Genomic DNA, 287,540 nt, shown 5'->3' on the forward strand with positions numbered 1-287,540 from the left:
AGTGAGAGAGGGCTGTGCAAAGTTACCAGCCTCACTTTCTCCTCCAGAGCCATTTGGGTCCAGTGGCCAGATATAGATCAGGACTATTGGAGATGGCCCCAGATGCAGTGGGACCTCTTTGAGAGTAGACCTCCAAACCACAAAAATCTGGTTTCAGCTCTTACTTCTGACCCATCCAGGCTGTGTGACCCTGGACAACTCTCTAAGATTGTGAGTGGCAAAGGTGTTGAAGTGCTCTCCTATAAAGTTCCCTCTATTAACAAAATCATAGGTCCTATCTTTATGCCTAACAACCCTGTGAAGTTCAAACTATTACTTGTTTTTATTACTTATTATTTAATGATTTTTTCATATTGCCTAAATTTCTCCTTATATCCATCTCCCTAATTTTTTTTAAGAAAAAAAGGGAAAATACAAAAGTCAGCAAAACCAATCAGTGCTTTGAAAAAGTCTGGACATATCTTCAACGTTCTGCATCCCTGAATCTTCCCCCTCGGCAAAGGTGTGAGAGAGGAGGTGTCTCCTCATCCCTCTTCTTTAGGGCCAAGATTATTCTTTGTAATTTTGTAACATTTTTTGCTCTTTCCATTTACATTGTTGTGGTCATTGAGTCTGGTGTCTTCTTGGTTCTACTTACCTCACTCTGCATCAGTTCATGGAGGATTTCCAGACTTCTCTGAATTCATCACACACAATTCTTACAGCGCAACCATATTCCAGTTGCCCTCATGGATCACAGTTTGTTCAGCTGCTCCCAATTGATGAGCATCTACTTTGTTTTCAGTTCTTTGCTAGCACCAAAAGTACAGCTATAAATAATTCAGTATATATGGAATCTTTTTCCTTATCAATAGCCTCCTTGCGGTATATGCCTAGTAGTGAATGCTCCTAAGCAAAAAATATTTTTAGTCATTTTAGTCACTGTACTTGCATAATTATGAGTTGCTTTCCAAAGTGAGTGTACTAAATTGGAGCTCCGCCATCAATGCAGTGAGTGCCTATCTTCCCACAGTGCCTCTGATGTTGACCATTTCTATCCTTTGTCATCTTTGCCAATTTTGTGAGTGAAAAGAGATCTCGGACCTGCTTTGATTTGCATTTCTCTTATTATCAGTGACTGAGAACATTCTTTTGCATGGTTTGTTACATGACCATTTAGAGCTTTCTTTCATTCAGTTTGTAATTGTTATTCTGAGAGAGTCTGTTCATATTCTTTAATAGCAATGATAACTGCAACAAGATGTCCCCTCCAATGTGCCAGACACTATACTAAGCCCTGGGAGGCAACGGGCAAACAAGCTATAGAGGAAAGGCAGTAGCATCTAGATGCATTTAGGTGGCATAGTGGATAGAATGCTCTACTTGGAGTCAAGAAGACTTGAATTTAAATCTTGTCTCTGACATTTACTAGTTCTGTTTCCAGGGGCAAGTTACGTTACCTTTCTCAACCTCAGTTTCTTCATCTGTAAAATGTGATTAATAACAGTACATATTGACCAAATAAGAGATAGAGAGCATTATGGGATATGAAAGTTCTAATCACATCAAATTAAATATTTTGCATAAACAAAAGCAATGCAGCCAAGATTAGAAGGAAACAGGAAAATTTTTACAGCAAGTTTCTCTGATAAAGGTCTCATTTTTCAGAGAAATGAGTCAAATTTATAAGAATATTAGTCATTCCCCAATTGATAAATGGTCAAAGGCAGCTAGGTGGTGCAGTGGATAGAGCACCAGTGAAGGAATCAGGAGGACCTGAGTTCAAATCTCCCCTCAGACACTTGACACTCACTAGTTGTGTGACCTTGGGCAAGTCACTTAACCCCAATTGCCTCATCCTGGGTCATCTCCAGTCATCCTGATGAATATCTGGTCACTGGATTCAGGTGACTTTGGAGGAGAAGTGAGGCTGGTGACCTGCACAGCCCTCCCTCATGCAAAACAAAGTCAAATGCAAGGCATGTCATCATTTCTCTGATGGCACAGTCTTCTTTGGCAATGAAGGATGAACACACACACAAATGGCCAAAGGATATGAACTGGTAGTTTTCAGAATAAGAAATCAAAACTGTCTACAGTCATATGAAAATGTTCTAAATCATTGTTAATTAGTGATTGCAAATTAAAACAACTTTGAGACACCACTCCACACCTATCAGTTTTGTCAATATGACAGAACACGAAAATGACAAATATTGGAATGGATGTGGGAAAATTAGAACACTAACGCATTACTGATAGAGTTGTGAACTGATCCAACTATTCTGGAGAACAATTTGGAACCATGCTCAAAGGGCTATAAAACTGTATACCCTTTGACTCAAAAATACCATTATTAGATCAGTATCCCAAAGAGATTTTTTTTCAAAGGGAAAAAAATCCATGTGCATAAAAATATTTATAACAGCTCTTTTTGTGGAGGCAAAGAATTGGAAATTGGGGTGGGGGTATGCCCATCAGTTACAGAATGACTGAATAAATAGTGGCATATGTAGTGATGGAATATTATTGTACTATAAGACATGATGAGCAGAATGGTTTCAGAAAAACCTGGGAAGACTTAAATGAACTGATGCAAAGTGAGGTGAGCAGAACCAGGAGATCATTGTATACAGTAATAGCAACGTTGTATGATGATTAGCTATGAATGACTTAGCTATTCTCAGCAATACAATGAGCTAAGACAGGGATGGGGAACCTGCAACCTTGACCTATGGCCTTGAGGCTGTAGGTTCAGCACCCTGATCTAAGACAATTCTGAAGGACTTATGATGGAAAATGCAACCCATCTCCAGAGAAAGAACTAATGGAATCTGAATACAGATTGAAGCATAATTCTTTACTTTCTTAAAAAAAATAATGTCACATACCTCCCAGGGTTGTTGTGAGAATCAACTGTGATAATATTTGTAAAATATTTTTTAAACCATAAAATATTATATTAGTTTAAGATTTTTTTAAATGATCTTTATCATTGTTGATATTATAGTAACAGTAACAGCCCAGTAGTAGTAGTGGTAATAGCAGCAGCAGCAGCAGCAGTAGTAGTAGTAGTAGTAGCAGTAGCAGTAGTAGTAGTAGTTGTTGTTATCAGGGACCAAGAAGGACTTCTTGCAGAAAGTGAAATTTTATCTAAAACTTGAAGGTAGCTAAGGAAGCCAGGAGGCAGAAGATGAAGAGGGACAGAATTCTAGGCATGGGGGACAATCAGTAAAAATGTGTGTGTAAGTAGATAGACAGAAATATGTTAATGTGTGTGTGTGTGTGTATGTGTGTGCATGTGATAGAACACTAAATCTTTATTTGACTGTTTCCTTATACAAGATGTATTTATTTTGTTTGTGCAGAAGATTACCAATTTCACATAACCCAAGGTTAAAGCTATTATTATCATGTCACACACACACTTTGCAGATAGGGAAACTGAGATTCAGAAACATTTAAACACCTTAATCTACCTCATACAACATGTCTATGGTGAGATTTGAATCTGAATCTTTCTCATTCTGCATCACAGAATCATAGGACTGTAGGTTGAAGTACAGCAGGGGTTTTAGAAGCCAGCTAGTCCAACTCCCTTATTTTTTAATGTTGAGGAAGCTGAGGCCGGGAGAGGTGATCTGCCCAAGGTCACAGAGCTAGTGAGAGTCTGAGGTGGGTTTCCAGTTCTTTAGATCAGACCTATGTCTTGTGACTCCCCATCCCAAAGTTCTTCGGTTGTATTATTTAACCTGCATCAGCCTCAGTTTTCTCAGCTATAAAAACAACATAAGAATCCCTAGACTCTACCAGTTTCAAGGCCTCAATCAGTTTACCTATGTGAAGTGTTTCATGAGCTTGAAAACCTTAGATGAACATGGAATTCCCCCTAGTACATACAAGGAGACCAACCCTGGAAGGGACTTCTTTCCTGGGATCTTGCTGACCTGATCTGTGACTACTAAATCCAGGCCGAGGTGCTATATTCCACTTTCCCTCCATCATCACCTCCACAACTATCTTATTAGCTCTAGAGAAAGCCTGTACCTCTCTCCAAATCTTCCCCATCCCAAATCAGTTTAAAAACCCTGAACCATGATCAGATCAACTGTGGATGGGTTGTGTCCATCTGTTTCCCAAAGGCCTTGCTCATCATGGACCAAAGTATCTCTCCCTGGTCAACATTCCTCTCCCAATTAGAATTTTGTGCTTAGCATAAGTGTTTGGCACATGATAAGCATTTAACAAATGCTTTTTCATTCATTCATTTAATCTGTGAAGTGGGGGCTGAGAGAATAGGTAGGTGATGGGAACATGGCTGCCCACTCAGATCCCTCCTATTGGTGTTCTGGGGCCTGCTCCTGCTTAATCTGACCTGGCTGTGGGTGTTCACACCAAATCTGACGTTTCTTGGAGGGAATTTAGGGTCTGCCCCACCTTCTCTATAAGACAGGATTGACTCCTAAGGACCAGAGTTCTTCCTTCCTCTTTTTCTCCTGGAAAACTCAGGGTATGATGGTGGCTTTGTAAGTAAAAAAGAAAGAGGAAGGGAAACTTTCTGGGCCTTTTCTCTTACCTATAAAATGGGGGATTCAAACTACATGGTTCCAAGATTCCTTTCAGCTCAGACATTCGATGTTCTAAGGCAGTAGTGCAAATTCAAAATGAAAGCCTTTGATCCATATATAAGGATCCTGCAGGAGGCAGATTGACTTTGTTTTCAAATGGAATGTTAGCTATGTTTTATTATATTTTAATTTATTCTGTTAAGTATTTCCCAATTATATTTTAATCTAGTTCAGGTTGTACTCAAAGAGTGTTGTAGGCCAACCCATGAGCCCTGGCATTGTTTGAATCTCTAGCTGTGACAGTCTATGTTCCAATGATCCTCCCAGCCTTAAAGTTCTAAATTCAAAACAAGTCTTTGTTCTAAGCCCCTTTCCAGCTCTGAAATTCTGTGTTCTAAGATCCTTCCCAGCGTTGACAGTGTGCCTTGTAAGGGCCCTTCCATCCCTAATATTCAGTGCTCTAAGTCATTCCATCTTTTAAAATCTCTCCTTGTCTGACACTCTGCCCTAAAGATCCTCTCAGCTGTAATTCTGTGTTCTAAGATCCTTCCCAGCATTGACAGTGTGCCTTGTAAGGGCCCTTCCATCCCTAATATTCAGTGCTCTAAGTCATTCCATCTTTTAAAATCTCTCCTTGTCTGACACTCTGTCCTAAAGATCCTCTCAGCTGTAATTCTGTGTTCTAAGGTCCTTCCCAGCTGTGACATTCTCTGTTCTAAGCTCTGTCAGTCTGTGTTCTGAGGAGTGATCTAGCTTGGGCTGTCTGTATTCTAAACTCTTCCAGCTCTGACATCCTAAGTTCCAAGACATTCTTTAAGACCTTTCCCAATTCTGATATTCTATGTTCTAAGTAGATGTCTAGCTTTGTCAGATAGTCTATATTCTAAGCATGCCTCTAGCCCTGACATTCTATGTTCTAAGTCATCCTGTATTCTAAGATCCCTCTCAGCTCTGACATTCTATATTCCACGTTTCCTGCCAGCTTTGCCGTTCTATGTTCTAAATTACTGACTATCTCTACAGAGGGCAAACTCACCTTGTCAGTGAGTCTAATTTAGTTACCCTCATCCTTTCCCAGCACTTAGAACTGGAAGAAACCCTGTCTCACCAAGTTCCAAACTGAACCTGCTTGCTACTTCTCTCCTCCCTCCAGTCTTCTCAGGACCAGCTGCAGTCTAAGGGAAGGGTGCTGGTACTTTAGAAGGTCCAGGAGACTTAGCCATAGGAGTGGTGGTATGGGAAGTATGTATCTCTGTATCTCTCTGATTGTCATTGTGGTTCTATGTCTACCACCTGCATATCAGTGCAGACTGTATCTTTCATTTATCGTCAGCAGAGACCAGGATGCGAACAGAACTCTTGATTTCCTCTGCAGTATCTCAAAGCACATGATCGACTGAAGCCTTGTCTCACAGACCCACTTTATTTTTCAACACAAAACATGCTACATGCAGTTTATTCCAGGCCGAAGGACAAGAGATGGGAAGGTTATATTTAAATAAATGTAGGATCATAGATTTAGAGGTGGAAAGAGTCTCAGAGGCCATCTCTTCAGTCTTCAGTTTTATAATTGAGTAAACTGAGGCCCAGGGAGATTGTGATTTGCCCAAGGTCAGTCCTGTGTTCATTGAACCAATTTGCCTTTTATATGAGAGACCAATTTACCTTAGAGCAATGAATAAGACATCAGATACAGAAAGCTGGGGTGATTATCAGGGAGACCCAGACTGGGACTCTGGTGGTACTAGGGATACTGGAAGTTACAGGGAGCAAGTAGCAGAAGGTGAACTTTTCCAGAAGTTTTTTTTCACTGCTTGGAGGAAGGCGAGAACTCCATGAGCTTCTGAGGCAGTCTTAGGGAGTTCTTCCAGCTTTGGAGGTCTCCCTGAGAACATCCTCCTCCAGATGCTCCAAAAGCATTCTCAGGATCAGCTCTTCACAAGCAATGGAAAGGACAGGAGGGGGCATAAGCCTCGCTGAGACCATCAACCCTAATTCCTGTCCCTCCCCTATACCACATTATACCTATAGCCACATTCCTGGCTCTCAAATTCCCTCAAATCCACTGAAAGGCAGAAAGGTTTATAGGATTCTAGATTTAGAGTTGGAATTGACCTGAAATCCAATCCCCATATTTTGTAGGTGAGAAAGTGAGGCACAGAGTTTAAATAAATCCAGATGAACCCACTTCTGAAATTTAAGTGGCACAGTGGATTGAGGGCAGGTTTTAGAGTTAGGAAAACCTGAGTTGGAATTTTACATCAGGTAATTAATAGCTTTGTGACCTAGGATGCATCCCTTAACCTTTGTCTGCTTCATTTTCCTCATCCATTAAAATGAGGATGATAATAGCTACTTTTTAAATTCTATTCTAATCTCATTCTATGTGATGCAATGCATAAAAGGGTAGGGTTCAGAATCAGGAAGACTGGAGGACAAACCCTACATTTTGTAGCTGTGTGATCCTAGACAAACACTGAGTGCCATTGTTTCTTGATTTTCCCTTGTCTAGTTTATTTCAGTGATTTATCTCTATTTTTTTTTTAATCCAAACCCAGAAGGTTTAGATGACTGCTGTTTTCCATTATAGTTTGAAGTCTGGATGCTAGTCTCCCTTTGTCCTTACTTCTTTTCATCATTTCCAAATGAATTTTGTTATTATTTATCAAAGCATCATTGGTAATTTGATTGGTATAGGATTAAAAGTATAAATCAGCTTTGGTAGTATTGTCATTTTTAATTATACTGGCAAAGCCTAGCCATGAACACTGAATATTCCTCCAGTCACTTAGTTGGTTTTTTCTTTAACGACAACTTTGCAATTAAACCTCTATAAGACTTTTGTGTGCTTTGGTAGGTCAGTTCCCAGATTTTATATTTGTAATTGTTTAGAAGGAGATTTCTATTTCTGTTATTACTTCTTGTGTTTTATTATTATTATAGAAAAATTTTGTTGAATTTTAAGAGTTTATTTTGTAGCCTGTAACTTTACTGAAGCTATTAATTGCTTCAATTGGTTTCTTTACTGATTCCATTGGATTTCCCAAGTATACCATTATATTATCACAAATAGGGTAATTCCATCTCCTCTTTACCTATCTTCATGCCTTTTGATTTTTTCCTCTTGTCTTATTACTGCTGCTAGCATTTCCAAAACTATATCAAATGATAATAGGGAGAGTGGGCGTCTTTGCTCCACTCCTGTACTTATCGGGAAAGGTTGTAGTGTATTTCTACTGTATATGATGCTTGTTTTTGATTTTAGATAAATGCCATATCTATATTGACATATAAAGGTCCCTCTACGCCTATACCTTGTGGGATTTTTAGTATAAAAAAGTGTTGTACTTGGTAAAAGGCTTTTTCCTGCATGTATTGAGATGATCATGTAGTTTTAGATGTCTTGGTTTTTAATATGATTATGTTTTTTCCTTAATGTTGAACCATCATTATTAATGATGAATAATCTGTTGGCTAAATTACTGTAATCTGTTTAATAGAATTTTGCTTAAAATTTTTGTGTCAGTTTCATTAATGATCTTAGCCCATAGTTTTGTGTGATACATCTTTTCCTGATTTAGGTGTTAGGACTCTACTTGTTTCACAAACATATTATTTTAGGGTGCTTTCCTTCTCAGTCTTTTTTAAGAATAATTTGTGAAATGCAAGTACTAGTTACTCTTTAAAAATTTGATAGAATTTGGTAGAGTTTGACAGAATTCTCCCCTGAACCCATAAGAACTGGGAGTTTTTTCCTTTTCTGAGATTGGGTTATTTAAGACATTTATCTGGTTTTATGAAAGTTTGGGTATTTTATATTTTTGAAGGAATTCCTTTCCTTTGTGTTCCTGATTTTGTTCACATATAATCGTGCATAATGTGTTCTGATTATTAATTTTTTATTTCTTTAGGTTTGTGATTTCACCTTGCTCATGTGCTATTTTATTGATTTGATTTCCTAATCCCATCCTTTTAGTCAAATTAGCAAAAGAAGTATACATTTTATCAATCTTTTCAAAGAATTAACTTTATTTCTATTTTTTGTTTCCAATTTATATTTCTCCTCTAATTTTTAGTATCTACTCCTTTTCAATTACTTTAGGTCTGTTTATTTGTTGGCTTTCTTTTCATTTATCTTCTCTTTTTCTATTTTGTTAATGTATGTTTATATGGACTTATTTTTCCCCTGAGGACTACTTTAGCTATATCCCAGGTATTTTGGTATGTTGGTTCATTATTATAATTTTATATAATTTATATAAAACATATATTTAACAATTTTAATTTATATAATTATTTTTTTCTATGATTTGTTCCTTCAATCACTCATTATTTAGGATTTTATTGTTAAGGCTCCATTTGGGTCTGTGTCTTTTGTTTGTGGTCTCTGGACCATTATTATTTTTATTTAGTTATGTTCTGTAAAGGGTGTATTACCTATTTATGTTTTTTTACACTTATTTGCACTGTATCACATAGTACTTGGTCAATTTTTTGTAAAAGTTCCACGTGGTACTGAGAAATATGTACAATTCTTTTGCAGTTTCATTTAAAAGACAACATGCATCTTTTAATTCTACTTTCTCCAGAATTTTGTCCAGTTCCATATTTTCCCCATTGTTTATCTTTGCTAGACTTATCCAAAAACTGAGAGAAGGATAATAAGGTCTCCTTTCACTATTGTGTTACTAAATCTTCTTGTAGCTCAGATTACGTTTCTTAATTTGGATGCTAAAACATTTGAAATATATGTGTATTATTGGCATTGGTTTGTTTTCTGTGGTTCTGTGGGGATTAAAATTGTCCAGACTATGATAAGAGACTGAGGCAGAACTGAGCCAATGGTTAAGCTGAGTTATCTCCATCTCAATGCAAGAACTCCTTCATTTTGTATGGTCTGGTATATATTCTTCTACAAATACCTTCTCTGATTTGTTTTGCTACGATTTGGACAAACAGGCTTCTTTGCTATTCACTATGTGCATTCACTGTGGAATTAGTATTAGTTGAGGAAGGGGTCAAATCATGGATATAGAGCTTGGGGTACTCCTGCCCCAATAATGATGACAAGTTCAATTGAACCTGATCATATCCCCTAGACTAATGATATTTAAGGGAGTAGAGAGATATACTCCTGGTGTGGTACCCCCTTTCTCTAAGAAGAACAGAGTAGGCCCCAGCTTCCTGTTTCCCCTCCTGACAGGAATTAGTCTCCTTTGGACAAGGGTAGAGGGAAAAGAGGCTAGAGAGGTCTACTCTGACTTTCTTTGAGACACCAACAGCCCTCTTTTTAAAACAATATTTCTTCCCCCCAATTGCATGTCAAGACAATTTTTAGCATTCATTTTTGCAAAATTTTGAATTCCAAATTTTTCTCCCTCTCTCCCTCTCCACTCCTCTTCCAAAAATGGTAGGCAATTCAATACAGGTTATACACGTTATCATGTAAAACAATTCCATATTAGTCACAGTTGCTAAAAAAGGAACAGATCAAAAGGAAAATAGACTATGAAAAAGAATAAAGTGAAAAAATATGATTCTATTTGTACTCAGAGCCTGACATTTCCTTATCTGGAGTGGATAGCATTTTCTTTTGTGGGTCCTTTATACTTGTCTTGCATCACTGTGTTTCTGAGAAAAGTTGTCATTCATAGTTGATCATCTCAGTGTTGCTGATACTGTGTACAATGTTTTCCTGGTTCTGCTTATTTCACTTTGCATCAGTTCATACAAGTCTTTCCAGGCTTTCCCTGAAATGTGCCTGCACAACAGCTCTTTTTACACAGGTGGACCTTATTTATACTCATTCCCTACAAGCCAAGACTGGAGAGCCAGGAATGGAGAATGTCCCCATCAGGAACATCTGATTACCTCAAGCAAGCATATCCTAAGAAGTATAACCTCCTCCTCCCACTACCTCAGGAGCCAAGGACTCAGAAATCTTCTAGACAGTCTAGGTACTGAGATGTATTAAGGTCCTTGCTCAGGGGAATGAGGTATTAAGGACCTGGACTCCCAAGTACTCCTCCCTCCTATAATGTAGAGTTCCCCACCCAGTTCTGAACTGCTTCCAATACTATAGGTTGGGAATCTGTCTGGTTACCTTGTCCTTATAGAAGTGAGAACTGGCTTTCTCCTCCTAGGACTCCCTAATTTCTCTTGTCATTTTGCCAGAAGCCTAGCAGCCAGGACTCAGATCCCAGTCACCACCACCACCACCACCAATGATTGATCCTTTCTTCCCTGACCTGTTGGATAAATCTGTAGGGTGGAGAGTTGCAATCCTGCAACCCCACCAACACTGGGTGTGCTTAGCCCCTCCCTCTTCAGCCAGACCCCAGTGGGTGCTCCCCTAATTCCCCTACAGCTGAGCCACTGATACTGTTGTTCTCCACTGTCATTCCTGCTGCTCCTCTGGCCTCTGCCCCAGCTAACCCAAAGTAGGGAGATAGAAAGGGGTAAAATGAATTTCAACTCCCAGTACCCCATCCTCATCCCCCTTTCCTTCAGATTGACCACAGCCTTCCTCACTGGTTTCTCTGATCCTTCTTTACCTAGCTGACCCTATTCTCTCCCACTATTAGCTCCCTCTCTTGCCCTCAATCTTTAGATAGGCAGGGGCAACTTGGCCATTCTCACTTAATCGCCAAGGACATCCCACTCCCGATCCAGGTGACCTGTACTCACTTATCTTCTCCAGAAAGGACTTGGATCTATGAACTAAGTTGCCCGCCTCCCATTATAAGCTTCCTTTCTGCACGACCCCCACAGTCCAGAGCTCAGGCCCCACCTGGATATGTTCCTTGGTCCCTCACTAACCACTCCAGATCTGAACCCTCTCATTTCCTTAGAATCACTGGGTTTCCCTCAGCAGGGTTGATTTGAGGGAGGGTCAAGGAAAGGACTGAGAGGATTCAGTCTGAATGACACTCCAGAAAATCTGAAATCCCACACCTCCCAGTGTGGAACTGCCTAGGAAGAGTAGGGAGTGCCAGTTCAGCACCACGGAGAGGGAAAGGCTGTTTTAGGATGACTCCCTGGCCCTAAATCTAATTTGCAAACTTTCAAAGCCTGGGATGTGGGTGTGTCAGACTCACGAACGGAAGGTTCACAGATCTAGAAAAGGACCAGAGGTCACTTGATTCTACCTACACCTTAGGCAAGAATCCCTTCTACGATGTACCGAAATAGTCATGCATTCTAATTTCCACTTCCAGGGTCTGTCCTTCCTTAAAGCCAAAATCTGTCCTCCCCGTTGCTCCAAGTTCTGCCCAGTGGAGTCCAATGGAACAAAACTCATTTTCTCTTACAGACCTTCAAATACTTATCGAGATCATGTCACATCCACTTATTCTCAAGTTTTCTCTTCTCTCACTGAACAACTCTCAGGGTTTATTGTTGTACAGCATTGAGATCCTGCCTAATAAGAAAATCCACTCCTTGGGGGCAGAGGTTCTCTTTTTCTCTGAATTTCAGAGGCTCAAATTGCTTGGCACAAAGTATACAGTTTACCTTGTCAAACAAGAATCTGCTGGAAGAACTGGGAATATATAAACTGGAGATGAGAAGGTTCAGAGGGGAACCTAATAATTGTCTTCACATTCTTGGAAGGCTGTTACAAATAAGGAAGAGCTTGTACTGCTTGGCTAGGTACAATGTGTGAAAATGGTTTGAGCAGGACATTGAGGAAAATCACCTAACAACTGGTGATATAAATGGTGCTCCCCCCCAGCCCCCTAGAGGTCTTAAAGCAGAGGTTAGCTGACCACTCATTGGGCATGCTGTAGAGGAAATTCTGGGTCAGGAACCCTGAGGATTTGTTACATTTATCTGCAGAATGGGCTAGATGGCCTCTGACACTCAATCAGCTTCCCCAACAGTAGCTGCCCTCGTTTCCCCCTTCCCAATTCCACACATCCACCCTGACCCCCAGTCTGGCAGCCTGACACCCCTTTCTTTTCTTTGTTCTGGTGGCAGGTCCCAAGAGCAGGTCTTAGAAGTCAAAGCCAAACTCAAGCCTCCACGAAGCCTTGTTGGGGCAGGATTGGTTCATCTCTCTCCTGAGTCCCAAGAGCTTTTGAATTTGGCCTCTGCTGTCCGCTAGTATATCCTCCATAAGAATGTGAACCCTGAGGGCAGGGGTCATTTTTGTATCCTCTGAGGCACCTACAGATATCTAGCAAATGACTAAAGACATCCCTGCTCTCAAGGGGCTTACTTTCTAGTAAATTTCAATATCTTTTCCACCTAGGACACTTGGGAGAAAGCTCCTGTCTCCAGAGAGTTTACATATTGTATGTGATCCAGACTTCAAATATTCTTACCTTCCCTGTATGACCTTGGGCAAGTCACTGCTCCTTCAGGAGACTTGGTCTCTGGAAAAGGCTATTTAAAAAGGGTCCATTAGAATTAACACCAGATTGGGCCCAATGCCAGGATCATAGAAAAACTAGAAGGTATGTTTAGAGATCTAGTTCAATTCTCTCATTCTGACAGATGAGAAAGTGAGGAAAAACTAGAGGAAGAATCATCAGGTCAGAGATTTAAAAGTAGAGGGTCACTGAAGCTAAGTGTATCCTTCATTCAGAGGTCTCAAGATTTGATCAAGGACACCCCCTATCTAGCTTTGACCGCCAAGGGAAGGAGAAAGCCTCCAGCCATCAGTCTCAGTGGAAACTTCATGGAAAACTGTCTGAGGGAGAGCCTGAAGGTCTGAAACAGAGACACCACCAAGCCACTCAGTTATAAATACACTGTTTGGTGAAGGGGCTTGTTAGAGGTGAGAAGGATCGTTCTGTACACAGATGATCAATATTAAGAGACACTAATTGACCAGACTGGACAGAGACAGAGACAGACAGACATCTTGTACTCTCCCCCCACCCGCCCAGCAGAGCATGGCACGGAGAGCCCCTTGATCATGTCCTGGGTTCGGTAACACTTGGTCAACGGGCGGGGTGGCTGGCGAGGGGCAGGTCCTCAGTCGGGAGGGGGTGCCGAGTGCCAGTCAATACCCTCAGAGCAGGAAAAGGGGCATCCTGGAATGGGCGCTTGTGGCTTGAAGTCCCTGGGAGAGGCCTTGGTGGACATACTGGTCTCCTCACACATCACTCAGAGCCTGGAGGAAGAGAGCAAGGAGGGTCAAAAGGTAGAAGGGTGAAGAAACAGAAGGTCAGAAGGGACCCTGGAGGAAGGAGGTGGGCACTTTTCCATCTTTCTTGCTGAGGTCCAGCAACTCGAATTTGAGCTAGAAGGCAGTTGAAGGGAACCTGTCCAGAAGGAGTCAGCTGGAGAAGTCATTGGCCCAAGGTCACACAAGGAAGTCAATGGCAGAGCCCAGAATTTGAATCCAGACCTTGTGATTCCATGCTGCTGTTGCTGTTACTGGGCACCAGTTATTACCTTGCGGGCAAACTCAGGCAGCACAAAGGCCGCGCGGTGGATGTCAGAGTTGTAGTATTTGAGGTTCATTTTCTCTACTTGCTCCTGGGTCAGCTGCTGCACTGGCTCCCGGAAGTTAGTGCTCTGAGTGGGGAACAGAGAACAGGGGTGTTCAGGGCCTCACGATGCCAAGTCAAGCTCTTTATACTTCGAAGAAACTGAGATGGGAGACCTGGGGTGTAAGGGCCACAGACTGCCTAATCCAGTCTCTTAATTTTTGGAGATGAGGAAACTGAGGAAATCAGTAGGCTCCAGAGTAGAGGGTATAGATAGCTCTAGTAGGTTAAAGAGTCTGGGATGATTGGGAACGGAATGGGAGACTCAGGTGAGAAGGTGAGACAAGAGTGGGGGTGGTGGTGGTAGGAAGATGTTAAGAACCAAAGGATTCTGGGGATGATCTATGGCCAGAGAATGTCAAGGATGAGAACAGGGAGTGCCAGAAGCAGGCTGCCTGCCCAGTCTCCTCATTTGATAAAGGAAATGAGTTTAAAGCAATTTATTCAAGATCATACAGGATTCTGGGCCAGATTCCAGCCCAGCTGGATCCCATGGATCTTCTGCACATCAAGCTGTCTGTCCAGCTTCCTGGCTTTGACACGGAGGCCCAGAGAAAGGAGGTAACTCATCCACAGCCATCCAGCTGGGCCCCCAGCTCTCGCCACTGAACTACACTGCCTTTCTCTATCCAGGCCCCACGGACAGCAGACTCTCTTCTCTCATCCTTTGCTCTACTGGCAGACCTCCTGAAGAGATCCTAGGAAGGCGGGAGGAAAGAGAGGTGCCTCGGGGCTCACCGGGGTCTTGCTGCAGAGCATGAAGCCAATCTGGCCGCTGGGGTACGTGGGGATGGTGCAGTAGGCATATTCCACAACAGGGAACAGAGACTTGCAGAAGTGACGCATCTCCTTGATGAGGTCCAGATGCAGCCACTGGCACTCACCTGGGGGATGGTGGGGGGGAGGTGAGATGGGCTCCCCTGGGGGTGGGAGGAGGGGAGGGGATGGTAGGAGGGGAGGTCATCTGGTGATGGGGAAAAGTGGGGGGAGGAGGAGATGTCACCTTGTCAGGGAGAGAGCTCACCCAGGCCATGCTGGGACTATAGCCATCCCACCAGTGCCCCCTCTCCCCCCAACACTGGAACTTTTCTAGGGAGTGCAGGTTTATAGCTGGAAGGAACCTTAGAGTCCAACCCCCCCATTTTACAAAGGGGAAACTGAGGCACATGGCTACTAGGTGCCTGAGGTAGAATTTGAACCCAGGTTTTCATGAATCCAAGGCCAGCACCCCATCCACTATGCTGAACATTAACCTTGTGCACGGTACTTTGTAGGGAGTGAGGTTTTTGTGGAGTGGTACCTATTGTGTCAAAACAAAATTTACAGATGACCCGGGGTCAGCCGTCTCCCAGAGCTCACCCTGACAGCAGAGGATCCCATCATCTTTCAGCGCTGTCTTCATCAGCTGGTAATAAGACTCTTTGAACAAACTCTCGGCAGGACCTGAGGGAAGATGGGGAGCTGAGGGGGTATGCTCTGGCATCCTGGCCAGCCAAGGCTTCCCATCCTCAGCGTACTCTCACCATGGAGACAAAGGGGGATGGGGAGGTCTGCCCTGGCTTGAGGTCAGGGAACGGGGGAGATGAGGGGAGAGGAGCCAAGGTTTCCCCTTCTGAGAAAAGCCAAGAACAGGACACCACATGGGAATGATTCTCTGGGCCTCAACTTCCCCCTTTGCAAAACAGGGCTGAGCTCTTGGCCAGGGCTCACCCAGGCTGTTAGGAGCCCCGCGGGAGGTGACAAAGCTGGGGTTTTGCCATCCCCCAATAAACTCCTCAGCTGGAAGGAGAAACAAGGCCCACTTGTGCTCACCCATGGGGTCCGAGGAGTCAGTGATGATGACATCAAAGGCGTCCTGGTTCTGCTGCATGAATTCAAATCCATCTCTAACGTGTAATGTCAGCTTTGGGCTGGAGTAGCCCACGGCCATGCCTGGCAAGTATTTCTTAGAGACCTGGATCACGTCCTGAGATACAGGGCAGGGACTCAGTGCCTGGGGCCCCAGCACCTCACTCACTCCACCCTCATCACCACCTCAAAGCCTTGATCAAGCCAATCCTCTGTGCCAAGTTAAGTGTGAGCAACACAAGGAACCCAATGAAAGAGACATGCTGCTGTGTGTGCACATACATGTACATGAGTCAATACAAAACCAGCAGAAAGTGATTTTTGAGGAAGGAGAGCTTACACCTGGGGAGGGGGGACAGGGGCAGCAAGAAAAGATCAGGATTCACCAGTTACTCCTTACGCACTGATTCTGTGTTTACTACAGGCCAGGCTCTAGGAGATTCAAAAAGCAAAGTGAATCAGTCCCTAGAACTTACATTCTAGGTGGGGGGAGCTGTGTACATGTATGCACAGACCCAGCTTGTAATAGCTCTCACACTTTTGTGGGACTTTAAAGATGACATCGTCTCCTTGAATCAGGGGCCAAAATCCCCATTTTATAGATGAGGAAACTGAGGCCCAGGTAGGTGAAGCTATTTGGCCAGAGTCCCACAGCCAGTGTAGGAGGAAGGATTGGAACTCAGTTCTTTCTGATTCCAAGTCTGGCTCTAGGACCCCTGGTTGTCTCTAGAGAATATAAGCTTGTTTTGGAAGGGTGTGAGTGCCTTGGCACCCAGGGAGGGGGGTGGCAAATCCTAGAAGGCTGAGAACATTCTGGGCCCAGAGAACAGGCTGGGGTGAGGGTAGGGTGTGGGATGCCCAGTGAGCAAGTCAGTCAGGCTGGAACCCAGAGAGCTGAGATGCTGAGCTGGTAAGGAGTGGGACTGGGCTATGAAACCAGGGCTTTTGACCCCAAATCCCAACATGCTTTCAGTTATTGAACCCAAGGCAGAGAAAACAGCAAGCAGACTGCTGTTCTGATCTCTGTCCACCCAGCAATGGACTGGGCACTAGGGCAAGGCTCACTGATGAGCCACCATCCAGCTCTATCTGGTGTTAGAGGCCCCGGCTTAGGCCCAGCCCTGGATGAGATGAACATGAAATCAGAGAACGGAATTAGAGCTGACTCATCTTCCCCAAGGCACCTAGCCAGACTGGTTTCTTGGGAGGAAAACCTCATGGAATTCAGAGGTCCAAATTCAAGTTGCCCCCAGCCCAATCTCTGGGTCAGGGGTGGGGAACCTCTGGCCTTGAGGTCACATGTATCCCTCCCTCTAGGTCCTCAAGTGCAACTGAAGTCAAAGGGCCACACTTGAGAACCTAGAGGGATGCATGTGGCCTTGAGGCTGCAGGTTCCCCACTCCTGACCTAGGGGATCCAGGACAAATCACTTCTCTTTGCTCCAATCTTAGACCAGGGAGAGAGGTTGGGGGATGGGAGACCAGAGGCCTCACCACTCATGGTTATTAGTTGGGTGACCCTGAGAAAATCTCTCTAAGCTTCCAGTTCTCAAGAGGTAAAAGAATCCCTGTGTCAATAACTCATCTAGGGTGGGGGCAAGGATGGAAGGAGATAAAATAAAACCCTTTGCAACCTTTAAAGCAAGAGATAAAATATCAGTGGTCAGCATCCCCATTCTTAGCTGCCTGAGGGCAAGGGCCAGGTCGAAACCAGTCTTGTATCTTCCTCTTCCAGCACAGCCTCGTAGGAGGCACATTCCTCAGTGTTCACCACCGCTACCCTCCCTGGGTGCTGGCTCCTCGGACATCCCAAATGACTTTGTATTTTGAAAAAGCATTAAAAAAAAACCCAGCCTTTCTAGTTCAGCTGAAAAATATTACAAAATAGATATTTCTCTTAAAAAGTTTAAGCATTTCCCCTTTTGGCAAATATGTAAAAGGTCTTGGGGAAAATGTGTCAAGGAAGGTGAACAAACTGAGTACAATACCTCTGCCCCAGAAGGGATTAGGAACACTGAGAGTCACAAGGGAGATTCCTCTGATTACTCCAGAGAGGAATGGTCAAAGAAGAAATTCAGTAATTTTAAAGTTGCTTAGTGGTTTAAAAAAAAAAACAACAAAACACAATTTTATTATTATTATTTTAAGTTGTGGTGACTCAGGAGGACTCGAATTCAAATCTGGCTTCGACACTCACTAGCAGTATGACCCTGGGCAAGTGATTCCCCGTTTGCCTCAGTTTCCTCATCTGTAAAATGAGCTGCAGAAGGAAATAGCAAACCACTGCAGTGTCTTTGCCAAGAAAACCCGTAATGGGGTCATTAGAGTCAGACATGACTGAAATGACCAAATGACAATAAACTTCCTGACTCTGGGACTGGCCCCTCTAAGCACTGAGCCACCTAGCTGTGCTATGCTTGGTTTTGTATTTGTTTAATTTGTCTTATTTTGGTCTTTATATCCTGTGACCTAGTGCACACAGACAAACATACACTTTGTTGATTGGTGGCTAAGGTCACTGAGTAGCTCAAGGGATATGCTAAGGGAGGGGAGGAGGATGTATGGAGTAATCCCCTTACCTCGTCAATCTCACACTGGACCACAGACTCCACAGATGGATGTTTCACCACTTCCCGAAGGACACCCCCATCCCCACCACCAATGATTAGCACCTGGTAGGAAAAGCATAAAAATAGGAGAGGAGGGTATGTATGTATCTCAGTGGGCCAAGAGCCTTTTACCTACTTCCTATTGTAGGTACTGAAGGGACTTGGCCTTCTTGTACTCAAGGGGTCAGGTGTCTTGACTGTCCCCTCTCAACCAGCAGGCTCACTTGGCTGTCCAGGACTAAAGGGTTCAGAGAAGCAACCCAGAGCGGGCAATCCCAACCCACACCCAGAACATATGGAAAAGAGTGGGTGAGGCGGCTGCTCAGCAGGGCTGGCCTCTCTAGCAGACTGGGATCTTTCATTTTACTGACTCACCTCCCTACCAGGCAATGAGTCAGGGGAGCCCCGGAAGCAGCAACCTACCCCTGCAGCGAGGGTGTTGATGCTTAGTAAGGGTGTGGGAGCCCTGACAGGATTATGGGACCGACCAGGCTGGAGCATCCCTCCCATTCATTCAGTGGATTTCCGCCCCTGGTCTTGTTCCCATCTCTGCCACTTCCTAACCTTGAATTTCAGTTTCCTCATTTGTGCCTGACAAGAGAGGCAGTGGGCGCAAGGGTGCAGACATTTCTCAGACATGGCCAGGGCAAGAATTTGTTTTGTGACCAGGGCTCAGCTTTTCTCCTTTTTTCCTCCAAGGAAGTAGGAGGAAAGAGATTTGTTTATTGAAAAAACAAAACAAAACAAAAAAGCTGAGGAGGTGATGGGAAGGCCTCTTAGGTCCCTTCCACATCTAAATCTGTGCCTCCCTTGAGTGGGGATTCCTGTCATGTGACCCTTCCACCTCTCAGGTTCTGGGAAGTCCAACCCTGCTCTTTTTACCTCGGAAGAAAATAAGGAGCAGAGAGGAAGATGAATGACTTTTATCTGGGGGGGGGGGGGGTCCTGTGACCCTGATCTCCTGACCCCAGGTCCCAGCCACATTGCCTGAGGCCTTCTCCATAGTGGTTCCAGTTGGGTAGTTGGCACCCCTCTCTGCAGCCATGGCAGTGTGGCCTTGGGGGGCAGATGGAAGGGGCTGTAGCTCTCAAACCCTCTTCAGGCTTGCCCCACCCCCCAGCTTCCTTTTCTGTGTGGTCTTCCCCATCAGAAGGGAAACTCCTTGAGGGCAGGGTCTGTCTTTCTCCTTATCTTGGCACAGTCAGCACTTCAAAAAGAAATGCTTATGAACAGACAGCCCTGACATGGCCCCACCTCCATCCTTCCACATTCTCTCTCCCTGGGTCTCAAAACAATCTTTCTTGATCTTCAAGAACAGTAGAGTCACACGTGGACAGAGGGTAGAAATGCTTCAAGGGACCCTGGAACTCTGAAACAAGGAAAGGAGAAGGCCAGCTTGACAGCCCCACAGTTTGATGGGCAACTCTCCTCCCCAAATAAGAAAAAGCTATGGTGATCTCCAGCTGCATTAAAGGCAGAGAATTCAGAAACAAGGAGGCCCAGGTCTGACAGGGCTGGAGTAGGGCTTTCACTTCTGGGCACCCTTAGAAGAAAGCACAAGAATTTGGGGGGCACCCAGAGGAAAGTGATCACAAGCATTAATTAAACTGCTGAAGGGAGATGGCTCAGACCATGCCATGGGACAGGAGCTGGGGACACTGATCCTAAGGAAGAGAGGACTGTGGGAGACATCAGAACAGCCTTCAAGGATTTGGGAAGAGGACCCCAGGGAGCAGGAGCAGAAGAAGGCTACAGACCCCAATTTCAGCTTGACACTAGGTGTTCTGTTTTTACCCCAAAATAGAATTTCATGCCTTAGGTTCTCCCTTTCTAGCTGAAAAGGGCCACAAAGCCCATCTGGTTGAGCCCATTTCATTTTCAACAAGGTAAAGGTAGAGAGGTTAGCCCAACACCACATAGGTAGTCAAGTTAAGCAGCAGAGTCAAGATCTGAACTAGGGGTTAATTCACTAACTCCCAAGCTAGCCTTTTTTCCCCAGTACAAGCAGAGAGTGGCGCATCACTTGGTAGGTAGGCACAGAGTGGCTGAGATGGGAACGCTTAGTTCCTGTGCAGCTCTGAGATCCTAATCCCTGGAAATACATCTACTTCTGTTGTCCAGGATGGCCCAGAAGGAAGTCAAACCTTGAGCCAGGGCAGATGTCAAAGATCCAGGTGAATGAAAAGTTCTTAAGTAAACACAGAGCCATGACTATCCCACAATGTTTGCTGAATAAGCAACTGGTAAATTCAGACCATGGTCCTGCCACTTCCTACCTGTATGACATGAGACATGTCACTTAAATTTCTGTAGGCCTCAATTTCCTCATCTGTCAAGGGAGCAGATCTCTGAGATCCCTTCTAGTCCTAGGACCTGTCATTCCCCTTTTCCTTTGGATCGTGTATTTAGATCTGGAAAGAATATCTCGAAAAATAGGGAAAAGAGCACTCTACCATCAGGTGTGCCCAGTCTGAAACTCATCAGGAGGGTCTCTCTGAGAGGGTCCAAGAGCTCAGAGAAATGCTTGTACCTGCTTGGACTTTCAGTACCCCAGATCTCTTTTCGATGTTGGCCTTTCTCTTCTGCCTGGAGGACAGGGTGAGGGGCCCCAGAAATCAGTTAGGTCCTGGGCAAACTGCTGAGTTCCAGGAGCAGTAGCATAGACTGTAAAGTTGAGTTCTATGCTCTCCCTAATAGGTTCAAAACCACCCAGAGCTGGTTGGTGAGAAGTTCCTAAGATCATGGAATCACAGAATGTCAGAACTGGAAAGAACTTTAGACATAGCCTGGTCTAACCCATTCCAGGAAACTGAAGCCCAGCAGGATGAAGTGATTTCCTGAAAAGCATGCTGGTAGAGAAAAGCTGAGAAAGAACTGGAATCTCGGTCCTGGAGTCCAGATTCAGTCCTTTTCCTGTTAACTGCACTGAGAGTGATACCCTCACTCCCCACCTCCCAAAAGGTCTCATGCACACTTGCCCATTACCTTTCGTGGGCTGGGATGGCTGCACAGGGGCAGGTTGGCAATCATCTCCTGGTATGAGAATTCGTCCCTCTCTGTGCACTGGATGACTCCATCCAGCACCAGGACGTTGCCGTAGGTCTTGCTGCAGAAGCCCCCCCACCCCAGGAGAGTGTGTCAGGGACCACGGGGGCACCTCAGTGACACACAGAAAGCAGACTCATCCCCCCTCCCCCCTAAGACAATTAATTCACTTCCCTGGGAGAGTTTTGACAAACAGCTGCCAGCTGGTCCCTGGGCCAGACCAGCAAACGTGGCACATCTTAAAGCCGCGTGGCCCTGGGCTACCCTCTAGCATAGGAGTTCAGTGCCTCAAGCCCTGGGTTTTCTCCACTTCCTATCTCTCTCTCCCTCCACCTCCCCCCCCACAACCTACTTTTCTAGAGAGGCAAAGAAGCCCTTCAAGGGGGGGGTAGCTTTAAAACACTGATCCTAAATACGGAAAAGATAGGAGATGGGGGGGGAAGAGAAAAAAAAGAGAAAAAGAAAACGAAAGAATCGTTTAGAAAGTATACCATGGAGAGGAAAGAGGGAAGCAGGATGATGGGAACTGAGGGGACACAGCACTAAGTCAGACTGAGATTCCTGGAAGAGGGATCAGCGGGGGTGGGGGTGGGGGTCCGGATAGGGCTGTGTTAGATTGGAACAGAGATGAGGAGAAGAGTCAGGATAAGTGAGGTTAGAAAATGGGATAAGGTTCGGTTACGGAGGAAAGAGCTGGGATGAGTAAGGACCCTGGGGGCAGGGAAACCGCCCCCCCCCCCCAAAAAAAAAACCCCGAACAAAAACCGAGCCTAAGGAGGAAACCGGGTGAGGACTGGACTGGGGAAAAGGGGAGTAGAGGAGGGAGCAGAGCTGGGGAGGGCAGGACCTGGTAGGGCATGGAGAGCAGACCTGGGAGGGGGCAGGAGGGAGCACCTCAGGAAGGGGGTAGCCTAGCAGGAGAAGGAGCCAGGTCCTGCAAGGCGGAGGGATGGAACCAGGCCAGAGCCAGGCGGGGGAGCTGGGGAAAGTGGGAGCCACGCTCTGGGAGGGTTGGAGAGGGGAGGAGGGCCGCGGTACCTGCGGAAGACCAAGATCTCCTGGTAGCGGGAGCGCTGGTGGTGGAGCAGCTCATCCACCTGCAGGGACATGGCCTGGCCCGGCCACAGGCTGCACGTCTCCCGGAACCAACCCTCGCGGATGGCGGGGGGCCCGGGTTCCATGGCGGGGCCGGGGGACGCACAGGCCGTGGCGGCCGCAGCACAACGGGGCCAGCAGCGCCCGCCCGTCTGCCCTCCCGCCAGCCCGCGCCGCAGCCTAACCTGGGGGCCCCGGCCCCGGACAGTGTTCGGCAGGGGAGGGGCGGTGTTCGTGCCCAGGGGCGGAGCCGGCCTCCACCAATGGCCGCCGGGTAGCCGGCCCGAGGGCCAACCAGCGAGTCCAGAAGCGACCTGGGCCCCGCGAACGCTCATTGGTCCGCGGGCCTGCACCCGGGCGCCTAGTGGCTGGAGCGGGCTGTCCGTCAGCGCTAGCAGGTTTGTTCGACTCCTTCTGTGGGGCCACGTGGGGGCTGGAAGGGAAGGCAGGTTGTTGGTCCGGCTCGGGGTTTCCGTGTCCCGGGACGCCGGGGCGAGGCAGCCGTCCCCGCTCAGCCTCCAGGGTGGGCGTGCAGGCGAGGTGCCCCCGATCTCTCCTCGGTGCAGCCACTTGTGGACAGCCCAGGGCTTCTTCGCGGGGTGCAGAGGAGGCACTTGGGAGCGAGAGCTTGGCCGCCCGTTTGGCCTCCTCCGCATCCATTCAGGCCTTGGTCCTAGCGCGGACGACGAACACTTAGCGGTGCTTATCGAGGCTGCTGCAGGAAATGTGCCAGAGGAATCCAGCCCGTAAAGCAATGGCTGGGGGTGGTGTGTGTGTGGGTTGTACAAGTGGAGTTTTTGTTTTCCTGCAACTAGGGGAAGGGGCTTCAGCTTCATGTGCCCACGGCTTGCCGTTTCCCAGTGTGGTGGGGCTGCGGTGGGTTTCGGAGGTCAGTCACTGACAGACCACCAGGGCTCAAACGGCCGGCTGCCACTCTTTTCTCAGTCCGGAGTTTGAGAAACTGACAAGTCCCTGGCTGCCTTTGAAAGTCTTAAAAGCCAAGGAGAAATTAATCCAGTTACTTTGTTGGGAGGACGGTTACTTTGTTGCACAAGTCTAGATTGTATCACTGATGGAGCCTGGCCTGCAATAGTGTAGCTTGCTAGGAGTTCTGGTTCTCTGTCTTCTTTAAACATATCATCATAGCAACACAACTCCAACGGAACATAATTCGAAGATAAATTCAGCAGACTTCTCCCTCCTCCCACTTCCACCCGTTTAGATTCGTTGAGAGCTTAGCACACTGCTGGGGATGTGACAGTAATAAGAGGAAAATGCTGTTTTGCCTCTGAATTGAAATGATGCTCAAGTCCCCTAAATGAGCGTTTCTAATTTTACCACCAGTATCCTGGAAGAGGCAAAATACATCCATACATATTCAACACCGAAGAGAGACTGGCATATCCTTTTTTGATAAACCAGGCTTTGCTCTCTGGGTGTGAATATGCTTTCTGCTTTTATGAAAATGTCAAATAACTTCTCAGAAACAGAATTACATTAAGCATGTTAATTACAGAATATTAAATGCTAATTACCCTACAAGTGGTTCTAATGCCAAGGAACTGAAGCCCTCTGACATGGGACTTGTCTAGGCTCAGTCTTGCCTACCTTGAGTTGTTTTGGGGAGGCTGCTGGGAAGGACCCCATCCCCCCATTTCTCCCCCTACCTTCCAAATAAGCATTCAGTGATGTAAACATTCTGTACATCAACTAGACTTAGTACCACACTAGAGTAACTCACAAGTCTAGGCTCTTGCTTTTAAAGACAAGAAACTGTTTGAAGGCCAAAAAAACTGCTAAAGAAAAGTGGCAGAGCAGTCCCTGGACTCCATAGGGTAAGTTTTAATTTAGCAAATGAGAAGAGTTTAATTCAAAAAATGTTTTATTGAATGATGGAACCGATGAGGTTCTAGCTACTCATCCAAGCACAGCTTAATGAAGTTGGTGACAGCGGGTTCCCTGTGTAGGAGTAGGGAACACCCGGGGCTGGTGAGCAGATGTCCTAGGATCATCCCCCAGGCCGCTCCACCTAGCACCTTCCCACACAACTGCCTGCAGACCGTTCAGAGAACACCACAGGTCAGGAAACCCCTTCGTTTCTACGCACACCTGGCTTGAGCCAAGAGACAACAATGCCCAGGATGTAGGGCCTAGAGGAGCCCTCCCGTGTCAAGGTGACACAGGACAGCCAGAGGGATGCTCTGTGGAAGTAACACTGTACATTGACCATCAGGCTGAGAAACAGCAACACAAGCTCTCCTGGATCAGGGCAAGGTGTCTGCTGAGTTGGGGCGCACTCCATGGGCCGGGGGAATGTGGCCACTGCCTTAAGTGAGAGCAGCTTCAGAGCTGTCCAGCCAGGCAGCGACAGGTGACCACTCTGGTGTTATATGGTTGAAAACCCTGCGGCTGTGACAGGCCTGGGTCAGGTGTTGCCCTGGGCAGAGCTTCAGATGGCAATCCCCCATCCACTGGCAGTGGCTTTGGGGTGCTACAGTATGGTGATGACAGCATGTGTTACGACACACAATTTCCAAGAGTCTCTGCTGATGATGAAAGGAAAAGACCTGGCTTCTTCCAGTAAACATTCTTTTTTTTAATATTCCAATAAGAGGTCCATACAGAAGAGCGGCCTCCGCCACCTGCCTGCAGCACTCTCTGGTCCCCAGGCGCTCCTCTCCCTTCTCAGGGGCACAGACACTATCTCTTTGGCCAGCTGTACCTGAAGCCTCTGCAGAGAACATTGGAAAACAAAGAGAAGATGACTTTTTCTCTCTGGGCTTCACAGGCATTCTCAATTCTTAGCTTTGTGCTGCTAAAGAAAAAAGCCTGCCCTCTGGAGTCAGGAAGACTGAGTCCGGGCGACCTCCCACTTGGCTGATCTCCTAGAGGTCAGCCTTACTTTCTGGGAGCCGTGGCAAGTGGCTCAACCTTATCAATGACTCAGAGGAGGAGCCCCCCCCTCCCAAGAAGTTCTCGACCTTCCTGGCTCTTTGAGGAGGTGCAGCATGGCGAGGAGGAGGGGCTCAACTCCAGCCCAAGGCTCTTCCAGGCTCCCCAAGGCTCAGACCTGCCTTCAGGGTGGGGGTGCAGGAGAGGTGTCCCTAGACTAAGTGGCTGCTAAGAAACTGGGGCAACTTCACTGTGTGGGATCCTTCTTTCCCTTCAGCACCCCACCAAAGTCTGAGACTTCAGCATTTACTCTATGGGGATCCTAAGTTTTTTCATATACCTACACCTACACTCACACAAACACACTCACACATAACACATGTACACATATTACACTACAAAACATACACACCTGAACCTCAACACTACTCCAATCAGTCAGACACAGTCCCACATTTCTCAAAGCCCTAAGAGGTGCCCTACTGAAGCCAGAGCTCCACAGAACCAGGAGCCAAAGAACCTGGTCCAGCTCTGCCAGAGCCAGTGAGGCACCCATCGGGCAAACTCCTTTACCTTTCTGGCTCCCAAGTGTAAAATTAATCACTTCTCTAAGCATTCATTAAGCCAGGAAACAGTGTAAGGCACCTGCTGTGTGCTGGGTCCGGTGGACACAGAGACAAAGTGAGCCAACCGTGCACAACGCCCCCCAGTTCATCTGAAGTTCTTTTCTCAGGCACAGCCTAGACACTACACCCCCTCCCACCACCACTGGTGAGCCTGGCTTTCTATAGTTATCAGTGGACCCCCACTCCCACCCAGGGTCCTAAGTGGCCTTGTCCTGGGGTTGGGAGGAACACGGGAGCCAGGGGAGATACACCAACACACCTCTCTGATTTTCCAGACACGAAAGATTTGCTTCTGTTTCCTGCTGGCTGCTTCGGTTTGCCGACTGCAGCACATTTCTGCAAAGATAAGGGTGCCATGCCATGGATAATTTCACATAGCTTCAACATTTACTTGTAGGAAACTGTATTTGGGTTAACTGGTGCTGCCAAATTGATCAGGCATCAAGAAGTGATTACAACAGCACCCATGTTCCTCCCTCTTCCCTTGCCCCAAGTACAAACTGAAAAATGCCATGTAAGCCCCCGAAGAGAAGAGATGTTGGCACGCCAGGGCGGGCCTCATCCAGCCCCACAGCCTGGCCTTGCCCCCCATGTTTCCTGCCACAGCCCGCTCTGCCTGGAGCTGATGCCTGGCGGTGGCATGTGCTGGCTTGTGTTAACACTGATGGCAGTGTTCTCAGTCTTGCCAAAAGCTAAAATTCCCAGGGTAGCAAGACACAGAACAATTCATCCCCTTTCAAATCACATATCAGCTTTAACAACTCCACTTACTCCTGGAATGGCTGGCAAGCATTGTTCTGACCTCTAAAAGAAATAAAAAAGGGGAGAAGACATTCCAAGGGAAAGGACCACCAACACTTCATCACTGAGGTTCACACCCTGTGTCCTGAGCGCTGGGAACACAGTGACAAATCCAAAGAAAGTCTCCTTACCTTGCCAGGTGGGTCCTGCACATTTGGATCAAATTGGGATGACTGTTTGGGTTTGCTGTTTGCTGAAAGATGAGAAAAGGTCTCAGAGTCAGCGTCTCACTCCTTGCCCAGGGGACAAGCAGCAGCCACTCGCTGACATCCCTTCACAACTGTGTTCCCCAGAAGTAAAGACAAGGGAACACCATACTAGCTTCAACAGGAATGGCCCCGAGGTTGCACCCTACACCGGTCATCTTGCCCTTAGGGATGATTCCCTCTCCCAACCCCTACTCCCTATCTGGAGTCTCCTAGCTAAGGCCACATGACTGTCACAACAGTTGCCTAGAGCTTAGAAATGTCTGTCATCTATGACTACATATCTAAGCAACAGAGGTAGGGATGGAAACTACCAGCTGGGTCTCAGCACCATGTTCTAATTCAAAATCTGAAAGCCTCCTCATCAGGAAGGCTTCAAATGCTCTAGGGCACAGAGGCCCACAGAGCTGTCTGTGCATAATACGTTGGTGCATGGATATCAGTAAGGTAGTGTGAGGAAGGTAGGGTAAGAAAAATATTCTGAGCATGAAGGAAAGACTGCCACATTCCTATCCTCTCTTCCTGCTTTGCATTTCGCTGTATTATTCTTAGAATTGTTCGATAGTGCAACATGTTGGGCCCAGTCAGTGTCCTCTCTGAGCCTAGGCCAGGGCCTCCCTGGATTGGCTAAGGCTTCAGATACTCCCAGCAGGAGATTTTGTCCTTACCGGCAAAGGCTTTGAAGTCTGACTTGCTGTAGTCATAGGGGGTAAACTCCTTGGGCAGCTCCTGCTCTGGGGGCTGCTGGGAAGCTCTGAGTCTCTTCTTCTCTAGTTTGGGTTCCAGGATCCCTGGCTCGCTTCCCATCCTTTCCCTCTTTTTAGTAGCATTTTCCAGCTGCATGTTTCATAAGCCCAAGAAGAAAAGTCATCAGTACAGAAATGAAGATCTGGGATTCTTTTCTCCCTTTACTAACATGCAGTATGTTATGGATTCAGTGCTAACTGTGAGCCAAAAGAAGAATGATTCTGTGAAAAGAATGAATGACTTGAAGAGATGGGGCAGCCACAGTGCGGTGCTGTTGAGCCAGATCTCATGGCTCCTCCTGGGGAATCTGACACAAGGCCAAGGGAAGGAACAGAAAAGCACTTGGGGCAAGGACAAAGAACTATGGGGTAGGCCACAGTGATGGATGGAGTCAGGCTTCAAAAGCTACTTGGGTGGAAAATAGTACCTAACTCACTTTATCATCCAGGCCCAATCTTTTCCAGGTCAGTTTAGTTTCTTAAAAGCAGCAGCAGAAAGAGTGGCTGCTTACCCAAGCTTGCTGCCGGACGGAGATGACCTGCTGGGCTGCGGCTTTGTACTCTTCCTTTGCCTGTCCTCGGGCAGCTGTAAGACAAGTGGTTGGAAGGATGCTGGTGGAAGATGCCCAGAGTGTGCTGCGCTGCCTTCTTTCCACACCCCTGGCTGCACATCCCTGAGTTCTTGTTCTGGTCCCTGCACAGCTATGGGCCCCCTGGGCCAGTGGACACTCACCCATCTGCTCGGCTTTCTTTCTCAACACTTCCTGGGTCTCTTTTTTCATCTGTATCTGGCTTGCCAGCTTCCAACGATTGCTGATCTGTAATTGAAAATAAAAGGAACCCCAGAATTTGAAAATGTCTCAAGTTTGGGTAAGGCAGGCCAAAGAGAGGCAGCCCACGATCTCTCCCCCTCTGAGCTACAACAGGAACACAGATAAATATAACATGAGGTAGGAGTCGGGTTTGGTCAAAGCTGGCTCTGCAAGGAGCTGAAAAGCTTTAACAAAAAGAAACAACCAACAGCAATGCTTCTTTTTTTTTTTTTTTAACAGCAATGCTTCTTAAGAGCATCTTGCCACTGGTGGACTGGACTCAGGGAAGACCCTCCCATGCTCATACAACCCCTAGTGAGGATCAAACAAGATAAAGTGCTTTGAAAAGTATTAAGGGCTAAACAAATTTGTGGCATTATTATTAAGAGGCTTAACTTAAGTGATTATTGCAGAGCAGCACTCACACTGTGGGACCGCTTAAAAGATCCCAACCCAAAGGATTCAAACACAAATGTCCCCCTTTTTTCATTCTTCTCAAAGGGAATTGGGAACCTCAAAAACATTTAGCAGCCAAACTTACTTCATAAATTTTCGACATTGGGTCGAACTTTGCTGACTGTGAGATGTAGGCACGGTTCTCTTCTGAAGGCAGATACTGAGAAAACCAAGAATGTTCCATTAAATGCAAGATTTCAGGCAGGGCCCACCCTGAGGCTGGTTCTGCTCTGGGAGATACCAGTTGAAGGTGCCCACTGGTTTCACAGTCCCATGCCTAAGAGGAGCCCCAGCAGTAGCACCTGATCAGTAGAGGAAGTCCTGCTGCCACTCACCATCCTGAATGGATTTTCAAAAGACTCCATGATGCTCTGTGCCTTCTTCTGTGCTGTGGTCAGCTTCCTTCCACTCTCTTTGTCAGCACTAGGCTCCTAAGGGCATCAGGAAAGGAAGAGAGAGGGTAAGCGGTGGAGAAACTGGTCACAGTTTCACTGTCAGTGCTTCCGGCTAAGTCAACGTCATGTGATGCCAGGCTGCTGGGTCAAGCCATCAAAATAACAACGAACACTTCAGGGAAGAACTTTAAAATGCCAAAATGTTGACTGGCAAATTTTGAAATAAAGCAAAACAAAACAAATCTCCCAAACAAACACACAAAAAACCTGCTTCTCTCTTCTTGTGGGCATCTCCTGGTGATCTTTCTGCCATGCCTGGCACACAGCAGATATTCAGTAAACGCCTGTTGAACAAAGGTTGAGTGAACAGAACAACTTCTAAAAGTGGCAACATCATAGCCCCAAAAGGTCTCATTATCCTACAACGGGGTAAAGGAAAGTGAGGAGAAATTCCCAGAAAGAAAAAATAAAGACTTCAAGAAGAGCTATAACTCTAGAGAGAATGGGCATACCCAAGAAACTCCAGACTGGGATAGAATGCCAAGAGAAGATATAAAGAAAGAACTGGCATCCATGTGATTGAAATAATCTCACTGAGGGAGGAATTCAAAATGACATACACAGTAACTGATAATGCAGCTAAGATGGCAAAAAACCTCAAATGGACAAAAACTCACCAACTACCAACTCAACTACCAACCAGCTGCCCCTCCCAGGGCCGGAGGCAGCAGACAGCACAGGCCAGGCAAGTCAAACCCTTATTGCCACCATGCCCACCATCTCCCCTCAGATCCTGATGGGCACCACCCAGGACTCTGAACCCCAAGGTCTTGGGGAGAGTGATGCTTCCAGGCCTCTGCCGTCAGCCATTGCCCTGGGAAGCAGCCCACACGGAGACAGGGTTTGGTGACTGCTCCTGCAGAGATCAAGAACAGAGAGCTTTTATCTTCTTGTCTTGCCTTGGTTCTGTCACATGGTTCAAAGGTGGAGGCATCAGTATCTGCTTTGTTGCTCCGCCCTCAGGACCAAGGGACTTTTCCACGTGACTTGCAGGTGAAATCCTCCATGTGCTGTCTTCCCCATTAGAATGTGAGCTCTTTCCTGGAGGGACTGTGTCATTCTTCTGCTTATATTCTCAGCACAGTACTTTGCACACAGCAAGTGCTTCATAAATGCTTCAATCATGAAGCAGACTCTCTGAGGAGTCATATAGAGTGGGCAAAACAAAGAAAACCAGAAAGAAGAACAAACAGCCAATCAAAAAAGGAAAAACTGGAAAACCCATCTCAGAGCCTACAAACAAAAATAACAGGCCAGAAGACCAAGATCAGGGATCCGATTCTAGAATCATCAGTATTCCGGAGAAATACAAAAAAACAAGGATTCTGAACATCATATCCCAAAAAATCATCCAAGAAAATTGGAAAAACTGGAAATACTGGAAACAGAGAGCAGAATGCAATTAACTGAATTTACAGGCCCCTAGGAGAGGGAGGTTTTCACTCACTCAGAAAGACAATCACCAAGTTCAATGTCTGGGAGAAACCAGGGAGAAACAAATTTTATCATCCATAAACACCAATTTTAACCATGCAAGAGTGCAAACAGAAGCAAAAGCTAGAATGCCATCCTCCTAGGAAAGCAGCCTATACACTCAAATTATCTATCCTGCAACACAGAGTTTTCCCATCACGTGGTAAAGTGGCAGTGTTGAGCCTGGGGTCAGGAAGATGAGAGTTCAAATTCAGCCTCAGACAGTCCTACAAAACCTATCTGCCTGTTTCTTCCATTATTAAACGGAGATAATAAAAACACCTACCTCACAGGGGCTGGTTTAAGTATCAAATGAGATAACAGCTCTAAGGTGCTTACCTAGCACAGAATAAGTATTATATTCCCTCCAGCCCCTTCTTTCCCCTTAGGCACCAAGACCACCATTAGGCACATACTTCAAGGGGGGAAAAGAAAGGAAGAAAATTCCTGAACATACAAAGATATCTAGAACAGAACTTTCTGTAGTGACAAAAAACTGGAAGAATGATGGCTGGTGATGGAGAATGGCTAATGAAATTGTGGCACAGAATGTAATGGCATAATATTGTGCTACACAAAGTGATGCTCTGCTAGAAAAAATAATAAATTGCATCTGGAAGAACAGAGGCCCAGGGAACTGATGCAAAAAAATGTGAAAGAAGGTGGTCTAGTCATACCAGATCTCAAACTGTTATAAAGTGGTGACTATCAAAACAGACTGGTACTGGCTAAGAAACAGTGATGGATCAGTGGAAAAAACTGGGTGCAAACTGCATTGTAGTAAATGACCACAGTAATCTAGTATAAGATAAACACAAAGATCCAAGCTTTTAGAACAAAAACTCTTTCTCTGACAAAAACTGCCAGGAACACTGGAAAACAGTATGGCAGAAATTCGGTACACACCAACAACTCACACTAAGATACAGTCAAAATGGGTAAATGATTTACAACTAAAGGGTGATACCATAAGCAAATTAAAAGAGAACAGAATAACTGTCAGATTTACGGATAAGGGAAAAATTTAGGACCAAAGAAGACATACAGAGCATTACAAAACATAAAATAGATAATTTTGATTATATAAAATTAAGAAGTTTTTGCGCAAACAGAACCAATGCAAACAAAATCATAAGGAAAGCAGAAAACCAGGAAATGATTTTTGCAAAAAGTATCTCTGATAAAGGCCTCATTTCTCAAATTGAGAATTGAGTAAAATTTATAACAATACAAGTCATTCCCCAATTGATAAATGGTCAAAGGAAATGAACAGGCAGTTTTCAGATAAAAAAAATCAAAGCTAACCATAGTAAAATGAAAAAAATGCTCCCAATCACTACTGATTGGAGAAATGCAAATGAAAATAACTCTGAGGTACTACTTCATACCTATCAGAATGGCTAATATGACAAAAAAAGGAAAATAATGGATGTTGGAGAAGATGTGGGAAAATCAGAACACTAATGTACTGTTAGTGGAGTTGTGAACTGATCCAATCATTCTGGAGAGCAATTTGGAACTAGGCCCAAAGAGCTATAAAACTGCGTTTTATAGTTCAACTAGTTTACCCTTTGATCTAGCAATACCACTGTTGATTCTATATCCCAAAGACATCCAAAAAAGAGGGAAAAGGACCTATGTGTACAAAAATATTTATAGCTGCTCTTTTTGTGATGGCAAAGAATTAGAAAATGAGAGGATGACCATCAACTGGAGAATGGCTGAACAAGTTATGGTATATGATTGTAGAGGAATATTATTTCCCTATAAGAAATAACAAACAGGATGATTTCAGAAAAACCTGGAAAGACTTACATGAACTGATGCATAGTGAAGTAAACAGAACCAGGATGTTACACACAGTTACAACAATGTTGCTGATGAAGAACTGTGAATGACTTATCTTTTCAGTAATACACTGATGATCCAAGACAATCCCAAAGGACCAATGACAAAGCATACGATCCACCTCCAGAGAAAGAACTGATATTGTTTGACTACAGACTGAAGCATACTATTTTTCACTTTCTTTTTCTTTTATTTGAATCTTTTGTACAAAATGACTCATATGGAAATTTTTACATAATTGCACACGTATAACCTATATCTCATTGCTAACTACCTCAGGGAGGGAGGAGGGAAGGGAGGGATAGAAGTAACTCAAAACTTTAAATGTTAAGAGAAAAAAGAAGTGATGCTCTAGACCAAGCTGGTGGTGCACACCTCTAATCTAAGCTACTTAGGAGTTCTGAGCTGCAGTAGGACTAAAGTCAATTAAGTTCAGTACCAATACACTAAGTCCCCAAAAAGGCGGGAAGGGGAAATCAGGTTGCCTACGGAGGGGTGAACCAACCCATATCAAAACCAGAGCAGGTCCAAGCTCCTATATCAATCCACAGTGGGGCAAGCCTACTACACTTCCATCCAGAGGAGGCCAAGAAGAAAGAGTGACGCATTCACCCACGCCTGTGTTCTTGGTGGCAATGCCAGGCCATGCAGGAGGGCTCCTGTGGGTCTCCTGGAATTGGGCAAAGTTTATACCCACAGTAAATTCTTTTCAGCCTTCAGCTACTGAGATAACTAGGATGAATAACAAGCTCTTTAACAGAAAGAAAAAGAGGCAATAGAGAAGACTATAAAAGTAAAATATAAAATAAAGACTGTAAAAAGCAGAGCTTGCTGGAAAATCTGCTCTGGCCACTATCTTTGTGGTGAAAGTGAATGGGAATGCAAGAAATCCACTGTGGCTATGGTGGGACAGGCAGTCCTGGGGCATGAATAAGCTTCTAAGCAAGTCATGTGAAATCACGTTTTAAAAATAAAGATCCCCAAGAAATGAACAAGGCCTGCTGGCATTCTGGGGCCACAATGATGGGCTGTATGCTAATGAAGGCATTCAAAGATGAATACACAGTTACTACAGTCAGAGTTCCAGAAATCCAGTGACCTCTGGAGCCTTCTGCTATGTCATCATTTTGGATAAAACACTTGGTGATTGAATACCAACAACTGAACACGGGTATTCTTTCACAAAGAATGTTCAAGCTTTAATTAATAAAAGTCTTCCATTTAATACTTCAAAATTGAAGCAAAAGTGGCATTAGAAATCTCCCAATGTAACAAATACAAATGCCATTTAATGAAGACAAAGCATTTCAGGATCCTGGGAGAAAAGGAAAACGACTCAGATCTGGAGACTCCCGGGATATTAGTGAGGGTCCTTTTGTTTCAAGGCCAAGTATTTACTTCCTGTATAAACGGGTAGTAGTTCACAATTTCCAGTGGTCCAGTGAGATCAGCTACAAGGATTCCAGTCATTTTTAACCAATCCACTCAAGAACACATGACACTATCTGGAAAAGTCAGAAAATAATAGCAAAAAAGGAAAATAAGGCAACAGGGGAAATTTTTTTTTAAATGTAAAAGGATACGAACATTAAATTAAAATTTTAAGGAAAAAAAGGGGATGCATTCATGATAAGGGTGTGATATTCATATTATAGAAGGAACACAAATGTATAAAATCAAGAGCCATTCCCCAAAGGATAAGCAGACAAAGGACAGGAACAGCTTGTAAAAGAAGACATGCAAACTATTAATAATCATATGAAAGATGGCTCCAAATTCCTAACAGAGAAATCCAAATTAAAATAACTTTAAGGTTTCACCACATTCCCAGACAATTGGCAAAGATGACAAAAGGTAGAATAAAGCTGGAGGGGCTGTAGAAAGTCAGGTCCAGTAATATACTGTTTGGAGCTGTGCTTTGATCTAACCATTCTGAAAATCAATTTTGAATTACACAGAGAAAATGATTAAGATAGCCATACTTTCCCCCCCAAGGGTGGATAGCTATAGAAACACTAGCTATTATTATTCTTATCTTTGATCCAAAGATCTCCTGCATGTGCCCCAAAGAGGTAAAATAAAGGTATCACTGGGGTAGGAAATGCATCTGTTATTTCACAGCATGGGGAACTCTTGGATAAAAGAGCTCCCTTTACCGATGCAGGATGGCACCTACATTTGTTTTTTTAGAGAGGTGGTTAAAAGCACTGAGGTTAAGCGCTTGCCCAGGATCACACAGACTGTGGGTCGGAGACTGGTCTTGAACCCAGGTCTTCCTGGTTCCAAGGCCAGCTCTCTATCCACTATACCATGCTGCTCCTCAGAGAGACCATACAGACCAAACGATACATAGCAAAATGTTTTGTAATAGCAAAAGACTAGAAATAATGGAGATGCCTATCAACAGAAATGACAAAAACTGTAGTTCACGAATGCAATGGAATATTAATACTTTAGAAAGTAATGAATATGAAGACTTCAGAGAAGCATAGCAAGATTTATATGAACTGATGCAAGGTGAAGTAATAACATGGAAAGAAACATACCCACAATGACAACAATGTAAATAACGAAAAAAATAAACCTGAACACTGTGGAGAAGTTATAATGACCAAATTTGGTTTCAGAGAAGAGATAACCAAATGAATCACCTTCCCTGCTTTGCAGAGAGAGGCCTTTGGATATGGAATGCTGCACCATGCTGCCAGACTCAGCTGACCCATGTGTTAGTTAGTCTTCTTGAAGTGCTTATTATTAGCTTTCCTTTTTTTATATACTGTTAGAGATGGTCTCTGGGAACAGAGGGAAGGAAGGCTATTTTTTAGAAGATCATGTACCAGGTGAACAATCGACACGATGACCACATTAGTAATCAACAGAAACAACAATGAAAAGTTTCAGAACTCTGGTCAGTGGTTGTGACTAATGGTGACAGGTAAAGCAATCTCCCTCACACTCAGTAGACAAGTGGTGGACTGTAGATGAGAAACTTCAGAGATGACCATTGTATGGATCTACTTTGACTTATAATTAAGTTATATGGAGGTGTGGCGGGGAGAGAATTCATTGGGAAATAATCGTGTTGACCAAAAAAAAAAAAAAGATCACTGAAATCCATATAAAAAATAATTGTGGGTATCCCCCAAGGTCATGCCTTGGGCCCAATTCTCTTTTTTTATCCTACTCTATCATGCTTGATGATCTCATCATGCTCCACGGGTTCAATTATTAGTTCTATGACAATGACTGCCAGATCAAAGTCTCCCATCTCCAAATTCCTTTTTGATATCTCAAACTGGATGTCCCATAGGTATCACAAGCTCAACATGTCCAAAACAGAACCTATCACAATTTCCCCACTAAACCCACAGCCCTACCAATCTTCTTCACTACTGTCCAGATTATGTACTAGCATTCTCCCAGTTCCTAACCTTTTGTCAACCTCAGCTCTGCACCCTTAGTCGGTCCACTGCTAGACCTTCTTTTCTCCTTCACAACATTTCTCATAAACGTGCCCTTCGTATCTTTCACGCAGCCACCACTCTCAAGCAGGCCCTCATCATTATTATTGTTATTGCAGTAGGTGACCAACAAGTGAGCTGCCAATTAATTTATGGAATTGTGATTATAAGGAAATGGAACCACAAGGGGTCTCTCTAGGTAAGGGGCAGGCACTCACAGTTCTTTGCAAAGTCACCCAAAGACCAAGACAGAAAGTGGGGATTAATGTTTCAATCAGACTTTAATAAAGCACAGAATCCATGGAAGGTAGGAAGAGAGGTATGGAGACAGTGTGCAGACAGGGTGATGTGAAAGGTAGTTAGCATGGGGAAGAGAATGGAAAGCATGGACCCATAACAGATGGAGAAGTGCTAGGGGCACAGGAGGGGGTTTAGGGGTTTAATTTTTAGTGAGTTGGTGACAGATAGACTAAGTCTTTACCTGTGCCACTTTAGGGTTAATTCATTAACATTTCTGTACCAGCTCAGTTATCAGCAACATCTTAGGGTTAGTTCATTAGCTTAACATTTGCCATTGTTCTGGTCTTACTGAATATGTCTGAAGATTATTTGAGGCTTACAGACTAGATATATTTAGTAGGACCAAGGGGCCTATACAGTAAGGCCTAGCTGGATTCCCCTAATTTATGAGACAGTTTACAAATAATTGTTAGGCTCTTTTAATTTAAGTGACTTGTAGGTTTCCCTTTTTAATCTTACCTCCTACTATTGTTACGTAACACTAGCTACTTAGAAACTTACTATATTTACTAGAAGGGGGTGGTGGTGGTCAGGGAGAGCAGAACATGATACAATTTTAACACAATTAACGTTTATTAAGTGTCTGCTATGTGCCAGGCACTTTACTAAGCAATAAACCTTCTCTAACTGGTCATACATGGCGACAGTAGTCTCCTCATTACAGTCCCTCTTCTAAAAAAATGTGAAGGTGAGACAGCCCCCCTGCTCAGTGAATTCTCCAATAGCTCCTATCACCTCCAGGATCAAATGTGAAATCCTCTGTTGTGCATTTAAAGCTTTCCAGGGCCTGGATCCTTCCTACATTTCCTGACTTTTTACACCTTACTCTCCTCCACGCAGTACGATCCCTGTAGCACCATGCCCATGTGCTCCATCTTTTATCTCTTTCACTGACTGATCCCCATGCCTGGTGTGCTCTGCCCTCACCCCCCTACAGCTCTGAGGTCCACTGACTCCCCTCCTCAAATCCCATAGTCTGCAGGAGGCCCTTCCCAGGTCAACTGCCAACTCCCCAACCCCCCCAGGTGACCCTCATCTAATCTGCACATTACGTACCCAGACGTTGCCTCTCCATTAAAGTGTAGACCCCCTGAGGACAGGATTCTGCCCTTTCTCCATGTCCCTAGAGCTCAGCATAACACCAAACACATAGAAAGGGTTCAATAAATGCTTGCTGACAGCTTGCTGAATAAGCTCAGAAAACGAATTATCTCCTAATGAGAAATCCAGCACTGTAAAACACTTTTGAATTATAAATTGACCAAGTACATGAAAATTATTCCAGATGGTCAAGAATTAGATGGAAATAAAGAGCAAAAAGTGAATCAATGCTGCTGGAGACAGGCATGGCACTATGGAAAACATAGGACCTGAATTCAAATGCCCCCTCTGATGCTACCTCTGTGTGACCTCGGGCAAGCCATTTAACCTCCTCCACTTCCCCATTTTTAATACAGGGGGCTGAGCTACATGGCATCTAAGCTAAGACCAGAGTATTTTAAAGTCATGCCTAGTATAAGGGTAAGTGAAAAAAAAAAGTAATTTGAGAATCCCTTGAAAAGGTAACAGAGAATTAGGTTATCAGGAAAAATGAAAAGAAGGGATGAAGGAGTAGTGTATTATGCGTGGATGTCCAATTAAAATGACAAAGATAATTTTTATTTGTTTGGTACAGACAAGAGGAATGGTGGCTGTATGGAGATAGTAACATCGGGCTTGTTAAAAACAAAACAGGCAGTATTGTACCATATACTGATTATTAATTAGTTATACCATGAGTTCTAATGGAGGGAAAATCAAACTATTATAACCTTGAATACTGATGGCCTGAATTCATCAATAAAAAGGTAGTGATTTACAGAATGGATTAGTCAATCAACATGCCTATCAAGTGCTAGGCATTGGGAGTACAAAGAAAGGCAAAAGATAGTCTCTGCTCTTAATAAGCTCATAGCCTCTTGGAGGAAACAACATGAAAGCAAGACATATGTAGGATAAACCGGAGATAATCGACAGAGGGAAGGCCCTAACATTAAGGGGAATGAGGAAGGTACAATTTTAGCTGGTGTTTGAAGGAAGCCAGGAAAACTAGGAGGCAGAAAATGAAGAGGGAGAGAGTTCCAACCACGGAGGACAGGGAAAATGTTTGGAGTTGGGAGGTGATGTGTCATGCTCAAGGAACTGCTAGGAGGCCAGTAACACTGATCCAAGAATATATGGAGAAAAATAAGGTGTAAAAAGACTGCAAAACGTAGGAGGAGTCTGGGTTATGAAGAGTGTGAAGGGTTCTGAATGCCAAATACTGGATGTTTTATTTGATCCTGAAGGTGATAGGGAATCTCACTGGAGGTAACTGAATGGTTGGATAGTAGGGGTGACATGATTAGACTTGTTCTTTAGGAAGCTCAGTTTAACAGTTGAGTAGAAAATGGGTTTGAAGGGGGAAGAATTGAGGAAGGCAGACCCACCAGCATGCTACAGCATTAGTGAAGTGATGTGGGCCTACATCATAGCGGCAGTGTTAGAGAAGATAATAAGGCATGTAGGAGATAAGTTAAGAAGGTATAACAGACAAGAGTTACTAACAGATTGGAAAAGGGGGGTGGTGTTGAGAGAGAATGAGGAGTTGAAGACAATACCTAGATTGTAAGCCTGAATGACTAGGAGGAAAATAAGCTCCCAAACAATTTGGTGCTTAAACAAAATATACCCAAAACCAAGGATTCATACAAATTCGAAGTGAAGGGTCTGGAATAAAATGTATTACATTTCAGCTATATCCAAAAAACTAGGAATAGCAATCATATTTTCAGATAAGGTAATCAAAATTACAGATAACATTAAGACAAGTAGGGCAATTTTATGATTAAAAGCATAATGAGATTATATCACTATTCACCTGCCAAGTGGCAGAAGATCCAGGTTCTTAAAAGAAAAAAAAAAAGATCTAGGTAGTAAGACAGATTACAAACAACATTAACAGACTTCTATAAAGAGCCTAACAAATCCAACAAAGATAAACAAGAAATAAATTGTAAACTTGAAAAGAACGTTGGAAAAATGATTTGATGGATCTATGCAAATATAAATATTTCTCAGGCTCTCATCTGAAGTACCATTAAAAAGTTGAAGAATGAAAACTTTCTTTCACAGTTGTGGCCAGGAAAGGAATTTGTAACCAACTATGATATAGAGAATCTTATGAAAGAAAAAAGACTGATTATATAAAAAAAGGTTTTGCACACATAAAATAAATACACCTAGAACAGAAGAAAAGAAAGACTTGGACCATAATAGTTTTTAATCATGTTACATGTTCTGATCCAGCGATCCTACTAGTGGGAACATACCAAAAAGAGGTCCATGACACAGGGTAAGGACTCATATGTACCAATATTACTTGTGCTAGAAAAAAAGGGGAAATAACTTCTGAGTCCAACAATATGAAGAATGGCTTGGGAATGTAATAGAATATTACTGTACCATGAGGTACAGGAAAGGGAACAAGTATTTTTATAGGCCCCACTATGTGCTGGTGCCAGGCACTATGTTAAGTGCCTTTTACAAATATTCTCTCATTTGATCCCCAAAATAATCCCAGGAGAACAACCCTAAGAGACAGATGCTGTTATCATCCCCATGTTGCAGTTGATGAAATTGAGGCAAACATAGTAGGCAATTAAATCCTTCCTTCCTCCCTCCCGTACCCTGTCTGACATTTGGAATCTCAGTGCCCCAGACATCAGATTTGATAATGTAAATTAAGTGAAGTGAAGTCTACAACAAACCATGCCATTACTTACACTGAATAACGTGATGACTGCAGTAGCAATAAGGCAGCCAACACCTGAGAAGGTCTCATCTTCATCTCTGTCAGAGAAGAGGGCTGCCCTTTTCTGAAGTGGCCCAGGTCCTACAGAAATGGAAGCAATTGAAGGCTTCTACATCTGAAATTTTCCTGAAGCTTCACCCAAGTTTATTAAAAGGACTCAAACCTGAACTGTAAGCAAAAATTAAGACTACCAGAGCACCCCATACAAACTAGAGGTTTACCTGCAGCTGCAACATCTACATAATGATCTGGAGGAGCACGGGAATAGTCATGAGGTCCAAATAAAATATTTCCTATTCTCTGTATTAAAAAAAAAACAACAGACAAAACAAAAGCTGCTATAGACAAATCTGAAATACTGCCATAGCTTTGTTCTGAAGATCAAGACCCCAGAGCTGGGGCCACCCCAACAGACTACCAGTTACTTCTGGCAGTCTGCATCTGTCTGCTTACATGAAACCCACCCCAGGAAACAAGCACTGTACCTCAGGAGCAGGCTGGGGTCTGTTCTTCTTCACTCCAGATGCAACTTCAGACTAGAAATACAGAAAAAAAAAAGAAGTTGAGAAAGACACGTTTAAAGACCCAAACACCTCTGCCTCCAGGCTTTCCCCACCACATTCTATCCTCCACTTAGTGGCCAAAGTGATCGTAAAGTGCAGGTCTGACCGTGCCACCAGCTCACTTAATACACTCCAATTGCTCCTTATTACCTCCTGGACCAAAGATACACTCTTCTGTTTGGCATTTAAATCCCTTCCCAGCATGGTCCCTTCCTGTTTGTCCAGGCTTACTAAACATTACTACTCCTTCACGCATGCTCGATGGCCCAGCCATCCTGGCCTACTTGCTGTTGCTCACAATGCCTCATCTTGTCTTCTTCACCTTGGCCTCTTCAAATCCCTAGTTTCTTACAAGGTTCAGCTCAAACACTACTTCAAAAAAATTCTTTTTTAAAAATTCTGAACTTAAACATCAAGTAAAATAAACACTTTTATACACAAAGTAAAACAGAAAAAGAGGACTGTGGATGAAACTGTGACTCCATCACGTACAGTATGCTTTTCCTTTCAGGCAGATAACACTTCAACATGTAATTGTCTGTTCAACACCTCTTTCTGCAGGAGGCCAGTATCAAGGTGTTGCTGAAATCCCAGACCCTCCTCCTGTATCCTATCTTCACCTCAAACACAGAACATCTAAACATTTGACTCACCTTTCCCATAACTTCCTTCTCCTAAGCTTCCCTATTTCTATGAATTCTCCTGTCAATGCAGATTCAAACCCTCAGAATGGTCTTTCATTCCTCCCTCTCCTCTCCCCGTGACTAGTCCTGGTCCTGATGTTTTTTCCTTCCAAAGCTTCTCATACCCTTTCAATTCTATATAGCAGCACTTCAGGTTAAAGCATTTTCTCCTTCATGTCTGAACCACAGAAATAGTCTGACAGATTTTCCTGACTTAGATTCATTCTGTACAGTCACCAACATTCCATGTATTTGAATAGAAAAAAAAAAAAGCACATCTTCATTTCAATATGATTGGTTTCCTTTGTATTCTGGTGCATTTTATTTTATGCATTTAAAAACATGATTCTGAGAAGAGGCCCACTGGTTTCACCATACCGTCCAAGGGCTACACAGCACAATAAAAGGTTGAAGACCCCTGTCCACAGATAAGCACTATTCTGGACACTGCCATTACTAGCTATTGGGCCCTCAAAGATCAGAATATGAAAAGAAGAAAAAACATTTGAGTCAAGGTCATGAAGTGAAAGGAAAGAACCTGAGGCCCTCATACCATGGGTGTAGATGCAGCAGGAGCAATGGACACTGTTGTACCTAACTGCCATCATTTTCCTGATGCTTCCCTGGGCAGACTAAGTCCCAAAGGTGCCCAATGGGAAACAGGTTCTAGAAAACTTTGCAGACTTGTTAGCCTTCAATGTCTTTAGGCAGAAGATCATCCTACCTTGAGTAGAGGCATCTCTCGGGCCTGCTGAATTAGAAGGTGCATTTCATTGATTTGCTGCCGCACGAGAGGAGGTACAGGGTTGCAACAAGCAATAATACCCTGAGGTTCCCTAAAGACAAATAACTGAGTTTATCTTCAAAAAAGCATAGCATTTAAAACATTCATATGAGAAGAGTGATCACTGGATACAAGATCAGGTCCAATGACTTCACGAAAGGCCAAAGGTTTTTATCAGTCAACTGTCACTATTAACTCAGTGAAGCCAAGGAAACATTCACTTCAGGTAAAGGTCAGAAAAGGTAAACCTAAGTCTTTCCTTCAAGGTTGAATCCAAGGGCTACTGACTTTATGAATTTTCCTTATTTCCCTTCCCACGCCCATGCACACCCTTCCTTCATTTTAGATTGTAAGATCCTTAAGAGCAGGGTCTCCCTTGTATAGATCCTTGTACTTTCAGCACTCATTACAGGGACATAATTACTACTAATGGTCTCTGAGTAGAAGAGCAACCCTAACCAACAATCAGGAAAATGGGATTATGAAGACTATGGGACCCCTGAGATGACCATCCTGCCAGCACACAGACTCACTTGGGCAGCTCCTCAGCTATCTTCAGCATCATGTGGTTAGGCAAGATATAGCTGCAACAGAAAGCACAGTAGGCTTAGTAAGAGTGGGCTGGGGTGGGGGCACCCTACAAAGTTCTCTTCAGGAAAACTAACAAATGTCGTAAAATCAACAACATGGTGACTCAGCAGGAAAAACTCAATTACAGATCTGGGCAGTAAATTCATCACTTTTTTGCCAGCAGGCTTGCCTAGGCCTTGCTGTCTCACCCATAACTCTCATCCTCTCTCCGGGCTGTTCTGTCCCTCCAAGAATAGAGCAACTGAAAGGCTGTGAGCTGTTGGGTGTTGAGATGTTTCTTCTGCTTTCTATATAGCTCAAGGTATGAATTTTCGGTGAAAATCGGTTTGATGAACCTCTACAAAGGGTTAAGAGAACAAGAGTCAAGATACGGTTAAGTACACGTATTTTTGGCCTTCAAGAGCCAACTCTAAATCTGTGCTCCCTGAAAGAGTTAAAAAAATGAACAGAAATCCCCTAACAAACAATGACTGAGGAGCTCCCCCAGGCTTTTGTTTGGACTCTGGCAAGGCCATACCTTGAGGCAGATGTCCTTGCTCCGCTGCCAAACCACCTGCAACTGAGCTGGTTGCCCGTTTGCTCGTTCCCATAGGTCTGAACGCATCTTATCGTAGATGTAGAGGAGGTAATGAGTGTCATGGCGTGCATAGTTAAACATTTCCTCAGGTAAAGGTCTAGAGATGCAACAACAAAGGGAGTTTTGGTGATTTCTTCTAGTGGCAGCTATCTTAACTACTCCTACCACCACCTGGCATAAAGATTTTATCTGTAATACATATTTATTGAATGTGCATAAAAACTCATCAGGCCCGAAAGCACTTTGCCTAAGTTACATTATTCACTTCAGAACCTTTTTACTATAATTCACAGATTAACAACTGGGTGAAAAGGGGATCTCACAGTGATATGGTGAGTGAGGTCGTGAAGAAGTACAAACTGCTTGTTTCCTCCCCATGATGGGAAGCAGCGCAAGGCATGAAAGGAAGGTTAGATTAGGACCAAGATGATCTCAATTTAAACCAGGAAATGATACTTCTGGCCATGTTAGTTCTGCGCACTATGTTTTAAGGAGAATTTTGATAAGCCAGAGAGGGTCCAAAAAGAGCCACCTGGATGGTTAAACGTTTCTGAGTTCCTTCCAGTTGATAATCAGTCAAAGGAACTGTGGATGTGAAACATGGAGAAAAGGAGACTTAGGAGGGAAAAGACAGTTGTAACTGAAGGGCTGTCTCACAAATGAGAGGTTAGACTTGTTCTGCTTGATCCTCAAGAACATTATTAGTAGCTATGAGCAAAAACTGCAGAGGCCACCTGAGGCTTGAAAACTTTGCTCACCATTAGGACAACCCCAAGATGCCTCCTCTGTGCAGCTCCCTGAGCCCAGAATGGATGACCACTTGTGGAAGGTGCTGGCAGGCAGGGGGACTCTTGGGCAACAGGGAGTCTGTTAAGTCTCTGAATTATATGGACTTCAGCTTCATCATCTGGAAAATGAGAGGGCAGGCCCAGATGCCTCGAAAGGTCCCTTTCAGTCCTCCACCTACGCTCCTCTGAAGATCTATGTTGACCCTTAGAACAACACTGTGATAGGTATTAGAAATAGTCCTATTCCTGTCTCACAGATGAGGAAGCTGAGGTTCAGAGAAGGGAAATGACTCGTGGGCCAAGCCCCAGGCAGGGCTCTTCCCACTGCACGTCACCCTGCTTTGATTGTGCCCTATCTTACACCAAGGGATGCCACAGAGAGAGGCCTAGAAGCAGGAAAGCCTGACTTACAAGCTGGGTGCCTTTGGGAAAACCACTTGTCTTCTCTGAGGCTCCATTTAATCCACTGAAAACAGGGACAAGACTTGCATGTTCTACCTCCAGGACTGTGGTGAGGAAAGTGCTCTGTGAGCCATCAAGGCATAGAGAAATGTGAGCTGTTACCACTGTTATTTTGCTAACAGGTTTATTTGACTATTATTTTATTTAGTTGGGTTATTTCCCAATCACCAACAAGGAGACACAATATTTAGTGATGCTTCCAATTGATGGGTGGAACTGTGGTGCTTTGGGGAATGGAAAGATGAGCTCTAAGGAAGTCCAAATACTAAGTCACATCATTATACTATTATCAAATACCAAGTAAAAAGTTAAAAGAGCTACTGCATTTTGCTATCTCAGGCATATTATACATGACACACCATAAAGATGTGAGCTTAAAGCACATCAAAAGAGAATTGCACAGGTAAATCTTACTAACAATCATTTCCTCCCCATTTTCTTCTTTTATCCACAGTAACAAATCCAGCCCATGTAAACACACATTAACCCTCTGAAACTAACTGTTGCTTTTATGATGACAATCCTTATAGAACAGGCAGAGAACACCTACCTTGTAAATCATATAGGTTGTAAAGAGAAATATAAACCCAGAGCTCCAAAGATGAGTTCATGTGGGAACCAAATTTAAGCCAATGGAGTCACCAGCAAGAAACCTACCGTATCCTCCAGTCAGCCAGCTGATACTGCTTGTTTGTTTCCACATTGCAATAGAGTTTCAGTAAGTGATCCAGGGAGTGCCTGCCAAGGTTGAGGATGCGAGCTGCCTGGTGGGTATCAAACATGTTCACCACATACAGCCCAAAATCTTTCTGTAGCCACTCAATATCCATTTCAGCACCATGGAAGACCTGGAAAGCAAAACCAAAACCATGAAAGGTACCAGGGCTAATTCTGACCCAGTGACTGAGCCTCATATTGGAAATCCAAATGGAGTCTGGGCTGTGGGTTCACTCTGAACAGCCTGTCTCAGTTTGGTGAGTAACCTAGGCAAACAACAATCATGGCCAAAAATCCTGAGGAAATGAACAGAACCACAGAATTCGAAGGGCCTCGAGCAGCCGCCAGTCCAGCTTCTCCCACATAGAGGTTTCCATTTAACCAGTATGCCTTCAGCAAGGCAGGGCAGAACACTTCTGGATGGCTTCTAGAAAGTTCTTCATTAATCAAACCTGAACTTCCCTCTGCCCAACTTCACCCTCTTGCCTAGAACCACTGTTCTGTCTTCTCTGATCTTTCTTCCACAGGACAGAATGGTGAAGAGGGGGGAGGGCTGGACGTGGAGTGAGGAAAGACCCAGATTTCAATCTTAAGGCACTTCTTAGATAGGTGCCCCTGGGCAAGCCACTGACTTCTGCTGGGTCTGTTTCCTCACCTATAAAATATAGATGATAGCAATATTTGCCAACCCACCTAAAAGAGTTATTGAGGCACAAACGAATTACTGCATATAAAGCATCATGTAAACTTCAAAGCAGCACACGGGTATCAATTCTTATAATAACGATTATTATCACTACTGACAGACTTGGAAACACTTGAAGACATGTTATCACCCCCGCCCCACCCTGCCCTCTCTTCTTCAGTCCAAACGCCTCCCAATTCTTCTAGCCAGTGGTATCAAAGGTAACTGGATCACTGCAGGCTTGGAAAACCACAAATTAACAATACACATGTATCTGTACTGATTGTGTTAAACATCTCTCAGTTACACTGACCTAACCCTCCTCGCAGGGCATGAACGCATGTTCCCTCATATCCTGCCTGCCGCTGCTCCCAGCTCTTCCTCCCGAATGGGCACGTTACTCCAGCTGTCTAGAGCAAAGGACAGGACAGTAGACTACCATCCTCCCTTCCTTCTTGAAGCTTTGCCTCTCGCCACAGCCCAAGATCACAATGACTGCTGGCACGGAGTCATTCAGAGTCGGTTTGCTGTCCACCAATCCCTCAGTTTCTCAGGTAAACTATTATCTCACCATATCTCTTCTACCTTCTATCTGTAAAGGAGGATCTTTGAACCCAAATATATAATACTCCTGCATTTGTCCCTATTAATTTCCATCTGATTAGACACAACTCACTGTTGTAATCTGGCAAGATGAGCCTGGATCTTAATTCTGTCAGCCAGTGTGTGTGAGCTTTCTGTCCCTCTGACCCTTCCCATCTTCTCCAACAAATCATAACCTCCATCATCCCCTCTCTTTACTCTTCCACTCATATACAGCTTTCAAACAGACCCCAGTCTCCCCAAGCCCTAACCCTGAAAAACTTTCACTAGATTCTATCCTTCCCTCAAGTTTGATGTACTATTATAACCAAACTGTGAGAAAACGCCATCTCCCCTCACTGTCTCCAGTCATTCCCTACTGATTCAATCACTTAACCACAACTGCTCTTTCCAAAGTTACTAATTAACTGTCAAATCGGAGTCTCTTTTAGTGCTCATCCTTCTACCTATTTGGTAGATCTGACAATGCTGACCACCTTCTCCTCTCTGGCCTTTTGTGACACTAATGTCTCTGGTTCTCTTACTTTTGTTGTTGTTGGCCTGTCATTTTTGTTGTGTTGGACTCTTTGTGAACCCATTTGGAGTTTTCCTGGCAAAGGTTTGCCATTTCCTTCTCTAGCACATTTTACAGATAAGGAAACTGAGGCAAACAGTGTTAAGTAGCTTGCCTAGGGTCACACAGCTACTGACTATCTGAGGTCAGATTTGAAGGCGTCTTCCTGACTCCAGACTCAGTGCTCTATCTTCTCAGTCTTCTTGCAGGCTTACCAACCAATTCACACACCTTAACTGAGGATACGTACTATGGTTCTATCTCAGGCCCTCTTTTGTTCCTTTTTTTTCTCTTTTCGAACCACATCAGCTACCATGGATTTAATTATTATCTCTATGCAGATGATTCCCAGATCTATACAGCATGTCCCCAAAGTCTTAGGGCTGCCCCAGTGTCTCCCAGAATCCTACATCACCAAAAGCTTATTGTCCTGGTGATATCTCAAATTCAACCATGTCTAAAGCTGAACATATTATCAATCCCTCTACCCAACTTATCACCACCCCCTTCTAATTTTCCTATTTCCGCAAAGGCATCAACATTCAGCCTGCCAGGTTTGTAATCTTGGCATTACTTCTCACTCTCCTTCACTCCACACATGCCAGCTGCCAAATAAATCCTGCCACTTCTACGCTGACATGTTTCTCAAAGAACCCCTTCTTTGTACACAAATACCACTTTAATTCAAGTCCTCCTTACCTCTGCCTAGATTAGTGCAGTAGACTCCTACTTGGTCTCCCTGCCTCCAATCCAGCCTCACCACTGCTGCCCAAGTAATTTTCCTTAAGTACAGATCTGATCATGTGATTCCCTCTTTAACTAATTTCCTCAGCTTTCTATTGCATCTAGAATAAAATAGAAACACTCCTAATTTTGTTTTTATTCCCAGCCTGTCTTTGAACATTACTCCCCCTCTGACTCTCTGCAATACAGTCAAGCTATCCTTCTCTATCCATCGCCCACTTCTGTCTCTTTGTACTTGAAATGCTTGAAAATGCTTGAAAGCCCAGAGCCTCCTCAGCTCCCTCCTTCTCCTTCCTCCACGATGCAGGTTAAGCACCACTTTCTTTATGAAGCCTTTCCTGATTCCCTTAACTCTGAAGGCCCTCCTCCCCTTAAACAACTTTGTATTTAATTACTTTCTATTTGTTCATATGTATTCTCCATGCTGATTTGGTACTTATATTTCCTCATTAGAATGTAAACTCTTTAGGTGTGGAGACTTTCATTCATTGAATCTGTATCCCTTGAACTGAGCACAGTGTCTGATACAGAGCAGGCAAGTAAGAAATGCTGCTTATGGAGGCAGAGTCCAGATGTCAGGGTGGGAAGGAGGAAGCTGAGCTGAATTTCCATCTCCCACAACTCCTCCCCAAATATAATGAAAATGTACCAGAGTAAGTGATTGTGAAATCCAAGGAAAAAAATCACAATGAGCCATTTTTCTAATGTAGATTGGGATAGGGAGATAGACAAAGAGGCCTCTGGATGCTGGAGATGTCCTAGCCAGGACGTACCACAAGGAGCCTTCCAGGAGGGTGTGCACCAGAGCAAGAGGTTCTAGATGAGCCTGCCCTGAGTGGCCTGACCGTGAGCAGAAGGCAGCAGGAGGTATGAACTGGTAGCTGTGTCACTCACTACCCAGTGGTGGAGAGGACTGAGGAGAGGACCAGCACCTAGGGCTGTGGTTTCAGGATGTGGAGCAATCATGAACCTCACTTGTATGCTGAGCAAGGAGCAAGCTGAGAAGCAGCAGCTGGTGTGACACTGAACCTGGGAACAAAGCAGGATCTCAGTTCCAGGATCCTACACACTCTTATAATTCCAGGAAGATGCAGCTCTGTCCATCTGAACTGGCAGAGCTTACCAGCAGACTGACAGAGGCTGAATCCAGCAGCAGTCTACTCAAAAGTCTAACCAGGACAAACCTAAATATATGCTGTTTGCATGTAAACCCAGGTCAGGAACTTGTAGAGCTCAGACCAGAAGGGTAATAATCAGACTCTGCCCTATAACAGGCCACTCTGGGAGCACTGAAAGCTTACAGGTTCCCAACCTGAGATGTTTTTGAGATCCTGGAATCAATAGCCTCCAAAAAATACCCTAAGAAAGCACTTGAAGGATCCATGCTTAGCCCAGACATTCCCTTCAGAAGTGTGCAAAGCCCAGACCTAACATAAAATCCAAAGTCAGGAAGTAAGTCAAAAGAATGAAAAATAAGAAAAAAAAAGTCAATCCATAAAGAGGTAAGCATAAAGGATGCTTAAGACACAAATACAGAAGAGAATGACATGAAAATAGCCACAAGCAAAACCTCCAGGAAAAACACAACCTGGGAAGAAGTTTGACTAGAATTCCTGGGAGAGATAAAGCAGGAGTAAAAAAATGCTTTTATAAATGAAATGAGAATGTTAGAGGAAGAAATAGGAAAAGAAATGAGAGTTATGAGAAAAAATGTAATTGGAAAGAGAATTAATAGCTTCGCACAAGAGTTACAAAACTTTGTCTAAGCAACAAACTCCCTGAAAATGAGAATGGACCAATAAGAAACAGTGACTCTATGAGATAAGACTAAAGTCAAAAGACTGGCAAAAAAAAAAATAGAACTTCAAAAACAACTGAGCTGGAAACAGATTATGGAGGAATAATTTAAAAATTACTGAACTACCAGAAATCCATGATCAAAAAAGAAAATCATACTTCAAGAAAGCTGTCCTGGTCTCTTAGAGGCAGAAATAGGAAGAATCTAATGGCCATCTACTGAGAAAAACCTAAAATAAAAACTCTCAGGAACATTATAGTTAAAACCCAGAGCTCCCAGGTCAAAGAAAAAGTACTGTAAGCAACCAGAAAGAACAGAGTAGTCACAAGTATAGTTCAAGTACAGAGGAACCACAGTTAGGATTATACAAGATTTAGCATAAGAGAGCATGGAATGATATTCCAGAAGGTAAAAAATAAACTTATAACCAAAAATAACTTGCCTAGCAAAACTGAATATAATCCTAAAGGGAAAAAAAAAATGGACCTTTATTGAAAGAGGATTTCTAAGCATCCCTGATGACAAGGCTGGAGCTATAAATCTATGAAGGAGTCTAGAGAAATAGAAATAAGCAATCAAAAGAGACGAAGCAAAACCAAAACATTTACATTCTATTATGGGGAGATGATACATATATCTCATCAGAATTGTATCATAATCACAGATTATGATTATTACAAAGAGTCTAATAAGATAGAAGGCTTAGAAGTGGTTTTGTTATGTTTTAATAATCTTAAACAAAGAATGGGAAGGGAGGGGAAGAACACGGGGGAGAGAAAAGGGAGAGAAAGAATGAGGAAAATTATCAGAGCATGCAAGTAGAAAACTAGAGAACAAGGATGAAAGGGGGAGCAGGAGACTTCATTTGAATCTCACTTTCATCTGAACTGGTCAAAGTAAGAACACAGAGCTGGGGACAGAAATACATTTTACTCAAAAGGGAAACAAGAGAAAGGTGAGGGAAACAAACTGGAACTAAGGAGGGTGGATCTTGAGGAGAACTTTAAAAGAAAACAAAGGATAAGAACCTGTGATGAGGCAAAGAGAAGAGGGTTGGGGAAGACTATACCAGATCCAGAGCCCTGGTGCTGAGCACACTCCTCTCTCACCACTGTATTCTTCTTTTTAAAAGGGGGAGTAGGAAACAAAAAAATGGAAAAGTATAAGACAACAGAATAGAAGGAACTATACAATTAAGGATCATAACCAGGAATATACAAACAAAACCAATGTAGCTAAACAGAAAAAGGGGAAAAAAACCTATGCAGTAAATTTGTCTAATAAAGGTCTCATTTCTAAGATATATAAGGAACCGCTTCAAATTTATAAGAATGACAGTCATTTCTCAATTGATAAATGGTCAAAAGATTTGAATAGGCAGGCTTCAAAGAATTAAATCCATGCTATCAGTAGTTATATGAAAAAATGTTCTAAATCATTAATAATTAGGGAAATGCAAATCAAAACACCTGGGAAGTGCCACCTCACACCTATCAGATTGGCTAATATGACAGAAAAGGAGTATGAAAAATGCTGGAGGAGGTGTGGGAAAACAGGTACACCAATGTACTGTTATCAGAACTGTGAACGGATTCAGTCATTTCAGAAAGCAATTTGGGGATTATGCCCAGAAAATTATTATATACCTTTTGACCCTGCAATATTACTGCTATGCTTATACCCCCCAAAATATTTACAGGACTTTTTTTTGCACTGAAGTCAAAGAAGTGGAAACGGAGGAGTGTCCATCAATTGAGAATAGTTGAAGAAGTTATGGTAGGGGGACGGGACGGAATATTATTATGCTGTAAGACATAACAGAAGAGATACCTTTAGAGAAACTTGGGAAAACTTGTATGAACTGATGCAGAATGAAGTGAGTAAAATCAGAAGAACAATTTATATTAATGACAGTAATACTGTTAAGACAAACAACTTTGAAATACTTAGGAACTCTGATCCATGCAATTACTGACCATAATTCCAGAGCAGTCATGATGAAAGAGGCTACCCACCTCCTGACAGAGAGGTGACGGACTCAGAGTACAGACTGAGACATTTTCCTCTGGACATGGCCAATGCAGGATTTTGTTCTGCTTGACTATATATACATGTTTGTAACAAGGGGTTTGTTCTTGTTTCTCTTTATATGGGGGTGAGGGGCACACACAGAGAGCCGGAAGGTAAAAAGGAAAGGAGAATTTTTATTGATAAAAAAATGTTCACTATTCATTATAAATCTGTAATTTTCAATTTTGATAAGATCATTATGTGTGATTTTTTTCCAGGTTACTAATACAAATGTTAAATAGCACAAATCCCCGGGCCACTTCATTAGAGATGTCGTTCTAAGTTGATATTGAACCATGACGACTATTACTTGCATCTGGCCATTCAACTATTTCTTAAAAAAAAAAAAAAGTTTTTTCAACCAGCAAAAATCCACATTATCTTCCCTCCCTAATTGAAAAATCAAGAAAAACAAAACTCCCATCACAAACATATGAAGTCAATCAAAACAAATGTGTACCTTGGTCATGTAAAAAAAAAGAAAGCCACACCCTGCATTGGGAGTCTTTCACTTCTCTATAAGGAGGTGGGCAGCAAGTCTCATGATGAGTCTTCTGGAAGCCTGGCTGATCATTACACTGATAAGAGTTCCTAAATGTTTCAAAGTTTTTTTTTTTCCTACAACACTGTTATTGTATAAAATGTTCTCCTGGTTCTGTTCACTTCATTCTGCATCAGTTCATACAAGTCTTCCCAGGTTCCTGTGAAACCATGTAACTTGTTCAGCCATTCCCCAAATAATGGGCACCCTTAGATTCTAATTCTTTGCTACTACCAAAAAGGGCTACTTCATGTAACCATTTCTAATTTATCTTCTTATACCATTATCTAGCCCACATCTCGATCAGATTTCCACAAGAACATCATGAGAGACATTATCAAACGCTTTACTAGAATCCATGCAAACTATGTTTATGGCATTCCTGAGATACCAGTTTAGTAACTCTGCCAAAAGAAGAAATAAGGTGAGTCTGTTATGATCTGTTCTTGCCGAGGCCATGTGGGTTCTCTTTTTTGCGATCATCACTTACTTTTCTAAAAGTGCACACTATCTCTAATAACATTCAAATAGTCACTACAGTCTTATGATTTTATCAGTTTAGATGTCCTCTTCACTGTAGTCATGCCTGCCTGTCTTGTGTAACTCTTGTCCAAGGCCTCCAAAATATTGATCACAGGGAATCCACCCAATGTCTAAGAGACCTTCCTCCTTTTCTCCCTTTCCACTGCTATCTGAGGATATCAGCAGAGTTCTTGGACCATCTACCCGGCTTCTTTCACCCTGGACATGAGACCAGCCCATTTTCTTTTACGCTCATATACTTCTCTGACGCCAGCCTTCATTCAGGTGCTTCTCTGATGCTCCTGGATTGGCACCCCCCCAACCCCCATAACCTCTGTGTAATCCTCACATCTGACTCCTCAGAGGCTCTCATCTTCAATGAACACAAGAACACGGATATTAAAAAGGTAAGACTTTTGTTTCTGGGAGAGGCTTGGAATTATTAAAAGATCTCTGAAGGCAATTTACTTCTCCCACCTTTTGTTCAATTCTGTACCCAACACATATATTTTATTATTTTCTGTCATGTGTATGTATATATGTTTACTTACACACACACACACACACTCTCTCTCTCTCTCTCTCTCTCTCCCCCTCAGGTCAAACTCTCTTCCAGGATGTTCTGAAATGTTCCAAGGCCAATACTGCCAGATACAAAGGTAAGTATCTGGAAGGCCCTACCACTTACAGAGGATCCTTCTTCAATTAGAATTCTGCATTGAGTCATCAATGGCAAAAACCTTTGGTGAGTTTGCTTCTCTGTTTTATGCTTTGCCTGATATTTATGATAAAAGGGTCAAACAAAGGTATCTCTGTGATATTATTCAATAAGTCTTGAATAATTAGAATCTGGGCAGGAATAAAAATCAAGTTCACTGGCCTACAGTTGTCTACTAGCTACATATGTTCTCAACATAATCAATGGATCACCACTGTTTATACTTGGTCAATTTGAAAGACAACAAATATTCTTCTGAATAGCTACTAGTTACATGTCATCTGTTCTGGATCAGATCCAGAAGCTTAGGGGTCATCTAGTCTAAGTCTCTCATTTTACAGAGAGGAAAGTTAAGGCCTGGAGAGGTTAGTTAAATGACTTGTCCATGGTCACACAGGTGATTAAACAGCAAAGCCTGAATAGGAACCCGTCTTCTGACCCTAAAGCCAGCGTCCCTTTCCCTACGTACACATCAGATAAAAAGCTAAACACAGAGCAAGTCCATCTCACTTTAACTAGAAACACAGCATTAGTTCTTTCACATGAACCAGATCTGTAGGAAAAGAAATGGTTAGCAGGCTTACCATGTCACTCAGCTCTCCCAGTCATCACACAATGATTTAAAAGCATAAGCTTACCTTAACAATGGATGGATCTGTGAAGCTCTCGTTGAGAATATACAGGTCACATCGAAGTTCCAGGGTATCAATAATGAAGTCCTCGGTTCGGGTGGAAATCTGCATCAGACAGGTCAAACCTAGGAAGCTCCTGTAAGAGTGGTGCTAACACAAACAAAAAGAGGAGATGAGACACAGGGAAAAGGATGTCACTCGGTTTCATTCTATATTACCTCAAAGAACAGTTTTTGAACTTTTGAAAAACTTATTTTTATGAGAAAATACAAGGAAATTACAGTCTAATTGCTTTCCCAATAAATAAGAGAATGTCAAGTTTTAAATCAAGGTTAAAAAAAAATCTACCTCCAAATCTACACCAAAGTCTTTACAACTCAGGAGCTTTTCGTTGAGTTCCACAAGTTCATCAAGGGTAGATACAAAATGGCAGGGTGTTTCTTCCACAGGTCTGTACATCTAGACCAAGAAACTACTGTTAGAAATAGTAAAGGTGATTAATCATCTTCCCCAAAGCCAAAGCAAAATGATGAACTGGAGGCATTTCCCAAACTGACTGTCACTTATTACCAACAAACCTAAGCCAACACTTAGGTATCCCTTCTCTTTAAAAAGTCCTCTCTAGGTGCTATTACAACCATCACTATCATCTTATATCTCTAAACTCCTTGAAAAAGCTGTCTACACTTGGTGCCTCTACTTCTCTTGCTCATCTTTAAAATCTATAAAAGCTGGCTTCTGCTCTCGTCACTCAAATAAAACTGCTCTCTGCAAAGTTACCAATGATCTCTTAACTGACAACTCGAATGACTTCTACTCAGTCCCCAACCTTCTGACCTCTCTGTAGCACCTGTGACCACTCTTTCCTCCTGCATATTCTCTCTTCTCCAGGGTTTCAAGACACTCCCTTCTCTTTGATTCTCCCTTTTAATCCTTTTAATCCCTTTTAATCTCATATATACCTATATATTTGTATATCTCCCCTATCAGAAGTTCACCTTGCAAGCAGGCACTGGTTAGCTTCATCTTTATGTCCTTAGCATAGTAACAGGCACATAAAGGGTGATTAATAAATGAATATTGGTAGATTTAACTCCCTTCCTTCAGAGACAACATTCTAGAATGTAAGCTGGAGACTAACCTGAATCTGTGGCTTCTGAAGGACTGTATCTGGCGGAGAAAAGTGATCCAGTTCATACTGATACGGATGAGCAAACCTGGATGAATTGAAAAAGAAATCAGCCAAAGAAAAAATGGCAGCCTTCCTGGACCCTAATCTATTATAATCTGGAGAAAGGGAATGATAACATAGGTCTCAGAAGAAAATGAATTTTTAAATGTACATACATTCTAGAAATCATAAAAATGTATTATTTGTAACAGCAAAAATCTTAAAAAATGGGGATTGGCTGAACCAGTCATGGTATATTAGTATGGCAGAGTACTGTTTTACTATTGTAATTCAAGGATCTCCAATTCAGTCACTGTAGGCTCTCTGTCCACTGACAAAGATTACAATCCTTATAAGTCTTAGCAATAGTTTAGGTGAGTTACTGTGGCAAGAAAAAAAATCATCTGGTGGCCAAACTAATGATGATCTTCTCCACACTCAGCCAGATTGGCCTTCCACTAATGATCACCAGGTTCATGACTGCTTGGCAGAACCTGCCAGACCCCAGAGCACTCACTCTCCCCACCACAACAAAGGAGACGGAGAACGAATGACTATTAAGAGAGAGAAGTGTGAGAAAAACAAAAGAAAAATGGGAAAGGCAGATACAACGGAACACACATGAAATAAAATAGCACAAAAGGAAGCCTATGTACAATAATTATAACAATAATAATAAAACAATAATTACAAATATGCACAAAATGTGTAAGGATGTGTGAATGTAAAACTAGAGGGATCAGAAAGGGGCTGATAAAGAGTTGCTGAGAGGTTACTATTGTAGAGTTATATACATAACGTTAAATGGATTATTTTAAAATGTAAAGTGAAAATTCATACCAAAGAATGAAAAAAAAGAAAAAAAGTAAAGTACTTATTAAGTGCCTGCTATGAGCAAGCATCCTGCTAAAGGCAGGATGAGATTTTTAAAAGACCACCTCCTCCTTGCCCTCTAGCACAGGGGCTTAGGTTTTGGGATATCAAACCAGCTACTTGACAGTGTGAGGTGTTGATCTGGGTATTTAGATACATGACCAACTGATGTGTTTGAATATTTCTCTACCGATACTTACATGAAAAGTTATATGCTCACATAGACTTACTTAGGCTACATATCAAAAGACTAACTGATAATTTTCAAAATTAATTTCTATGAACTTGCTACTCTGATTCCCTAAGGTATAGTCACACATTTACAGGAATGGCAAAGAAATGAAAGTGAGAATTAACACAAGAAAACAATGTGATGTGGTAAAAAGAGCTCTGGACTTCATTTGAGGCCTTGGGTTGGACTCTTCTAATTAATATTACTCCAACTGTGTGACTCTGGACTCCACTTACAATTTCTTTTGGGGATGCCTGACTAAATGGTAGCTAAGAGTCCATCTCATGATGAATTTTATATACCCTGCCCCCAAGCAATGGCTTATCTCTTACATATCCTGCTCAATCTGCTGAGTTCTCTGCTGATAAAGAAAATCTGCTAAGGCAGGTGGCACATCCAAATCCTCAGGGCGTTCTTGTCTCTCTCGTCTCTCTTTGGTGAGAGCTGCAGACCAAAGCAGAAAAAAAAGCTGATTTTATATATGCAAGAACACTTAAAATTCCAACATTTTGTATTTCTGAAGGCACTGGGACTTCATGTGATGAACCAGCCAGAAGTGTGATGACTTTATGAAACATTTCCTAGTTTCACATTCAACATTTCTATTGAACCCAGACCAAAAGAAAAGCTGACCAAGACAACTTACCCTGAGCCAGAGGTTTCTGAGCATTGGGCTTGATGAAGATTTTGGGGACAAATGGTGTGTTGGAATTATCCACTTTTTCTCGAAACTTCAGCTGAGGTCTAATGATGTTCTTGGCATGGAGTAGTCGGAAAGTTTCAGACTGTTTTTTCTTGTTATATTCTCCTGCCTAAGGAAAGAGAGAAAACTTCAATTTGGTCTACACTAATGTCCCTTACAAAAGCTTTGCTACATCAAATGAAATAGAAGAGAAATATTCCAAATTATGTCTTAACTTTCCCATCAATAAAAATGCATTTAAAGAATGAATTCCCTATGACTGGAGGCAGAAAAAAATGACATAAGTAGGTGGCAGGCTGGACAGCAAGCTAAATCAGAGATTAGTCTTGTCCACAAAACCAGGATTGAAATTTTAATTAGCAAAAGCTCATTTTATAGTTAGCTAGTATTAGAGCAGTCTGGGTAAGGAGGAATTCTCACCTTACGATTCCAGCTGGACACAATGGTTTTAGGAACCTGCATTCCTGCAGGAAGGATAGGCTGCTGATTCTTATTTACTCCTGATGCTTCATCCAAGAGAATGCCCTAAAATCCCAAACCCAAAGTAGAGAGATTATAAGATAAGTCAATAAGCATTAATGGAACACTTGCTGCATGCAGGTAAAGTGCTGGGGATACAAAGAAAGGCAAAATATAGTCTTTGCTCCCAACAAGCTCATTGTCTAATGAGGAGACAGCATGCAGACAACTATGTACAAACAAGTTCTGCACAGGATGGGGGTTGTCTCCGAGGGAAGGCACTAAGAAAGGCTTTCTGCAGAAGGTGGGACTTTAACTGAGACCTCCAAGAAGCCAGGAGGTCGGGGTAAATGGGGAGAATTTTCCGTGCATGGAGGTAGTCCCTCCTCTCTAAGAAGTCAAGAGATGGCAAGGAGGCCGGTGTCAATGGTCTGTAGACTGTGGAACGGAAGTAAGGCACGAGAAGACTAGAAAGGCAAGAAGCAACCAGGTTGTGAAACATGTCCTGCCAGTGAGAAATACCACATTGTTTTTCTAATGTACTACTAAGAACTTTGCTTCACCTATGATAGAAGGCATGTGGGGTGGTAGAAAAAGAGCTCCTGGTTTGGTGTTAGAAGAGACGTGGGCTGAAATACTGCCTCAGAAACTTACCAGCTACGTAACAGAGATAAGTTAGTAAGCCTCAGTTTCTGCCAACAAGAAAATTAGAATAATAACACTTGTGGAACCTCAGAGGACTGTTGAGGTATAGTCTATAAAAGACTTTGTGGACCTTGCCATAGACGTAATACTTGTTAGTGTATGCTCCCCCAGTAGCACCTCTGGGTGCAGGACACTTAGCTGTCCTAAGAAAGCTTCACTTTCTAGCTATATGAGGATCATCAGGTCATGTCTCACTCACCACTCTTTCAAGAATAACATCATTGGAATCAACCAGCAAGTCAAACTTGTCCTCCAATTCAGTTACTTTACTCCGGTCCTTAATGTGGCTACGGCAGCCTTGGTACTGCATGACCTTACTCATACTAAGGGAACAAGAAAAAGGTTTACTCATATTAATTAATCCATTTTCTTACAAACCAGAGAAGAACACTGGAAAGGAAGGCACCCAAGAAACTTCAACTGTTGCTGTGACTTTAACTGTCTGTCTAATAGTAACCCACCAAAACTTGCTAATGGTTCTCAGGCTAAGCCCTGCAATTGCCTATTAAAAGGTCACCTTTCCAGTCTTTCCCCTTTCCATTCCTAACACATGAGTCTGACTGATACACAGTCATGCCCAAAAGGTTTCAGTGCTTCTTTCCAGCCTATGGCATCAACACAAACGCCTCTGCTGGTGCCAAAGGGTCTTCCATCTGGCTCAAACCATCCACTCTGGGGCTGGATAACCACTCAAAAGGTGTGCTGTAGAGGTCTTCTTAGCCAGCTGTGGGTTGGACTAGGCAGTCCCAGAAGCCCCACCCATATCTGTAATACTTCTCTACGCTACTTCATATTATTCCTCTTTGTGCCATCAACATTCCAAACTGCATTATTATCGGATTCTTGAATCCAGTGCAGTCTCCCATTTCTGGGCGTTCACCCAGCCTATTCCCCCATGCTTAGAATGCACTCCATTCTAATCCCTGCTGGTCGAAATCCTTCTTCTCAAGGCTCAGCTCAGCTGAAGCCTTCCCTGAATCACTGCTTCCATATTAATGTATTCCTTCTTTTCCCAAATGTTCCTGGACCACTTCGAGCCAACTCTTCCTTGTCTTCATTTTCGTCTACTGTGTACTTTATCTATCTTTGTGTTTACCGTACACCTCCTACAAGGCCACAGGTTCCTTTAGGATAGAGACTCCAATAATCCCCTGCAAGCAGCAGGTGCTTAATAACCTTGTTGAATGGCAGTTCTCCCATTATAAAATTTCAAAGATGGGTGAGATTTCTACAGTGCCTGCTAATTCTATGTGTTTCACAGTTCTAAAGAGACAATACACACTCTATCTCAGCCTCCTACTCTAGTAATTAGGAAATAGTTTTTCTGACCCTGAGACATAACTGTTTAAAAAAACTATAAAGATTCAAGGCCTTATTCATCTATAGATTTCAAAAGTGTTTTAATTCTCCAGATATATTTTTAGTAGTTGGTAAACACTGTGTTTGAAATTCTACAACTTATATCAGAAATCAAACTATGCAAGTGCCCATTTCCTAGTCCTCTGATGAATCCAAAAAGACAAGCTCATTCTGATTACCCCTTCTCCCAATCTGCCTTCCCTTCTATCACTGCCCCCTCTTTCTTCTCTTATCCCCTTCCCTTCTAATTTCCTTTCTTCTAAAGGGTATTAACTCAAAGTTCAAAAGGCAACTGAAACTTCCTCATTTTCATGGTCCCCTTCACAATATGGATACAACTCTGGAGTATAAATCAACAAAACCACAACACATATCGCAACTTTTTCAGAAAAAATCTCTACCACTTTTTTTTTTTTAAAAATATACTTCTATCATTGGTAAAAGGAAATGACGATAAGTATTTACCACTGAAGTAACCTCTCTCCTTGTGCTTCACAGAATGCCCGGAAGCCAGGAAAACTTCGGTAAAAATCATACTCATCTCCAGCCTGTGGCAGCCCACTGGAAGCTTTTGTAGCAGCCAGCACAGAACCAAGAGCAAACTGTCAAAAAAAACAAATAATACTACTAGCTAGCATCTATACAGCACTTTTAGGTTTGCAAAACTTTACATATGTCATTTGGTCCTCACAACAACTTGGGTAGGTGGGTGCTGTTTTACACAAAAGGAAACTTAAGAAGACAGAGATGGAGTGACCTGTCCAGTGTTACACAGCTAGTAAGTATCCAAGGCTGGATTTGAACTCAAGGGTTCTTGATTCAAGGCCCAGTTTCTATCCACTATGGTACCACTGAGCTGCCTCCAAACAGTGTAGTAAAGTAAAAAAAACCATGAGACTTGTAAGGGTAAAATCAGGCTCAGAATCTCTGTGACTGCAGACAAATCACCTCATCTTTTGGAACCTAGTACTGTGTAGATAATGACAGCTGCATTCCCTACCTCACAGGTGGCTGTGAACAAAGCAACTTTATAAACCTTTTTGTGGTCCAAACTTGCAAACTGGATGCTCTCTCCACCAACAAAGTCTGCCAACTGTCTATGACTTACATATAGTCTTAAATATTTGCCAGAGGCACTGAAAGGCTTAAGTCATTTGCCCAGGGTCACAGAGCCAACCTATGTTAGAACCAGGACTTGAGTCCTGAGTCATGAAATCATTATTGTCGTTCATTATGTGGGAAAGGATCAGGATCAGGTAAACTTTATGGCGAGGGCAGCAACTGAGCCAGGTCCTGAAAGAAGAGAATCTAACATTTATCAAATATCTAGTAGACAGACGTTACTGTGTTAGGTTATCAGGGAATATGTAGAGGTATTGTTCTCAAGCAATTTATAATTTAATGTTGAGAAAGATCCCCTTGTGCATATTACTCTAAAAGGAAGGAAGCAAATAAAAGACAAAGTATGGTATGGTGGAAAGAACTGTGGATCTGCAGTTAAACAGTATGGGTTTGAATCTTCAAACTGCTTCTTGCTTTCTGTGGGGCTAGGGGCAAATTTCCACTTCCTACACCTCAATTCTCTCAACTGTAAAGTGAGGGAAGAGGAATTGCATTAGATCTTAATAATCCCTTTCAACAACAGATACTCTTAACAATAGTAATAATATAACACTTTATAATTTTTAGAAATGAGCTCATTTGAAAAAGGCATTTCAGATAGTATCCTATTTTACTGTCAGGAAAGTTAGATTTGGAAAAGTTACATGACATGCCCAGGATCATAAAGCTAGTATCTGAGGATTGTATTTGAGCCCAAATCTTCCTGACTCCAAGTCCCAAGGTTCTATTCTCCCAGTCACACTGACTCTCGTTCTACACTGACAAGGCAGGTCATCAATCAATCAGCATTTATTAAAAGCCTATTGTGTCAATAGGACAATGGTTGAAAATTATAGTATCTGACGGTAATGCAATGAAACAGTGCCTAAGAAAGGAGGAAAGGGACAGGTGTCAGAGAAAACTTGGTGCATGGGTGAGAGAGAGTGAAGTGAGAAGAACCAGAACTTATAAAACACAATACTGTAAGTAATAATACAACCTTAGAAGAACTCTGATCAACACAATGACCAACCACAATTTCTGAGGATTCAAGATAAAACACGCTGTCCACCTTCTGCCAGAGACGTGATGGACTCGAGGTACTTAATGAAACATGCATTTTTTGGATACAGCCAATGAAAGAATTTTGTTATTATTTCTGTTTGTTGTAAGCAGGAAGTGTATGCTGGAGCCAGCGAGATGATTGTGAAATTCTCAATGTGATCATTTATACCTTGGAAATCAGCGAATACCACAAATTAGAGCTTGGTTTATTGTTTTGTTGATTACCTAGATCCAAGAAAGTGATGGAGAATGTTCGTAATGCAGATTAAATTTTAAAATGTCATGCAAACAACCTGATGGTTAGACACTTATCAGCACACTGCTGGTTACAAGGGATTTTTCCTTTTTTTTTTTCCGGTGAGGGTCAGGACAGGCGGTAGACTCATCCTACCTCTCTTTTGCCTTTTGTGGCTCAACTCCTTGAAAAAAGTCTGTCTAGAATAAGTGTCCCCACTTTCTCTCCTCTCACTCTCTTACCTACTCACAACCTGGCTCCCAACCTTATCATTTCACTCCAACTGCTCTCTCCAAAGTTACTAATGATCTCAGATGCCAAATCCAATGGCCTTTCCTCAACCCTCATTCTGCAGCCTGTGGATGACTCTTCTCTCTAGGTTTTCGGGACACTGCTCTTTCCTGGTTCTCCTCCTGTCTCCTCAGCAGGATCCTCCTCCAGAACATGCTCTCTAACAACAGGTATCCCTCAGGTTCTGTCTTGGACCCTTTAGTCTTCTCCCCTTACACTAATGCACTTGGTGATCTCATCAACTCCCAAGGATTTACTTATCTTTAGGCTGATACTTCCAGCTCCAGTCTTTCTGCTGACCTCCAATCTCCAACTGCCTTTCAGACATCTTGAACTGGATATACAGTGGAATTAAATTCAACATGTCCAAAAACAGCTCATTATCTTATTCCTTAATCTCTCCCCCTTCCCCTATACCCCATTCAATCAACGCCAGTGACTCCCTATCACCTCTGTGATGAAATATAAAATCTTTTGTTTGGCATTCGGACCCCCTTGAACTCTCGGACCCTCTGCCATCTTCTTACATCTTACTCTTCTGCACATACACTTGGATTTAGTGACACAGGTCTCCGGGCTGGTTCTTTGAGCATGACATACCATCTCCCCACTCCAAGCATTTTCTGTTTCCCCAGCCTGGCACTCTCTCCCCCTTCATTTTCTGTCTCCTGGTTTCCTTCAAGTTCCAGCTAAAAATCTGAACTCCTTCAAAAAGCCTTTCTTTCTTCATCATCCTCCCCTTCATTCTAGCGTCTTAAATACCTCCAACTTATCCTGAGGTGCCTTGTTTTAACGCAGCTGTTTCTGTGCCGTCTCTGAGAGCCTGGGAGCTCCCTGAGGGCAGAGGCGTCTTCTGCCTTTTTCTGTGTGTCCTAACGCTTAGCACGGGGCTGCTCCACAGCAGGTACTTCATGTTTAGTGAGTGAGGAAAGCATAAAAAAGGCTCACGGAGCGCTGGGCACTGCGCTAAGCGCTGGGAGACACAGGAGAGCGGTCAAGAAGCACTCGCTAAGCACGCACTAGGCACCAGGCATTCCGCGAAGGGCGGCCCTCTGACCAATCCAAGGGCCTAGAGGGCCCCATGTGGCTCCCCACCCCCGGCGAAGGGTTCAAAGAAAAGCCACACAGCTGAGGGGAAGGAGGCCGGAGAGGGAGGGCCCAGACCACCGAGGGCAGGGAGGGAGTGCAGCCCGGACTGCCCCCGGCGGCCGGGGCTGGGTGGCATCTCCTCCCGGGCCTCAGTGTCCCCATCGGTAACAGGCGAGGGCTGGGCCGGAGGGCCGCTAAAGGCTCCTCCAGGCCCGGATCTAGGCTCCGGTGGAGACGTGGCAGGTTCTCACTGGAGGCGGAGGCGGGGGGAGGGCCGGGCACGCGGATGGCCGCAGGAGGAGACGGAGGGTCCGGGGAGCCCCCGAGCCTCAGACCAGGCCGGGCCGGGCCGGGGCGTGTCCGGCTGCCCAGAAGCGGCGCCCAGGGCAGGGCAGGCCCGGCGCAGCCCGGGGGCTCGGCCCTCCAGGGAGGGGAGCCCCGGGCTCCCAGGGTCCCGGCTCGCTCACCTTCACGAAGCTGTCCGCGTCCTTGAACCCTGGCAGCACCATCATCGCGCTCGGCTCGGCGGCCAACGCAGCTTCAGGCCCGGATCTCGCGGCTCTAAGGCTGGGAGCCGCCATCTTCCTGCCCCCCAAGCCCCAGAGAACTTCTCGCGAGAGGACGGTGGGGGTGAGGGGAGGGCGAGCCTCTGAGCGCGCATGCGCAGAGAAGCGCCGGCCGCTCCGCCCGTTGCCCGTTATAGACGTGGCTTTGTGGGCCTCGGGTTCGGTTAGTCACGTGGTCCTCTTCGTTTTACAGAGGAGGAAACTGAGGCCCAGAAACGTAGAGGAGCCCAGATTTAGAGGCAGCCAGCCGGCCCAGCGGGCAGAGCGAGTTCAGATCCTGTCTCAGACACTTCGCCTCCGCGTGACTCAGTTTACTTAGCTGTAAAACGAGGGTAGTAACAGCACCCACCTCCCACAGTGGTCATGAGGATGGCACGAGAGGGCAGTGATCTTTGCCAGCTTTAAAGCATCGTAGGAAGGCTCGCTGTTGGGAGTATTTAGAGGCCGTCGGCCCGGCCGTGCCCTTCCTTTAGAGGACGAAGCTGGGGCGGAGGAAGGACGGGACGTCCCAGCGAATCCTTGGATAAACAGAACGTGCAGCGCCTCCTGTGTGCCAGACGCGTGGACCCGTGCCCCCCAGCAGGCGGGATGAAGGACAGAGAGGGGACGATGGACAGCCCCGACCCGTGCCCACCAGCAGGCGGGATGAAGGACAGAGAGGGGACGATGGACGGCCCCGACCCGTGCCCCCCAGCAGGCGGGATGAAGGACAGAGAGGGGACGATGGACAGCCCCGACCCGTGCCCCCCAGCAGGCGGGATGAAGGACAGAGAGGGGACGATGGACGGCCCCGACCCGTGCCCGCCAGCAGGCGGGATGAAGGACAGAGAGGGGACGATGGACGGCCCCGACCCGTGCCCGCCAGCAGGCGGGATGAAGGACAGAGAGGGGACGATGGACGGCCCCGACCCGTGCCCGCCAGCAGGCGGGATGAAGGACAGAGAGGGGACGATGGACGGCCCCGACCCGTGCCCGCCAGCAGGCGGGATGAAGGACAGAGAGGGGACGATGGACGGCCCCGACCCGTGCCCGCCAGCAGGCGGGATGAAGGACAGAGAGGGGACGATGGACGGCCCCGACCCGTGCCCGCCAGCAGGCGGGATGAAGGACAGAGAGGGGACGATGGACGGCCCCGACCCGTGCCCGCCAGCAGGCGGGATGAAGGACAGAGAGGGGACGATGGACGGCCCCGACCCGTGCCCGCCAGCAGGCGGGATGAAGGACAGAGAGGGGACGATGGACGGCCCCGACCCGTGCCCCCCAGCAGGCGGGATGAAGGACAGAGAGGGGACGATGGACGGCCCCGACCCGTGCCCCCCAGCAGGCGGGATGAAGGACAGAGAGGGGACGATGGACGGCCCCGACCCGTGCCCGCCAGCAGGCGGGATGAAGGACAGAGAGGGGACGATGGACGGCCCCGACCCGTGCCCGCCAGCAGGCGGGATGAAGGACAGAGAGGGGACGATGGACGGCCCCGACCCTTGCCCGCCAGCAGGCGGGATGAAGGACAGAGAGGGGACGATGGACGGCCCCGACCCGTGCCCGCCAGCAGGCGGGATGAAGGACAGAGAGGGGACGATGGACGGCCCCGACCCGTGCCCGCCAGCAGGCGGGATGAAGGACAGAGAGGGGACGATGGACGGCCCCGACCCGTGCCCGCCAGCAGGCGGGATGAAGGACAGAGAGGGGACGATGGACGGCCCCGACCCCAGGGGCTCACAGCCCCTGACCCGTGCCCGCCAGCAGGCGGGATGAAGGACAGAGAGGGGACGATGGACGGCCCCGACCCGTGCCCACCAGCAGGCGGGATGAAGGATACTTAGGGGATGATGGACGGAGGGAAGGCCCCAGAAATCAGAGGCTGGGAGGTCAGAGCAGAATGGGGAGTGTGGGGCACAAGCCACTGCTAATTCCCCAAGCTGAGACGGAGCATACTGCTCTACGGGTCACATAATGTGTGTTGGAGATGGTGGTACAGTGCCTAGAGCACCTGGAGTCAGGAAGACCTAAGTTCAGATACCTACTAGCCCAGTGACCCTGGGCACTTCACCCTGCCTGCCTCTGCTTCCTCATCTGTCAGATGAGCTGGAGAAGGAAATGGCAAAACCACTTCAGCGTCTTTGCCAAGAAAACCCCAAATGGGGACATGAAGAGTGGGACACGAATGAGCAACAAGAAAAGGTGTTGGAAGCTGGAAAGATAAGAGGAGGTTAGGTTTTAAAGGGCTTTGAATGCCAAAACAGAGGAGCTTCTGTTGAATCCAGGAGGATAATAGGGCAGCCTCCTATTGGGGAGGAGCGTGACAGGGTCAGGAAAATCACTTGGGCAGATGAGGATGGATCTGAGTCTGAGAGACTGGAGGCCAGGAGACCCCGAGGTGATGAGGGCCTACATCAAGGGGGCTGCTGTGTGAGTGGAAAGAAGGGGCTGAGAGATGTTAAGCACATACAAACACGAACGGCCAACAGGGAAGGCCTATGGGAAGTGAGTGCCTGAGAACAGTTATGGTTGACACAGAGGGTGTAAATCTGGGTGAGCTAAAGGATGCTGGTATGCTTGAGAGTAACAGGAAAGTTTTGAAAGAGAGGGGAGTTTAGGGGAAAGATAACCAGGACTGTTTTTGTACGTGTTGAATTTGAGATGCTTTATGGGACAGCTAGTTCAAGATATCCAAAAGGCAGTAAAAACTCCCTATTATCTCCAGGATCAAATATAAAATCCTTTGTTTGGTATTCAATGCCCTTAACAACTTTCCCCTGCCATCTTACTTAAAAAAAATTCAAATTTATCAGTTATAGATTCTCTCCTTTTCTCTCTCTCCCTCCCTGACTTATCGAGAAGGCAAAGAAAGAAAAAACTCATTACAAATATATATATTCATGCAAAATAAATGTCCAAATTAGCCATGTCAAAAAAGAAAAAAGAGAAAGCAAGAAAAAGAAAAATGATGGGTTTAATCTGTACTCTGAGTGCCTCAGCTCTCTTTCTAGAGGAGGGTATCGTACTTGATCTTAAGTCCTTTGGAATTGTGGTGGGGGTCATCATTTTGATAAGAGTTACTAAGTCTTTTGCAGTTGATTATTTTTACAATATTGCTGTTATTATATAAAATGTTCTCCTGGTTCTGCTCACTTCATTTTCCATCAGGTCATTCAAGTCTTCCCAGATTTCTCTGAAACCATCTCCTTCATTATTTCTTACAGCTCAGTAGTATTCCATCACAAGCATATGTGACAGTTTGTTCAAGCCATTCCTCAATTGATGGGTGTCCCCTCAGTTTCCAGTTCTTTGCCACCACAAATGCTATAAATATTTTTGTACACATGGATCTTTTCCCTCTCTTTGATCTCTTTGTGGGAGTGTAGACCTACTAAGGATATTGCTGGGTCCCACCAAACTTTCTAGTCTTACACTTTAAAGCACCCTGTATACTCTGTGATCCAGTGACAATTTTCTCTTTATTGTTCTTAGAACAGTTTCTCTCTCTCTCTCTCTCTCTCTCTCTCTCTCTCTCTCTCTCTCTCTCTCTCTCTCTCTCTCTCTCCCCACTCCAAGCATTTCTCCATGCCTGGAAAAAAAACTCTCCTTGGAAAACACCTCCTGCCTTCCTTGGCTTCCTTTCAAGTCCCAGCTAAAATCCCACTTTCTACAGGAAGCCTTTTCCAATTCCTCGAGTCCGTGCCTTCCCTCTGTTGATGATTGCCAATTTATTTTGCCTATAGCTTGCTTGTTTGCATGCATGTTGTCACCCCTCTGAGCTCTTTGAGAGTAGAGATTTTCTTTCACCTTTCTTGGTATCACCAGTGCTCAGCACAGTGCCTGGCACGTGGGTGGTGATAAATAAATATTTATTGGCTGACTGACTGATGAGAGACTGTAGCTCTGTAGAGAGGTTTGTATTGGATAAATAGATCAGAGATTCGTCTGTATAGAGAACAGAATTAAATCCATAAGATCTGATGAGATCATTAAGTGATATAAGGCAGAGGGAGAAGAGGATGGGGGCCAGGACAAAGTCCTGGGGTCATCCATGCTTAGTAGAGGTGACCTGGATGAAGATACAGCAAAGGGGGTCTGACAGGTTGGATGAGAGTCAGAAGAGAGCACTGTCAAGACATCCAGGAGAATCGAGTGGATCCATTTTGTGTAGAGTGGATCCAGAATTTTGTAGGTTGGTTTAGTTAGTGCCATTTTGTGATTGGTGGCAAATTGGTTGGTGATGGCAAGATGAAAGTTGGGATCATCTCTATGGAGTGGAGGAATAGGTCATGAAAACTGGGGAGTCAGAATGTTGGAAAGAGGATCAATATGTATGTTGGAGTCCTCTGCAGGTGGTAGTGTTGTGTTCTACAGAAATAGTGTCAGATTCAAACAGAAATAAGGGCTGCTAACAGTATAAAAGGATCCCTGTGGACTACATATAGATTTAGAAAACCACATATTAATATCATATATGTTTTACTGTATTTTCTTTTTATTTTGAAAACTACCTCCCAATTACATTTTAAGCTGGTCTGGGTATACTTGGGAGTGATGGGGAAGACTTTAGACCTTGTTCGGCCTTGAGGCCAAAGGGCTACCCGAGTCTTACCTTTCACCTGTCGCAGGTCTTCGGTGGCCAAACCGGATAAACATGTTGAGAGAAGAGACTTTCCAGAGTCGAACAAGGGTTAGGCTTTATTCAGGATCTTAGTTACATGTGCAGGGTGAATTCTTCCTCAGGAGAGAGGAATCCTCCTCCTCCCAAGGAGGCAAAGATCGTACAGCAAGAGAATGGGAGTGGGAGAGGGGAGGGACCTTCTGCCCTCTAAGGGCCCCTCAGCTCGAAGAGCCCTTCAGGCTTTCCTGACCCTACTTAAGCTCTCCCGCTGCATAGTTTGCACCTGAATACCGTTCCTGCTCTCAGCCTTTAGCTAGTCAACAACAGGTGTGCTCAGACCATGGGTTAATCTCAAGGGTGGGATGCTGTCCCCAGCAAGTTTCCCATGGAGAAGAGGCGGAAATGCACGAGATAGCCTGTGTCTCATGCCTCAATTCCCAGCTGTTCCCTGGGGGGCCTCATGAGAACTCTGAGGTTAGAAGTCCTCACCTTTACCTGCCCGAGACTGTCCACATGCAACTGAGCTTACACCCCCAACAAGACCTGGCACCAGGGGAGGCCTGGGTTTAAATCTAGCTTCAGTCACTTACTAGCTGTTGAGCCATAGGTTGTGTTTGATACCTCTCTCCCAAAGCAGGCAGTAACAGATAGAGGGATGGTCCTGGAGAGTCCAGTCAGGAGGCAGGAGGTAGGAAAGGTGGATATGGCCCTGAGACTTCTGGAGCATTGCTAAAGGCCCTGGAACACAGAGGCTGGATATGGGTTATTTGTGAAGAGATAATTCATCCCTAATATCATTAGATTATGAAATCAAGCTGGGTGTAATGGTGTAGGCCTGTAGTTTCTGCTGCTGGGAAGGCTAGGGTCAGTGGATTGATGGATTTGAGGAGTTTTAAGCTGTGGCAGAGTTAGAAGTGATGTCCCCACTGAATCCCTCTATGGTGAGCCCCTGGGAGCAAAGGGCCACCAGACTACCTAAGGATGGTTGGATTGACCCAGGTCAGAAAAACTAGAGCAGGATTAGTTTCTATGCCAGTCAGTAGTGGGATGAATCCCATGAGTGGCCAGTATGTTACCAGTCTAGATGAGAAATGGGGACCCAGTCTTGAAAAACCAAAAACAAATAAACAAGATATATGCTGTGCCCTATAGGTCTCATGATGCCCTGGTAGTAAAAAGAATGTGGGTCATATTTCTCCCTACTCCTTTGTAAAGGTGGGCAGGTCTGCCAATTTAGAACACTACATATACTGTCAGATTTTTTTTTCAAAGTATTGATCAGTTTTGCTGATTATTTTTCTCTTAAATTTTTTTTTGTTTGGCCTCATTTTTCTAATATGTAGAGAACTAATTCAAATGAATAAGAATAGGAAACATTCTCCAATTGATAAATGGTCAAAGGACATGAACAGGCAGTTTTCAAAGAAAGAAACCAAAGCTGTCTATCAAAAAGTGGAAAAAATCTAAATCACTGAGAGAAATGCAAATTAAAACAACTTTGAGGTATCACATCACACAAATCAGATTGATTTACAACAATACTTCAGAAAGGAAAAGGAATTGCTTCCATTTGAATTGGCTTAGGAAGAAATCACCTGGCAGGATAAGATAGTAGACACTGAAGTCCTTTCTCAAGCTGAACTGCCAAGCATTCACACTCAGAGAGCACAGCTCTGATGGGCTGGCCATGTTGTTTGAAAAGATTGATCAATTGTGAGACATGGTAAACTCTGGCACAGTACTACATCATAGAACGCGCCGTACAAGGCGAAATTGCAGTAGCTCAAAAGAAATGTGAGATGCGCAAATTTAGAGACATCTCCGCTCCAAATGTGCATGTGGACTACTTATACCCAAACCTGTGGTACAGCCTTCCAAACAAGCTCACAATGATCTGATCAGCCACAGTCAGACACACTGTACCTTGGCTCCAACACAGTGATGTCATCAAGAATGAAGGACGGCAGGCAACCCAACTATCAGATTGGCTAATGTGACAGAAAAAGAAAATGATGAGTGTTAGAGGGGATGTGGGAAAATTGGGACACCAATGCATGGTTGGCGGAGTTGTGAACTGATCCAATCCTTTTGGAGAGCCATTTACAACTATGCCCAAAGGACTATAAAACTGCATATACCCTTTGACCTAGCAATACCACTACTAGGTCTGTTTTCCAAAGAGATCATAAAAGAGTGGAACATATAAAAATATTCCTAGCAGCCCTTTTTGTGGTGGCAAAGAATTGGTAAGTGAAGGGAAACCCATCCATTGCAGAATGGTTGAACAAGTTGTGTGGTAACTGATTGTGATGCAATACTATTATGCTATAAGACATGTTGAGCAGGATGGTTTCAGAAAAATCTGGGAAGACTTCAATGAATTGATGCAAATTGAAGTGAACAGAACCAGGAGAACATTGTACGTACACAGTAACAGTAATTGTACAATGATTAACTGTGAATGACCTAGCAATACGATGATCCAAGGCAATTGCAAAGGATTTATGATGAAGAATGCTATCCGCCTACAGAAAAAGATCGGATGGAGTCAGAATGCAGATTGAAGCACGCTTTTTTTTACTTTATTCTTTTTTGGGTCTGTATTTTCTAGTATGGTTAATATGGAAATGTTTTTCATGACTTCACATTTCTATAAAATTGTTTGCCTTTTCAAGAAGGGGAAGGAGGGAATTTGGAATTCAGAATTTTTAAATTAAAAAAATTTTTTTACATGTAATTGAGAAATATTTAATGAAATAAATAAAAATGTATTGAAATTTTCTTGTAGTTTTATGGGAGAGTTCGCTCTCTGGGAGGCAGAAGAGGAAGGGAATTTTTAGCACTGTAAAGACAAAAGGTACCAATAAAAATTTATTTTTTAATAAATGGGTTATTTTAAGCAACTTGAAATGGAGGGGATATAGTAGGTGCTTAATACATATTTATTGCATTGGATTATTGGATTGGACCCATTTCCTCACCTCCATGAAGCCACCAGGGTTACTTACCCTGCAGATTTTCAAGTTTTCCCAGCTGTCTCTGGCCACTCATTTTCCAGCTCTGTCCAAAGGTTCTTCCTTAAATCTGACCTAAAACCTATATGGGTTCCCAGGAGAGCAGAACCTCTAGATCTCTCACATACCAAATGAAGGGCTCCACAACATGATTCTTTCTCTGCCTTTCGCCCCAGCTGTTTCCCTCTCACTTCCTCCCTCTTGGCTGTGTTTTTCCTTCTTTTTTGCATTCCCCTTATTTGGTTGATTAGCTTCAGGGCATTTTAACAGTTGCCTACAGTCATTTTATATTGCACCCTGATAGGGACATTTGAAATAGTAGGACAAGTACTAGAGGTGCAAATAGGATAGTCCAAGCTTTAATTGGAGGTAAAGCCAGGGAGTGGCTTTGGTGCTGGGGCTTGGTGGAAATCCTGAATGATCCTGGAGATACCAGACACCCACTAGTAAGAGAACAAGGGTCTGCAGTGTGCAAGGGCCTGGAACAGGCTCCCCCCCTCCCCCCCCCAGCTCCTGGGAAATGACTGTTCCGGACCAATCATCCTGCCCCAAACATCCCGAGTGGACAAGTTGTTCCTGGTTGCCTGGCCTGAAAAGCCCTAAAGAAAGATATTCAGGAAAACCTGATCATAACCACCAGGGTGAGGGAAGTCTAGATTGCCGGAGGGGGCTGGGGTTTTAAATGATGAACAACATTCCCTTTTAACTCCATTCAGTAAATGTATCCTAATCTATGGGAAGTAATCATTTTGGATCACCTCAAATTGAAGGAAGGAGACCAGATTCTCAAATGGGATGGGAGGGGATGGGCTGAGCCATATTTGATAAATTGCAAATTATTGCTTGGAATGTATTCATAACCCTTAGGTTACAACAGATTGAACCCAGGGCTGAGGCATTAAAAGGAAATCTGGGAGCTGAGATCCCAGGCAAATCCCAATCAAATGCACGGGAGAAGGGATTGCAAGGGATAGGGTTTGGCACCATCTGGTGGCATACACGGAGATGGCAGCTTGAGTAGCTAGTGTGCCTCCATCACCTAGGAGTCACATAAAGTACTTGTGTGCCCTTCTCTTCCCTTTCCTCAACTCTAGCCATGGACGTCAAATTCAGTTAGAAAGTGGGGGAGGCATGGAACTGTACTTAAGGACCCTTCAGGCTGCATCTTGGCTTAGAAAAGCATGTATTATCTACGTTTTCTTGTATTTTCATTTATTTTGTTAAATACTTCCCAATTCCATTTCTGGCTGTCCTCAGGAAGAGTGAGTAGGCTATTCTCTGCCATTGTCAGTCCTTATACTTTTGCCCTCAATCCTCTCTTTCTCTCTGTCTCTCTGTGGTGTGAAGGAAGGCAGTTGCCTCTTTGACCATTCACTCTCTCATCTTCCATCTTGACTTACTGGCTGCTCCCTTGCTGACGGCAAACATGTTTGGGGGCTTCCAATCCTTGGAAAATTATCATTTGACTCTGTCATCTTCCCAGGCTATTATGTTCTTTCAAACCTTCCTTTCACACTAGAAAAAGGAAGGCCTGACCTGTCACTCCTCTACTGGTGACTGTTCCCTTGTCCAGGTCCTGCCTGGTCACACTGCATAAGAACACCTGGAAACTGTTGGCCCTGGGAGCCTGAGGGATTCAGTACACAAGGAAGCCTAGGGGTTAAGACTAGTGGGGGTAGTAGGGAGTGAGAGGGCTTTGGAATTTAGAAGGTTGACCTCGACTCCCAGCCCCCCAGGGCAGCCCAAGCAAACAGTGCTTGGAAGTTTCATTGCACTTGACAGTGAGCTCTGATCCTGATTGTGTCATTTGGCATTAAAGAGCTTGGAAACTGCACCAGAAACTTGGTTAAGATGGCATCCAGCTTGGCCCAGATCAGAAAGTAGTTTGATGGCCAACAGCTCGGAAACCTTCAAGGCCAAGGCTGAGGTATCCACCTAGAGGTTGGGCCTGGGGTGCCCACAGAAAGCCCTTTGACTATGGCGCTGGCCCCAGCTCCAGCGTGGCCAGGTCTGTGCTGCCCCATAAACTAAGTTTCCTGCACAGCTCTCACTGGCCAAACTCCTGGCCTGGCTTCAGCTGCCATCGGGTGGTTTTAGGCTTGCCCTGCTTTAGCTAGGGCTTGTCTCTGAGGCTTCTCCCCAACAAGGCCTGGTTTCCTTCTCAGGCTGGCCTTTTCTCAGTGTTCAGCCCATCTGACTGCTCTGCAGCTTCTGACACCACTGGTCACTTCTATTCCAGCAGGGATCTGCCCTCTGCTCCTGTGCCATGGCTCTCTCTGGCATCATCTGCCTGGTGGCTTCTCACTCCAATTTATCTCCCTAAACCGGGATGCTCCTCGAGGCTATGTGCTGGATCTGCTTCATCTACAGTCTCTCCTAGTGAGATCATGTTTCCATGGAGTCCAGGCATTCTCTGCTTCTATGGCAGTCAGATCTGTATGGGCAGCCCTAACTTGTTCCTCGAAGCTGTCTGGCATAGCTTCCTTCTAACCCAGATCTACTTCTGAGGCTCAGCTCCTTTCTCAACCTGGAAGTGTTCCCACCCCCATGGCCTCCTTCCTCCTCAGGAACTAGACTAAGCCAGCCATTCTCACTTCTAGCTCAGTTCCACTCCTGACCCTCAAGGATTTTCCACATCTGTTCCGGTTTCCTTTCAAGGTGGGCATTTCTCCACCCTAAATGCTCCCTCCTCCAGAACTTCTACATTTGAAGATGGCCAAACCAGCCATGCACACTTCTGACCTAGACTACTGCACCCCCTTGGCTGTCTTTCCCTATTCATAATTTATCTCCTTGAGGGTAGGGACTGTTTTTATTTTCCCTGTATTTGTATTATGAGCACCTAGCACAGAGTGCTTATCTATCTCTCCATCCACCTATCCAGCTACATGGAAGTCAGCTGGCATCTTGAATAAAACAAACATGTCTGAAATAGAACTCATCTTCCCTACCAGTTTCAGTCCTTTCACCTTCTTTGTTTCTTTGGAGGGCACCGAGACTCACAATGTTGGAATCAAGTCTCTCACCTCCACCTCCCCATTCCATCTGTCATCCACTCTTGACCTCCTTGATCTCTTACTACTAGCCCCTTCTCTCCACGCTCTGCCCTAGTTTAGGCCCCCATTGCCTCTTGATGGAATATTGTAATGCCCCTAATTATTTTTTTCATCTCCCCTCCCTAATCCACAGTGGCACAGGAGGTGCAGATCTGACCCTGCCACTCCAGGGGCTTTCAGCACGGGCATGCTCCTCAGTCTGGCCTTTAGAGCTCTCTGGAATCTGGTGCCAACTGGCCTTTTCAGACTTATTTCATGCCTTCCAATGGACACCTCTGCTCACATAGGCGATATCCTCTCAGAAAATGCAAGGTCCTGGAGGACAGGGAGGTGGCTATCTTGTCTTTGTACTCAACATCACTTGCACATCAGCGTGCTTAATAAATGCTGAGTGGCACTGATCTTGGGCAAAGCCTTAATTTCTGGGCCTCCCTTTCCTGATTTGTTGATAGGTCCTTTCCCATACTTTATAGTATTTCATTAGTTAAATGCTGATTAGATAAGTGTATTTTCTGCAATGAATGTTTGATGATAATGTACTTTGGCTGCCTCTCTCCATGTTCCCTCTTTCCCATTACGATTGGGAATAAGAAGCTACTCAAGTTTTTTTTTTATAACATTTTGGTGTTTATTGGCACAAAAGTTTTTGTTCTGATACACTGTGGCCTCTAGACATGGCTATACTTTATACTTTGTGCACTTGCTCTTATATTTACTCATACTTCCCTCTCACCTTTCCTCCTTCCATCTGACACCCATTACCGTTTCATGGCATACCACCTTCTTCTTCATAACTCCTCTGCTCTGACCATGGAACGCTCAGGTCTCACTCGCGAGTTCCGATCCTGCTCAGTAACTGAGCTGGGAGGGACAGGGTAGCAGGTGGATTCCACCCTAATTGTGCCGTGCTCTCCCCAGCAAAGGCAGGGCAGCCTTGCTAATGAGCTCTGCTCTGCCTGCTTCAGGCCCCACAGCCAGGCCTCGAGGGTGGTGACTGACCTTTGGGTGCTGCTGCCATACAGCAGGGCCAAGGAGGGAGACGCTGGCAGGCTCTCAGTCCATCATCCCAAGTCTGTCCCTCTCCCTCCCTTCGAGGATCGGGCGACAGGGCTGTTCTTTAACTGGAAAACATTTATGATGAGTTTCTTTGTGAGTCAAAACCCGTATTTCTAAAGTTATGGACCATCTGACCCCAAAGACCAAGTGCTCCGTTGAGATGTTGCTGTGCTCCTCTTCACTGTCCTGGGAACCAAGTCTTGGGATTCTGACAGTGCAGATTCTTGGACATCAGCTCTGAAGTCAGCTCAAGCCAACCTTTAATATACAGTAGTTCTCTTCATTTACATTGCAAACTATCTGACAAAGGCTATCTGGCCCTCATTTTGTTTTGTGGAAGTGTACGTTTGGAGGACAAAAGCCTCCAGAGAAGAACCTCGGGCATCTCGGGGCCTCCAGTTACCAGAAAGGACACCTGAGAAGACAAAGACAAGGCTTTAATAATGCAGGCCTTTTCAAAACGTAAAGGGAAGAAGCTGAAATAAGAAAGATCAAGGTCTGGCTGTCCTGTGGGCACTCCTTGCATTCTCCCATAACTAATAGTGTGGGACATGCCCATCAACACCAGGCAAGGACTCAGGCCTCTTCTCCATCCCAGAAGAACATTTAACTGTTAGCCTCTTCCTCGATTCCCCCCCACCTCCCTCTGCCTTTAAGCATGCCTGGGGCTATTACCAAGGCATGGTCCTTGAGGTCATAATTACAGATCCCAGGCTGCACTTTCCCAGTCTTCCCTCCTGTCATTTCTCTGCTCTTTTATTCCACCCTTTTCATCTCTGAATTGATGGTAAAAGAGCAATCAATTCCTTCAAACCATTTTTCCCTTTCCCATTTGAACTGTAGGGTCTGTTTTCTCAATTGGTGTTTATTATTCTTCTACTCAGTATGCAAACTGAGAAAGTCTAAGTCTAATGCAGTTATGGGACTTAAAAAAATGAGGATTCATTCCTGTGGTGCCTAGATAAATGGTGTGGTCTACATTGACTTTCATCTGGACTTTTAGCCCACTCCCAACACTCCCTGGTGCTCCCATATGGGGTCAGCACCATCCCCACCTCTATGCTTCTTCTTTTCCAAGTGACTTGGTCAGGCTTACCAGCCGATGTAGCACTGGCAGAGGTTCTCATGGGATGTGGCCTGCTTGATCAGTAGCTCGACTTGGGTAGGAACGTCCAAAGTCTCATCATGAGAAAAATCTCGACCTGAGAGAGCAGTAATAAGAAAGCTTCATCTACACTGGATTAACAAAGCATCTCAAAAACCTTCCTATCCCTTGTCTAGCCCTCTTTTTTCTTGATCCATAGTTTTCCTCGGTGAGTGTGAAAGATGCCAGAGCTGGCTGTTTTCTAGCTTCCTCGAAAGAACAGTTAGCGTAGCTTCACAGCAAGGGGGATTAAGTTAGGTTGTAGGGAGACATCCAAGCTCCTCTTGGTCACCATAGAGTACTTTGTCTTAAACATCTCTGAGGCATGTGTCATGAAAGTGAATCTAACTGGAGGATCTAGATTGTCCTCAGCTGTTAATTCCCAAAATGATCTGAATAGAAGTCACATATGATGTAGGAAGTGGCCTGAGGAACACACAGGTTCAGTGATTTGACCATGATCATCCAACTATTAAGTGTTGGAGGTGGGATCAGATTTTGTTTCTATTTAGTCATTTTTCAGTTATGTCCAACTCTCTATGACCCCTTTGGGGTTTTCTTGACAAAGATACTGGCATAGTTTAACGTTTCCTTCTCCAGTTCATTTTACAAATGAGGAAACTGAGGCTAACAGGGTGAAGTGATTTGCCCAGGGTCACACAGTTAGGAAGTATCTGAGGCTGGATTTGAACTTGGGTCCTCCTGACTCCAGGCCTAGTTCTCTATGCACTATGACACCACCTTGCTGCTAAGGGATCAGAACTAGGTGTTTTTGACTCCAAGCCCAGACCTCTATCCACTGAGCCACATTCATAATATATTTTATGGTTATCTATTTTTAGGTCTACCAATCTCTAGCCCATAAATGGGCTAGAACAAGCAAGGAACTCTCTGCCTAGAAGTCAAATCTTCTTCTGTTTGAGGTCCTCTTGCTGTTTCTCTATAACTTCAAACAGCATTTACAGAGGGAATGATCACATGGGCTGATGGGCTAGCTGCCCTTCATGCTGGTGAAGCTCATGAAAGGAAAACATATTTAAACAAAGTAAAAGGATCTTATATGCCTCAATTAAAGTTATATCCCTATGACCTTGACTTATACTGTTGGTATAGGTCATCAACAAGAGAGGCCTGAAAGCCTCCATAACTGCTGACCTCAGAGAAACAACACCATCTAATTAATTAGCTAATTGGTAGTAAAAGCCCTAGGCCCTAACAAACAAGTCTGAAAATCATGCCAACCATCTACTTTAATAAATGAAATGCATTCCACGAAGTTTATGTTCCTTCCAAGTAAACGGAAATACATACTCACCAGTGAGTTTATCTCGAACCCTGTTAATAATCTGAATGGCCTTCTTATTTAGGGCCTCTGGTTTCACCAAACCATCCCCAACTGAAAGACAGAAAGGAGAAAGAGCAATGCTCAGAGGTCATCAGAGCAGTTTTCCACGTGGGTGTGCTATCAGCTTTGTTGTTCACCTTTGAGGCAGGATATAGCGAGAAGCTTGAGACCCTCCTCCTCCCTTCCAGGACTGGCCACCCCTATGGACCTCCCTAGGCAGCACACACATGCACCTTTCCATCAGACCCTTCATAACCTAAGACACCCATGGCTGCACTTACTAAAAGAATGGATGGATTCGGGCACTGTGGTCCCCGTTTTCTTATGGGCAGTCTCCCCAAGCTCCATGCTGTCCAATAATTCTATGGGATGACAAACAACAAAAAAAAATCAGACCCTCTGGATCTGGTTGTGTTGGAAGGTCCTGACCAAACCCTCCTTAGCTCCAGTCAGCTCACCAGACATTTATTCAGTTACCTCCTACGCACAGAACACTGGGCTGGGGAAACAGAAATCTGGGCGAGATATGGTCCCTACCTGAAAGCAGTTACATCCACCTTAGGCAGGAAGAACAGAATAGAGTGTTTAGTCAAACAAAAAAGAAGCTAGGAAAATAGCAGGAGATATATACACTAGGACAGAAAGATACCTTTTAGACCACTTCTACGAGACGTCACTGGTATGACTTATTCAGTAAATAGTCTTCATTCATCAAGCAAAACAAATTTCTCAGAAGGTCTCAAGCTACATAAATGGGGACCGGAGAGATGGGAAGCTGGGAAGATCAGGTTTAAATCTGAATGCAGAAATTTACTATTTTAACATCTCTGAAGCTCACTCTTTCTTCTGTAAAATGGGGGTAATAAGAAGATCCACCTCCCAAGGCTGTAAAGTATTTTGCCAGAATTAGAGTGTGGCTAGGAATGAAGGCTGTTGCCTGGAGCAGCTCCTCTAACAGTGCCACCCATATCACATACCAAGCGCTTATTTCATTGACCAGAAACCCAATTCAGGATTCAGAGCAACACGTTTCTATGAGGCAGAAGAGTTCTCACATTTTGAGGTCACATCCAAATGATTAAGGTCTTCAGAAGGAAGGAATGTGAATTATGTGGAATCATCCAAAGAAGATATTATATGTCTTTGATAGAGAGGATTCAAAAAAAAAACTGGGAATAGAGACTGGACCTGTGATTTCACTGGAAGAAAGAACTTCTAGGTTCCTCTCAGGAGGAACAACCAGATGATGCATTGTCTGGAATGCTGGGTCTGGGGTCAGGAAGTCCCACCTCAGGCACTTAAAAGCTGTATGGCTCTGAGCAAAGTCAATAACCTTTGTTTGCCTCAGTTTCCTCATTTGTAAGATGAAGACAGAACCTACCTACCTGTCAAGGTGGTTGTGAGGATTAAAGGGGATAAAAACGATCAAGTGTGGAGCACAGGGTCTGTGATATTTAAATGTTCATCCCCTTTCTTGCCTCCAGCTGCTGCCATCACCAGCATTCTCTGTGGGATGTCACAATGTCAGGGGCAACCAGAGGAGGACTTCTGAGGAAAATACCTTCTGTCAATTTGATTCAGAGAAGAGATACCAACTCGCCAGGATGTGCAAGGTGCTGGGGAGCCCTCAAAGAGCTGTGAATTTAATAGGGGAGAGAGGGCATGGCCACAAGGCAGAATGGACTATGTTCCAAGCAGAGATCCAGATGAGATGCTTGGGAAAAGGAGAAGAGTGTACCTGAGCTCTGCCTTGAAGGGAGGGAGAAACTTCAATTGGTGGAGATGGACCTAGAAGGAGGACAGTATGAGGAAAAGCATGGAAAGGATAGGGCAGGAACAGAGAAAAGGAGGCAGTCCAGTTTGGCTGGAAAGAAGCTCATAAGAAGGGAAATGCAAAAATGGGAGGGCCTGGAAAGTCAATCAGTAAGTATATATTAGGTGCCTACTATATACCAAGCATTGTGTTAGACACTAGAAATATAAAGAGAAGGGCAAAAAAGTCCTTGCCTTTGAGGAGCTTAAATTCTCTTAGGAATGCAGGGAAAGGAGTTTATATTTTATTCATCAGGCAGTGGGGGGCCAAGGAGAACAGACCCTTGATCAGAGCAGGGCACTAGGAGGGAATCTTGCAGTGTCTGTACAGGAAAGGATAACCTAGGGAGGGAGACCAGAGAGGTGATGAGAACGAGGTGAGTGCAGGAAGGGTGGAGAAGACATGTGTGAGATAAACAGGACAGTGTCTGCAAGACTCATGGGAAGAATTGAGTCCTCTCCAAGTCCGTTCACTGGGACAACGGTGGCTCCCAAGACAACTCAGAAGATTTCCTGGATAGGTCTGTCTCACTGGGGTGAGAGTGGAGCACAGTCCAGCACAGGTGGTAGGAAACCACCCTGATATCTTGGAGCCATAGGGTAAAACAGAAATTGAAAGAATCCACCGACTACCCTCTGAAAGAGATCCCAAGATGAAAACTCCCAGGAATATTATAGCCAAATTCCAGAGCTCCCAAGTGAAGGAGAAGATATTGCAAGCAGCCAGAAAGAAGCAATTCAAATATCATATACCAACCACAGTCAGGATTACACAAGATTTATTAGCTTCTGCATGAAAGGAACAGAGGACTTAAAATATGATACTGCTGAGGGCAAAGGAGCTAGGAATTGCAAAACTACCCAGCAAAACCAAGTATAATCCTTCAGGGAAAAAAAATGGATATTCAATGAAATAGAGGACTTTAAGCATTCCTGTTGAAAAGACCAGAGCTGAATGGAAAATTGGACTTTCAAATACAAGACTCAAGAGAAGCATAAAAAGATAAAGAGGAGAGATAAATCCTAAGGGAGTCAATAAGGTTAAACTGTTTACATTCCTACATAGGAAACTGAAATTGCAACTCCTTAGAACTTTATCATTATTAAGGCAATTAGAAGGAGTATACATAGAAAGGGGGCACAGGTGTAAACTGACTATGATGCAATGTTATCTAAAAAAAATTAAGGGGTGAGAAAGAGGGATACAATGGGAGAAAGGGGAAGGGAGAGAGAAAATATCTCACATGGAAGAGGCTCAAAAGAGCTTTTGCAGCACAGGTGAAGATGGGGGCAGTTGGGTTGGTGAACAACATATGAACCTTACTCTCATCAGAATTAGCTCAAAGAGGGAATAACATACATACACACTTGGCTACAGAAATCCATTTTGCCTTACAGGGAAGTAGGAGGGGAAGGGGATATGATAGGAGAGGTACTGATAGAAGGGAAAGTGGATTGGAGGAGACAGTTGTCAGAAGCAAAACATTTTTGAGGAAGGACAAGGTAGAAGAAGAGAGAAAAGGATAAATGGGAAAAACAGGATGGAGGAAAAACTGAAAAATTTTTTAAAGCAAGTTTCTCTGATAAAGGCCTCATTTCTCAAATATAAAGAGAACCGAGTCAAATTTATAATACATTGATAAATGGTCAAAGGATATGAACAGGCAGTTTCCAGATGAAGAAATCAAAGTTATTTAGAGTCATATGAAAAAATACTCTAAGTCACTACTGATTAGAGAAATATAAATTAAAACAACTCTGAGGTACCACCTCACACCTATCAGATTGGCTAATATGACAGAAAAGAAAATGACAGATATTGGAGGGAATGTGAGAAAACTGGGATACTAAAGACCTGTTAGTGGAGTTGTGAATTGATCCAATCATTCTGGAGAACAATTTGGAACTCTGCTTGAAAGGTAACTGTGCATACTCTTCTACCTAGAAATACCACAAGGTCTGCATCCCAAAAAGATGAGAAAAAAAAGTACCCACATGTACAAAAATATTTACAGCAGCTCTTTTTGTGGTGGCAAAGAATTACAAATTGAGGAGATACTCATCAACTGGGGAATGGCTGAAGGAGTTGTGGTATATGATTGTGAAGGAATATACTATTGTGCTATAAGAAATGACAGGCAGGATGTTTCAGAAAAACCTGCAAAGACTTACACAAACTGATGCCAAGTGAAGCGAGCAGAACCAGGAGAACACAGCACACAGTAACAGTCATACTATAGGATGATCATCTGTGAGTGACTGAGCTCTTCTCAGCAACACAATGATCCAAGACAACTCTGAAGGACTGATCCTGAAAAATGCTATCCCCCTCCAGAAAAAACCCCCGGTGGAGTCTAAATGCACATCATTCACTTTCTTTTTCTTTCTGTCTGTATTTCCTTTCAACATGACTAATGTGGAAATATATTTTGCATGACTGCACATGTATAACCTGTATCAAACTGCTTGCCTTCTCAAGAGGTAGGGGGAGGAAAGAAGGAGAGAATTTGGAACTCAGAATTTTAAAAAACAAATATTAAAAACTGTTTTTACATGCAATTGGAAAAAATATTCAAGAGGAAGGTAAAAAAATTAAATGGCCCTTTCTTCCTCTGACTGCCATAATTTCTACTTCACCAATCACTTCTTGCTCCTTATTATTCAGAATCAAGTCCAGAGGAGGCCTTTTCATTTCCTCCAACTTTAATTTAAAGTTTTGTTTTTATGAGCAGAAATCAATGTTCTCTCTCTTTCCCTCCCTCCCTCCTCTCTCTCAATCCTTCGTTCTTCACTACCACCACATTGAAGAAAAAAGAAAGAAAACGAAATTCCTTATAACAAATAATGCATAGTCAGCAAGGCCCAGTTCCTCACTGGCCATGTTTGATTCTGCACCCACAATCTACCACCTCTGCTAGAAGGCAGAGAGCAGGTACGCTTCAGCATCAGTCTCCCAGAATCAAAGATGATCACTTATTTGATCATAGTTCCTATAGTTTGCAATGTTGCTTGTCTCACAATGTTGTTATATATGTTGTTCTATTATTATATAACTATAAAATTTTCTTATTTTTTAAAAAAGGTGTTGACCTTCATATTCTGTGCTGGCACATGACATTGAGGCAACAAGGACCTTTGCTAAGGGCTAGAAGGAAAGGCCTATCTTGCTCTTGGAACGCCCCAAGGTCAACTAGAACCGCATCCCGCTCTTCCTATATGATACACCCACCTACAGACTGGCCGGCTGAGTAGGAGTCTGTCCGTGTTCGTGATCGCTTAGTGCCTTTCGTATTTGCTGAGGAAAGAAATAAAACTAACATTGAAGAGGGTTTTATGCTTTCATTTGAAGTTAAGGAAACTTGGTGAACATTCTCTTAGAATCATGAAGCCCTGATCTTTTCTCAACCAGCAAACTTAGACAATTATCCTTCAGTTGATAAAAGAGGGCGTAATAGGACATGCAGTGTTAATTCTCCACTTAATTCATCCATGTTTGGACTCAGAGAAGGCATGAAAGATAGTAGCAACAGGATCTGATGGTAGATAGGGAAAATTTCCATCAATAGGCAGAAAAAAAGAATAAAATATAATTCTCCTAAGACAAAACTCTATTTCCTACTCAAACTTAATTTTCTGCCTTGTAGACCAAACCAAAGAAGAATAGTCATTATTAAGTGAGTATCTATGGTGAGAAATAAAGAAATTAAAGTGATTTAGGGCAGCCCTTAAATGGTCAATAAGCGGTTCTTTAGATCATGTAGTTAAGGATGTAAGGGGAGGTTTTTAAAAATTGGAACACTTTGTTGTGAACTTCAAAGTACAATTTTAACAATTATTCCAAGCTTGTAGGGTAGGAGAGGGCAGGGCCAAGAAGCTATATTAAGTTCCCAACTTATAAATAGGCTGCATCCTGAGGGTTTGGAATGATGATTGTTTAGCATCTGGAGTTGGGAATGCGCCTTCTCTTGCTCCAGCCACCCTAGATGGGGCCATGTCTTCCTTTCTAGAGTTCTGGGATGAAACTTCCCACTGCTCAGCTGAGATGGGGGTTTCTCAAACACTTACTGTCCATAAGCCTCCAGTTCAATAAGGGGTCATAGACAAAGGCTTCCAGCACGGCCATCACGCTGTCCTTGTGCTCCCGAAGCACCTCCATCACTGTGTGGCAGGTGATCCTGTAGTTACCATCGAGGCCTGTCACCTGAAGCACAGACCCAGGCCTTGTTTAGAAGAGCCACAGGCTCCAGATGCACTCGCTTCCACCCCAAGTTATTCTATTGTATTCCTCATGGGAGAGAAGTCAGTCACACCTCTTACTGACATACAGCAGTGGAGGGGAGCTGGGGATGAGAAGCCAGAACCCCAGGAGGGCAAGAAACACCCCTGACTGTCTAATGCTCTCAACTAGACAAAGGACTGACCTAAAATGTGCTGAAGAGTTAGGGCCTGTGATTTGACTAATACAAGGAACTTGCAGGTGAAGTTACCGTCTCTACCCAAGTTGTCACCTGCATGGCAATGTGTAGTCTTGGAGCCCAGGGCCCAGAGAGAACTGACTTGCCCAAAGTCAAAAAGCCCCACTACTTCTCTGTCAGAGGGATAGTTACCTACACAGGTCCTCCCTGGGTGCAGGGTGGGAGGCTCTGCTGCCAGCATAGGCTGGTAGGGCTCAGGGAATGAGTCGCTTGGCTCATCTCAGCTCAGTTCTGAGGCTGCCCTCTCCTGATTCCCACTCACCTCCATGGCATTGGTCAACATCCTTGTTAATCTAAACGGAATCTTCTCAGGGAACTTCTCTCGAGTCATTGCCACCTAGTGCGTGATACACAGAATCACAAAACTACTATTTACTTTCTTCAGCTGAAAGTAGGTCAAGAGAAGCACCTCCCCCCAAAGCATCCTGAATTAACTCACAGAAATTTTAATCAACCAGGAGGTGTTATGCATCTACTATGTGCCAGGCCCTGTGCTAAGTGTTAGAGATAGGGAAAGCTCCAAAAGGATTATGGGAAAAGCAAAGAAAGCCCTGTCACCAAACTTCAATCTGCAGAAATTAGATCAACAAAGACTGAGCCTGTCCTCTATGCATGTCCTTCAAGCCTCAGACCCCACCCCACCTGGTGGAGCTAGGGAGGGGGGTGCTCATTCTTGGCTTAGAGCCATCCAAACTGCATAAGAAGGAAGGGCTGCAAAGGGGAAAATCCCTGCCTCTACATCCTTTAGGCTTGGCAGAATTAAGGCCACCTCCTCACCTCAAAGCAATCCCCAAAGTCGATGTGCAGGATCTTCCCGCTGAGTCTGTCCAGCATCAGGTTGGAGGGGTGTCTTTATTCCGAGGAAAAGAGACCAGAGGCACAAGTTATTAGAGATCAATCAACTTGCAGGTGATGACTGAGGCCCTAAGTGAGAGTGTATTTGGAAAAGCCAGAAGTGGCCCTTGCCTATGTGGCTCCTGGCAGCCTGACAGCCATGTGGGAAGGGCCCTTCTCTCAGAGCTCCATGCACAATCTGATCAGAAAACAGGAGCTCTGCACTCGAGTCAAGGCGTATGCATTTTTAAAGATTTACTACTGACCTGAGGATAAGGTTATATGTAACCTAGAAGGAGAGAGCAAGGCGAATAATGCCAAGAGAGGATGTGCAGGGGACACGAGCAGAAGACAAACTCGGGGGCAGAAGTAATGCTTTCAGCTGCTGAATTCTACTACAAGTGGTTTAGATTCCCTTTTTTCTTTTCACCAACAGAGTTGGATAACTTTAGAGTACAGAAGTACAGAAAAATTCTACTTTGGTTGGTTCTAATTCCAGAAGGACATGCCTAAAAGCAAAAAGATTAGATTTTAAAATGTGTTTTTGAATGAATTAAATCAACTGATCACACCGAGAAGCAGCAGAAAGGTGTAGCTAGTGTGCTGGGCCTAAGAGTCAGGAAGTCCTGACTTCTAATCCTGCCACTTATTACAAGGACTCGTTGGAGTCCACAGCCCTTACAACTACACAGAACTATACAGCACTTGTCACCTAAGTCATCCTAACAAAGTCATTCTAGGGGAAGGGGTCTGCCACTAACCTATGCAGTTTTCTTCTCTTGAGCTGATTTCACAGCCTGTGACAGCCAAGTCTGGATATAGGATCACAGCATCTAGAGCTGGACTAGAGGCCATGGAGCCTTCACATGCGGCCCTCACTTACCAATAAGGAAATTGTGCAAGGCAGGCACATGCTACCTATTTCCACAGCAGCAGGGCCTACATTCACATCAAGAGGCACCATTCAAAAAAATGCTTAAGGAAGGATGTTCCCTGCAAACATCTGGATAAGGCACTAACAGCTGTAGGCCTTCCTGAGGAGGGGGCTGCCAAATCAGAGTCTTCTTTGCAGCATTCTGGTTGGGTCCAGAGGTTGGCAGTACGGGTTCCCAAAGACTTGGGAGAATGTAATAACCCAAGAGTAAGGGTCTAGAGAACATACCACACTGGGGTCAGCTGAGGGACTGGGGAGATTAGCCTCAGAAGAAAGACTTGGGAGGCTTGAGAGGGGAGGTAAAGTGCGACATGGGAACACTCTTCCAGTAAAGGAAGGGCTCTACTGTAGAAAAGGGACCAGCCTTGTTCTTCTCAAGCCCTGGGGGGCAGTCCCAAGAGTAATGATTGAACAAGCTAGCTCTAAGGTAAGAGTCCCTAGAGCTGCCCAACGGGGAGTGGGCTACCTGAGAGAGGAAGGCTCTGCCTCCAGCAGAGGCAGCATGGCCACCACCTGGGTTAGTTCTTGAGGGTCAGAACTTCTTGTTCACATATGGTCCAGACTACATGGCCTCTGAGGCCCTTTCCAACCCTGAGATTCTGTGAGAGGCCCATAATGGCTAAGGAACTTGTCTTGAGTCACACAACAAGTAAAGGAGCAGTGTTGGGATCCCAAGCAAGGGTTTCTGGTTTCAAATGCAGTGCTCTTTCTCCATACCATGTCACTTTTTGTAAACTTTGGAATCCCTAGATTCAAACCAACCTGAAGCAGCAAATAATAAAGAAACTGAAATACCCAAGTGGGTCCCTTCATCAGAAGTCCTTAATATGCTCATTAATAAGTCACTCTTCTCACACTTCCCTACACAAAAATGCTGAGTTAAGGTGGCAAGTAGCAGAGATTTTCTGACTCCAAATCTAGCCCCAGCTTATTGGAAAGTACAACAGGATACATGGCAGAAAAGGTCAAATGGAAATGCCTATTCATTAACCAACCTCCAAATCTAACCAAAATGCCAGAGTGATGGCTAGATGGTTAATACTACAAGGGAAAAAAGGAAGGAGAATGAAAGTCACTCACCTGTCTCCCAGGCCCAAAATATACCCAACCATTGACATGACTGCTAAAGAACGGGTATAATTGGTTCTTCGGTCAAACCACACCTAGAATACAGCACAGAGAGAAAGAAAGAGTGACCCAATCTGGCCTCAGGAAGGGTAGGACCAGTGCAGTGCCAAGAAAGACAAAGCAGTTTCAAATCTTTGAGACATCACAAGGCTTTAAATGCAATCCTGGTACTACTGATTACAAGTGAGCCCCAGTCAATGAGTCTATCTGGGAATGGCAAGGTACCTCGGAGCTGGGGCTCTTCAACCAGAGCAGTTTGGCCAGGTCGTCCCCAGCGGTGTTATTAACAGCGTGCTCAAACACTTCCACCTTCTGCATCAAAGTCAAGTGGTCATAATCTGGAGCCATCTGAAATAAGACACACCCCACTCAGTGAAGGCTGGTCATTTCTGCCCCAGTGTCCCAAGGACATAGGGCAGTGACTTGAATAAGGGCCCAGTGAAATAAGAAACTGTGAGGTCACCAAGGGTGGTAGACTATTAGCCTAAGGAATCACCAGAGAAATGGGGTAAAAAATGAGGACCTCGCTGGCAGTCTAAGACCTCCTGGAGAGGAGGGAAGATACCAGTTGAGGCTACAGAGCCATCTAATGCTGAGACAATCATCCACAACCATGTCTGATCAGTAGTAGCACTGACTGCTTCCTCGGGGTGGGGGCAGTCAGAGTCCATCTTCTCCAGCAGGGAGAGCTCCCCTTCAGGATGCCTTCCTATGGCACCTTGATCCTCCAAAGACCCTCTTGCAAGCTAGCTTGGGCTGGAGTCTGAGGCACACTAGACTGTAAGCCAGAGAGGGCTCTTCTAGTCTGAAAGCAATGGGATATAGTGGATAGAGAGCAGGAAGGACTGGCTTTAAGTCTGGGCAACTTTGGGGTGTAAGTGGCAGAGATGGTACCAGTCTGCTCTGGAGAAGAGAGGTTCTCACAAGGAGCTCCCTACACTGATGAAATTGAGGGTCGGGTTCAATAAAGAAAGGAAGCCTCCAGTGTCTCACATACCCTCGTTGCCCCATTTCTAGGTCCTTCTTGTTCTCCATTAAGGAAGCTAGCTTAGGTTTAAAATATTCATTGGACATTATGCCTTAATAATAACCTCAGAGTGAGTCAGAGGCAGGAAGGCTCCCAGAGTCACCTAGGACCATCCAAGTAACCTGTACCCAGAAAGGAAGGAATGTCCTATGCTCTCTCCCACCAGGGCTACTCATGCTGTGCCTGCCCAAGGGCCCAAGCCTTGAGGACAGGCACCCACTATTTTCCCCACCCCTTACTCTCCCCTGCCTCATGTCTTCAGGAGGTCTAGAAGAAGAGCCTTAGACTTGTGGGCATGGAAGTGGGTGGGTGTATCAGACTAGCCATCTGTCTCTTACTCGTAACATGATTCGATGCTCAATGTTGAGAAGGATCTTCTTTTTCTCCCGGTAATCTCGGATGAGCGCATGTAGTGTGTCACAGTGGGGAACCCAGCCAATCAGGCCCGAGTTGGTGGATAAGGGAATGACAGCATATCTCTGGATGCTGGAGGGGACATAAGGTGAGCAGCCTAAACACATCTTCCTTAAACAAGTTCATCCCCACAGTGGGGCTCACACTGGTGCTCATGTGAGGGATCTTTGACCCCTCCTACCAGGTGGGCATCAATGACTAGACTTGGCTGGGTAAGGTGCACCTTCAAGGCCACCAGGTTGCTGCCTGTATTCTTAGCTGGAAGTAGAGATACTGAACTGGGGCTCAGGAGGGAGTCGCTGGCTATAGTTTTTCTAGGTCTGGGTGCTATAAAAATCTGCTCTTCCCTCAGGCCAGAGGTGTCAAGCACATGGCCCACATCACTGTGTGCAACACCCAAACTAGATTAAAATGCAACTGGGAAACATTCAACAAAGCAAATACAAATAGAAGAGAACACAGATGATGCCAATATGTGGCCAGCTGAGAATCTTCTTTATGATGTTGGGGTCCCACTTCTAAGCCACTGTTCTAACCTAATAACAACACTGCTCCACCGTGGATGCTCCAAAGAAGAGTGAGGATAACTTAACTATAAAAATCTAGCACATTCAAATCTTTCAGAGAATTACTAGACTTGATGTCTTGGCTTCCCATGACTTTTATGTCAGATACATAGCTTTACCACTTAATTCTCAAAGGAGCTTTGGCATCACAGATCCTCATATGGGAGCACTCTGAATGGTGACTCACTTTCCCCTCACATTTCCTTCTTTCCACCAGCCCCACATACCTCAGATTTTTCCGAAGGGATGTTGGATCATTGGCCAGCAATGTGTTGACGAGGCCAAAGAGCTGCATGACTCTCTCATCCTGCCTTAGGTCCTCATGGCCTTTCAGAAGGAACACAAACTCATGCCCATTGCTGCCTGGAAGCAAAGGGGGGAGATGAGAGTTCAGATGATGGCTTTTCAAGTCATTCTAGGAGGGCAAAGTCTTTCTCAGATCACAGATCACTCCCACTTGCCCTCCCTCACCCACCCCTATCAAATTTAGTTCCCTAGAATGAAAGAGCAGCCCAATGGTTTTGATGACATTCCAATGAAGGAATATTGATTCAAAATTTTTTTTACTAAATATAAATTGATACCAGAAATTTAAAAAAGAGATAAAGAGACTGGTATTGTCAGAGACCAGCCCATGGACCACCAGAAGTGATCATATTTTGGAAGCTGGTCATTCAGCTGCATAATGAGGGCACAGTCATCACCAATGACCTAGAACAACAGGGTGGGAAGTGAGGCCCAGTGTGCAACCAAGCCCCATGCCTTCAGGTATGATCACACCCAAGCTGTCTCAGACAGGTAAAAATCTACTGTTTTTCTTTCTTTCTTTTGTGATTTGTGATTTAACTGGTACAGTAAACTTCAGGGGGGCAGGTAGGTGGCACAGTGGGTAGAGTGCTGGGCCTGGAGTCAGGAAGACTTCAAACCTTGAGCAAGTCACTTAACCCTGTTTGTCTCAGTCTCCTTATCTGTAAAATGAGCTGGAGAAGGAAATACTGAACTACCCCAGTATCTGTCAAGAAAACCTCAAACAGGGTCATAAAGTGTTGGCTACAACTGAAAAATGACTGAACAACAAAATTCCAGGGGCAGCGAGGGGTTAAGTGTCTTGTGTCCAGGGTTACAGTCAGTCAGGGTGTGTCAGGAGCAGGACTCAAGCAGTTCTTCTGGAAAGAGAGGAAAGCTGTACCCTACCTTGGAGGCTGCAAGCTCCAGAAGGAGGGTCAGAGCCCATTTGTTGAACCAAGTTCATTGTACAAACCTTAGAACTTTCATACCATAGTTTAAATTAACCTTGCAACACAACATCGCACAAAAAGGAAACATCCCTGAGCAGCTCTGGCCTTCTAGAAGCATCTCCAGGCTCGCCTCTGGGAAGCCCTCCCTGCTCCCTGGGCTGTGACTGTCCTCACCAGACTGCTCACAGCAGGTGCTCAACAAACAGATGCCTCTGCCAGGGTTTGAGGCCTCCTCTTCCCTCCCTATGTGCATCAACCTCGCCCCCCCCAAACCTCCCAAGCACTGCCATGGGCCCAGTGCCTAGCCCTTCCTCCTGTGTTGCTAGGATTTACCGTCCACTGCCACTTGTGTGTTGAAGGACTCAGGATCAATAAAGGAGTCAGAAATAGACAGATGGGGTCAAGAGAAGACCATCCTGATGCTAACTTTCCTGGCCCTCTAACACGGCCAGCCGGGACCTGGTGCCTAGTCCTTGTGGATGCCACCTGAGGCACAGCTCGAGGCCTCTGCACTTTGGAGGATGGAGCAAACAGCTCTGAGAGCTGCTCAGCTCAACCTGGGGAGAGCCTTTCTGGCCTCCTCCTCCTATTAGCCTCTATTGCTTGGCAAGCCCTGGCATGGCCCAAAGAGCCTTGGAGACTCCACAAGCAGGTCTCGAGGAGAGCAGAAACTCTGGGGCAGGGCATGACCAGCTGAGGGGGATTCTTACCCATTAATGTCAGCTTCCTGGGTCTCTGCTTGGATGTAATGACCTGGAGGGAAGGTGCTATGGACTGAATTCGGATGACAGGCTGGTTGGGGTCATAGGTGCCTGGCACTGCTAATTCCAGGTCCCGGCACATGAGCAATTTGGGTGAGACATACTGCAGCTCCAACGAGGTAAGCTGGAAAGAAGCAGCACAAGATGTCATTTTCTGCTGCCTGAGAGGAAAGCAGATGCAACTGTTGGCATTTCCCACCTCCCCACGCTGATGGTAGTGACAAATGCCGCCTGCATTTTCATGGACACAAGGCCAAGTAGAGGGCTTGGCATCCAGCAAGCACTTCATAAATGCTTTTTCATCCTTTCCAATGCCCCAGGGTATTCTCAGGGTCCACAGAGATGGGGGCAAGGAAAGGGATACAGCCCTCGGGGGCTCTCTAGGTCCCTACCTGAGGCAGCTGCTTGGAGATCCGTCTAAACACATGGTAGTAGAGGTCCCATGCCTGGGTCAGGTCCTTGACATTTCCTGACTTCATGTACTTTCGGCACCACTCCTGGGCCTCCATCAAATCCCGGCCATAGGCCTGGGAAGAAAAAAGGGGAAAGAAGCTGGTTTTGAGTTGGGGTGTTTTCTAAGCCAGCTCATGGCCAGAGACCCAGAAACGCAGAAGCAGTTCTGCCAGGGAGCATGAAAAGGCTCGTTGAATGAGAAGTGGGGTGTCCTAGAGGGCACCAACTCCAAATCCGGCCAAGTCAGCGAGTCTCTCTGAGTCTGAAGCTCTGCAATTGTAAATGATGTCACCAAAAGCCTGGTCCCTTTTCCTCTCATCACACTCATTCTAGTAACACAGACAGCCTGGGGCACTCTGAAGAGCACCTGTGTCTCCCGCTGCCTTGAGTATAGAAAATAGGTCATACTGTGGGGCATCTGGGGCTCTTCATGAGCCAGATTCTGCATCATTTTAAGCCAACTACCCAAAACTCTTCTCCTTTACTCCCCAACTAGAGCTGGGGTGTCCTGGGCTCTGGCCAACTGGACTTACTGGCTTCCATCTAGGACACCCATCTTTTGGCTGGCATCCCAACTCCCTTCAAGGCTAAGCTCAAGGAAGTGGCCTTCCCTGACCCCCTGGGGTTCCCCACCCTGGCGCTGTGGTCCATTCTGCAAATGTTTCTTATCCCCTGGTAGAACTTAAGGTCCCTGAAGACAGGGATGATCTCACTTTTTATCTGCATTCCTAACACTGTTCCTGACACGTAATAGGTGCCTAATAAGTGATTGTTGACTCAGAGACATGTTTCAAATAATCACTTGGAATTCTCTTTCTGAAATCTGTATCTTCAATCATTTATCTACTGACAAATGGCTCTTAGTGTCGTCCCTTTTTGTCAAGTAGCCACAAAACCAAACAACACTCCATTTCCTTGGTGAAGAATCAAGGCCCAGAGCTATGTGAGTCACAAAGGTCACGTCAGAGGTAGGAGCTGACTCCAGAGGCTGCCCCTGAACGTCACTGCTCTCTGTTCTAATACTCTTCCCTGATGTTTATACAAAAGTCTAATGTTATACAAACAAGACCATCTATTTTTGTCATTTAGGATGGCAAACACACTACACCTTGTGAAAAGCACCTTCTCTATTTCCCTCTAATTTCATCAAGCTGTGACTTTTTGCAGTCACATCATGTATCCCACCTGAAGTCTACTGGTACCAATGCTCCTTTTTGCTAAACTGCTTTCCAATTTTACCAGTCATTAATTTATTCCTTTACCAAAAAAGTAATTTCTGCTCCTGTTTGTTTTTGTGTTTCTCTCTGCTCCTGGGAGTTCCTCCTGTGACTTTCGGAACCATCTGGTGCTTCTGATGATGGCTGCGCTCCCTCACTTGTTCTCATTACTTTCCAGACTTTCTTGTGCTTCCAAATGAATTTCTGCTGTTCACGTCTAATTTCCCGGAGTGCCCTCTTGGCAATTTGAGGTAGAATTAAACCAGAAGATTCAGATGGCACTGTCTTTTTGTTATGTCATCCCGGTCCAGCTTGAGCACTGATTATCTCTTCAAATACTTGGTAGGTCTTTGTTCCATGAAGAGTGCGTCGTACACGTGTCTTGGCAGGCTAACTTTCAGATGTCTTCTCTTGTTTTCACCTTGTCTTTCGTGCTGTTGTTGTTAATACGGTACATGTACTGCTACTGTTTAACGTAGCTGTGCTTTGTACCCTGTCACTTTTCTGAACCTAGCCATCACTTCCATCAGAATTTCCGCTGATTCTCTGAGGTTTCCCAACAGCATCATGTCATCTGCAAATGGTAAGGATTTCACTGTCTTTTAGCCAAGTCTGCTGTGGTGATACTGGTATCGGGAGCATTTCTACAACTGGGCCCAGTGGGGAGAAGGAGCAGCCTGGATTTCCTTAGGTTTCCACTGCGACATTTTCCAGTATTTCTTCATCGCGAAGAATGCTACTTCTTGCTTTTAGAGAAACATTTTTGATTGTCCTAAAGAAAGGGCCTTTTATGCCCATGGCTTTTTTCTTTCTTTAAAGCAAAAACGAAAGCTGTATCTTGTCAAAGGCTTTTCCTATATCTGCTAAAATAATTACGCAGTTTTTGCTGTTTATAAGGTCAACGACACTGATGGTTGTTCTGATTCTGAACCACGCCATTCCTGGTGTGGATGCAACACGGCCAGCTAATAATTTTCCAAACGCGTTTCTATAGGCTTCTTGAAGGGACTTTGTTTACATTTTGGGGACGTTAATACTCATCAGGGAGGTGGCCTACAGTTCTATACTTTCTCTCGTCCTGGTGTGGGCATCAGGACCATTATCTGTCTCATAAAATGAGTCTAGTAGAGTACTTCTAGTTCTGTTGTAGGACAGATAAAAATTGTTCTTTAAACGTCTGCTAGAATTCACTCGTCAATCCATTTGACCTGCCTCTCTCTACCCTACCTCCCCTTTGTCAATTCTTCCATAGTTTCTTCAGTTCCTTTTCCTGAGATTCTGGTTGTCTTGGTGATTTCTATTTCGTTAGCTTGGGTAGTTTCTATTTTTGCAGACACACTTCCTCTGGATTCGGTTTTACTGGCCTAATAATGATCTCTATTTCCTCTACATTTGCAGTGGCTTCACCTTGTTAATATTTTACCTTCCTCTCTTTTTTCTCCTGGAGATTATCATTTATATGGTTGCTCAGTTTTGTGCTTTAGCAATGTGCTTTACTTTCAGTCTTAACAGTTTGGGGCCCAAGTATATCCATGCATTATTTACTCCCCAGGATGGCTGTGAGGATGGACTTCAGCAAACCATAAAATATGAGAGAAATGTGAACTATTATGAGAGCTGTCCTTCCTAGCTAAGGCACTGAATTCTGACCAGGATTGCTGATAAGGCAAGAACTACCTAAAGTTTGCCAGATGCACAACACAAGGCTCAAAGGCCTTGTAAGAGCCCCTGCTGTACAGTTTGGAGAGGGTGAAGACTGAAGGTTGGAAGGGACCCACTTGTCCAAGCCCCTCACTCTGAAGATGAGGCCAGACAAGAAGTGATGTTATACATCAGGATTTCACAACAGCTCCCATGGGATCCCTGGGAGGCCCATGGGATGGGCCAAGTCAGGAGTTCCAGCTGTCTTCCTTCCTTCTACCTTCTTATGGTTCAGATTCTTAGTGACCTTTGCCCAATGGCATGTTGAGAAAACAGGCAACCTAAGTGAGGGAGGATGGGAAGTGGGTCTCATTAGGGTCTCAGGTTTGCTCATTTTGTGCCCTCTTGCCCCTACCTGATTGAAGGATGTTTCTTTCAGAGTCTGGGGTCCCCGTTCCATCATCGCGTGCAAGGGTTCGAGCACCTCAAACATCCCTTTCACGTTTCTTTCCCCAAAGTACAAACGAGAAGCTTCCTCCAAACCTTCATGCCACATTTCATGCCAGAGGATGGCCACTCGGATCAGCTCCTCACTCACCTGGAAACAGCAAGGAGAAATGAGTCCAGGCATTTATTTCACTGGGTGAACAGGAGAGATGCTCTTTCTGGACACTAGAGGGCACACTTAGCCTTTCCCAAGGACATGGGAGATGCCAGGTGAGTGAGCTGCTTAAGACTCACCATCATGGCCTGCTGGACCAGGGTATTGCTATGCTCACACATGTTCTTCAGGATTTTGTTGGCTGCGTTGTGGCGGGCTGTGGTGGTGGACTTAGAGGCCACAGTCAGCGGATAAATCAGAGCCTGAAACAAACAGAGAGGGAAAGTGGGTACACATACCCAAGGTGCAGCCAATGTGGCTTACATGGGTGAAGAAAGCATGGCTGGGCTGGTCCAGCTAAAATATTAAGAATCATTTCAGCAGTCAGGAAGATGGACAATAAACTTTTAGGGGAAATCACCTCTCCCTACAGAAAGATGCCTGGAATAGGACTGACCATCTCTCTCACGACCACCCCAAGCCCCTCCTCCCGATGCAAAAGTACCTAAATATGATTCTTAGGCAACCAAGAAGAGGGTGTATTAAAAAAAAAATCCATCTGAGGCCCCAGCATACCTGGGGATGGTATCGACCAATGTCTGTGAGAAGCTGATGAATGAGGCGTCCTACCAAGGGCCGGGGAGTATCTATTCTCGCAATGAGCTGTGGAATGACCTGGGATTCAACAGGAGACACAGAAGTGATTCTAGGCACTCTTCTGGGAGGGGAGCAGCGACTGTAGTTTGCTTGACCCAACATGGCCAAGTCCTTCTGAGGAGTCTCACTGTGGTGTAAAGGCAACCCTGGGCCTTCTGGAGGCTGTGCCTATGATGGCAAAAGTTTGGAGGATGTAGGTTACGGTAGCTATTGGAAGACCAGACTTGCTGGATGGCATGAGGTTCATGCCTCGCTCAGGCACAGGGTGAGGAACTGCATAGCCACAGCAAACACACAAGGACAGGCTAAGGTCACTGGTGGGGAGGGTGACAGTGACCCCATCTACAAAGTCATGGATTCCCAAAGAAATCCTGCTAAACTGAAACAAGCCAGCATTTTCCATGCTCCAACTGCTTTCCAGGAAAACGTGGCCTAAAACTCAGAACCAGCCTCTAATGGGTGAAGATGTTCTGTTTCCCTCTCCAAAGGGCAGGTGGGCTACTGGCTCCTGCACAAGGCTTGATGCCAGATGTGACATGGCTCCAAGAGAAGACTGCAGGAGACAGAAGTCAGCCCTGTCTCACCTGTAACCAGGTGTCGATCTGGATCGCCTTCACCCCTTCCACAAGAGCTTCATTCACATCTGGCCAGTGCCCATAGTCAAACCATAAGGTGAGAACTCTGGAAATAGAAAATAGGGAGATAATGAGGCCATCCCTACCTCTCTCTTGCTGTGTATACTGAAGGGGGCGGGGAGCCTACTTATCCAGAGCCATGGCTTTCAGATGCTGTTAGATTGCTGGACTGCCCCAGGAGGGCAGAAGGCCTGATGTAACGACTTCTGCCCCCATTTTCTCCATGGACAGAATAAAAAGCCCAGGTCAGATGACAGACAATGACGGTGCTTCTCTTGATTAAACACCCATGAGGAGCATGATCAGTGCATTACCCAAGGCCCACTCTAGAGACTGAAGTAAGTGCTCCCCTCTTAGGTACATAGATCTGTGAGAGATGAGCACAGGATAAGTGAACCTTCCTGCTCCGTGGCTCTAAGCAAGGACAGGGACTCTACTGGGGCTTGGAGAGAACAGGAGAACTGGTGTGCTATGGTTAGAAATCCCAGATAAGGGGTGGAAGCTGCCCTGCAGCCCTGGACTAGTTCTCTCCTGTTACCCAGTGTTCCCAACAGCTCAGGGGCCCAGAGGAAGGGTTCAAAAGCACTGTCACTCCTCCTGGGTCCGCTTTGCTCATCCACCCAGGGTGTGGTCCAAGGACACAAAGAAGACTATGTATCATGGGTCAACTCTGTGTGTTCAAATGCATGTCACAGGGAGACTGCATGCATGAATTCTATGACAGTGAGCAAGGTGGGAGTGAAGCAGGTGATATGCTCAGCTGCTGCTGTTCTCAACCAGTCAGGGCTTTACATTCTCTCCTCTCATTGCCAGGTACCTGAGGGTGTCCTGAAGGTTGTTGCCCCGGGACAGAGAGATGGAGCGGAAGAAACCCTGCACAGCTGGCACCGTGTACATCAGGAGCGTCTTGGACAGATCCTGTTGGAACACACAGGTGTTAGCTACATTTCAGGCTAAGAGAAATACCCCACAAGTGGGAGGTTGGGGAGGGGGTGACACTTAGGGACATGTTGTTCTGAGGGTTTGCCAGTTGCCCCCGATGTGGACTAAAGTGAGATCAGGAAAGGCAGAGGAGCAGGAGCATGAGTCACATCAGACCACATTCTCTAAGTGGAACTGCAGACACAAGCCCACCCACATGTGCAGGTGCTTTCAGACAATATGCTCATTCAGTTAGGATGGAGTTGGAGGAGTTTGTTTTTCAGCTCTATGACTGGAGTTCAGCCAGCAGTAACCCCCTCCCATGCACACATTCTGATTGATGTCCAGATCTCGAATCACCAGCATGCTCTAGAAGGCTGTCCTAGAATGCATGTGCACACACACATGTATGCATACACACACGAACATGTACCTTGACGACCTTTTCCCATTACACCCGCTGTGACGCACCTCGGTGACCTTTTTCTGCACAGGCGAGGGGACGGGGCTGTTGTCTGCACTCTCAGCTTCACTGTCGCTGTTGCTGCCCTCCGTGTGGGCACTTGTGATGCTGGTCCCGCTGGCGTGACGGAGCTTCTTCTTCTCATCTCGGGCCTGGTTCTGGTGCTTGTAGTGTAGCACGGCTTCAAAGTTCATGACTGCCCAGGCATGCCAGGCCTGGGGTGAAGAGAGAGTGGACATGGGTACAGAGTCCTGACATAGGATGGTGGGAGGCAAGGACAGTTTTCAAGGATCAAGAAGGTCCCAGAATCAAGCAGGACCTTAGAGGCCACCTCATCTCCTCAGTGCCTAATCCAGCATCCCTTCTCCAGCACCCTGGACAAGTGGTAAGTCAGCACCTGCTTCTGGATGGCTTTTACTGCTCTGAGCTTGGCCCTTGAACAAGTCTGCCTCTCCTCCTACCCACTGCTCTAGATGGCATGCTTTAGGCAGGCAGCACTCCCACAGATAAAGAGGTGACAGCCCCTCCACACTATGGCCTGGTCAGAACCCTCCAAGTCTGGCTGCCTGAGTTAAGAAGCATGTTGATAAGGAGGAGAAAGTCCAGAGGACGGCACCTAGGATGGTGAAGAACCTTGGTCCATGTCATAGGATTGGGGATGGGAATCTGAAGAAGAAAAACTTCAGGGGGGCCTCAGCAGCTACACTCAGGTGTGGGAAAGGCTCCCTTGGGTTTGGTCTTGGAGGACAGGGAGCATGGGTGACAGTTACAAAGACACTGATTTAGACTCCCAAGCACCTCAACCACTTTAAGGGCAGGGTGGGCTGCCTTGAGAGGTGGTGGGTATTCCAGAAGGGGTTAGTATGCTATGTTAGAATAGGGAGTCCTAGTGGATATGGGTTGGATTAGTTGGTCATCCAAGAAGGTGCCTCTAATTCTGAATTCTAGAATTCCTAAGTCTTTGTTTTTCCAGGCTAAATGTGCCTGGATCCTCCAACTGAACCTCATATGGTATGGTATTCAGTCCTTTACCATCCTAGTCTATTTCACGGTTGTTATTGCCCTCCCTACAATGTAATACTCCAAACCAAATACAATCAGGAATGCAGATGCTTTCAAATTCAGGGTTCAACAGGCCCCTGCCCCCGACACTTTGGACAAAATGGAAATGCCCTGGTTCTTTTGACTGCCACATCACAGTGTTGACTCACATTGAACTTGCACACCCCTAAGAATCCTAGGGTTTTTTCACATGGACCATTGTCTAGCCAGGAATAGATCCAGAGGCTCAAAACAATCTATTTTATTATGAAACTGATCAATCTTTATTTTCTCCCTGCCTGAAAATCTTTCTTAAATTGCTCACATTTTCCTGCTTAACTCCAGGATGATCAATATAATTTAGTCTTTCACTACTCATTATTTCTTCAATGTATCCCACCTGCTCTCAGGAACATTTCTTTGTGCATGCAGCTCCCATTCTAAATAAATCTTTCCATCTCTCATTCAACCTATTGGAAATCTTTCCTAATGTCCGAGGCCTAGGCCTGATGTGACTTTCCCTGATGCCCACTGCAGGAGGTATCCTCTCCCTTTTCCAATCGGTCTTGGTGCTCTGCCTACAACCCCCTCGTGCCTCCAGAACATTTTACTTAGCATTTCAGTTATTTGGGCCCACCCCAGCTCACCTCCTGGACACTGACCTCCAAGTTGTATTCATCTCAGTGTCCTTGTGTTACCTGCACTACAGTTTTATGGCTTGTGTGCAGCAGTTGCTTAACAAACAGCTTATGAACTGAATTTCTTTGATAACTGAAAACATGCTTATCCATTACCCTACGATGCTATGAATGTGGATGGTGTAGGACACTGGAATGTACCTGTGCTGACTTAAAGATGGACTTGGAACCTCAAGAGAATCATCAGTGAACCCACTGCCTGATTTCAGTTTGTTTTCTTAGACTCTCTCACTGGTGCTTAGTCTTAGCAATGGTGGAGCTGCTGATTTGTACTGGTGGGACCTTCTTTCCTGGGAGTGCCCTATGCCAGGGAAAGTACAGAATCCTGGATCTAGAGCTGCAGAGGGGGCACTGGAGGGCAGCTAGTTCAATTCTCTCACTTGCATCCAGGTCTTCTATGTGGAACTGGTGATTGTTCCATGTTCCATACAGCCTCACAAAAAGGTGTGGAGATGTCTATCTGTGCTAAGTCTGGCATGTCCAAGCTGAGCCAGTATGATCAATTTTCAATGACTCTGTGACCTCTGAAGCACACCGTGCTTACCCCAGTTGCTGTGCATCTTCCTGTGTCTCTCTGTATTCATGATATTCATGATTTCTTACCTAGCACAGCATTATCCATTACATTCCTGTACCATCACCCCACTGAGGAGCATCTTATTTTATCTGTACATCTTTGCTATATTTGGGTGTACGTGGGGCCTTTCTTTCTGTCACTGATTTGCTTGTATTTTATACACAGTATTAGAATCTCTGGCTCAGAGAGGATGGGCATTTTACTTGCAAAATTCCAAACTGCCTTCCAGAATACCTGGATTCAATCTCAGCTCCACTAACAAAGCATGACTGTGCCCATCTTTCCACAATGCCTCCAATACTGACTACTCCCACCTTTTATCAGCTTTGCCCATTTGCTGGGTATGAGAGAAAATCTGGGGGTTGTTCACATTTGCATTTCTCCTATTATTAGTGATTTGGAACTTTCTTTCATGTAGTTACTAATAACGTTTGATCCTTTGAGAACTGTTCATGTCCTTTGACCACTTCAATGAGGCATGCTTTGAACAGTGTTATTTGAACAAAAGAGGGTCACGTTCATTGATTTTAGACCTAGAAGGGAACTTCGAGACCATCAATTCCAATACTCGCATTTAACATGAGGAAATGTGGACCCTTTGGGGTGAAATGAAGTATCTTGCTAATCAGTGGCAAAGCTGGGGCTTGACCCTAAGTCCAGCAGGCTACAGTACCCTATCCACAAAGCACTGACATAAAGTGTGCACCTAGATTTGTTTTGGCCTGTATAGGGAATGAGAGATTTCCCAGATGGGAAAACTCCCTAAAGCAATGTTGGTCAGCACCTTATTGTCTTAAGAGAACTGACTGAGCCCCTGAGAGGTTGGGGACTTGCCTAGGGTCACCCAGCTAGGATACAGTGGACATGGGACATGAACGTAAGTCATTCAAACTCCAAGGTCTACTCCTCTTCAAGTGTTAAGGATAGGAAAATAAATGCCTTGAGTGCATTTCGTCGGCATTTCACTACCACTTTAAAATTTAGTCTACGAGGTGCTCATCAGATCTGCTTCTTGCATCACAAGGGCCTGGGATGAGAAGGCCGTCCCTAAAGAGATTCCTAAAGAACAAAATGGTGTCTTGCTAAACACATTGCAGAGAATCAGCTCTTCATTACTGAATAACATCTTTCATATGTTTCTTAAATCTTGTTATTTATTTTTTTGAGACATTTCCTGTGACCTAACAGGATGCTTTTCAGAATCTTCCAACATAAACAAATAAAGTCAATTTCCAGGGTGAAGTACAAGGTAGGACTGAAAAATTTAAGATTAAGAGAGAGAAGAGCTAGCCTACAGGAAGCAGAGGTCCTTGGGGTTCACTCTGGACCCCATAAGGAGAACAGGCAGCCAAAAATGACTGCTCTCTTCCTCCCCTAGCTTGGTCCTTCCTGCCACCCACATACTATCTAGCTCAAGTGACCCTGGGGAGCAAACTGAACCCAAGAAGGCCAGTTACCTCTTGCAAAATTAGTAACACAGTGACCTGCAGTCAGGAGTCCCCTTTGCCAGCTCTCTCAATGGCCACCTGAAGTGAGTGCAGAAGGCAGGCCCATAGAGGTACCTCTGATGCTCCCTCTCCCCAGGGTCTGTGCTGCCCGCGTGTTACCTTGTACCAGCTGCGGTCATGCTCTGTGGAGGCACTGTAGTACTGCAGGACCTTGGGGATGGTGCTCTCGTTGATGCCCTGGAGATTTAGCTGCCATTCACCCAGCTTCAAAAAGCACCTAGACAAGCCAAGACACACCATAAGGGATCCCTTTGTCAGGACAAGAGGCCCAGGCTTGGGAATGGGGCAGGTAACTTTCTCTAAAGGGCTGAGGTCCTTTTGGTGATGCATAAACCAGCAGGGTCACCTCTCACTTCCTAGAGGAGGAAACAAACCCAGAGGTCCAGGGACTTGCTGCAGGCTGCCCAATTGGTGACATGGCCTAGAATGAGAACCAAGGCCTTCAGACTCTAGGTTGGCAGGCTGGAATTCCCCAGAGCTGCCGGGATGTCTAAAAACACGGGAGTGAAACAGAGGCTTGGGGAGGGGGCATTAGGTCAACGATCTCTTCCCTCTCCTCCACCTTCATTGAGAGCACAAGTTGCCAAGAAGCTGATGAGAACCTGTCATACAGAAAAACCTTTTTTATGGACAGGGTCTTAGAGAAATCATGTCTGAAGTCACCCTTCTTTCCTCTTTGTTTCTCCTTCATTCCTGGCACAGAGGTTGAGGTCAGGCTTAGCATCTACAGAGGTTCAAGCCAACTGGCTACAGGGCAGGTGAAGGCCTTGGAGGGCTCCTGAAGGGGAAGCGCTTCTTTTATTTTACAAATGAGAAACCAAGGCCTAGAGAGGTCACAAAGCATGAAGAGGCTGAGGCAGAACTCAAACCCAGAGCCAAACTCCAAATCCAGGGGTCCTCCCTTTGCACCACAGGGGAGCACGTACTATGACTGAGAAAAGCAGTGGAGGGCCCAGAGCTGCAGGGGCTGCTGTGGGACCGCCTGATGGGGAATGTTCCAGCTGGGGATGGGGATGGGGGGACAGACCCAGAGGACACCAGGGAGCAGGGGAGAGAGCAGTAACACACCGGGCCATGAGCTTGTGGAGCTCGTGCTTGCGTTGTTGGTCCTCGGCGGCGATGGCATGCTGCGCTTGCTGCTGCGCCGTCTGCACAAAGTGCTGCATGTGCTGGAAGGCATCAATCTGGAACAGAGCAGAGCATCAGTAGCACCAACAATGTGGGTGGCTCACCTCTGGGGCCACCTCCCCCTCTGGGCCACCCTCCCAGGTTCGGGAGTCTATGCAGGGAATTCAGTGGCCAGGCTGGACAGAAGTTTTGACAACTCAGTAAACTCCCTGAGCCCAGCTTACCCGTCAACCCCGACAGTGCACCAAGTAAGCCTGGGAAAGGGTACGCACACTTAGTAAAAGTTTGTGCTGAGTCAGCTGAATACGTGAAGAGGGAAAGGATTGCAGATGGGAATGGGGGTGGGCTGGCAGGAGCTCCAGACTGTCCGAGGGATGGGAAAAACAGGCCAAACTGGGCTTGCTCAAGAGGAAAGGAGGCAGGTGAAGTCTCATTGTAGAGGCAGTCACTAAGCTTGTGATATGGCAAAGGAAATGAAGGACTAGTTAAGGAGATGTCCTGGCTTTGGGACAGGGGTCAAGAAGCAAAGAGCTTTAATATTTCCTAAGATATAGTGCCTTCAGTGCCAAAGCCCAAAGTGAGACATGATGCAAACTAAGGCTGAAGGGTGTATGACTGTGGTGTTTTTTGGGGGAAGAGGAGGAGAGGAGAGGTGTGCAGCAGGTGCCTCGCCTACAGAAAGGGTTAGGACTGCAGTCAGACACAGCAGGGACTTGAGGAGGCTGTCTGGCCAAGCCTCATGCCTCTAAACAAATAAACTGCCAAACTACCCATGACAATGTATGTTAAAATGCTCATGACAGATGGTGTCTATTCCATTTTGAAAGATCTCCAGAGGCTAAGATGAACAGAATGTGTGAGTGTGGAACACACAAAGGGAGAAAGCATAATTCAAATTCACTGATATGAAGAATGGGCAGTGGCAGTGGTAACAAGTCTGTGCAAAAAGGGGAAAATATCTAATAGAAACCACTTATGCCTCCTTCCTTGGAGAAGAGAAGGGAGGAAAAAACCAGCCACTGAAATAAACAGAGTCATGGGCTCCATCACCATCATTAAGTGGCCAAGCTGTGCGGCCCCCAAAGAAGTCTTTGCAGAGACTAACACAGAGATCTCTTAGCCAGAAATAACTTGTGTTTTTTTTGGGGGGGGAAGATGAGGAGCTGTGGAAGTCAACCTCAATTACCTTCCAACATGATGAATTAATGCATATCAACAGCGTTTTAACCCAGATCCAGAAAAGCATGGCAGGCAATTTGTCAGGTGGTGAATCCACACATGGGAATGGAGCCAAAACACAGACGTCAGCAAGACACCTGTCTTCAAGAGCGGGACTCCATCACAGGCACCTGCCTCACAGGTAGGCAGAGTAGTTTTGAAAAAAGAACTGCACTAATATCCCAAGGCCTGTGACAGGACAAGGGAACCTTTCTCTTTAAAGAGAGCAGTATAGGGAGAACTGAAACGCCAGGGTTTGAGTCAAAAGTGGTCAGCACAGGGCCTGGCCTAAGCAGCTGCTATGCAAATGATAATGAGCATTATTATTCTGATTAGAATGAAGAGTCAGCAGAGACTGGCTGAAAACCTGGAAGCAGGCATAGGTTTCTAAGTCCGCGTGTGTGGGGCTGCCTGGGTCAGGGAAAGGCTTTTGGCTAAACTTGCATTTCCTAGTCAACAAGACCCTCCTGCCAGGGGCAGGGAGGGGATCAGATCTCTTCCTTCCTAGAGCGCAAATGCTGGCTACTATATCTCAGAAGAGGGGGCCAGCCCCTAGTAAAGCATAAGAATCTGTTCTCATGGGATTTCTTATGGGAAAAAGATTATTTGTACCTAAAGCAAAGACAGATGATTAAAGTCAGGTCTGTGAAGACTTGGGAGGTAAGACAGTACTTTCTGTCAAGGAATGACAAATGACTAATTGACATCTTCCTCTTTCCAAGGTCCCTGTGAAGCAGGATGAAGGTAGGGGCAGGAGAGATGAGCACAGCTGGAGAAGCTTACACTTGTGAGCAAACTGGGCAGCGCATTCATTTTTCCTTCTTTTCTGGGTGAAGATGGTGCTGCTCAGGTCAGACTTAGCAAGTCTGTAATGTGAATGCAGCTTGGGTGGGGAATAAAAGGTGCACAGGCCAGCTCTGAGGAGTTGGGTGCACTTGGGGCACAGCGTTTTGCCTCTTAGCCTCTCTGATTCTCCCATTTCATCATCTGTAGGATGGGAGTAATAACCCCAGATCCAGCTACTCACAGGATGGTTATAAGGATCACATGAAACCATGTATGTCAGAGTACTTTGAAAATTGTACGTTGGTATACAAATAGAAACGATCATACACTACTACCAGGTGCATATAGCCAGTTCTACATGATGGTACCTGCAACAGGCCAATGTGACCTGTCTGGGCCCAAAGCTTTAAATCCAAGCACCACGAGTTTTAAACAGGCTTTCTGAATTTTAATCTGGGTGCTTTGAACTTTTCTTGGGGGTAAGTAAAGAACTTAGGCTCACCCTCTTGAGGCGCACTATATGGTAGTGGTCACATTCCTGAAAGGTTATCCAGAAATCCTATGGTTAAATCTGGGCAGGAAACCAGACTGCATTCATATCTACAATGGCCAAAAAGGGTCCTTCTGTTTTTTCCATTTGACTGGAGGGAGATCAGACTGTGCATCACAAATTTGTGGGTTGGCAAACTCAGCAGAAGTGAGAAGAAAACACTAGCCTTTCTCAAAAAGCAATCTCAACCAAGTCCTCACTCTTTGGAGAAAGAATCTTGGGTCACTGCTAGATGAAAATCCCAGAAGAGGACCAAGGGACTGGAATCCAAAACTAGTGGCTAACACTCTGGGTGGCATTCTAAGGAATACCGAGACAACCCCCCACAAAGCAGAATCGTGGCCAAACAGATCAGCAGTGACATCCAAAAGTGCCTTGCCCCAGGCTGAAGAAAAAAACAGTCTGTAGTAAAATGTGGTCCCACACCCCAGTCATAACTGCTCATCTCCATCCCTTCTCTGCCATGTGGTAATCACAGTGGACAGGGAAAGGGGATAGGGATGGTGGCATCATTGTCTCCCTCCTCTGGAGTGAGAAAATGGCTAAAGCAGGTGCCAGTTTTGGCTGGTTCTATCTGAATTATTCATTGGTCAGGTTCCAGGGGAAAGACTAGTCTCACATGGGGCCACTTATTTTTTGTTAACATGATCATGGTCTAAGGCAATTTTAAAAAACAAACCAGGGGCAGCCCCATTTCCAAAGGGCTTCTCTTTAAAGGGAACAGGAGGAATGTGACCCTGGCTCCCAGCGTGACATTCCCCCTGGTTCTGGCACCATTATACCCTGGGTGTTGTCACTTGTGAATTCCAGTGTGATGACAGAAAAAAAAGAGAACAGTAAAAACCTGAACAAACTCAACTGGTCGTGGGAAGGCCTCCAGGAGACAGCTTCAGAGCTTGTGCTTTTCAAAATAGATGATCTGAACATCCAGCCACTTCATTTGTTCAGAAAGAGCTAGCTGGGCTTTCTCTGTGACTTACTACACTCGGGACGTGCAAGCAGCATCACTAGAAAGCCTATGGTGCGTGGATAACTTCTTCAGACACGTATGCTAGCTTGTCTTCTGAAATCTGTCCACCTGCCTAAATATCAGGAGCAAAGTCCCAATGGCCTAGGACTCACTTTCCTTCAGAGAGGTGATGAGAAGCAGGTCAGGTGGGAATGCTAAAAGGCAGAAATCAGAGGCCTACTTTGTGATCCCTGATCCATGGCAATGGAGAGGGGAGCCGGACCAATGGAATCATGGATTGTTCTAACAGTCCAAATTGGTCATGTGACAATCATGACCAGGCAGGGGGAGAGAGTCCTTGGGAAGGAAAGGCCGAGGAAGATACACACCTTGCGTGCACTCTTCCACATGTGCTTCATGTAGGCGTAAGTCACTTGAGGATGGACAGTTGGCAACGGATGGTCTAGCTGTCGAGAAGGGTCAACTCCCAGGAGCAACACTAAAGTTTTATGAGCAAGTGCCTTAAAAATAAGATGAAGAGAATAGGTTACAAACAGTTTGGAATAAGAGCTCTTCCCCAGACTTTCCCCAATACCAGCCCTGTTGGGAAGCAGTTGGGTAGATGGTACTCACCAATCTTCCACTCTTGCCACATAAACTCGCATATTTAAGCCAAGTTCTCATGTCCTCATGGGGATTGACAACAAGAGACCGTACCATGAGGATTCTCTGCCAGTCTTCAACGATCCGCTGGCAGCCCTGAGGGATGGCAGGTTTAGAAGAATGAATTAGCTTCTTTGCAGGGTCTCAAATCAATATTCTACCCTGCCCCTCCTCCTTCAATCCCCGAAAAACAAAAATATTCTTTACTAAATGGATTTCATTTTGCTACCTTCAGTTTTCTCAGTCTTATAAGACTGAACAAGCATACCATTTAGTAATTCCCTTCTTGCGTGCAGTATAAAAATGACTACATAGTGCTAAAATTCACACACACACACACACACATACACACACACACACATAAAGGACTGAAATTCAGTGGGAGAAAAAGTACTACCTTCATGTATATATGTGAACTATTTTTTAATTTAAAAAGGAAAAACATCTTATTAAGGAGGCTAAATTCCTCACTTGGCTCACACAGTCAAGAAGCGTTTATGAAGGGCCTACTATGACGTGCCAGGTTCTGTTTTGGTCACTGGAGGGAAGTACAAGGAAAGTGAAACAATCCCTGTCTGCAAGGAACTCACATTCTTCCAGGGGAAAACCCAGCACATACAAAAAGAATAAATACATGAACACAAATAAGCATGGGTAGTTAAATACAAGATAGTTAGGCAGAGATGGCTCTCATCAGTTGGGGATACCGCGGCCTCATGTAGAAGGTGAGGCCTGAGCTTTTTTTTAAAGACAGAGAAGCCTTTTATGAGGTCGAGGTGATGTAGGGAGGGCATTCTAGGCATGGGGGATGGCCACAGCAAAAGTATGGAGACAGGAGATTTGGAGAGGAACAGAGAGAAGGCCAGACTGTCCGGATCCCAGGGCAAGGGAGCATGAGGAAGGTTGCAGTCAGGTTGTAAAGGGCTTGAAAAGCTAAACAGAGGAGTTTTCTACTTAACCCTAGAGGCACTGAGTTGATGAAGTAGGGGAGTCACATGACCATTACCTCTGGTATCAGTGTTTAGGATGAAGTGGAGGCAGGAAGATCTACTGGGAGGCTGTTGCCATAATCTAGGTGAAAGGTGATAGGGGACTGAACTGAGGGCTAAGTATGGGGGAAGAAAGAGAAGAGGCCTTTATGAAGTACCTACTGAGTGCCAGGCACTGTGCTAGGCACCTGTTCAGCTGAGGAGGGGAGAGAGGAGGCTTGGGATAGTGTCTGTGGGAAATGAGACAGGGAGTCATTTAGAGAGGAAGGAGAGGACTGCCTTGGGGCAGCAAAGCCCCGGTATTTGGTCAGCGTGGCTGAGAACTGAAGAGGTGGATATGGAAATATTTTAGGGTGGAGTCTGTCACAAGACGAGTGGAGACAGGACAAGGGTGTGGAGCTGAAATGGCTACCTATAAAGGTAGAGATTTGAGGGAGCAGAAAGCCTAGGCCCAGCACCTGGCTCTGAAGTTGGATAGGACCTGGGAAGCCAGTGAGTCTAATCCTTCTCATTTCACAGATGAGAAAATGGAAGTCATTGGAGACATTGAAGGGACTATGCTAGAGTCACACAGCCAGTTATCACTGAAGGTGTGACTGAAACCCAGGTCCCTTTTCTGGGGCTCTGCCCTCTCCTGCTGGGGACAGGATGACCCATGATCTAATAGTTGCAATTACTGGAAGAGTAACCTACATGACTAGGAGAAGACCTGAATCTTAGGTCTGCTTGGCTATGGGACTGGGTGCCTCAAGGTCCTCCCTCTGGAGAATGAGGGAACAGGAGCTGATGGTATTTAGAATTTATTCCAGTTCCACAATTCCATGAATTAGCCAACTTTTGACTCTAAGGACCAGAGCCCTAAATGGCAGCTTCCTGGCCACAACAGCTCCTTTCTATTTCCATAGCATCTCATCAACGAAAACCACATTTTCACACCATATGAGATGTTTTATTTTGGGGCCTGGGTCACAGTGTCCTTCCAATGCAAGAAGTACGAAAACAACAATGGCTTAAAAAGGTAGAAAAACAGAAAGTACAAAGAGTGAGTTGTTTGTTGTTACGGAATCGTACTTCTCATCAGTTTCTCCCAGATGCTAAAATAATTTGGCCCTTTCAAATGATAGCTTAGAGAAACCATGTTGGATTGAGCCTACTGGAGAAAGGCATGAGCTCCACCCAGGACTGGCCCAGTGCTTATTATACCATGAAGAAATCCATAAGATTTCTGATTTGGACACTGTAGCACCCCAACCATTAGTGGCACTTAAAAGTGAGGTGCATGTAAGTTAGAAAGGAAATCTTTGCTTTATGGAAGCTTTTGCCAGTGCTCAAAAACTTTCCACCAAAACATTCAGCAGGCATTTCATAATTACTAATAAAATGCTATAAAAGATGTAAAAGAACTGTATGTGCTTTTTTTCAGGACCATAAACAGCTGTATTCATAGATGTCTCCTTGCCCAGGGCTGTCCTCTCTTTCCAGTGGAATGTGCTGGGAAGACTGCTTGGAATCAGGAAGCTTGGGCCAGTTTCTTGCAGCCGCCTCTGGTCAGCAGCCTGCAGACACGATGGGCATGAGGAGCAGAAGAGGATCTCTGGGGTGGGTGTGGGTGCTGGAGACTGACAAGTCCAGGGCACACGCAGTTCCCGAAGAAGGTAAGAATTTCAGGAGGTAAATGTTTCATCTTTGTATGCTCATTCACTATCCTCCTTCATCCAAGTAATGGAAGGATTGTTTGTTACCAAGGGACCTACTTTGAAATGTATAAATGAGGGAATTCAAGGCTTGACTTGGCAACCTGAGCTCATTCAGATGGTCTAAGTGATGCAGTGAATGTGAGGAAAAGCTCCTTCCCAGAGAGACACTTCTCAGTGAAAGCTGTGACAGTGGCCTGGAGCATTTTCAGCTGAGGTGGCTGCTCAGCAGGGACAGCACCCCACCAAGAGAGCTTGGGGAGTGGCACGAAGGTGGCCAGCTTCTATGTACAAGGGGCTGAGGATCCTAAGTTCAGGACTAACTGCCAGAGAAAATTTTGTCTTAGGTCTATAGGAGTGTTAATAAGAGGAGGTTACACAGAGGCAAGGTCCTCTTTCCTGAGAAGGCCCCTGAGGAATGTTGCTTTGAATCTACTAGAGAGTAAGTACCATGAAGGTGGACAGGGACATGTGTCTAAGCTAAACTCTACTTCCTTCTGCCCTTGGCCAAGTGTTTGCATAAGTCATGTGTTTAATTGATATCTATTGCCTTAAATGTGAATTTTGTAGCAATATAAAGTAAGGGTGAGTACTCAGCAAGAATACAGGAGAGGGCCAATGGGGTCCAAGTGGACAAGCCCATGTACTTTTCCTCACAGGCCTTACCTGCAGCCTCTCCCACCAGATCTGCCGGATGATCTCGCGCCGTTCGGGGACAAGTTTATACTGGATAACTTCCTCCAGCTCAGAGAGCATATGGCAGGAAACCATTGCCTGAAGGAAGCAAACCACATTCCATCCTAATCACTGCATGAGGAATCCAGAATGGAGGATTAGCTTAAAACCAGCCCTTCTGATGTCAGTTTATCTGCTGACCAGACCAGGCAGAGGCATGTTTCCAAGGGTCTCATTTTGTGGAATTATTGCCAATGGAACAAGAAAAGAAAGCTATCTTGAGGGTCTCACTCACCCCATAGGCCCGGCTGTAGCTTTCTCCGGCCATGGCTGTTAGCTCAGCATCCAGCAGGTCCCTGGCCTTGTCTATGCACTAGAAGAAAGGGAGAAATAAACTGAGTGAAGCTGGGCTCTGGATTCAGGGTGCCTGAGTCACTGCTGTTATTTCAGGGCTTCCCAAAGAAGTGCAGAGACCTCCGCCTTCCCATTTCATTGTGGGGAGGTGGAAGAAAAAAGGAGAGAATTCATCTAAGAGGGAAAGAAACCTCTTCTCAGGTCTGTGAAAAACAAGTCAGTTCATGGCAGTAAAACCACTTGTGGACATGGGAGAGTCCTTGCTCAATGCCTTCAGGCCTGGTGATTTTACCAGGGTGGGTATTCCCTGTACAGCCACAGCACACATGCTCTTTAGGACTTGGTAGTAGCCCTTGGAGAGTGGTCACAATCATGTGAGGGGCAAGCTTCTGCAGACATAGCCAGGCTGGTCCCTGGATGACACACACATCGGATTTGTTTCTGGGTCTGTCCTCAAAGCCTTTACAACTCAGCAGGACCAGCCAGAGTATGCTTTCAGTGAAACAGTATTCAGGAACTAAGGGTCACCTTTGGGCCATGATTGTACCTCCCAGAGGCAGCCTCTGAGCCTCTGTAATGGGCAACAGTCTCCATTCCTTCCTATACACAGGAGTCCTGGGTACAGCTGTGGGACTGCAGCTACATCCTAGTCTGTGCTATCAATTTAAAAACCTCTCATCCATAGCTTTTCCTTTTTTAAATGCTTAAGGTTAATTATCAAACCCTCATCCCTTAAGTGCTAGGATCATTTATCCATGCACCTTATCCAAAGCACGTCTGGGGCCTGACAGGGCTGATTTGATTACTCCATTATCTAATTCTGCAAGTCAGCACAGAATTTTCAAATAAAATATCAGCTTCCCTGGAAAGTAATCAATGTATGAAACAAGTGCATGGCCAAAAAAGGACCTGGGGACTGATATTTGCCGCAGTGTGAGACTATGCATTCACTCCCTGAATTCTATTCAGATAAACTAACAGGCTTTCTTTTCTGTCCTTTGTGAGGACAAAGAAGATTAAGAGCAAGGAGGAAATAATGAATAGGGGCACGACACAGTGCACCTGGTCCCTTTCTGTCTTGCCCAGAGTGAGCAGCACCCATGAAGCTGAAAGGCTCAACAAGCCCAGGAGAGCAATGGGCTTGCTTTCTCCCCTGGTATCTGAACTCACTGGGTCCCACTGGTTTCAGGGGCAGGACCTGGAATAGAGCTCATTGGAAAGGAAACCCTCAGAGGAGGCTTAAAGGAGAAAACATCAGGGCTTAGGAGGGAGACTAAGTCAAAAGGAATGGGAGGGATATGGATTTGCTTTTGAGAACACAAACTCCTCCTTCAGTCTCTTGTACTTCTTACCTCAAAAGACATGGCTTTTTATTAGCATGCTCCGCTCTGTACTGAGTGAGAAGGGGAGATGAGGAGAAAGGTGACTGCCTGCAGGAGCTCGGCTGACCTGTGTCAGGGGAGGTAGGTCTTTACCTGCTGAGCCAGGGAGAAGAGGTCCTGATGCAGGGCCAGCACAGCTCTGTAAAAAGCTCCATCATGGGTATCCCGGGGGATCATGCAGGTATACTCCTCCATGCTGTCCCACTGACCTGCACCAACAGCAGAAGAAGAAACTGAACTACACCTTCTCACCAGGCCCAGGCCTCACAAACAAGTGAACCTAATGTGTGCCAATAGGCCAAGTGCCAAACACTCCTTGACTCTAAGGACCGAGGAGGAAGATTTCCAACACTATCAACAACGGGATGGGAAAGCTCTTTTCCTCACCATTAAGGGGTGTAAGATGGCCCTGGGGAGCCAGAGAAAACCCAGCTACACCCAAACACTCGTTACATGGATGAGACACTGGCCTAGACAAAGGTCCTGCCCTCAGTGCCTGGGCTACCTCTTTACCCCACTGGAGGCTCTCAGAAGGCAATGGAAAGCTAGGCCAAGCCACAGCACAGAGGGCCCTATGTCACACCAGACACTTAATGGCTGGTGAAAAGTCTGTAGCCAAGAAGAGTTATTCACTTCCCCAAAGGGAATGAACAGACATCAAACTACAGTTTTTCCAAAGCCATCTGTAGAAGAGATATCAGCTTCATTAGCTGCAAAGTGGAGGGCTGCCGATTTTTACAAGGCATTTCCCTGACTTTTACTCAGGAACGTCAGTTCATCCATTCTCCCTGCCCCTGGGCAAAAGCAAATAGTGAAAGATGACTCGTCAGGAAGCAATTTGTTTTTGAAAAATGTTTTGGATAGATCCCAGTGCTCACTAAAGGAAAGGGACAAGTTTTGTGACTCAAGTAAGGCTGGACAGAGGTGAAGGTAAAGCACTTTGTCTATGACCTATCATCCCCTTCTCCCCTCCCCACCTCACTGGGCTTCTTTGGACTGGACATTGCTAATCATCGTCATTCTGGGGTCTGGTGACACAAAGTGGCTAATTACAGTGAGGGCTCAAACTAAATTCGGTGCTCCTGATGTGTCCACTCTGTGGTTTGGTCATTTCCCCAAGCTCATGACTCGGCACATAGAGTTCTGATTCTTCTGCAGAGCAGGTATTTGCCCAGGGTGCCAAGGTGCCCACCAACAATCCCACTGGCCCTAGACAGAACATTTTACCTAAACCCCAAGCAGCTGCAGCAGCCATCCGGGCCATTTTAGCCTGTATCTCATCGTTGACCAGGGTCCACTTTTCACAGCACTGCTGGTGGAGCTGTCCCCTTAAGGAAGAGAAAGTCTCAGTTTAGGCCAACAGGGGACAGCCAGTCTGTCTTTCTAACCACCCAGTTGAGTGTGAAGGCTTCTATAGGGACTGGGCTAGGGCTTGACTATCCCTCATCTCAACAAGAGCAGGTTCTTGTGAGCTCACTTCACAGAGGAAGTAAATCATCTCTTTATGGTTTGTTTCTGTGGCCTGGTTCTTGAATTACATTATTTTTCTGAGGGTGAGCTCATGCTCTCCAGGAAGCTTTCCTGACTCTCTAGCTGCTAGTATCCTTCCCCTGCCCAACATCATTTTGTACCTGTCCTATACAGATGTCAATATATGTACACGGAGTCTCTCTTGATAGAATGGATGCTCTTTGAGGGGAGGGACTGTTTGACTTTTGTCTTTGGCACACAGTAGATGTTTAATGCATGCTTGTTGAGACTGCACTGTCTTTGGTAGCTGGGCTCCTTCTGAAATGTAAAAAGCACCAACCCAACAGACAGAGAACACTGGGATTTCTTCCCGTATGGCCAGCCTGCAAGCCTGCATTCTAAGGATACACACTTGGACATGCAGAGTAGGCTCAAGGCCATGACTCTGATGGGCAAATTCTAGTGATGTCCAGGTCAAGGAGATAACTCCCAAACTGAAATCAGCACTCAGGTATGGAGTAACTTAATGAGAGCCCACATTCAGATGTCCATCAGTGTTGCTGACTTCCCAGGCCCTTGAATATTCAGAATAAGACTGAAACAGGACAGAAATGGTTAGATGCAAGGTCTTCATTCATCACCCAATGAACTTGTGGTCAATTACTCAATTAATTAAAATCAGATCATCCAAAATCAGACAGCAGAAAGCACACTCAAGAGTGAGGATCATATTACAGAATCACAGACTCTTGTACCTAGATAGGACCTCAGAGATCATTGAGGTACTATGGAACAGTAAAAAGAATGTTGAAAGGGAGTTCAAACCCCAGTTGGCATTAACTACCTAGGTAAATGGGTAAGTAACTTAACTGATTTGGGCCTCAGTTTCCTTGTCTGTGAAGTGAGAGAGTTTGATTAGCTGGTTTCTGAGGTCCTTGGATGGGAGGACTATGAGTAAGGCTTCTCCTAGCTTCAAATCAATGATCCTGACCCTCCAAAGAGGAAGTTGAGCTTTGGAGAGCCAAAGTCACCTGGTCAGGATCTCCCTATGGAAGAGCCAATACCAGGCCTGGGTCTGTCAAGTCCAATTTAGTACCCTTTCATTATATCACACTGCCTTCCAACTACTCTTAGTTATCCTTTTGTAGTGTGTCTGTTAAAACCACCCACCTTGAAGTTTCTGCCTCTGAATAGAAATAAATGAAATTTGTTAGAGTCTAGGTGGGATAACCAATTTTCATATTATCACCAAGAAGTGACCAGAACAGGGGTTCTTAACCTGAGATCCATGAACCTCTAAGGTGAATAGATTTCAGGGAGTCTGTGAAATAGGATGGGAAAAATAATCATCTCAATATGATTGGTTTCCTTGCAATTGTATGTATTTCATTTTGTGTATGTAAAAACACCATTCTGAGAAAGAGTTCATGGTCTTCGCCAGACTTCTAGGTGGTCCAGTAGAAAACCTGAGTAAAATCCTGCCTTACTAGCTGAGTGACCCTGGGCAAGTTATTTTACCTCTGTTTGCCTCAGTGTCCTCCTCATCTGTAAAACAGGGATTAATAACAGTGCCACCTCTCAGGGCAGTTGTAAGGATCAAATAATGTACTATTTGTAAAGCACTTTACAAACTTTAAAATGCGTTATAAATGTTAGCTATTATTATTATTACCAGACCTCACTGACACAAAAAAAGTGAAGAACTTCTAATCTGGGAGCTATTCTACTCATTCATCCCCTCTGGAGGTGAACAGCTCAGGGACCTCTCAAAACCAGAGGAGCAGTCCATTACAAATGGATAGATGGCTACTTCTTAACACCCCTCTCCACTGGACAGTGCACACTGGGAACAGCTGTGTTGTGACAGCCAAGACACAAGGCACTGGGCTCAGGCACAGCACTGGCCACTACTGCCAGGGGGCCTTGGGCTTCCCGGAAGGCAGAGTGACCAACAAATGTGTGGAGCGAAGGCAGCCAAACCAACAGAACCATCCACACAGTGGCTCCAACAGTATTGATGAGAAGATCTCTGAAAGGAAGCCCAACTCTGGACAACAGAAAAATGGACAATGGTCCTGGAGAGAAGGGGGAAATGCAGTTTTGTCCTCAGGGATGACCAGCGCAGACTGTCACATACATTTTATTGGGTGTTTCTGTACTGGGGTTTTTTGCAGAATAGTTTCTGGGGCTTTTTGTAGTAAGGAAGAATTCAATTTAGAGCAGAAAATGACTGTGATGTAGAGACAAAAGACTTCAATAAAATGTCTCTTTAAGAAACTGGACTTCTCTCAGAGATAGACAGTTCACTAGTAAGGTGCCATACCCAAGAAACACCACTGTCCAAAATCCATCAGTCAATCAATAAGCCTTTATTAAGCACCTACTACGTGCCAGACCCTCTGCCAAGCACAGTCTTTGCACTTTCTTTCAAAGATTAAAAACCAAATACCAGGTCTTTAAATTTAATTTTTCTGTATAGATCACAGTCTGTTCTAAGGTCTTTAAAAATGCTCTTATGCTCAATAGCTGTGAGAGCATTTACAAATATAAAAACAGTCGACTGACAGATAAATCTTTGGGACATACTTAGTCAATAAACTTCTTACCCTTTGACCCAACAATACCACCACTAGGCATTTAGTACAAAGGTAAAAAATACAGGAAAAAATGTCCCATATATGTCAAACTATTTGTAGCTGCACTTTTTGTGGTATCACAAAACTGGTAACACATGGGTACTTAGTGGCAATGGCATGTGGCATGTGAACATAATGGAATTTTATTGTGCCATAAGAAATGACAGCAATGAAGCTTTCAGAGAAACTTGAGAAGATTTGTATGCACTGATGCAGAGTGAAGAAAGAAGAACCAAGTAAACCAGTAAAGAAGAACACCTCTTGAAGATTTCAGGCCTTCAACCAAAAGCTTAACTCCCACAGAATGATGGTGATGAGGCCTACTTCTAATCTGCAGAGCACAGATATGGAATGAGGTATAGCTGCCAAACACAGTCAATCAGTGTCTCTTCATTTTGTTACACTGAAGTTATCAGATGGGGGTCTATGGGAAGAGGGACAAGGGAGTTCTGCTTTTGGAAAATGATAGTGATGTTATGTAGAAGACCAAGTCAAATAAGGTTGAGATGGGGATTTAACTAATGAGTAGCTTTAAGAGTCCAAAGGTCAAAAAGGTAAATCTCAAACAGACTGTTCGTATCATCATGTAAGCTTACCATTCTCCCAAGGCCTCCAGGCAACGCATCCGGCCCAGCATTAGCTCAGGGTCATCTTTGTTTGTATCCATCTTTTTATCATAGGCGACCAGGGCATCTTCCCATTCATGGAGTTTTTCATACCAGGTAGCCTGGATCTCCTGTCAGGTGGGGAAGACAGAAAGGACTTTCAGCTGCCCTTTATGTGCCAGGGAGTTTGTGGTACAGCTGGGACACACTGTACACCACACATTCCTCTGAGGTGCTGGATTCTATGCTTGATTTGAAAAGCACATTTGCGGATGCCATTTAATTTCCTGGTTTATTCAAGTCTGTGTTTGGGTAAAGAGTTTCAACATACTTGGAGGCATCTGATTTGGTACAGGCCTGAAATGCTAGTGTCTCTGTATAATGTCAGAAACGATGCCAGGACATTCTGAGAGCAAATGCTGGCCTGTGTTTCTTCTCCCCACACCTCCCTCCCTCCCTTACTCATGGGCTCAAGTCAGCAGAGCAGTAGGATATGGGGCCTGAGGCTGGTGAGGGGTGGAAGGGCAGTCCTTCTATGGGCACAATAGACACCCAGCAATGCTGCAGAGCCCCACTGATAACCAGTGCTAGAACTGTGTCAGGGAGCAGGAGTGGCAGCTACTTTCTGGGGTTTGTGGCTTAACCTCACTACTCTAGGAAGATGGGTTGTGGTTTGCACAATCACTGGCCATGAATGAGCACACATTTGTTGGAGCACAAAGCTTACTCTTTTTAGTTCTTTAATCTCTGGGCTTCTCCTTAATGGATTATAACTTTGAGGAAATAAAAGAAGTCTGCTTGGAAATCTTTGAAGATTTTTTTCCCTGTCTCTGGAGGCTCCACCAATGTTCCCTCTGAGTCCTTGGCAGCTCTGCTAGTGGCAGGGCCCAGAGGATGAATTCCATGATGGTCCTGTGAGTCCTGGGCAGAGCTGGTGCCACGCTGAAACTCAGAGTCCTCCATGTGAGCAGCGCTGAGTCAAGTGACGCCTTAAAGCAACAGAACCTGACTCTCAGGGGGCAAATTTCAAAATTCAGTAGGAGATCGGCTTGTTTTTAAGTGCTCTCTTTGCCTATTCTCCAACCTGTCCCCCTTTCACATTCCCGTCTGAGCTTATCTTTTGGGCTCTGGCACCACCAGCTGAAGAGTTCCTGCCAAGAGATGGCAGATGCTGCCCAGAGATTTACTTTTAAACAATATGGTTCTGTATAGGACAAAGTAACCCTGGCTTGGGAAACAGAAACACCAACAGATGTTGAAATGTCCCAGAATGCTTTCAGCTTTTTGAACTCTTCATAAAATGAAGCCTCTCGATATCCCCAGGCTTGACCCTGAAGAAGAGATGAGAAAAGGTACCTCTTTCTCTTCTTTGAAGTGGTGGGTGGCCAGGGATGTGGAACAAGGCATACACCACCCACTCAGCTGATGTGCAGGTCTGTTCTGCTGAGCCCTTCCTCCCACCCCTTTTCTTTCCTTAACATTATTTATCATAAGGGATGGTTTTCTGGGAAGGGAAGGGATAGATTTTGAAATGAAGGTGGCATAAAAATAAAAGATGACAAAAACTAAGAGACTAATTCAAATGTCTATCTCTAGGAAGTGAAAGTCAAATCAGGCTAGGAATTCTGATGTTCCAGGCCAAATGCTCCTCCTCTTGTCCCTTGCTTGTGCCTTTTTCCTTTGGGGAAGAGGGCAGGGTATTTGTGATTTTCCTGTGAAGTCAAGACCCAAATGAAGGAAAGCGAAGTTTTCTCAAAAAACTATCTTACTTTTTCAAATGCAGCTCTTACTGCATACAAAGTAAGCCTGTACATATATTGATAAATCCTGATGAATATCTGGTCATTGGATTCAGATGGCTCTGGAGGAGAAGTGAGGGTGGTGACCTGCACAGCCCTCCCTCACTCAAAACAAAGTCAAGTGCAAGTCATGTCATCATTTCTCTGATGGCATGGTCTTCTTTGGCAATGAATACACACAAGTTATGTAACTAGACTCAGAAGGCACGTCTGCAGGTGCTGATATGCTCCCAAGAGCATATTCATCTTGACCACAGGTCATTTTGTGGAAGGAAGATATGGGACTAAGAAGATGCTCGATTCTCCCCCAGAATAGTTTGCACTTTCCTGTGGCATCCTCAAAGGTTAACCTAGGATCTCTTAGTTGAAAGAAGGTCCCTACAGAAAGCTGATCCACTGGAAATCAGCCACAGTGACCCACATATCAGCTTCAAGTCAAAGTTTGCTCAGATTCCAGGGCCTAGAGGTAGCTGCTACTTTGAGGAACGTTGCCGAAAAGAAGCCCCTGGTTCACTTTTTATGTGTTATGTGCAGCACCTCTAACCGTGTTTCTTGGCCAAGTCTGCCCTCCCTCAGCATAACTGATCTAAATGATTCTCATTAGATCTCAGTGGTTCACCACATAAACCTTAGCATTTTTGCCCCAATGGTAACAAAATGCCCAGTGACCAGATATTCATCAGGATGACTCAGGATCAGGCATTTGGGGTTAAGTGACTTGCCCAAGGTCACACAGCTAGTGAGTGTCAAGTGTGTGAGGTGAGATTTGAACTCAGGTCCTCCTGACTCCTGCACCGGTGCTCTATCCACTGTACCACCTAGCTGCCCCCTAGTTACAAAAAGAAGAAATGGGCTGAAGACATGATGGATTAGGGAGCCCTGGATTAGGGCTTGTCATCTTGGGAAGCTCATCAGACACGTAACGTTGGTCTCTGCTCTCTCCCAATTGCAGAATCTCCTTGGCTCCCACAGAATCCAATACAAAGTCGATGGAGCCCCATATTACAGGAGATACCACCAATCCAAAAGAGAAGATCATACAGATGAATAGAAAAACTTAAGGATAATAATAACTACATTATTACATTAGATTGCAAAGCTCCTTGAGGGGCAGGGAATGATTTATGATTTTCTTTTTTCATATTTACATTCTCAGTGCCTGCCATGGTTATAGAATCATTGACTAAAAAACAGTTGTGGTGAGGGAAAGGCAGAGTGTACAAATAATGGAAAACACAAAACCAAGAATATTTATAATCTGGATTGTTCTTTCTTTCTTGTGAGTTTTACCTATGACATTTTAAAGACATAGTGCTTCATTACTCCAATCAAATAATGTCAGAACTGAGAGAGACCTTAAGAGGTGCTGTAGTTCCACCCCATCATTTTACAGACAAAGAAACTGAGGCCTAGAGAAGGGAAATGGCTTGTTCGAGGTCACACTGCCACTAAATGGGCCTTGAACCCAAGGTCTCTAATTCTTGGTACAGCTAAATGGCCTAGTGGATGAAGTGCTAGACTCAAGAGTCAGAGAGCCCTGAGTTCTAATTTTGTCTAAAGCACTTACGATCTTGAGCAAGTCATCCAAAGTCTCTTTGCCTCGGTTTCCTATCTATAAAATGGGGATAACAGGACTTTTCTCATAGAGTTGTTGTGAAGATCAAATGAGATAAAAACATAAAGTGCTTTACAAACCTTGAGGGGCCGTGAAGATGCTAGCTATTATTATTTTAATTATCATGGGTCTCTCTTATAAGAGGTGGAGAGAGTGATGCCCAGTGAAGGAACATGACTGGTACGAGGCCCTTTGGAAGGTACCTGAGATTAGTTCACAACTACCCTGACTTCCAAAGCCAGGGTTCTGGCAAAGTGAAGGACTCACCAGTTCTCCAAAGTGCTTCATGGCATATTCCAGCACACCAGCAGCCGCCTCTGGCTGCTGCAGCTTATTGTTGATGCTAGGAGAACAAAGAGAAGGTGGTTATCCTCACAGGACTGGGAGGTAGAGGGAGATGCTGGAGATCCCACAGAACCCCACTTGCCCTCTGGGCACTAATTCTAGTAGAAGTGGGGAGAGAACATCAATGATTTCCTCCTGCCTGGAAAGGTCAGTGTGAATGATCTCAGCTGGGGTATGTTTTGATCTTACTCAGCTTGCGGTGATGCTATCCAGGAGGCCCTAGGTAGTAGACTTACAACGGGACACTCTCTAAAGCCTCCCACCTTGAACCAAAACCATCAGCCTGGCCTCCAGGATGCCAACAACAGGTCAGAGACCACCTAGTTTTCACAAAACAGAAACTGGGGTTCGAGAACTTTCCCAGTCAGATAAAGCTAGTCTGCCTAAGCATGCTCCTCTGTGGTTTCACAGACCCAAGGGATGCTGGTAACTCATCAATTGCTTTCAGTAATCAGGGCAGTTGAAAATCAAATGAAAGCAGCTAAATGTGTATGTGACCCTAGAGCATGCACTGGATGGTGACAGAGTCACCTGGAGGCTTTCTCCTCTCTCTGTGGCTAGGGGGCTCTGAGGATGCTCTCCTAGCAGGGCCCCTTGGAGATTCTGGTCATTGTCCTTCCCAAATGCAGACTCCCCTTCTTTATCAATGGCACTCCTCTCCCCCCTCACCCTGCCTTCTCTTCTGGATCAGGATGGGGAAGGGGGAGGGGAGGGCTGTTCTGCTCTGCACTCTGTCATCAAGGCCTGGCACATGGTAGGTGCTGATTATTTGTTTAATTGAGTTAGAGTCCACACCTGCAATTGGTTTTAGATGGCAATGTACAAGGACCAAGCAAGGGTCTGGCATCAGAGGCCTTGGTTTGGAGTCTTGCCTCTACTACTTAATGCTCAAATGATGCTGGGCAAGGATGCAGAGCCTCAGTTTTCTTTCCTGTAAAATAGGGGAGCTGGACCAGAGGCTCTACGAGGTGCTCTTGAGTTCTATGACTCGGTTCTCCTGGGAGTTCCCTGTCTTTTTTCCTAGTACCTTTCACTTGCACAGAGTTATGCTCCCTCCTAGGCTTCTGGCACAGGTCTACTGGAGCTAGAAGAATGTGGCTAATTGAGCAACCAGTGACTCCAATGAAGGAATGGCCAGGGCCTTGGGAGGATGGACGTTGCAAAGGGGTTGCTAAAGCAGGAAGGCCATGCGGATCAGTGAAACTTTGGTTACAAGGGCTTGTACTGGAGAGTGAAAAGCTCTTACACTCAAGCACTAGTCAGAAGCCTGTGATCCCGAGGGAAGAGGGAGGATGAAGACTCAGACAGTCTTAGAAGGAGGATTTTTTAGGTGGGGAAGCATAAGATACAGGTCATCTCTGGTAGCTAGGGGGTGCTGTGGAGTCAGAAAACGAGACTTCAAATCTTTACGAGCTGTGTGACCATGGGCAAGTCACTTTACACCTCTGTTTCAGTTTCCTCTTCCGTAACCTCCAACACACACACTTTATCTCCTAGGAACTACTCACACATATCCTAAAAGCCTTTTCTTGTACCTACCTCACAAGAATATAAAGATGAAAGGAGCTAACTTAAGTAAAAGCACTATAAAAAAGCTCACTATAGTTCCCAGGACAGCTAAACATTTTTTTTTGCCCCCAGATGCCCAACATGGTAGCAAGATTAAAACAAGTTAATATTTTTCAATGGTGTTAGAAAAGTAAGTTCTCTGGACTAGCACTAAGGAAGCTGGGGGATGACTGAGGCCAGGGCTGCCTCCTTTCCCCTGTAGCTGCTCCTGCTGGAATTGGGGTCAGTCTGTCAGGGCTGGAGTAGGAGGGCCTCAGGGTTCTGCTGGACATTTCTATGCACATTTGAAGGTGCAGATGATATGCGTAGGCCATCACAAGTGGTCACAAGCCCCACCATCTCTCTAGTGCTCTCAGATGGACTGAACATCTTCCTTCCCAATCCTAGGGAGGCGCTTTCTCCCCATTCTACAGCTGATGAGACTGAGGCTCAGCGGTAAGTATTAAAAGGCCTGGTTTCTTCTGCCCTTTAACAAAGGTGTCATTGCTGGAGGGCAAAATGCAGATCCCAAATGCTGGACAGGCTTGTGTGAGGGGCCAATACAATTATAGGGAAATTTAGGGAAAACTTCAATAGGACAAGCACAGGAGGGTAAAAGCAGCCCACACTTCCAGGGTGAATGAATATTACAAAGCATTTTCCTCACAGCAGCACTCTGAGGAAGTGTTTTCATCCACATCTTGCAGAGGAGAAAACTGAGACCCAAGGGGGTTTGGATGACTAAGAAATATCAGGGCTGGAATATGAACTTGGGTTTTCAGGCCTTTAGTTCATGGCTCTTTTCAAGATGCCAGGTTGCCTCTTAGGGCACTATAAGATAGCAGTTCTGGATAAGGAAGACTGAGGCTCTAGCTAACTTTTTTCAAAGCAGTAATAATGGAAGGGGAGTACCCAGAACAAAGGAGATCATGATCCCATCATTTTCCGCAAAGAAACGTGGCATGGTGTGGGAGACAGAGACCTGGCCTTGGCATCCAGAAAACAGGGTTAAGTCCCACCTTGGATTCAGAAAGGCAATATGATGCTGGGCAGATCCCATCACTGCTCAATGCCCCAGGTAACTCCCTGGGGCTATAAACTGCAGAAGAGGTGCAGGGGGAAAATGGTATCACATTCAAATAGAAAGGGATGCCTGTGGGATCACTTCACCCTGTGTGCCTCAGCTTCCTCATCTGTAAATGACCTGGAGAAGGAAACCGCTTCTGGATCTTTGTCAAGAAAACCCCAAATGGCATCATGAAGAATCAGACATGGAAACAACTGAACAATAAAACCTTTCCAAAGTGCTTTACGCATATTATCTCATTTGATCCTCTCTCCTAGGGAGGTAGGTGCTATTGTTATCCCATTCCCCTTACATATGAGGAAACTGAGGTAAACAGGGTGAAATGACTTGTCCTAGGTCAGCTAGGAAGCATTTGAGAATGTTGTTTGAATTCAGGTCTTCCTGACTCCAGGGTGGTGCATCCAGTTATGACAGCAGCAGTGGCATGAGTGGTAATCAGGGAACGGGTGTGGCACAATTCTGAGCCAAGTGGACTAAACTGGTCAGAGAGCCCAGTGAGCACAGAAAGAATTGGTGAAAGATGAAAACCCTGGGGACTCCCTGTCAAAGGAACCTTAGATCAGCTCCTGGGGTCAAGAGCAAAAGACTTCTGGACCAACTCCAAGGGATGAGTGCCTGGGAATGCAGCTGAGATCAGGTAAGGCCTAAGAACGAGGGCTGTATCCTTTACAGATGAAAACAGCTGTGCAGGTAAATAGGAAAACTAACACATCGCAGCCAGTTCCAGAGGTTGGGGATAAAACAAATGTCTGCCTTCATGTGGTGCTCCATTTGCCTTGACTCACATGGAGCCTTTCCTGTCCCCGATCCCCTCTATTTGTTGTGTCTGTTTTTATATTTAGGTAGACGCTATTTCCAGGTAGAACAGAGGCTACTTGAGGGCAGGGACTATTTCATTTTTGCCTCTGTATCCTCAGCCACTAGCACATAGAAGATGCTTAATAAATGCTGACTGACTGGTGTACACACCTATCTTAGGTTTCAAGGCCCCCTTTCAGCTTTAAAGGCCATAGCAAATGTGCTACCCACCCTTGTTCCCTCTCCACACGTCCTCCTCTCTAGTACTGAAAACAACTTTAAAAAAGCACCCATCTCTAGTTAAATCTCCTAACAATTTCCTGCTGGAGTGCTGTGGTCACACAGAAGGTTGATTCCGAGACCTCTCAGTGTCCCTCAAGTGTCATCTGTGGTGAGAATTTGAAGATTAGACACAGCCACTGAATTTTTTTCTGAGAGAGCAACAAGAGAGCATTGAGGGAGAGCGTAGAGGCACTAATAAGCAGCCCAGATGCCATGGGTCTCTTTCATCACTTTAATTTCCTCCAGGATGCTTTCTCCTTAAGCTGTATATTTTCCCTTTGGCCTTTTGCCTTTGTGGACTCACAGTCCATGTGTACAAGACTACTGGAGAATCCTAATAGGAGCTGCTGAAGTTTCAGCAGATTTTAACTGGATCAAGTTACCAACCTATTGATGAACTGAGGCAGTCATCTCAGGATGCCACTCTCCCCTGCCCTGCCCCCGATCTCTTTTTTGAGCTGGGCGCTGTATGGATAACCCAGAGAACAGCAAAGATGCAATCTTCACACGCAAGGAACTTATAACCTAATGGGCTCTCACATATACTACATGTGCACATATAGAATGTTTGCACAGTTGACAGTTTACGTCTACACAGTAAATATACTTTTGACGTGTTTATGGGTTGGATGTTGTAAATTAGTGAACAATGCTGTAAATCAGAGTTGTGTGAGTGTGTGAGCAGGGCTGGGGAGAAGTCAGACACCTCCTCTTTTCACTCATTTACTCTCAAATCAATAAAGCCATTTCCACCTGTCTCACCTCTAACCCACACTTCCTGATTCTTCCAGTTTTTACCTCCTAGAAACTACTGATACATATCCTAAAGGCCTTTCTCTGTGACAGTAAGTCAGGCCACTGAGGCAGGGATTTCTGTAGGTAAAGGGAAAAGAAACAGAGAGGCCCATGAAATTCATCTGACCTACACAGAGTACAGAGGGTTCTCTCGTCTCCTCTGAATTGTGGGATGGATGTTGCGGTGGATCAACAAGGCCTTTTATAACTCAGAAGTCCATGGCTTACAATTCACTTGGTCTGTTGCCTGGAGGACACATGACCATCCTCTGAAATACGCCTGTTTCAAAATTTCAAACCCAAAAGGAGTTTTATGAGATTAAGGGGAGGAGCAATCTTGGCTCCTGCTGAGAAAGGGCCTTTGCTCCAGAGACCCCTTAATGAGGAACTGCCATTTTATGGGGCAGCTGGAATGTTATAAAGCTCATTGTATATACGAGCTCTCCCGTGGGCTTCACTGTTAACACTGGAGGACTTCTAAAGGGGAGACTGTTCAAAGCAGCAGAGGAGTGTTTCACAACACAAACCAGACCTACATGAACAGTGGACTAGCAAGGAAGAGCTGAGAAAAATATACTTGATTAGGGAGGGAGGAGATGGGTGGAAGATGAGGGGGAGAGAAAGGGAGACAGAGAAAAAGAGCAAGGAAGGGAGGGCAGGAGAAAGATATATTGAGAGGGAAAGGGAAAGAAAGGGACAGGGAGAAAGATGCCCAGGGGAGGGAGAAGTGAGGAGGGAGAGAGAAGGGGGGGAGAGAGAGAGACAGAGACAGAGACAGAGACAGAGAGAAGAGAGAGAGGGGAGTGGGAAAGAAGGAGAGAGACACAGAGACAGAGATTTTAGCAACATCCCCAAGGCTTTGGGGTTTAGAAAAATGACAGGGAGACTACATTTTCCAAAACCAGTCTCCCTCTCTTGGAGTCAGAAAAGCAGTAGATTCCTCCCAAGGACTTTCTGTGTTAGCAGATACTGAGGCTAAAGAGGCAAGGATTCCACTAGCAAGATATGACAAGAAGCAGAGGGCTCTAAGGACCTGGTGCTGACTCAGATCTATGATTTAGGACAGGTGTCCTGTGTTTGCTGCAGGGTGCTACTATGTAAGATTCAAATGGGCTGTCAATCTACATAAAGAAAAGACAAGTACCCAGGAAAGAATGTCCCCAGAGCTGTGCCTGATGACAGGGAGAGACTGGACTCAAAGAAAGAGAGGGTTCAGGGGGTGCCAGAAAGGGCAGGGAAAGACAAGGCATGGATACACACATACATGAATGGAAGCACCAACTGCTCCTGGGGATTCCATTCATTATGAAAGCTGTTAAATGGTGAGGGCCTGCTTGGCTTCCTGGAGTTCCAGGGGACACCCTTCTCATAACTCCAGACTCAGAAGCAGGAAAGAGGAACCCTCGTGATGCTTTTGATTCTGTTTGCACAAGGGGTGGACCACAGTGCAGTTTCTTTTGTCCCTATCAGCTGGCCCAGTTCAACGTACACAAGAATGCCAAGCTCTTTTTTATACAGTCTACAACATGCCAATCCAATCCAAAAGAAATGAAAAAAAACTCTCCAGATGCAGAAGAGCTCTCCACAGGCACTGGCCCCTTTTAACTGTACTTCACTTCAAATACACAGTGGCAACTAGGATTGCTTCTTTCTAATGATCTAAGTTTGACGTAATGGTTTTCATGTCAAAGTCTCTTAGCACCTTATTTTGTAAATGGGGAGGATGAGACCCTTCCATCTCCTGGCCATAGCGGAGCCCTAAGAGGCAACCCCAAATTACGTTCTCTCCTTCAAGCTAAGCCCCAAGTGATCCCCTTAAGTGGCAGTGGTACTAGGCATATCCTTGAGAAACAAAGAAATGTTATCACCCACGTTTTCTCCTTTGGTGGGTTTCCTAAGCTATTACCTCCAAGGGGAGCTTGAATGATATTAAATTGTATCTCTGTGATTTGTCCTGGTCACTTCCCACCTACGGCTCCTCTAGATTTCAACTCTTATTTCTTGCAAGAGTTCTTGACCTTCCTGATGACCTTCAGTCTATTAAGAGCTAAGTGATGCAATGACTGGTTTACATCAACCCCAATCCCATAGCCACGTTCATAGTCAGACAGGTTAAGTCGCATCTGGGAGAGGTCTTAGCTTTTACCGGAGCTCTGATTAGATTTTTATGAGGACATTCCTGTTTGCTTCTCAAGTGTCTCTGGGCCTGGGCTTTCTCTGCTCTTTCCAGTGTGGACCACAACCTGCGTCTCATTTGGTCTCCCGTCAAGTATGAATTCTCTGAATTCCCCAGGCGTTTGGCAGGGAGCAAACGTAAGCCAGCTGTTAGGGGGCCGCTGTATGGTCTGGAGATTTCAAACCTGCTAAGTTTGGGGGACAAGCCCGACATTGCTTTTTGGGCCTCACAATGTTTTGTGCTGGTGAATATTTTCCACCATATTCTTTACACCACTCCCCTCTCACAAAAACCCAGTTTTGTTCAATATATTATAAACACCACTTTGTTATCTCTACATGAACCATAGTAGGAGGCAGGGAGGCTGGGTCCTGTCTTTATCAGGTACCCAATTAACTTCTTGGGGAAATGAAAGGCAAGTTGTTCTCCTTTTGATTGGGGTGATTTGAAAGGGAAAAGACAGCAATTAATGGAGAAAGTGAAGTGAGAGCTTTTGAAATGTTGCAGGGAGGGAGAGTGTGACTTGACATGTATTTCACCAATTTAAATGCAGACTGCAGGCAAAAGCAAGGGAGAGACTGAAAAGCCTCAGAGCTACCCAATTTAAATTCAGAGGCAGGTGAAAATAGGACTCAGGGGTCTGGTAGGATCATAATTTCATTGATTTGTGTCAAGAACTTTAGAAGAACCACTTTTTTCCCCTCCAAAGGAAAAGAAGGTAGGCTTTCTCTGTGAAGTGTCCAGGCTGGAGAAGCCTGTGTCCTTGGAACTTAGACCAAACCAAATGACTCGGTTGCTGGAAATGAGATGAAACAGACTGGTTGTGAGAGATGCCCAGCCTTGGACAAATGACAACAGATTCCCTAAGGTTTGGTCCCAGAGTGGCCCAGATGCAAATGAGTCTTGCTGTATATCTTCACCTTACTCTTTAGGTAATTTCAGGAATGTCTGGAAGAGATGTAAAACTGGCAGCCGTGGTGGGGGGTCTGAGAGGAAGGACAGGAAAAAGAGATTACCAGTTGTCTGACAAGGGAAAAAAACCCATCTGTTTCCCAGAGGACAAAGGAGCTCATAGCGGGAAGGTGAGTGAAGTGCTATCGAGGTCAGACCATTCGGCTGTCCCAGGGCTAGACTATCCCTTCCCCACAAGTCTATTAGGCTTTCCTTCCAGAGCGAGGACTGCCTAACTAAACTAAAGGGAAGCTCTGCCAAAGGAGGAACTTGACTCCTAGAGATGAACCTGGTGCACCAAGGTGAGCCAGGGAAGCCATGCCACCTCTAGGCATCCCTGGCTAAAAGGAAGGTTCAGTGGGGCTGAAGCTGGCCCAAAGTAGCTGCACCATCCTCTGACTGTCAATGAACACAATCTGGCTGGCTTGGTTTGCAGCCGAGGGCCCTGTCAGAGGCATGCTGTAAAAATGATGAACGCCTGTCACATCTCCGAGGCTTGGGCTGATTTAGGGAGCTATTGGCAGGCGCGTCACTCCCAGAGTGTCAGCCAGTTAATTACTTCCAACTTTATCTTTCTTGTCACCACTTCCTGACAAATTGGCCATTATCTTTTATTCTACAACAATGAGCACTGCTCCTTTTTCTGGTGCTGCCTCTGCTTTTGCTCCCCTCACCCCTCCCATTCCTTGCTCCTTCCTTTCACATCTAGAGGAAAATGAAGTGTTCTCTGCTTGGAGGGGGACTATTGGCAGGAATCTGCTGTCAAGAAGGAGAAAGAAAAGAAAAAAGGGGCTGACAGAGGGGCCCTCAAGCAGATGCAGAGGGCCTGTCATCCTGGGTTCTTTGCTTCCACTCTAGAGGTAAACAAGAACCCAGGGAGGGAAACCAACGGAAGTCTTCTTGAAGCTTTGTTTCCACTAGGGCCTATTATTCCAGATGGGATCATGAACACTGTTTAATCAGGCAGGACTTGGCTAGCATCTGTTTGTCACCAAAGACGCTTCTCCACCAGGCAATGAAATGGCTGCTCCCTTTGTCATTCTGGGTACCCTCCTTGGAGTCAGCTCCACATGTTCACTTGACAGGCCTATTGGTGCTTGATCAAAACTTGAGACTAGGATAGGGGCACCTGGACTGTATCAGCGTGAGGGGTGTGCAACTACATGTACCTCATTCCACCTTTCCCCACAAAGGCTTGGAGCAAAGAGGGAGCTTGGAGAACTTTTAACCTGAATAACAGTTAACACCAGAACACCTACCCTCCAGCTGCACCCTGATGGTTTGGGGTGACGTATCATTAATAAATTATATTATGCTGCATAAATAGTCTGCTTCAGGCCTTGAAAGATGCTTTATAAAGGCAATTTGTTCTATCATGAGCCTACAAGAGGCTAGTAGCCGCCAAAAATAAACTTGAGCTCTACTGACTGATCTGATTTCGTGGGTCTGGTTGAATAGAAGTCACTTAAGTGTTAGAAGTCTGAAGCTATAAAGTCACAATCTGCTGCTTGTGCTTTGCTTATATAAAAAGTTTCCTTTCCACTCTCTGCTTGCATGAGCTTTTCAAGAGGGGTACAGATTATTGGTGATATACTGACAGGCTATGAAATGAGTGAGTCCAGGGGCCTGGAATGTGTTTTTGCAAAGAAATGAGTGTTTTTTGAACAGATCCTCATTTCTCTGGACCAAATGCTCTTTCTGTGTCTGGGGAGGAGGGGGAGTAGAAGAGAGAGGGAGGAAAAGGGCTGGGTATTTTTCCTGGAAGCCAAAGGGCAACTGTTAAATCCAGTCTTACCCTCATAAGCAGCACAGTGTCAACACCTTTGGGACATGTGTTTAGAATTAAGATGCTGTGAGGTTAAGTTTTGTTCGTCTCCTGAGAGTGCTTGGTCTGGCTCCAGCTCCTTCCACACAGGCGGCCTAGCTTTCCTCGCTGGTAATCGATTGTTCAGGCACAATCATCTCAAGTTCTATTACATTCTTAAAGAATGACCGCTCTGTTTTCCACTCAGTCCTGCCTCAGACAGGATGGCAGATCACCAGCCTACAGGGAAGCATCCTTGCTCCTGGGGGAAGCCCAGAGCAGCAATTGCCTGTCCTTTGTTCTAGTTTTCCATTAAAACTTTGCTTGGAGTCAACAGCCGTTTCTGGAGGTCCCAGTGATGGGGGCATTTGGTCCCCCTTGGTGGAGAGATGGTAGGTAAAGGACACACCTATGCCAGAGAAAAGGCTAGCTTTATGGGGGAGTTCTCATCTTTGTCCTGGCCTTACCACACCTGATGCTGCAAAGGTAACTCATAAAATGAGTTACCTGCAGATCCTGAAGCAAAGGTCCAGGACACAGCAAACCACTCCAGGGAGATGGGGAGAAGAAATAGGATGAAATTCCAGAGTCTACAAGAACTGCTATCAGTTCTTCCTAATAATATCCTTCTTAGAGTCAGGAGAAGAGAAAGGAGCAACTATTTTTGTGTTCCACAATATCATTCCTTACTGTGCCTTAACTTCTTACTGGAGTGTACACTCCTTGAAGACAGGGACTGAATCTTAGCTTCCTAGGTGCCTAGTAGGCAGTAGGTACTCAGTAAATGTTTAAGTGAATTGTTTATGGAAGAGTTTGTTATGAGAAAGATGATGACTAGTTCTCATGCCTGGAAAGGACTAAGGAAAAAAATGAACGAAGATGAGGAACCTTGGTAGGGATAAAGAAGAACTTAGGGCTGTGTGACCCTGGACAAGTCACTTCAACTTGATTGTCTCACAAACAACAAAAACAAAAACCAACCAAATGAACAAACAAGGAAAAAAAAGGAACTTGGGGCACCCAGGTGGTGCCCAATGGCCTCAGACACTTCCTAGTTGGGTGCCCCTGGGCAAGTCACGTCACCCTGTTTGCTCAGTTTTGTCATCTGTAAAATGAGGTGGAGAAGGAAATGGCAAACCATTCTAGTATCTCTGTCAAGAAAACCCCAAATGGGGTCATGGAGAGTAAGACATGACTTAAAAGTGACTGAATGGCAACAACAAAGAACTTAAATATTCAGGTGACACAACACCACTTTCCCTCACTCTGTTTCTGTCTCTCCAACTCTTTTCTTCTTTTCTTTCCAGAAAAAGCTGAAAAATCCTGCCCTCTATTTCCCATTCAGAGGTTGCTTTCTGTCTTCCCCAGCTCGGAAAAAAGACAATTCCCAGGGTCTTTAGCCATTGAGGCCCTCCTCACAAGGTAGTCGGTCCAAGCCCAGTCAATGAAGCAGGCTGTGGGTCTGAAGAGATTTTCGGAGTTCAAGTATTAACATACTTACAGTCATTCAAAAGATGGATTCTTCTAGGATGGCAAATATATACCTGATCCTAGAATCTTCTTTATCTCAACTACTCTGAAATCAATACTCTTTAAAGGGCTGGAAGACACAAGAATTAAGTACCAAATTTCTTCCTCAGAGATGTTCAAGAATAGGCAAGACACATCTCACCAAAAGGTGAGAGATGGATGGATCACTTCAAGGACATTCCCAGCCTGGTACAGGCTTCAAAGCCCTCTGTAAAAAACAAGGATTCACATTGCCATGAAACATCTAAGTGTTTCTGTACAAAATGAAAGCAGGGTTAGTTTCCCCCCCAAGAAAAGGTAAGGCTCATTTCCCCAGGTCTTTTAATGGTGCTTCATTACCAGTGGTAAAAAAGGGGAAGAGCCATAGGATCTCCAGAATCAATTTCCCATTTTCCTTAGTTTGCTGCAGAAATATGTCACGGCTAACAAAGAACAGTCAAGTGAAGATGATGACTGGGAGTCAGGGACAGATTAAGAGAAAGAAAAGAATGCTTCCCAGTATATTTGAATAGCTTCTGTTCCAAACCAGAGCTTCATTGTCACCTCTGGAGCAATGCAGGGAAGAGGGGACACTTGGTTTGTATCTGCTTTGGGAAACCTAGTTTTTTGGCATGGGGTGTTTCCTTCCCTGGCTCACTTTTCCAGTCTTCAGATTTATTTACATTCAGGCAGCTAAACAAGTTGGGAAGAAAACCTTCAGCAACTCATGGAAAATCCAACTGCTGAAAGGAACCTTATGCAAGCATCAAGGGTTTGTTTCCAGGAAGCAGATGTCAGAAAAGAGGCACAGTTGCTGAATTTGAGATACTAGCTACTCATCTCCTTTCCTGGAAAGGATTACTATGGGGCTGGCAGGTATAAGTGAGAGTCACTTTCAGTATATGCATGAGTACCCACCAAGAGCCCCTTCTTGGTTGGAGGATATTAGAAACATATGAGAAAAAATGGACAGCAAGTCAACAAACTTCCATCTCCCTTTTAAATCTGCTTGGCAAAGCAAGAACTAAGATATCACTTGAGGATTTAGTGTTCAAAATGCTGTGGTAGAAAGAGGCACAATCCCATCTGGAGGATCAATAGAAGATCAATGAAACTGTCTTCCTGGGGCTTACAGGATCCTTGAGGAGGGTGACGACTTGTGTGCAGGTTTTTTGGGGGATGGGGAACTAACACTGCCAGAAGTTACGACAGGCAAGCTTGTTTGGGTGCCAGTTCTGAACACTGGTTTCAGGCTGGGGTGGTAGTGTGCTACAGGATTTTAAGGCCCTCACTGCCAAGAACTCTTTTTCACTTCAGCATACAGGGGTAGGTAGTGCAGGGATGTAGGAAACAAACCTGGGCATACCGTGATCTTTTCTTGCCCCTTCTTTTAGATGAAAAATCACATTTCGTATTTGTGTTGGGTTTAGTATCCTAAGGCTCTGCTCCGTGGAGGTTGGGCTAATTTTTTCCTTATAAGGTACTGAAACTGTCCTCTAGATCTAACTGGCTTAGAGGAACGAGGCCTGGCCTACTGGTGTGGCTTCCCTGGGGGTATGAGTACCCAAAGAGCCAGCAAGTTTAAGGCTACAGCTCCTCCTTCAGGTTTCTGACCGAAGACCAGCAGCATGACCAGCACTAGCACAGGAAAGCCAGGCTCAGCGGAATCCAGCTATTAACTTCTACAAACACTCTTTCCTGTTCTGAATGTCCTTGCCCTGTTAGAGAGAAGTAAATCTCCTTTTGATCATTAAGACATTCATCCTGTTCAATAAGGTAAATGTCTTACTTCATTCTAATATGGAGCTCAAGGTAACAGATGATCCCGGTCAGTCCTGGCCTGTGATGGTATCTGAGACAGAAGCTCTGGATGTGGAAACGGGCCCAGACGACATCATGCAAGAAGGCAGAGAGGTCTGACTTTGGGGCTGTGTATACTGCAGATCATGACTGTCAATATTTGCATAATCTCAGACTTGGAAAGGACTCCAGAGGTCAATCTGTCCAATACATTCCTCATGTATGGAATCTCTTCTACATCTCATTCAACAAGCGATGATCCTTAACCACTCGAAAACCTCAAGGGAGTTTCAGGTGACATCCAGAGGCAGACCACCCATTTCACTTTTGGATAGCACCAACTGTTAGGAGGCAAGGGTCCCTTCATGAAATCAAACCTCAGTTTCCCTATTTGTAATGACCAGCAGGGCCAAGCAGCCCAAGTCTGATCCCTCTTCCACCTGACAGCCTTCCAGACACCTGGAAGATATCTATCATTCTGTTTCCCACTAGTCTTGTTTCCCCCAGCGGAAAGAGTCTCAGTTCTCTCAACCAATCCCTATGAGGCAAGCTGTCAAGGTCTCTTGCCATACTGGTTGTCTTTCTGTGGATGCTCTCCAGCTTACTGATACGTTTCCTAAGTGTTTACTGGCAGCTAGGGGGCAACATAGTGCACAGAGTGCCAGGCCTGGAGTCAAGAAGACTTCATGAGTTCAAATTCAGCCTCAGTCACTTATTTGCTGTGTGACCCTGGGCAAGTCACTTCACTCTGTTTGCCTCAGTTTCCTTATTTGTAAAATGGGCTGGAGAAGGAAATGGCAAACCGCTATTCCTGTATCTTTGCCAAGAAAACCCAAAATGGGGTCACAAAGAGTCAGACATGACCACAAATGACTGATACCCAACAAAAATGCTAACTTAAACTCAACAGCACTCTAGATAAGGTTTGGTCAATGCAGAGACTATTATTTCTGTAGTTCTAGACACTATACCTCTTTTAATGTCTAACGTCTAAAATCGTGCTTGGCTTCAATACTATCCTGCTGACTCAATCTGAGCTTGCAGTGTGTTAAAAAGTCCCCTACTGTTTTTAGATGAACTGATGTCTGGCCACGCCTGCCCATCTTGTACTTGTAAAGCCAATTCCTGGGGGATTTAAGCACTTAACACAGTACATGGCACATGGAAATGATTATTAGTATGTGTCTGTGTCTGTCTCCACTGCTGACCTCTTTCCAAGTTGATATCAAACCATTAATAACTACTTTTTGCATCCAGTCATTCCATAACCTCCTAACTGTACTATCATCTACAGCTCACATCCCTCCATCTTTTCCACAAGAAGAGTATGGAAGGTGGTCAAAAGCTGGCCAAAATTTATGCTAACTACACCTACAGGACCTGTCTATTCTAGCAAGTCCAGTAATTTTGTCCAAAAAGGAAAGAAGTTTAGTTTGCCATGAGCTGTTCTTGATGAAGACATGCTGGTTTTCTGTAATACCTACTTCCTTTACGGGCTGGTTCACCAACCATTCTTTTAAAAAATACATTCGAGAATTCTGCCAAGAATTAAAGACAACCTCACTGGCCTTTGGTCTGCAGCCTCCATTTTCTTCTCTTTTCTGAAAATGAAGACATTTGCCTTCTCTAGTTCTGCAGTATTGCTTCTGCTCTCTATGAGCTTTCAAAGATGAATGATGGTGGGTGAACAATCATATCTAGTACACAAGGATACCTTTCTTCACAGCCAAGGGCACTGAACTCAAAGGCAGCTGGGTGCTCTCTATCCATCCCCCTACTCATTTTGGGTATCAGCTCCTGCTGGGCCACTTTTGTTTTGGCCTTTCTAGTCCAAAATGGCAACACCTTGTGTCTGTCTCCCAGGCTGTTCCCTACCTGCCTACCCTAGACAGCAGATTGGGCCTATCCTTTCTATGATCCTCCTAAAAGAATTTTTTAAAAATCCTTTTTGTTGTCCTTGCCTTTACTTACCCATCTCAGCGCATTAAGCGTTTTAGCACTCCTGACATTCTTAAAACTATGCCATACTTTCACATTCATTGTTATGTGCCATTGTTTCTGTCATATGTGTGTGTCTTTTAAAGATCTAAGTTGGTCAGTGAGTTCCCTGTGCATCCACATTATTTTAAAAGACAATTTCCCTCTTTATTTGTAACTGTAACTTTTTGTATCTCCAGAATTTCTTTCTTGAAAACTTACTATCCCTCCTAGGCTGACTTGCCCTATAGAATTTTAACTCTCTTTTCTTTGAACTCCTTGAAATTTACTCTGCCAAAATGCAGTCCACATCTCAGTCCATCCCAAACATTCCTTTCCTCTTTCAAAAATTCTAAGATGGAAAGGATACTTTCTCCTAAGGTTTCCCTGATAGTTCTACCATTCAAAGACTTCATTATGGGTGAGAATCAGATCTGGAAGAGATGGTTCCCTCACTAGTTAACTCATTTTCTGAAGAATGAAATTGTTATTAAAGGTAGGCAAAGGAAATATTAGGTACTCTCTGCTTTGGGGGGGGGGGTTGTGGAGAGAAGAAGAGAGAGAGAAAAGCAGAGAAGAGGAAAGAGGTAGAGACAGGAGGAGAGAAAGAAGGACTGTGGGAAAGCACGAGTGAATCCCAGCAGATACCCAGATAACTGAGGTCTGATGATGCGCTCCATCCTGGTTCTGCTTCTATGGCTCTTCCCCCCACTGCTCTTTCCATCTCTGTTCCTGGATGGCTTCACGTGAATGTCTTCTTAATATACAATGCCACTACAGCCTTTCTTTCTTCCTTTTCCTAGCCTGCTCCTTTTGAAAAAGGTACCCCATCCAAACATATTAAAAGTATTTCCATTACAGAAGCTTCTTAAAATGCCAAGAGGAGCATATTTTGGGGTATGGTAGAGTCACTGTCCCTTGCATGAAGAGGATGAAGGAAATTTTGAAGGGAGTTGAACAATTCTATGAACATTTAAGTGTCTAGTGTGTGAGGCACTAGGGGTACAAAGACAAAAAGAGAAACACAGTCTCTGACCTCAGGAAGGGAGAAGCCAATAGCAGATGAGTTGAAAAGAAGGAGAACGCTAACAGGCAGCAGGCTGTTGTTGGCTATGCTGATTTCAAAGAGTGTGCACCACAAGAGAGAAGCATGACTTCTACCCAGGGATCCACAAAGTCTTGACTTCTCTTCTGCACTAAGATATTGTGATCCTTGTTCACATGCATTCCAGTTTGTATATACCTTCCTGCAAGATGACAAATCTTGGAATGCTAATCAAACCCTATTTTCCAAGGAGATGGCAAGTGTAAACTATACCAAGAGGGCAGATCTTAAGGGATAAACTGCAACTCTTCTTTTCAAAGACTTATCTCTAGTCACTGTTTCTGAGATTTTTCTAAGTCTCTAGAAAGATTCCTAGTTCAGACTTCCAGAAAAGTTACAGGGAAAGGCAGCTGAGTACTATTTAATCAGGTATAAGACAGTGTTAAGATCCAGGGAGAGCAGGGATTTTGCTGCATAAGGAGTAACGATCAAACAAAGGAATAACTAATCTATTTAAGAAAGCATTCAGTGCTCTGCCAAGATTTAACACGTATGAGAGAATGGATTCTGGTTAACAGAACATGAATTACACTCACAGGTCTCCCCGGGTGAATAGGGATTCTTGTTTCCAGTTGGATCCCTCCTGCCCTCACCTTATATAATTCTAAGAGCTGGAGCGGGTCCCTCTTCTGACCCCAGGCTGTTCTCTAATGAAGACCAGCCAGACCCTGGCTGGGTCACAATCCGATAGGATAAGCTAACTGGAAACTCACTGGTTTCCAGTCCCCTCTCAGCCCGGAGATTGATCCCGCAAGGGAACAGACTCATGCCTTCTCCCCCTTCATGCTTCTGTCCCTCCTCCCCCTTCCTCTGGCCCAAGTCTGTAGGACTCCACCCAATAGGCACCTGATCCTCCCAGATGGGGTAGGAGGGGCTAGCACCAGGGCCACAGTGGGGGCGGAGGTATGGAAAGCAAATATATTTAAGATGCTGGCTCTGTAGAGAATGAAGGTTTTAAAAGGAGGGTTAAGGAATACCCCTTAGGAACTCAAGCTTTGGGGGAAGAAAGGGGCCTTGAAGGGAAAAGAAAGATCACTAGATGATAAAGAGGTCACTAGAAAAAAGAAAGTCAGAGAGGCTCCAGTTTGCTAGAGTTCTTAACAATCTCCAACAGTTTGCTGCGAGGGCCCCCGTCCACACGGATCACGTGCTTGACATGATGCTCCGTTCTCTGGCCTGGTTCCTTGTCTTAACCCTAAGCTTTGCCAGTCAGCCTGCCTCGCTAGAGAAGCCCCCAAAGCGCAAGACACCTGCCCAACTCAAGGCTGCTGTTTGCTGTGAGGAAGCAAGGGAGCTCAAGGCCCAGATCGCCAATCTGACCAGCCTACTGGGGGTGCTGAGCAAAAAGCAGGAGAACGACTGGGTCAATGTGGTCATGCAGGTGATGGAGCTGGAGAGCCACACCAAGCAGATGGCTACGCGCCTCACTGATGCTGAGAGCAAATTCTCCCAACTGAATAACCAGATTGACATGATGCAGCTCCAGGCAGCCCAGACAGTCACCCAGACCTCAGCAGGTAAGGAGAAAGCTTCCTGCATCCTGTCCTATTTTTGCCCTCTAATTAGCCATAGCATCCCTCACTGTTCCCACACAAGTAACCCAAGATCCCCTGAATACAGTTCTTCATTCTTTGGGGGCCATGCACTTCCCCACCCCTCTTTACAAAGAGGTGAACTTAATTCTCTGGCATCTCTATTTCCTTCAAAAGACTGCCAATAACTTCACAGTTTCCTCTAATCCTCACATCATTAGGAGACAGGAAGGCTCAAATCTGACTTTCTCTGTACTAAGAAGGAAAGCAATGGGTCCAAAGTTACACCATGCCCAATGCTCCTTCCTTACAAATGAAATAATTAGCCAAACCTTTTATTAGCCAGTGGAGATCCATGACCTTCTCTTTTCCTGTCTACTCTGACTGGCACACAGCCAAATGAGTACAGCCAAAGCTTTTCTGAGTTAGTTTTTTGAATTCAGAATGTACTGGTACCAAAAGTTTCCTATATCTCCTACTCCTATCCCTTCTCTAAGCTCACTCACAAACAAAACGGGCATAGGGTCAGAGGAGAGGGTTTGTGTCTGATTTTATTGGGGAAGGGGGCACCCCTCCATCCCCACATGGCAATGCAGTTTGCACTCTGTATAACCTGTGAGATGGCCTTTGTGAATTCTTATATCAGAAATAATCCATAATCCCACTGCCAAAACCCTGGTGATTAGCCTCTGATTTTAGCTATGCTGATCCTTGAGAACAAATCTACACTCCAGCTCTGGAATCTTATGCAAACTCCTTCCAGCTTAGTTCCTATCAAAACTTGAACCCTGCTGGAAATGTCTGAGCAACAACAGTTACTTCCATGCCATAGAGAAGTGGAATAGACTTCAGTAGCACAGCTTGTTTTTAAATGATCAAAAAATGATTTGCAGTTTCTGTCTGGCTCAGTCTAGCTGATGTGCAAAGGTATTTGTTAGAACTAGAGAAAGCTTTTATAGTAGATACTTATTTGCAAGCTGACAAGGGTTCTGTGGGTGTCCCAGATTTCCCCATAACAAGGGAATTATGCTAAATATGGGTCAAGGGGCAAAGAAACACTTAACTTTTTGACATAGGCTAATTCTAATGAACAAGTCAGTGGTTTCAATTTGGCTCAAAAAAAAAAAATACACACTAACATGAAAGAATCTTGTGAACTTTTAAAAACAGGCCAACACGCAAAAAGTCATTTCCAAGCACCTGCCTCCTGAACCTGTCTTTGGGGTTACCTATGCATCTTCAGGCCTTTTAATAGAAGAATACCAATGCTATCTGCAAAATGAAATCAAGTTAGTGGAAGAATCTGACAAGACCACTCTTCTCAGCTCTTCCTCTCTTCTAGTCCCTTAAAACTCACTCTGCTAGCTGTATCCCCCAGAAAAATAAGTTCCCCAAAGGAGGCTCCACACCAATTACCAACTGCACCTTCTCTGGAATCACTGAGAGAGGAACTCCACCCACATCAGGGGATCTTCCTCCAGTGCCATCCCTTCTGAGATTGCCTTCTCTCTCGTTTGTCTCTCCTAGTGTTTCTCTGAATTGGGAGCTCCTCAAGAGCAGGGGCTATGTTTTTTCTTTTCTCTGTATCTGCAGCACTTAGTACTGCCTGGCACAACACTTCTTGAATGACTGACAAATCCATGGGAGATAGGGACCCCTCCTGGGTGCAGTGGGAAAACAATCCCCCTTGGGAGAATCACTAAAACTCCTATTAGGCTAGTTCTCCTCATGAGAGTTAGAGAAACCTAAAAGGGACAGCTTGCCATCCAAGTGAAAGCTTTGATTTGGAGTGTATCTTTCCTTGGGATAAGACCTTATTCACTCTTTTGCCAGGTTTCCTGCCCCAGGAGGTTTCTGGTTATGTTCCATCATTACAAATCCCTGGGCTAGTGAAGAGATTCATGGACACAGTCACCTTCCTGGACAACATACTCATTTGTTATGTAAGGACATGGAGCAGACATATCATTTATGTAAAATACTCCAAAACAGGAAGCACTGTGCATATACACACTGCCCTCTCGCATGCCTCCACGCTCCTCTCTGAGTTCAGTAAAGCAGTCAACAGAAGGATACCCACTGCATCACAAGGGTTCCCGGGATTCTTTCTTTCTCCAGCTTCTTCTCAAGGACCACTGCCCTTCCAATAATGTTCTCAGTTCTTGCCAACGTAGAAAGGGGGGAGTAGGTGGGCCGGTGATACAAGACTAAGTATATCACAGTGAACAGCACCTTCAAGGACAGTCAAAAATCACTTTCATTTAGACGACAGGAGGTCAATCTAGCCAATGCATTGTGTTTTTCATCTTATTAATAATGCTGCCAGAGTGGATCTCAAATGGTTAACCTAAAGGTGTTTTCACTGTGGCCTGAGAGCCTGGCATTATTAAAGATGCGAGAGAAATTAGGGTATTAAGTGGCTGAGAGATTAGATTTTAAAAGAGCGTGAAATCCATCTCCTACAATTATGGCCTTGGTTTGCATTAGCAGTTACCCTCTACGGAGAGGGCAGATGATGTAGGACACAGGCCCTCCCTGAAAACACAGGCTGGTCCAACCCACTGAGCCCCCTTTTCCTTTCATCTCGTCAAGGATGCATCCTATTTTATAAAGGAGAGTTGGTGCTGCTCCATTTAATTTGATACTAAATTCGCTTGGGAGAAATTTTCTATTTTAGTACTTAAAACACTTGAAAATCTGATGGGAGAGGTTTGGCATTTTAAACTTGGTTAAAGATACACTTCTAATCCAAACACATTAGAGAAAAAAGAAAAAGAAAACCTTAACTAAAGAATTCTGTCTGATTTGGCCCCAAGCAGAAGCAATCTACAGAGTATGCAGAGCCGTCGAGTCAGTCACCGGCAGGAGAAGTGGAGCTTCCTGGCTCCATGCTAAAACCTGTTCAGTGGGAGAAGCTCTTATTAAACAGCTGCATCTGGGGCCCTGATCTATTTCAACAGCCAGTCATCTATTTCTGAAGGTTTTAAATCACTTGCTGGGGTCTACTGGTAATGCTGCCAGGGGGGAAATCCTTTGTACACCAACCCCCAATATCAGGATAGGGTAGGAACTGGATCTTCTTATGTCATTAACACAGGGAAGTCACAATTAGGAAGCTCCCTCTATCGGGGCAGGTCAGCACCTTCTTGGCAACTGAGAGAATTAGTTGCCTAGGATACTAATGGGGGAGAAAGTGACTTTTATCCACCATCACGCAGCTGGTGTATGTTAGAGTGGAATATAAAGCCAGATCTTCCAGACTCCAAGGCCAGCTCTCTGTTCACTTTGCTAAGCTGCCTTATCACCAACACTGGACCACACTTAAATCAATTTACAAAATTTTCATCTAATTAATGCCAGTGGGAATTCCTCTGTTTTAAACTGAGTCCCACACCAAGCAAGCACATTGTGTTGAGATGCTCATCCTCGCGGTTTCTGCTCCACTCTCTAACAGATGCTGTCTATGACTGCTCCTCACTCTACCAGAAGAATTACCGCATCTCTGGCGTATATAAGCTTCCAGCTGATGAATTCCTGGGAAGCCCTGAGCTTGAGGTAAGGTCTCTTGAAGCACATTACTGATATTTTCCTTCCTCCTCAGTTCCCATTTCAACAGACACAGAAACTGCAGATATTATTCACAGCCTTGGAGAAGGAAACAGAAGATATCTAACAGGAAGAGCACCAATGTGTAAAATCAAGCCAACATACCCTTCTATTTGCCCCCCAAATGTGATTTCTCATCCAAGCCAAGTGAAGGGGGTATTCTAAAAGGGTTAGGATCTTTAGCAAAGCCTCTGACATGAACTACTCATTTTTGTGTGTAGTAGCTAGACAACTAATCTAAATCTGTGCCGCCTTGTCCTCTGCAGGTATTCTGTGATATGACAACTGCAGGTGGTGGCTGGACCATAATCCAGAGACGGAAGAGTGGTCTCGTCTCTTTCCACCGTGACTGGAAACAATACAAAGTGGGTTTTGGCAATATCCGTGGGGATTTCTGGCTTGGGAATGAAAACATCTACCGGCTGTCCAGGCGCCCAACCACTCTGCGGATTGAGATGGAGGTAAGCACCAGAACAGGCTCTATGAGAAGCAGGGATCCAGCATGAGGACAGGGCACAGCCTGCCTCTGGTCATGGGGGACAGGCTCTGCTTATTTTCTGGGAGATATTTTGGTCAAGGGAACCGCTCCCTCTGGGACAAAATCATCTATGGAGAGCCATAGGCCTGCTCCCCAAGGCCCTCTGATTTACATTTTTACACTCATCCTTATTACACCCCTGAGCAGCATACAGCAACAACAGATTATGAGCTACATTCCACAGACAGGGTAATGAAGAACAGAGGCCAGCTCAAGGTTATACACTGAATCCAGGAATAAAGCTGGGTTTAAAACCTAGGTTTCCTGACTTCTGCTTAAGGAAGGGGCAGAAATAACCACGTTTTCAGGGGTTCTCTGCCAGAAAAGATACAAGTCTAAGAAAAAAGACACAATGCTAGGACTTCACTTAACCTCTCAGAAAAGGGCCATCTGGTAAGCTTCCTAAATAAGACCCTTTCCTTCCTCCCCCAGGACTGGGAGGGTGACATACGTTTTGCTGAGTACAGTCACTTCACCTTGAGTAATGAGCTGAACAGCTATCGAATCTTTGTGGGGAACTACAGCGGTAACGCAGGGCGCGATGCCCTCCTTTATCACAACAACACAGCCTTCAGCACCAAGGACAAGGACAATGACAAGTGCTTGGACAACTGCGTCCAACTCAGAAAAGGTGAAGTGGGAGGGAAGGGCAGGAATCCCGACTACAGGTGGCTCTAGCTGGGAGGAGGGAGGAATATGTCACTGACATTTGGATTTAGTGTTTTGTTAAGGGTGACAATATGTTGTCCTGTCTTTCTTGTTGTTCAAAATTAACATGGCATATCACTGGTACCATGTGTCACCTGACCTGAAAACACTTAAGATCAAACATTAGATCCTAAAAGTCATCCAGTCCAACCCCTTCATTTTACAAACGAGGAAACTGAGGCCCAGAGAGAATGGTGACTTGCGTGTCCATGGGTCCCTACTTACTAAGTGACATGAATTTATTAGAACTGATCTACTTCTTCTGACAGGTGGATATTGGTATAATTGCTGCACAGACTCCAACCTTAATGGGATTTATTATCGCCATGGTGAGCACAACAAGCACACAGATGGCATCACCTGGTATGGCTGGCATGGCTCTAGCTACTCCCTCAGGAAGGTAGAGATGAAGATCCGCCCTGAAGATTTTGAACCCTGAAAAGCAGCTCCCACTACAAGAGGGGTGCCGAGTCCTAGGAGACAAATAAGGCTGGGGGTGGGCAATGAGGTAGTGTAGTAGGGGTAGGGATGGGAAATCATCTGCAATCAAGCACCAATCATTTCATTGGGAAAAGTACAAAGCTTTGTCAGGCTTGACCAAACAACAGCGTTACAACAGTACCAGCAGTAGGAACTGCAAATAGGGAGAGACATTTAAAACTCTGATGGCATTCTTCTCAGTGGGTCAGAAATAGTCTTAAATGCCTGTGCCTTCTGACACAGCAGTGGTTTCAAAGGGATCCCATGATTAGTCTTAGAAAGTACTTGGAAGTTTAGGCCTTACACTTTTTCCAGGGCCAGGATTAAGTGAGGACAGAAAACAAATCTCTTGCTAAAATGAACTGTATTATTTCAAATCACAGGAGAGATACCGAAGGTTGGGGAAAGGGTGAGGGTGCCAAAGAGTTTCTGTTTCAAAACCCAATGAAATTGCTTTTGGTCTCAAAGACTCTTTAACCGAGTAACTGCTCTGTTGAAGGTGAGCCAGCTTATGTCTTAGCTGCTCAGATGAAACTCCAGGGAATTGGGCCTTGCAATCAGAGTCTGAGCATCTCACCTCCTTGCCCTCAATCACAGAAGTGTACAGAAGGGAATGAAGTACATAGAGTGATTCCAGGTAGCAGTCAGAGAGAAACAGGCATAGGTCACTATCAGAAGCTCTCACAAGACTAAGTGAGAATGAGGGAACTGCTAGGTACATGGGTTGCTGGCAAAGAATTTTACCACAGTCCAATAGAAAACAGCAATTCGAGCCCAGAAAATTAATACAGAGATCCATTCTCACTCTTTAGAACCATGTAGCAGAAATTTTAGTCAGAGAATTATGAAATTAGTAGACTGATTTTTTTAGTAACTTATAATTTGACTAGAACCCCAATTAAATGTGCCATATATGTCAGTTTTTCTATCCTCTCCTTATCTCAAAACCATTATTTTAAAAGTGTCTAGTGCATGTGTGTGAGTGTGCGGGCACACACACATGCACCCACACGTACACACATGCACATGCGCACACACATGCACACACATATACACATGCACACACGCACATGCACACACACAGAAACTCAGAGAAACACATTGCTTTGATTGAGGACTTCATGCTGCAGTGGAACAAAGAACAGCGCTTATCAAAATAACCACCATGGTTACAAGCCAAGAAGAATCAGAGAGAGAAAGGAAGCTTAAGTAAATTTACTGTACTTAAGTCATTTGGAAATAACAAGTTTGGTTCTTGGATGCAGTCTGTATTTTTAATTTAAATGTTACTGGCTTGGAAACACTGCTAAGCAGCTAACAGGCTGAAATGGCAGGGTATTTTATTATCTTAGGTAGGCAGGGATTGGAAGAATGAACTCAGATTCCTCCAGAAAACAGACACATTGCCTAAAAATGTTCATAGTTAATATATCTATTTTTGTTCATTTTGTCAGAAAAGGGCTGTGTTGGGGGCTTGACTCTAATAACAGTAGCTGAAGGACAGAGCAAGGTGCATCAAGGTTCCTACTGTACACAGGCATCTGACTTCGTCAAAACTGTGTTTTCAATGTTCCAACATTTTCTGTCTCTGCAATAAACTTTTAAACCCATGGTTCCTTTAAATTTCTAATTTTTATCTATCCAGTGCATTTACAATATGGCATGACATAAAGCCTTCAGGAAAATCAGAGAGGCTTCAACAACAACAGTGAGCACCTATATAGTGTTTTAAAGTTTATAAAGCATTTCCCAAATTATTTTCTCATTTGATTTTTGCTTATCACAACCACACTGGAAGGAAGGTGCTATTATCTCTGTTTTACAGTTGAGGAAACTGAGGCTGAGAGAGGTTCTATATCCCTTGTTGGGGATTACACAGCTAGTAAAGATCTGGGTTTGAATTCTGAAACCAAGTTCAGAGGGAGAGACCTGGAATAATACCAGAGAAAACAATGAGGGCACAAGTGTGCTTCTATGCCTGTGGGCAGCAGGCACTGATAAAACATCAGCCATTGGTGCCCCTACGTACTGTTTCAATACCTGTTGTTGGTCTACTGTCAAAATTTCTTACAGCTTTCATCACCTTGCCTCAAAATACTTTGCATCATGAGGAAGTTAAGGAAAAGAGTTGGCAGTTTCTTTCTCTGAAAACTGTGTCCAGAGTGAGAAGGCTGCATCTGCCCTACAGAGTTGTCTCTTTGGGAAGTCTGTCTTCGTAAACCTGGTCAGCCCTGCTTCCAACGAACCAGCCCCAAGGAATCCTCTGCTTCCTCAACACTGCCTATATTCACAGGCCTGTAATTGTGTTCTTTGGAAATCACAGGGAACCAACTGTGGTCCTATGATTAGAAAGCCAGAGATAACAGTGGGCTGCTAGGAGTTGAGACAAAGGGAGAGCAAAGAGGAACTAAACAAAAGGAGAGTTTGGCCTCCTGGGGCGCAGACACTCCAGAAGAAAACTTCCAAACAATCACTGGGCTCTGCACAACTGTGCTGAACATCTCAGAGGTTCAACAAGCAGACCAACGCTATAGGATAAGAGGAGAAAAAAGACTGAAAAGAAGAAGAGGAGAGAAAGAACGAACTCTACTGTTTAGGGTTCTTGGATAAGTGGTGGACAAATCTTTCTTCTTTCTCCTTGGCATGCCACCAGGACCAGAGCAGGAATATAGAGGGAAAGCTTCTCTTGGGAGGGAGAGGAGGGGAAAGCACTTTGCTGGAAAACAGGAAAAATGCTCCCAATCCATTAGCCTACAATGGGCTCTGGACCTTTAGGAATAGTTACCTGGAGCCTGTTCCAAAGGCAAATAATATTTTCATTTCTATTTTTTGAGACTGAGACTTTTCCATCTCACTCCAGCTGGAAGTGCAGTAGTCCCTCATGGGTGATCCCCACCCTGAAGGAGATGTTTCTGACCCTGCCCCTCCTTAGGTACCCTGGTGGTCCCTCTGCTCCCAGGGGGTGTACCACTATGTGGTCCCAAACTTAGTACAGACACCTGATCGGTGGTAGCCCCACTGGAGCTGAGAATCCCCATGCTCAAGAGATCTATCAGCCTCCACCTCCTTGATAGCAGGGATTAAAGGTGTGTACCACCCTATCTGGCCAATCAATTCTTTCCTTAAAAATTCATGAGAGAGGAGTGCGTGCAACCACACACATGTATTTCCAGACACAGCAGAAGAGAAAAGGTGACCTCTCCTGAGAACAGAGATGATGCACACCCCTTCCTAGCCTTGAGTTGTAGCTTCAGAGTGTGGCTTCCTATCTGGGTGTTTATTTTACCAATATCTCAATCAGAAGAGTTTAAAAAAAGAATAGTTTGTCAAGTATCGTGAGTGGTAGGGCACAGTATCACCCTCCAGTGTAGAAATGGATCCTGTACAAAAATAAAAGGCAGGGCTACCAGACCCCAGCCGAACTAAACAAACCACTACATTCTTCAGAGTATCCCTTTTCACTTGGCTAATGCTCAATTCAAATCCCACATTTATGAAGTACCTACTATGTGCCAAGCAGCAGACTAGATGTTGGGGATACAAAGAAGAGACATGACAGCAGCCCCTGTTCAAGGCAGCTGCTTTCCTCCACTTTGCACATAAAAGATTAGTAAATGTTTCAAATGGAAAATTAATTGAATTTCCTCTGAAGTGCCATCGCCCTGGTCCACATGACTTTGAGTGGCTCATATTTCTTTGTCCTGAGTCCCCAGCAGCGTTAGCTTCAACCTAAGGGCTGCACTTCAGATTTAGCTTGTCCCAGTCATGCTGCTAACTGTAACGGAAAAGAGTGCTCCTGAGCCAGTGTGACTTACACAGCAAATCACCATGAGAGTTGCTACAGCAGCTGGAGAGAGAAAACCTGGAAGACTAGTTTATGGCAGGTCGAAGTGAAGGTGAGCTGCCATCAGACAAGAACCGGGGTCTGAAAGGATCACAGCAAGAGGTCAAGGAAGGGTCAACACTGGCCTGCAAACATGAGAATCTGCCTTCCACTATGCTCAGCCTGAGAAGTGTGGGAAGGCCTCAATGACCCCCTGAGGCTTTCTGTCCAGCACTTAGACCATCCTTTCCTGTTGAAAGCCTGTCTCTATCAATCATGTCTCTGTGATTTTCTGAAAAGAAGATGAAAGAACCCAAGGTGCCAGGCAGATGAAGAGAGAGGGCACGAGGGGGAAGAAGGGGAGTAGCAGTGATGGCAACGTGGACGTTGGTCTAAGCTAGCTCAGGAGCTGATGTGACATTTTCTGTATGTGGCCACTGGGTCTGTTCAGTTCCTCCCACACTGCACATGGCAGAATGAACCCCAGCGGGTCAGGCAGAAGATAGAGAAACAGTGTCATATTTCATATTCCTCCCACCTATTCCCTCGAAACAAGGAGGTGTCATCTCCTAGGTGATGCCTCTTTTTGAAAACCTGCTCCTGATGTGATACTGGGAGAGCCTACAAAGCAGCTTTTTTTGGGCAGAAAGCAGACTGCATTCTTATTGTCCCTAGTCCTCCATCCCATCCTCTCTTAGAGGTCCACTCTCTCAACCAAAAAACACGACCAACAGGAGAGGATTCAGCCACCCAAAGAACTTCTCAAGTGAAGGGATGTCACATCACAGCACAGCCTGGCATGTCAGGCCCTCCCAGTCATGCTGGAGAAAGCTATTATTAGCTGGGCACTGTTTTCTTTCGACTAAAAAAATTTGTAGTGAAATGATGAATGTTAACATTCCAGTAAAGATAATTCAGTTGCAATGATGAATATCCTCTGGTAGTGCTCGGAGACAGAGAATAATTTCAGTTTCACGACAGTAAAGCATTTACTCCACCTTGGCAGCAATCTTATGGGAGCACATGACTCCATAGTCTCAGAATTCAGAACTTAAATGGCACAGGACTAAGGAACCAACAGAGCTGAACCTAACAAATACAAACAGAACCCAATACTGCAAGGAATACAGAGGACAATCACAGCAGCTCTTTCTGTACTGAGCTGGAGTGTCCACTCTTGGGTTTGCCTTGAGGGCCCAGGAATAATTTTCATGCCCTATAGATCCTCATCCAACCAGCAACCTATGGAGTCCCTCTTGCCCATTCTCTCTGAGATGGCCTTGTAATTACTTCCAGACACATTTCATCAGAGTCGGCAAAAACACGCACCAGAAAACAATGGGAGCCCAGGTGCTGAGTGGGCCCAAAATTACAAATTTGTGAGAATACTGGTGAGTGCCATCTGCAGCTTCAATGGGCACAAATGTGTTCGCTGGACCTTGCAGTGTGTCGGAAGCCCTGAAATCACTCTAAAGAACTGGCATTGGGGCGATGTGGGGAGAGAAGACAGAAATTCAGAAGGGCATGTTAACAGCTTACCTGATGAGAGACTCAAGGATGGCAGGGCTGGGGCCCTTCTGGAACTCCAGCTCCTTGTAGTGTAGTGCCTTGGCATATGCACGACACTTGGCTGCTCGCTCACCCAGGAGGACAATGCCATTGTCATCTCTGAGTGGCAGCGGACCCTGGAGAGAGGACGAGACCCCAGACCATCAGAAAGAAGGCAGGTGAGGCAAAAGACTAAGTAGGGGGCCCTCCCATCAGCTGGCTCCTTACCACACTCAATGTGCACCATGGACAGTCTCACCTTGTCACTGTGCTCCATGAATTCTGCCAAGTTGAGGAGGGTTTGTGTGACTTCAGCAATGTCCTGGGATGTCAAGGCCAGCTCAATGCTTCTGATCAGCTCATCCTGCTGGTCCTCATTCAGCTCAGACCAGCAAGACACAAACGCTGCATTAAAAAGGTCCCTGCAGGAAGAAAAAGGGGCATCAGAAAAATCTGCTGCAAGTGTATCTGCTCTTGGCATCCCTGATGGCAGGCAGCACAGGCAATGTGACAGGCTGGACACAAAGAGTGATGCATGTGCACAGTAAAGAGATGAGGACTAACTACCCTCTTCAGAGATACGCTGAATCAATGAAGAGAGGGGAGAAAGTAGCTTCTAGCACATAGGTTGTGGTCTTCAAAGGAAAGTCACAGAACCCTGCAGGGCCTGGAAGGACCCCAGGGTTAGGCTGTCAATTCCCAAATCCTAGGGATCAGGAAAAGAGACAGCATCTGCTGCTATTTTAAAAAATAGGCACAACTCTTCTTGGGTGCTTCCAAACAAAGTTACAGCCAGAACCAGGAAACCTGAGGTTATTAGAATCAAAATCCAAACCTACTGGATTACAAGCTTCTTTCCAATGACAGGCTTTGGGAGGCTTTAGCAACCATGAGACTTCATCTTAAAGACTGAACTATTTAAGACTGATCCCACATCCCTAGGATGGCATGAGTTCCTGTTTTAATCCTATCAGACTGGGAGAAGGGGGCAGTGTACAGGAAGTGCTTCCAAAGCCTGAGTCCTTTTTCTGCAGCCACTGAGATTACCTATATCCCTTCCTGGCAACCAATAAGAGATCAAAGAGGGACAGTCTGAGTAACTCTGCAAAATGCCTGCCAGGGATGGGAGTGGTAGAGGAATCAAATGAAAACATTCATCTGAAGAATGAAGTCAGGATACTGATGGAGAACTAAGCGAGGGAAATAGGCTTTCCTGAATCAAAGGTCTGGAGTGGGAGCTGGGTCAGATGTGCTCAGAAGATAATGTGAGCACCAAGGCAGTACGGTACAGGAGTTTGAGTCTACACAACATGCCCAGAGAGTCCTCAGCAATTATCCTTTAAGCCTCAGAAACACACAGAGAAGAAACAGTCAGTGTTTAGAAAAGGAGAACCTACTCCAGCTCCCTGGGGTATGGTTAGCCATGGCTCCTAGAAGACAGCAGGGACAGCAGCCACTGAGAAGTCGGCAATCTCGGCCATAGAGTCTGGCCTGAGAAGTCACTGCTCCAGGCCTCTGGCTAATGGGAGGGTTTTAACTGCTGCGCGATGGGAAGAATAAGACTCAGATTCTCCCATCCTCATGGGACTTTGCCTTCTTTGTACTTGCCCTACTAGTGGGAAAACTCAGAATGTTCCTCTTTTTAACCACTGACTTACTTTCACAGTGAAGAAATCTGTTCATCAGCCTTCTGGAATTCCAAAGGGAGCTTGCTTCCTGAAGGCAAAGGTTTCAGAAACCTTGTTCTGAACCCCCACGGAGGAGGCAAAGTCTCCCTTCCATGCCTGTCTTACCTTGCCATGGGGTTGTAGGCCTGAGCCAGGGCCCAGCAGGAGCGAAGGGATGGAGATGAGGAGTCCTTCAGCAATTCCAGGCTCAGCCGTCTTAGCCACTCCAGCCAGTCATCCTTGGAAACCCTCCGGGCCGCTCCCCATGCCTAAAATGTCAGTCAGCGGCAGAAAATCATTAATATCAAATATGAACTCATTTATTTCATAATGATTTTTCCCCTAGATTTAGAAAGCTATACCTTTTGCAATCAAGCAGCTTCTGGGCATAACTATAAAATAGTAATAATTAAAATTCAAGAAAGAGGCAGCAATTGGCTGGAATATACCAAAATATAGTAAGTTAATTCTAAAAGACTGGTCTATATGAAAAGTCATGGAAGTCAGCAGGCTCCTCCAACGATAATGCCAAATTCTCTGCAGCGGGTCTCTTAAAGGATCCAGGCGGATTTGATCTGTTACTGGGAAATCAACAGGCAATGAGCTGAGAGCTGATATGACTCGGTTAGCACAGGTAGAAACCAAAGAGCTGCTGGGGTCCTGGGACCTAGTTTCAATCCTCCTCAAAGACTCAGACTCCATGTTTAGCAAAAGGCAGCTATGGGGGTGACCTAGGCCCCACCTACCAAGCAGAGACCCTTGTGATTATTTAGGCAACTCTCACCACTTTTTTGGGGGGAGGAGGTTGGATTTATTTTTTTTAAATTTTCAACTTTAATTTTCAGTTTGAACTTCTTTCCCTTCTTACACCTCTCTCCCACATATTGAGAAGGCAAGATATATGACACCCATTATACAGATGAAGTCATACAAAATGTATTTCCACATTAGCCATATTGTGAAGGGGAAAAAAAAAAGCAAGAAAAATAAAGTGAAAAACACTATGCCTCAGCATATCCTCAGAGTGTATCAGTTCTCTTTTCATCCTACATCGATGTGATAGGATATGATTGTGTACAACTGACCCAACATTCTGTATCTTTGGACCAAGGGGGCAGTTACTTTTAAATCCCTACACACAGGATAACAAACAGGAGACACCAGGAACCAGCAGAATGACTGACAGGGCCACCGTCCGGCAGCCAAAGGGGCCCTGAGTCAGCTTGGAAGTGGGGCAGCTAGTCGCCTGAATGGGAAGGATGAACATCTCTAGTCTATGCCCATATCTGGGTCTCTGCCATGGGAAGCTCAGCTCAGCTCCACTCTGTCAGGATGTGCACTGGGAGGGGCTGGCGCCCTGTACCCACTCCAGTACTCCCAGATTAGCAGGATGGAAAGCCACCTGAGAAAAGCCAACAACTTTTGCCAGAGGTCCCCTTTATGCCTTCTATATTAAGTCATATCAAGGCTGGGAGAAATAGGCAAGGAATAGACTGAAATACAGCATGGCCACGTGAGTCAAAGCAGACTGGCATGGGTAACCTTCCCCCAGTTTGCTGATTAGACCTGTCACATACAAGGAGCCACAGGCAGGATGGGTAGATAAAAGAAGAGACACAATGTGGGGGGTGTGTGTGTGTGTGTGGGGGGGAGAGTTGAACTACCACCAATGAAGGTGCCAGTGACTAATGTAGAGTGCTAAAATGAATAACTTGTACATTCATATAAACATGGTGCTATGTTTGGGTTCAACAGAGACTCTTCCTCTGAAATTGCCTGTAAGTATGGGTAAAGCAGTGCAGTAGAAAGGAAAGAACAATGGTAGGAGTCTGCTGAGCTTGTCGGGGACCCAGCTCAGAGATCTTGGCAAGTCCTTTCCACGTTCTCAGTCTCAGTTTCCACTTCTGTAAATCTGGCTCGATGACTCTGGGGGTCCTCTTAGTCTCTACACTCTTTGTCTACAAAGATCTAAAGAGCAGTAGACCAGTTCTGGCCCTGACTCAAGGGCTGGGCCAGCTTCAGCTTCTCTTCATGGGGCATTTGCCACAAAATGCTCCCTTGTTCCAGCTCTGATGGTTATTCAAACTAAGATCTTTCCACCCTTCTCAATATTCCCCTTTAAAATGAAAGGCTCATAGTTCCAACTTGGGAAAAGAGCCAGACTGGGACTCCTCCTATCCAGCCTTTTAATTCCCCAGACGTACTTCAGGCCAGAGTCCAGCACTGCTAGGCCTAGACAGCACCAGATCTCCTGCTCCCTGAAACACCCATGTACCCACCTTCTGCAGGTTAATGGTGCTAACATGAAGCTTCTTCATGGGCCCAGTCTCCACTGGTCCACTGGCTAAGGCATCACCCTGGTTGCTCCTCATCATTCGGTGCTGATAAATTAAAGGATCTTCTTCTTCATCAGCTAGTGTGTAGCCCTGTAACCAGAGAGGGAGACAGATGGCTGGTGAGGTTGCTGCACTTTCCTAGAATATCAACAATTCTTTAACTCAGATGGGTCGCTTTCCACTTCCTTCCTTGCTTTGGAAAATTCTGTTCACTGTTTACAACACTAATCCAGTGAACAGTAAAAAGTCAGAATTCTGCACAAACAGAGACACCCATCTGCAGCATTCATTCGTTCATTTATTTATCAAACGATTATTAGGTGTTTTTAGGCACTGAGGATACAAAAACAAAAAGGAAAATGTCCCTGCCCTTGAAGGGCTTATACTCTATGGGGTGGAGGGACACATGGAACAACATGCATATTGAAAGATATCCAAGACAATTGCCAAGGGAAAGGGCACCCATCAGCTACCCATGCCATCAAGACAAGAGGGAGATGAATCAAAAACCGGAAAATGATGAAGGATAAGAGAGACAGATCTAGCTAAGCTAGGTACATTTACTGCTGTCAAGACCCAGCCAAAACTCTAAAAAAGATGACTACGAGGGAAAGATCTTGGGGACTAGAAAGAAAGATGCAGAGGAGCTCACCTTGACAATCCTACAAATGAGCATGTCGTAGCGCTGATGGTTGATTCTGTGTCTCACCAGGACTTTATTCACCATTGGGATAAAAATCTGGTACTATAAGAGGAGGGAGAAAAATTCAGAAAACACAGCTAAGTCATAATTGTAGGTGGATCCATTAGTCATATCTGCAGGATTCAGGGGGAAAAGCCCAAATATTAATAAAAGAGCTAAAATAACCCCAATTTTTATTGGCTCATATTTGAAGGGGGAAGGATCATATAATTTGGGGTTTTCTTGCCTAACCCTGCTAAAGACAAAGTCTCCCCAAGCTGAGAGAGACTCATCCCAGAACTCAAACATTCTGTCTTCACAGAAACCATTCACTACCTTCCTCCCCAGCTGGAAGACAAGTGAAGACAGAGTGTCCATGGCTGTGGAGCGCAACTCTGGGCTTAAGTCCAGCGTCCGTACGATGGGGTGGATGATTCGGGATGCATAGTCAGTGAAATCCAGGGACTCAGTCAAGCGATCAACAGTCTCCAAGGCTGCCCTACAGTCAATCAGAAGGAGGAGTGCCTGAGAGGCCGGGCTTCCTCCTCAGGCCAGGGCATCTTGGGTGAAATGGACTTAATACTGGGTCCAATGGGAAAGGGAGAGTTCAGATTTAAACAAACCTGGGACACTTTGGCACTACAGAGTAGAACTAAAATAACACAAAAAAGGGGAGCTGCTTACTTGCGAGCTGGTAAAGGAGCATCGGGGGCATCAAAGAGCTTCACAATTGGAGGCAAGAGCAAATGCAGGTAGTCATCCAGGTTGGCCCCAAACAGCTGGATTGCGTTCAACAACTGGGAGAGAGAAACAAACAAGCCTCGATGAGCTAAGCTGATGAAGATGGCAGTAATGGACAAACCCCCCACAGCCGAAGAGCCATGGCTCTGAACCAGGTGAGTGGGTTTTCTCAGACGAATGTGTACACTGAACTCCCTAAGCACATGCCACCAGGCAGAGCAAAGGGAGGGCTCAATGGAGGAGACGTCGGTCCTCTGGCCATGGCTGACGCCCTTCCCCCAGACGCTCCCCACAGTTGTGGCTCTCTCGAGCAGTCCAGCATGGAATGCTGCTTTTGCTCCATGGCACCTTCCCCTTCTCTCTAGCTTGAGACAGTCACCTGACACTCATATGTAGACTTCTAGTAACCCGACCTTTATTTTGGGGAAAAAGCTCTGTGATTTCATCAGCTCAGAAAATTTCCAGAGCAGAAACAAAGCGTCACCACAGAGATCCCCAAGCCAATGAGAGGAGAAAAGTCTCACCATGATCACAGAGCTGGGACTTCTGACGCAGGTCTTCCTGACTCTCTGAGGTCAGCTCTGCCCCACCCCCATCCCCCACAAAGCCTCTCAGTCTGACAGCCATCTCTGCCCGTGGCTTTAGAGATAGGTGCTTCGGCACAGTTCCCAAGGGCCTCCTCTGTGACCCTAGCTGCTCACCTTGATGGAGACAGTGCGTCCAGGGCTGCTATCATGCATGAAGAGCCGGAGCATGTGAGGAATCAGCTGGGGCAAGTAGAGTTTGAATTCGCCACCCAGAGCAACCACAATCTGCTCAATAAGCAGGATGATTGTGCTCTGGATGGAGCTGTTCATGACCCAGAACTCCTACACAGAGAGACAGGGGGAATGTTAAAGTCATTTCCAGGTATGCCAAGCAAGAGGGCCTCTTTCATTCTGTAAAATGGATGTGTTTGTACAGGCCAGAGAGAAGCTCCCTCACAGTCACAGTAAAGTTACTCAGGTGTGATTGAGAGCTTTAGCTATTTGGTTGTGAAGACATCGATGGAGAGAGGGTCACCTGAGGTTCTTAGCAGAACAAAGAGGGGTTGAAAAGAGAAGGCAGTGACATCAGAAGATGGTTTCTATGGGTCATGTGGCCAAATAAAAAAGAAGTTATCTTAACAAGTGGGGGGGGGGGGGGCACAAAGAAACATGAAATTGGCAGTGCATTATCAAGTAGCAGAAAGGGGTATAGAAAAACCATTTAATGATACCCCTAGTTTCTAGGCAGGACTGCACTGAAGTCATCTGAGAAAGTTAGCAGCTTACCCCTTTCCACCAAACCTCCCAATGAGGAGATTCCAGGATGGAAGCAATGCTGCTGTCTACTAACCAAGGCAAAGCAGATGGCAAGTCTATACTCGTGAGCCCTGAGTAATTGAGGGTTGGCTTTAAACAAAAGCACTTTTAGCAGCTTATATGAAAGGGACTATGGAAATTCACTTCTTATTATGAAGAGAACAAAAATTGAGAAGGTTAAAACACCAAGTCAGAAGGACCCAGGGAAACTGCTTTCTCTTCATTTAAAAGAACTGCCTTGGGGAGAAAGGGCGGTCCCAGAAGGTGGGTACAGCCTGAAGAAGGCACCATTCTCAAGTCCATGGGACTCCCAAGGGATGATCCACCATTGATTTCACAGCCAAAATGACTTGTTGGATGTTTTAATTCAGCCTTCCATAGAGAACGTCCATTGCCCCCCAGGGTCTTTGCCCCTAGTCATTAGGCCAGCCACTGCCGCCAGATGCTGGCTGGATTACTGCGCACAAAGAGGCCTTCTCTTCTCTGTCCAGGGGGAGCTCATTAAATGCTTTGGACACAGAATCACAAGAATGGAGTCCCTGTTGTACATGCACCACCCTGGGCAGCATTTTGCAGGTGTGGCCCCACCTCCCAAAGTGTCCCAGCTTCAAAGCTTTGGATAAATAAATCAATCAGAGACAACATCAGCTGCAGAGCCTCAAGAATGCCCCCACTTTTCTGCTATCATCCACCAGGCTTCTCAGAGTTCCACAGAAGTGCTCCTTGTGTGAGAGCCTCTGAAAAGGCCCTTGGGCAGGGGGAGTGCCATACCATTCTCAATTATTTATACCTGCAAGAGCTACTGGTACTGTGCCTGGGGAGCTGAAGTCAGCAATTTTCCTCACAGCCCTGAAACTCCTTCTAAGCTAATTACATAAAGATGTGGTCTTGGAAGGAAGAAAACAGCCTTCTGGTGTTTTCAGGACTGAACAGCTCTCGAGGCTACCCTCCCCATAGAGGCGTTTAAATTATGCAGTAGAAGAGAGAGGAAGGTAGCCTCCCTGCCACTCTACACACTGAGAATGGCACCGAAGTCAATGAGACGTCACTCTGGCAACAATTTCCTACATGCTATGAACCACGTTAACCGCCACCGAGCTGGCAAACGACCCTTTTCTCATCTGCCATCACTTCCATATTTGAAAGGAGTGGGTTGAAAGGTCCACCTTCTCCTCCTCCTTGGCACTTAACAAACTAGTGGGCTCTGAGATGGTCTACTCTCCTGGCACCTGTTCTAGCCCACAGTTTTACATCACTGCATTGGGTGCTATGTGAGCCACCAAACCCTTTCCTTGCCTACTGCGGCTACTGTACTCACAGATTTCAATCTAGGACACTGGGGGCCAAGGACAAAATTGCCCTTCTAAACCTAGCTAGAAATGCTTTGGATCAACTGTTTACTCAGGGTTTTTAGGAAGCTTTTCCAGTGCAATGAATCAGGGATGAAAAGGGCCTCTTATCCAGCTCTGCTTCAAGCCCCCTCTGGACCCCTGCTGTAGCCAAGCAGAAAGACTTTACTCACTCTCATCAGGGTGACAATCTCATCCATGTAAGGTCTGATGTGGCTTCTCACAAAGGATACCAGCATCCCCAGCTGCTGGAATAAAAACTGAAAAGGAGATGTTAGTCCCTGCCCAGCCCTCACAACAATGCCCAGAGACAGCCCGGACTAAAACTGGGAAGGGCAAGGAGGCTTTGTATGAACCACAAATACTTGTTCAGTTCATTCAGTCCTAATTTGCTATCATTCCAATACGGTAGCTAGGCAGCTCTAAATTATCTGGAGGCTGTTCATTTGCAGCAAAATTTGCTTTTAATTTCAGTAAAAACATCTCTGCTTAAGCAATTTTTATTGTGAACATTATCAACATGTTTGGAAGTTTGGGATTCTCTTTAAAAAAGCTAAAAAGCAATGACTAATTAATATCTAAGTGCTTCCAGAGAGGAGATGAGCTACCCAGCAAGTAAAGTTTTGAGAGGAAGGACAAAAGGTAGCTCTACTTAGGCTGGTGATGTTCCCTACTCCTGACATCAGGCAAATAGCAGAGGTGAGGAAGGTGATGAGGGGGGTGAGAGGGACAAATGGAGTGAGAAAAGCCAGGCTTCTTGACCTTTGGGTACTGGGATCTCAGACAGCCCCTAAGCCTTAGCTCCCTCACATTTATCAAGTGGGAATAAGTCCCAGGGAGTGCTCAAAGGAGCAAAGGAGATCCCATGTGTATCAGTGCTGGGAGAACCGTAAACTATGATCCTAGCCTGTGACAGTGTCATGGAGGGGAGGGGGCTGCCTTCCCAGCCCTTTGAAGATGTGCCTTCACAGGAGCTTCATAATTATTAGCATCATCAAGACACTCTAAGACCATATGCCAGGGTCAAACCCAAGTGACTTTCTCATTATCTGTGCTTCTGCTCTCTCCACTAAAGCACACAGATCCAGGACCTATCTTTCTAGTTTCATCTTTGAAACTGGATGGGGAGAATAAAAGGAACACTGATTTCATACAAAGCTAATTAATGAACCTGATGGAAGACACTGGCCTCAAGAAGCAGCACTGGCAGGAAACAGATGAATTCCAAAGGAATTTGGGCAAACTTATAAATGAGGCAAGGGGGCGGCTCCTGTCAGCTCGGGCCTGGCCTAGACCTTCAAGGATTCTGAGTCCATGGCTTGACTCCCATCTCCCTGGGATCTTTTCACTGAAGAAAGCTATGTGCCATCATCAGGAGGCTGGTGAAACCAAGACTCCTTACCTATATATCCTCAGACTGAATTTTCTTCACACAGGCAGGATGATAGACTCTAGGTGAGGGAACACCAAAGCATTCTTGGTGGTAGGGAGATCAGAGAAGACCAAGTGATCACTGGAAGGAAAAGAGCTGCCCTACTCCTTCCAAAGAGCACAGCTAGGCTCTGATGAAGGAAACCTCCACGCTGCCTGATTTGTGGAGATGTGGCAACCTGACATCACCAGCAGTCAATTCTGGCATACTTTAATGGGCCGGAGAGCTCCCTCATCTCTTCTCCCCTTAATTTTTTTTTCTAATCTAATTTCTTTCACCTGAAAATTAATACTGGGGGTGAAAAATTACTGAAACTTGGAGTGGGATGGTCATGTTGAGGGAACTGTTTCCAAGAAAAATTTCCCCTCCCTTCAAGGGACAGCTGGGCAATGGGAGGGGGCAACAAATGACTGACGCCCATTTGAGGAATTCCACCTTTTCTTTCCAAGTCATTTCCTTAGTTGGAATAAATCTGTCTATCAGAAATACACCTGCTGCATCAACTCTTTAAACAAGGAGTTTGATGCACTGGATGCACTGGACTCTGAGAGTGAATGGGATGAGTCTCCTTGGACTGGTGGCTGGCATGTTCTTGACCACATCTGCATGCTGGTGCCAAAGCACTAAGGTATTTTCAGGTTAGAGTAGAGCTGGGAGAAAGCGCTGTCATAACACCAGGAAGCAAGCAGGCTTCCTAAACAAACAGTAGGGTAAAATGGTCCTGGGATCATTATTCTAAGGGATTCAACCTGATAAAAGGAAGAGCCGCTGGACCTAGTCCAGTAAATTAAGAGGACAAACAGGACTGGTTTCAAGAGCAAAACCAGAGCTCTTTCAGATGGCAGGGCAAACCCCCAGGGCCATCCGAGCCAGGGTGCAGGACCAGGAAAAGCTGGAATTTGGAAGCTACTCTTTCATGGAGTGAATGGCGAGAGAAAAAAACACAGCAGGCATGGGGTCACCCAAAGAGACATCATCCAGGAACCGAGGGGATAACAACTGACATGAGGAGAGGTGCCAGGGAGACAATCACTCATCTACTTACTTCCCGAATGGCACCATCACAGACTCGGATCACGTTGAGGAAGGTGGGCATAACCTGGGGCAGGAACTGGACGCACTTGAGCCCCAGGGATTTGAAGATGAAGGTGATGGCCTGAACGACCATGGTATGATGATGGGAGAGGGACTGGTCTCGGAAAATCCTCATCAGAGCCACCATGGACACGGCTGGGTAGAATTCATCGAGAGGCAGGTTACCCATGTTCACCAACATTTCACTGGTACTGTAGTCGGCTGGGAGAAAGCCAAAGAGACAGCATCTAAATACAACATGTTACTGGCTTTGGGGAAGGCAGGTAAGCATTGCTAAGTTTCTCTTTCTCACACCTTTCTTCCCTTCTAACATCATGAAAAATAAAGCAATGTGCTAAGGACCACCATCACCATGAAAGGAAACCATGGCATGGCCTTTCTCTACTGTTCAAACAACAAGACCCTAAAAGTCTGCCTCATGGATTATGGTCCTTCCGAGGGTTTGCATCTGATCTAACTTCTTACGGTTATTGTTCACATCCTAGCAGCTGAAACGACCAATAAAAATAACTACTCTCCCAAATGAAAGTAATTGAAATTGAGTGGATTCATTTAAGCAAGCATCTGTTCAACAGCTGCTTGGCCCTCAAACCCCTGGGGAATTCAGCTGAGTTAATAGAAAACTATACCTGACCAGAAAAATCAGACTCTTAAGGAGAAGTCCTGTGATTTACCCGGGGCCTGAGAGGAATAAGAACGCAAACTGGCAGGAAGATGAGGGATTGAGGGCAGATGTGAGCAAAAAATTAGACCCTGAGCTTTGTCTTCCCAATGACTTGAATCTGCTGTGGAGCCAACAGCATGAGATCACTGACTGAAACTTCTTTCTGGGCCAGGGAAAGGAATAGGAGATTTAATCTCTTCAATGTAAGTTAATAAATAAAGGCCTGTTTCATTGGTGAGGAATGGGTCCCTGAAGTGGCTGTCAAAGGCAAGGACAAATATTGCCCACTGTGAGGACAAAATACCCTTGTGAAAGTCAGTGAAGACTAATGGATCTAGTATTTAGTGGAAATAAAAGAGCCCTAGGTATGAGTGTGTTAACTGGTTTTCTGAGGAAATCCAGGGCAAAATCTATTTTTCAAAAGGGAGAACAAATTCCAAACTCTACCTCCCAGGAGGGTTGTGGGAATGAATTACATCAAAGAAACATTGAGAAGAATAAGATGTCAACATCTTTCTCCTTCTCATACCTGTTCTGAGAATTAAGAATAAAAATAGCTCATCAATCTCAGAGACCCAGAAAAGCCAAAGAACCTAGAAGTGCTCTCCTTTCCCCTCCCACCCCCCATCAGGCCAGAAGCTTCAGGAGGACAGGGATCGCTCCTTCACTCTCCCCTTCTATCTCCCCCAGGGCCTTGCTGAGAACAAGCCCTCCATAGCTAGCTGTTTAATGAATGAAGGCACACTCTGGTTCTCCAGAAAACAGCAAACTTCAAACTGAATACTAGGTGAAAATGACTCTTCATTCAAAAATGACTAAATGCCCTACTACTTTGGAGGACTACAGGATACCCTAGCCAAGCTTCAAAGTTCAGGGACCTGGCAGGCTCAACTCCCCCTTCCACTTACAGGAATCCTGGCTGGATTTGGACTCAGATAAGCTGACAGCAGAAGCATCCCGAGACTGGTCAATCATGCCGATGTTCACTTTGTGCTTGTAGGGATCCAAAGCACCCAAAAGCCCCAACACGCGGATAGCCTGAGAAAGGGGAAAAGTAAACTAGGCCCTCCCCTGCTGCCACCAGAAACAGCCCATTTCCTTCCTCTGCCCTGGCATTCTTTCCAGGTGTCTACAAAGGAAGCCCATTCTTAGGGGGCAAGGTGGACATGACGCTGGACGTGGAGTCAGGAAACCCCACCTCAGAGGCTTACCAGCTATGTGACCCTGGGCAAATCACTTAACCTATGCTTCAGTTTCATCACGTGGAGAAGGGGGATCATAGCTGGAGCATGTACCTCCCAGAGTGTTTGTGAAGATATAAGCCAAGTGCTTTACAAGTGCTACTGTTGTCACCGTTCTGATCAGCAGCTAACTGTAGACAACTGTAGCATGATGCTGTGGAAAACATCCAGGATGGGGATTGAGAGGCCCAGAGACCAGTGAGTCACGACTTCTCTGAGTTTCAATTTCCTCCTCTAGTAAATAGGAGGGTTGGACCAGATGACCTCTGAGCCCCTGGCCTGTTTTGAATCTAGGCTCCTGAGATCACAGAAAGATGTCAGTTCACAGGAAAATGGGAACACTCCAGATTTTCTCCTCTCTCCCTTTTCCAAGCAGAGCCAAATCACTTCAGTTTCCTACCTCCCTTCGGGTGCCCTGATTCTGCTCGGTCTTCAGAAAGTTCAACAGCACCTCCAACAGGGTCGGGTATTTCCTGTAAGGTTCCACCACGTAGCCAGTGCTGGCCACCAGTTGCCCCAGGGTCCACAGTGCCACCTGGAGCAGAAGCAAGAACCAACAGGTCAAGTCTCTGGGGAATCTGAGGGGAAAGGAAAAACACCTGTGATCTCTTTGCTGACAACAAAAAGTCAGAAGCTGTACCCAGAGCAGTTTCCCTTTTTCTAAACCAGGAGTCCCCTAAGGCTGGGCAGATTAAACAGCTGGCTAACCACAAACCTCTAGCAGACAAAGGAACAACATACTGGGCTTTTGTCTCATTCCTGGGATTAAAAAGCTTTTCTAGAAGGACCTAAGTTCTGCGTCCACAAACTTAAAAACTAGAAAGGGAAGATACAAGAGAACTCTAAATTCAAGCAGAAAATGAAGGCTGTGGTTAAATCAGACCCAGTAAGAAAAGGTTCTGAGGGTGATTTAAACATCACACAGTCAGGAATGAAGGAGAGCTAGACACAGGTAAACTGCTTCTCTACGTATTTATTAAGCACCTAACGCCTGCCAAGCACAGTGCTAGCTGCTGAGGATATACAGTTCCCAAAGCCAGGACCTGCTCTCAAAGAGCTTTCCCACAGATTGTGAAGCATGGTGGGGATGGAATCTTGGAGCCACAATCATTAAGTATCACTCGACCTTGAGAGAGGTCCCATCCCAAACTGAGCAACCCCTGGAAGATCCACTGTCCTCCTTAAACACCCCAACCACTTTCTGCACAGCTCTATCCCTTTATCAAGTCTAACCCCATCCTCTCTGGGACTTCTGCCAACTACTTCTGCCCTGGGGACACACAGAACAAATCCAACCCTCCTCTACACAACAGGCCTTCAAACATTTGAAAACTCCCATGTCCCTAAGTGTTCCCTTCACTAAGCTAAACATCCTGCATTCCAGCCCCAGAACTTCAGTGTGCCGAGAAGGGAGAAGGAGGACGTTGGGGTCAGAGAGCCATCTTTCCAGGCTCAGGGATGACTTCCTGGGGAGTCACCATCTGGCAACCACGGCTAAAGAAGGGGCAAGTCCTTCCCACCCCATGTTTGGTCTGCTGAATCAGTGTGAAGAGCCTGTGGATGGACCATGGCCTCCATAGAGAGCTGACCTCTGGACAGACCAGGTGGACTGACGCTAGAGAGGAAGAGGATGGTGTAGGCAGCATAGCTGGGGCTGTGACTCAAGGTTTCTAACACTCAGTAAAAACATGGAAAAAGTGGCATCCTGATCTAGTCTGGGCCAAACCAATTCAACAAACATTAAATAGCTAACATTGGCAAGTCCCTGAAAATAAAACACACAAAGAATAAAAGTCCCTACCCTAAATACCATACATTCCATTGGAAAAACTCAACCTGGAAAGAGACAGTTATACATACATTTATCTGAGGAGAGGGAAAGTGAGCCCCGAAAACTACAGGAGCCAGGAAAGAGAGCCTGTAGGACAGCCCCCAAGAACTGAGCCTTGAAGGAGAGTGTGGACGCCAAGATGATGAGGGGGTGCATGGGAGGGCTGAGCTCAGGGCACAGCAAGGAGGCCAGTGCATCTAGAATACAGACTGCAGGAAGGAGAGTGATGGGCAATAACCTGGAAAGACAGGTTAGGCCAGCTGGGAACCCAGCCTCTACAAAGCTCCTCCTATGCGCTAAGCACTATGCCACGATCTTTACAAACATGATCCCTTTTCATGCTCGCAACACCCCCAGGAGGGAGGGGCTATCAATAGCTCCCCACTCGACAGAGGAGGAAACCAAAGTGGGTGAAGTGACTCTCCCAGCAGGATCCTAGGTAGGGAGGGTCCAGGCCCAGAGCACCAGAGGGCACTGGGAACCTCCTCAAAATCAAACCCGAGAGGCAGTAGGGCCCCTGTGGAATAGGGGAATGATAAAGATGGGATTGGGCTTTAGGGCAATTTTACTACTTTGTATATATTTGTATTTATGCACTTTATGTAGTCCCCTCCTTAGAATGTAAACTCTTACAAGCAAAGATTGTCTCAGTCTTTGAACTCTTCTCTACTGGCACCATTCCTCGTACATAGGAGGCACTGAACTGACCATATACGAGCAAGGCACAGTTGATAGAGGACTATTCTCAGGATGGCCACCAATGCTGGTTCCAGGTTGTTTTCCCTTCCATCTCCCCATTCCTCTCCTCCCTTCCATCCCCTTCCCTTCTTTACCCATCACTCACCTGCCTCTTGGCCAGCAGAGAGGAGTCCTGCAGCATGTCCATAATGATGATAAAGAGCTCATCGACCCACTTCCGCATTTCCAGGCCACTCACCTGCAGAAAGAGAGGGAGGGGGCTTCATTAAACTCCTCTGCACACTGACCATGGAGTAGGGCTAGCCTAACCCTGGAGTCACTTCCATGACCTTGGAGGACAGCTCAGAGAAGAAGCCGGGCACCCTTACCTGGGCCAATTCTCCTATCGTAGCCAAGACATTATTGATCACCCCTGGGTTTGGATCAGGGTCCGGATCTTTCAGTTTCAGAATTAAAGCCTAGGGAAGACACGAGGAAAGGCAGGCAGATTACTATCCACCCAAGAAAACATTTTCTTGTATCGATTTGTATTTGAAGGTCATCTCCTAAAGGACCAACCCAACTATGTTCAACTGACTTTTTTCAGGGTTTCCTGTGAAGGTCTATCTGGAGCATAGATGCTTAACCTTTTCCCTACCAAGATCATAAGACTAACCTAATTGGGAGCCGAGTAATAGACTGTGAAAATATTGTACACCTCACTCCTGTAAATTATATTTAGATATTAATTTATATGCATTTAAATGTTATGAAATGGTCCATGTTATTTTAACATATTCAGATTCAAAACATACCTTCATCTTTTATTAGCTAGTTCTGGCCCTTACTCCCCCCCATGTCTTGGGGGTTTGGTGTATTTGAGGATCACTCTATTTGGGAACCAAAATTCATTGAGATGAAGAATTTCTGTTGGAATTGGAGGTTGGAAACTCCACCTCCCAATGCATGGCTCTAAGTGATACAAAACCTAGTCTCAGACAGTAGCCTGGGGCACTGAGAGCTAAGTGCCTTGTCTGAGGTTGATCTGGACCTTGCCCCCTTGACTGTGATGGCAGATAGCTACCTGTCTACCATTCAACACTGACTGCAATCAGTTTCCCCATAGTGGAAATGAGTTACGTTGGCAAAGAAAAAGCAAGCTTCTACAGCAAGACAAAAAAGTGACCACTGGCCAGGTCTCCTCTACCTTCAGAATGGGCTCCATGTAGGGGCGAATGAGTCGGGGGGCATTCGAAACTAAATGCCCCAGCATTCGGGCACTCTGCTCTTTGATTCTTCCGACTCCGCTGTGTTCCAGCTCAGTCAAAATCTGAAGGAAAGGATAATGTTTTATTATGGAAATGGAAATTCTAGAAGAGAAGCATTCCTCAGACAGATAGCAGGGGCAAACAGGATTCAGACAGGGACATCACAGGTTATCAAAGACCTTCAGGGTGGTCTCCAACAAGTTGGACTGGGAGAAAAGCCTGCCTGACGCCTCCTCTCCCATATCCATTTGAGAGATTTCTGGTGCTCACTGAAGATGGTCTAATGTCATCAAGCTTTGACTGCTGGACAAGTAGCAGGGGTGGGCAACACTCTGCAACAATGAGGAATAGAGACCTCTCTTGGAAGTATGGCATTTTAAAAGGGATGGGCACTGGGCAGCAAACAGCTGCTACCTCAAACCCCAGTATGTCAGCCCTAGTGCACTGTGAAAAGAAGCCATGGCCAGCCCCTTTTGATCACACCTAGAGATTGAAAGTGTAACTGCAAAAATCAGTAGGGTTTTTTTGGTCTATAAAGCATGGGGACAAAAGTAGATGTAAATAAGAAACCATCCAAGATGATGTCCATTCAGCATCACCAAATTAAGGCTGATTAACTCAGCAGACAAACACTCCCACACCTCTGGATGGTTGCTGACGTTGAAACACTAACCAATGAGAAAAATAGCATTTGTAGCTTCAATTTATTTTATTCCAAAGGAGAGAAGGGCTGGTATCTGCAGTCAGAGCCTAATAGTTTAGTTTCTGTGCAAAAGTTTCAGGATACTGACTCAAGGAACTGGGCTGCTCATTTTCCCTGGCAACTTGAATCCTTCTTAGGTTATAGGCAAATAGCAGCTAAGAGGAGAGGGTGACTGCTGGTGGCAGAACACTAACAATAGGGAGAAGGGAAGAGAAGGAAAAGGAAGGCACATTAACCTGAAAGTGCCCCACCCCCAGCATCCTATGGCCACCCCCTCTGTTACAGAGGGGGAAAACAAAGTTCCCTAAGTTAAGTGACTTGACCCATGTCTTCTGCCAGCCAATCCTGCATCCTCCCCACAGCATCCCTCTGTGCTCACATACCCAGTATCTTCTCTGTACAACCCACTAACTGATATTCTGAGCAATTAGTCTGAGGTATCAAGAAAAGGCCTGCCTTCTGAAACAATGCTTATCAGAATTGCCCCAAAGACTGTTCCAACCTTTTTCCCCTTAAATTAGACCCTTCAAGGAATAAAGTTCAGTGAACTAGAACACTGGCCTGCCTCTATTTTCCAGCGGGGTTTATGTCTGTCTGATGCTTTCTCTTCCACAATGACTGTCTTCATCTGTTCAGCTAGATGTCAGCCTTCCCTCCCAGTCACACACCCCTCTGGGCCTTACTCAGACACACATTTTCTTCCTGGATTTACAGTTACTGCTAAGTGACCTAATCTCATTCTCCAAGGAGGATGGAAGCTCCAAGAGGGCAAGGATTGCATGGTTTTTCATTTTCTATCTGTAGCACCTACAACAGTACTTAATGGCAAGCTTTATTTAAAAATTGAAATCAGTTCTCAATGGGAACTGTTAGCATAACAAAATATCTGCGCTTATTAAGCCAGCTCATTTTAACCTGAGCTCCTTTCTAGGCAATAGAGAGGTAGGAATTTACAGGACACATTGAGGTCCCAGTTTAGTCAAGAAGACCCAGGCTCAAATCCAGGCTGCAACACTCACAGGCTTTGTAGCCCAGGATAATCTCCAGGCCTCGGTTTCTTCAAATGCAATATGGGAACATCCTTTGCAGGGATGCTGTGAGCTTCAAATGGGATTACATATGTAGTTTTGCAAACCTTAAAGCAAGAGTTCTGACCCACCCGGGCTCTGAAAGCCCAACTGCTCACCCGGTGCTCTGTGGCCCAGTGACACCAGCCTCTGCCTCCTGGCACGCTCTTGCCTGGAGTGCTCCCCCTCTTCATATCGGTCTCCTGGTTTCCTTCCTTCAAGATCCAGCTACAATCTCCCCACCTCTGAGAAGTCTTTTCTGACCCTCTCGAATACTGTGGATCAGCTCTGATTTCTCTTGTAAGATCAGAGCTATCTGTAAGGCATTTCTCCTTTCAGGCTGGGGGCTATTTGAGAGCAAGGAATGTCTTTTGCCTTTCTTTGTAGCCCTGTACCTAGCACAATGCCTGAATGGAGCAGATGCGTAATAAATGCAAGCTGACTGCTGTGATTTTTTTTTAAAAAAAATTTTGATTGCTGCATTTTGATATAATTGGTTTCCTTTGTAATTCTCTGTATTTTATGCATTTAAAAACGTTATTCTTAGGACGGATCCACAGTCTTCACCAGACAGACAATGGAGTTAAGAACTCCTGCTTAAAGCCAGGTATAAACGTCAGCTATTAGAATCCCTAATGAGGGCAGGCAATTAATCAAAGCATCACTGTGCTGGAGGTCCAGTCCTCCCTGATTTATGCATTCCCTCCAGAGAAGGAGGCTCAGTCCATCCTTGCTTGTTCTAATCTCCTAAATAACAAAAAAGCTTAAACCACTTTCCAGTTCTCTGGACTCAGGTTTTTTTCTGTTTTTTTTTTTTTTTTTAATGGGCTCAGCCCTCTTCCTTCCCTGACCCACCAAGAAGTCAGTTCTTGGGCAGTCAGTTCCACTGGCAGGCGCTCTTCCCCCTTGCCCAGTTTCAAGAGCCAGACCCTTTACCTGGATGAGCATCTTCCTCAGGAAAGGCATGACAAAGGCAGGGTTCATGCTGCTGAGGCGGCCCACGGTGCAGATGGCCAGCTCGCGGATCTCAAACACTTGGTCATTAAGGGCCACAAACAGGGCCTGCAGATTCTCTGCCTGGGCCAAGTGAGCATCAAAGCGCTCATCCAGGGAGGCCAAGACACAGTAACGGATGTCAGGGTCTGGAAGAGCAAGTAAGAGCTTGACCTTGTGTCCGTCTATTCAATCTCACCTCTTTCAATCAGTAAATTCCATAGACACTTACTAAGTGCTTACTATGTGTAAGGTACTAAGGATACCAAGACAAAACACTTATGAAACTGCTCCTGCTTCAAGGAGCTTACAATCTACTGGGGGGCACATTATATACAGAGATCAGTTTATACAAAGTGATTTCAGGAAGAAGGAAGCATTAAGAACTGAGGGGATTAAAAAAGACTTGGCTTAAAAGGTAATAACTGGGCTAAGCCTTGAAGGACTCTACTAGGCAAAGGGAGAAAGGAGTTCCAGTCATGCAGGACAGCCTAGGCAAGGCCTAGAGATGAAAGGGGGCACACTGAGTCTGGGGACAGCTGGCAGAGCAGTTTGCCTGGAGCATAAAGCATGAAGGGGAGTCATGTGATGAAGTCTGGAAAGGCTTTCAAAGACAATCAGGGTCTTGACCATGACCTGTGGGAGTTACTAGTGGGCAGTAGTAGGGCAGTGAGTTGGTCAGATCTGTCTTAGCAATTTACAACCCAGCGCAGGATGGATTTGAGGGGGTAAAAGTGGAAGCAGAAGACCCATCAGGAGGCCACTGTAACTGTCTAGGCAACAGGTGCTGAGGGCCTGACGGGCAGCCTTGGGGAGGTGAGGGAAGGGGACAGAAGGGAGAGGTGTTGTGGAGGTAGAATCACCAAGACTTAGCAGTTGGACATGTGTCATTGATGAGGGAGAGGGAAGAGTCAAAGGGTGATGTCAAGGCTGTCAACTCAGTGACTTGAGGGAGTGGGGGTGTTCTCAACCTTCCAGCTACCCAGGCTTGAAGCCCAGAGGACCCCTCAGTAGCTTTCTAAATCTGGTACCTACTACCATTAGCCCAGCTACAAAAGCTCCTTATATCTTTCCCTCATTTGGCCCTCTCGATTTTTTTTCTGCCAGTGGAAATAAAAGGGAAGGAATGAAATAAAAGACAGATTGACTTTAAGCATAGAAGCTGATCCAGCTAGGACTGGTTGGAGCTGCCAAGCTCAAAATCTCTGGAAAGAATTATTATTTCACCTTCAAGGATGGATCAAATCAGTTCTTCTCTTAGCAGAGAAGACTCTGCCCTATTTAAGAGCAACACTGCGTTTTTAAAAGAGCAACTCAGTCTTTTTCTCTACATGGCCCATAGCCATGAAGTTGGTGAGAAGGATGACAGTCATAGAAAGCTGAAATTCTGTTGGTTATAAAATTATAGGAGCTAGAAGAGGCCTTGGCAGCTATGTAGTTCAACCATCTCACTGTTACCAAGGCAGTACCTTATTCTATGGAGGTGAAGGGATGCACCCATGGGCACACAGGACAAATGCAGCAGAAATGGGACCCAAATCAAGATCCCGTCTTAAAATGCTGGGCACTTTGGCAGTCTGAACTGTTGACTAGTGAAAGAACTTGTATTTGCTTTACTGAAAAATTTTTATACTTGTAAGCATAATAATCCATGTACCATGAGGACAAAGAGATCAAAAGGAGCTAGATGGAGAACTCTCTGAGGGTGCGGAGCCCATATGTAGAACTCGTGGGAGGCTAACGGCTCCTGAAAGTACTGGATGTGTCCATTTCGATGTTCCTAGGTTCTTGAAGGCACAGTTTCTCCCCCCTTCCAACCTCTCATTTGGCAATCTATCTTACCTGGGTCTGTTATTCCAACCACAAGCAGTTTGCTGAGCACATCCGCCACCACCTGCACAGCTGTCTGGCTGACCACATGAGCGTGGCCACTGATGAGGTGGATGGAGGGCGTGAGCAGGCGGGAGCAGGTGCGGGCTGCTTCCATGCGGATCTCCTTGTGCTCGCTGTTTAGAAAATGATCGGCACAATGGCGGACAAACTGGGTCAGAGAGTGGCCTGGGTGCACAGAGAGAGAAAATAGGGCCGAAAATGGCTAGCATTTCAGACACACCTGCAGCTGACTAGATGAACCCCTTCACTGCACAGCCACCAACCCAGGTTTCAAGAAGGTATAGGTCATGCTTTCCCTCATCTCCTCCTCTTGGCTTCCATCAAGTCCCAGCTAAAATCCTACCTTCTACAGGAATCCTTCCCCCAGAGCCTTCCTTTTCTTCCTTATTTACTATTTATCCTGTACATAAGCTTGTTTGTACATAGCTGTTTACACCCTGTCTTCCCCATCAGACTGAGGGAGGTCCAAGAATGTCTTTTGCCCTTCCTTGAGTCCCCTATGCCTAGCATAGTCGTGGCACATAGCAGGCACTTAACCAAAGACAAATGTAGCTTTAGTCTGAGTGGGTAGGGGGGCATGATAGAGAAATGAAGGATGGGAGATGATTCTCCATACCTCCCATGCCCTTCAATTAAGGGAGTTTATTTCAGCTGTGCTTGCAAGCTCTGCATGTTCCCAGGTAGGATGATTAAAGTATTTTTGAGTCTCTGGGTAGGAATCTTTGTGCACAGATGTAAATACCCAAAAGGTAGCCTGATACAGGTACAAGCCTAGGTGTTCATCAAGGCAAACAGGGCAAGGATAATGGCAGGGCAGACACAGAAAGATGGCCTGAACACAAGACGGTTGAGCTGTGAGCAGTGCTCGGCCACCTGGATCCCACATTTCACAAGTCTGCCTTCTTGTCCTGAAATAATTCCTTTGTATACTGGAAGGGTTCATCAGAGCCCTGGAATGTCATTATCTAATGGCATAATAAAACCTAAAGAATCCCAAACTCTGGGAAACCAGTAGCCTCCAGCAGTGGAAGTGCCCAAGGTACTGTCCCTGCTGACAGATAAAGCTCCCAGAGCCACTGGATTAAAGTCACATTAAACAGGCAGCTCTGTGGGGAATCTGCCATGGGGCATCATCACTGTTTGTCAGCCCATCCTGTGCTGCACCAGAGCAATGCCCAACCCAAATACGGGGTCAGGACTATGTGGGTAGGGTCCAGGTTACCAGCTCAATAATTCTCAGTTTTACCTCTGGCAATACCCCCCAAGTTCATACATTTTAAGACTCAATTGTATAAAACATGAAACTCAGCTCCTCTTAAAAGCTCTGGTGCAGCCTGTCTTCTGGCCAGTGGCTCCCAGTCCTATTGCTGGCTGAGTCTCTTACCTTCAAATTCAAAGCTCCCAAGCGTTCGGAGGGCAAGAGTGATGCTCCCCACGTCGCTGGCCTCAGGAAGGCTGGTGAGGCTGGGGGAGGCCAGCTGATGGGCCAGGCCCTTGGGCATTCCAGGGTGCCGGAGGGGTTTGTGCATGAGGACGAGGGACAGCATCTTGAGCAGGCCGTCCTGGATGTCCTTCTTCAGCTGTGGAATCTGCCGACTCAGGTCATAGAGCACAGCAGTCAGGGCAGGGCTGGGGAGAGGAAGGAGTAGGGGCTGAGCTGAGCTAGTGCTGGAGATGCACTCCACAGCCCACCTTTCCCTGGCCAATCGACACCTGCCACTGCCCTTTCTTCTGGGCAGGGTAGACACTCTCTGAACTGCGGTCTGAGTTCAGAAGCAACAAGCTCCAACCTGAAAGTACAAGCTGCAAACCCCACTTTTATGCTCGTGTTTGACACAACCACAATGGGAAATGCTTCTTTTTTCAGGTAGTCCTCACAAGCAATGGAGATGGACAAATGTTATGCGGTGTCATGAACAGATGAGCAAAGCAGAGTTTGGAAAGCCAAGGTTACTCGCCCTGGGCAGACCAGCTCATGACCTCGCTAGGAAGGTCCTGCCTGCTCTGAGCCCCACAGACACTCACTGGACACGTACCTCAGGCCCACGGCCAGCATAGGCTCGAGAAGCTCCTTGATGTCCTGCTGGATGCCGGGTCCCATTGCTCTGGCCAACATGCTGATGCAGGTGAACACTGTGGCATCCACCTGAATTGCCTTCTGCCTCCTGCAGGTAAATAAAGCAATGGCCAACTTGAATGCAGTGAGCAACTTGCCTCACTACCAACTTCGGGATCACTCCTGCGGGTGACATCTAGAAGATATTTAGGTGCTGTCTGGGGCATCAGGACTACTGCCTAGAGAAGCCAAGCCCAATCCAAACCTGAATGCCACCTTCTATTTACTTCTGAGTCCACCTGATCTCTCTGGCCTCTCCTTTCTCGAGAGTGCCAAAGATCACATTTCCCAGTTCTCAGAGAGGTACATGAAGTTTAGGGACATTTAATGACTCATCTATGGTGATTCAGAATGCAAATGAAAAAGCCAGGAATGAGGCATCACAGTACCCTTGCTCCTAGAGCAGAACTCTCTTCCCTAGATCTTGACCCACTGTCCAACTCAGACTAAGCCACTGATCCTCCAGTCATGGGGATGGAGGCTTCTGGGAGCCTGGGAAAAGAATGGAGGCAGGAGAGCCCTTGGAAATCAGAGCTGGAAAGGGAGCCCAAAGGCTATCTGGTACAAACTTGAAGAGGCCCAGCAACCTCCTGAACAAGTGCTTACCCAGCCCTGGCAGAACCCCTCCCCCCCCCAAAGTGGGGGCTGCCTGTCTCACCTCTGCATAGTTCTAACATTCAGGGGTTTCTCTTCCACCTACTGCTCCTAGTTCTGCTGAGTCTCATTCTACCCCCTCTCATCCTGAAGAAAGACGACCCTTCGCTCCAAGGCCTTAAGCTGAGAGACATCCTTGGCTTGGATCCTCCCAGACAAGACCTCTAAGCCCGGACACTCTGGACACACTATTGCCCTTCTACCTAACTCTTCCTACAGTGCAGGGCTCAGAAGGAAGCCCAACACTCTAGATGTGGCCAGAGCAAGAAAGTAGACAAGGGGACATGTGCTTCCTTCTTCCTGGACACTATGCAGCCTGTCAGTCATGTTAAGGACAACTGCCACTTCTCTCTCTTTTCTTTGGGCCGGGCCTTATTGTATACACATGTGTGTGAAATACCTGACATGCAAATTCTCTTCACCGGTAGACAGGCTGGTCCTAGCTTGGTGACTCATGGTTTTAGAGTGGTCTGGGGCCCTGAGTTCAGGGATTTGGGGATTTTATTGATTATAAATTGCTGCCTCCCACTATTACATGATTTACATCATATTTTTAACTTTTCTAAAATGCTGATATACATGACCTCATTTAGAAAAGGTCTAATCCCTGCCCTTCTCCCACTAGAAGGTGAGGGGGTGCTGTTCCCTGTACCATGAACCACAATTCACAACCAGAGATTCATGCCAGAGAACAGTGTGGATTGATATGGAAAAGGCCATAGGAAACTCCCTCCTCCAGCCAGGTGAGATCACTGAGATGATGACCACTAAGATGCTTACTTAGGGGCAAAGTCCTTGGGGGGGAGGGCTGCTCGGATGATCTCTAGCACACGGGGCAAATAGACCTTGAACTCGGATCTCACGGCCACGGAGAGCAACCCGAGGGCTTGGAAAGCAGCTGTGCGTTCCTTCTCCTTCTTGACACAGCTAAGAACATGGTTCATGGTGTCCTGGAGGTACTGAGTATCTAAAGACAGAAGAGAAAGAGTTTCTGGGTGTGGGCTTGGATGGTCCTGTCCTGTTTACCTTTCAAGGGGGACACCCAACAAGCTGGGAAAGGCCACTGGATGGCCTCAAGAAACTCCTAAAACCCTTTTGACAATTACTGAGAATCACCTGCCTTATGCCAAAGGCACCCCTACAAAGCACTTTTGGAAAAATGTGAAGTCACGTTAAAAAGAAGACAATTTGAAGGATCTTTCTAAGTTAAACCCATCAATTATCTTATTCGAAGGCAATTTTTCAGGCTCACATTTAGTTAACTGGGTCACAATTATCACGCTGAATTTCATCTTCAGGAAACACAGGTCAAATTTCACGACAGCGAATTGCAAGGGACTGCATAAATTATTTTGTATTGAAAATTGTTTCCAATAAATGGGCCAACGGCTTGGAACTTTATGTTGCTCAGATCTTCATCATCACTGATACTTGATGTAAGCGGATTAGATCTGTAATTTGGAAAGTCTCAAATGCTTTCTCATCTGATTTGCATAAGCTAACATCCATATGCCAGCAATTCAAATTAAAGTGTTAACTGCTGACACTGTCTCAATATTGACATTTCTTGATTCTTTTCTATCTCCAACCCCCCTGACAGTCTCTCAGAAGCCCTATGCCAGAAACATATGGTAAACACTCAGGGATCCAAAGAATGACAGAAAGAATGACTGGGATTTCGAGGGGCACTGATGGGACAGTTGGGGGAACAATGAACTGCCATATGTCCCAAGTATATAATTTAGTTTTTACCATAAGACAGGGAAGAATGCCAATGCCCTTTGTCCTGAGTTCTTCCCAGACCACAGATGTATGTGCTCAGGAAAGGGTACTTTTGTTCTGAAAATGAGAAGCTGAGATGCTATCACAACATGGGAGTCAAGATTTTCAGTTCAATCCCTTAACCACCCCATTTTACAGAACAGGAAATTAAGGCCTAGGAAGGTTATATGACTTTCCCAGGGTCACACAGCTCTACCTGTGGCCAAATGTGAACCCAGATCTTCCTAAGTTCCTATCCACTGAAATCCCAGACTTGGAAGGGGGCACAACTCTGACAGCTCTCGGAATACAGCGTGCGGCCGGGTTTTGGAAAACAGAGCCAAGAGGGGCATTTGTTTTTCTTTTCTAGATTTGGCATGCTAATTGTCCACCTGCAGTGGCAGCAGGGTCACAACGCTGACAGATATAGCTGAGAGCCCTGGTGACTGTATTTATGTGAACTCAGAATGAACCAAGGCATGGTTTTCACCTAGAAAGCTTCAGACAAGTGGCCCATATCCATATGGTAGGAATTCACGAGCTCCTGCCAGGCCAGATTTCTATTACATATTTTAATGCATTATTTAATGAAACAACAGAAAGAGCCCACATCCAAGGCATAAATCCAGGGGCCTTCTGTGGCCTTGCTGTCCTGCTAAACAACTTGGAGCCTAGGAAGGTCAGTGCTCCCCCACAGCCCTGCCTCTGGTCGCTCAGGGCTGAGCTATCAGCCCCTTTTGAAGGTCGGACACCATCACAATTTATTTAGAGCTCTTTTAGGGCTCAAGTGAACAGGGCCTGTCTGGTCATGAAAGAGGGCTATGTGGCAGGCAGGAAGAAGGGGAGAATCGAAAAAAGACGGGTGATCTTCTTGAGATCATTTCTCTCTGGCTTGGTGGTTTTGTGTTACTAACTGCCTTGTCCTCCTTTGATACCTTCTACTTCTCGCCCACCCTATATGTAACACCTCACTGGCTATATCTGTCCTGCTACTGTCTCCCTTACACGGCCTGATCTGAGTTGGCATCTCAGGGGTGAATGGGGCTGGATGGCAGGCTGCTCTTTTTGAGGTCTCTGTCCATAGGTATGGGGGCTTAGCTGAAGAACAGCAGTCACTTCCTAGAACCCCTGGATGCACAGAAGGTGCACTGGCAAAGTGACCTGCTCAGTCCAGTACTTGGCAGAGGTCACCCCCCCTTCCCCACTCACCAGTGAAGGCAGAGGGCTGGAACGCAGCCAGGCGGGGCAACAAATTGAGGATGGTCATCTGGATGAGGGAGTTCTTGCTGTTTCTGCATTTTAGCACCCACTGGCATACCTGGGACAGCAAGGGTAATAGGTCAGGACAAGAAGCAGGGGAAGAGAAGTGGGGTACCCAAGGATGGCTTCCCCTGGCTCACCTGATCAAACTTCTCTTCCATCAGGTCTCTGCAACACCGGCTTTCCACCAAGGTGGATTTGGCTGGTAGGGGAGATGTCCCAAATCCCATCATGCCTTGGTGGGCACTGTACCCCAGCAGGCCAACCAAAGCATTGGGTTGCTGGGGCTGCACAGCCTGGAAGCTGGTGAAGGGGGTGATGTGGCGAGGCTTTGTTCCAAAGCCCATGAGGTCTTTGCAGTACTTGTCATGTACCAGCTGCTGCTGGGTGATTTCTTCCATTTCTTCACGGAGACGCTGTAAACGAGAGGAAAAAAAATAATCATCTCCTTGTCTAAGCAGCTCCAGCCTTGGCCTCTGTAGACGCTTTAGAGCAACCAATACGGCCAAAATGGAGAAGCACCTGTCTCTAAGATGGTCCGACAGCGGTAGCCTTTCCTCAGTATTGTGAAGGGGCATGGATCTAGTTTAAGGGAAGAGCACCACCTACTGAAACACTAGAGAAACATCAGGGGGTAACTGGGCCTGCCACCCAGCCATGGGCTGAATTTCAGCCTTATCAAGAAGACATAACAAGGCGTTACAGCCTCAGGACACGCACTGGTCTAAGCTCAAGTGTAGTTGACCTGAGGAAATCCTGACTGGGGGGACTGCAGGTTCTCATTTTGATCTCCTCAGAGATCCAGAGAGGAATAGCTCATGACTTTTCCTTAGAATCCTAAGTTTCATCAAAATGTATGGGAAAACTTGAAAAAGTGACAATGTACAGTCACTGTTTGCTGAGAACTGTTTAACACTTGCTCATCAACATGTCCAGATCCAATACCATAAGCTGATACTTGATGTGATCTGACAACCTTCTAATTGTTGGGCCACCTTTCCTACAAAGTACTGGTCTCTATATTTTTAATTTCTGGGAAATTTTTAAATGAACAGCGATATTTAATACAGGTGGGCATCGCAGAGATAGAGCCCTTATCCTAGATTTTGTTTGGTAAACTTACACGGCAGACTGCATGGTGAAGGATGCGGAAGGGCATGTGACCTGGGCACTGTTTTTGGCACTCACCTCTCCCTCCATGCTGCTGATCCTCACAAGCTCATTGAGAATCAGCAAGGCGCCATGGATTCGGTCATCCCGATTCATGCCTTTCTCCTTGGCCAAAGTCTCATCAAACCCCTTCTCAGCTTCTTCATAGGTGTGCTAAGTAGAGATGAGAGGACGTTCTCAATGACCAGCATCCAAGCTACAATCACCAATCTGACCAACTGCATGCAAACACCCTGGGGCTCTGAATAAGCACATTCCTCTTCCATTAAGGCAATCTAGAAGAATTTTCCCTTTTCCCTGAGAGCTAACTGATGTCTCCACTAAGTTGTCCCGGAGGAAGCACTCAGTACACCAAATTCTTTTCCCTGGGGATGAAGGGAGATGTCAACCACAGGGTAGTCCTGTAGGTCTGGGGTTCACTGGAAAGAGAAAGGCTCTCTTCACTCTTCTGGCCCAGATGTAAATTTTTCATTATCTGATTCTCTATGGGGGTGATTCTCTATCACTGGTTTGTTACTCCCAAGTGGTTGCTAGGGAGCCAAAAGCCCTTTTTCCTTTTTGTAGAAACCTAAATACGAGCCAAATTCTGGGATTCCCAGGGAAGAACAAGGTGTGGGGACATGTGCTGAAGAGTGATTTGTGAGGAGCCCTGCCAGGTGAACCCAGTCTGTTTAATCCAGAGCTCTGGTTTGGGATTCCTGATAACAAGCCTGGCCAAGAGTCAGGGAATGCAATATTGTCCTGCTTTTTGGGGCATTGGTCAACACAATGGGAAAGCAGGACAGGAAAGTGAGAAGAGCACTGAGCCTCAAGTGGGGAATCCCAGCTCTGCCCCTTATTATATGTGTGATCTTAGGAGAGTAACCACCACTCTCTGAGCCTCTGAACCATGAAGGGGGCACACTAGACAACCTCGAGGACCCCAAATCTTGGCTCTGGGGATATTGGAGGGCTCTGCCACCAGCTATTTAAAACCTGTCCTTTGATGGCCACCAGAGACATTGCACTCTACAAACATTAAGTACCTACTGCACAGAAAATGTTGTAGCAGAGATAAAAACCCAATGTGTCCAAACTCAGGAAGCTTGTACTCTACTGAATGAATCAAACCCTGCTCACCCTGTACCACTGGGGCTTTTGCATCTCCTTTGGTTCACGCTGAGTGGTGAGGATCAGACAGGCTCGCAGAGCAGAGACAGCTCCTTCTCGGATGGCCTGTTTGGGGTCCCAGACTGCCACAAAGATAGTATCAAAGAAAGGCTGCACTTGCTGGAAGAAGAAGGTGGGGACGCTGATGGCCAGCTCACGAAGAACAAGAACCTGGAGGGAGGAAATCAAGATGGCGCCTTCAGAGGGCTGTAAGACACTGTTATTAGCCACTGGTTTAAGACCTAGATCTGTATTAGCTCTCACTGATGTGGGGTGTATTATTCTATGCTCTGAGATCTCTCCACCATCTCCATACACACATTCATTTCTAAACCCTATTTCTCTCCAGACAGTACCCGTTCATCTATCCATCTGCTCCACCCCCAAGCCTGGCTCTAACCCGTTTTCAGAGTACTCACAGCTGCGTGTCTCCGGCCCTCATTGCGGTCAGCACCCAGCCATTCGAGGGCCCTTTTCACCTCAAACTCTACATACTCAGCTGTGCAAGTATCTCCTGCCATGGCCAGGCGGCCGATGGCCTTGGATGCCATCTCCATGACAACTGGGTCATTGGAGGGCAGCAGGTTCCGAAGGTAGTTAGCAAACCTGCCTATGCGGGTGGCATAGGCTTCCACTCCTATGAGGCTGGCTACAGGGGAGAAGAAAGAAGACGAGATGAAACTGGGATACAACATACCAAAAGTAAACTGGCCAGAGAAGAAAGTAACCCAACTATCTATCTGTGATACAGCAATCTCAATTCTTCTGTAGAACAAATAGCAAGGGGAAGCAGAGAGTTGAAGCCTAATTTTGAATTTTAAAAAACAGGTTTCAAGTTTCCCTGTTTCAAAACCAACACCACAGCCCCTCATGTGGAGCAAAATTATCTAGCTTTGGATATGATCTTTAATCTGGTCTGCTCTCCGGCAGAGACACAAATGAGCAGAGGCCAAGACACAGAAAGAACACAAAAAGAAAGGGGCGTGGACACGTCACTGAAATGTGGCTGCATTTTGTGAGTCACGGATCTGCTCTGAGAGGACCAGGGTGAGCTGATTCCTGACCACTCTTAGCCCAAGACTATTGATCATAAATATACAGAAACCAAAGGCCAAGACCCTCCCTGGCTGGCTCTCTCTTACCTATGGCAAGGATGCCCCCTTTGCGCTCATTGGCATCTGAGCTGGACACCAGTTCAAATATGTGATGATTCAACTGATCGTAGAACCGGGTGGACTCCTCCTGACTCATCTGCAAATTGTGGAGAGTTTAGGGTAACTTCTTTGTCCCCCGAGAAAAGGCTTCTTCCACATATCAGTAACTCACACAAACAGCAATTCAACTAACATTTATGAAGCCCCTTCTATGTACAAGGCTCTGTGCTAAGTGCTTGGGACCCAAAGACAGAAACAAAAGGTCCTCCCTCTGGGAGATTATAATAAACCAGAGAATACTGCACTTCTGCAGTGAAGTCAATATAAAGCACATACAGCAACATAAAAGCAATTTCAAAAGGGAAAAAACACCAACAACAGAGGGAATCAGCAAAGGCCTCATGGAGGAGGTGGCTACTGGGCTTTGCTTTAAGAGAAGCAGGGATTTTAGGAAGTGGAGGTAAGGGGGGAGAGCATTTGTGGCATGGGAAAGAAACCATGTTCCCAAATGCTGAGTTGGAGCAGGAACAGCTTTTAGGCCAGAGAGTACATGGAGGCACACAACATTAGAGAAAATAGGTGAGCTTGGCGGGAGCCCCATGGAGGCAGCCTTTAAATGACACACTGAAGAGGCTGTCTTTGAGGCAGCCAGGAGTGCTGCAAATTTCTGAGTACAAGAATGACAGGGTCAGCCCTGTTCTAGGAATAGGGACTTTGCAGCTGGGTGGAGGATAAACTGGAAGAAGGAGACTAGAAACCAGAAGACAACAGGAGACAGAGAAATGGTACAGGTGAGAAGAGGCATGTTGCTGATCTCCACTAGAGGAGGCTTCAGTGGAATGAAAGGGACAGATCCAAGACAGGCTATAAACGGATCAACAATGCGGCCAATGACGGGCTCTGGGGCGTGGAGAGGGAGGGACCAGTCAGGAGCTGCTTCAAGATTTAAACCTGAGTGACTCAGAACGGGAGAGGCAGGATGAGGGAACACAGTGCCTCTGCCCCATCTCCCAGATTCAGAGGTCAGACTGCTGCCTGAACCTGTGTTTCCGTATGGAAATCCTCTATCAGCAAGAAGACGGGACTGATAATACTTGGCAGGGAAGGCATACACCTGTGAAGGAGGACACATCCAGCAGGGCCCCAGAAACATATGCCAACTTGCATAGTGGCGTGGAGAGCTGCCCATCCCGCCATCAGACTCCTTACACCGCCAACCCACTGGGCTTGGGTGACCTGCCCCTGCACCTTGCCCAGCCCATGCCAATGCGGCACTGACCTCTCGGAGCTCCAGGGTGACATAATGCTGCAGCTCCTTGGCGGCTTTGGCCCGCGTCTCCTCACTGCGGCTCTTCAGGCCACTGGCAAACTGTTGTAGGATGGTCACAGTGCCCGACATGGTGGCACTGGCTCCAGGGCCCAGGGATCCTGCAGAGAGGGATGCTACACTCTTAATTAATGATCAATTAATGACAGATTCAATAAGAAAGTTGGAGATGAACTCACAGAGTGCACTACTTCAAGATCCTCCTTTCATAAGTTGAGAAAAGAAGCCCAGGGTGGTGAAACGAGCTACCTGCCCAAGGTCAAACTGAGATAGTGAGTGGCAAAGCCAGGCCTCCCCATCCCAGATCCAATGCTCTGTCCTTAATGTCACGTTTCCACCAGCTGGGTTGTCACTACGCCCCGGACTCCAGCCAGCCCAAAGCTGCCAGCAGTCCTCCTTCCTCCACCCCGTTTAAGGAGCCAAATTTGGTGATGACATCATAACCCCCATGTCCTCAACACAGACCAACGCAGACCCTGGGAAATTCAAGGAATGCATTCTAGCAAGATCCATCCCCAAATGGCAGAATGAGAGACTCCCCTGGGGACCCTGAGGGATAAAGGCCTAGACAACTCTCCTAGTTCTGTAGATATTACGTCCTGAAGTCAAGGAATTGCCCAAATAGTCATTTCTGACTGTTTCTGAGGTGCAAGGGTTTGACCAGCAGGTACCCCAAGAGATGTAACAGATGTCAGATTTCCAAATGACTGAATTTAAGAGGTTGAACGCATCTTAGTTTCAGACTAAGGCTGGAGTCAAGCTCAATATCATTTCTTTGCAGGGAAAAGAAAGGAAGCTGTGACAAATTAAAAACTGCAATGTGAGATACAAAAAGGGCTTGGTACTAGTAGAGAAGCTACCAGTGCTCTTACTCTGAGCACATTCCCAAGAACAAGGCTCCTTAGCCTTCCTAAATGACAAGGAACGTCCACCACAGAGTGGACTGGAGCATGCAGCACGGAGAAGTGAAGACCAGGAATCCCATCTGAAACACCAACTAGCTGTGTGACCTTGGGCAAGTCATTTAACCACCTCTCTGGCCTCAGTTTCTTCACCTGTAAAACGAAGAGGTCAGACTTGGTAGACTCTCAGACCCCTTCCAGCTACAGATCTATGGACCTCTGACCCATTCACAGGACAGGAGTCTTCATTAGGCTATTTTCGGGGGTTGGCACTGTGTGCTACACCATGGCCCAGAGAAGGGATCAGTGGGGAGGCAGGTGAGCTTGCTCAGGACCTTGGGAAGTAGCTAGAGTAGACAGAGGTGGAACTTGAAAAGGGTGTCTGTGAAGGGTGAAGACAGAATTCTATCTGTAAAGCTATATAAATATTACCAAAGCAGACTCTGAGCTGAAAGGGCCTCAGAGGTCATCCAGCCTTTACTTAAGCTAGGCCTGTGCCCATGGACTGCAGGCTGTGCAGCAGGCCTGACTTAAGTTGCTGTCTTGGGAGTAGGTTCCCTCTCATTAGAGGCTATTAATTCAATTTAAACAAGACACTTGTTAAGTACCCACCCGACCTAAGGCACTGTGCTGTTCATTTGGGAGATGAAGGCAAAAATGAAACAATTCCTGCTTTTGAGGCGTTTACATTCTGGTGGGGGTAAATATGTACCAGGTATTTGGGGAGGAAAGGGACACTAAGCTAAGGAGTCCTAGAGCAGGTATGGAGGAGGTGGATTCTAAATACTAGTACAGCATGTGAAAGGAAACAGAATGAGTCTAGAGACAAGGTAGGAAGCCAGTCTGGCTGCATATGAGTAACATGAAATAAAGTCTGAAAAGGCAGGGAGGAGCTAGGCCATGAAGAATTGGGGGAGGGGGAGGGAGGGAGAATTAACATAACTAGTCTTCAAGTCCAAGCTAGGTGACCGTTTGTCTCAAAATGCTTCTTGGATCGCATATGCTATGGAGGGGATTCCTGGTCAAGCATGGGTGTTGGACTTGATAATACCTTCCAATCTGAATTCTGAGAAACACAAATTCCATGTACAACATCCTTGACATTTAGTTACCTAGTCTCTGCTTACATACTCCCAGGTGACAGAGAACTCACTACTTTACAGTGTGTGGTGAAGAACACAACTTGAAATGAGAAGAATCCAAATTTCAGGTCTTTGATTGTTAAAACAGCTGGGTGGCTTTAAGTGGTCACTTACCTCCTAGAACATTACTTTTTCTTATCTGTGAAATGGGGATAATCCTTATTTGTACTACCTATCTCACAGTGATATATCCTGAGGAAGTACCCAATTCCTGGTCAGCCGGCTTTCTGATCAGTTCTTACCATGACTGAGCCTATAACTCACCTGCTAATAATTGACACACTGCCCCAGCCTCTCCACTCTGAAGTCACACAAAACATGTTTAATCTTTCTGCTCTGTGACAAACAGTAAGTCTGTTTTTCTCTAGGCAAAATATCCTCAGCTCTCCAGTATAAGTGATCAATTGATGTGGTTCCTTGAGAAGGTGGAACCTACTTTAGATCTGTTTTTTGAGCATTCTATAGTAGATGGGTAATCTAGAAACATTTCTACAAAGTGTTACTGAAGTATAACCTATGATGTTTATAGACTCTCAGGGCCTGAGCTGAGACTTCAGCTCCTGAAAATAAGACATCCAGCCTCCCCTGAAATCCTCCAGGGATAGAAGTCCTTCTTAGGACCTGGGCTCAGGAGCAAGTTTTCCCATACATTTAGTGGAGAGTCATCCTCTGTACCTTCCACCCACTTCTGGTTTTGCCTTAGGGGCGAAGCCCAAGACCACAGCCCTTCAAATATTTGAAGTCTCCTCCAGCTGAACCTTCCTCAGGAAAGGGGTCTGGGCCTTACTGGCAGTAGAAGGAACCTCTTGAGCTTATCCAGTTCAAATTTGTCATTGGACAGTCAGGAAAGGCTGGGGCTGGATAAGAATACCTAGGGTGGTCTACAGAAATGGGGGGCTGCGGGTACAAGATATGTGTTGCGGGTACAAGTTATGTGTGACAGGTCTAGAAAGGTCTCTAGAAATCTTCTAGGAGCAGGTGATTGACTTGAGTCTCTTCATTAATCACCTGGCTGCATTATCCTGGAACTTCTCCCAAATCAAATGACCTCTCCACCTTGCCTGGGGCACCTCTAGGACTGAGTATGGGGCCAAGATCTTCATTTAAGGAGGGGGCTCCTGATGGCTCACTTGGCTGCACTTCTCAGGGCTTCTCCACCATGTCCCCCCACCGGGCATCCCTCCACCCATTTTCAGCTTCCCTTTGCGTGTGGTCTTCCCTCATAAGATTATAAACTCCTGGAGGCAGGGACCCTCTTTCTTGTTCTATTTGTATACTCAGGGCCTGGCATAGCACTTGGCACACAGTAGGTACTTAATAAATGTTTATGTAACTACTGACTATTAAGGTAGCCTTTGAGGAGTCTAAGAAGGTGGAGGAAAAGTTGTGAGTGATGACATCCGGGGGCATTTCAAGCGCTTCTGAATCAGGCAGCATAGAAGTGAAGTGGGTTTAGAGGGGGTGCAGGATGACACTGGTGGTGTTGGGGGGATTTCTGGGGGTCTTGTGCTGACTTTCAGGGAGCTTCTGGGGTGTCTTGCTGACGGCATGTGGGGTTGAGGCGGGTCTCTGCAGGAATGAGACGGGATGGCTGCTGAGCTCAGGGCAAGCGGGGAGCCTTTGGGGGGAACTCTGGGGAGGAGTCTGGGGGCACCTCCAGGAAGCTCAGATGAATTGGAGAAGCTTCCCACCCGGGCACTCTGGAGAGGTAGGGGAGCTTCTGGTGGCGTAACAGGGGGCTCTGCTTCTGGGGGCGTGAGGGTGGTGGTGGGCACTCTGGGGGGCCCCTAAGGACCCAGGGGCGCTGTGGCTGGCATGTGACCGTCGGGGGGCACCCCGCCGAGGCAGGGGGCTTCTGGGGAGGCTCTGGCTAGGCCGGGGGCACAGAGTGGGATGGGGTTTCCAGGAGGCCCCGGGGCCGGGAAGGCGCCGCAGGCGGAGGCTGGAGGCCGGGCCGAGCCGGGGTCTGGGGGCGGCTCCGAGCCCCGGGGACGTCTGCAGGGCCCAGGGCGCCCGGGGGAGCCGCGGCCTCCCTCCAACGCGGGGGGCCGGGTTCCAGCCCCTGCCCGGCCCAGGGAAGCGAGCGGCGGGCTCCAGACTCACCGTGACTTGCGTTACTTGCGGCCTTCCCTTCAGCCGGTGCAGCTGCCCAAGGCGCCGCCGACGCCGCTCCGGAACCCCCCACCCCCAGCACCGCCCGCCTTCCCTCCCGGCTGCCCTCCGAGCCGGGTGGGGAAGGGCGGGGCACCGAGCCGCTAGGACCAACCGGCACATCGGAGCAGGAGATGGGCGGGCAGACCGACCAATGGCAGAGGGGAAGGAGGGATGCTCTGGAACTCGGCCCCCCAAGGAGGCGGGGGCCGTTCAAATGGACAAGCCGCACATCCAGTCACAGGCGAGCACCGGGCCGAGAAACACCGGCACAGGCCAATCAGCAGCAAGTTTGCCGTCTTTGCCACTTCCGACCCGGCTTCCAGTGCGTGCTCCGTTGAAATGAGCCCCCTCGATCGCCGGGCAGTTCTCGCTCGTATCGGCTCAGCCGAGAGAGCTGGAGAGTTGGGTCAGAGCCCCGCCCTCCACTCGTGATAGTGCCCAGCATGGACCTTTGCATGGATCCGCACGTGAACTTGAGCCGAAGCTACACATTCTCGACCCGTCCCCTCCCCAGGCGTCCTTCGTGTCGCATTCAGGAGTTTTACCTGGGAAATGATCCCCGGGGCCCCAGGCCTTTTCCTTCCTACCAAACCCCAGCAGAGATCCTCGAGGTCCCCGAGGTCACGCACTCCAGCGCGAGGGCTCAAGTGTGCTGGTTTCCAGGACAAACCCTGCCCCGAGTCTGGCTGCTTGCCCTACGCACTCCCCATTCATGCTCCCTCTTGGCTCTCTGCCTAGAGTGGCAGCGTGGAGTAGTGGAAACTGTGTGGGGGTATGGGTGTGTGTGTGAGCTGGACTTGGGTTTGAATCTGGATTGTGACACTTGGCACTTGTAGGACTCGGGGAACACATTACTTAGCCTCTTAGCCTCTGCATCTGCGGAATGGGTATAAAAAGACTTGCACCAGGGTTGTGAAATCAGTATATAAATGAGTTATTACACTGTTTCCAAGTAGTACTGATTTTTCAAAAGGCACAGCTCTGTTCTCCCATCCTCCCTGATCAAGCCCAATTAAAGTTGATGATCTTACCCTTACTTTGGATCCCCGTCCTTACACAATCTGCGTATCACACGGTCTTCCTTTGGCTTCTGTGAACTTATTAATGTGGATATTTCCCATAACAGTGCAGATCATAGCCCACCAATGCAATCATGCCCCCTCATCGAGACTCTTGCCTCTCTCCTACTCCCAAGGTCATCTGGGATCAACCACTTTCTGGATACAATGAAGCTTGTTTTCTTGTTGATTTCTCTGCCCCAGCTCCTCTTCCATTTGTAATAGACAAATTTAGCATAGTGCCTGGCACAGAGTAATTAAGAGATTTTTTGATCACATTGTTTCACAGAATATGAAGGTGGGAGGAGTTTCGAGATATTCCATCAAGCCTCTTATTTTGAATGAAAGCATACATAAAAAATAAAGGGGGAAAAAGGAACCAAGAACCAGTGACGAATGGAATCTATTCATGTGAAGCAGGATAAGAATTGTATCTCATCTTTGGTCACCCAGAAAGGCTGTGACTCAGCTGCAGACAGGACCACAGGGTCTCTACTCTTTCTTTTGACAGCCCATCTTTTTTTCTGGGGGTTCAGGGAGGCAATGGAAAGAGGAATGGATTTGGAGTTAAAGGTCAGTTAAAGACCTGAAATTCAACTTTCATCCCTGTGATCCTGGGCAAGTGATTTCCCCTCTCAAAGAGACTGTCTTCATTTAAAAACAACAGCAACGTTTCTTTAGCACCTGTGCTGGGCCCTGGAGGTACAAATATTAAAAACTGACAAGAATGAATGAAGCATCGGTAAACACTGTGACACGTGCAGTGGTTACCAAGGTCACACAGGTTAAACTGTATCGCGGCCTTTCCTTTTTGTATTCCCAGTGCTTCGCATACAGTAGCTTAACACAAGTTCCTTCACTGGAACTGAATGAACGGTCCTAGGGAGCAGGGATGGAGAGCTCCCCCAGCGTAGAGGGACAAGGCGAGCTCTTCTTTCCCCGGCCCTAAGTGCTCAGGGGGCCCGTTTCCGCACGGCCGACAAAGGCCAGAGCACAACATGGCGGCCCCCTAGGACTGGCTGAAAGATCCGGGCCGGCGCCAGCACTGCCACTGACTCAGAGCCTGAGTGACAGGAAGACCGGACATCCGTGGGGCAGAGGAGGTCAGGCCTCCAGCGGGACGGCTGCCCGCCTCCCGTATCCTCCTTTCCCGGGCGCTCCCTTCTTCCGCTTGGCGACGTTCCAGCCTTCTCTACCTAGCGGGGAGCCCCTCCAAAAGCCCCCGCCTCGCTTCGTGGGAGCAGTGGGTTTCGCGTTCCCTTCTCTAGGTCCGCTCCCCTCCCTGCCCCCGGCTCTGCTAGGCAGCGGGACCCGCCCCTCTGTACCCCTCTCCCTGCTGGCCCCGCCCCCTCGGTACCCCTCTCCCCGCTGGCCCCGCCCCTCGGTAACCTCTCCCCGCTGGCCCCTCCCCCTCTGTACGCCTCTCCCCGCCGGCCCCTCCCCCTCTGTACCCCTTTCCCCGCTGGCCCCGCCCCTCTGTACCCCTCTCCCTGCTGGCCCCGCCCCCTCTGTATCCCTCTCCCCGTTGGCCCCGCCCCCTCCATACCCTCTCCCCTCTGGCCCCGCCCCCTCTATATCCCTCTCCCCGCTGGCCCCGCCCCCGTTGCCCCTGTAGCTCTCCTCCAGCCGCTAGGTTAGCCCCGCCCACTCCTCGTGCTCTTCCCGGCCCCTCCACGTGCTCCATTAGCCCCGCCCCGCAGCCCACCCTCGCCTTCTCCATGGCTGCGGCCCAGAGCCCGGGCGAGATCAACATCCAGGCGGGCGAGGGTCCCCCGGCAGGTGCCGGGGAGAAGGCCGGGAATGGCTGCCCGTGCGGGGCCGCGCCGGGGCCGGGGCCGCGGCGGTCGTGGCGCCACAAGTGCGCCTCGTACGTGCTGGCGCTGCGGCCCTGGAGCTTCAGCGCCTCGCTGACCCCCGTGGCGCTGGGCAGCGCGCTGGCCTACCGCTCCCAGGGCGCGCTGCAGCCGGGCCTGCTGCTGGGCAGCGCCGTGGCCGTGCTGGCCGTGCACGGGGCCGGCAACCTGGTCAACACCTACTACGACTTCTCCAAGGGCATCGATCACAAGAAGAGCGACGACCGCACGCTGGTGGACCGCATCCTGGAGCCGCAGGACGTGGTGCGCTTCGGCGTCTTCCTCTACACGCTGGGCTGCGTGTGCGCCGCCTGCCTCTACTGCCTGTCGGCGCTCAAGCTCGAGCACCTGGCGCTCATCTTCTTTGGGGGCCTGTCCAGCTCCTTCCTCTACACCGGAGGTGAGACCCTGGCCGGCCTGGTGTTCCCCAGGGGGTCTGAGAGGCCAGGTCTGGCTGTGCTCCCCAGGGTGCTCTGGAGCAGGCCTGGCTGTGCTCCCCAGGGGGTCTGGGCCTGGCTGTGCTCCCCAGGGTGCTCTGGAGCAGGCCTGGCTGTGCTCCCCAGGAGGTTCGGGGTTGCCTTGGCCCTACTCAGCTCCCTAGAAATCACCGGGAATCTAGCTTACCCGTGCTCCCTAGAGAGGGCTTGATATCTCAGACCAGTCACTGCCCATCCCCAGGCTGGCCTTGGCACCCATTCCTATGTGCTGGGGACCTTGGGTCAGTCATTTCTTTAACACAGTCCAGAGGTTTCCTTTGTGTAAAGTGAGGAGCTTGGATCAGAGTATGCCTAAGCCTCCTGACAGCAGTTAGTGATTTGGAGGGGTAGCTGCCACCTTCCACACCACTGGGACCATTTTCTTTTCTCTTATGTGGACATCCCTTAAAGGGACTCCTCCTGCTCACTAGGGTTCTTAATGTTGTTTCCTAACCTCCAGGTCAGTTTAGAAAGTCATCCAACCACCATTCTAGGAGTCTGACTCTGGCCCCAGAAGCTGTTCTCCCTTTGGTCATCATTTCTAGGGATTGTTGTTTTAATGAGGGGAACTGGCTTTGATTTTCAGTTCAGTTCAGCAGTTATGTATGTGCCTATTATGGGCCATGCTCTGGCGATGGAGAGACAAAAGTGAAACGCTCCCCATCTGAGGCTTCTTCAAATGCCCAGAAGCAAGCAGGTGACAATGGAGTTTGAGGAATAGCCAGAGGGTCACTTAGGTTGGAATGGAAGGATATGTGTTGTGGGGTGGTGGGACAGCCAGCTTAAGTTATGTGAAATCACTCTGGAAAGTCTGCTTGTTCATAGGGGACCTTAAATCCTAAGCAGTTTACTAAGGCCTTAGGGGAGCTGGCCTTTCTGTGCCTTAGGAAGATGATTTTGGCAGCTCTAGAGAACAGATTAGATAGAAGCAGAGGGGTCCATTAGGAGAATGTTGTGATTGTCCAGGATGAGGCCCTGAAGTAGGGAGTGACCTTTTGAGTGGGGGAGGGGGCTTCCAGAGATGTTTGGGTGGGGTGGAGAAGGAAGGAACTGGAGATTCTCCATTTGAAGATGGTCAAGATGGCACACCAACTGGTCTCCACACCAGTCTGCAGTGCAGGAACTGGGGCTGTTTTAGCTTCCAGGAGACAAGGCTTAGGAAAGGGTTAGGATGACCATCTTCAAGTCTTCTGGAGAGAGCTTGGATTTAACTTTGGTCTGTCCTTCAGAAGAACTTCTGGCAGTAGGCAGAATAACTTGAAGGGTGGATGAGCTGCCTTGGGGAGGAGTGAGATGTCTGTAGGCAGATGCTGAGCTGCCATTTGTTGGAGAATCTTGTTCAGGTCTCCATTGTACTGGGTCCCAGGACCCTGAGGGTCCTTCCAACCCTGAGGTTCTCTGTCTTGGGAGAGAGAGGAGGCAGATAACTCTGCTTTGGAGCCAAGGAAGCAGGGTAAGGAGTTAGAGGGTGGGGTTTTAGTTAGAGTAAGGTAAATAAATGATTAGAATTTTGAGGGACTTGCCGAGGCCAGTTGTTCATCTGCCTCCAGGAACTTTTTTTTTTTTTAAATTGGGGTATGATTGCTGAGCTTGCCACAGCTTCTTGGAGTCCCAGGTGAGAGTTGGGTGAATCAGGTGGACACCAGAGGTGGGTGATCAGCCCCGGAAAGGGCTCAGCAGCCCTCACATTAGATGTGCTGCTCCTCACTGAATACCCCATACAGGGCTAGACCAGGTTGCAGGTAGCTAACAGGCCTCAGACCTGTTAGTGAGTTCGGGAGGTTTCTACCCCAAGTATGTGAAGCCTTCCCCCTTCAGAATGGGTGGATGAATTTGTTCCAGCAGCCATGAAGGCAACTGAAGTAGGTAATGTGGAGCACTTAGAGATTGGTCAGGTATTGAAGACTCCAAGGTCATCCGCTGCATGCTGGGCCATGGCCAATCGTCCTGACTTTTTGTCTTGCCATTGAACTTGGATGACTGTGAGAGACAGTGAGGCTGAGGACTTTGAGTCAAGACATCCCCTGTGATATCATTGGTCTTCTTGGAAAACAAGGACAAACCACATCCTTGGGAATCCTGCTGAGCCCTCCTATGGGCTGAGCTCTATTTCCTGAATGTTGCTTTTGTCATGATTCTGTGTCCCATTTAAGGAATGCTTATATTGACTTGTTGCTGACTTTAAAAAAAATGTAGCAAAGACCAGAGGTTGAACTTAAGAGCAGACAAGAATGAGAAGAAGGGGCCTGGGTTTGTTCTTATCTAGGACTAGAAGGACACAAGCCAAAGATGGAGACAGATGGTTAGGCTTTTTCTCTGCTTCTCCTGGCTTACCTCAGCACACACACTTAGGCTGATCATGGTGACTTTGTCCATGATGCTGAGGATAGTGGCTTAATACTCCTATTCTTGAGACTGGTCCTCCTGGTCTGCCTCAGAGGTGAAAGTAATGTAAATGATTTGCAGACACAAGGTGAGAGATATCTCGAGTCATATTGAATTGTGGAGAACTCAGGGGCTGCTCTCGAAAGCTGGCTGATGTAGGATAAGGGAGTGTGGTTGCCTTCCATCAATCTACAAGAGAGAGAGTGCCCTTACAGGAAAGAGCCAAGCCTGGAAATCCTGATAGTGAATGTGGCTTTCGTGTGTGATTCCAGCCTCCAGATTCCCTTTTCCAGGGCAGCAGCCCTGAGCTTCAGCTGGTTCTGTGCCTTATTGTTTGTTTCATTGGGGCCTGGGGACTCTGGACTAGTCACATGTTCATTGGGGTGGGGGAGTAGGGGTTAGGAGCAACCCATGCTGAAGGCTGTGGGCAGACCCAGAGCTGAAAACTTCCTCATGATCCTGGTGCAGACAGAAGTGATGGTGGAACAGGGATGGGCATGCTGAGCTGTGCCCACAGTGGGTGCTTAGAAAGGAAGAGCTCCTTGTAGAATGAACAGATTCACAGGAAAATAAAAAGGAGGATTTGATCCTTGCCCCCACCACCTCATTGGGCATTTCATTTTGTAAACTCTGATGTTTTCCTCATGTAATGTTAGGATCATGGTCCCAGAATCACAATATTTAGGACTGGAAGAGACCTCAGGGATCATCTGCTTCAATGCCCTCATTTTACAGGTGATGATGATGAATGATAGTTAACATTTCCATAGAGTTTACTATGTGCCAGGCATTGTGCTAAGCGCCTTAATCTTCTCTACAGTCCAGGGAGGTAGATGTGTTATGATCTCCATTTTACAGTTGAGGAAATTGAGGCAAGACAGAGCTAAAGCCACTTGCCCTGGGACCCACAGTTGGCAGGATCTGAAGCAGGGCTGGAACTTGGGTCAGGTTCTGCCTCCAGGCCTGGCACTCTGTGCACAGTGCCGCCCCCAGTTGCCCCAGATGAGGCGGTTGAAACTTGGGAGAGGTTAGTACCCACTGTGTCAGTGTCTTGCCATCCTGCAGATTGGAAGACCCTTGAGGTCAGGAAACAGCTTATTTAAACTTCTTGTCTCATGTAGTACATAGTGGGGTATCCTGAACAGAGTGAGCATCTACCTCCCTGGGCTGTAGAGAGGATTAATGCGCTTAGCACAATGCCTGGCACATAGTAAGCTCTACAGAAATGTTAGCTATGGTTCATCATCCTCACCTGTAAAATGAGGATGTTGGAGCAGATTCATAAATGTTAGGTTGTATTAGGAGGGTTACTGGTATACCTACAGGAGGTATGCTTGGAAATAGATTAATTAGTAATCTTTCTACCCTTTTACTGTTTCTGAGAACCAATCAATTTTTGCCCTTGATGCTGTTTGAGAAGGAGAGCTGATTGATGGGCTTGCTGTCCTGTTTCAAGTCCCTCTTTCTTTTGTCCTTTCCTTACAAAAGATAGTAAGAATGAGGTAAACTATTCTGGTTTAAAAAAAAAGAGTCTTCTTAATTAGCAGTCTTTGATTTCATGTCAACTCTTTGTGTTTTCTGTCCATAGGAATTGGATTCAAATATGTGGCTTTGGGCGACCTGGTCATCCTTATCACCTTCGGTCCACTGGCCGTTATGTTCGCCTATGCTGTTCAGGTGGGCTCCTTGGCCATCTTCCCACTGGTTTATGCTATCCCCTTGGCTCTCAGCACTGAGGCCATCCTCCATTCCAACAACACCAGGGACGTGGAGTCTGACAGAGAGGCCGGCATCGTCACCCTCGCCATTCTTATTGGCCCCACCTTCTCCTACATACTTTATAATACCTTGCTCTTCCTGCCCTACCTCATCTTCAGCATCTTGGCCACGCGATACACCATCAGCATGGCACTGCCCCTGCTCACCATTCCCATGGCATTTTCACTTGAGAGACAGTTCAGGAGTCAGACTTTCAACAAATTGCCACAGAGGACTGCCAAGCTCAACCTCCTGCTGGGTCTCTTCTACGTCTTTGGCATCATTCTGGCCCCAGCGGGCTCTCTGCCCAAACTCTGATGGGACCAGGGGTTCTCCAGTGCCTGCCCCTTTCGGTGGAACATGACTCCCTGGCTCAGTGTTGAAATCAGAGTATCTGAGAGCAGACCTTTCACCCTTTGGGGTAACAGAATCTTCATATGCTAGTCATGTTTTCTCACTGTCCTTAGAAGGAATTTTATTTGAATAAGGGGGATCAGAAAGAGATCCAGATGCATGATGTTCACAGTGTCCACTAGAGAGCAGTGTCAGGTCACTCTGAAATGAAGCTGTCCCTTTCACTTGTGAGTACTCAGAGGGCTCTCTGTGTGGCTTAGCCTCTCACCTCATCCTTCCCCTTCAATTAGGACCGTAATTACTGGGTACTTCGGAGAATCCTTATGTAAGCTATGTTTTCATCCCAATCTTGGTCTTATATGATCATGATTAGTAAGTACCAGGCTCAATTAACATGGGCAAGGCCTGTCTCTTACCCCTTGAACTCTGGTCCAGAAAAGTGCTGAGAAAGTCCCTCATTAACAGCTCAGCAAGGCTTAGAAGCCTCTGTCCTCAATGCATTCCTTCTCTTGTCATTTGCCACAATCGACTAAAAATATCAGGTCACTTTTTTAGCAAAGAATCTAGCTGGGTACAAGGAGAAAAAACAGGCCTCAGAAAGGTACTCTGGTGGTTTGTCTAGAGAAAGGAAGAATGGCTCTTTCTTTTGTAGGAATGCCTAAATAGACAGGATTAAGAGTTTCAGTTACCCTTGGCCTGAAAGCTACAGGAACAATGACAGCTTGGTAGGCTGTTTGAAGGGATTCAGGATACTGTTTTCCATTCATCAATGCTCAGTTCCACCCCTTTAACATTTCCTTTGAATACCCTTGTCAAATTTTCATAGGGAGAAAAAAAAGATTAACATTCAGTAATTAGATTTCCTGGTCAGACCTTGGGAACTTGCAGAGATGATATTTTTGCTTACTGCCCCAGGGTAAGCAGAGTAGGCCCCTAAATCTTTATTGTTCCCAAGTCAGGCCAATGGGCCTGACCCAGAGTAGGCCAAGTATAGCTAACTTAGTTTGTTTCTGAAGCAGAAGCAATTTTGACCTATTTTCACTGTAGGATGCTCAAAATGAAGCCTGGGGAGGACCTTGCTAAGGACACATTAAAAATGGGACAGATTTTATGCTTGTCGGGGGCTGTTTTTCCACTGCCCTGAAGACAGATGGTGGTTTTGAGACTGGCTTTACTCACTTGTATTATGAAGGTCCAGAACTGAAATCCCACAGGGTGCTAGATTCATTCATGTTCTGTGCTAGGGCATAATGGCATCATCTGATCAACCTGAAACATTTGTATCCCCATTCTGACAGCAGCTTTAAGATTTCTGTGTCCAGGGTAGTGGCGTAAACCCCAGCTTGTGGGCCAGTTCCACTACACAGATCACAAAAATTGACTTTTGGGCCAGAGTTGGTCACATCCTAAGGAGAAGGAGTGTGGAGACCATGAAAGTTCTTTTTAAAGGTGCTTAGCAAAGGTTTGTGGTCCTAGGACAGAAACCAGCAGCAAAGAGATAGGTTGACGTCCTCCTTGGCTCTCTTCCCAAGACCTTTTTAAGCCAAGGTCATGGAGTTGTGGGTGCTTCTCTTGTCCTTCTGTGCAGCGGCCCCTTTCAGAACTTAGCCCTTGAGTTTTGGGATCCCCAAGTTATCTACCGTTGTCTGACTCTCTGGTCCCATCTGTCTCCTCACACTACATGTTAGAGTTTAGTGCTGATTTTAATACATTTTTGATACATGCATGCTCTCACAAGGCCAAATTTGGTACTGAGTTTTATACACAGCTCACCATGTATTTATATGGCTGTCCTTGATTTGGTGAAGTTTTCTTAGTCTTGTTGATTAAAAAAAAAGAATTCACTCATCACTGGTCTCTAGCATCTCTTTGCCTTCTTCTAGCCAGCCCCATTTTCCATCAGGTCTCCTACGTCCCTGGAACATGTGATAGATTGGTGTTAGCCCAGAATCAAGTTTAATCCAATGTGCTTAGCAAAATGTGTTTTTGTAGGCTAGCTAAGCCATGCCTATCTAGAGAATATGCTCCAGCTCCGTCCTCTAGAAGGCTGCTCTGGGTCACAAGTAGAATTGTAAAGTGCAGGAATTCAGAGCTGGAGGGGACCTCACATATAGCAGCACTAATCACATTAACCTGATGTTTGGGTCGCACTGTGGTGGATGAGGCAATTTAAGCATGCCTCCAGAATTTTTGATTTCGAGTGCTGGGCTTGGAGACGTAAAGACCTGCATTCCTTCTAGCCTCTGTGTGACTGGTCAAGTCAGGGCTGGGGAGACCAGGACTTGATTCGTTTCAATCCAGCCCAATCCAACCCAACCGGCCCTGATGAAGCACTTCTGTGTGACAGACTTATTAACAACAAGAACTCAGACGCAAATGGTTCTGGTTTTCAGGGAGCTGACATCCGTCACCATGGCCCCTCTTCTCCATATTTTCCCTGTCAGTCTCAGGATACAGCCAACCTTGAGAACCAGAACATCTCCCTGCAAAGAGCTCAGCTCTTCTATAATTAAAGCATTTCTGGAGCTCAAAGGTTTGCACATTTGCTTCACAAATATTTCATTTTACCTTCACAATCCCCCCAAGAGGTAGATGTTATTATTATCTCCATTTTACTGATGGGGAAAAGGGAAGCAGAGGTTAAATGACTTGCCCTGGGTCACACAGCTAGGAAACGTGTGAGGCTGGACTTGAAACCAGTCTTCCTCATTCTGCGTGGCAACGAAAGTGATGGGAATGAAAAGCTCAAAGCTTTGTGTTTTCACCTGGGGGGGAGAGAGAGAGAGAGAGAGAGAGAGAGAGAGAGAGAGAGAGAGAGAGAGAGAGAGAGAGTGCATGTATGTTTTTGTTCCTAAGAAAATTTTTTTAACACCTTTTTTCAGCTTGAGGGAGTGCCTAGTAACATATAGCTGTGGTGGGTTACAAGCAATTCTAATTTGGCTTTTTATCAAGCTCTATTAGCTTATTGCTTAGATAAACATCTGACTGAGTCCCCAAGTCAAGCTGGAAGAAGCTTCTCCAACTTGGTCCACTGCTGGGGGCAGCTGAGGGAAAAGAAGATGAGCTCCAGGCTCTCCCTACCAAAGCCAATCCAATTCCAACTGCCCTGGAATAGGACTATGGTGGTCAAAAGAGGGCCATTCCAAGGAAGTCTAAGGCTTCATTCTAAACTCCACTGATGGTTGGCAGTGAGCTCAGCAAAGCATCCCAGGGCCATCTCTCAACTGCCTCCGAAGGGAGTAGGGCTGTTCACTTAGAATGGACTCTCTTACTTGGGTAGCGTTCCCCCTCCTCCCCTCCCCCCCCTTCCCCCTCTCTCTCTTTTCTCTCCTCCCTCTGTCTCTCTGTCTCTCTGCCTTTTTCTCCTCTCTCTCCTCTCCTACCCCTCTTCCATTCATACTTGCATTCCTTCTCTTTATGTCATGTTTGTTGTAGGATCAGGGGGTCACAGATCTGGGCTGGGAGCCATCTCAGAGGCCGTCCTACCCTTTCTTTTCAGTTGGGGAGGCAGGGTCAGGGAAGTGAGTGACTAATCTGAAGTCACACCACCAGAGTTTGTGTAGGGAGGAGTTGGGGAAGCCCGACAGTAGTGTCAATCTGAGAGTCAGGGGCACCCCAGAGAGTACCAGATGCCAAGTCAGTGCCCTCAAGGTGGGTCCTTCTCATCAATGGCAATTGGGAGAAGCTAGAAACAAAAGTCTGCAACTGAATTTTAAGCATAGCAATTCTAGCTTGTGCATCCAGGAGCCAACCTTGCTCATGCCCCAGATTCCAAGGTTGGATCCAAATCCTCTGTGACTCTAAGACAGGGATAGGATGATCTGTGGTCCCAGGCTAGCCCTTCTCCTCACTCTCATTCCCGAATTTCAGAAAGTACCTAGGAGAGGAGTTGGTCCTGAATTCCACCCATGATGCTCCTGAGGCCAGCCTAGAGCAGTGATGGAGAAGGCAACCCTCCCCCAGAGTGATTCTCCAGCAGCCAGCCATCTGATTACTGTGACCATGCCCTCTCTGACTCTACCAACCAGACTTGAATTTTTTGCTTAGAGTCCCTTATGTGTTAAACAGCAAAAAAGAGAGGAAGGGGGACAAGGAACCGGGTGTGGATGGTGGAAGCAGGAAGCCTAGGTTTGAATCCTGTCATTATGACTAAGCAACTAATTCAGTTTAATATTTTCTCAGCAGTTATTTTTCATTTGATCACAGCAATAACTGACATATGCATAGTGCTTTTAAGGTTTGCCAAGTGCTCTGTGGATATTGTCTTATTTGATTCCGATATTGTTACTTCCAGATATTATCATCCTCATTTTACAGATTAAGAAACTGAGGCTGAGAAAGGTTAAAAGACTCACTGGTCATATAGCAAGTAAGCATCTGAGATCTTCTTAACTGCAAGGCCAAAGCTCTAGGCTTTGATGCTAGAGGCTGTACCTGGACTTGGGAAGATCCATTTACTAGCTGTATGACCTTGGGCAAGTCACTTAACCTCTGTTTGCCTCAGTTTCCTGGGGATAAAAATGCCACCTGTCGTGAGGATCAGATGAGATAATAATTGTCAAGTGCTTACCACGGTGCCTGGCTATATAAATGTTAGCTATAACAATAATAGGAATATATATTTATATGTTACATTATATATAAACATATTTATTATTATACAATTAATATTACTATGCTGAATTATCTCTGAAGTTCTTGAAGCAGGTATCACTATCTCAGTTTTACAGATGAAGAAACTGAGACTCCACGTGATTAAAGCCAAGGTTAGTAAGAGGAAGGACGAGGACTGAAATGCAGTGTCACTGGACCACAACTCATCACCTCTAAATAGACAGTGATGAGCATCTGTCTCATGCCATAGAGGCTGAAGGTGAATTTAGGGATCACGAGGTGGGTGGGAGATTGAGTGGAGTCAGAATCCCTGGGGCATGTTTGCAGGAAGTAGGACAGCTACCAGAAAGTAATCCAGAGCCTGTTGACCAGCGTGTCCCCACCAAATACAGCAGTTTCCTTGGGAGCAGGCATTGGTGGCCAGTTGTCTCCAACTTCCTGGCTGGAGAAACTCCCCACAATCTCTGCCCGAGGAAGTGGATCAACAAAGTTTTCCTTGATCGGCCTCCATTGGCCATGTGGGCATGCCACTGGAACACAGAGAGAGGCCTACAGAGCAGTATTCCAAGTGCTGCCAAGGTCAAAGCTGTCTGAGAAATTAAAAATCCATGATGCTTTCTAGCTGGGAAGCAAACAGGAAGGTTTGGCAGAGCTTTTAATCAGCCACAGCTGCCAATACCTAATCAAGACAAATGGCCCCAGGGACTTGAGACCCAGGGAAGGCATTTTTGCAGGCAGCCTAGGCTGGACTGAATTCCTCCGGGGCTTGAGAAAATGTCTGGACTCTGGACCTGAGACTTCCAGCCTGGAGCTAGAAGAGCAGCGCTCCTCTGGGGAGATGAATCAGAAATAAATTTGTATGTACTTTGGATTTGTATGTGAAGTTTCCACCATGGGAGAATGAAGTTCTTGGAAGGCAAAGGCCTGCCTCATTAGACTCAGAATTGGAGGGGATCTCAGAGGCCATGGAATCCCACACCCTTATTTTACAGAAAAGGAAACTGAGGCACAGGATGCTTAGATGACTTATCCAATAAGCATAAGAGCAGGATTTGAATCCAAGATCTCCCTGACAACTGTGCTGTGCCTGGCACAAAGTAGATCCTTACTAATGCTTGTTGAGTTAAACAGATGATGCTAAGGGTAGCAGCTGTGCTTAAACTTATCCATTCCTCTCTTTCCCCCTTTCCAGAGGCTTTTCATTTCATGACAAAGTCATTAAACCCTCTTTCTCATTGTCCTCCTATCTTCTCAGTCCATGGAACCAAAGCCATTTTCCAAGCTGGCTATTTTATCCATCACTCCTCTCTGACCAGCTTTTCAGTGAGTTTCCATCACTTCCTCTGCCTCAGAGGCCCCCCAAAACCAACACAGCATGAAAAAGAATCCCCTCTCCCCACCCCAACCCGAATCTGGGACTGCTATCTTTTGCACAAAAATAGCTCTTGAAGGCAGAGGTGAAAAATCTCCACCAATCCAATGAAGCATGTGCTTTTGGAGCCCGGGGACTCAGTGTTATTTCCAGGGTTCACTTGTCGCTCGCCCTTGACGTGCTAGCAACCCAGTGAGACCAACGGATTGCCTGCCTGTGGAGAGGTCAAGGCTGCTCACAGAATAATTTGAGGAACCAGATCCCAAGACATTTTGCTATTTTCCAATACCATCTCATAGCTTTCTCTTGGTCCTGATCCCAGACAAGAGTGAACAGATCTCAACTCAGTAAACATTTTTTGTTGTTGTATAGTTGTATCCAACTCTCCATGACCCCATTTTCTTGGCAGACGTACTGGAGTGATTTGCCGTTTCCTTCTGCAGCTTATTTGACAGATGAGGAAACTGAAGCAAATAGGGTAAAGTGACTTGCCCTGGGTCATACAGCTAGTAAGTGTCTGAGGCTGGATTGGAACTCAGGTCTTCCTGACTGCAGACCTGTCTCTCCATCCCCTGTACTACTTCTGTCTACTAAGTGCAAAGTACAGTTTTAAGGGCTGATGACCCAAAGTCAAAAATAAACATTCCTCAACCTCAGAGAGTTTATATTCTGGGAAGGGGGTGGGGTGAGACTGCACTCATGCATCTGAGAAGGGAGAGAGCCCTCAGGGTCGGGGAAGTTTTCATAGTGAAGACGTTAACATGCTATTCAGCTTTAGAGGATGATCTAGGAAGTAGAGGTGAGGAGGGAATCCTAGAATTCTGGGGCTTTAGAGGTATAGGATTAGGGAAAAATTGAAAGGGTCCTCTAGTTCAACTTTTCATTTTAGACATGAAGAAACTGTGGCCTTACCCTAGGTCACACAGGAAGCTTAAGTGCCGAGTCTGGATTTGAACCCAGATCTCGACTCCATCAGACAAATCTGTAAGCTGCACCAAAGAACCCCTCTCTTATATGTTTGATAGGTGGCTCATTCAGCCTTTGCTTCAAGATCTTTTTTTCTTCCCTAAAATTCTTTTTCATTATGTGCTTAGGAGATATGCACATTTTGATATACAAAGAAAAGGAGAAAGGGAGACAGGATATGAAACTAAATTTCTGTTATGTAAAATTTTATAGGAATCAAGAGAGGGTACTACCCATGTGACCACTTCAAAGTCTAAATCAAGCCTTCATCAAGCTGAAATTTGTTTCTTTGCACTCCCAGCTACTCCCATTACCCCCTTTTTTGCTCTGCCTTGCAGGGAGGGAGGGAGGGAGATACTGGTATGAAGGCAGGGAGAGATGGGAGAGGCATTGTGGAGTTCAGGGGACCACCAACCAGTGAGCTTTGCTGCAACGTAGAACGCTGTACAATTACCATACAAAAAGTGACGATATGAAGCACACGAGTGCCAGGTAATAGAGGACGTTAAATGTTAGGCTGGGGAATTTGTATTTTTATCTCAGTGACGGTGGGAGCCATGGAAGGTTATCAAGCAGGGGAAGAATGTGATTAGACTTATGTTTTGGGGAGGTTATTTTGGCAGCTCTTGTAGAACCTGAATCAGAGAGAGTACTGACTGGAAGAAGGAAGTTCAGCTGGGTTATTGTAATAGTCCAGAGGTGGTGGCTGTTTGGAGTGGAGAAAGATGAGAGGATTTGAGAGAGGTAGGAGTGATACAGGAAACTGCTTGGATATGGGGGATGAGGCAGAGGGACATGTCAGAGATAACTCCAAGGTTGTGGACCTGGCTGCCTTGATGGTTGGAGGTACTTTATTATTATTTTAAAAAAACTTTTCTTGGGGGTGCAGGGTATAAGTCAGGGCTAAGTCACTTGCCCAGGGTGACACAGCTAGTAAGTGAGGCTGGATTTGAACTCAGGTCCTCTTGACTCCAGGCCTGGTGCTCTATCTACTGCACTACCTAGCTGCCCTGGTAACAGAAACAGGAAAGTCTGATAAGGGGTAGGTTTAGGGGTGGGGGGATAAATGAATTACATTTGGGATATGTTGAACCAGAAATTTAAAACCCTGGGGTTATGATCAGTCAGCCAATCCATCAGCAAGCACGTTACAAGCATTTACTGTGGGCTAGGCACTATGCTATGGAAGATGCGCTGATGGGACTGGACCCTGAATTCTCCCATACATTTCAAGTAGTACAGATGTCTGGGCATTGCTACTGCAATGTATGGGGAAATTCAGGGTCCTTTGCCTCATCACTGGGAATATAAGAAAGCCTAAAATAATCCCTTCTCTCAAGGAATTAACATTCTAGTAGGGAGGGAGGGAGAGAGACAAGACAACATGGCCAGTGGGTAGCTCAGTGGTACAGTGGATAGAGCATGGGCCTTGGAGTCAGGAGGATCTGAGTTCAAATCCAGCCTCAGACAGTTGTTAGCTGCGTGACTCTGGGCAGGTCACTTAACTCCCATTACTTAGGATGATAATAATATAAGATAAAGCAAATGACCTTAGAGATGAAGACACTGGCAGCTGGAGGGCCTGGGAGAGGCCTGTAGAGGGGGGCATCTCGGCGGTCTTGAAGGAAGTTAGGGATTCCTAAGACAGTGATGAGGAAGGGAGAGCATGCCAGGAGCTGGGGAGAACCCAGGCAAGATAGAAGAGATGGCATGTACTGTTTGAGTTGTCCCTATGGAAGGGAAGAAAGTATAAGAAGACCAGACAAAGAACTTTGAATGGCAAACAAAGGGCTTCATTGTTGGCCCTGGAGGTAATAGGGGGCCAAGGGAGTTTATCGAGCATCAGAGTGAGACGCTTTAGGAAAATCACTTTGACAGCCCAGCCCTTTCTTCCCTGTGGGCTTTCTCTCTGAGAGTACCTACTGTCTCTCTCAGTTTTTCCAGATGTATCATTGGGAAAAGGAGCCACACAGGTTCTCCCCAGTGGGAGGGTGACAGTGAGATTTTAATAGGTACATATCTGGAAAGTCTCCTGTGTCCCTGCCTTGAAAGTGTCACCAGTGTTAAAAAAAACCCCAAAAAGCCTTGACATGGTTATTATTCTGGGATTCAATAGAAGCTGAAAATTAATGGAACCCAAAGCAACGAGCAACACATTGTAAAACAATCTCAATTACTAGATAACCAATCTATGTGCAATTCCAGGGAGGATAGAGAGAGACCTGAGAGGGCTGTTAGAAAATGATGGTTCAGATGGAGCCCTCCAGGCCAGACGAGGAGACAGAGCTGTTTGTTATTCTGTCTTTTCAGAGCTGGGGCTGGGCTGGAGTGCAGATGGCCCAGAACAGAAGAGCCATCAGTTTTTCTGGAAGTCTGGGTAAAGACAAGATAACAGAACGAGCCAAGTGGGAAGGATGAAAGCAGCTCTGAAATATAATCTGTTCCTGGGCAATTGGGGCAGGGAGGGGAGCTCATCTCAGCCCAGCAATGACTATGCAGGAGATGTCCAGAGAAGTCTTATAAGGAGATTGGATGTGAACACAGAGAACCTGCGTTTGAACCTCAGCTCTGCTCTTTTTAACTACCTCACCTTGGGCAAATCACTTCTCTTTCATCCTCAGTTTCTCCCTCTGTAAGAGTTTGTTGTTTAGTCATTTCAGTTGTGTTCAAATCTTTGTGTCATTTGGGGTTTTCTTAGCAAAGATCCTGAAGTGATTTGCCTTTTCCTTCTCCAGCTCATTTTACAGATGAGGAAACTGAGGACAACAAGGGGAAGTGACCTTGCCCAGGGTCACACAGCTAGTAAGTGTCTAAGGCCAGATTTGAACCTGCGTCTTCCTGACTCCAGGCTGGGGGCTCTATCCACTGTGCCTGGAACTGCTACTGTAAATAAGGGGGTTAGAACAGATGACCTCTAAGGTTCCTTTCAGTTCTAAATCTTGTTATTTTTCTGTAATGGGGAGCTGGCCTATTAGAGTCAAAGACTGACTCTTACATTTCATTTTTGTATACTCAGCACCTAAGGTTTATTTTTTTTGGCATACAGTAGACACAATAAATATTTTGGGGAAGAAGAAAGGAAAGAGAGAAGGTGGAAAGGGAAAGTAGGAGGGAAGGAAGGAATGAAGTAAAGGAAGAAAAGGAAGGGATTGATGAAGGGGAGAAAGGAAGGGATGGATGGAAAGAAGGAAAATATGGAAGGGGAAAAGGAAGGAAGAGATAGAAGGAAGGGAGGGAGGAAGTAAAGAAGGAAGAAAAAAGGGAGGAGAGAGGCTTGCTTTCTGTCATCCCTACGGTACCTTTGCGCTGGCTGTTCACCTCACCTGAAATGTTCCTCACCTCTTTTTCTCCTAATTTCTTTTAGGTCTCAAGTCAAAAGCCACCTTCTAAAAGAAATCTTTTGTCATTCCCACTGCCAACCCCCAGCCAGTGCCCTTCCCCTAAAATCACTTTCTATGTGTTAGAATTTTTGATTTTCTTTTATTATTCAGGACTCAGGGCCATTTGTCAGGACAAATTTTGGCTAACTGAAGGTCTGTTTTAATATGAACCTCACTTGACTAAAACTTGTCCCAGAGATGTAAAAATTAACTTGAGTCTTCAACATTCTTTAGGTCAAAAGTCAGAAGGACAACTGTCCCTGGCTTCTTGGTAACGTAAATCCTCCATCTCAATTAGTCTGTGAATCCTCTATATGTAGTTTAATCTGTAACTTGACTTAGTTAACTTATAGAGTTTGTTTGAGGAGGTTTATTTCCATAGGGGATGTATGAGATTATGACTTTAAGTAAACTGGTTCAACTTTTATGACATTGAAGAAAGTGTGGGATTATGGGTCTAGCTTCTCTTTAACTTTTATAGTCTAAGAGCAACGTCCAGCATTGCAACATGTAAAAGAATTATTTCTCTGTTACGTGGATGTAATTTTGCCTATAAGAAGCCTTGTCAGAACCTTCATGATTGTTTAGCTTTTCTCTGAGGCTTGAACTTATGAATGAGGTTTTTACCTTCATCATTTCTGTATTAGGGTAAATATATATTTGGCTGCATTTACCCACCACATGAGCTGAGAGGAGCCATTTCTTCCATAACAGTATTATCTATATCTATATAAACACATATATGTGTATGTCTATGTATGTATGTATGCCTGTATATGTATCTATTTCAATTTAAACAATTCCTTCGACTCACCCTTCCATGGTTTTCTGGCTCTTTGTCATTCTAAATAGCTGTAGTTACCCATAGTAGAGGACTGGAAAGGAGGATATGTGGAGAAGTGAATTCTATGTTGTCTCTCTAGTTAGACTAAACTTTTTGAAGGTAGGGACCATTTTACTATAGTCTTTAATCTCCAGCACCTAGAAGAGTCCCTGGTACACAGTAGATCCTTAATAAAGGTGTGATGATCACTTGAGGGAGTGAGGGAAGGAAGGAAGGAGAATGAGGGAAGAGGAGAGGAAAGAAGGAAGGAAGGAAGGAAGGAAGGAAGGAAGGAAGGAAGGAAGGAAGGAAGGAAGGGACCAATTCTCCCTCATCTTCCTCTCTTAATCTTCCTGAAGTGACTTTCCCAAGGTCACACAGCTAGTAAGTGTCTGAGGAAAGATTCAAACTAACCTCTTCTGACTCCAAGGTCAGGTCCTGGCTGCCTAGGTAGCACATGAATAGCTGTTTAATTGAATTGCTGCCAGGTGTGACCAGCCCTCAGCACCCCCACACTCCTAGTCCTTAGCCTCTAACATCCCTGGACACATTGTTCTACAAACTCTTTCCCAGTCCGTTGTGATGTTCCACCATCATCAGAGCCAAATTTTGCAGCTGTCTGACCCAAAGTCTTTTCTACAGTGGCTCCTTTCTCTCCTCCTCTCCTCAGGGAAGACAGAGAGCTGCTGCCCAGTGATATGAGAGCAGCATGTCTTCTCTTTGTTTTCAGCCAAGAGAAGAGGGGAAAAGGCCCAGGCTGGGGAGTAACAGAGAAGAATGGAGAAAAATCCCCCAGGAAGCAGGGAGGGCCTGACCATAGGACTCTCTCAGATGCCAGCTCCTGGGACCCATGAAGAAGCTAGGAAAGGAGGAAGCAGGGAGGATGGACTAATTCTGGAAACTGTAGAAGATGGCTCCCTGGGTGAAAATAAATGCAAACAAGCGAGGAGACAATGATTGTAAAATAATCTGTGAGAGAAAGGATGGTGTGCTAGTCCCTTCTCCAGTGTTAGGGCCACATCTGGTCAACCTGAGGGTGATTGATGCCTCCCCAAGTCATACCTTGCCACCTGTCTTATGTGGAAAATTACATCACTGTCCTCGGTTCCCTCCCTCTTTGTCTCTGAGAAGACCAGTCCTCTTTTCTCTGACTCCCCTGCCTTTCCCAGCTAGGCTGATCCTCTTGTATTTTACCCCTATAATCAGCATTTTGAGAATCCTAACTTTCTTGGTAGTAGCAAGAAAGACCGGGAGGGTGCCCTGGTTTCCCTTTAGAAATGTCACTAGGGACAGGTCACTGGATGCCCCTCTCTGAAAGTCTGGGGATAGTGCTGCAAGTGAATCCTTCCATTCTGTGCCATGACCCCATCCCAGCCCCGCACAAAGCTGGGGTGCCAATATCATGTGCACACAGCACACAGAGTCTGCTTTGCCAAGTTCTCAACTGGTGGTCTCTCTTGGGGACATTTCCTCTCCTAAACTGAGGCTTCCCTGGGCAGGGAAAACCCATTTCCAATTGGTTGGATGGCTCCTGAGTGCATATATGAGGGAAGCCCTTTCATGTATGGGAGAAGGGAAGTGGGCTAGAGAGGGGAATCTCCCAGGAGGTCCCAGGCTCTCTGCAGATGAAGGAGCTAATGAACTGGGAAGGTGGCCAGCCATAGGGCACATACCTCATTACTTAACTCCTGTTGCTTAATATTTGGAGCTCCTCTTCCCTCCATACACTGGAACTTTGGAAAAGTCACTTAATAAGGCAGCTTAGAATTAATCTTAAATGACTTCCATAAAGATTGTTATTATTATCTGGTGATGGTTCTAGCTGGGAACCTACTGAAGGACTTCCTTAATATGAATAAATTGGATGAAGTTTGGTTTTGCAGCTCATGGTGCCATCTACATCTTCACCTAGGAAGCAGACCTCTCCCCCCATGCAGCCCCAGCCTCCTGATCTGCCTCTCCAGCCCCACCCACACCATGCCCTCCTCTCTGCAGCCCAGAGCTTCGTCTCAGCACAAGTATCATTTAATTCAGTTTAACAGGGACTTTTAAAGCACCTACCATGTTTAAGGTGCAGTGGATGTATGGACAAAATTGGAAACTAGGTCTCATCTTCAAGGAACTTAATTACTACTGAGGGGATCCATGATGTACACAGATAGGTGAATATCAGATAATTAACTGGAGGAGACAGAAAGCACTAAAGGGAAAGACTTATTAATAATATTAAAACTATATAGATGGTAACTATCTCATCATCATGAGGAAACATGAGCACCTGCTATGTGCTAGATATTAAGAATACAAGAAGATATAAGGCATAGTCCCTGCCTTCATGGGGTTGTCTGTCCAGAAGGTCCTGTTTAGAAGGTGACAGGTAGTCTGGAGGAAGTGGACCCTGAATCTAACAGATTTGATTGAACTCCTTGTTGATGAGGTGACTAGGAAAAAATCTAGGAAAAGGGACTGCAATCAACTTTCTCTTAGAGAAGGAAGGGTGGGGGGACAGCAAAGATGTTTGTTTCTCTAGCATCTCAAGTAGGATTATGGGACCTTGGAGGACTTTGAATCTATCCACTCTCATAAGGATGCATTGAAGGAGCTGGAAACGTTTACCCTGAAGAAGACTCTGAGGAGCCAGGAAAGTGCTGCTCGAGTGCCTGTAAGGCTCTTACATGGAAAAAGGATTAGATCCATTCTATCTGGCCCCACAGGGCAAAACCAGGAACTATGGGGGGGCAATGGCAAAGAAGCCAGTTTAGGATTGATGACAATTAAACTTGTCAAAAATGGAATTAGCTGCCTCAGGAGGTGGTGGGACCCCCCTGTCCTTCAAAGAGAGGGTGGATGAGGGAGTATCTTGTTGGGTATTTTTTGGGGGGGATGGGTTGGACTAGGTGTCCCTTCCAATCACTTTGAAATTCTGTGATTTTGCAGATGTGGAAAGAGGAGCTCAGGACAGGGATGGGACCAACCCAAGATCTCACCCATAGTGATGGAGCTGGGATTCACATGCCTAACCCAAGATTCCAAAGCCAGTTTTCTTTCTACTACCTAAGCAGTTATTGGTGCCACAGAGTGCTGGGCTTCGAATCAGGATGACTTGAGTTCAAATCTGGCCTCAGACAAGTGATCCTGGACAAGTCATTTTGCCTCAGTTTCCTCATCTATAAAATGGGGATAAAAGCAGCATTTACCTCTCAGAATTTTGGGAAGACAAAATGAGATAATAATTGTAAAGTACTTAGCACAGTATCTGGTACCTTGTAGGTACCATGAAAATATTATTATTACCAATTATTATTACCTCTTTCCTTCATTCCTTGACTCTCAGGGCTAACGTACAAGCAATGAAGAGCTTTAGTCTCTGAGAAAAAGGATGGATCCTCAGGACTGAACAGAGAGATCCTACAGACTACCTGCCCACTTCTAACAGGAACTTCTGGACAGACAGCCCCATGAAGGCAGGGACTATGTCGTATATCTCCTTGTATTTTCAATATATAGCTCACAATAGGTGCTCATGTTTCTTCATGATGATAATGAGATAGTTACCATCTATATAGTTTTAATATTATTAATAAATTCATGTCTACATGATTTGCAATTTGTAAAGGACTTTCCTTACAATGAGATTGGTATGGAACTACTGACCCCATTTTACAGATGGTGAAACTGGGATTCACAGGACTTAAGTGATTTGCTTATGGTCACAAGGTATTTGCGGTGGGATTCAGACCCAAGTCTCTTGAATCCAAGTTCAGTGCTAGGTAATGCGAGTATTATCCCCATTTTTCAGACGATGAACCTTGGGGCTCAAGTGAACCAAAGCAATCTGAGTAATGCAGGGGTGAGGAACTTTCAGCCTGGAGACCAAATGTGGCCTTATAGGTCCTCAAGTACAGCCCTTTGACTGAATCCAAACTGCAGAACAAATCCCCTTAATAAAAGGATTTGTTCTGTAAAACTTGGACTGAGTTAAAAGACCAAATGCAAATTCAGTCAGAGTGGAGCCAAGATGACAGAGTAAAAGCAGGGACTTGCTGCAACTCTCCTCCCAAATCCAACCAAATACCTGTAAAAAATGACTCTAAACAAATTCTGGAGATGCAGAACCCACAGAATGACAGAATGAAGCAAACCACCAGCCCAAGAGGTCCTGGAAGGTTGACAGGAAGTGTTTATTGCGCCATGCTGGGAATAGAACACAGTCCAGGGTGGACCAGGCTGGCACAGATGGGACCTGAGCAGGCCTCAGGGGAACTGAATCACTGGCATCTGTGACAGTTTTCAGACTTCATCACCCCAAAATGCTGAGAACAAATTGGAAGGTCAGTGGAAAAAACCTGTTGGACCTGTGTAAAAGAGTAGAGTGGTCTGGTCCCAGCTCCAGGGTGGTGGAGGGGGCAGAGGAGTCTGCGGTTGCTGTTCCTGGAGCTCTAGGTCCAAGAATTGTGGGGGGTATCAAGGGACTGACAGTACATTCTCCCTACTCCCACTGGAAGCAGAGAACTACCTTGACAAAAAACTCAAAAGTTAAGTAAATGGCTGGGGAAATGAGCAAAAACCAGAAAAAGAATCAGCATATAGAATCTTAACTTTGGTGACAAGGAAGACCAAAATATATAAAGAGAAGAAGACACAAAGTCAAAGATCCTATAGTCAAAGCCTCCAAGAAAAATATGAATTGGTCTCAAACCATAGAAGAGCTAAAAGAGGATTTTAAAATCAAATAAAAGAAATAGAGGAAAAATTGGGAAGAGAAATGAGAGTGATGCAAGAAAATCATGAAAAACAAGTCAACTGCTTGTTAAAGGGGAACCCAAAAATACTGAAGAAAATAATACCTTAAAAATAGACTAATCCAAATGGCAAAAGAGATACAAAAAACAATGAGGAGAAGAATGTCTTAAAAAGCAGAATTGGCCAGATGGAAAAGGAGGTCCAAAAGCTTACTGAAGAAAATAATTCCTTAAAGATTAGAATGGAGCAGATGGAAACTAATGACTTCATGAAAAATTAAGAAATTATAAAACAAAACCAAAGGGATGAATAAATAGCAGATAATGTGAAATATCTCATTGAAAAAACAACTGACCTGGAAAATAGATCCAGGAGAGACAGTTTAAAAGTTATTGGACTACCTGAAAGCCATCAACAAAAAAGCCTAGACATGATCTTTCAAGAAATTATCCAGGAAATCTACTCTGATATTCTAGAACGAGAGGGTAAAATAAATATTGAAAGAATCCACTGATCACTTCCAGAAAGAGATCCCCAAAAGAAAACTCCTAGGAATATTGTAGCCAAATTCCAGAGCTCCTAGGTCAAGGAGAAAATATTGCAAGAAGCCAGAAATAAACAATTCAAATTTTGTGGAAACACAATCAGGATAACATACGATCTAACAGCTTCTACATTAAGGGACTGAAGGGCTTAGAATATGATATTCCAGAGGTCAAAGGAGCTAGGATTAAAACCAAGAATCACCTACTCAGCAAAACTGAGTGTCATACTTCAGGGAAAAAATTGGTCATTCAACGAAATAGAGGATTTCCAAGCATTCTTGATGAAAAGACCAGAGCTAAATAGAATATTTAACTTTCAAACACAAGAATCAAGAGAAGCATGAAAAGGTAAACAGGAAAGAGAAAGCATAAAGCCTTTACTAAAGCTGAACAGTTTACTTTCCTACATGGAAAGATAATATTTGTAACTTTTCAGACTTTTCTCAGTATTAGGGTAGTTGGAAGGATTATATGAATATAGACGGGACACAGGGTGAGTTGAATATGAGAGGTTGATATCTAAAAAAATAAAATTAAGGAACGAGAGAGGAATATATTGTGAGAAGGAGAAAGGGAGAAATAGAATGGGGGTAAATTATCTCTCACATAAAAGAGGCAAGAAAAAGCTTTTTCAATGGAAGGGAAGAGGGAGGATGTAAGAGATAAAGAGTGAACCTTACTGTCATTGGATTTGGCTTAAGGGGGGAATATGCACACTCAATTTGGTATGAAAATTTATCTTACACTACAGGAAAGTAGGGGGAAAGAAGTAAAGGGGGGAATGATAGAAGGGAGGGCAAATGGGAGGAGGGAGAGAAGTAAGCACTTTTGAGGAGGGACAGGGTCAAAAGAGAGAGTAGAATCAATTGGCAGGATAGGATGGAGGGAAATATAGTTAGTCTTTCACAACATGACTGTTATGGAAGTGTTTTTCATGACTGCACATATATAACCTGTATTGAATTGCTTGCCTTCCCAATAGGGGTGGATGTGGAGAGAGGAAGGGAGAGAAGTTGGAACTCAGAGTTTTAAAAACAAATATTTAAAATTGTTTTTACATGCAACTGGAAAATAAGACATACAGGCAATGGGGTATAGAAATCTATTTTGCCCTACAAGAAAATAGAAGGGATGGGGATAAGAGAAGGATGAGGTGTGAGAGAAGGGAGGGCAGGTTGGAACAAGGAGTAATCAGAATGTACAATCTGTCTTGGGGTGGGCGGAGGGGAGAGAGGGAGAGAATATTTGGAACTCAAAATCTCATGGAAGTGAATGTTGAAAACTAAAAATTAATTAATTTTAAAAATCTATAAAAAAAAGGCTGAACCAAAGGACTAAGAAGGTCACATGTGACTTTGAGGCCACAGGTTCCCCACGCCTGCCTGATGTAACATAGGTGATAAATGGTAGAGCCAGAGTATAACCTCTCAGAGTAAACCCAGTGCTCTTTGCACTACCCCAAGATGCGCCAAATGCCTGACCTGTGGTTCTTTCTGATTTTTGTTGCTGTTGGTCAGTAGCGTCTGACTCTTCATGACTCTGTTTAGGGTTTTTTTGGCAGAGACACTGCAGTGACTTGTCATTCCCTTCTCTAGCTCATTTTACAGATGAGGAAACTGAGGCAAAGAGGGTGAAGTGACTTGCCCAAAGTTACACAGTTAGTAAGTCTCTGATGCCAGATTTGAATTCAGGAAGATGAATCTTCCAGACTTTACTATCCACTATGTGGATAGCATAGCTGCAGCAGCTTCCCCTCTCCATCCACTCATTGGTGAGTGCCCAACATGACCCATGGCCCGCTCAATGTGGATGGTTCCAGCTGTGCTCACTTTATTCTCTGACATCTCATCAACTCCCTTTATTCTTTTTCTCCTTCTCCATCTTTTCCAGTTATGGAACCATAATCGAATCAGTGCTACCATTGGGGTTAGAAAGTTTGTGTTAATTTACTCCCCTCTTGGTCCACCTACCATCTTTATAACTTTCTAATGAAAACCACCCCTCCTGGACTACCCCTTCTGTACATACTGCCTCTCCCTACTGGAAAGCAAGCTTTTTGGGAGTAGGGTCTGTTTTTGTTGTGTGTGTGTGTGTGTGTGTGTGTGTGTGTGTGTGTGTGTATGTATTCTGTATCCCCAGAGCCTAGCACAAGGCTTGGCACACAGTAAGCACATAGATGCTTTTTCATTTATTCATTCATTCACTGTCCTATATTGACATACATTCCATGCCCTGTGGTTGTGTCTAATAATTAACCTGGAGTTATCAGTGTTAATGAAAGAGATTGTGGGACAGATATCTAAAACAGTAGATAATCCAAAATATTTATATTTGCATATGTAATATATTCTATACATGTACATGTATGTATGTATGTGTATATATGTATATATTTGCAGAGGATATACTATGTTCATTTTGTTTGCTCGAGCTAATATTGAGATGAGTTAGCAGTCTCTGAATACATATTGACCTACCTTGGGCAGAAATAGCTCAGAAATATTCTGAGTGGCAGAGAGAGATCAGGCTGCAGTATTCTTTAGAATTTCTTAAGACTCCCCAATCTGTCTCCCCTTTTCCCTTGCATTAGCACAGAGAAATGATCTGTTGTCATTAGGGCTGTGTGGTGAGTCCTTCCTTTTCCCAGTCTTGTTGACCATCACCCCAGTGAATATAAGCTCTCCTTGAGATCCATTAACTCTTGGCTGGACAGATCCTAATTGGAGGAAGGTCTGGAAGCCCATCCTCTGATTGGTTAGAGGTGTCTCCTTTCTTGAGCACACACTGGGTAATCCCAGCATTCTGGGGCAGGGAACCATGAAGAGTTTTGTTTAGGGCTTTCAACCTAGCAATCTTCTTGATCACATTTCAGGCCAGGATTTCTTTCTTTGCACATCCCCACTGGAGTTGCCAGGGGCTGACAAGGCAGTTGCCCATTGCTCCTTATTAGTTTAATATATGTTGAAGCCTCCAAATAGATGTTGGGGCCCAGGTGGAACAGATGAAATGTGACTAAGTTCTGGGGGATGATTGATAATGAGTAGGGACTGAAAAATCAATTGTGTTAATTCCTGGTCTGTCACTGGGACTGAGAATTAATGAGAAAATCTGTCTAACTTAATGGTATTTACACATTATACAGAGTGTGATAAAATTGTCTTCAGGTGCTGCTTAGAATTCCAATTACAGACTGCAGATCCAGAGGGACAGCCAAGGACTAGGCTGACTCAGACCCTTGCCAGGCAGATATGAAACTGAAGACCTGAACAAGTATGGGGAGCTTAGTTTGCCTTTTGCAGAATTCTCTTGGCCACCAATGTGAACCTGGATAGATTTCACATATCCCACAGTGGCTGTCCGCTCAGCAGAATCCTGAAGTAAAGTGTGGGTAAAGTGAGGGGCTGCCTGGGGTATCCTTGCTTGGAACTGGCTGGCAGCAAGAACCTTACTGTCTCTGGTATTTGGGCACCTATGTTAGCAAAGTAGGTGGCCACCCAAAGGGTGTCATCTGAGGGGTGCTGAAAAACCCTCTTACACCCAAATGCCCCCCTTTCCCACTTAGTCTGTGTCGGTGTCCTGCCGATTTCTAGCTGAAATCAGTTCTTTTCTACCTGCTGTTTTCCTAGAAGGCACTTAGCTGGCCAGAGTAGTATCGTGGGAATGGATGGGCTATTAAACCCCAAGCCATCCATAAAATCAGAGCACCTGCCTCCTCGAGCCTCTGACAGCCAACAATTCTTCCTTCGCAGCAAGGCTTTCCCTGTGGAGGAGCATGACCCAGGCTGTCCCCAATAGTGGAAGGACTTCCTGTCCTATGTATTTCTTTCTCCCCACCCTGATCATCAACTGCAGCGCTGACATTCTAGCAAAACCAGAGTATAAATGTAATAAGAGAACACTGGCTTAATAGTTAGCAGACCTGGGATCTAATTTCAGCTATGGCACTGGTCAGTTGTGTGACCTTGGACAAGTCTCTTCCCCTTTCTGGGGCTCAGTTTCCACTTCTGTAAAGTGAGAAGGTTATACTGGATGTCTTCTAATCTCCCTTCTAGCTCATGTGGGAATCTCCCTCCCCTCAACGGTGCAGACTATTTTCTTGCTGGTATTTGTATTTCCAGTTCTTAATAAATACATGTTGACTGTTGGCTGACAAAGGTAGCCTAGAAGGGGACCCGAAATCACCTAGGCAGCTAGAAGATAGACGGCTGGATTTGGATTTAGGAAGATTTGAGTGCAAATCTTGCCCCGGACATATACTAGCTGTGTGACCTTGGGCAAGTCTCTTAGCTTTAATTTCCTCATCTGGAAAATGGGGATAATAATAGCACCTACCTTGCAGAGTTGTTGTGAGCATCAGCTGAGGTAATACTTGTAAATTGCTTACACAATAGGCTGGCACATAGTAGGCACTATATAAATGAGGGCTGTTACTGTTGTTATCATCAATCATGATTGTTTTTATTTCCTCCCAGGGTTTTTGTGAGGGTGAAATGAGATGACACATGTAAAACCTTAAAATGTTATATAAATGCTAGCATTTAGTGACCTTAAATGACACTGAGCATGAGGGACCTGTGGGAAAGGGGCACATCATGATCTTGGCATTGGCAGACCTGGGGAGGGGCTCGGGTGTTGATGGCATGTGTATAAACTTGGAGCAGCTTTCAACACCAGCTGATTGAGCCATCTTCTTCTCCTCCCCCCTCCCCATCTGTGGATTTGCTACTTCTAAACTGTACAACTTTGGGCAAGCCCAAGTTGCTTCTCTTTAAAATGAGGAGGTCTTCAAGGTCATTTCTAGCTCTAGATTCTCACTGCTTTTAAAGGTTGCAAGGAACCCCAGAGATCATTTAGTCTAGCTGATAACTGAGGTCTGCTCCCTGTCTAGAATGGTAAGGTAAAGGGCTGATGAGCAGCAGGGCATATCAGAGAGCAAGCTAGATTTGGAGTCAGGAAGACCCAGGTTCACATGGCTAGTTGCGCTTATTTGTGCCTCAGTTTCTTTATAATTAAAATAAGAGGATTAGCCTCTAGGGTCCCTGCCAGCTCTAAACCTCTGTCTCTTGTCCCAGGACCTCCTAAGGCAGCCCACTCCACTTTTGAGAGCCACTAAATAATAATAGCTCTAAATATTCTTAAGCTATAAAAAATAGCTCTACATTTTTCTTTATGTTGAGCCTAAACTCGCCTCTTTGCAACTTCCAACCAGCGCTCCTGGTTTTGCGCTCTGGGGCCAAGCAGGTTCAGCCTATTTATTGTACCTTCCCCATGCAGCTTTTCAGATATTTGAAAATATCAGCCACGTTGCCTCCCCACCCCCATCCCAGCCTGCTCTTCTGCAGGTGAAACATCCCTAGTGACACAGTGGCTATGTCTGGATCATAGACTGTTAATAGTTAGGAACCTCAGAAGTCAGCAAATCCAATCCTCTCAGTTTGCAGAGGAGACTGAAGCCCAGAGGGGTCATGTGAGTTGCCCAGTCTCACCTGGCATAATTCAGTAAGTATCTGGGACCACAGCAAAGTCTGGAAGAATGGGGAAGTCAATCTGGCAGGGGGAAAATCTCTGTGGGAGATGCATGTATTGTGGCTTTGCATGGACTTGCTGGGGTATCTGAGAAGGGAGAGAGTGTGCAAAGATGGTGAAAGAGGGTTTTCTTTAGTGTTGTGATGGGTTGGGAATGTTTCTGGACATCTCAGAGGAGGCTGAGGGGTGTATTCTAGGGGTGTGTGTATGAGAAAGAGAGAGAGACAGAGAGACAGAGAGAAAGAAAGAGTGTGTGTTTGTAGGGGGAGACTGTGATCCTGGAGTTTTTGAGGAGGCTAGGGACATGCCATATGAATCTTGAGGAAGGGATTCTAGGGGATCTACAAGGAATGAGTCACTGCTTAGCAGATCAGCAAAGAGGGGCTCATCACTGCTGTCCACCTTGCTTGCCCTGTCCCTCTCTTCTGATTCCCCCATCCTCTGCTTTCTCTCTGTACAGTCACAAATGCTGAATCAAGGTGATGACCACTGCAAAGGTGGAAGGCAGGTTGGTTGGCTCTGAGTCTTTTCCTTCAAAGATTTTCTCTTCCTCTAGCCCCAGGCTCATTTATCCAGCTTCCAACTTCATGGGGCCAAGGCAATGATACATCAAACAGGAATGAGGAGATGCTCCTTATTTCTGTGCAGGAGTTTTTATTTTTGTTGGGGAGTGGTGGTGGAGACTGTTTGGCCTATAGGATAATTGGAAGTTTCCACTTCAGTTTGGTGGAGCCCTCTCAAAGAAAGCAGCAGCAAGCTCTTTACCCACAGGCCTAGTGTGGAGCGGCAACAGCAGCCTGGGTCCCTAGAATTTGTCCCTAATATCCTGCCCTCTGGGAGATGTGGCCAGCTGTCTTTGTGTCTGGGTAGGGCAGGAGATCTTAACCTGAGGTTTATGAGCTTAAAAAAATTAACAGCTGAATTTTGATATAGTTAGTTTCCTTTTTAATCATATACATTTCATTTTATGCATATAAAATATTACTCAGGGAGCAACTAGGTGGTGCATGGATAGAGCACCAGCCCTGGAGTCAGGAGGACCTGAATTAAAATTTGACCTCATACTTACTTACTAGTTGGGTGTTCCATATCAAGTCACTTAACCCTGATTGCCTCCAAAAAAATTACTCTAAAATGGGTCTGTAGGCTTCCCTTGTCTGCCAAAGGGGTCTATGACATAAAGAAGTTAAGGACCTCAGGGTAGGGCATTTTACCCTGAATTTCAGCCTTGTTTGCTTTTTGTGGGGCTGATCCAAATGCTGCTGATGAGGGTGAGTCTCCTTCATCTCTTACAAATAACTCCCCTCAAACATCATATTCCTTTTGAGCTCAGAAGTCAAGCCATGATTTGCCTCCTCACTTGGGTAGTTTCCTATTCTGCTCTTGCCAGTGGGGGAGAACAGGAGAGATTTACCACTCCTAGTTGTGGGTTTATCTCTAGAAACTCTGCAGTGCATGCTAAAACCCATGAGCCAAAGACAGACCAAAAAAGAAAAGATTAAAGAGGAAATGGATTAAAATCTAAAAAGTCTCCAATACCCCATGCTCTGCAGAGCCTCTCTCTGAAGCAACAGAGAGAGATCTCTCTATTTGACAGATCTGACAACCCAGGTGACTCTTAGCCAATGGCCCAGACAGTCCTTCCACGTCCAGAACCTCCCTGGCCTAAGTCATCTGAAGCCCAGAATGCCTCTTGCCTGCTCTTGGTATCAAGGAGAGGGGCTCAGCTTGGAGGCAGAAGTGCCTAGAGGTCCTTTGTGTAGCATATGGAAGTCACTGTAACCTGATCAGTGATCTAGAGCTGGGAAGAAACTTGGAGGTCATTGAGTCCAACCCTCTCATTTTTACACATGAGGAAACTGAAGCCCAGGAAGGTTAAATAACTCATCCAAGGTCACACAGATAGTGAAAGTGAGAGGCAGGATTTGAACCTAGGATCTTTGAGTTCAGAGCCAACATACTTCTCATCGTACCTCATATCATCATTACTACACTTTTTCCCCCTGGGACACCTCTCTAGAAAGAATAATTTAAGCAACATCCAAGTGAAGCGGGCAAATGCCTCCCAACTCTGCTCATCTGGCCCTTCCCATCCCAATGGGTTATGTACCCGATGCTTTTCAAAGATATGTATCCTTGTGCCTGGTTGTTCCATAATAGAATCAAAGCTCCTTGAGGTCAGGGCCTGTTTCTCTTCTGTCTCTCTATCACCAGTGCTTAGCACAGGACCTGGCATATAGTAGGCAAATAGTAAAAGATTCAGGTTAAACACCAAGAAGGCAGAATGTAAGAACTGAGCCAAAATTAGAGTATCAATTAATCAAGCAAGGTCCGACTCTTCATGACCCCATTTAGGGTTTTCTTGGCAAAGGTGCTGGAATGGTTTGCCATTTCTTTCTCCAGCTCATTTTATAGATGAGGAAACTGAAGCAAGCAGGGTGAAATGACTTGCCTGGGGTCACACAGCTAGGAAGTATCTGGAACAAGATTTAAACTCAAGCCTTCCTGACTCCAGGCTCAGCATTCTTATCCACTGCACCCTATTAAGTACCTACCATGTGCTAAGCTCTTGATATACAAAGACAAAAGGGAACCAATTCCTCTCCTCAAGGAACATGTATTAATTCTAACAGGAGAGACAGCATGCACATTTATGCACATACATAGACTATTTGCCAAATGAATACAAGGCACTTTTGGAAGGGAAGACACTAGGGGATGGGATGGAAGGAAGTCAGGAAAGGCTGTTAAAGGTAGTGCCTGATCTGAGCTTTGAAGGAAGTCAGGGATTTCAAGAGGTAGAGGTAATGAGGGAGGGCATCCAGGGCATAGGGGACCACCAGTTTGAAGGCATAGAGGTGGGGTATGGTTTATGATGAGCAGCAAAGAAGCCAGTGTGGCTGGATTGTACAGTACATAGAGAGGAGGGAAGTATTAGGGGGATTGGAAAGGCAGGAAGGTACCACTCTGTATGATGCTTTAAGTGCCAGACAGAGGAGAGTGTATGTGACTATAAAAAGGGAAAGCTGGGCCAGATGGCCTTTAATCAATGCCCCTTCTGGTTCTAAATCTGTGATCCAAGAGGTAATAGGGAACCACTGGGTTTTATTGAGTTGGGTAATGTCTGATTTGTGCTTTAGGAAAATCATTTTGGCGGCCATGTCAGGGATGGAGAGACTTGAGCCTGGGTCAAGAAGCACCAGAATTCATCACCTATGGAGGCTGGAGAATTTTCTTCTCTGGGAATGTTTGAGAAAGGGGGTGGGGATGACCTTACAGGATGCTTCAAGATCAGTCCTACCTGGAGGTAAAGCAGGTGACTGTGTTTGCCTCCCAAGGTCTGAAGGGTTTTCTTAGCCAAATTTGGAGAGATTCAAGGCTCCTTCCCTCCCCTCTCTCTTAATATGATGTTTTCTGGAGGGACTTGGAAGAGAGAAGAGATGTACCTGAAGAGGCAGCCTAACCAGACGTTAATCTTCAGAAGGGAGATATTAAAATGATCCACCTTTGAGGTTCCCTCCATGCTTCAAAGGTACATAACGGCTGCAAGGATGATGAGATGTAACAGCCGCATGAAAAGGAGTTTATCAATAGTATCTGGAGCTCAGTAACTCATAAACCTTTCATTAGTTTTACATCAATGATGGCTGAAGTCCTAGGAAGTAGATTTAGGCTGGGGGATGGACGCTTTCATAAATCACCATCTCTGAAAATTAGAGAATTGTACCAAGCTTCTTTATGGGCTTTCCAGGAAGCTCCAGGAGCTCTGGAGTATGGTTCCCCCCCCCCCCCCACCCCGTTCTTGTTTCTGCCCTCCAATGGGAATGGAGCAGCTGCTCTGTTCCAGAGAGAACACATTAAAAATGCAATGAAAGGATTTAGAGGGGATGCTTGTGAGCCAACACTCACTAGCAAGGTAAACCAAATAGCACTCTCTTCTATTAAGAAGCCCTGGGGAGAGGTGATCCCAATAAACGTCTTGTTTCTGTCCTGTTGCTGCTTATAGATGGCTGGGGGAGGTGGGCAGGATGATGTGGAGGGAAGGAATGTCTCCTTGGAAGATGTCTGAGACAAAAAAGAAAAAGAAATGGGAGCCTGGAGAGGGGAGGAGGCATGCTTTTCATCCTGACTATTTCATCTTCTCTGTCCTCAAATAAGAAAATGAGGAATCTTTGGGGGGAAATCTCCAGGGGTAGGGTATGTAGGGGGAGGTCACCGATGGACTGGTCATGGCTCTTTTTCCTGACTATTCAATTTCTGTCTGTGACTTCTCAGACTAAGTACCTTGGAAGTGCTAGTGTCTTCCCTCTCAAATTGCCTTTCAGTTAACTCTTTTGCATTTATCTACATTTATTCACTTTATACTTATTATGTACGTACACGCATATACACACATATATACATCATATACACACACTGATTTCACCATTAGAACATAAGCTCCTTGAAGGCAGAGGTAATTTCATTTTCTGATCTTTGTATCCCCAGTGCTCAGTATAGTGCCTGACACATAGTAGATACTTAGTAAATGCTAGTACTTTCCTTCTCAAACCACTTTGTTTTTAATTATTTTAAATTACTTATGTTTTTAATTCTTTCTCCTTTTTATATGTGTTCTGCATGAATTTTTGTCCTTATTTCCTTCTTTATAATGTACGCTTCTTGAAGGCAGAGCATGTTTCTTTTTTTTTTTTTTCCCTATGTATCCTGTGTCTAAAATCGTGCCTGGCACTTAGTAGATGCTTGGTAAATGCTTGCTGAATGATTGATTACTCCGTAATCATACTCTATAGAGCTTTGAGCATCTGTATCTTTCTCTGACATCATTCTTTCATTTCTTACTTCAAAATGTCTCTGATTTTCCTGCTTTCTTTTCCATTCTCATCCCTCTAATCCTCATGGAGGCCCTCATTGCCTCATGCCTGGATTTAGATCATGTTATCCACTTCTAGGTGACCTCGGAGACTCTTGACTTTCCTACTCCTCTCCATTTTGCATACCAGATTTATTTTCTTTTAGCCCCACTTTCATCCACTTGTTTATGAAGCATCACCGGGTGATGATCGCACATATTTAGAGCTGGAAGGGATCTTAGAGGTCATTGAATTTGATCCTCTCATTTTACAGATGAGTAAACTGCGTCTGATGGAGGTTAAGACACTTGCTCAAAGTCACTCTAGCAAATGTCTGAGGCAGGATTCAAATTCAGGTCTTTCCTGGCACCAGTCTGGTATTCTATCCACTGTACCATTTGTTTCCTCTTAGGTAGTTCTTTCTTTCCTACTGCATGGAACCCAAGCATTACCTAAAGTTCAAGGCTCTCCACTGTGTGCTGCCATCCTACCTAGCCATCCTTAGCTACTACTTCCCCCCAGGTTGCACCTTCAGCTTCATTTTCCTCACTATTTCTCATACAATATGTTCACCCCCTGACCTGGGGCTTTGCTCATCCTGCTCCTTTCCTCCCTTTGATTATCCTGACTATCAATTCTTTACCTACTCTAGTCTTTGAATTCTCTCCTCCCTTTAAATTTATGGTCAATACTACACAGTTGGCAGCTTCCTCTTTTCTGGTTGCTAACCTTTTCTTCTCAATTAGAGACTAATTAATAGTTTCTTAGGGCAGCTAGGTGGTACAAGTAGATAGAGCACTGAGGTGGGAACCAGGAAGACTTATCTTGCTGTGCTCAAATCTGGCCTCAGACACTTACTAGCTGTGTGACCCTGGGCAAATCACTTTGTCCTATTTGCCTCAGTTTCCTCATCTAGAAAATGAGAAGGAAGTGGCAAAACACTCCAGCATCTTTGCCAAAAAAACCAAACCCAACCCAAAAGGAGTCATGGAAATGCAAACATGATGGAGACAACTTGACAACAAGAAGAAAATGTTTTGATGCAACTTTAGAGGTGGTGTTGCCTGCAGTAGAGAGTATGCTGGGTTTGGAGTTAGGAAAACCTGGTTTTAGTTCCCACCTCTGACATATATTAGCTGTGTGAACCTGGATAAATCATTACTCTCTTTGAACTAAGACATCTCAAGGAAAGGTTGCAGGGCTCATTGATGTACGGACCTGTGTGTATCCAGCACAAGGAGCACGAGGGACACTCATCTCTTCATCCCCCTGCCCCCTATGATCAACAGTAGTAATGAGAGGGTTGGAGGTTAGATTTTGGGAGTTACATCTGTTAGAAAATGGCCAAGTCACAGTGAGAAGGCCAAAGGGTAATTTGATCTTATCCTACAGTATGAACAGGATAATCTTTTGAGAGCTCTATAAGGTCAAAAAAATCTAGTCATCCAGATAAGAAACATGGGAGAGGATGACCTGTTTCCCTTTGGAAGCCTTATTCCCATCTCTTCCTCTTCTGTAAAATGAACAGTCTTATATGATCTTTAAAATGCCTTCCAGCTTTCTACTCCCTGGTCTGATGAGCTATGTATTTATTGTAGGTATTATTGGTCCCATATGTTACAGGAGGAGATTGAAGCTCACACGGGGAAAGGTCACACAGAAAACATCAGAACTGGGGTTGAAACCCAGGCTTTCTGAGTCCAATGATCTTCCCATGAGGCTACAGTAAGAGGTGCGATATTGGAATGTCTAGGGCCCTAGGAGCATATAGCTGGCATACCTCAAAGACTTTTTCATTGACTGATTGCTTTTCAGGTGGGTAACTCTTGAGAGGCATTTCCCTTGACCTTGCCTTTCAAACTTAAGGCATCCCAATGGGGATTATCTCCAATTAATCCTGTATATATCTTGTCTTGACTTATTGTCTCTCAGCTCCTTGAAGGCAGGGACTGTTGCCCTCCTTTCTCTTTGTCCCCAGCCCTTAGCACAGTGACTGTCTCCAGGAAAGCCCTAAATAAATGTTTATTAACTGACAAATTAATGTGAGAAGGTAGGAAAAAGAGGGATAAAGCAGGGGCTGCCCCAACTTTCTCCTTTCTTCTCTTTGACTGTGTGGATATTCTCTGCTGTACACTCCAAGTAGAAAGAACCTGGCTTATAGGAAAAGGAGAGGAACTAGGGCATAGGAAAATATCAGTCTTCAGTGAGAAAGAGACCTCAGTTTCTATTCAATTCAATCAACATTTATTAAGTGCCTACTATGGATCAGGTAGGCACAGTGCTAAGTGCTAGGGATACAAATAAGAAAAAGAGAGACAGTTCCTGCTTTCAAAGACTGCACACTAAAGGAAGGGGAAAAGTGAGGGGAAGTAGGAGTAAGGTCAGCAGGAGGGGACTTGGTGAGGAGTCACAGTGTTCCTCATGGTGTTCTTGGAGTTGGAATTAAAGCCATGCCAAGCCGCTGATGGAGAATGGAAGACTTTGGGAGGAATTTAATGCTTGGCTCTCCAGCCTGGCAATCAGAGGGAAGATACAACTGAGGGTGAGTTGAGAAAGTATAGAATATCCAGATTTGAGTTATTCTTCATGGTGATGAGATTTCTGGGGATCAGCTTAACCTTGAGTGGGGCATGGTGCTCCCTGGAATGGAAGCCAAGCAGAACTGCTGATGGAAAATGGCAGAGGGAAAATGGAAATCCATTTGACCTGACCTTAGGGCAATATAGCAGTCTTCATTTGTTCATCCATCCCTTCATTTGTTCACTCACTCACTCATCCATTCATTCAACAAGTATTTATTAAGTACATACTATCTTCAAGGTAAGAAGGAGCTTGGTATAGTGAATAGCCACTAGGCCTCAGAGGCTAGAAGACTTGGGCACAAGTCCTGCCTCAAGCCCATACTGGCTATCGCCCTGGGCAAACCACAACCTCTCTCTGATACTGTAAGTTGTAGAATAGTTGCTCATCTGCCTTTTGCTGTTTTTGAGTTGTTTTTCAGTCATGTCCAACTCTTCTTGACCTCTTTCGGGGTTTTCTTGGCAAACATACTAGGTGGTTAGCCATTTCCTTCTCCAGCTCATTTTATAGATAAGGAAATGGAGGCAAATAGGATGAAGTGAATTGCCCAGGGTCACACAGCTAGTAAAGTAAGTGTCTGAGATTAGGTCTGAACTCAAAACATCTTGATTCCACAGTCCACTAGACACCTAGGGGCTTGGGAGTCCCCTACATCAGCAAAATCTCAGGTTCAGAGCGACAACAAATTGTGCAAAGCCTTGTGCTAAGGTTGGGCAGCAGTCAGGTGGGGGCTTGGCATGTCCTCCCCCAGGTCACTGCCCCTCTCCCCCCACTTCTTTGACCATCGCCTCACTATGCTGTCATTCTCCACCCTCTTCTTTTGACTTGGACCAGGACCTGACATTGATTGGGAAGAGACCCCCCTGTCTAGCCCAGCCCAGAAATGCCAGGATGCTTCTGGCCACCTTTCTGCTAGGCTTATGTGCATGTTTTCAGCCCTCCTCCTTCCTTCTCCCCTAGCCTTTCCACATCATGCTCCAATCGTCAAATCAACCCTAATATTCCTAGAAAGGATCGTCAGTCAATTGCCCTATGATTTCTCTCACTATTCTCATAACTAGCCCCACTCCTTCCCCCTGCCCCACTATATATATGTATTGTCTGCCTCTTTTAGAATATAAACTTCTTAAGGGCAGTAACTTTCTTGCTTTTTGTATAATATATTCACAGAGAGGCACCTGGCATTTTGCACTTAATAAATGGCTTCCCTCCCTCCTTTCCTCCTTCTCTCCTCCCTCCCTCCCTTCCATCCATCCTTCCTTCTTTCCTTCCCTCCTTGCTTGCTTTGTTCCTTCCTTCTCCATTTCTCCTTTCCTTTCCTTCCTCTCTCCCTTCCTCCCTTCCTCCTCCCTTCCTTCCTTGAATTCTTTTTTCCTTCCTAAGTGATCCTGGTTTTAGCACACTCCTACTCCCCCCCCGCCCCAGGTCTCACATCACAAAATCATAGAATCTCAGAGTTGTAAAAGACTTCAAAGGGCATAGCAATCCATGTCTGAACAAACCTCCTCTCTACAAAGTAAAGGAAAAATGAATCTCCAGCCTTCCCTTGAAGATGGCCAGTAAGAGGGAGGCCATCTCCTCTGCAGTGATCCTCTCCTTTGTGGTGGCCCTAATTGTGAGGACATCCAATCTAAATCTGCCTCTTGGATTTATCCTTAACTCATGGTTCTTCCATCAGGGGCCAAGCAGAGTACAGCCAGTCCCTCTGCCCTGGGACAGCCTTTCTGGTTGGGACTTGTTCTCCCCAAGTCTCATCTAGGGTCAACATTTCTAGTTCTTTCAAACTGATCATCCTATGACATGAATCAGAGACCCCTTTTTCATCTTGTTGCTTTCCCATCATGGCCCCCAGAGACAAAAACATCATCCTTATCCTTAACATTCTAAGCATATTTGAAAAATACTTTGGAAGACTTGAAGTGCTAAATACATACTGGTTATAATTATGAGTTGTTTAGGAGCACAGAGGAAAAATGACAGGTTCTCTGCCCTCAAGGGGCTCCTGGTGTAACTGGAAAGATCATGCTGTAGATGGGCACACACACATCCCCCAAAGCTAGAGCCCAGAAATCCAGATGCCATTCTAAGCTAGGGAATTCTTACCCTTTTGTGAGTCATGGACCTCTTTGGTAGTCTGGTGAAGCCGAGGGATCCCTCTCAGAATCCGCTTTCATAATGTAGGGAAATGCTCAGCTTTAGTTAGAGGTTAGTGAAAATAAAGATAATTTATTTTTTCCATCCAAATTAATGGATCTCCTGAATGAACACCAGATTTAGAACCTCTCTTCAGTTGTGTCCCACTCTTCGTGACCCCATTTGGGGTTTTCTTGGCAAAGATACTGGAGTGATTTGCCATTTCCTTCTCTAGCTCATTTTATGGATGAGGAAACTGAGGCAAACAGGGTGAAGAGACTTGCCCAGAGTCATACAACTAGAAAGTGTCTGAGGCTGGATTTGAACTCAGGTTATAACCAGGGAGAAGACTCCTCCCCTTATCCCACTGGGCATGTTCAAGGAAGTCAGGCCACTGGGTAGAAGCCAGGAGCTCAGACCTCCATTGCTCCCTTCTTCTACCCTGACTATCCCCCTCCTCCAACTAGGAAGGGAGCAGCAGAAAATGTCTCCTTGCTCCCCCGAGCCCCCTTTACCACTCCCCCTTTGTCTGGGAGCCCCAAAGGCCTCCATCCTAAATGTACATAATTACCAGAATGTGTTAGGAACTACTGATGGCTGGTGAGTTGATGGACTGGGACCCCAGGCTTGGAGGTTTCAGCCTAGCAGCGGCAGCCTTCCTGACAAATGGAAAGAGTTTTCAATTTCCTTCTTTCTCCCCTGTCCTTGCCCAAGGAGGATGCAGGAACCAGAATGAAGCCTGTTTCTGGCTGCTGGGGCTGGGGAGGACAGGAGGCAGAACAAGAAGGAGGATCCCAGGAGGACTTTTACCGCCGACTAGTATGTGGGAGGCTTTGTTTGCTAGATGCTGGAAGGGTATTAGGTCTGCTGAGGCTCAGCAGTGAGGTAAGGATGTTGCACTGGGGCTTAACTTTCATGAAGGATCCAAGACTGCCCTAACGAGAAGGAGCTGGGGCTGGCAGCCTGCCCTTCTGGGTCCTGGGCTGCCTCTTCTTGACCTCCCCAGGGAGCCTCCTGGCTGTAGCCTCACCACTGGGGCCAGAAGGATGGGGCAGGTAAGTCCCTCTGCTCTCGTTGTTATTCATTCATTTTAGTTGTGTCTGATTCTTTGTGACCCCATATGGGGTTTTCTTGGCAGAGATAATGGAAGTGGTTAGCCATTTCCTTCTCTAGCTCATTTTACAGATCAGGGAAACTAAGACACACAAGGTAAAGTGACTTGCCCAGGGTCACACAGCTATTAAGTGTCTGAGATCAGATTTAAACTCAGTTCTTCCTGACTTCATATCCCCTGTGCCACCTAGCTGCCCCTTTTTCTGTGCTCCTACCAAACATTTATTATAAAGTAACTGTGTACAGAGACAAAGTTTAGATTAATAGAAGCTGGCATTTATATACACACATCTCACAAAGCTTTTATAGATATATATAATTTTACTTGATCCTTGGGGATGAGGTGAAGGTATCACCAGCTCCTTGGCTGAGAACAAATTGACCAAGGCCTTCTCCTGAATTATTGCCTGTCTTCCCAGGAGGGTAGCTAGGTGGCACAGTGGATAGAGCACCAGTTCTGGAGTCAGGAATACCTGAATTCAAATCCAGCCTTAAACACTTACTAGCTCTGTGACCCTAGGCAAGTCACTTTACCCTATTTGCCTCAGTTTCCTCATCTGGAGAAGGAAATGACAAACCCTTCCAATATCTTTGCCAAATCTCAAATCTCTGGTATCCCAGAGAGTCAGACATGACTGAACAACAAAATCTCAGGAGGGTGCCATAGGTATGAATATTTCCATTTTAAAGATGAGTCAAGAGGTTCAGAGAAAACTTAATCTTGGTCAGAGGTGGGATTTAACGTAGGCCTCTCTCCACTCCAACACTAGTCCTTTTTCCAGTCAATCAATGAACATATATATTAAGTACCTACCTCATGCCAGACCCTGGAGAGATGAAGGCAGTAGTGAACAGCTCTGCACTCAGAAAACTTACAGTCTAGCTGGAATTGACACTGTATTTATGTCTGTGTGCACAGAGTTGATACAAGGGGATTTGGAGGGGGGCATCTTTAGTCCTGCTCCTAGGTATCAGGTCTTACCCTCCTGGACTGGGCCAGTATTCCGAGAGGCTTGCGGCCGGCTGTTTCTCAGAACTGCTCCACTTTCCCTCGTCCCATGCTCCTCAGAGATATCTGTCCTTATCTTCTGATGGCTCCAGGATCAATTTTCTTCTAAGTGCTGCTGCTAAGCAGAAAAGAACCAGAAAGTTTTCTATTCCTACTGTTGGGCTGGTCTTTGTCCACCAGAGGGAGCGCCCAACATGAGAATAGGCCATGGAACTCAGAGATAAACTGGTCCCCCAGACCAGGGAAGGTTCTTCCTCTCTGGAGACCGAGAGGCCGCCTGGTTCTGGAGGCATCTTTCCCAAGGAAATCTGGGGCATGGAGAATGATCTGTAAGGTCAAGGCACTTAATTACAGACTAGGCTCCATTAGATTCGAAGACAGGAAGTCAGAAGGGCCAAGGGTCAGAGAGGGGTGAATGTAGAACCTGATTCAGCTCTGTTTAACAAGCATTTGTGAAACACCCTCTGTACCAGCCAGTGTGTTAGGTGCTGGTGATGCCAAGACAAAAAATCAGGTCCTACCTCAAGGAACATGCATTCTATTTGGGTGTGTGTGTGTGGAAAACAACGTGTACGTGGGTAAATGTAATTCCAAAATATGTATTTAAAAAGGACATACAAAGAATACGTGTGTGTTCGTGTGCGTGAAGCTGTAACAAGCAGAGGGGTCAAATGCAGAAGGCACAGACCCTGTCCTCCTGCTGCTGGCATCCAGATTATCACCAGCAGGGCCGGACAATACTACATGCAATTCAGGATAGAGGAGAAGTAGGATGTGTACACTATTTAGAATTACAAAATCACAAAATCTGAGAGTTGAAGGGGACCTCAGCACACAAACACTCCTCACCAGATCTGAACTCAGATCCTCCTAACTTCAGGGTCAGTGCTCTATCTACTGCGCCACCTAATTGCAGCCTGGAGGGTGGGGTTGGGTACCACCTCTCAAGGCATTCCATTCTGCATTTGCCCGGCTCTTGTAACCAGGAAGTTTGCTAGCTTTGTGACTGAGAGCAAGCCATCTGGCCTCTCTGACCTCAGTTTCTTCATCTGTACAATGGGCTTAATAATATCTGCCATAACTCATAGGTTATAGGAAGCCTCTACTTGGATGAAATGATCCCGACATAAAGCACTTTCACAAACCTAAAAACATTAAGTAAATCTTTATTGTTATTATGTCTGGTACTGGAAGGGACTTTAGTGACAATTCAGTTCAATTCTCTCATTTTTAAAACAATTTCTCTAAAGAGTGTTTTATGGATGCCCTCTGATTTCTGGAAATCTAGCACCTGCAAAGATGTAAATTTCTTTTGTAGGGGCAGCTGAGTGGACAGAATACCAGGCCTGGAGTTTGGAAGACCTGAGATCAAACCCAGCCTTAAACACCATAAAACCCTGAGCAAATCACTTCCTGTCAGTCTGTCTCAGTTTCCTCATCTGCAAAATGGGAATGATAAAAGCACTGACTTCTCAGGGTTGTGGTGATGCTCAAATGAGACATTTGTAAAGCACTTGGCACAGTGCCTGGTACACAGTGGGTGCTTAATAAAATGTGTATTCCTTCCTTCTTTATAATAAAAGCAATTAGTAAATCAATTATAAGATAATAAAATATTAATTATAAAAATTAATAATAAAAATGTTCATCTTGTGTTCAGGGTGGAAATGTATACTGCATTATCCCTTAGTGATCTAATGACTCTCTAGGGTGAGCGATATTTCATGGTTTGTTCTGGAGTGTCTTGAATGTTGATGTTCAACGTGACGCACTCAAGGTCATACAGTAGCAAATAGCAAAACTCAGATCTGAATCTGTGTCTTCTGGCTTAAGATGCAATGGGCTTTGTCTTAGCAGAGCCTAGCTGGGGAATAGAGAGGAGCTTTTCTCCAGGCCTCCCTGGACAGGGTCAGCTTGGAGAGGTCACCTGGCCCAAGGAGAGGACTATGGCTATCTGTTAATGGCCCAATTTAATGATTAGCATATACCTGACACAAAGCACTGCTAATTACATTGGTTAATGAGTTTAATTTATTTAGAACGAACAATGGTCCATCAGTCCTACCTTCAAGCTTAAACCCAACCTTGTCTCCTTGTCTGTCTTTTCCCCTGTACTCTCCCCTCTACAACCTTCACACCCCACCCCCAGCCCACCCATACTTCATCGTAACAGGGGATGGGCCCAGTTTCTGTTTCATCTTCTAATGACTTCCCTGTGGGTATCCAAGAGGTGATGCCTTGGGTATTCAGCTGGTCCACTGTCAACATCCCCTCATTTGGGGGCCAAGACATTTCGTGGGTCAGCTTTTGGGGTTTTGCCTCAGCATGTAGTAAGTGATTAATAAATGCTTGCTGATTGACTGGCTTACGTTCTATTGGGGTAGACCCAAGCGGACATCAGACCCAGGAGACTCTCCCTTTCTTCTTCCACCAACCACTCCCAACTCTCTTGAGCCCTTTCTACTGGCCAAGTCAGTCATGGCCCACACACTGATGAGCTGTGAGCTTAGTCCAATGACCTTGCCAACACCTACCACATACACCATAATCATTTCTACCTCTTTAGCTACTCACAAAAGCACTTTTCTTATAATAATCTTATGGCTCTGGGCAAGTTGCTTACTTCTGTGGGCCTCAGTTCCCTCATCTGTAAAACAAGGGTGTTGGACTCAATGATTTCTAAGGTCCCTTTCAGGTTTCAATCTATGATCCTATGAGCTTATAAGTTGGTAGAGTAGGTAAAATTATCCCCATTTTACAGATGAAGAAATAAAGTGACTTGTCTGAAGTCATATGGCCAATGGGAGGTAGAACTGGGACTCAACCCATCTCATTGGGCTACAAAAGTAAAGGAAACAGACCCTGGCACTCACATGGGCAGAACAGATGAAACCTGTTTTCAGAGGATAAATCAGCCAAGAGGCTTAGGTTAAGGAGAAAAGGAATCTACTATGTACCAGGCACTTTTCTGGGCTTTATAAATATTATTTCATTTGATCTACACAACAGCCCTGGGTTTCTTGTTGTTCAGTTGTTTTTCAGTTGTGTCTGACTTTGTGACACCATTTGGGTTTTTCTTGGCAGAGACATTGAACTGGCTTGCCATTTCCTTCTCCAGCTCATTTTACAGATGAGAAAACTGAGGCAAATAGGGTTAAGGTGAAAACCCTTACTTACTCAGATAGTAAGTATCTGAGATTGAATGTGAACTCAGGTCTTCCTACCTCCAGACCCAGTTCTCTATCCATTGCACCACATAGCTGCCCTAATAACCTTGGGAATTATGTACTATTATTATCCTCTTTTTATATTTGAAGAAACTGGGGCAGACAAATATTAAGTGACTTGCTTAGGGTCATGTAAGCAGATGAGTGTCAGAGGCTGGATTTAAACTCAGATCTCCTGACTCTAGGCTCAGAACTCTGTCAACTGGATCACCAGCTCAAATATATTGCAAGGGGCACTATTGGGTGCTGTGTTACTCACTGACCATTACTGTGGGCAGGCCCCTTCGTCTCTTGGGGCCCTATTAGCAAAATAAAAGTAGATGAGGCCATCTCTAACTTCCAGGCCTGAGATTCAATCCCCAACATTCATGCTCCAACCAGCAGCCAGGGACAGGGCAAAGAGGACTCATCCCCTCCTCCTGCTCCTAGGCTTTCGGCTGCTTTTGGTCTCCAGTCATTCCCCATCCACAGCACAGACGCAAAGCCCCCAGCATATTGGAGAGCCAAGAACTAGGTTGATAATTGAATCTGGCTTAGGGGGGAGCCTAGCTACAGGCTTGATTGGTATTCAGGGCCAGTCAAAGTGCTTAAGGAAAACTTATTAATTTCCTTTCTACAAAGACTAAGAGTACGACAGTAATCACAGTACCAAGTCATGAAAAAAAAACCTCCATTGAAAATAGCAGTTGGGCTCTGGGGAGTTGAGTAGGAAAAGATTGTATTAAGATAAAGTAGATTATAACACAGCGGACATTAAAGGTTGTCATTGTCTGGTGAATCCTATCAGGAAGTCACCAAATCGCTGATTCTACAGCTAGGGTTGGAGTACTCTGCTCCTGACCCTGATTTATCCCCTGTCATCAGTGATAGGGGTTGGTCTGGTCTAGGGGAGCTGTTCTGGGCTGATCTGGTCTGATCTGAACTGATCTGATCTGGTCTGGTCTGATCTAGTCTGGTCTGGTCCTGTCTGGTCTGATCTGGTTTGGGCTGATCTGGTCTTGTCTGGTCTGATCTGGTCTGGTTTAGATTTGTCTGAGCGAGACTGGACATGGCTGAACTTGACTGTGTTGGGGTGGTCTAGGCTGAACAAAGTAGAGCATGACTGGGTCCTAAATTGGGCTGAGCAGAGTTGTATTTAGCAAGGAAGGATGGAACAGCACAGTGTCCTATGTCCTAACAGAGAATGTCTCTTCCTACCTGAGCAGCTTCCTGTCTTTGGCTAATCTGTGGTTAGTTTGGGTACCTCCTGCTTGTCCCACCCTATAGTAATCATCAGGAGGGCAAGGATGGTACTGAGCAAGTCAGACTTGAGACCTTAGCTGTCAGGGATTTATTATGAAAATGACCTGACTGTAGAGGAGGACCAGAAGGGAGGCGTTAGAGACAGCAGGACCTCTGACCCATCTAGCACCTAGCCTCCTGGGGACAGACCTTACTAGCTTTGGAGAAGAAATTTCAACTTGCAAAATGCTATTAAACAGTCAGTTGACAAATATTTATTAAGTACTCACTACAAGCCAGGCACCATGCTGAGTGCTTGAGTTACAAACATGAGCAAAAGAAAGGAGGAGACAGCCAGGGAAAAGCCCAGGGAATTCATAAAAGTAAAACAATCAGCAATTAATACAGCGGTCCAATTATCATCATTATTGTCAGGTGGTCCTCTTTGGCATATTATGTACTGTACAGAGTTAAATAAACATGGGCCCTTCTCCCCTGGGGCTCCAATCCAAGACAGACATTGGCATAGTCAAACACAGCCTTGAGATAAGAGGTAACAGAATGAAGATTCAGCTCTCACTTATAGGGAGTACTTTCAAATTTAAAAAAGGTTAACAAGTGAATAAGAAATTTTTCCTGATTTTATATATTTAGGACCAGCAGGAATGGGAAGGAGGTTCAACTGGGAATGGGGGGGGGGCTCAGACAGTCTTCCTAACCAAGGTTCTGCTCCTTGGTCTCATCAATGGTCTTGTAGACAATAATGTCACAGGATTAGGAGCTATAGGGGACCTTAGAGATCGTCTAGCGCAGTGGTTCTCCAAGTGTGGTCTACAGACCTCTGAGACCCTTTCAGATGATTCTCAAGGTTAAAATTATTTTTATAATAATTATTTTTATATTATATTATTTTTATAATAATTTTATTTGTTTATTAAAAATATTCCTCCTTTTCCCAACAACTAACCTGTGTGAGGTAGCTAGGTGGCTCAGTGAATAGAGCAGTGGGTCTAGAATCAGGACGGCTTGGGTTCAAATGCAGTCTCAGATACTTACTAGGTGTATGACGCTGGGCAAGTCACTTAACCTCTCTTTGCTTTAATTCACTGGAGAAGAAAGTGGCAAACTACTCCAGTATCTTTTCCAAGAAAACCCCATGGCCAGGATTGGCATGGTACGTATGACCTATGGGGTCATGGAGTCAGACACAACTAACAACATTTGGGTGAGGCTAGGTTTTCTTTATAAACTTCAACCCCAAAACATGACTCAATGGACTTCATGTTGAGCAGATATTCCAATCCTGCTGTCTTCTCCAAAGCCAGACATTAAAGAGGTTTGCAAAAATATGTAAAACAACATCGCTTTTTGCTATTTTTTTTGTTTTGGAGAATACAGTTATTTTTCATAAAAGATATGGTGCTAATGTATAATGGCTTTATTATTATTATTTTTTTAAATGAATAAATAAAATAAATTTTTGAAGAATGTATTTGTTTTAATGTCTAGTATGCTAAATGTTGATAGATCTAATCTACCTAAACAAAAGCTATTTGGAGGAGGGGGGAGAGATTCTCAGTAATTTTTAAGAGGTTATGTTTTGCATGGTTGCACAGGTACACCTTATAACAAATTGCTTGCTGTCTTAGGGAGGGAAGGAGAGAATTTGAAACTCAAAATTTAAAAAAAATGAATATTAAAAATTATTCTTACATATAATTTGAAAAAAATGCAATTTTATTTTTTTTAAAGACTAAAGGGATTCTGAAATTTTTAGAACAGCTTATCTAATCCAGTTATCTTATTTTATATTTGGAAGAATTTTGGTTCATAGTTCAGCAACTTTCCTGTGTGACCTTGGGCAAGTCACTTTATTTCTTCAGGTCTTACTTTCTTTTTATTTTTAAAAATTCATTATTTATAATTAACATTCATTTTTAAAAATTTTGAGTTCCAAATTCTCTCCCTTCCTCTAGCCCCTCCCCCACTCATTGAGAAGGAAAGCAATTTGATATCAATTATATACTGTGAAATCATACAAAACATATTTCCACATTAGCCATGTTGCCAAAAAGTGGGAAAAAAGACAAGAAAAATAAAGAATGTGAAAAAAAATATGCTTTGATTTCCTCTCATGTCACTCAGTTCTCTCTCTGGAGGTAGATTAAGCCTCTCTTTCCATGTAAAGTAAAATATTATATAGAAACACGAGCTGAATATCTTTTCTTTCAGGGGTCTGTTTGGTCATTTAGTGGCTAACTTTAACTGGAGCAAGCCCAGAGGGGCTCAGGGGACAGGCCAAAATGGTGCAGGTGTAATCAGTACAGACAATATTCAAACCCAGGAACTCTGGAGCAGGTTACATCACCAACCCTAGTGTGGAGTAGTGGAAAGAGTGTTGGATTTGGAATCAGTAGGACCTGGTTTCAAATCCCAGCTCTACCACTTTATGGTAACTTTGGACAGATCAATCTCCCTCCCTTTTTCTATGAAATAAGGGGACTGCTCTGGATCAAGAGGCTCTTTTTTTTGTGTCACGGACCCCTTTGGCAGTCTGATGAAACCAAGAGACCCCTTCTCAGAATATTTTTTAAAAATTCATAATTGAAGGAAACATTCCATTTCAATCAGAGGTTAGTGAAAATAAAGATGTATTTTTTTCCTCATTCAAGTTCAAAGACTTTCCCCACTCACCCCCTTCCCAATCTATCTCTGGACCCCATGAATTGACCCCAGGTTAAGAGCTTCTGGATTAGACCCGGTCAAAGGCCCAGAACTATGATTCTATGTCTCCAAATTCTGATCTGGCTTGGCCAAGAGAGGAGGCAGTCTAGCACGATGGGAAATCCTCTCCACCACCCCCAGTGTCCCAGGCTCCTCCTCCCTAACTCTGTCTCTACGTTTCTTCGCCTCTGGGTGGCATCCTGCCCATCCAAGCTGCAGAGGCCTCGGAACTCCTTGGGCTGGGCACGAGTTGTCCTGGGCATTTGAAGGCTAAGGAATAAGGAGATGGCTTAGTAATGGGGCTCAGCGGAGATTAATGTGAGATTTAGTGAAGTAACTAAAACCAATCCGATTGCTGGTTAATAAGCACATTTAAAGAATGATTTGAAAGTGTGAAAATATTTAAAGGAAATGCTAATTTCATGAGCAGAGGGAAATTCAGGGGGAATAAGGCAATGTAAGTGCAGTCATTTTGGGAGACTTACCCTCTCTAGGCAGGTTGTTCCCTGCAGGGGGAGGGTACCTAATGCTGGATATTCTGCTCTTTGTCCAGATGGTGATTTGTGCCAAGTCTTTTGGGGCACAAGGCTAAGGGAGATCAGCAAAGATCTCAGAGAGGTAATTGAGTTGGAAGAGAAGGGAATAACATCTCTCTGACTGGAAAGCCTCCAAATATACTGTCTTTGGACATCCATAAATCTGTTCAAGTACAGGCTTCCCCCAAAGGAATCTGGGGCATGTATCCAAGAGACCCTTTCCTCTGGGAGAAATTCCTACCACCAAAGAAAAGAGCATGACTCTGAAGTCTGAGGACCTAGGTTCAAATCTTACCTCTGACATTTATTACCTGTGTGACCTTGGACAAGACACGTAATCACTTTGTCCTTTTGTCCAGATGAGTTTCCTTCTCTCTAAAATAAGGAAGTTGAACTAAGTGGACTCTAAGGTCCCTTCCAGTTCTAAATCTATGATGTATGAATTCTTACTGGAGAATCCCATCGGACTTTCCCATCAATCAATGAACACTTACAAAGTATAGGGCACTGTAGGGAATATGTGGATGAATTGGATATAGGCCCCACTTACATTCTAGTTAGGGAGATAAGACATGGGCCTATGAAAAATTAAGCAACAAAGTGAGAGATTTCTTTCCAGTTCTGAATTGTATGATCCTCTAATGAGATGTATGAACAGTAAAAGCTACCAGAGTTTGGAGGAAGGGAGATATTATGGTGGGTTGAGTTATTGGGGAAGGGCTTCATGTGAAGGATGCAGAGGAATCTATGAATCTTTAGGAATATAGATGGATTTGTACCCAGTAGTCTCTTTCCCCTGCAGGACACTGAGAAGACAGAGTAAGAATCTAAGTTATTATTATCATTTTTTGAGAAGCAATCAAGGTTAAGTGACTTGCGTAGGGTCACACAGCTAGTGAGAATTGGAGGCTGGATTTAAACTCAGGTTCTCCTGACTCCATGGCCTGTTCCTCCTAGCTGCCCCAAGATACCAAGTTTAAAAAATGGTATCCAGGAGTCTTCAAGCCCAAGTCTTGCTCACCTCTAGGGGAGAAATTGGAGACCAAGACAGTGATGAATCCATCTCTTGGAACTGGATCCTCCTTTCACCCAGAAAGCATTGCTCTATATAAAAGAGGCATTCCTGAGTGCTAGGTTAAATTGAGTCAGTCTGGGGACTCAAGGCCCTTATAGAGCGCAGAATTCAAGAGCTGGAAGGGTCCTTAAAACCTAGATGACCTCAGAACATCAAAGCTGGAAAGGAATCTCAGAATGTTAAGTCCAAAAGGGCCCCATAGCAATCATCTAGCCCTTGGTCCCTCAGTTTCCCCGTCTGAAAAATGGCTTGAATATGTTCAGCACCTTCTCTCGCCTACAATTCTCACCATGGGTTTTAGAGCTTTTGAGTTAATGCCTGCAAAGTGAGCAAAGATGAAAAGCCTTTATAAGGGCATAGTGTGGTTATTAATAACGTCTCTCGGCGCCGAATGCCTCTTTAATTCCCTTGCTTAAACCACTCTGGAATCCATAACAGTTGCCCCTTAGCCTGTAGTTATTTCTTTCCCTTAATGGTCTTTTATGGAGGGACCTTATTGAAAGCTTTTCCCCAGCCCAAGTAAATCATGTCCTCTGGGTCATCGCTGTCTGTGATTTTATTAACTTCTTACGAGAAGTCAGCAGGATGAGAGGGAGGCCAGAATTTCCCTGCTGCTCGCCTGAGTGCTGTCCCTTGCCCAGCCGAAGTCAGCCACCGCCACCACTGGGGACCACCGTTAAGGAATACAATTTGTGAACCTGCCTAAATAAGAACTCCAAGATGCTGGTCATCCTCCAGGCCAGCCAGGCCTGCTCTCTGCCAACAAGCTGTTCTTACAGTCAACAGATAGGAAGCGTCTGTCCATTGCCTGCTGTAGCGAAAGAAAAAACAAACAGGGTCATAACAGGAAGAAACCTTAGAGATCCTCTAGTCCAGTATTGGGAGATGACAGCAAGTGTGAGGATCCCTGCAGGACATGCATTGCCTTAGTTTTACAATGTATTGTATTTTTGTTTGGTTATATATTTCTCCATTCTGTTTAATCAGGTTCCAAGGCACTTTGGGGGCCATGGGCCCGCGAGCTGTGTGTTTGACACCTCTGATCCACTCCCAACACCCTCATTTTCCAGTGGTAGAAACTGGGGCCCAAAGATGTTGAGTGACTGACCCAAGGTCAGGCAGCATGTGATGAGGGTTTGAATCCAGGTCTTCTGATGCCAGAGCCAGCATTCTGTCTGCTGCTACCTCTATTTGACCTGATTTTGTGTTGCTCGACTCTTAATACGATGCCACACGGTGCGGTCAGGGGCGGGGGGTGAGGTGGGGTGGGGTGGGGTGGGGAGAAGGGTTGGATGCTCTATGAAGATTACCTGAACTGGACAGAGGTGCTCAATTCTGAGCCTCCTGAAGGTGTCAGGCTTTGGGAAAAGGTTAGAGTCACCATGAGTCCGCAGCTGCTGCTGCCTGGCTGCTTCTGCATCCTGGGAAGCAGCATAAACCATCTTTATTACTGCAGCAGCTGCTGCCACCACCACCACTGCTTAAGCAGAGAGCCAAGGAAAGGAAAGGGAGGGACAGAGGGAGGGAAGAAGGGATGGAGGGAGGGAAGGAGGGATGGAGGGAGGGAACCAAGACAGTCTGTGCTCTGGATGCAGGACCATGGCAGTGTGTGCGTATATGACTATGCTTGTGCATATATGTGCTTGTGCATATGCATATGCAGACTTGTGTGTTGTCCATTAGTGGTTATGTGTGTATGTGTGTGTTTGTGTATAAGTGTGTAGGCACATGTGCATGCATATGTATTTGTGTATGTGTTTGTGTATATATGTGTACACATTTGTGTGCTCTCACATGTATGCCAGGGGCAGGGAGAAGGGTAAGGAGCATTTCCATTGAGCATGCCCTGTGGGATAGTAAGTGGTTGAGGTGCGAGTATGGGGGCAGCCCAGTGCAGGATTCTCATCTCAGGATTACTCAGGGGCCCACTGGTTCTTACATATTCAGTCTTGGAGCCTGGGAAGATAAATAGCCCCATCAAGCAGCTCCGTGAAGGGGCTGATTCCCATCACTTCCCATTGTCAGGGGCCTAATGAGCTGTGTTATTAAAGGATGGTGCTGGAATACCTGGGGCTGGGAAGGTCCTTTCTCCAACCCCCCACCCCGCCCACTTTTGATAGAGGAGAAGGAGCACAGGACTGGGAAACTAATCCCAGGTAGAGGAGCTCACTGTGTGACTCAGAACATGCTAGGCCTCCTCTCCCTCTTCAGCTTCTTCCCTTGCAAAACAGGGGAGTTGGGCTAAATGACCTGGAAAAGCCTTTTAGATTTAGCATTTTGTGTCCTAAGGGCCCTCCCAGCTCTGACATCCTGTGTCCTAAGGGCCCTCCCAGCTCTGACATCCTGTGTTCTAAGGGCCCTCCCAGCTCTGACATCCTGGGTTCTAAGGGCCCTCCCAGCTCTGACATCCTGTGTTCTAAGGGTCCTCCCAGCTCTGCCATCCTGTGTTCTAAGGGCCCTCCCAGCTCTGACATCCTGTGTTCTAAGGGCCCTCCCAACTCTGACATCCTGGGTTCTAAGGGCCCTCCCAGCTCTGACATCCTGTGTTCTAAGGGTCCTCCCAGCTCTGCCATCCTGTGTTCTAAGGGCCCTCCCAGCTCTGACATCCTGTGTTCTAAGGGTCCTCCCAGCTCTGCCATCCTGTGTTCTAAGGGCCCTCCCAGCTCTGACATCCTGTGTTCTAAGGGCCCTCCCAGCTCTGACATCCTGGGTTCTAAGGGCCCTCCCAACTCTGACATCCTGTGTTCTAAGGGCCCTCCCAGCTCTGACATTCTGTGTTCTAAGGGTCCTCCCAGCACTGAGTCTGAGAACTTAAGGATTTAAGGACTCACCCAGTGCTGACATTCTCTAAGCCAGGACCTTTGAACCAGTAGACTTCCTCCTGTCCCAGGACACTGGGATTTATTGGTAGTTGTGAAGGAACGAAAGAAAGACCTCCCTGGCCCCTCCTCCACACCATCCTGCTTGGGACATCATCCTCACACCACTCTCATTACCATCCTAATAGCAAGAAGAAGAATATGATAGTTCACATTTACCTCGTTCTTTAAGATTAACAAAGTACTTTACCAATATTATCCCATTTAATCCTCACAGCAACTCTGGGAGATAGGTGCTATTATTATACCAGTTTTACAGAGAGGCAAACAGAGGTGAAATGACTTGCCCAGGATCACAATCCCTGGTAAGTGTCTGAGGCTGGATTTGAATTCAAGTCTTCCTGACTTAGAGAGAATTTCCTACTTCTGAGTTCTCCCCAAATCACAGTTTCATTGTTAGGGCAAGAAGGAAAGAGAATAAGCATTTATTAAGTACCTACTATGTACTAGGCACCATACCAAGTGCTTTACAAATATACTTTCATTTTATTCCATTTGTTTGGATAAGGGAACTCTTTGCTGTTCAGTCACATTTGACTCTTCATGACCCTATTTGGGGTTTCCTTGATGGAGATACTGGAGCAGATTGCCATTTCCTTCTGCAGCTCATTTTACAGATGAGGAAACTGAGGCCAGCAGGGTGAAGTGACTTGTCCAGGGCCCTTAGGCATCATCTAACCCAATCCTTCTGTGTTACAGATGGGGCCCAGTTGCCAAAGAGCCTTACTCCAGATTACTGGGGAATCAAATCTAGGTCTCCCAACTAGGCTGGGGTTCCCCACCCCCCAATATTTTGCTTTCCTTCTTCTCTCATCTACACTGCCTCTCCCATCCCACCAGCCCTCTACTTTCTGGACATCAGAATGAAATGAAGTTAGGTGAGATTCTACATTATCATGTAGGGCTACAGTGTCTCCTGCCCCAGGGGTGCTAGGGTAGGGAGAGGGGACATGAATCTCCTGAAGAACCCCAAATTTGGCTCCAAAGGACCCACCTCCAAGACTATCTGGTCATGGCTTACTCCATGTGTACCTTGATTTCTTCCTCTGTAAAATGAGGGGATCAGCCCACATAACCTTGGAGGAACTCAAGTCATAAGACCATGGCTTATAGGGGATACAACCAGATCCTAGGGTTGGCAAAGTCCTTTCTGTATGTTATCTCACTGGATCTCCTCAAAATAGCCCTGGGTGTTGTTTTTCTACTTATTTCCTGCCCTACAAATCAGGCTGATGTGACTTGCTGAGTATCATATAGTGAAGTGAATATCTAAGGTGAGATTTGAACTCAGTTCTCCCTGACTCCAGTACTATTCCCTTTAGCTGTCCATCATCTCCAATGCCATCCTGTCCAATCCTCTCAGGTCCCCTGGCTCCAGCCCCAGGGCTCTTTCCAATGTCCTAGGGTCAATCTGAGGGGTGGCGGTGGGGGCAGCATCAGGTACTGTAGAGAACACTCTTCCCTCCCCCCCAAGAAGGGTCATTATGCCTTGTCATTTGGTGATGGACCTCATGGTGAGAAACAAGAATCAGAGGCTTAGCTCCTCTACCATATCTGTCATCTTACAGGTCCTATTGAGGGAAGGAGGGCAATGTTTAGGGCTGAGTGTGTGTGTGTGTGTGTGTGTGTGTGTGTGTGTGTATCTATAGTGTGGAATGCTGAAGTACACAAAAGCTCCTGGATTAGCTTCAAGGGGTCCATGCAGAGAGACAAGCAAGCTTGGAGAAGTGTGTGTGTGTGTGTGTGTGTGTGTGTGTGTGTGTGTGTGTGTGTGTGTGTGTGTGTGTGTGTGTGTGTGTGTGTGTGTGACAGCAGCCCAGGAGATAAATGCACCTGTGCAGAGATGCTGCCCCCAGAAAGCAGGGCCCTATTAATAACAGTAATAACCCATGCCAGGAGGCGGCCAGGTTTGGCTCCTCAGGAAATGCCGATCACTGCCCCATCGGGGTCAGAAACAAATGGAAAGAATGATTCCATTATTTTATAATGGACTGTAATGTCATTTTTTATTAGGTCCCGAGTTTTAATCAGGCTTCTAGGCTGATCCTGTACCTACAAACTCTGGCTGCTACCCTTGGGACAATTTCGCTCAAGGGTGCCCAACCTGGAAAGCTATGCTACTTAGTCTGGCAGGCTTTGTCAGTTAAGACGATGGCAGATGTCACCCTCATCTGTCTCTGGAGTCATTGGCCCTCCTCCCTTCATTGATTGCTATTTTTCCTATGGTGCCTCAGTTCTCCCTGGCTCCAGTACTGTTCTCTCTAGCTGTCTATCATCTCCAATGCCATCCTGTTCAATCCTCTCAGGTCCCCTGGCTTCAGGCCCAGGGCTCTTTCCAATGTCAGGGGCAGCTGTCAGGGACAGCTGGGATCCAGACCCCAGTTCTGAAGCTGGAATAGCCACACTGTTGGGGAGGCAGGAGGTAGGGGGTAGCTTAAACTAATGCTTTCCATCACTGATACCCTACAGATTTAGAGGGTAGGAAGAGGGGTATTGGTATACTTCCCATGAAAAGAGGAAATGGAGAAGAAGGATCAGGGGTGGGAAGGGCATGGAAGAGAAGGGGTAGCATGATGTGAGGGAGAGGGTACTGGGACCTGGGCTCCCGTCCCAGTCTGCTCCCTGGGGAACCTTGGTGAAGTCATTTAATTCTGAGCTTTGGTAAAGTGGGCAGCTTGAAGCAGCGGACAGGGGAGTCAAGCAGATTTGGCTTCAGATCCCCTCACAAGCGTTAGCTGTGTGACCTTGGGCAAACCACTCAACTCAGCCTCAGTTTTCTCATTTAAAAATAAAGGAGGTGGGCTCAGGACTCCTCTTGGAGTCCTTCCTGGTTCTAAGTAGGGGATACTGTGTTCCCTTCTGAAGCCTCAGTTATCTCAGCCATAAAATGGAAAAGGTTAGAACTGGTGGTCTCTAAGGTCCCATTGAGTGCTAAAGATCCTATCATCTGGCAAATGAGGGCCTTCCTGAAAGGGTCATTGGACAAGTTTTAGTGGGTCTATGATCTTGAATGAGAAAAGAAAATCTATCTTTTATTGTCACTAATCTTTAATTTTCTTTGAAATTCTAGGTATTTTATTTCATGTATTTAAAAATGTGATTCTGAGAAGGGGTTTACCAGACCACTAAAGGCATCCCTGGCACAGAAAGGGTGAGGGATTCCTGGTTTAGGGAATCTCTAAGATTTGCTCCTTCCAGTTCATATCCTGAGAGAGAGAAGGTAGAAAGGGGGGAGAGGCAGAGATTGGGGTTTGGGTGGATGGGTGGAGGAGGAAGGAAAGAAAAGGTGATGGCAAATTCTAATGGGGGAGAGAAGGAGAGGATGATGGAAACAGCTGGTGGGCGAGCCCAGGGTGGGGGCAGGCAGGGATGGATAGGTGAGGTGGCATGGGGGGGTGCTTCTGACAAGGACCATTTGGCTGTTCTTGTCCCTGAGAAGAAAAGAACACTTGTCAAGGTTATTTTTAGAAAAAGACACAACACCCTCATCACCTCCTCAGATGAGCTATTTCCCCCCCGCAATCTGGAAGCTCCCAGCAGCTGCCAAATGCAGGAGCTGATGACACGTGTGTCCCACCCATCTCCAGCCCAGAGACTCCAGTCCTGTGGAGATGGGGCCTGACCCTCACTGTCAGAGACCTCAGGATGAGGCTGCACCCTATGTGTGTTCCCCAGCCCATGACCACAAGGAATCACAGGCTGGTATGGAGTTGGAAGGGACCTTAGAGGTAATTTGCTTATTTTACAGAGGGGGAAACTGAGGCAAGGAGCGGCTCAGTAACTTCCACAGGCAGAGCTGAGGCTTGAACCCCAGAACCCTCTTACCCTTATCAGCCCCCTCCCCCCTAGCCTGAGTTTACCACCCAGTTCCTAATTTGTGAAATTTGAATTAATAATACTAAACCTGCTTCACCAGCTTGTTGTGAGGATCTAATAAGAGAAAATCTGTAAAGCATTCTGCCAGTTTTCTAGATCTATAGAGCTGCTGTTTGTTATGGTTATCCTAGGCACCTACCCTAGGGACTGGGGGCATTCGAGAGAACTTTACTATTTATTGCCTCTGTGCCCCTGGGCAAGTCATTGAACCTGAAGGGGCCTCAGTGGCCTCTAAGAGACCTCCCAGGCCTAAGTATATGAGGCTATACATCCATGAAAATGCTTTCATTTGAGCCCCTCTGCTGTTCTCTCCCCCCACCCCTCCAGTTTCAGTCTCTAACTTCCTCTTACGTGTAGCCTACAGAGAAGGTCCCTCATAACCTCTTCTCGGCACAGCCCGTGCTCTGGCTCTGGCTCCCACCTATGAAATCTCAATCACAAAACCTCAAGAGCTGGAAGAAAGCCTTGAAGCCACCTAACCCAATCCGGAACATCAATCAATCAATCAATAAGCACTTATTAAGTCCTTACTATGTGCCAGGAACTATGCTAAGCACTGGGGATCCTCGCCTGCTCTGTGCAGGAGCATAGAGCGAGTTATCTTAGCCATCATTCAGGAGGGAGACAGGTGGTTGCTTCTGAGAGCTCCCGGGAGGTAAGTACTTATCTGAAATCTTGCTGGCCTGTTGTCACTCTGTGGTAAGAGTCACCTTCTGGTCACTGCTCCTAGGTTTGGGATGAGCTTGTGTGTGTGTGTGTGTGTGTGTGTGTGTGTGTGTGTGTGTGTGTGTGTGTGCATGTGCACATGCGTGCGTATGGATGTGCCTTCCTGAGCCTTTAAGTCTGATTTCAAATGCCAGCCCCTTAAAAAAACCTTCTTTGGTGGCTCCCCTGTTCCCATTCTCCAGCTCAGTAAGGACCTTGCACAGCACCCTGTTTTGTAACACTGCTGTGAACTTGGCGTGTAGCCTTGTGTATTATCATCATCAGTGCTGGTGCTAGCCTTCTACTAGACAGTATGCTCCATGAGGCTGTCTCAGCTAAATGGCGTGCCTCACTGGTGCCCAGCATAGGGTTTTGCAAACTTAGATGCTTAACGAATGTTTGTCGTTATTGATGCTGTTTAACATTTAAGCTCCTCAAAGACAAAGACTTTTGGTTTCTGTCGATGCACTCCCAGCGTTTAGTACACAGTAGATGCTTAATAAATGCTTGTTGCTATTGATGCCATTTAGTGTTCAAGCTTCTTAAGGACAGACTGGTTTCTGTCCTTGCACCCCTCCACCCCAGTGCTCAACAAAAGGCTCATTATACAGCAGGTGCTTAATAAATGCTTTAAATGCTTATTGGATTCTTAGGAGAAAAGATGAGACCAAAGGTAAGCTATCATGATGTGGCAGGGGAAAGAAAAGGACATGACTTTTTATAAGTACACACATTTGTAGTGCCAGAAAATCCCAATCTCTTTGACGCAGAGGTATTTATTTTGTGATAAGTCAAACTGGATGTGTCACAGTGATTCTCAGAGCTTTCACAGATGGTCACACACAGGGGACAGCTTTTTCAAACACAGGGCGGAGGTGTGGGGATGGAGGGTCATCTCACAGTGTTCCCACCTTGCCCAGGGCATGGAAAGTGCCTCCTCCTGGCTCTGCCCGCTTGGATGCCTGCATTTGTGAGTCTAGTTGCGTTCCTGTCTGAGGACACTCAGTATGTCTCTGTTGTGCCTTTGTGTGTACTTGTGAATGTGCATGCCCGCCTTTGGACTGGCTGGGAGTTAGGCCTGGTCAGGAATACCAAATTCCTTTCTAATGAAAGGGAGGGAGCCTCCAGCTGCCCAGTCTGCTTCTTTGTAACTAAGGAGATATAGACTTCCAGGGACATGAGGAACAGAGACAGATTTGGGGTTCAACTTGTGGCGAGGGGCAGTCTAATTCACATTTCACTCATTCTCATGGCATCATACTCCCCCCACCCCCACCATTACTTACTCACAACCCTAGAGGAACTGGGGAAGAGTGAATCAGGGACAGAGGGAGATAGACAGATAAGGGATGAAGGAATGAAAGAAAAGTAGAGAAAGGCTGAGAGATGAAGGATGAAAGAGTGAGAAGCAGAGACCGAGACAAGATGAGAGAAAAAGCAGAAACTCAGTGAAAGAGAGAGCTCAGGAGAAATAGAACAGAGAAAGAATCAAAGAGGAGCAGACATATAGAATAAGAGAGAAGCAGACAGAAATGCACAATGAGAGAGAAACACAAAGAGAAAGGCAGAATGGGAGAGAGAAAGGAGATACCAAGCTAGAGAACGAGAGGGACAGGAAGAGAGAGAGACAGAGAGACAAAGAGACACACAGAACGAGAACAAGATGACACAGAGGAAGTAATAGAGGACAGTTAGAGAGAGGGACTTGAGGAAAAACCACTGCAGGGGGACCTGAAAGAGACAGGAACAGAGAGACAAGGAGAGAGACAGAGAGAATGAGGGTAAGAGAGATAAAGAATGGATGAGAAAGAGGGAGAGAGGAAGAGAGGGGGAGAGAGAGAGAGAAAGAGAGAGAGAGAGAGAGAGAGAGAGAGAGAGAGAGAGAGAGAGAGAGAGAGAGAAGGGAGGAAGAGAGAGACAGAGAGAGAGAAGAGGAGAGGGAGAAACACATACACAGAAGGAGAGAGAAACACACACACACAGAGACACAGACAGAGAGGGAGAGAGAGATAGAGAGAGACAGAGAGACAGGGAGAGACAGAGAGAGGGGGAGACAGACACACACACAGAGTCAGAGAGACACACAGACAGAGAAACAGAGAGAGGGCGAGACAGACAGAAATAGACAGAGACATAGAGACAGACACGGAGACAGAAAGAGACAGAGATAGAGACAGAGAGAACTGGAATGAGAGAGGCAGAGGGGTAGAATAAGAGCTGAGAAAGACAATGATCAGGAACAGAAGGAAAGAGAAATAGAAACTGAGAGAATGACAAAGGGACACAATGAAGGAGATAGGACAAGAAGGGGAAGGTGAGAGAGGGAGAGATCAGAAATAGCAAAATCTAATAGAGAAAAAGAAAGGGATCCAGAGGCAGAGATACAGAATGAGAGGCAAAGGGAGAGATATATACAATCAGAGACTGAGGCAGGGCCAGAAAATAAATAGAAGCAGCAGAGAATGAGACGTAGACAGATAGGGGAGGGAGATAGAAAGACAAGACAGAGGGACACAGAGAGAGACAGGCAGGTAGACATAGAGCCAGAAACAGACAGAGGGAGAGGGAGACAGGGAGAGAGAGAGAGGAGAGAGGGTAAGAGAGACAGAAAGAAAAAGAGAGAGGAAGACAGGAGAGAGAGGTAGAGAAAAAGAAAGAGGTGGACAGAGACAAAGTGAGAGAGAGAGAGAAAAGAGTGAGAGACAGGATGAGAGAGAGAGAGAGAGAGAGAGAGAGAGAGAGAGAGAGAGAGAGAGAGAGAGAGAGAGAGAGAGAGAAGAAGGAAAAGCAGGGAACTTCAGAGGCATAATAGTAAAGGAGGAATAAGTACAGAGACCCAGTCAGAGAATCAGAGACCAGAAAGAAGAAGACTGGAAGAGGCATTCTTTTAGAGGGCGGCATCTGACAGGGGTGGGGGAACTTGGATTCCTGCTGTTGCCTCTGACATTAGATAGCTTAGTAGTGAGACATACTAATTTGTGATTTCAACCAGGTCCTACCGGATGACTACAAAAAAGCAAGACACCATTCTAAGTGTCTCTTGCCGTCTGTCATCTTCATTTTGCTTTTGTCTCTGGAATAAAGAGAATCAAAAACTCCTGAGGTGAATTTTTTACCCAACTGACTTACTCTCCCTCCTTTTCTCCCTCCCTCTATTCTCTTTTTTTCTTTGTCTGGGCTGCTCCTCTCTCCTTCCATCTCTCTGCTTGCCTGTGTGCTCATGTCTTTCCCTCTGTCTCTCTCTGGCTCTGGTTCTGCCTCCATCTGTTTCTCTGTCACTGGTTCCCTGAACCCCATGTGCCTGTTTCCTGGATTTTCTCTGGACGTGTTCTTTCTCATTCTCCTCTCCCTTCTCCTTCCTCCTCTGCCCCTCTTTCCTTCTCTCCCCCTCTCCCTTTTCCTTCTACCTCTTTCTCCCCCTTCCTCTCCCTCCCTATTGCCCCCTCCCTCCTCTTCCTCCTTTCTCCTCTTCCTCCACATCCCCCCTCTCTATCCCCCCCTTTTGTAGTCACCATTACCTGAAAGAGCTCTTGCTGTATGCCTCATCCTGCCTGCTCTGTCCCAGCCTCCCTGCCCGGGTGCCCGCTTGATGGATGACTGCTCCGCTCTTTGCACTCCCCAGCTGTCTCTGCCGCTCTATCTGCTGGATTGACAGGGCCCATAAATCACTCTTGAAAGGCAAAGCACTGGGGAGAGGGAGTGAAGCAAAGTGCTGACAAAGCACCATCCCTAGGAGGTAGGAATGGGGTGGTGGTGGTTGATTTTGCAGCAGACAGAGGGGCTTGGAGCCTGGAGGCCTGGACTTAGTAAATTATCTTATTCATGGGCTATTGTTGACAGCTCCAGAACCTGCTCTATCCATCTTCCCAGAGGAGCTAGAAAAAAGAAATCGCTTAATTGGTGGCAGGTTAGACCAAAGAGGGGAATTCCTGAGGAGCTGTTTCACCTTGGAAAGGGTTATTGCAGAAGGTGGTGAGATCTCTCCCATGGAGGAATATAGGAGCAGGGCAGAAATCATTTAGGCAGAGGGCTAACTGGAGGAAGGAAGGAGGACTGGATGCTACATGCATTAGGGTAGTATGGACTGTGATCCTCTTATCAATGGGGGCTCGTCCGAGGTCATCTCCTCTGGGTCCCTCATTTGCTTGATGAGGAAGTAGCTTCAGAGGTTAAGTGACTTGTCCAATGTCACACATCTAGTAAGTAGCAGAGGTGAGATGTAAACCTAGATCTAGTGACTCCACATCCTGAGCTCTTTCCATATGTAACAGCCAGATGACTGCACAATGACAGTTGAACGAGAATCCATGACTAATCATAAGGCTAGGGGAACGGAACACACTTCAATATTTCATAAAAGGAGCTGTGATTTTATACCTCTCAGGATAAATTTGTGTGAATTGCAACTATCTCCATACCTTGGTAATCAGTCTTCATGAGTTGCTCTAGAAAAAATAAATCACCCTTGGGGTGACCAAATCTCCGGAGATGAGCCTCCCAGGACTGAGCTGCTCGGTTGGTCCTAGAATGAAGTTCCCTGGCCCATGCTGGAAGCTTGACAGGACCCACTGCAGCTTGGGGTTTGGTGGCATAGTCTTTGAGAACTCAGGGTTGTGTATGAATGCAGATAGACAGGCAGAAACAGGAAGACAATTTACCTAATGGCTGCAGTATTTCAAGATGTCAATCCCTGCAGGGACCAATTGTTTGTTCAGAGGTGAAGCATCTCCCCTTTTCCCCATTGGAAAAGAGGTGACAGAGAGGACAGTAGGTGTCAAATGGGTTGATTTGTTTTTATTGACTGTACTAATTGGGGAGGGTCCAATGGGGGGCATTGGAAAGTGAAAATGGTGTTATAAAAAGGTAAGACAAGAGCATCAATAAGGTATTTAAAAAACTCATCACCTCCAGACTGTGATGTGACAGAAGGGGAGGAGTTTAGGGGAAAGCAAAGCATCCTAATGGAAAACGAAAAAATCCTGGTGTTTTTGCTTCCATGATGCCATGCATCTAAATGTTTCCAAATATCCAGATATTTAATGTTGTGGAGAAAAAAGGCATGGGTGGTGGTGGAGAGGGAGGGGCAATTGAAAGACTTTTCCCTGACATTTTCCAGCCTCTTATCTCTCACCATTCCAAGCCATCCTTTATATTGCTACCTCCATATGGATACTTCCAGAGGCACTCAGATTGCTCTGATAACATAACAACTTTGACTCCAAAAATTACAGCAAGGATGCTTGCGGACTGCCTGGTCAAGTATGGCGACTCTTCTAGTTCTGGGTCTCTGAGTATGCAATCCTACCAACAGAAAAGTGCTAGACAAACAAGACCTAGTACTCTGGATCCAGGGCTGGAAGAAACCTCAGAGACCACACAGCAAAAAGGATTGACCACGCACTCACTATGTGTCCCGACAGCGAAGACAAGGATGAAGTTGCCTCCCCTCAGAAAGCTTACATTCCATTAGAGGAGACAACAGATACACAAGTATATGAAACATGTAGATATACATACACACACACATATATACATGTACACACAGAGCATAAATACAAAGAGATTTGAGAGGGGAGGCACTAACAGTTAGGAAAAACCTCCCTGACATCCCTTTCAGCTTTAAATCTATGATCTTATGATCCTTACATGGCCGCCTATACCTGGAATGAAATCCCTCCCTTCCTTCAAGGTTCAGCTCAAGTAACAAATCTTTCTCTGATTTCTGCTGCTGAAAGTGGTCTCTCCCTCTTCTGATTCTTCATAATTTTTTGGTTAGGATTCATGGGAGGCAGCATGGTAGAGAGGAGAAGAGTATTGGATTTGGAGGACCTAGGTTTGAACCCTCACTTTGCCACTGAGGAATTGTGTGAGCATGGGTATAATTGTGTGAGCATGGGTATTTCAATTAAAGTATTTGTAGTATCTGGGGTCCCTCTCCCAATCTGTAGGATTGTTCTCCCAGATTCATGGTACTTTGTGCATCTGCACTGCTGAAAACATAACTCATGAGCCCCCACTGATGTATTTACCTTTAATAGTCAGCCAGAGGAAACAGATCCAAGTAAAGGCATTTAATGCTATGATAGTAAGAAAAAGACAAAACTTTCCCACCATAAGCCTAGGGTTTCCTCTCCCATAAATACACATAGCATCTTTGGGAGGAAAAGACACATGAAGAGAACACATGTGGAAAGGCACATATGTTGGGAACACATAGTATGTGCTTAATAAGTATTTGTTTAAATACACTTGTTAAATAAATACTTGATAAAAGTAAAGCATTTATATTTTTACGGGGTGAGGGGGATATAAATGCCTAATACATGTTTGTTGAAGATGAAATGGTGATATTTATTCTGTCAATTGATTCATTAATAAGTTTTCATTCAATCTCAAGTATTAGGTCCGTAGGAAATATAACAGAAATAATCAGACCTAGTCTGTTACTTCAGGGAGCTTACAATCTATTCAGGGAATTATAATTTACATACAAGTTGTGTCATATTGATATGTGGATGTAGCCCCATAGGGAAGAGGAAGATGATGGCTGGCATCATGACGTAGCCCTCTTGTGCTCTCAATGGGCACTCATTGAATGTTCTGGGTGGAGTTAAGGTGGGAGCTTCATGGAGGTCCCTGATGGAAGTCTGACAGGGTTGGGGATTTGGGCTTCCCCCAGGCAATAAATTATTTCCTCAGTGACCAGGTTTTTCAGAGTTTGACTGGGTAGGGTGTGGTTTGAGTGATCTCACCTTGGGCAAATAATAACTTTCCTAACAGAGTGGGGTCAGAAGAGATGCCCCTTCAGGCTTCTTCTTTTTCTAGATCCTTATGATGTGACAAAAGATATCCCCAGCGGTAAACTAAATCATCTCTAAGATCCTTTTTAGTTTTAAATATTATGAGTCTACGGTATGGTTCTGAGAAGAGACTAGATGCTAGACTAAATGAACTGACATTTACTAGGGTCTTATGAGTTTATGACCATGGCTAAAGGTGAGTTAGCTTTTGTCTTTCCAGTAAGGTGTTAACAGAGCTGATGGAAGATCCAGAAGAAAGGGGACTTGGAAGGCCCATTGTCAGAATGCCAGTCTGGGAAACATTTCCCTGGATGGTGATGGGGTACCATTTCTCGGAGGAGAGGATCTGAATTCTTGGCATTGATTCACTTGGGGCGATTACCTTTGTTTCAAGCCACGGAAACCTTTTGGGTCAAAATATACTGCTGCCCTCGGTGGTCTTCCATATTATAGTTTCTGGTCCATTGCCAACCTCATGGTGCATGTCACCACTCCTAAGAATCCTGGGCCTCTCCTGGGTCCCCTATTCTTTTATTGACTGCTGACTGTCTCCCATCCTCCCCAGCCCCTGCCTTTTCCCAAGGTAGTAAGGCATTGGCCCTGCTGAGAAGGCTGGAAAAGCACTCTCTGAAGGATGAACTGCTCTTTCTCACTGAGACTTACCCCAAATGAGGCAGACTTTCCTGAATGTAAAAATTTCTATTTCTTTATAACTCTGTCCTCCACATGCTATGACATTAAAATAGGATGTGTGCTCTCTGAGGACAAGGAACAGTTTGATTTTTGTCTTTGGGTTCCTAGCGTCTAACATGTGGTTGACTTGTTGATGACACATGGTCTGACCTCTCAGGGGATCTGCCCCGTCTGGGTTATGGAATTGTGGGGGTGTCATCATCATCTCACCCCCCTAAAAAAATTCCACCACTGCATATGTTCAGCCCATAAAGGACATTTTTCGGAGGCTCAATTTGCAGATCTCAGATAGCAAAGTCTTCTAAGCAGCCTGGGGCTGACTAGGACTATTTTGGTCTCTCTGCTGTGTTTTAATTCCAGCTGTGTGACACTGATCAGCCCTGTGAATGGTGAACCTGGACAAGGATGCCTACTGCTTAATGAACTAGAGATGGAAAAAGATTGTAGTAGGCAATTCGTTTCTGGCGGCTTACATGTGAATGTGGGTGAGCCACAAAGCTGGGGACACCATCTCTTCAAAGGCTGCAACTAATTCAGAATGAGTGATGCTTATCTCTGGGGCAGCCTCTGCCCTTCTCAGCCATTGGTGGAGAATGTCTACAAGGCACTGAGCCTTAAGAGATGGACTGACCCCACAGTGGTGTCTAGGCTGAGCCTGGTTGATCTGTATGGCTGATGGGAGAAGAAAGCCAATATTTCCAGCATTTTTGCTCAGTTGGGAATTTGATAGGCTGACTCCTTTTCTGTTTCTTCTTACTTGCAGCGTCCTGAAGGAGAGTGGGCATGGGGCTTGCTGATGGCATCTTTTTAAAAGTTATTATTATTTAACATATTTATTAAATGCTTATAATGAACTAGTTGTTATGCTAAGGACAGGGAATATGTAGAAAAACATACAAGATAGTTCCTGCCCTCAATAAACTTCCATTCTCAGAAAAGAACACATCATACAGAGAAGTATTAGGAAGTAGAAGGTGCAACAAGACAGCAAACACGTATTAGGAAGGCTTTCAGAGGTCACGTTGTTTCCCTCTATAGAAGGCTCACCCATTTGGTGACCTCACCCTTCTATAGTCAAAGAACTGTTGGGAAGAACCAAGGCCCATAGCTTGGACTCTGAGAACTCCCATCTCTGGCCCTCCCAGGGTCTAGATCCTTCTTCCTCACTACAGTTTGTTGTTGATAATTAACCACACGTGCACAAATGACTCTCATGATTAGCAGCCCTATCATGGCCTAACTGTGAAGCTAAGAGTTTTCTTGGGTGAGCCAAGAGAGGATATTGGCTGGAGGGTGGAGGATCCTTGCCAGTGTGTGGCAAGCTCTAAGAATCCTTAGAGGCCATGGGTGTAATATAGAAGAGTACTGGGTTTGTAGCAGAAGATCCAGGTTCAAATCCTGCCTCTGTCATTTACTGCCTGTGTGACCTTAAAGTCTTTACTTTCCCTTTTTTTTACTTCCCTTTCTCTCCTCATTTAGAAAAGAAGGCATTGAACTAGAAACCTCTAAGGTCCTTAAAACTTTATTTATCTTAAACATTCTTTTTTTAAAAATTTTGAGCTCTAAATTCTTGCCCTCCCTTCAACCATTCCCCCACCCACTGGGAAGGCAAACAATGTGATATCAATTATACACATAAAATCAGCAAAAAGCATTTTCATATTAGCCATTTTTTTTAACAAAATCAAGAAAAAAAGTGAGAAAATTTTATTTTGATTTGCACTCAGATTTCATCAGTTCTCTTTCAGAATGTGGACAGAATCTTTTCATCATGAGTCCTTTGGAATTGTCTTGGATCATTGTATTGATTAGAGTAGCCAAGTCTTTCACAGTTGAACATCATTACAACATTGCTGTTACTGTGCACAGTGATCTCCTGGTTCTTCTCATTTCACTTTGCATCAGTTCATACACATCTTGCCATGTTTTTTCTGAAACTAACTCCTCATCATTTCCCATGGCACAATAGTTCTCTATCATAATCATATGCTACAACTTGTTCAGCCATTTCCAATTGATGGACATCCCCTTAATTTCCAATTCTTTGCCACCACAAAAGGAGCTTCTACATATATTTTTGTACATATTGGTCCTTTTCCTTGGTCTCTGATCTCTTTTGAATACAAAGTAGTAGAATAGCCCTTTGAGCATAATTACAAATTACTCTCCAGAATGGTTGGATCAGTTCCCAACCCAACCAACAGTACATTAGTCTACCAATTTTTTCCCTCATCCTCTCTAGTATTTGTCATTTCTGATAGGTGTCAGATGGTATTTTAGAGTTGTTTAATTTGTCTTTCTCTAGTCAATAGTGATTTAGAGCATTTTGTTCATATGACTATAGATGGCTTTGGTTCCTTCTTCTGAAAACTGTTCATATCCTTTGGCCATTTATCAACTGGAGAATGGCTCTTATTTTTACAAATTTGACTCAGTTCTATGCTCAGTGTATATTTGAGAAATGAATCCCTTATCAGAGAAACTTGTAAATTTTTTGATATTACTTCATTGTCCCTGGTTTGTTTTGTTGTTCATCCTCCATTCTTGACATCGGGAGGATAATATCTTGACTTGCAAGTGAATTGGATTTAAGTGAGGCAGAGCTGTGCAAAGTCATCAATCTCATTCTTTCCTTCAGAGACGATGGAGTCTAATGGCGCGATATAGGTCAGGATGATAGGCAATGGCCCAGGATGCAGTGGAAGACCTTGACCTTTTAAAGCTAAGTTCTTTCCCAGGTGTCAGTTTGTCTGAGACAACACCTATTCCTTAGTTAACGGCTTGGTAGGAATTGAGGTAAAAGATGGCCTACTTTATCTCCATAACAGAATGAATCAAGGAGGGGAAGACCCTCAGAATTTCTGACCAGAACCTTGTCTCTGGTACCTTTTAGCAAAATATAGTTTCTTTGATTATCCCTTTTAATTAGGTCTATTTTTTGCTTTTTTTTTTTGTCTAAGATCATGATTGCTACTTTAGTCTTTTTTTTCAGTTTAACTGAAGCATATTAGATTCTGCTCCAAATCTTTATTTTAACTCTGTGTGTATCTTTCTGTTTTAAGTGTGTCTCTTGTAAACAACATACTGTGAATTTTGGTTTCTAATGCATTCTGCTGTCTACTTTTGCTTTATTTTATCTATTATTATTATATTATTTATATATCATATATATTAATATATATATGATATATAATCTTATATGTATTACATTTTTTATTATATTATGGGTGAGTTCATCCCATGCACATTCACAGCTATGATTACTGTGTTTTCCCTTCATCCCATTTTCATCTGTTTCTTCTTCTCTCTCTTTTCATCCTATCCCTCCTCAAAAGTCTATTTTGCATCTAACTACTACCTCCCTTAATCTGTCCCCCCTTTTATCATTCCCCGCTTCTCTTATCCCCTTCCCATTCTATTTCCCTATTGGGTAGGTTACATTTTTATACACATCTGAACGTATGTGTGTGTATATACATACACGTATATTCTTCTCTCTTTGAACTGATTCTGATGAGAATGGGGTTCAAGCATTGCTTGCCCCCTATTCTCATTTTAGTCTCCACTGTAAAAGCTCTTCCTTTCATGTGTCTTTTATGCGAGAAAATTTCCCCCATTTTACCTCTCCCTTCCTCTTTCTCCTAGTGCATATCTCTTTCTTATCCCTTCATTTTTTTTTGGAGATCATTCTAGTATAAAAATGACTCATATCCATGCCCTCTGTGTATGTAAACTCCTTTTAACTGTCCTAATAATGGTTAAGTTTTTAGAAGTTACATACAGCATCTTTCCATGTAGAAATATAAACAGTTTTTTATTGAGACCCTTGTGATTGCTCTCTCATGTTTACCTTTTTATACTTCTTTTGAATTTTCTATTTGAATGTCAGATTTTCTATTCAGCTCAGATATTTTCAAGAACTCTTGAAAGTCCTCTATTTTATTAAATATCCATTTTTCCCCTTGAAGGATTATACTCTGTATTGCTGGGTAGGTGACTGTTGGTTGGAATCCTAGCTCCTTTGTTAGGAATATCATATTCCAACCCCTTTGCTCCTTCAATGTGGAAGCTGCTAAATCTTGTGTGAGCTTAACTGTGACTCCACAATATTTGAACTGTTTCTGCTGGCTTGAAGGATTTCTCTTTGACCTGAGAGCTCTGGAATTTGGTAATAATATTCCTGTGAGTTTTCATTTTGGGAATCTCTTTTGGGAGGTGACTGATGAATTCTTTCAATTTCAGTTTTCCCCTCTGGATCTAAGATGTTTAGTTTTCCATGATGATTTCTCAAAATATGGCATCTAGGCTCTTTATCTGATCATGGCTTTCAGGTACTTCAGTAATTCCTAAATTATCTCTCCTTGATCTATTTTCAGGCTTAGTTGTTTTGTTGATGAGATTTTTTCATATTTTTCTTCCATTTATCATTCTTTTGACTTTTTAAATTGTTTCTTGATTTCTCATAGAGTCATTAGCTTCCATTTGCCCATTTCTAATTTTTAGGGAATTATTCTCTTTAGTGATATTTTGGAACTCTTTCCATTTGGCAAATTCTGTTTCTTAAGCAATTCTCTTCTTCAATGAATTTTTGTACCTCCTTTTCCATTTGACCTCTTCTACTTTTTAAATAGTCTTTTTTTCAGTGAATTTTTGTGCCTTTTTTGTCCAGATTTTAATTTTCGTCATAATTTTCTTGCATCACTCTCACTTCTTTTCCCAATTTTCTCCTTACTACTTTATCTCTCTCTTTAGCTCTTTCAGGAATTCTTATAACTGGGCTTGGATCCAATTAGCAATTTTCTTTGAAGCTTTGTTTGTAGCTGTTTCCACATTGATGTCTTCTGAGTTTATGACTTGGACTTTCCAGCCACTGTGGTAGCTTCTATGGTCAAGTTTTGTAGTTGTTGTTAATAATTTTTCCAGCCTACATCTTAACTTTGATCTTTATACTGGGCTCTGCTTACCTGGAGTTGGGGGGGCATTGCCTCAAGCTTCAGATTTTTTCATACTTCTGTTTTTCAGAGTTAGTTCTGGAAGTCTGCAAAATTTCCAAGATGGGAAAGGTATGATCATTGCTCTTCTGATGTGTATTCTGGTCTTTACCCAGAAAGGACCCTTGGTCCTGGGCAACTGCAAGAGCTAATATTCATCTTTGCTTTGGTACTGTGACCAGGACTCCTGCTTTCTTGTGACCTACCCCCGGTATTCCTCTATCTTGGAACTGCAAACAAGAACTGCATGGGGGTAATAGAGTTGTCAATCAGTGCCAGCTTTGCCCAGTGCCAGCAAAGGGTGCCCTGTAATCTCTCCTGGCCAGTTTTCAGACTCCACCACTATCTCTGGTCTGAGAGCTTCCAGAGATGCTGCTGCTATGGCCTTGCTGTCGTGTTTGTGGGCACCAGACAAACCTCCACCCTGGCATCACAAACTTCTACTGACCTCTAAAGTTTTCTCAGGCCAGAAAAATGTCTCATTCTGACCTTTTTTCAGCTCTGTTGCTCCAAAAGTTCAACCGTGATGTTATTTTAAAGTTTTTGTAGGGAAGTGTTGAGAGAATTCAGTTGGGTTCTGCCATCTTGGTTCCCTTGTTCCTTAACTATGTAAGACCCCTTTCAATGCTCTATAGAATGTGAACTTTTTGAGAGTAGGGGCTGGTTATTGTCCTGTTTGTAGTCACCAGCTCCAAGCACAGTGCCTGGCATCTAGTAGGTATTTAATAAATATTTATTCACTTGAACTGAATTGAATTTCAGCCCTGAATTTTATGATCCTATAAAGTAGGAAGAGAGGCAGCATGGGGTAGTGGTCAGAAAGCTGACTTCTAAGGCAAGACTACCTAGGTTCAAGTCTTAAAACACAGGTACTTGATGACTATGTGATCCAGAGCAAATCACTTAATCACTCAATGCTCTGGGCAGGCATCTAAGACTATCTTAGTTACTGGGAAGGTACTGACCTGCATTGGTAGGACAATATTCTTTAATTGGGAGATTCCTATAGCAAAAAAGTCATGGATCCTTTATTCCACAAAACAAAAAAACAAATAAATAAAAGGAGGACTGTGAAGGTTCTCCTGAGTCGACACCTACTTCTCGCTCTCCAACATGAAACTCCCTAAGAGAATACTCCTGGAGGAGAAAATGAGCTGCTTTTGTAGGAGACCAGGGCCTCAAGCTGACAGATGAAATCTTTATTACAACCATTTTATTTGATGTGTGAGTTTGCACGCATGGGCATGGGCTGGGCGCACATCTGGCTTCGAGAAACCCTGCGAAATTCCCAAACATAGCTCATGAATATGCAATGATGATGACAGCTATACTTTGCAGTCATGGATTATTTATATGTTAAATAACCAAAGCTTCATAAATAATGGAACTGCCACAGTCCTGATTGCATTTTGATGTTTCCCTCAGTCTGCACCAGGTGAAAAGAGGGGCCTTAACAAGGGATGGGAATATGCTCTGGCATTCTAGGGCTGCCCTTTAAGTACCTAAGAGAAAAGGGGAAACAGGGGCATGAGAGAGCTTTGTGCTTTGTTGGTATTGGTTATATCAATCAGTCAATCCGCCAACAAACATTTGCTAAGCACCTACTATGTGACCTACAGGCATTGGAGGTAAAAAGAAAAGCAAAAATAGTTCTTGCCTTCAAGGAGCTTATGCTCTTTCAGAGGAGACAACATGCACTGGGGATGTTTAGATAACAGAAGAGAAGAAAGGGCAGGGAGATAAAATGGTTCTTGTCTTCAAGGATTTGAAGAACTTTTCTATGGAAGAGGTCTTTGATTTGTTCTGCTGGGCCCCCAGAGTCAGCACTGAGAACAATGTGATGAGAGAGGAGTGGGGTGGGGAGGGGAGAGTTAAGGAGAAGCAGATTTCAGCTCAATTTCAGGAAAGAACTCCTAACAATTGGGCCATCCCAAAAGCTGCCTTAGGAGGTAGTGGGGTTTCCCAGAGGTCACTAGAAGTCTTTAGGAACAAACTAGATGATCACTTGTCAGGGATGGTGCAGTGGAAATTCCTTTGAAGGTTAGGGTTCGATTAGATTGTCTTTGAGGTCTTCTCCACTTTTGAAATTCTCTGTGTATGATTTTAGGTGTTGGAGGGCATGTGTAAAAACTGAGGGGCCCCAGGAGCCCATACAAAAGCATCAATAGACAGTTGGATGTATTGACCTTTAAGCAGGTTCACTTTTCAAGGAAAGAAAGGCTTCAAGTACATGCATAGCAGCCCATTTTTATTTTGGATTTATTTGGTCCTGGAAAGGATTTAAAGATCATCTATTCTACTACCCCTTTATTTGACATATGGAGAAACCAAGTCTCAGAGACAGGGAGTGACTGGCCCAAGATCACACAGCTAGTAAGTGACAGATCTGGGAATGGGACCCAGGTCCCCCAGTTCTAAATTCAGTGTTCTTTGTAATATACTGTGCTACCCCCACTAGGCTTTTTCCATAACGATCCTCCATGCTAGGGCTCAGTTTAGCTCAAAGCAGACGGTTACAGACTTGGAACGGGTTCAGGTCATTGTCTGATTTAACCTATGGAAACCCTGTTAGGGAGCTGCTCATGACAATGCAGATGTATTACTAAAGACTGAGGGGCCCACCACACAAATGCACTTCTTAACCCTTTAACATAACTTTAAGGTAATATAGGGTAATGGATAGAATGCTGGACTTAGAATCAGGAAGATCTGGTTTCAAATCCTTACTCTGGCACATACTAGCTGGGAGACCATGTGCAAGTCACTTAACATCATTGAGTCTCAGGCTACTAAGATATGGATGGATTCCCATCTAGTATAGACAGACAGATAGGTAGGTAGATGATAGATAGATGAATGGATGTATAGATAAATAGATGGATGGATAGATAGATCAATGGGTGGATAGATGGATGGCATAGATAGGTATAGGCTAAAACCATAAATGAGTTCCTATCTGGCATCAATAGATGTATGGATGGATGAATGGATGAATGGGTTGATAGATGAATGAACAGATGGATAGGTAGATGGATTAGATACAAGGACAGATAGATGGATAGATGGATGGGTAGGTAGATGCCATAGGTATAGTCTAAAACTATAAATGGGTTCCCATCTGTCATAGATAGATAGATAGATAGATAGATAGATAGATAGATAGATAGATAGATAGATAGATAGATAGATGGGTGGATAGATGAATGGATGGATGGATGGATTTGTTGTTGTTCAGTGGTTCAGTCATATCTGACTCTTCATGTCCCCCTGAACCATAGCAAGCTAGGCTCTTCTAACCTGCAATATCTCTCTCAAAGTCTGTCCAAGTTCATGTTCATTATTTTCATGATACCATCTGTATCATCTTCTGGTATCTCTTTTTCTCTTTGCCTTCAATCTTTCAAAATATCAGGGTCTTTTCCAATGAGTCCTGTCTTCTCATTATATGGCCAAAACATTTAAGCTTTAGCTTCAGTATTTGACCTTCTAGTGAATAGCCTGAATTAATTTCTTTAAGTATTGACTGATTTGATCTCCTTGCTGTCAAAAAGATTCTCAAAATTCTTTTCCAGCACCACAATTTGAAAGCATCACTTCTGTGGTATTCAGCTTTCTTTATATTTCAACTCTCACAACCATATATTAGAATTGGAAAAACCATAGCTTTGACTATATGGACCTTTGTCAGCAAGCGGATGTCTCTGCTTTTTAGTATGCTGTCCAGATTTGCCATAGCTTTCCTTCTAAGGAGCAAGCATCTTTTAATTTCATGGCAGCTGTCACCATCTGCAGTGATATTTGAGCCTAAGAATATAAAATCTGACACTGCTTCCATTTCTTTTCCCTCTATTTGTCAGGAAGTGGTGGGACCATTTCCCAAGATCATAGTTTTTCTGATATTAAACTTCAAGCCAATTTTTACACTTTCCTCTTTTATCCTCATCAAGAGGTTCTTAATTCCTCTTCACTTTCTGCCATTAGAGTGATATTGTCTACATATCTGAGATTATTGATATTTCTGCCATCAACCTTAATTCTAGCTTTTGATTCATCCAGCCTGGAATTTCACATGGTGTACTCTGTATATAAATTAAATAAATAAGGTGACAATATACAGTCTTGTTGTACTCTTTTTCCAATCTTAAACCAATCTGTCGTTTCATGTTTCATGTTGCTTCTTAGACTGCATTCAGGAGTATGGGTACAAGTAAGATTTTCTAGCACTCCCATCCCTTTGAAGACTTGCCACATTTTGCTGTGATCCACACAGCCAAAGGCTTTAGTGTAGTTCACGAAGCAGAAGTAGATGTTTTTTCCTGGAACTCCCTTGCTTCCTCCACCAGCCAGTGAATGTTGGCGATTTGGTCTCTAGTTCCTGTGCCTCTTTGAAAGACAGCATGTTCTGGTAATTCTTGGTTCACAAATTGCTAAAGTCCAGCTTGCAGAATCTTAAGCACGCCCTTCCTGGAGTGTAAAATGAGCACAATTGCTCAGTAATTTGAACTTTCCATGATTTTGTTCTTTTTAAAGATTGGATAGATGGATAAAGCATTTATAGATCACTTGCCATGTGTCAGGCAGTGTGTGCAGTGCTGAGGTTGCAATTACACAAAGAAAGACAACTCCTGCCCTAAAGGAGCTTACATTCTTTTTTAAAATTCAATTTTATTTTATTTTTAGGTCCAAATTATCTTCCCTTCTCTCTCCCCCACCCATTGATAAAGCAAGAAAAACAAACTTTTTACAAATATGTATAGTCATGAAAAATGAATTCCTGCATTGGCTATATCCAAGAAAGAAAGGAAAAAAGAAAAAAGAAAATGAAAGAAAGAGAAGAGAAGAACATATACTTCACTCTGCCTTCTGAGTTGATGCATTCTCCCCTGGAGGTAGGTAACAACATGTTCATCACGAGTCTTCTGGAACAGTGGTGGATCATCGGTTTGGTCACAGATCCTAAGGATTTCACAGTTGGTAATCTTTACAATGCGGTTGTTAGCATATAAATTATTCTCCTGGTTCTGTAAGGAGCTTATATTCTAATGGGGAAGACAACACATAAAGGGATCCTGGAAAGGGAAGAGGGAGCCTAGAACTATATGGTGTAGAGATGACCAGAAACATGCGAAGGCCTGGCACAGCAATCTGAGGTGCAGGCTTATCACCAGAATCAGACATCTGAACTTTCTCTGGAAGGGAGATGAGATGATTGATACAAGTGGTCTTTCTTATTCCATAGGATCTGAGGAAGGCAGGAATCCTCTTCCCTTGAAAATGGGCATTATTACAAATTTCTGCCATTTTTTCAAAAAGGCCTTTCAGGGATCAGCAAAAGGAAGGCATGCAGATGGTCACAGGCAAATGTGGCTGCATTAAGTGCAGTCTTAAAAGAAGAATATTCAGGCATCAGAGTTCATTCTCAAAAGCAATTCCTGTTTTCTCCAGAGGCTGCTTAGTGCAGAAGAGAGAATATTGGGTCTGAAGTCAATTTATTGTTGAATTGTTTCAGTCATGTCTAACTCTTTGTGACCCCATCTAGGGTTTTCTTAGTAGTTTGCCATTTCCTTCTCCAGGTATTTTTTTTGACAGATGAGGAACTGAGGTAAACAGGGTTAAGTGACTTGCTCAGAGTCACACAGTGAGTGTTTGCATCCAGATTTGAACTCATGAAAATAAGCCTTCTTGATTCCAAGCCCAGTGCTCTATTCACTGTGCCACCTAGCTGCCTGGAGTCAGAATTGCAGACTCTCAGAGTTGGGAAGAAACCTCAGAGGCCTATTCATCTATTCATACATCTATCTGTCCATGAATCCATCTCTCCATCCACTCACCTACCCATCTGTCCATCCATCTGTTCATCTATTTATCTGTCCATCTATCCACCCCCACTCATCTTTCTATCATTCATCTGTCTGTTCATCCATCCATCCATCCATCCATCCATCCATCCATCCATCCATCCATCTTTTCATTCCTTCATACTTATAGTGTCAGGTGCTGTCCTAGGTGCTGGGAAGCAGGGAGGAAAGCAAAAATTACTGACCTGGAAGAGCTTGCTTTTTATCGTTTAGAACATCACATATTCATATAAATAAATATAAACTACGTACAAAATAGCTAAAGTAATCCAGGGTGAGTGGGAACTAGCAAGGTGGTGGCTGGGTGGCTCAGTGGGTAGAACCTCAGGTCTGGAGTCAAGAAGACCTGAATTCAAATCCAGCTTCAGACACTTAGTAGCTGTGTGATCCTGGACAAGTCACTTAACTTCTGGTTGCCTCAGTTTCCTCCTCTGTAAAATCAGAATAATAACATCACCTACTTCCCAGGGTTGTTGTGAGGTTCAAATAAGATAATACTTGTAAAGCACTTAGCACAGTGTCTGGCATGCAGTAAGCACTATGGAAATATTAAGTGCCATCATCATCATAGTTGTTGTTATCTACCAGGAAGGTAGATCAGGAAGGCTGCATGGAGGAGGTGGCATTTGAGCTGAGTTCTGAAGAGATTTTAAAAGGCAGAAGTGAGGAGGGAGGGAATTCTAGGTCAGAGGACAATGATCAGTACTTAACGATCCTTTCTCCCATGTATCTGACTTGTGGCCACCCAGAGCCTGACTGAAAATCTCCAGTGAGGAGAAAGCCTTCACCACTGGAGGTAGTCCATTCTGGTTCTGGTTAGCTAAAAATGTTAGAAAAATACTTCCTTAAATGGAGCCCAAATCTATTTCTCTATATTTTTTCCATGTTATTCCTTTTTCTGCCTTATGGGGTCAAACAGAATATGTCCTATCCTTCTTATGTAGGACAATTCTTCAAATACTTGAAGGCAACTATCTTTCCTACTCCCCTTACCTTCTCCATCCTTCCTCCATCTTCTCTTCTCCTTCATCTGATCCTCTTATGTTCTGAACTCAAGACCCTTCATCCCCCTGGTTACCCTCCTCTAGATACTACAGAAAAGCTGGATTGAAATCCCACTTCTGACATTCGCCTTTCCTGAACCTCAGAATCACACAATCTCTGAGTTAGAAGGGACCTCAGAGCCTACCTGGTCCAAAATGTGCCTGAACAGGGATCTCCATCTCTATCAGGATCCTTCATATTAAAAAAAAATGATGCACTTGTAGGTATGCCAATTACAGGGATCATAAGAATGCCTCTGTAAGGGTGCTTCTAGAACTTTGTAAGACTGCCTCTAGAACTCTGTAAGGGTGCTTCCAGAACTTTGTAAGATTGCCTCTAGAACTTTGCAAGAGTACTTGTGGAACTTTGTAAGAGCACCTCTAGAACTCTGTAAGGGTGCATCTAGAACTTTGTAAGAATGCCTCTAGAACTCTGTAAGAGTGCTTCTAGAACTTTGTAAGAATACCCCCAGAACTTTGTAAGGGTGCTTCTAGAACTTTGTAAGAATGCCTCTAGAACTCTGTAAGGGTGCTTCTAGAACTTTGTAAGAATACCTCTAGAATTTTTTAAGGGTGCTTCTGGAACCTTGTAAGAATGTCTCTAGAACTTTGCAAGGGTGCTTCTAGAACTTTTCAACTAGACTGTAATATCCATGAGGGCAAGAACTTGGAGTTATCCGAACTATGTCTCTCCTTCTGCATATAGCCCAGTTTTCTGTGTAGTAGTAGTTGCTTACAAAATGTTTGTTGAATGGACAAATGCCTTATTCCTGAAAGGAAAATTTGTGGAAATATGACTGGAAGTACGTATTTAAGGGAAGGGACCAAGCAATTGTTAAGTGCCTACTTAACTATGTGTCATGTACTGTGCTAGATGCTTTATAAACATTATCTCATTTGAATTTAGGGTCACAGATTTGAGCTGAAAAGGATTCCAGAGGCCTTCTGTTCCAGGTACCTCATTTTACTGATGAGGAAACTGAGGCACAGAGAGGTTGAATAAGATGCCCACAGGATTTTGCAGGTCTTAGCTCAACCAGTGAATGTCTACTACTTTTGACAAGTTACTTCCCTTCTCTAAGCCTCAGTTTCTCCAACTGCAAAAGGAAAGAGTCATTCATGCATGTAAAGTACTTCACAGGGACAGAGCAGACACTGTGACTTCAGCATCCTGAGAATTCCACAGCATCAAACAGCCCAGGACAGGCAGCAATGATCGTGAGCTCCCCTGCAGGCTGCTGGGAAGTAGAAAAGAGACTGGCAGGCAGATCAGGCACGGGGAGCAGCTGGTCCCCCTTGCTGGTGTTGCCACAGCTGTACAGCTCAGATGTGTGCTGGGCACCTGCAGCTCTGGCCCCAGGCTGGCAACCCTGGAGCTCAGAAGAGAGACACCTTCAGGGCAAGCTAATGAGCCAGGACTGCAAAACATCTACCCACCTCCCAGCCCACTCCCTCCCCCCATCCCCTTTTCCATCTACTCATACTGAGTTTCATTTCCTGCCCCTAGGTGGTCCCTAGGGAAGGAAGGACAGCCATCCCCTCTCGCTGCTCCCAGATCCAGGCTGGAATCTTTTAATACCAAATCAGTAAAAGTGTCAGGGGCCTGCAGCTTAACTGCTAAAAAGGATGATTCATAACCCTGAACCAGGCACAGAATATTTCCTCCCCCTTCCTCCGGCCCACCCCAGGAGAGAAAGGAGATAAATTACTGTCATTGCTTTTTATGGTACATATAATCGGGTGGCAACATGGAGGCGCCACTCATCTCAAAGTCATTTACAATGAATTATTCATTTGGCTAAAAAAAAAAGTCTTCCTCAGGAAGGGGGAAAAAGGGCCTCTTGTCCCTGGCTTCAGGCTGCCCAGGCACTGAAGGACAGAGAAGCCTGTTGGGCAATCCTCTGAGGGAGTCCCAGAGAGGAGAATGGAGTTACCCGGAGTCACACAGCTGATGTGTGGCAATGCTGAGCCTTGAAACCCAGGAGTGCAAAATCCCAGCCAAAGAAAAGTAGAGACTCCATGAAGGGTTATCGGTCATGGATTTAGAGCTTAGAGAGGCCATCACATTCATCTAGCTCACTTTTCAGTTGTAGAAACTAGGGCTCAGAGGAGATTCTGTGACTTGTCTGTGGTTACACAGGGTGTAAGTGGAAGGACTGAGATTCAGACCCAAGTCTTCTGGTTACAAAATCACTTAACGAGACCCCCTGATTTCCTACCACAAATGCACAGACTCTAGGCTCTACCACTTGGTCATCATTCTAGCACACGCTTCCCTTACTTGTCTTTGGGATTTCTGTTTAGAATGATGAGAGCTTTAGGGCCCAGCCTAGAAACTGGGAGAGGAATAAGCTCAGGGCCTCAGTGTTACCCCAACCTTGCTTCTCCCTCTGCCCAGAGCCCTGTACTCTGAAATAGTAAATGATTTCTAAATAAATGCCTATTGAGTGGGCAATCATGACCTTCCCCTTTCCTAATTAACAGTAATAATAGCACTTTACAAGGTCCTCACAACTACCCTGAGAGGTAGTTGCTATTATTATCCTCCATTTTACAGACGAGGAAACTGAGGCAAGAAGAACTTAACTGACTTGCCCAGGGTCACACGACTAGAAAGTGTCTGGGACTGGATTTGAATTCAACTCTTTCTGACTCCAGACCCAGCACTCAGGGTCATCTAGTCCAACTGCTTCATTTTATGGAGGTAGAGAAATGAGATAAGAAGAGGAAAGTGACTTACTCAGGCCAACCTGAGTTAGTAACCATTTTAGGGACTCAGGTCTCTGCCCTCTTCACTCAATAGGATCGAGGGGCAGTTAGATGGCACCATAGCACACAGAGCATTGGGCCTTGAATAAATAAGATTGATCTTTCCTGAGTTCAAATCTGGCCTTTAGACACTAGCCATGTGACCCTGGACAAGGCACTTAACCTTGTTTGCCTCAGTTTCCTTAACTGTAAAATTAGCTGGAGGAGGAAATGATAAATCACTGCATTACCTCTGCCAAGAAAACCCCAAATGGGGTCACAAAGAGTCAGACATGCCTGAAATGACTGAACATGATAGGATCAAAGAAATATAGAATGACAGGATTTAGAACTAGAAAGAACCTAGAATATAACACAACCCCCTCATTTTGCAAAACAAGCCATTTTTTAGGCCGAGAGAGAGAAAAATGATTTGTCTAAGGTCGCCCAGGCAGCACATAGCTGAGATAGAATTTAAATCCAAATCTCCCAGCTCCAAAATGTCTTTCCAAGATATCACTGTGTTCAGTCTGACTGATTCGGTGCTTTGGGGGTTTTTCAGAGAGAGACAGATATCACTCCGAGACTCGCCACAAGTCAGAGGTCTAATAATCACAAGCTTGGAAGGCTACACATGCTGTGACTCCTTATAGGTCAAAGAGTACCCCCCAAATTCTCTCTTTCAGGGTATCCACAGGCTTGGCCAACCAGGAGGACACTGCACCATTAGAACCCAAATGAATTAGGATGGGAGTGGACTGATTCCCCTCCACTCCCTATCTCTAGGAGAGCATCATGAGAGGGAGGAGATTCCAGTTACTACAGGCTTTTTTGTTACCATACTCCCCTTGCATCCAACCATAGAAGACTCTTGGGAGAAGCCAAACAGACATGTGCAGAATTAAGTAGTTTTCCAGCTTTGAATAACAGGGTATTGATGTGGGAGTACCAAAGAGAATCTGTTGGCACCTAGGATATTTAGCTATAACAAACATAAAGGCAGCTAGCATCTCCTCTTCTTAATGCACCCTCCACCCTATTCTTAGAGTGCAGGACTAATCACACCACTCCTGCTCATGAAGTTTCAGGGGCTCCCTATTTTCTCAAACTGCTTGGGGTGGCTTTAATGCCCTTGGTCGAATGTCTGCAGCCTATCTTACCAGACTTGATTATTCTCTCACTCTGACCAGGGGTGCTCTTCTCTGTACAAGTTATTCTATCTCCCACCACCAGACCTTTGAATGGGCTGTTCCCTGATGTTTGGGACAGTCTCCCTCCTCATCTCCTCTTTTGGGAAACCCTGTCATTTTAAGGCTCAGTTCAAGGGCCACCTCCTTTCCAGATTCTCCTGATTCACTTCTTGATGCCTCCTCCATCCCCCAATATAGCCTGACAGAATGCTCCAGAGCTAAGAAGATGGGAATTCAGGTCCCAACTCTGACACATACTGTCTATGTGACCCTGGGCAAATCATTTAACATCTTGGTGTCGCAATCAATTGTTAGGGGGCAGCTAGGTGGTGCCACAGTGCTGGGTCTGGTGACAAGAAGACTTGAGTTCAAATTCAGACTCAGACACTTACTAGTTGTGTGTGACTCTGGGCAAGTCACTTAACTCTGCCTCAGTTTTCTCAATTGTAAAATGGGGGTAATAATAGCATTTCCTTTCTGGGGTTGTGGTGAGAATCGAAAAAGAAAATATTTGTAAAATGTTTAGCACTGTGCCTGGCACATAGTAGGTGTTATAGAAATGTTGTTATTGTCATGCCAATTATTTTTTGTTATTAATAATAAATATGTAATCACAAAATAATGTAATAATGACAATAACAATCATTTTTATTCTCCCAGACTATCAAGGTACAGAGAAAGTGCCAATCTGTTTTGGTTAAGAGAGTTTCCCCTTTTTACAGATGAAACTGAAGCAACAGGGATAAGTGACTTGCTCAGGGTCACACAGTTACTTAAGTCTAAGGAGAGATTTGAACTCAGAAAGATAAGTTTTCCTGTCTCCAGATCTGGCACTCTATCCACTTCACCATCTAACTGACAAGATCAGTCTGTCCGTCCATCCATCCATCCATCCATCCATCCATCCATCCATCCATCCCAGACAGAAGGGTAGAAGGGAAGGTACCAGCAGTGGAGGAGACCAGGAAGATGTCATATAGAAGATGGGTTTTGTGCTTTGTCTTGAAGGAATTCTGGGATACTGGGATATTGGGATGAGGAGGGAGGACATATCAGTCATGAGGGGTAGCCAATGCAAAGATGTGGGGAAGGAGGTGGAGTGTCCTGTTCTACAAATAGCTACAAGTCCATTGTCCCTGGATTATAGAGAATGTGGAAGGAAGTTAGGTATGAGAACCCTGGAAAGGTAGGGGCCACATTGGGAAGGGCTTTGAATAATTTTGCATGTGATCTTGGGGTAATAGAGAACTACTGGAATTTACTGAATAAAGGGTGACTTGATCAGATGTACATTTTAGGAAAATCATTTTGACAAGCTCAGTGGACAGGGATTTGGAGTAGAGAGAGACTTGAGGCATGGAGATCTGTCAGGTGGCCATTGTAATAGTTAAGATGGGGACCTGAACTGGAGTGATGGCTGTGTGAGTGAATAGAAGGGGGCAGACTCAAGAGCTGGGAAGATAGAAAGACAAGACTCAATGACAGATTGGGTCTGGGAGAGGAGTGTAAGGGAGAAGTCAAGGACGACACCCAGGTTTTGAACTTGGGTAACTGGGAAGATGGTAGTGCTGCAACAGAGAAGAGGAAGGGCATATGTGAAAACAAAATGTGCTATTCATCATTTCAAACAAAGAATTACTGGTCAATTTCTTGACTAGGCATGGATGCCAATATGTCTTTCTCTGGCTTAAGTATGTAACTTAATACTCTTGAGACAATCTCCAGATTTGAAGGCAGACTGTAAAGAGAATGACCACCATGCTGTTTCCATTTATATGAGTCAAGTAGGTGGTCCGGTGGATAAAACATTAGCCCTGGAGTTGAGATAGACCTGAGTTCAAATCCAGCTTCAAACCCTTACTAGCTGTGTGACCTTGGGCTAGTCACTTCATTTTTGTGTGCCTCAATTTCCTTATCTGCAAAATGGAGATAATGATAGAACCTACCTCCTAGGGTAGTTATGAGGATAAAGTGAGACTATTTATAAAGTCTTTTGAGAATCTTAAAATGCTGCATAAATGCTATGTCTTATTATTTGTGTTTGTTTTTGTCTTTACAAGGATCATGAATTGCAGAGACTGTGGACTTAGACCTGGAAAAGACCGTAGAGTCATTTAATTCCCCCTTTGCTTCCCCATTTTATTGATAAGGAAACTGAGGCCTACATAGCTTGAGGGACTTGCCCAAAAGTCACATAACTTGTAAGCGGAAACCCTGATGAATACCCCTCAAATCCCACCATCCTGGCTAGGGAATCATCATCTTCAGTTCTGCCTTGAGTGCGACCAAGCCTCCAGGCCTGAGAACTTCCTAGTAGTGGGTTGTGCCTACCTGGCCTGTTGAGAGGTTGCTCCAGGCACTGGTGGAGCTGAGGAAGACAAACTTAGCAGAGAAAGCACTTTCCACTGTGGCTTTGAGGACCACATCTCAACTGTCACTATATATTACCTCCTTTGCTCTCTCTGCCTCCCAGGAGAGCTGGAAAAGAATGGTCAATCTGTCTCCTACTCAACCAAGACTAGGCTAGACACTTAAAAGCAACAACCTGATGACAAAACGCCTTTGAAGATGCCAATAAATAAATAAAAATAACTTTGAGAGTTTGTCACCATGGAGACCAAGGGTATGGATGGTCGCCATAGAGACCCTCAGAAACACCCTCTGTCTAGAAGAATTGGCAAGAGGAGCAGACCCAGGTGGAGATGTGTTGCTGTTGAGGAAAAATAAACAACAACAAAAGACCAAAATAGAGAGGAAGCTCCACAGACAAAACTGGCTGGACTTCCTGGGATTTAGGGGACTTTGGAGGGTCATCTAGTTTTGACCCCTTCATTTTACATATGGTGAAACTGAGGCTGGAAGAGTTAAATGACTTCTCAAGGCCAGCCAGATAATGGGTGTCAGAAAAGGGGCTTGAACAAGGTCCTGGAATTTCCCACTACCCCACACTGCCTCCCTCTTTCGGGATCTAGCAAGTTTCCGAGCAGGACTTCCATCCCTCTACTCCATCTTCTGAGCAAGAGGAAGGAGAACGGCAGTCACGCTGTCCTCACCTTCCTGCCACAGAAATCTGAAAGATTTCTGAGCAATGGGCTTCCTTGCCCACAGAAACCACAGGACTGAGAAGGGGAGCTCAGCTTCTCTGCCTGTAATTGGTCTTTAGGGAGTCTCCATGACAACATATTCCCCCCATAATGGGAATGGAGACTTGCCAAGTAAGTCTCCCCCATCCCCCAACTGAGAAAGGGCTTCAGGGGCGTCTGTCACCTGGGTAACCAGGCACCTTCTGCCCCACTTTCCAACCAACCAAACCCAGACTCCTTTGCCAGGGGAAAGGATGGGGTCTCCATGGCAACCCAGCTCCCCTCTCCCCCTGCCATTTCCCATCCCCATGGCATCTACATTACTGTGGCTCTCAGTGACTACCTTGAGCATGGAGGGCCTCTTTGATTATACAATGATGTCTGGTAACTGTCTCTAAGACGACCAGATCACTAGCAGAGAATTGGATAATTCTGGACTGTTAGTTTCTTGTTTGTGGATGACTCTGATCTAGCAAAAAGCCCCCACTAACTCCTGATTTTCCATCACTAAAAACTTCCCTCCAGCTTTTGGGAAGCCTAGTGCTGATTCTGAAGGCCAGTAAGGGAAGTTCTAGTAAGTAAATTATTCATTCAGGCTTGCAACCAAAGTATAGCTATGTCCCCATTAGAGGCATGAATAATATACAAGTCTTGCCACCTGCACTTGAGAAGAGATCTATTAGTTCCCAGATCCGGCTTGGAGATCATTCTTGGAGAGAGTTCTGGGCTTTCTCAGGGGCAGATGTATGGCTAAATGAACCATCAGAAATGGGAAGGAGACATTTTCTTGTAGTCTCTGTGCTTTCATATCTCTCATATTTCTATGCTCTCATATCTGTGCCCACTCTTCTCTCTTCCCATCTCTCCCTTGTTATGACAGGTTGGAATATATCTCTGTATTTTTGAGGGGTGGGGCGTGGGTGGAAGGATGGGTAGACTTTCTTTGCCTCTGCTCTACATACCAGCCACAACCATCTTGGTTCTCTCCTCTCCACCTCCTCCCATACCTTGCTCCTATTCTGGAACCTTTAATATCTGGAAATTGCCATAATCGAGAACTCAATGGCTAGTCCTTGGTGCCTCCTGCCCATGATATCAGGGACAAGTAACTAATTAGACTAGTGTGAGTAAGAATGTCTCTGGCCCTGTTTATTCTACCAAGGCTTGTTCTCAAGGATAATTAGGGGGAATGATGAGGAACAGGTCTAGAAAGCAGCCACCCTTCCCCATCTTTGACCCAAAGACCATTGGACCCCAGCCCTGGAGATGTCTCTGCTCTGGCTGAGACATGGGGTATACCCTTCCCCCACTGGCTGCTGTGAGTCAATTCTAGCAGTCTCTCTGATGGCATTGTTCTGACTGTATCATTTACCCTGAATCTCTCTGTCCCCAAGTTCCTCATGGCCCTGGTTGCTTCAGATGAAGCCTTCTGCTTTCCCTTCATAGAGGCTGATTGCTTCAGCATCAATGAAGGCTCAGACTCTTCGATCATAGGTCTGAAGTCCCCTGCCCGCATCAAAGCAGTTTTAATGAACTCAGAAGGTCCCTTCCCCCATTGTCCCCAAACGTATCAGGTAATCTCGGTCTCTTCTTACCCAAACCTGCTCTTCATGAAGGACCAGAAACTTATTCACACAGTGACGGATAGAATACAAGCGTTCAGAGGGCAGGACTTTGTCATTTCTGTCTTTATGTCTTCCTCAACCCCTCCCCCAACCAGCACAGTGTTTATCATATGGTATATTCTTAATAAATACTTATTGATTGGTTGATGGATTGATTGATAATAATTTACATTTACCCATCCCAGAAGGATTCGTATTTTAAATGCAAGAAGTCCTTTAGGCAACTTTTTTTTTACAGATGAGGAAACTGAGGTACAGAGATGCTATGACTTGAAATTTACAAATCAGTCTACCAATGCCAGTTAGTGCCTTCCTTGGAACTTTATGATCTTAAAGAGATACCTAGAGTTTAAGGGACTTTTCCAAGATCACACAGCCAGTATGTGTTGGAGGTGATACTTGAACTCAGCTCTTCCTTATTTGGACTAGTTCTCTATTCACACTGCCTCAACACTGGGTCTAGTGATCTAAAAAGAGGCCTGTGGGAGAGTTGGACTGGTCTACTTTCCTACTGGTTAGATAAAGTTTCAGGTAGCTGGTGCACTGTATAGAGCACTGAGTTCAAATCCAGACTAAAACACTTACCACCTGTGTAACCTTGGACAAGTCACTTAATCTCTCTCAAATGGAGATAAAGTGCTTGGCATGTTGTTGCTGTCCAGTTGTGTCTGACTCTTCATGACCCCTTGGATCACAGCTCTCCTTCTAATCTGAGGGGTGTCATGTCTTTTATCATTTTAATACTGTCCGTGGGATTTTCTTGGCAAAGATACTAGAGTAGTTTGTCATTTCGTTCTCCAGTGGATCGCCTTTAGTTAGAACTCTCCACTATGACCTGTCTGTTTTGGGTGACCCTGAACAGCATGGTTCACTGAGCTCCACAAACCCTTCTACCATGAAAGAGCAGTGATCCAGAAGGGGCCTGGCACACAGTAGGGGCTTAATTAATGCTTATTCCCCTTGTGTCCTTCTCAGTGACTATCCGGAGGGCTGTAGAATCTCTGACTTGGACACTACTTCAGAGATCCCTATCTGAACTGGAGATTTCTCTGGCCCATTTTCCAGCCTCTGCCACCAGAACACAGCCCAGGACAACCAGCCCTTCTGCCATACCTTAGTTTCACCCCCAGGCTCATCTGATTTTATAGCCTGACCAAGATACCTTTTAATCTTCTGAGATCTTTGGATCTAGAGCTGTAAGGACCTATGTGGGTCAACCTGCTCATTTTACAGATGGAGAAACTGAAGACAAAAAGCTTTTAAGTGAGAGGATGTGGGCAGAATCACAAGCTAGCATGTGATTGAATCAGGATTTGAACTCATGCCCTGTACAGCCAGATTTGATACCTTCTTCTCAATACATCACTGCCTTGAAGTTGTCCCGGCTTTTGTCTTGCCACTGGACTCCAGTGACCTTGGAAGAGAGAGTGAGGCTGATGACTCTGTGCAGCCCGGCCTCAATCAGATTCAATTCACATGCAAGTCAAGGCATCGCCCATGAGGTCATGGATGCTCTTTGAGAAGGAAGGAGAATCAACAACCACAGTCTCTAACAGAGGGGAGCTCCCAGCTGGGGTAGAATACTGGCTTCAACAAAAAGAAAAGAGACTCAGGCTGTTAACAAGTATTTGTTTCCCATATTACAAGACATTTACATGATTAGCTATTATTTTATCTCTCTAATTAAGATACATAAAACCCAAAATGGTTAATTAGTACGAGGCCATTCAATTCCTCTGATCCCTTGGAAGAGTTTCTCATCTGGAGAGCTAAGTCTGCCCTTGAAGTGACGTTGGTCACAGTAGGAAGGGCGATGGGTCCTAGGATGCTCTCTCCTTACTCTCCCCTCTTTAGATCAGCAACACCTCTTACATGAGGCTTCCCCTGATTCTCTGCCAGTTGTTGAAGATCATGGGGGCAGCTGGGTGGTTAAGGATAGAATGTTGGACCTGGGGTTAGAAAGATCCCACTTCCTGAGTTCAAATCTGGTTACTAGTTATGTGACCCTGGGCAGATCACTTAACCTTGTTTGCCTCAGTTTCTTTATCTGTAAAATGAGCTGGAGAAGGAAATGACAAACTACTCCACTGTCTGCCAAGAAAATCCCAAATAGGGTCATGAAGAGTCAGATACAACTGAACAACAAAATCCCTCCATGCCTGGTACACAGAAGACACTTAATGAATGACTTTGCAATGTATTTTGTCGTCTTCTTTCCTTTCCTCCTATCATTCCCCTGCTTTCTTATTTTTGGATTTACTGTTTCAAAGTATGTTAGTATTTAAAGCTGAAAAGCTCCCTTGTTTTATGTTTATTTGTTTTAAAATATAATTTATTGATGTCTTCTGTCTTCACATCACAGTAATTTTCTACCTCCTCTCCAGACTGAGCTCTCCCTCGTGATAAAGCAAAACAATTAAGCGAAGATATCAGATTCAGGAACTTTGTTAGATAATGTATGTAGTATCCTGTGCTGGTATTCCCCCACGTTTTTTGCCTGGAGAGAAGAATGTTTCATTCAGTGATATGCTGGTAAATATCTAACAACCATCTCTTGAGGGGACACCCTTTTGAATTTAACCTGCGTTACTAACATTTTCTCAATCTGCTTATTAAATTTAGACAATCAACAAAACAATAAATCAAGCCTTGATTTTTCGGGTTTGCCAGTTTCTGAGATGAAAATGCTCTAGCTGAAAATTTAACAATTGCTTCCAGAGAGCCAGTTTGAATTGGCTTCAGCACTCCCCTGGCCCTCATTATACCTCCAGACCCTCACTGGTTTTCCATTATTCAGAGTTTCATTTCCTTTCACTGATCTTTTAATTTATATTGTTCTGTTCATTGTATTTCTAACATTGAGGAACCCTTGTTGGGCCCATAGGAACTAGGGTATTATATCCAGTCATTCTGTACCCAGGCCTGTGGTTTGGACTGGGTTTAGTCCTGAGGAAACTCCTTTCTACTTAGAGGGGTTAGGCTCCATTGTCTTATACTCTTTAACCTGTCAGAATCCTATACCAGAACCATGGGGACAAATGTACAATATTAGTCAGGCACAGGACAAGTAATTTATTCCTGAACTTGAAAAGAAGCCTTAGCATGGAACACTGATAAGTGTGCAATTGATAGGAAAAAAAGTAACAACTTAAAATGGGATACAAGAACTTAACTTATAACTATTGTTACAGTCTTCTGGGAAGCTGATACTTAAAACTCATCAGACTATAAAGCAATTCGTAGGACTTTTTATTAGGCACATTACCTCATTTCATCTTGGCTCTACGTTGATTCAAATGACTCCTGAATACACATCTGGGAAAATAACCAGGGTTAAGTCAGTCCTCTCGTCAGTCTTTCCAAGAGTGGTGGAGTACTTGTCAGGAATTTCTGCCCTGACAACATTCAGCTCAAAACCTCTAGAACTCATAAAGTTGTCTAAAAGCCTGGATATGCCCATATTGGATTATTCATTGACTTAAGATCAAGAAAGAGCAAACACAAAAGTGATAGCTCAAACCCAGACTCAGGTTTGTCTAGACAGGACATGTGTCTTAGATGCCACATGCTCAAAGGTGCACGAGCACCATCCCCTCCTGTCTTCTCTTCTTGGAAAGTACAGTCCTGATGTCATTTGGAGGCTAAGATGATGGTTGCTTCCTTTCTTATATCCACTGAGTCAACTCTTCCTCAAGACATTAAGATTGCTTTATCATTTCAAACACCCTTGTTCTTCAGCACGGGGTCACCAGGTGGCTAGAAGGATCCCATAACTGAATGCTTAGTCACCTTGTCCCTGAAAGTTTCTTGGAGAACTCTGGGTGTGTGCACACTTCTTGGGATACCCCTGATGGACCAATTCAACAGAACTGACTTATGTATGTTATTCGTTTGATTCTGCTCATTTCTGCACTAGTTTATATAAATCTTCCTCTGTTTCTTTGAATTTCTCATATTCACATCTCACAGCATAGTAATACTTCATTCATTTCATATGTTGTGACCATCATAGAAGTTCCTGTTCTTTGACCAAAAAGAGTGTTGCTCTTATCTGTGTAGTTTGATATATATTGGATTCTTTTGTCTGGTCTCTTTGGAATATATGTCCAATAGTTGAATTCCAGCCACCTTATTTTACAGAGGAAGAAACTGCCTATCTCTTTCCCTCCCCTTTTGGGCTAGTTCTTTCTTGACAATTAGGTTATCTTTCATTTTCTTCTCTTATTTCTAGGATATCATGTCTGCTGCCATGTACTTTTCTCTCTCTCTCTTTTTCCCTCATTTCCACCTTCCCTCCCTCTCCCTTCTCTCTATATTTGTCTCTCTTTTTCTCCACTCTCTCCCCTTCTCTCCCTCCATCTTTTTTCTCCTTCTCCCTCTTTCCCTTTCTTTTTTTCTCACTATTTCCTTCTCTTCTCTCTGTGCATATCTTCATTTCTGTCTCTCTCTCTCTTTGTCTGTCTGTCTGTCTCCCTTCTTTTTTACCCTCTTTTCTCCTCTCCTTCCCTCTTTCCACCTGCTTCCCCCTCTCTCTTTCCTATGTCTAGGTCTATCTCTGTCTCTCCCCCTTCCCTCTTTCTTCCATACCCTAAAGAAGAGGCAAAGTTGGAGTAAAGTCCTACCTCTGCTACTTATAACAGCCAACTTACCTCTCTGGGTCTCAGTTTCCTCATTTGTGAAATGAAAGGATTGGATGTGATGAACTCTTGAGGTTCCTTTCAATTCAAATTTATGGTCCTTGGAGAGCTTCAGGATTCAGAAGTGTGAGGGAAGTTGAAGGCAGGGGGAGAGAGCAGAATGCCAGGGAATGGCCTGCCAGGGTTGGGGGATTGGGCTGAGTCTCTGGGAACAGATTCTGAGAACTATGATGGCTAATGGAATGGGATGGGGTGATGGGGAGGGAAGTGCTAGGGCAGAGGTTCCTAATTTGAGGTCTATGGATAGATTTCAGGGAATCTGTAAACTGGGATGAGGAAAAAACCCCGACATCTTTATTTTTATGAATCTTTGACTGAAATTCAGAATTTCATTTAATTATGAATGGAGGAAAAAAAGGTTATTCTGAGAAGGGATCCATAGACTTCAAGGGATCCATGACACAAGACAAGTGAAGAGCCTGTGAGCACAGCATTTAGAAGCAGAGGACCTGGATTCAGCCCATGGCTCTGATTCTACTTGCTGGTCCTTTGACCTTGAATAATGAATGTAAAAGCTTTATAAAGTGCTGCAGAGCACTTGGCCAGCCTTAAAGCTGCCACTATGTAAATGTCATCCCTTGGAAATTATTTCCTGTCCCAGGGAAGATAAAATCAGGGGGCTAGATTGGATGATCTCTAGGGGTTCTTCCAGCTCTTGATAACTAAGCTGCCCTAGCACCATTCAAAGTCAAGTTTCATTCCCAACTCTGCTGTTTACTACTGTGTGACCTTGGGCAAGTCATTTAACCTCCCTGAGCCTCATTTTTCCCTTTCCTTCCCATCTTTTCCCGGTGGGATCCTAACTCTTGAGACTTCTCCTCCATGTCTTGGTACCTTCTTCCTCATCTACCCCACCCTACTTTTCAGCTTCCTTTTGTGGGTTGTCTTTCCTTATTCTACTGTAAGCTTTCTGAGAGCAGAACTACTTTTATTTTTGCTTGTGCTGTATCCCCCAGCTAAAGAGCTTGGTGGATAAAGCACAGGACCTGGAGTCAGGAAGACCTAAGTTCAAATCTGGCCTTAGACACTTACTAGCTAGGTGACCCTGGACAAGTCACTTAACCCTGTTGGTCTCAGTTTCCTCATCTGTAAAATGAACTGCAGAAGAAAATGGCAAACCACTACAGTGTCTCTGTCAAGAAAATCCCAAATGGGGTCATGAAGAGATAGACATGACTGAAAAAAGAATGTATTCCTCTTCACTTAGCACAATCCTGGTACATTGTAAGCACTTAATAAATGCTTATGGACTTGGCTAGAAAAGGAAACTCCTGTTGGACCTGTCTTGTTCTTTATGGTCTTTTCATTTCCTGACCTGGTCTTTTTACATACATAGCCTCTGGGGCACCCAGGACACTATGAGTGCTCAGGTAATATTAGGAAATCAATCAATCATGTTGCATTTGTGGAGGTAAAGATTTCCTGCTGATTGCAGGGAAATGAACTGATATATTCCATATTTATGGTCTGCCAGTATCAGAGAGAATGAAATAGCAGGAAGAAAAGCCAAGTGAGGTGAATAGACTGACTGATGAAAGGATCCCATTGTCTACTGGGGAATATGGAAGGGCTCGGTTCTGAATAAGCTAATATTTGTGACTTGCCGCAGGCTTGAGCAAACAGAACAGGGAAGTGTTCAAGAGAAATATCTCCCCTAAGAGAGCTTCTCATTGTCTGGAAGGCAATGGGGAAAATAAAGGTGAGGATGAGGATGAGGCTATTGACGATGCACAGAAAAAGGAGAGGGTTTAGGACAAAGGGACTACCTGGATTGCTGGGAAAGGGCTTTGATTGAGAGAAGATTCTGGAAAGTGGCTGCAGATGGTCCAGGCTGAGTGAGAAGAATCTCCTAAGAAGCTAGAGAAGTGTAGGGTTAAGAAGAGAAGACTTGAGGGGGATCATAGGATTGAAAACTGGGGAGTAGGGGTGGGAGAGCCTCAAAAGCCAACTGTCCCAATGCCATCATTTTACAGATGGGGAAACTGAGTTAAGTGAATTACCTTAGGTCACAAAGGGAGCAAGTGTCAGAATTGGGATTTGAACAAGGTCCTCTCTTACCAGGGCAAGTTAAAGGGTAGGTCAGAGGTCATGTAGTCCAACCATCTCATTTTACAGATGTGGAAACTGAGGAGAAAAGACTTGCCTAAGGTCATGCAGCAAGTAAGTGGTAGAGCCTATATTCAGATCAAAGCTGTTGCCTCCCAGAAGATCCCCTGAGTCTAAGCCTGGACTTAATCTAGCCTATTTACTTGAACTACCTAACTTGTAAGTAGTTCAGAGGATTGGAAGAGGATCAGGAGTCCTGACAATCAACAGAGCTTTTCCTGTGTCATCCTGTTCTCTGAGCAGGGAGGTGGTGTAAAGGCTCCAGGAAAAGTTAAGTCAACAAGCATTTCTATATAGTGCTTACTATGTGCTGGGCACAGATAAAGAGAAAGGTGAAAAGAGTTCCTACCCTCAGGGAGCTTGCTCTAGAGGGAGATGATGACATGCAAGTAATTATGTAGATACAAGATACATATAGCAGTCAGAAAGGAAGGTAGTGGGGTAGAGGCAGCAGGAGAGGTGGGATTTGAGGTGAGTCTTGAAGGAAGCCAAGAGGCAGAGGTGGGGGGGAACGAACACAGCCAGTGTAAAGGAGCAAGGGATGGGGGATAGAACATCGTGTTCCAGGAAAGGCAAGGAAGACAGTGTAGCTATGGCTAGTGTAATCATAAACTGTGTGGAGGGGAGAAGAATGGAAAAAGACTGGAAACGAAGGAAGGGATCACAATTTGAAAGGACTGAGATGTTAAATGGAGGATTTTATATTTCAATCTGGAGGTAAGAGGGAGTCACTGGAGTTTATTGAGAAGAGGAGTGACTTGGTCAGATGTCTTTAGGAAGACCCAGTTGACAACTGAGTGAAGGATGAACTGGATTTGAAAGAGACTGGGGGCAAGGAGACTGGCCTGGAGGGTATCACAATAGCCTTTAAAAATAGGCCACATGGAGGTGATGAGAACCTGAATTTGTGTGGTGGCAGTGTAAGTGGATAGAAGGGAATGCATATGAGAGAGAATGTTACATTAAACTATAAGCTCCTTGAGGAAGGGACTGTAACCCCAGTGTTTAGCACAGTACCTGGCCCATAGTTGGAGCCTAAATGCTTATTGATTGATGTGAAGGTAGAAACAACAGGAATTGACAACAGGCTTGTTGTCAGCGAAAGCAATGAGTTGAGGGTGGCATGAGTAGGTGAGTAGGAGGATCGTGGTATCTCCAGTAGTAATAGGAAAGCTGGGAAAGGGGGGGATTTGGAGAAAAGATAACAAGTTCTATTTTGGATGTGTTGAGTTCGAAATGCCTACAGGATGTCCAGTTAGAAATGTCCAACAGGCAGTTGGTGATGTGAGACTGCCGTTCAGGAAAGAGACTAGGGCTGATATAGATCTGGTAATCATCTACATAGAGTTTATAAATAAATCCATAAGATTACCAAGTAAAAGAGTATAGCGGGAGAAGAGTAGAGAGCCCGGGACAGAACCTTAGGGGATACTCAGAGTTATTAGGCATGAGCCCAGATGAAGAACCAGCAAATGACACTGAGAAGGAAAGATTAGAGGGGTAGGAGGAGAATCAGGTGAGAACATTGTCATGAAAACCTAGAGAGAAGAGGGGATGTGAGGTGAGAGCTAGGTTAATGGGCTCCCTCCCTTGTCCAGCTGTGTATCCAGAGATGAATCTGGGAAGTGATCATTTTACAGATGAATGTATGAATGAAAAGGCATTTATTAAGCACTTATGTGCCAGGCACTGGAGATAGAAATAGAAAAAGCTTGACAGTCCCTGCTCTTAAGGAAGTCGTTCTAAGTGGGGAGGTGGAACAATACCTAATAATGATAGTACTTTGAGGTTTGTAAAGCACCATACACATGCATTATCTCATTTGATCCCTGGGAGGTAGATACCATTATTATTCCCATTTTACAGAGTTGGAAACTGAGGCAGATAGAGATGATGTGACTTGCTCAGGGTCATATAGATAGATAACCTATCTAAGAAAGGATTCAAACTCAGGTCTTCTGGACCCCAGATCTAGCCATCTCTTCCCTATGTCACCAACACATAAGCAAAAGTTCAGCTGCAGAGCAAATAGAAAAGTCTAAAAATCTCAAGGGTCCAGCAGAAGAGCCCATGGCAAGGCCCAACAGTCTTTGTTTAGGTCAGTAGGTAAGATAACAGAGCTAGGGGTCTGAGTCAGGACAGATGGCAGAGCCTGGTGATCTCTTATCTTACAGGAAGGAATGGAGCTGCTGACTCCCATTTCATGCGGTCCATGTAAGCAGTCAAGCTGCCCTGATAGCTTCTGGGCTAAGGAGGGAGTGAGGGGGAAGGATATCCTTAGTAGCGGGGAGACTTTGACCCCCAGGTTGTCCCAGATGGGAGAGATCAAGGAAACTGAAGCCCAGGGAGTTGAAATGAATTGTCTAGGAAGTAACTATCTGAGCCAAGGCTTGAACTTGGGTCCTTTGGCTCTGACCTCAATGTCCTTTCCACTCAGTCCCGCTGTCTGTCCTCTAGATAAAGGATCAATGAGCTCATTCGGGCCAAACAGACCAGAAGATCTTTTCTTTGATAAATGTTATGGTACAAACTCGAGCTGTTGCCCCTGGGCCCTAATAATGCAAGAACAAGGGTAGGAGAAGAGGCGGTAAGAAAAGAAAGCCCAGGGGAGGCCAAAGAGTGATCTGTGAACAAATTTGGAGGCCTCTTGACTTTTAAAATACACCCCACGACTGGCTCCCTGTTCCAACTTAGCCAGTCTCTCAGTAGTGACTGATTCCATCCCACCCACCCCTTTTCCCTTTGGCAGGTAGATAAAGGTTAGATTTACATAAAACCATCTGTGCAGATCCTTGCCATTCTTTGTTGCCTCTTCTCTCTGGGCAGCCCAGAGATCAGCACCTGGCAGACAGGCCAGCTCCCAACCCTCTATTCAGCTGTGGACTCAGAACCCAGCTGGAGCATTGAGAAGAATGCTGAGCTGAGGAGTGACGAGACTGGAGTTCCAACCTGGCTCTGTCCCTTAATACGCGGGGGACTTTGGGCAAATCCCTCCATTTCTCTGAGCCTCAGTTACTCCTCTGTAAAGTGAGGAGATTGTATCATATGGCTTCCAAGGTTCCTTCCAGTTCTAGGTAGATGATTCCTTGTTGCAACCAATACTCTCTGGAAAGTCCCACTTCCTTTACAACATCTCCCATTTTCCTTTATCAACACCCCTTGTCCAGTGCAGCCCAGCCCAGATAAGAAAACCTTTGGTCAATAGGATTTGTTTTTTTTGTTTGTTTGTTTATTTTTAGTAAGTCAACAAGCATTTAATAAGTTCTTACCAAGTGTTAGAGACTAAGAACCATGGATTAAAAAAAAAAATCCCTGCCCTCAGGGAGCTTATATTCTAATGGAAGAGACAGCATGTAAATCGTTTCTGTTGAGTCATTTCAGTCATGTATGACTCTCTGTGACCCCATTTGGGGTTTTCTTGGCAGAGATACTGGAGTAGTTTGCCATTTCCTTCTCCAGCCCATTTTACAGATGAGGAAACTGAGGCAAATAGTGTTAACACAGAGTCACACAACTAGTAAGTGTCTGAGGCTGGATTTGAATTTATGAGGATGAGTCTTCCTGATTCCAAATGCAATGCTCTATCTACTTTGCCACCTAGTTGCCCAACATGTAAATTACTAGGCACATATATTATCACTACGAAAATCATATTATATTTGTGCAATAAGAGTCCTATAAGGGGACCAAAGTTCAGTACTTGCTCCATAGGCCTAATGACATGGTACCAAAGACTCTCCTTTCCTTTGGGGTAATATAGGAAACCATTGTGGTGGAGAGATGGTCTTGGAGTTAAGAGTTTGGGTAAGGAATGGAGAGAAAGGTTAAGAACTCTTCAGTAGGAATGTAATAATGGAAGCCATGAGAATGGATGCATTCTCCAAGAGACAATATATGTACACACACACATATATATGCATTATATATATATGTATATACACATACACACACAGACACAGACACAGACACACACACACACACACACACACACACACATATTAAGAGAGAGACAGAGACAGAGAGAGAAGTAGCAAGCCAAGGATTGATCCTTAAGGAATGGCCACAGGCAGGGTGCTGGAGGAGGACAGAAGCCGGCAAAGAGTCACAGAAGAAGCTATCAGAGGAAAGAGATCAAGGAAGTGGCAGTGTCTTGGAAGTCAACTGAGGAAGAAAAGTCCAAAAAGGGGGAAGGTCAATTAGTAAACCAATCAACATGCATTTATTAAGCGCCTACTCTTATACCAGGCACTGTGAATACAGACAAAAGTGAAGCAGTTTCTACCCTCAAGGGGCTCGTATTCTAATAATGGGGACAACTTTTATCTATAGAAGCATATATTTATTGATTTTTAAATTTTATTTTCAGTTCCAAATTCTCTCCCTTTTTCCATTCCCTGTCATCCACAGAGAAGGCAAGAAATACCCATTGTAGATACGAAGTCAGGCAAAGCATTTCCACATTAGCTATGTTATATTAAAAAAGCAAGAAAAACAAATGAAAACATGAAGTATATATTTATAATTGATATAAAATGAAGACAAGGTAAATGCCTGGGGCAGTGAGGCGGCACAGTGGATAGAGTGCTGGGCCTCATCTTCCTGAGTTCAAATCTGGCCTCAGACACCTAGCAGATACATGACTCTGGGCAAAACAATTAACCCCGTTTGCCTCATTTTCTCATCTGTAAAATGAGCTGGAGAAGGAAATAGCAAACCGCTCCAGTATCTCGGCCAAGAAAAACCCCAGTAGGGTCATGAAGAATTGGATACAACTGAAAACTGAACAACAAATAGGGACGGCAGCTGAGTCAAGTGAAGCCTTTTTCAGAGTGAAGTCCTGAGGATTCTCCAAGGTGGAACGATTTGAGTGGAGAGGGGCAATGAAGATTTTGGACAGAGGGAGATGAGGTATGAATGGTAAAGATGAAAAGGAGGCATCAAGGATCCAAACGAAATGGCAAGCTTCAGAGGGTGATGTAGTGGATAAGAATAGTAAACTTGGAGTTACCCTAGGACCTGAGTTCAAAACCTGCCTCCTACACTTGATGTGTGACTTTGGGAAAAGTCTCTTAACCTCTGTCAGCCTCAGTTTTTTCATCTGAAAATGGGTAATAATAGCAACTACCTCCCAAGATTATTGTGAGGATAAAATTGGTAAAGTGCTTTGCAAATCTTAAGGTATTATCTAACTCCTAGCTACCATTATTATTGTTTGAAGAGCTCCAAGGAGGGAGGAGCCACCATCTCCTGAGGCAGCTAATTTCACTTTGGGGCAGTTAACAGTGTTAGGAAGTTTTTGTTGACTTCAAGTTCAAATGTATTTCTTTGCTACTTCCTGATTCTTCCTTGCACATAGAATGAGAAGGGACATGGATTTCTCTTTGGCTGATGTAGGGAAGAGAAAGGAAGGCAATAAACATTTATTTAACATCTACTATGTGCTAATCAGGGCAGCTGGGTGGTACAGTGGATAATGCTGCCAGGCCTGGAATCAGGAGGACTTGAATTCGAATCTGGCCTGAGACTCTATCTGTGTGACCCTGACCAGATCACTTGACTCTGTTGACCTCAGTTTCCTTATCTATAAAATGAACTGGTGAAGGAAATGGCAAACAACTCCAGCATCTTTGCCAAGAAAACCCCAAATGGGGTCATGGAGAGTCCAGGATGACTAATGAAACAGCAAATCTGCTAATCACTTTACAAATGTTGTCTTATTGGAGCTTTACAGTCCTCTGAAGGGGAAGATAAAAGATTGGGGTTAGAGAAAGATATGTCTTGCACACAGTAGGTGCTCAATAAATATTCGCTTTGGTTTTAGGTGTTTGACACAGATGTGGGGGTGCTGATGTTAGGAGCCAAGGTCATCTGCTGAGAAAGAAGGTAGGTGGGGTGGGGATTAGAGAAGAGACGCTCTGAAACTGTGGCTGAGGGGGCCTTGGGGAATCAGTTGGAGATGAATGAAAGGTTTTCCAGGCAAGCCTGCTATTAAAGAGACAATGTCTGCCAAGGAAAACCCAACACAAGTGAGAGTTAGGTATTTGAAAAGGAAAAGATTTACCCATCAATCAATGGATGGGTGTGAGTGGGTGGGGGTTGGAGATTCTAAATACTAGCGCTGCACTATATATGCATGTGTTCATACTTCATGAAGTTCCTTTAGGAATCTTCTCTGGGGACTCTGAACAAGACTTAAAGAAATTTGGATGGTGACCCCTTGAGGATCGTAGATTGTTCCCTCTACTTCTGGGAGAACGCCTCCTACTGTGTCTCTGTGTGTGTGTGTGTGTGTGTGTGTGTGTGTGTGTGTGTGTGTGCGTGTGCGTGCGTTCGTCCTTCGTTGCCGAAGAAAACCATGCCATCAGAGAAATAATGACATGACTTGCAATTGACTTTGTTTTGAGTGAGGGAGGGTTGTGCAGGTCACCAGCCTCACTTCTCCTCCAGAGCCATCTGAATCCAGTGACCAGATATTCATCAGGATGACTGGAGATGACCCAGGATGAGGCAATTGGGGTTAAGTGACTTACCCAAGGTCACTTAGCTATTGGAAAGCTGAGTGTGATGTCAGACAAGCCACTCCCTCTTTCTGGGCTTCAGTTTCCTGATCTGTAAAATTCAATTAAATTCAATGAGCATGAACGAAATGCTTGCTATGTGTGCTATAGGGTTAGATTAGATGATCCCTAAAGCTCTTTTCCATCCTAAAACTCTTTGTTTTAGATCTTTAGCACAGAGCCTTGCACATAGTAGGCATTTAGTAAATGCCTATTGATTGACTGACGGACCTCTTCCCCCTGACAGTCTGCTCATGTGACATGAATTGCTTCTTAAAAGAAACAGTTACTGCCCTCAGGGAACTTGGATTCTATGTCCGATACAGTGAGAATAGAGAGAAGGAAAGCCAGAGTCATGTGACAGAGGGGGAGGAATACGGTGAGGGAAGTGGTCCAAGGAAGGCTTCCAGGAGATGGGGAAGCTTGAACTGAGCTGTCGAGGAAGAGCAGGCTGGAACATAGAATGAATCAGGGAGGGTGTTGTTTAAAGTGAGAGTCAACAGGTAAGATGGAGATAAACTGTGGAGGATGTATGCTAGGCTGGAGATGTGGTGCTCCACTGAAGAGGCAACAGGAAGCCCACCCCCCAACCCTGCTCTGACATCCTTCCTCTGTTCTAAGGGCCCTCCCAGCTCTGACAGTCTGTTTTCTAAGATCTTTCTCAGCTATGGCATTCCATATTCTAAAGTCCCTCTTAGCTTTTACCCTGCCTGTTCCAAGGGCTCCCCAGCTCCACGCCCTATGACCTTGACATCTTCCCATCGGATAGCTCCCTCTTTATGAAGACCATCCCTTTGGGACCACCATTTTGGGCCTCCCCAGCTTCTCATCAGGGCTCAGACTGGAAGGAAATGCTTTGATTCTTTACAGTGCTTTCAAAAAGAGGAGAGGCCATATCCTCTTGAAAGGCTTCTCAGCAGCAAGGTAGAACTTTGTCCATAGAACTGGTAAGGAAGGACCAATTAGGGACAATTATAGTCCAATAAGCCCACTGGGTAGTGAATGGGCTTAGCGCCACTCTCTATGTCCTGTGGTGTCACTGGCTTCTTTTTGGGCTGCCATGTCTACATGGAAAGGAAGACTTCCTGGCTAATTGGCATCTTCCTGTATCTACAAAGGAAAATGGAAATTCTTAATAGCTTGGTATTTGATCAAAAAAAAAAAAAACTGTGGATGGATGAGGGGTGGAGGAGACAGGGCAAAGAGAGAACATTAGAGACATTAAGTGACTTTCCTAGGGTCACGCAGCCTAGATTTTTCCAGCTAAGCCTGGCCATTAATAAAGTCTTGTTCTCTTCTCTGGCAATTAAAACCTGGTCTCTAGGAAAGAAATAATAACCTCAATCACTCTAAGAAGGCAGGGTGTTTTGGGAGGCAGGGAGTCCTCCCTAAATTTGTATTCCAATGGGCAGTCATTGACCATGTCTCTGAAGTAGAATAAAGTAAAATACGTCCATAGAGGCAGTTAAATGGTGCCATAGTGCATAGAGCACTGTCCTGGAGACAGGAAAACTCATCTTCTTGAATTCAGATCTGGCTTCTGACACTTATTAACTGCATGACTTTGGACAAGTCACTTAGCTGTGTGACCTTGGACAAGTCATAAACTTGGACAAGTTTGCCTCAGTTTCCTCATCTGCAAAATGAACTTCAGAAGGAAATGGCAAACCACTCCAGATTCTCTGCCAACAACAATCTAAATGAGTCATGAAGAGTCAGACACAACTGAACAACAACACTGGTGAAGTGAGAGCTACTTTCAGGATCAATCTTTTTCCAGGGAAGGCAGGGAGGGGCACATAGGAGCAGAGTGACATGGTTCCCCTTAGAAGATCATCAAGCACATGGGGGAAAAGGCTTGCCTTTTGGCAGAGAGTAGACAGAAGAAGCAGCAGGAGCCTGAGCCTCTGGTCCTTTTGGCACCAGGGAACTTTATTCCTTTGGATGATTGTGCCTTCCTTCTGACCCAGTTCCTGGTTTATAGCATGGTAAAGTCATTTTCCTCCAGACACTCGCAATAATAATAATCATATCTAGCATTTGTGAAGTACTTTAAGCTTTATAAGATGCTTTAAAAATGCTAACTTCTTTGATCTCCACAACTCCAGATTATTATGTTATTATTATAGCAGTACATATTATCTTCATCTTGCAGGAGGAAACTGAGGTAGACAGAGGTTAAGTGACTTGCCCACAGTCTCACAGCTGTTAATTGAGGGAGAATTTGAACTCAAGTCTTCTTGACTTCAGGACCAGCGTTTTATCCTTAACTGTCAAAGATTCAGAACTGAACGGTCATCTCGTCCCACCCCCTCATTTTACAGTGAAGGAAACCCTATAGATGAAGTGAGGGTGTGCTGGAGCTGGCTCATATGTGTGAGCATTTGCATTTCAGCAAATGCTACAAACTAGCATTTGATTTGTTGCTTGGTTAATTGTGTAGACTTAAGAAAGTGCTAGAGAAAATATTGATAATGCAGATCAGACTTTAATATATCTTGCATATATCTCCCTCCCCAGAGTTGGTTGTTAAATATTTACCAGCACACCCCTGAGATAAAGTGATTCGCCCAAGGTCCCGAGGATCTCATTAGTAGACACCTCTACGAGTGATCTTTACTGCCTGGTTTGGGGGGCCAGTAGGTCTCTTTTCAGGTTTGGGCTGGCATGCATCTTGTATTATTTATGCCTCTAAGAGGGACATGACCACGCTCTGTTTTCAAGCCTGAATGAATAATTTATTCACCAGATATTATTTTATTGATGTCTCTTCAGAATCAGCACCAGGCTTCCGGGTAGCTGGGGGAAGCTTTTGGTGATGGGAAACCATGAGCCTGTTTTTTTTTTTTTTTTTGGTTCGTTTGTTTGCTCTTTTAGAGAAGGGGCTGGAGTCAAGGACCTGAGTTATCAGCAAACTTTAAAATTGAAAGAACAAGGATCCAACTTCTCTGCTGGGAGGTTCTCCTACTGAGCTGTCGTCTCAGAGACACCTGCCACATGCTGTCCCCACCTCATAGGCAAGAAGTCCCTACATGTGCATGCCATAGTAAATCAGGAATTGTAGGAAGGGGAATGTCAGGCGAGGTGGGGGGAATTACAGAATTAGAACCTAGGTCCTTGGATTTCCAAGTCAACACTCTTTCTTCTGCACCACAAACTAGTCTAACTTGTAGACCTGCTTTTACAGATGAGGAAACAGGCCTAGAGAGAGAATGCCAATTGTCTTGGGCCTTGGAAGTGGTGAGTAGCCAAGCTAGGATTGAGCCTTGGATCTCTGACTCAAATCTAGTCCACTATTCCAATGTGCCCCACTGCTTCCTGAGATATATAGCCTCCTAGAAGCTGGAGCGGGAGCTGGCCTTGGCTTTGGGGCCCCCTGCTGAAGGCTGCAGCTGCAACTGATTTTTCATCTGCCTGGTCTGTG

General features: G+C 45.2%; 5 protein-coding genes across 8 annotated transcripts; 2 read left to right on the forward strand and 3 right to left on the reverse strand.

The window, feature by feature from the left end:
• Positions 1–13,289: 13,289 nt before the first annotated feature.
• On the reverse strand, positions 13,290–23,559 carry SRM (spermidine synthase). 2 transcript variants are annotated; one of them, XM_072608853.1, is made up of 8 exons: positions 22,584–23,322; positions 21,486–21,606; positions 18,471–18,563; positions 15,857–16,010; positions 15,404–15,487; positions 14,783–14,928; positions 13,950–14,072; positions 13,290–13,665 (listed from the first exon to the last, which is right to left on the reverse strand). In XM_072608853.1, exons 1-8 carry the CDS (start codon positions 23,294–23,296, stop codon positions 13,648–13,650), a joined length of 1,452 nt encoding a protein of 483 aa, XP_072464954.1. In that variant the 5' UTR covers positions 23,297–23,322; the 3' UTR covers positions 13,290–13,647. The 2 variants fall into 2 exon arrangements, with proteins under 2 accessions (XP_072464954.1, XP_072464955.1); XM_072608854.1 differs by lacking the exons at positions 13,290–13,665; positions 13,950–14,072; positions 14,783–14,928; positions 15,404–15,487; positions 15,857–16,010 and adding an exon at positions 17,943–18,151 and having other exon boundaries at positions 22,584–23,559.
• A 945-nt stretch (positions 23,560–24,504) lies between these two features.
• EXOSC10 (exosome component 10) lies at positions 24,505–64,949 on the reverse strand. 3 transcript variants are annotated; one of them, XM_072608851.1, is made up of 25 exons: positions 64,330–64,949; positions 60,547–60,683; positions 58,922–59,045; positions 57,979–58,083; positions 57,502–57,667; positions 57,188–57,299; positions 55,721–55,796; positions 54,928–55,038; positions 54,586–54,729; positions 45,654–45,844; positions 43,687–43,843; positions 43,358–43,506; positions 43,112–43,162; positions 42,519–42,630; positions 41,034–41,084; positions 40,770–40,848; positions 40,520–40,629; positions 29,515–29,610; positions 29,265–29,339; positions 28,645–28,729; positions 28,424–28,497; positions 27,834–28,002; positions 27,091–27,152; positions 26,418–26,494; positions 24,505–25,371 (listed from the first exon to the last, which is right to left on the reverse strand). In XM_072608851.1, the coding sequence occupies exons 1-25, from the start codon at positions 64,441–64,443 to the stop codon at positions 25,341–25,343; spliced, it is 2,658 nt and encodes an 885-aa protein (XP_072464952.1). In that variant the 5' UTR covers positions 64,444–64,949; the 3' UTR covers positions 24,505–25,340. The 3 variants fall into 3 exon arrangements, with proteins under 3 accessions (XP_072464952.1, XP_072464951.1, XP_072464953.1); XM_072608850.1 differs by lacking the exon at positions 26,418–26,494; XM_072608852.1 differs by lacking the exons at positions 26,418–26,494; positions 60,547–60,683; positions 64,330–64,949 and adding an exon at positions 59,240–59,460.
• A 10,752-nt stretch (positions 64,950–75,701) lies between these two features.
• Positions 75,702–184,993, reverse strand: MTOR (mechanistic target of rapamycin kinase). The gene is made up of 58 exons (XM_072608849.1): positions 184,891–184,993; positions 180,696–180,844; positions 179,405–179,513; positions 178,682–178,911; positions 178,233–178,433; positions 177,132–177,266; positions 176,084–176,359; positions 175,893–176,001; positions 173,703–173,889; positions 172,189–172,317; positions 171,537–171,781; positions 170,102–170,317; positions 168,203–168,408; positions 165,436–165,558; positions 164,618–164,707; positions 164,395–164,487; positions 162,120–162,254; positions 161,387–161,516; positions 159,765–160,015; positions 157,461–157,547; positions 155,297–155,464; positions 154,539–154,651; positions 154,191–154,353; positions 153,825–153,917; positions 153,116–153,262; positions 150,963–151,105; positions 149,429–149,591; positions 149,161–149,306; positions 121,025–121,100; positions 117,335–117,474; positions 113,860–113,960; positions 112,726–112,841; positions 111,192–111,269; positions 110,888–110,995; positions 107,509–107,634; positions 107,265–107,396; positions 103,313–103,428; positions 102,344–102,461; positions 98,429–98,635; positions 97,854–97,954; positions 96,986–97,082; positions 96,321–96,419; positions 95,885–96,007; positions 95,559–95,741; positions 92,225–92,359; positions 91,782–91,956; positions 90,061–90,196; positions 89,192–89,339; positions 88,052–88,174; positions 87,779–87,861; positions 85,708–85,780; positions 85,193–85,267; positions 84,521–84,656; positions 83,685–83,750; positions 78,925–79,005; positions 78,614–78,694; positions 77,251–77,356; positions 75,702–76,569 (listed from the first exon to the last, which is right to left on the reverse strand). Exons 2-58 carry the CDS (start codon positions 180,813–180,815, stop codon positions 76,554–76,556), a joined length of 7,563 nt encoding a protein of 2,520 aa, XP_072464950.1. The 5' UTR covers positions 180,816–180,844; positions 184,891–184,993; the 3' UTR covers positions 75,702–76,553.
• ANGPTL7 (angiopoietin like 7) lies at positions 137,883–145,408 on the forward strand. Its single transcript, XM_072608855.1, has 5 exons — positions 137,883–138,451; positions 141,921–142,021; positions 142,339–142,533; positions 143,043–143,241; positions 143,588–145,408. The coding sequence occupies exons 1-5, from the start codon at positions 137,974–137,976 to the stop codon at positions 143,755–143,757; spliced, it is 1,143 nt and encodes a 380-aa protein (XP_072464956.1). The 5' UTR covers positions 137,883–137,973; the 3' UTR covers positions 143,758–145,408.
• Positions 184,994–187,390: 2,397 nt separating the features above from the next.
• On the forward strand, positions 187,391–194,676 carry UBIAD1 (UbiA prenyltransferase domain containing 1). The gene is made up of 2 exons (XM_072608856.1): positions 187,391–188,252; positions 192,302–194,676. Exons 1-2 carry the CDS (start codon positions 187,718–187,720, stop codon positions 192,787–192,789), a joined length of 1,023 nt encoding a protein of 340 aa, XP_072464957.1. The 5' UTR covers positions 187,391–187,717; the 3' UTR covers positions 192,790–194,676.
• Positions 194,677–287,540: the final 92,864 nt, after the last annotated feature.

Source organism: Notamacropus eugenii, chromosome 5 (assembly GCF_028372415.1).
Source record: "Notamacropus eugenii isolate mMacEug1 chromosome 5, mMacEug1.pri_v2, whole genome shotgun sequence".
NCBI classification, from domain to species: domain Eukaryota; kingdom Metazoa; phylum Chordata; class Mammalia; order Diprotodontia; family Macropodidae; genus Notamacropus; species Notamacropus eugenii.

Excerpts from the sequence above, each read along its gene's own strand:
- EXOSC10 (XM_072608850.1), bottom strand. The coding sequence starts at position 64,443 with ATGGCGGCTCCCAGCCTTAGAGCCGCGAGATCCGGGCCTGAAGCTGCG. Across the intron at positions 41,085-42,518 it reads GAGAGATGCCTCTACTCAAG|TCTGAAGTTGCATCTGGAGT; the intron begins GTAGGATGATCT and ends CTGTATTTCTAG. Across the intron at positions 28,730-29,264 it reads CAATGTCGAAAATTTATGAA|ATCAGCAATCGTTGGAAGCT; the intron begins GTAAGTTTGGCT and ends TTTCAATTACAG.
- UBIAD1 (XM_072608856.1), top strand. The coding sequence starts at position 187,718 with ATGGCTGCGGCCCAGAGCCCGGGCGAGATCAACATCCAGGCGGGCGAG. Across the intron at positions 188,253-192,301 it reads CTCCTTCCTCTACACCGGAG|GAATTGGATTCAAATATGTG; the intron begins GTGAGACCCTGG and ends TTCTGTCCATAG.
- MTOR (XM_072608849.1), bottom strand. The coding sequence starts at position 180,815 with ATGTCGGGCACTGTGACCATCCTACAACAGTTTGCCAGTGGCCTGAAG. Across the intron at positions 160,016-161,386 it reads CAAATCCAGCCAGGATTCCT|CCGACTACAGTACCAGTGAA; the intron begins GTAAGTGGAAGG and ends GCTTTCTCCCAG. Across the intron at positions 91,957-92,224 it reads TCTCCAAGCAGCTGCCTCAG|CTTACCTCGTTGGAGCTGCA; the intron begins GTAGGGACCTAG and ends GCTTCTTTCCAG.
- SRM (XM_072608853.1), bottom strand. The coding sequence starts at position 23,296 with ATGCGGAGGAGGCCAAACGGGCGGCCAAGCTCTCGCTCCCAAGTGCCT. Across the intron at positions 18,564-21,485 it reads GCCATCCCAGCCCACGAAAG|GTGCTAATCATTGGTGGTGG; the intron begins GTAATGGGCAAG and ends TTTTCCTACCAG. Across the intron at positions 16,011-18,470 it reads TCCAGTGTGAGATTGACGAG|GACGTGATCCAGGTCTCTAA; the intron begins GTAAGGGGATTA and ends CCTGTATCTCAG.
- ANGPTL7 (XM_072608855.1), top strand. The coding sequence starts at position 137,974 with ATGATAAAGAGGTCACTAGAAAAAAGAAAGTCAGAGAGGCTCCAGTTT. Across the intron at positions 142,534-143,042 it reads CTCTGCGGATTGAGATGGAG|GACTGGGAGGGTGACATACG; the intron begins GTAAGCACCAGA and ends TTCCTCCCCCAG. Across the intron at positions 143,242-143,587 it reads CTGCGTCCAACTCAGAAAAG|GTGGATATTGGTATAATTGC; the intron begins GTGAAGTGGGAG and ends TTCTTCTGACAG.